At 44.1% G+C, this 269,226-nt stretch overlaps 1 protein-coding gene, 1 non-coding gene and 1 pseudogene across 2 annotated transcripts; 2 read left to right on the top strand and 1 right to left on the bottom strand.

The window, feature by feature from the left end:
- Positions 1 to 15,385: 15,385 nt before the first annotated feature.
- Positions 15,386 to 170,404, bottom strand: RAB31 (RAB31, member RAS oncogene family). The gene is made up of 7 exons (XM_010373425.2): positions 170,122 to 170,404; positions 105,356 to 105,435; positions 88,047 to 88,128; positions 65,181 to 65,252; positions 64,050 to 64,156; positions 32,158 to 32,267; positions 15,386 to 18,719 (listed from the first exon to the last, which is right to left on the bottom strand). The coding sequence occupies exons 1-7, from the start codon at positions 170,155 to 170,157 to the stop codon at positions 18,625 to 18,627; spliced, it is 582 nt and encodes a 193-aa protein (XP_010371727.1). The 5' UTR covers positions 170,158 to 170,404; the 3' UTR covers positions 15,386 to 18,624.
- LOC115895525 lies at positions 141,950 to 142,737 on the top strand (annotated as a pseudogene).
- Positions 170,405 to 267,596: 97,192 nt separating the features above from the next.
- LOC115895616 lies at positions 267,597 to 267,703 on the top strand. Its single transcript, XR_004055797.1, has one exon. It is a non-coding gene; the product is annotated as a U6 spliceosomal RNA (small nuclear RNA).
- Positions 267,704 to 269,226: the final 1,523 nt, after the last annotated feature.

The raw sequence follows: 269,226 nt of genomic DNA on the forward strand, positions 1-269,226 counted from the left end.
AGCCACCGTGCCCGGCTGATTATGGGTATTTATTTTGTTCTTTGGGTTATAATCCAATACTATGTTTTTATTTTCTGCTCAAATTGTCAGCTTTGGTCATTGAGAGCTCTTTCCGATGGCTTCTATGTCCTATTTGATATATACCTGCTGGTTTGCTTTGTAAGCACTTGCTTACTTTCTGGCTCTACAAGATACTTCTGGTTCATCCTGTATATTCACTATCCCAGCTGTAGAATCATCCATTTCTAGGTTTTTTAAAACTGGGGAATAGTATTTAGAAACCAAGACCTGGCCGGGTACACTGGCTCATGCCTGTAATCCCAGCACTTTGGGAGGCCGAGGCGGGTGGATCATGAGGTCAGGAGATCGAGACCATCCTGGCTAACACGGTGAAACCCCGTCTCTACTAAAAATACAAAAAATTAGCCGGGCGTGGTGGCGGGCACCTGTAGTCCCAGCTACTGGGGAGGCTGAGGCAGGAGAATGGCGTGAACCCGGGAGGCGGTGCTTGCAGTAAGCCGAGATCGCAGCCAGCAGCCACTGCACTCCAGCCTGGGTGACAGAGCGAGAATCTGCCTCAAAAAAAAATAAAAATAAAAAAAAAAATAAAGAAAAGAAACCAAGACCTAGGCTAGGTGTGTTCACTGATGCTGGGTATCATTGTCTCTAGACCCTCTCAGTGAACACGATTAGGAAGTATATACCTACATGTATGTGTAAATATATGTATGTATAATAACACTTGCATATACACAAATTATAATTACTTCTATATCTGCTTATCAGTATCTATATTAAGCTAAACATGAGTTCATACTGATGTCCTCAAGTCTAATTCAGTACCACGTGGCTCCTTTCAGCCTTTCTCTCTTGCTTGTCTGTAACCTACTCCAAAAGTGACTTGGTTCCCATCATCCACCAACCATTTACCTATTTGCCCAATCCCAGTACGCATGTAGAGTGGTTTCAGAATAGTAGACCTGTACCTCCATGGCTAGCAACTTTATCAACTAGAACACAGTGCTTATATATAGTTCCTTTTATCTTTAGTTTTATAGTTTCCAGCATTTCCAAAGTTACTTCACATCAGCATTTCTTTCCCCCGATACCTTCAGTGAAGTTATATCACACATTTGTAATATAGTTAAAGTCATGCACCACATAATGACATTTGGTCAGTGATGGACTGCACATACAACAATGGTCCCATAAGATTATAACAGAACTGAAAAATTCCTATTAGCTAGTGGCATCATGGCTGCCCTAATGTCATGGCAAAATTACTTTATTTTTAAAATAAATTTAGTGTGTAGCCTAAGGGTACAGTGTTTATAAAGTACACAGTTTATAAAGGACACAATAATGTACAGGCATATCTCAGGCTTTTACATTCACCACTCACTCACTGACTCACCCAGAGCAACTTCCTATGTATGGAAAGTGCCCTATGAAGGTGTACTATTTTAATCTTTTTTTTGAGACAGAGTTTCACTCTTGGGGTTCAGGCTGGAGTGCAATGGCGTGATCTTGGCTCACTGCAACCTCTGCCTCCCAGTTCAAGTGATTCTTCTGCCTCAGCCTCCCAAGTAGCTGGGATTACAGGTGCCCACCATCACACCCGGCTATTTTTGTATTTTTAGTAGAGACAGAGTTCCACCATGCTGGCCAGGCTGGTCTTGAACTCCTGACCTCAGGTGATCCGCCTGCCTCTGCCTCCCAAAGTGCTGGGATTATAGGCGTGAGCCACCACGCCCGGCCATTTCAATCTTTTATAGCATATTTTTACTGCACCTTCATATGTTTAGATATGGATTAGGCACACAAATACCATTAAGTTAAAATTGCCTACAGCATTCAGTATGGTAACATGCTCTAGGGGTTCATAGCCTAGGAACAATAGGCTCTCCCATCTAGGTTTGTGTAAGTACACTCTACGATGTTCACACCATGACAAAATCACCTAATGACACATTTTTCAGAATGTGTCCCTGTCATTAAGAGATGCATGCCTGTTTATTCTTTTTTTTTTTTTCTTTTTTTGAGACAGGGTCTCACTTTGTTGCCCAGTCTGGAGTACAGTGGTGTGAACACAGGCTCACTGTAACCTCAACCTCCCAAGCTCAAGCAATCCTGCCACCTCAGTCCCCCAAGTAGCTGAGACTACAGTTGTGCACCACTACGCCTGGCTAATTTTTGTATTTTTTTTTTTTTTTTTTGTATAGACAGGGTATTACTATCTTACCCGGGCTATGACTGTATATTCTTTTGTCACAATCTGCATTTCATCCTAGAATTCTGTTCTGTTGGTTGATTTTTTTCAAATTTGCATATATTATTTTATGCTATGGAGTCCTTTGGGTTTTGACAAATGGATGGTTTTGTTTGTTTGTTTGTTAGTTTTGACGGAATTTCACTCCTGTCGTCCAGGCTGGAGTGCAGTGGCATGATCTTGGCTCACTGCAAGGTCCACCTCCCGAGTTCAAGCGATTCTCCTGCCTCAACCTCTCAAGCAACTGGGATTACAGGCGTCTGCCACCATGCCCAGCTAATTTTTTGTATTTTTAGTAGAGACAGGGTTTCACCATGTTGGCCAGGCTGGTCTCGAACTCCTGACCTTATGATCCTCCCACCTTGGCTTCCCAAAGTGCTGGGATTACAGGCGTGAGCCACTGCTCCCAGCCAATGGATGGTATTATTAACCACCACTACAGTACCATACAGAATAGTTTCATAGCCCTAAAAAAACATGTGCTTCACCTAGTCAACCCTCATCCTTCTGCAAACCCATGGCAACCACTGATTTGCTCATTGTCTCTATAGTTTTGTCTTTCCAGAATGTCATAAAATGGAATCATACAGTATGCAACCTTCTCAGATTGACTTCTTTCACCTAGCAATACACATTTAAGGCATTCCCATGTTGTTTTGTGTATTGTTTCTTTCATCACTGAATAAAAAATTATCCATTTTAGTTAAACTTTGAAAAGCAGATCTTAAGACAAAAATTTGAGTGCAAGTAATTGATTTGGGAGATAATCCCAGGAGACACCGGAGGAGGATTTAGGAGGTGATCAAGTCAGTTGCCACAGTGCACAACTGAAGCTCACACCCACGGCCAGCTGAGAGGGAGTAATGCCAACTCTCTAACCTTCATTGGAACATTTTGTCTCGGGGCAGTAAGCCTGGCACCTCTGCTTGCCCTAGGCACAGACCCTGCATGTCCCCACAACCACCCTGAAAGAATCACAGGTGTTTGCAGTGAGCAGTCATCTGAGAATAGAGGCCAGTGCTGAGAAACTGTGCTTGGAGAGCGTACCTGCAATGTCTATTACAAGAGGTGAGCAATATTAGCAGAAGAAAGATTTCTCTTCTAGATTCCACTCTAAAGAGTCTGAAAATCTAACTGAGGATCGCTGGGTACCCTGCCAAGATAGAGCTGTGAGCAGTGGTCCTACTCTGACCACTTCTGACTTTCTTTTTTTCGAGACGGAGTCTCGCTCTGTTGCCCAGGCTGGAGTGCAGTGGCCGGATCTCAGCTCACTGCAAGCTCCGCCACCCGGGTTTACGCCATTCTCCTGCCTCAGCCTCCCGAGGAGCTGGGACTACAGGCGCCGCCACCTCGCCCGGCTAGTTTTTTGTATTTTTTAGTAGAGACGGGGTTTCACCGTGTTTGCCAGGATGGTCTTGATCTCCTGACCTCGTGATCCCCCCGTCTCGGCCTCCCAAAGTGCTGGGATTACAGGCTTGAGCCACCGCGCCCGGCAGGAATCATCTTTTAGTGTATTGTAGCTTCGATGTTCAGACAATGTTTAGATGTTCAGACAGATGGTCAATACTGGCTTTCCTGGGAAGGGCCCGAGCTCATTCTCACCGTAAGTGAATGTGGCACTCAGCGGGCCCTTAATGCGTGAATGAATAAAGGCATGGATGGATTACAGCTTGTATAACGGAAAACAGTTGAAGATGGTTTATACTAAAACACTTAATTTAAAAAATATTTTTGCTAAAATGACCTTTATGAACATCTGGCAGACCACCATCTCCACCTTAGCCTCTGAGTAAAGAGAAAGGAGAATCACTATATATTGCGTGTATCAAAACATCACTATCTACCCCAAAAATTTGTACAATTATTATGTGTTAATTTAAAAAAATAAAATAAAGGAAATTGGAGAGAGGTGAAAGGCACTATTCCCATGTTTCCAATAATCCAAAGTTTAAAATCATAATATTGAAAAACAAATGTTTAAACCAAAAAAAGAGTAAAATGTCACAGATTAACACAGTCCTGTCAGCACCACACATTTAATGAAACGATGTCATATGGTACAAATCTCTCCTTCCCAGTCCAAATACAGGCTTCTTGAGGGTGAGATACGCCTTGGAATCTGCAGTCTTTACATCCCATTGTGGAATAACCCAGACACTCAATGAAAACTTGCACAATAGGATCAAAGTGCCCACACCTTGTGAGCTTTTCTTTTTCGACTCGCGAAGGAAATCACAATTAACTTCCTGGTCTCCTGCTACAACACTGAGTGTAGAAAAGAAAAACGACATTTTAATACTAGACTCATGATGTTTAGTGCAAAGAATGCACTATCTCTGGTAAACACGATTTGACTCTAACTTATAGGCTAACCTGCTGCCCCTAATTCTGTCGTGACTATGATTCCTCCTGGGGATATCCAGGAAAGCCTCCTAAAACTGCTTCCCAGCCTCCGAGGCAGGGTGGTTTATTGCCAGGCAGAGAGGAGCCTTCCAGTTAGGAGAAAGCAACCAGGGTGTGACGTGGGCAGGAGCAGGGACCCTGGGCAGCAATGGGGCTGGGATGGAGCCTGGGCTAAATGAAAGGGGCATTTCACCACAGGTTACAGAGTTGCAATTTTACTTAATTTGCAAGAAGAGTCTCACAGACAGTTTTCAGGAAATGATACAATTTGCTCTGTACCTGTATCACTCCCTGCTAGCATATTCTATGCTAGCTCTGAGAGTCAAAGATAACATTCAAAGAGATCTGTTGAGAAACTATCACAATAATCAAGATAGAATATATTAAAAGCCTATGCTAGGACAGTGGAAAGAAGGTGAAAAGCTTTGAGAAATTCAGAAATAGAATTTCCATGGTTTGGTCAGTGCTTGAAAGGAGCTGAAACTGGCCCTCAAATTTGAAGCCTGAGCCTCTGAGAGAATGCAGCACAGGAATGGCATTGCTAACAAGGTGCAACACCATTTGCATGCCAGAGGGGACTCCAGCACACCCGTTCCGCAGCTGGAAATCAAGCTCTGATCTCGGGAAAGCAGTCAGGCTAGACAATAGTTTAGAAGCAGCCAGACACCCAGAGGCAGCAGTTGAAGCCATAAAGTTGGATGAAATCAGAAGGAAGGTGGTGTACTGAGGAGGAATAGGAACACACATTTGCAGGAAGTACCTGCATTTAAGCTCCAAGAAGAGCCAGCAAAGGAAAAGGAAAAGGGCAGTAAAAGAAGCGCAGAAACCACAGAGGCAGCTTCTGGGCTGGAGAAGGAGTGTCCAGGAGGGAGGGAGGGGCCCACAGCTTTACCTGCCCTCTGGGAGTGCGAGTGGAAAGAGGGGATAGTCTTTGAAAGTGCAGAGCTGGGGGAGGGACCGAATTCAGGTGATCAAGTGAGTACATCATGATTCTCATTTAAGAATGTATTTAGTGAGAAGGGAAGAGAGGGTAGCTTGGAGGAGAAAAAAAGACAGCTGATCAAAATCAGAGAAGATTTATGCATATAGGTAGGTTGATGGGAGGGGTGAAACAGTGCAGGGGTGATTTTAAGATGAAAATAGAAACAAGTAAGCAAAAAGCCTGGGGCGTGCCTTAGCAATGAGAGAAAAAGTACGCGCACATCCAGAGAGAAGCGAAGTGAAGGAGAACCCAACCGACAAAGCTGCCACCTACGGTCTGCCAGACCCACCTGGGGACACCCGTTTGGGCACTGGGTTCTCAGAAGCTAATTCAGGGCCTCAGACCCTACAAAGTCAAGATGGCTGGATGGACCCTGATGCATGAGTCATTTCAAAAAAGCCAGTTAAGAGCTTCACTGAGGGTTGAGTAATGATTTCAACATCAAGGTCAGGGATACAGAAAAGATAAATCAAGCTGCCCAAGCGGTAGGGTCACGGAGAGTCACCCCAGCAGTTTTGGATCAGACCTTCCCATCAAAGCAGCAAGTCTCCTTTTATTGGGTGATTCAGCTCTTCCAGCCTGAGCTGGTTAACCCTTAACTCCCCTGTTGGAACTTACTCCTGAGATGCAAGAATGGGTTTTGGAATAGGACACAGGACGAACCTCCACATAAATGCACTTGCCCTCCTTACATCCCTTAAGTTCTCCATGTTCCTTCTGTAAAAAGAGAACAATTTCGCATCTATCTCAGATTTGTTTTGCGGATAACATGAAATACAATTTGAAAGTAGCTCCTGGGAAATTTTCACTAATCATGGATCTCCTTTTCTTCATTCTTTGACTATGTGCAGCACTTACAATGAGAGGAAAGAAAGGAGAAAACAGTAGTAGCTAATCTTGGACTTCTGTCTCTCTTGATCAGAAAGTCTTGGGTAACTTTCCCAACCTCCTGTGTCTGCGTTTCCTCACTTGTAAAGTGGAGATAATGGTGTCTGCCTCATAAAGGCTGTTGTAAAGATAAAAAGAGATAATATGATGCAAAGCCCCTAGAACTGCGTCTGGCACGTAGCAAGCCCCTGTATTCATGTTGGCTGTAACTGTTTTTGAGCTCTTACTTGGTGCCAGGGTCATAATAATTCTTCTGTAGCATCGACCCCATGGCTCCACTTGGGAGGCACCAGGAGTGTGTCGCTTTCCATGTGAATAGCATTCCGAAGAGCTGCCTGGGGCGCCCCAGGTGAGAGCCTCATCACACGCACCCTCTCACTTGGTCCTCAGGACACACCCAGGGACAAATACCACAGGCTGACAATACTTTATACTTTGGGGGCAGATGTTTTCAGAATTCAGAACTTTGGATTTTACAAAGTAAAAGAGTATATCTATCACAGAACATTCCAGCAGTCAGGGGGAGGATCCTATCATCAAATACAGTAGTATTTCTGCAGCTAGATACACAAATACTCACTCCTGGTTGGATAAATAATGATTATAAATAGCATCACTTCAGTTCAGGTTTGGTCCCGCTGCCAAATGGGTCCATGTCAAACTCAGGGGAAAAAAATCTGTTTACAAAGCTTTTTGGATTCTAGAAGTGTGTATATGTGTGCTTATGAATTACTACCTGCATTTTACATATGAGGAAACTGAGGCTTAGAGGGACCCATCTGCCAGCAAATTACAGAGCTGGGAGCCAGACATGGGTGGTCTGACTCCAGATGTCTTAATCTGCACACTGCATTGCCTCCCAAAAAAAGAAAAAGGAAGAGAACAACAAAAAAAGAATGTACCAATTAAAAACCACAATGAGATACCATCTCATGCCAGTCAGGATGGTGATTATTAAAAAGTCAGGAAACAATAGATACTGGCGAGGCTGTGGAGAAATAGGAACGCTTTTACACTGTTGGTGAGAGTGTTAGTTCAACCATTGTGGAAGACAGTGCGACGATTCCTCAAGGATCTAGAACCAGAAATACCGTTTGACTCAGCAATCCCATTGCTGAGTATATACACAAATGATTATAAATCATTCTACTATAAAGACACACACACACCCCTATGTCTATTGCAGCACTATTTACAATAGCAAAGACTTGGAACCAACCCAAATGCCCATCAATGATAGACTGGATAAAGAAAATGTGGCACATATACACCATGGAATACTATGCAGCCATAACAAAGAATGAGTTTGTGTCCTTTTCAGGGACATGGATGAAGCTGGAAGCCATCATTCTCAGCAAACTAACACAGGAACAGAAAACCAAACACTGCATATTCTCACTCATGAGTGGGAGTTGGACAATGAGAACACATAGACACAGGGAGGGGTACAACACACCCCAGGGCCTATTGTGCGGTGGGGGGTAAAGGGGAGGGACAGCATTAGAACAAATACCTAATGCATGCAGGGCTTAAAACCTAGATGATGGGTCAACAGGTGCAGCAAACCACCGTGGCACGTGTATACCTTGGTAACAAACCTGCACATTCTGCACATGTATTCTGAAACTTAAAGTACCAAAATAAATAAATAAATAAATAAATAAATAAATAAATAATTTAAAAAAAGAATGTAGCAACTAAGAGGACAGGGAAAAAGAACCCTTCCCGGCTTCAGGGCAAAGGCTGAAGCCTATGGCATCATCATAACCACTCAGTTCCCTGTCCTAAGTGTCTTGCAATCAGTATTTTCACTTCACGTTGACATTAACCTCGTGATGTGGATACTATTCCCATTTACAAGAGGTAACTGAGGTTCACAGAAACCAAGTAACTTGCTCAGAAACATTTGATGAGTAAGGGGTGGGGCTGACTCCCCAGTCTCTGGTTCCTACCCATGTGGTCAGAGTGCCTCCTCCAGTCACGCTGCCCTGTCTGCAGTTGAAAGAACTCCTCATTCTTGCCATTCTCAGTTGTCTTGTCTTTCCCCTTCTGTTTGTTCCCTCCTTTGTAAGTTTGGTAATTGCAGAAATCTCATGGAGCATGAAAAACTAGTCCACCACCCGACTCATAGTAGCACTCAATAAACACTTGTTGGATGGATGGACGGATGGACAATTTTACAAAGATAGGTGATAAGGTGCTCATCCAGGAACTCATGAGTTTTCTGTCCCCCAACACACCCTCCCTCATTGCCAGATGTATAGTAGGTTAGACCAGAATGATCCCACATCCCAGAGTGCGCAGAACTAGCCTTTACTCCTGCTGTCCCAGCAGCGCTTTTCACTCTCTAAAGTGTCCCAGACTAGGGGAAGAGTCTGGAACTAAACAGAAGATTCAGGAACCTAAAAGGGCAAGCGTGGGTGAAGTTGCTGTAAAGACACACTCCTCCCACCACCCTCCTCCCACTGGCTGCAGCAAGAAAAGCACTGGAGAGGCCCAGGCAGCTGACACTCAGATGCCATCTAGGTAAGGCCCTGGAAGGCAGGCCCAGCCCCAGCTCTCCAAAAGGGATCCAGTCCCAGCTCTCCACCACCTCCTGGAAGGGGACCCATCTCTAGTTCTCTAACACCTCCTGGAAAGGGACCCAGCCCCAGCTTTTCACCACCTCCTGGAAGGGAGCCCATCTCCAGCTGTCCACCACTTCCTGGAAGGGGACCCATCTCCAGCTCTCCACTACCCCATGGAAGGGATGCATCTCCAGCTCTCCACCACCTCCTGGAAGTGACTCATCTCCAGCTCTCTGCCACCTCCTGCAGGGGACCCATCTCCAGCCCTCTGCCACCTCCTGGAAGGGGACCCACATCTCCAGCTGATATGGTTTGGTTGTGTCGCCACCCAAATCTCCTCTTGAATTGTACCTTCCACAATTCCCATGTGTCATGGGAGGAACCCAGTGGGACCTGACTGAATTATGGGGGCAGGTCTTTCCTGTGTTGCACTGAATTATGGGGGCAGGTCTTTCCTGTGTTGTTCTCATGATGGTGAGTGGGTCTCATAAGATCTGATGGTTTTAAAATGGGAGTTTCTTTCTACAAGCTCTCTCTTTGCCTGCTGCCATCCATGTAAGATGTGACTTGCTTTTTGCCTTCCACCATGATTGTGAGACCTCCCCAGCCATGTGGAACTGTAAGTCCATTAAAATTCTTTCTTTTGTAAATTGCCTAGTGTCGGGTATGTCTTTATCAGCAGCATGAAAATGGACTAATACATTGAATTGGTACCAGGAGTGGGGTGCTTCTGAAAAGATAGCCAAAAACATGGAAGCAACTTTGGAACTGGGTAATAGGCAGAGATTGGAACAGTTTGGAGGGCTCAGAAGAAGATGGGAACATGTGGGAAAGTTTGGAACTTCCTAGAGGCTTGTTGAATGGCTTTGCCCAAAATGCTGATAGCAATATGGACAATAAAGTCCAGGCAGAGGTGGTCTTAGACGGAGATGAGGAACTTGTTGGTAACTGGAGCAAAAGTGGCTCTTGTTATGTTGTAGCAAAGAGACTGGCAGCATTTTGCCCTTGCCCTAGAGATTTGTGAAATTTTGAACTTGAGAGAGATGATTTAGGGTATTTGGTGGGAGAAATTTCTAAGCACAAAAGCATTCAAGAGGTGACTTGGGTGCTGTTAAAGGCATTTGGTTTTATAAGGGAAGCAGAGCATAAAAGTTTAGAAAAGTTGCAGCCTGGCAATGTGATAGAAAATAAAATCTCATTTTCTAAGGAGAAATCCAAGCTGGCTGCAGAAATTTGCATAAGTAATGAGGACCCAAATGTTAATCCCCAGGACGACAGGGAAAATGTCTCCAGGGCATGTCAGAGGTCTTGACAGCAGTCCCTCCCATCACAGGCCTGGAGGTCTAGGAGGAAAAGTGGTTTCGTGGCAAGGCCTAGGGTCCCTGTGCTGTGTGCAGTGTAGGGACTTGGTGCCCTGTGTCCCAGCTGCTCCAGCTGTGGCTGAAAGGGGCCAATGTAGAGCTCAGGCTGTGGTTTCAGGGGGTGCAAAGCTCAAGCCTTAGCAGCTTCCATGTGGTGTTGAGCCTGCCAGAGCACAGAAGTCAAGAATTGAGGTTTAGGAACCACTGCGTAGATTTCAGAAGATGTACGGAAATGCCTGGATGCCCAGGCAGAAGTTTGCTGTAGGGGTGGGGCCCTCATGGAGAACCTCTGCTAGGGCAGTGGAGAAGGGAAATGTGAGGTGAGAGCCCTCACACAAAGTCTGTACTGGGGCATCACCTAGTGGAGCTCTGAGAAGAGGGCCACTGTCCTCCAGACCCCAGAATGGTAGATCCACGGCCAGCTTGTACCATGCACCTGGAAAAGCTGCAGACACTCAACACCAGCCTGTGAAAGCAGCCAGGAGGGAGGCTGTACCCTGCAAAGGCACAGGGGCAGAACTGCCCAAGACCATGGGAACTCCCCTCTTGCATTAGCTTGACCTGGATGTGAGACATGGAGTCAAAGGAGATCATTTTGGAACTTTAAGATTTGACTGCCCTGCCGGATTTTGGACTTGCATGGGCCCTGTACCCCCTTTGTTTTGGAAAATTTCTCCCATTTGGAATGGCTGTATTTATCCAACGCCTGTACCCTCATTGTATCTAGGAAGTAACTAACTTGCTTTTGATTTTACAGGTTCACAGGTGGAAGGGACCAGATGAGACGCTGGACTGTGGACTTTTGAGTTAATGCTGAAATGAGTTAATACTTCAGGGGACTGTTGGGAAGGCATGATTTATTTTGAAATGTGAGGACATGAGATTTGGAAGGGGCCAGGGAAGAGTGATATGGTTTGGCTATGCCCTCACCCAAATCTCATCTTGAATTCTAACTCCCATAATTCTCACATGTAATGGGAGGAACCCAGTGGGAGGTGACTGAATAATGGGGGAGGGTATTTACCGTACTGTTCTTGTGATGGTGAGTGGGTCTCATGAGATCTGATGGTTTTAAAACGAGAGTTTCCTACACAAGCTCTCTTTTTGCCTATTGCCATCCACGTAAGATGTGACTTGCTCTTTCTTGCCTTCCACCATGATTGTGAGACCTCCCCAGCCATGTGGAACTGTAAGTCCAATAAACATCTTTCTTTTGTAAATTGTCTAGTCTTGGGTATGTCTTTATTAGCAGAATGAAAACGAACTAATACACCAGCTCTCCACCACCTCCTGGAAGGGACCCATCTCCAGCTCTCCACCACTTCCTGGAAAGGGACCCATCTCCAGCTCTTCATCACCTTTTGGAAGGGGACTCATCTCCAGTCCTCTACCACCTCCTGGAAGGCACCCATCTCCAGCTCTCCACCACCTCCTAGAAGGGACCCATCTCCAGCTCTCCACCACCTCCTAGAAGGGACCCATCTCCAGCTCTCCACCACCTCCTAGAAGGGACCCATCTCCAGCTCTTCATCACCTTTTGGAAGGGGACTTATCTCCAGTTCTCTACCACCTCCTGGAAGGCACCCATCTCCAGCTCTCCACCACCTCCTAGAAGGGACCCATCTCCAGCTCTCCACCACCTCCTAGAAGGGACCCATCTCCAGCTCTCTGCCACCTCCTAGAAGGGACCCATCTCCAGCTCTTCATCACCTTTTGGAAGGGGACTTATCTCCAGTTCTCTACCACCTCCTGGAAGGCACCCATCTCCAGCTCTCCACCACCTCCTAGAAGGGACCCATCTCCAGCTCTCCACCACCTCCTAGAAGGGACCCATCTCCAGCTCTCTACCACCTCCTAGAAGGGATCCATCTCCAGCTCTTCATCACCTTTTGGAAGGGGACTTATCTCCAGTTCTCTACCACCTCCTGGAAGGGACCCATCTCCAGCTCTCCACCACTTCCTGGAAGCAGGGCTGAGCACTGGGCCCCACCCAGGCTGTTACCATGGAGTCATAGCTATGGAGCTAGGAGGTTCACACTCCCATCCAGTATCTCCCAGGTGCTCTAAATGGGGCATGGAAGTGAACCTAGGGAGCCAAGTATATAAGATGCGGGGACAGAGACACCACTGTGGACCCTGTGACCAGAGGTGAGAGTGGGCATGGGGCTGATCACCTGATCACCAGAGACCAGGCTGGATGAATCAGACCTTCACAGAAGGCAAGAGGTGCCAATGAGGGGCAGCAATTAGCACATCCCCTCCCTGTGGGTGCAATAAGCCCTCCAGAAGCTTCAACACATCCTTCTTACCCATTCACTCATCCTGGAAGAAAGGGCAGAGGGTTAATTCCTGACAAGTTGAAGCCTAAGACAACAGAAGCCACCGTGAACAACTGGAAGACTACATTCAGCTTTCTGCATCAGACAGAATGGGGCTCATGCCACATCATGGGGCCATCAAGCAGCACATGGAGAGGCCCACCTGGTAAGGAACGAAGGCTTCCTGCCAACAGCCAGTGAGTGAGCCACCTCAGCAGCAGAATCCCAGCCCCAGTCAAGCCTTCAGATGACTGTAGCCCCAGATGACATCTGAAGACCCCTAACCAGAACCACCTAGCTAAGCCATTTTCAATTTCCTGCCCTCAGAACTGTAAGATAATAATTGTTTATTGTTTTATGCCAATTTAAGTTTGGGGCAAAACAAATGTGTTTTGCAGTAATAGATAATATTTCTGTTATACACACACACATAAAGGTAAAATTAATTTCCAGAAATAGAAAAATAGAATTAGTGTTGGGCAGGCTGAGGAGGGTGGATCACGAGGTCAGGAGATTGAGACCATCCTGGCTAACATGGTGAAATCCCATCTGTACTAAAAATACAAAAAATTAGCCGGGCGAGGTGGCGGGCGCCTGTAGTCCCAGCTACTCAGGAGGCTGAGGCAGGAGAATGGCGGGAACCCGGGAGGCAGAGCTTGCAGTGAGTGGAGCTCGTGCCACTGCACTCCAGCCTGGGCGACAGAGTGAGACTCCGTCTCAGGAAAAAAAAAAAAAAGAAAAAAAAAAGAAAAATATAATTAGTGGCTCATAGGATATAATTTCAAATGTTTTTGACATACATTGCCAAGCTGCTTTCTAGAAAGATTATACCAATTTATACTCTAACCAGCATATATGGGACTGCCTATTTTCAGGATACCAGGCAACACTTGGTGTTACCTTTTCAGTTTTTAACAGAACACTGGTATGGAAGGGAGAAGATGGCTTCACATATGTACAAAAAGCCAGTTGCTGCAGTTACGTCTAGAAACTTGAGACGAGACACTCTTGGAGATGAATGCTCACAAAATTGGGATGAAGGCTCTCTCCTCTTCCAACCTGCAAGTCTTGCTCTCTGGACAATACCTGCTAGAACAGGAACTATTTGAAGGAACAGGAACTATTTAGAGCAACCGCAGGGAATGCTGGAGTCCAGTTGAACACAGCCTGAGCTCCTTGTCCTTGCTCTCCAGGGCCCCCTTAGTCCACCAGAGTTGTTTTGTAAAAATGTGCAAGTTGCCATGAAGGCCTCCCAGCCTCAGGGCGTAACTCCTCAGACACTGGTTCTATTAAATACACCCCGAGGCGAGACACAACAGTCCCGCGGGAGGGGGTAGTGGGAACCCTGTGCAGAGTGCTATTGACATAGCAAGTCTGGGCTGCACAAAATCTGCCATCTGAATCCAGTCACGGGATTATTTCCAAAACCATCTCCCAAAGTTGCTATACACAGGTAACTGCTTCTTAGGAAATGCAAAAGAAAGGCATGTTTTCTCATAAAATTGGAACACTGGGTCTCTTGGTGGTGGTGGGTGTTTCTAGTTTGATTACATATTGGAAGCATTTCCTAGCAGGGGCCTCGGACAGCGTCTCCAATGCTGAGAACATGAAAGTGCTGTTTCTCTCCTCTTCACCTCCCACTCTCCCAGTTATCTAGATGTCAAATGAAGCTCTGCAGAGAAAACAGAAGCCCTGCAAGGGCATCAATGTGAAAGTGTGTGTGTGTGTTTGTTGGTGGCAGGTAGTGGGGGCTGAGACAACGGAGGAGAGGGGATGGGAGTGAGGATACCTCATCAAAGTAACTGACTTGGCAAATACACGTATGAAATCTTTCTTGCATGTTAAAGAAGTCACCCTCATCCTTTGTTGTTTCTTGTCTCCATTCCCCTTCCTCTCTGAAAAACAAAACACACAAAAAAATGTAAAGGCGAATAAAACACACATGTTGAAATGATCGAATGTTATCCTTTTGTCAAACTGGCTTCATATTTCTATCATGAAGTAAATCCTACAAATGACAGATAGTTACTTTGTTCTCCCTGATCCTGTTCACTTCTCTGCCTTCCCTCAGGTAAGGACCATCATGAAGTTCATGTTTTAATTTCTAATTCTTTTAGCACACAAATACATTCAAAAACAATGTCTGTTGTTCTATGTGAGTTGACATGCATTAGTACTTACTCAGCTGCTTTATTCACTCAGCCAGGGCCACAGGTTGGTTGCCCAGGCTGTGCACTGCACACTTCCTGAGGGTTGCATTCATACAGGCCACTATGATGGCTCTCTTGGGGGTGTGCAGGATAGCAGCCCACACTCCAAATTCTGTTTTTGAGATCCACATTGATGCCTGATAGTGAGTTCATTTTCATTACCTGGTAGCTTTCATCATGTGGCTGGGCCACATTTCATTTTTCCATTTCCTTAGTGGAAGGCAACATTTTGCTATTGCAAACAGTGTTTCAGGGAACATCCTTATGCATGCCTGCATATGTACAGGCGCACACATTTCCCTGGGGAATCATCATTCTCTGCTTGAGTTAACTGATTTTTAAAACATGATTCTACTGAACATTGTAATAAGAAAAAGACAAACTTGATAAAACTTAAAATATTTATTAGCATGAATCAGTGTATGTTAAACCAAAAATAACAGATACAATTGGGCATTGTTGATGGAAATGCTTTACTACAGAACAGAATACATGGCGGAAAGGTCCTAGCTGACTGCAGCGGTGTCTTGTATGTGCAAGAGCTGGGTCCAGCCCAGACAGAAGCTCTTTACAAAAACATGAGAAAAGGGAGCAGTTTGCACAACAGGGCAGTGCCATCGGATTATGGGGTCTGGTTTCGAAACGATGTTAAAACAGTAAGCTAGATACCCAATCGGTCTGAATACAGCTCAGAGCCCTTTAGTTTATAAGCTAGCTCACCATTCAACTTGCCATGAGCATTGCAGAACAGTGAGAACCGGAGCCCACGCAAAAAAGCTCAGTTTCAGCCATCACATGTCAAGGTCCTTGACTGTAGAGGAAATGTTTCAGTCATCCAAACCTTTCTCAGAAAATGAACTCAGTTTCCACGGGGGCACAGCCCTTATTGTTAGTTAGCTAAAAGTTAGTTTCGGGCCTTCAACCTTTTGGTCTGCAAGGTAACGTCATATTCAACAGCCTAATGTGCCATTTTTAACCATAAAATGGCAAGTCAATTATGTGGCGATGTAAAATGCTTGCACAACTCCACTGCCATTCTCAGAGATTTCCACTGGGAAGCCATCCCTCTGAGAAGCCATGTCTACCTTATATTAACACACGGCTAGGGGCCAAACTCAGCCAGTGAAATGGATTATATGTCACAGTAACACATATACAATCATATTTACACAGATACACATTCATGCCACACATGAAAGAAAAAAAAAGGGAGAAGGAACAAATTTTGGAAAACGATGCCAAGGATGCTACATCACATGAAACTACATGACTTTTTTTTAGCAACAGTAATTTCCAGGCCTTTACATAATATTATGTGGTTATGGTTCAATTATTAGACAGCCAGGAAGTAATCCTGAGCCAAAACAAAGGAAGGCTGTAAAGTCTCATTGTAGATAAGACCTCAGCATCCACAGAGAAGGTACAATGTTTATGCGAATCCCAGTGTGCCCAAGTGTGATCTACTCTCTTCACTGACTGCTCTGAGTGCTGATGAGAATATATATATTGTCCTCTGACTGGCTTGAATAGCTAAGGCAATACAGAAAGGTAACAGAGTGGTTTCACATCCTCATGTGCTTTTGAAATAAAACCATGGGCTCATTAGTGGGTAGCTCACTATGTGTGGCTAAGACTAGACATTTTATGCAAAACACAACCACTGCAAACCCAGCCCAAAGATGCAAAACTCTCAGCTAGGATACTTACCCCTCAGCTGAAAACCTGAACAGCTGTCAAGAGATAAACCCAGGTTCTCAGGGAAAACTGGATGAGGAAAGGTTACAAAATAAGCCTGCATGTCAGCTGGAAAGAGGTCACTTCAATTTTCAACTCGATTTTTTTTTTTTTACCTTTGGCAAGGGTATGATCATTTCTTGGCCTGCAAGCACGATCATGCCAACCATTAATGTGGACAAGGTGGAAAAAACCCTAAAAATCCCTGCAAAAGGTCTTGCCAAGACATCCAAATGCCACTTGCTAACGGTTTTTGAGGTACCTATTTGGGAGAGCCAAATGGAACTCTTGAAGCAAAATAAATGTTTTCCAGTCCTTCACATCCTAACACTGTCAATGAACTCTGTTAAGTTGAGTGACGTGGAGGCGTGCTGAGTAACTGAAGTGCCAGGTCTTTAATCCAAGCAGCTCACGATCTCTTTCCTGACTTTCACAATATAGATTGTCAATAAAGGTTAGCTGTCCCTTGAATGCTTATGGTAAAGAAGGTACCAGCTGGCCCTGGTTAGCACACAGCATGATTAACCATTTCTGAGCACCGATCCTAATGTCCTTTAAGAATCACCCCCTAATATAAGCCCTGGCAGGAAATCAACTGCTTCTTGATCCCAAGTTTTTATGAACATTAGAATGGTAATAGAATGTGAATTTTCAGCAGGAATCAGTTCTCTTCCTTTCCACACTTTTTTGTCCTTTACTTCCTTTGGATTCAAACATCTTTAATTCATTGAGCAGACAGGGAATCTGAAAAGGAAGGTTTTCATCGAAGGCCGGCCTCAGGTCCTCGGCATCCCAGGGCCGGGCCTCTGGTTAACCCTAAAACCCTTCTCCTCAAGCTAGAATCATAAAAATACTTTTTCTGATTTTGTAGTTTTTTTGGGTCTAGAAGTTTAAAGTGCTGATACGTCCCCTGGCTGGCTTTCCTGTAACCTATTATTAATTGTTATTATTAGAAGTTTGCCCAATGATTTAGATTTAAACATTAAATTTAATTCCAGTTAATTCTCTTCCCCTAGATATGGCATCAAGAGATATTCTCTTAGTAAAGTAATACTATGTGCATTAACTTCTCTAAGAGAGGAGGAATGTATTCCTGCGGAGGAGATGCATGTCAGGTGGTCTCTTGAATAACGTGTATATCCTGCATCTCTCACCACTTACATGGTAATTACTTAAATCACTCTTTCAAACTAGGCCACCCGATCCCAAAATTATAGGCAATAATTTAGTTTGATTTGGTTTGTTTGGGTATATATGACCATAACTTAGAAAAATGTTCACCAATTCAAAGTGATGTAGACAACAGTTGCTAATATACTTTTCCTGGCTTCTGTCATAGCTCAAGTCTCAGTCTGAGTGACGCTCTACTGACACTTCTCTGATTTCCTTCTGAAAAGTAATAAATAAAGGCTTGCTTCCAAAGCTAGCTAAAAACTAACCTCCTGAATTAAATTTGCCTTTCAGTGAAGGTTGGTTAGGTAACAAAGGCAATGCCATTGAAGTAGTTACTGGAATTTGGATAGGTGGCACGGGAAATCCGAGTGGAACACCACTTTAGAATCCCACACACATGATAAGGCAGTAAGACGTTTGTACATCCAAGAATTTTTAAAGGTTTTTTTTTTTTTTAGCAAAAATGCAACTACTTCCCTTCTGTGTGCATTTCAGACACTAAAGGCCATTTTGTGGTGGCTTTTCTCAGGGTTTTCTAAAATCATTTTCAGGAACATTTCCTGCCCCGCCCCCTGCAGGTCTTCCAGGATGCAAAGCCAGTGTGCTCACTCTTCTCAAAGCGAGGTGCCAGGCCACCGAGCATAGGGTCCTTCAGCAGCGCACAGCATGTGGGCTCTGGCTTCTTCAAGTACCACGGACCACGGGCCACGGCCCTTGGGTCAACAGCACCGGCGGCTGGCTTGACTGGTTGGCTTCCCAAGTTTGATCCCATTGTTTCCATTTTCATGGGGGTCCAAGGGTGGGATCTGGCGGCCTAGAACAAAAAGGAGGCCAATGGTGAGTTCCCTTTCCTACAGCCAACACTGCACACACAGATTTTCACCCTGCTTCAACACTCCTGCTTAATGTTTGGGCTCTGCAGAAAATAGAGGTGCTCCTGGAAGGGCTCCTTTCTCCTTCCTTCCTTTCCTCCCTCCCTTCCTTCTTCCTATCCTTTCCTCCCTAGTTCTGCTGCATAAAGCCCAATTCATGGGCTTAGGAAGTTCAGGTGAGGAACAGTCCAGCAGTTTCCCGATGGTGTGGATTTCCTGGGCTAGGAAGATCCACTCCTGGGGGCAGTTCCCACCCAGCCTCTGCTCATCAGCGCACTCTTCCCTCCCTGCCTTCCCACAGACCCGTCCTGATTTAATGAGCAGCTTTCATGGTACCGTGACTTCAACAGTAACAGTGAGTACTCATCCATCTTTTCTGCTTCTCAAAATAGAAATGGATTTGAACTGTAATCTTCCTAGCAATGTCATTTACTAACACTCAGCTCATCATCCCTCGTCCCACCAAGGCATTTAGATCATTAACTGGAAAGCCCTACACAGACACTTTTCATAGAAACAGGATTTTAATGTCATCCACAAGTAATCTTATTTTTACTTAACTTAATTTTAAAAATTATCAGAGAGTCTCTATAAATAAACACAAAATAAAAATTAATCAGGCAATGGAAGGGGCCAGGGAGATGATAGCTAAAGGGTATGGGTTTCTTTATGAGGTGATTATTCTAAAATTGACTGTGCTGATGGCTGCAAGGATCTGTGAATATACCAAACACCACCGCATTCTACACTTGAAATGGGTGAAATGTGTAGTATGTGAATTTTATCTCAATAAAGTTGTTTTCTGAAAAAAGGCAATGCAATCTGGAAATAACCTTAGTAGCTCCCAGTTTTCAAAGATTTTCACAAACACCATCCTCACCTCGCCCTGTGAATTTGATGCAATGGTCGTTATTATCACCATTTCACTGTGACTCAAGAACTTGAGCGCTTTGCTGAAGGTTCCATCAATACTAGGCAGTAGTAGAGCTGGTGCTTTGATTATAATCTACACCTTGATTTCCTCATGGGTCCCAAGGCCTGTGCTCTTCCCATTAAACCACATTAGCTCTCTCTGCTACTTTTCTATCCCCCTTGAAAAAGGCATGAAACACTAGCTCTAAACTGAGGATTCTGTTTTATTCTTGAGACAGGGCCTCACTCTGTTACCCAGGCTGAAGTGCAGTGGCTTGATCATGGCTTACTGCAACCTGAAATTTCTGGACTAAAGGGATCCTCCCACCTCAACCTTCTGAGTAGCTGGGACTATTTTTAAGTCCTTTTTTTTTTTTTTGGTTGTGCTATTGATTTATTTTTCCCCAGCACATCTTAAAAATCACACACGGGCATTTGCTTAGAGAACGTACAGTCTAAGAAAACCAGTAAGAGGAGAATCTGAACACACACTGAAAGCACGGAATACTGACCATGTGTTGAGCCCTGAAAAAGTCTTAATGCAAGTGGATATTCCCTAATGACCATATAGAGAGCCAAAAACACCCCAGAAGAGGTGCATTTCCACGTGGGATATAAAGAGTTGATTTCAAAGGTAATAATACACTGCGTAGATCAGTTGGTATGGACAGTCATCAAAGCTTAATTAAGCATAAAGATTAAGTTCACCAGCACTTAACTCCAAACTCAAAAGTGATAGTAGAGATCTTCATTTGACGATGAAGCAAATGAAAAGTTTGCAACAATTTCTGCAGCTGTGGCTTTTGCCATTTTGTGTAGCCAACAGAGATCTACAGAGCTTTTGCAGGCCATCCCCAGAACACTTCAGTTCTAATCCAGGAGCAAAGGAGACCATAAGCATGAGTTTTCCTTTTCTGGACAAGCTATTCTTTTAAACTTAGCACAATTAAAAGGGAGTAAACAAAATGCCTCTTCTACTTGGTCAACCTTAAGTGATAAATAAAGAAGGAAGTCTCCAATGGCTACCAGTACTCTTTAAAGATCTAGCCAAGTCAGATCTTGCCAATAAAGAGCTACTTACTCCTGAAGAGAAAGGGGTGACAGTGTCAAGTTACATCATTATTGAAGTTAGTAATATTTTAGGAGCCTCCTGAGTGTGTTACACACCGAGGAGGACCTTTGCTTTTGTACCTGAAATATTTTTGGACAGTACTATAATTCTCATGGGTACAGCTGTTGCCCTAGTTAGCCAAGAGCCAAGAGCTGTTTACTTATCAGTAAAACGAGTTGACATTTTAGCATTTTTTTATAGTATCCAAATCAACATCCTATGCTAACATCAACTCTGTGGTGTCCTTATGCTAACTCTAATGTTAGCACAACAACATTAGTGTTTTAGCCCTCCACGACTTTACTTCCCTCATGTCTTGTTTTCATAAGTTTTTTGCTTTGGAAGTATACAAATTAAAGAAAAAATTTATATGTAAGACAGTTATTAAAATGAGAAAAGTATAGTGAAAATCTAGAAACAAAGAGCGTATAGATAGCAAAGTAGGATGCCAGGACGGTCTGTCCACACCTTTCGTCGCTTTCTGCCAATTCCTTCCTCTTTGCTGCCTCTCATTTCTCTCCCCAGTCAACAATGAGCACTGATGCATAGAATGCAAAATTGAGGAAGGCCTGGCTGTGTCTCAAGGAGACTCCCCTCCCACATGCTTTGAACTCTTAGCAGCACTCCTGAATCAGCTGTCGAACCTGGCTTCGTAGGAGTGCCAGGTTCCTTTATCTTCAGAATATTCAAAATTTCACTTATTAGAGTAAAATATTTCTCAGACTTCATTTTTCTCCTTTGGTAGAAAGAGTGTTGAGATGTGAGAGAATCAGCATTCCAGTTCACTGAACTCGGGCCAGTTATTTAAAACCTCCAAGCCTTCCTCACTTATAGAGGGAATGTGGGAAAGAAACACACACGGCCATCACTAAAAGCAGAGGAAGCAATGAAGATGGAGGGAGTCCCCAGCAGTTGAGGGCTTCTGGGCATGGCTCATGGGTTTTGCATGGCGGGGAGAAATGCTGTGTGACTCATGGTCACTGTCGATTCTCAGGGTTCAGTCAGTGGACCGGGACCCATGCTGCTCATCTACAAAACTCCCAGCCTGGGATGAGTCACACACATGCCAACCTCAAACACAGGGAGAAGGAAATGCTTCCACACAGAGACAGAGGGAAGCCAGATCCTAACAATGAGGCCGGCACCTTTAAAAAGAGAAGGGAGCCTGCACCAGGAAACCAGAACGTGAAACCAGCACGCAAACCCTGAACGCGAATCCCGATCTTAGGGCCTAAGGTATTCAGAACTTACCGGAAGGCTCAAGGCACTTACACAAAGACATGGTTTTGGAAAATGGCCATGGCATTCTGTACCAAGGCGATCACCTTGGAACACTGTTGAATCAGTATTATTTACACGGGCATAGAGCGGGACAAAAATATATGCACAAACATCTGAAAAGGCTCTGAGCCTTGTCTGCAGGTTTCCACTCTTACAAAATGTGCTCTAAGTACTCAGCCTCCAGAACAAGTTGTCCTTGAGCATAAATTTGAGGCCAGAGTGTTTATTTTAATTGGGTTTGGATTTTGTAAGATGCTGTCTAGGAGAAGTTTAAAAGATTTTTTTTTTGAAGTTCAGTTTTCCTGAGAGTTGACAGTCTAGAGGAAAAGCAGGTTTTAGAAATGATTCCACAGGAACACAGTATGTGAAAACAAATTCCTAGCCTGTAAGTTTTATCCTGGCTCTGAACTGGTCTGTAATGCATTTACACACAACAAAAATAAAACAGCAAGCTTAGCTGGGGCTGTTCCCTTTCCCCGTGGGGTAGACCAGCCATTTCCTGCGTGAGCGCTGAATCCCCCCTAACAATTCCGCTGTATGTAATTCTTCTCTCCTTTCATTCCAGTTCCAGTATTTACTAGGCTTGGCTATCTTTTGTTTGGTGTTAGCAATGCTGGCAGTTGCTGTGTAACATCTATTTCTTGATCTGATTTTCTGAATCATCCAGATGAGTAACTTGACCAAGTTTGCTAGGCCTTGGCAGTATTCACTCTTGATAATGACCTCTAGCCTCTAGCCATGTAGAGAGGGGGTCTCTGGAACACAGCAATGACTCACGATCATGGAACATCGTCCTAAGAATGCAGAACTGGGGGACACACACATGCTACTTGAAGTTATTCCCTATCACTGTCCTTTTGCTGTCATAAAGAAGACAATATTAGGATTACTAGAAGGCCCTGAATTTTAGGATAAAGAAGAACGTGCTACATGCTATATAGGACTGGAATGGATTCTCAGGTGAGAAGCTCATTGGGTCAGAAGGGTTGGAAAGCCCAGGTCAGGGATTAAGTGAGCCTTAAACGTGCCACAGGGAAACAGGAAGCACAGATGGAAAGGGAAACTGTGGAAGATGCTTGGCAGGAGATGACAACTGCCTGGAGGCAGGAGAGTCAAGACAGAGGCCAAAAACCCTGAAGTTAAAAGTCTAGGGAGGTAAAGAAGTGGTGATGCACCTACACGAGGGGAATCAGGGAGGTCACAATTGGTCCAAAATGCCGAGTTGTCCAACACAGAGGGATGTAAGCTACTTTAAAATCATCTCAGCAAACTAACACAGGAACAGAAAACCAAACACCACATGTTCTCACTCATAAGTGGGAGTTAAACAATGAGAACACATGGACACAGGGAGGGGAACATCACACACCGGGACCTGTCAGGGGATGGGGTGCAAGGGGAGGGAGAGCATTAGGACTAATACCTAATGCATGCAGGGCTTAAAACCTAGATGACGGCTTGATAGGTGCAGCAAACCACCATGGCATATGTATACCTATGTAACAAACTTGCATGTTCTGCACATGTATCCTGGAACTTAAAGTTAAAAAAAAAAAAAAAAGAAAACCTTAAAAAAAATCATTAGGCTTCCCTACCACTCAAAGGCACCTTTCCCTTTCTTTTTTTTAATTGATAGACTTTATTTATTTTTTAAGCAGTTTTTGGTTTACAGAAAAAAATTGAGTGAAAAATAGAGAGTTGGTATATACCTTCCTCTCCTCATCTCCAATTTCTCCCATTTTTAACATCTTGCTTTAGTGGAACATTTGTAACAACTGATGAACCAATATTTGCTGAAGACATTACTAATAAGGATAGTCTACAGTTCACAGGAGGGTTCACTTTTGGCACTGTATGTTTTACGGGTTTTGATAAACGTATAATAGTATGTATCCCTCCATTATAGTATCAGACAGAACAGTTTCACTGCCCTAAAAATCCTGTGACCCACCAATTCATCCTTCCCCCAACAACCTACAGTAACCACTGATCTTTTCATTGACTCCACAATTTTGTCTCCTCCAGAGTGAGGGGTAGAGTGTAGTTGGCAGAGTGTCATGTAGTTGGAATCATACAGTGTGTAGCCTTCTCAGATTGGCTCCTTTCACTCAGCAATACACATTTAAGGTTCTTCCACATTTTTTATGGTTTGATAGCTCATTTTCTTTTTATCTCTTATAATATTCCATTATATGGATGTATCCCTTTAATTTTGTGATTTTAACATTTAGAAATTATAAGACACAAAAAGCACAAATCAAGAGGGAAAAATCTGACAAACTATACTTCATCAATAACTAAAAACCTCTTTTCTCCAAACAACACTGTCAAGAAAATGAAGACAAGCCACAGCATGGGAGAAAATAATTGAAAAACAAATATCTGATAAAAAATATGTATCCAAAATACATAAGTAATCTTTAGAACTCAACAATAAGAAGACAAACAACCCGATATAAAATGGTTAAAATTTGAACAGGCTCTTCACCAAGTTATACAAATTGAAAACAAGCTCATGAAAGGACACTCAACATTAGTAGTCATTAGGAAAATGCAAACAAAAATCACAATGAGATACCTTTTTATGGTTTTGAATGGTTAACATTTTACAAACAGACAGTACCAAGTATTGACAAGGACTTGGAGTAACTGGAATTCCCACACGTTGGTGGTGGTAATATATTGTAGTGAAACCACTTGGAAGAGAGTTTGGCATTCTAATCTTAGAAAGTTAAACACACACCTACCAGATAAGCCAGCCATTCCATTCCTTGATATTTACGTACACAAAGACTTGTACATGAATGCTCATAGCACCCTTACTGGTTATCACCCAAAACTGAAAATAATCCAAATATTAGGTGAATAGATTAACAAATTGTGGTTTATGCATACAATGGAATACTACTTAGGAAAAAAAAAAGGAACTCAGCAAAATCCATACTGTCTTAAACTCTGCAGGAAAACTGATCTAATTTCTTGGATAAACAAATTGCATAAGGGGAAAAAAAGAAAGATGGAATGGAAAGCTATTGCTTAAGAGAGGCCTAAAAGACACACCAACTCATCCCAGCATGATGGAGATTATTTCCATTCTGATGTAAACAAATGGTAACATGCAAACAAAGAAACCATTTATGACAACTATGAACTTTTTGGAAATTTGACCACCGACTGTTTATTTGTGATAGCAATTAATATAACAGTATTCTGGTTATTCATATGATAACATAGTTGTCATTGTTTAAAAAAACTATGGACAAAATATTTACAGATTAAATTAGATGTCTGAGATTCTCTTCAAAATAATTAGGTGGTGAGCATAGGATGGGATAGAGATGACACAAGTTTTGTTTTGAGTAAACAATGGCTCACTATATTATTCAGTGTACTCGTGTATATGTTTGAAATTTTACATAATAAAGTGTTTTTTAAGTTCCCTGGAATCTGACCATCATGAAACAACCACTGTTAACATTTTGATATGTATCCTTCCAAGAAGGATATATTCTTGGAATAATATATTATTTATCATTATATATGATATACTGAAATATATTATGAAATATATGAAATATGGATATTAAAATATATTATGAAATACGAAATATGAAATACATGAAATCAGGATATTATATGAACTGCTCTGTAACTTCCATTTCACATTCAATGATTTATCTTTTTATGTCAGCAAAGATTTATGTCATCCTTTTGAATTACCTATTTATATCGGTGTACCATGATTTCTTAAAAACTATTTCCTAACTTTTGGAGTAATTTCCTGTTTTCTGCTATCATGAATAATGTTACGATAAACCAGGCTGTGCAATGAGACACGATATAGACAAGCTAAGAGCATGTGCCCCGGAGCCTGCCTGCCTGTCTCTCACTTATTAGCTGTGTACCCTGGAGAAAGTTACAAGCCTCTCCAGGCCTCAATTTCCTCATCTGTAAAATAGGGATGATAACAGTGCCTACTCCATAGGATCAAGGGTGCATTAATGAGCTAGTATATATTTCAGCAATGGCAACAAAAGCACAGAATCAGAGCTCCACACATGTTAAATCTTGTTATTATGTTTGCACACCTGACCAATTTCTTCTTTCGAATTGCTGGAATAAAAGACATGCCTTTTGAAGACTCAATTTGCCCATATGCTGAAATGACATTATTTCACATTCACTAACTCAACTTTTTTGGGGTAGGAAAGTTTGTCCACTTTCTTAAGTGGATTGCATTTGGTAAATTAATGTTTTGGGGGGTAAGAAAGTGGACAAACTTCGTCTTTGTCATTTCCTTGTTCCTTAACTGCTAAACTTACCTTCACCTGACAGCTGGCTGTACTATTATAAAATCTGCAAACCTCTTGCTTTGCTTTAAAATTTTTTAAACCTGCGATTAACCAAAGGCGCCTATAGCACAACACTCTGTGAACAAATGATTCCAGAACAAGACATGATCACTACCCACAAGTCTTAACTTGTTGTCTTTCATATTAACACCCTATTCCAATTTTCCAAGCCAATATGCTTGTGCCTCTAAATATATTTACCCTTATTTATTTATTTTAGAGATAGGATCTCGTTCTGTTACCTAGGCTGGAGGGCAGTGACGCAACCATAGCTCACTGCAGCCTCAAACTCCTGGGCCCAAGTGATCCTCCTGCCTCAGTCTCCAGAGTATCTGGGACTATAGGTGTACACCACCTTGCTTATATATTCACCTTAGTAAAACAAATGTTTCTCACTTTGCTTTCAAACTAACAACAAATATAAAACCTAGTCTAATGTCTCTAGTGTCTCCAAGTATAATTTTCAGGAGAAAGTCCTGCTTTCTCTGCCATAGTCAACATTTAAATTAACTAGAGCAAAAGCAGAGCTATTTTGCTGGGTCCCACCTCAATCCAGACATTTTTCTGCTGAGACTGCAGCTCCACCTCTCTTTGCCCTCAGGAAAAGTTAAAATACTTTTTAAAAGATATTTGAGTAGCGTAATTAAAATCCACAAACCAGATGGGCATGGTGGCGCACACCTGTCATCCCAACACTTTGGGAGGCCAAGGCGAGAGGATCACTTGAGCCCAGGAGTTCAAGACCAGCCTGGACAATACAGCGTGACCTCATCTCTAAAAATAAAAAAATAATAATAATCTACAAACCAAAACTTGGGTTCCCCACAATCCAGAATCCTATATGCTAGGCGCATAACCAAATCCGGCCCAGAGCACTTGTTCCTATGCCAATCCTCCTCATGCCGGGAAACAGAACCCGGGGATGAGTCTTGGTAATGCCGTCTTCCGCATTCCCCATCTCCTTCCGGTGTTACTGGTTCTTCTTCCAGAAGATTTCTGAAACCCAGCTCCACTTCCTCCACCCTCGTCCAAGCCACTTCTCTCCTGGATTATTACAATCGCATGCCAACTGATTGACACATGCAGAAACCTTCCTCCTTCTAAGTGTGATCTTTTTTTGTAAATGTAAATTGGACACTGCACTACTGCTTTAAAAGCTCGAGGGGCTTGGCCGAGCGCGGTGGTTCACGCCTGTAATCCCAGCACTTTGGGAGGCCGAGACGGGCAGATCACGAGGTCAGGAGATCGAGACCATCCTGGCTAACATGGTGAAACCCCGTCTCTACTAAAAATGCAAAAAACTAGCCGGGCGAGGTGGTGGGCGCCTGTAGTCCCAGCTACTGGGGAGGCTGAGGCAGGAGAATGGCGTGAACCTGGGAGGCGGAGCTTGCAGTGAGCTGAGATCCGGCCACTGCATTCCAGCCTGGGCCACAGAGTGAGACTCCGTCTCAAAAAAAAAAAAAAAAGCTTGACGGGCTTCCCATTGTTTCCGAGTATCACCCTTACCCCCATGGCAAGGCCCTACCGAGTCTCTAACCACAACTTCCCACCGCACTCCTTGCTCTTCCTTAAAAGCACCAGGCCATTTCCTGCCCTTTCCTGCCTCAACTTGGCTCCTGCGGTTTGCTCTGCCTGATAGCTCTTTGCCCACTGGCCTTTTCTTGTTTTTCAGGTCCAGCTTAAAATCATTTCCTCAGGGAGGCCTTCCCCACCCAATCTAAAGCCACTCCCTCGCCCCATAGTAACCTCTCACAGTCCGCTCCTTCCCTGCGCAGCACTGATTACCAAGAGTCACCAGACACCGATCTGACTGTGCCTGCAGCTGTCTCCCCCTCTCTGCTGTCACTGTGCTTTGTCACCTTGCTGTGCCAGGGTCTAGCATGGCACCTACCCATAAAAGAGCACAGTATCTATTTGTGAATAAACGAATCACGAGTAAGTAGGCTTGTCTAATCTGCTGTTCTTCAACCTTAAATTCCCAGAGAAAAGTGATTACATTTCACTTTATATCATGAGATGAGGACGGAGATCCAAATTCGAAACCCCGAATTTAGCACCATTCCATTTACTAGTCTCAGCTTTATGGGGAATATAAAAGACAAGCTCCCAAAGAACTTGCAATCTCCCTAGAACACCTAAACACTTGGAGTATCATTTAAAGATAGAATATGTTTAAGTGTCAAAATGACAGAACAAACCAAAAGTAACCTCAAGGTTTTACTTTTCTTCCTTGGGTGTAAGAACCCAAGGAAGAAAAAGAAACAAACCCTGGGTAGAAATGCCTGGAAGAGAATGAGCACACGCAGGCAGATACAGTAGGTCTACAAATGTGATTTAGAAACGGGTGCCTAGAGGAGTACCAGTCAGACGACAATATATATGAGGAGGACAAACTGTGCACAGACCACCCCAAACAGAGCAGCACCTAAATCCTTTGCAGGGTAGCTTCAGTCTTTAAAAAGATAACATATTTTTGTAAGCAGTCTCCAGTTAGACACTGTATTTGCCAATGTTCAGAAAACACAGTTGTCTCATTTCTGGTTTATGAACACTATGGGAATGCAAAAGAGAAACACCTCTTCATTCGAGTCAGTGTGAACTAATTTTGTTTAAGCACACCTTTTTAAAGGGCTTTTATTTTCACAGCTCCTTAACTTGTATTGCATCTTTTCTCCAGGCATAGTTGACTGTGGAACATAGTTGACTGTGGAACATTGCTTTGGGGAGCCTAGGTGTCAGCAATATGTAGTTCTATTTTAAGCTCAGGGAGGAGCACACGTAATATAAGTAGGAACAGGGAAAAGAAAAATAAATGAAAAGTCTGCTGCAATATATTTAGGTGCACTTGGAAGTGTGTTTTAAATTAACCTGTAATTATGCTACAGAATCCCATTCTGAAGAAAATCACCTGAAGGAGAAAAGAGGCAAAAGACGGGCACCAGTACTTACACATGCAGATAGACAGGCGGACAGATGGACAGACAGACGGATGGACAGATGAATAGATAGATAGACAGACGGATAGACAGATGGACAGCTAGAGAGATGGATATACACACAGATGGACAGAAGGACAGAGACAGACAGGCAGATGGATAGACAGACAAATGGCCAGATGGACAGACAGATGGATGGATGGACAGATGGATAAACAGACAGATAGATGGATAGATAGACAGACAGACAGATGGATAGCCAGACAGATGGACAGACTGAGGTTTTGCCATGACTGTTTATTTACAAGCTTTCTTTGTTAAGGCAATTACAACCAAAGTATAATAAAACAGAAACAATTGTTTAGGTGACATGAAAGATCAGGTGATGTGGGTATTTGATGGTTGATACAGGAATTAATTACTTTGAAACCATAATTACCCATGTTTAAGCAAAGCACTTGTTTTTTCATAAAGTAGACCACCAGGATCTGAGGAATTAAACTGTTCAAAGTCCCTGTCACACACAGGAAGGGATTTATACTGGATAAATATCTTTTAAGTTATTACTACAAGCCATGTGTGGTGGCTCACACCTGTAATCCTGGCACTTTGGGAGGCCAATGGGGGAAGATTGCTTGAGCTCAGGAGTTTGAGACCAGCCTAGGCAACATGGTGAGACCTTGACTCTACTAAAAATCCAAAAATTTAGCTGGATGTGGTGGTGTACACCTGTAGTCCCAGCTACCCAGGTGGCTGAGGTGGGAGGATTGCTTGAGCCCAGGAGGTGGAGGGTGCAGTGAACTATGATTGCACCACTGCACTCCAGCCTGAGCAACAGAGAAAGACGCTGTCTCAGAAAAAGGAAAAAAGAAAAAAATGATATTACTATAGTACTTCCTGCTCAGGCTTCCTCTCTTTTGGGTCCTTATTTGATTTTTAAAAATTTTAATAATGACTTTCATAAACTTCAGAAAGTCTCCCAGTTGGTACAGAGACCTCAAGCTGAAGTTCAGGTCATAGAAGGCACCAGGCTCCCCTGGCTGACCACTGCTATCTGTGCTGGGGGACTTCCAAGGCCAGGGAGCTAGGGAGGAGGAGGGGGCTCTGCGGAATACGCAGGGCTGTAAGGATGGAAGGTGCTAAGGCAATCGTCCTCAGGAGCTATGTAGCTTCATTCGTTAAAACCACCATGAAAAACAAAATGTTTCATAGCCGAACACAGCAGAAAATCCTAACACCACCAGAAGAGAATGAGTTTAATCTGAGGAAATGTGAGGCTAATGTAATGAGTTCGAGCCCAAACTTAGATGTCACCCAGAGTGACAGAACTCCAGAGAGCATCTGCACCCGCTGCCCACGATGGAGAAGGGAGAGGAGTATGGGGACATGGGGTTTCCCACATGAAATTCCAGCCCCAGCCTGCTAGAGTTGAGCCATTCAGGGCAAGGAGTCTGAAACTATTCTGTTGAGAGCATGAAATCATAGCAGGAAAGAAAGGGAAGGTGGTAAGAAGGGAAGGGGGTGAGGACCCCAGTGAAGGAAAGGGCCAGCGGCTGGGGAGGGGAGGCTCCGAGCCATTCTTTTGCACATTTCTTTTGCATATCTCTGCATAGTGTAGGTAAGGCAGGTCAGAATTCATCATCTGCAGTGAATTCGCCACCAAACCAACATAAACAAAAAGACTCCCTCCTGTGGGTTCTTGGAGTCTAAAGTAATGCACTCAAACCAGTTAAATGGAAATCAGAACTGTTCTGGGAAGCCACGGCTTCTCTGACTTTGAGAGCTCTGACAAAAACGACCTGAGGCAGGGGAGAGATCAAACCATCAGTCTCCCTTCTGGGGTTGTCTGGAGCTAAGATATTTGAGGACAATTGCTGTTTTGGGGTTCAACTCCTCCTAAGGTGGATATTCCAGGAACTTCAGGGCCAGCGTTTCATCAAACACCTGTGCTTCTCCCAACGTCCCTGATAATGCTCTGGTCGACCTTTCCTGAAGGTGTCTCAGAGCAGTTTTCCCAGACGGGAAAGTCTGGGAAGTCAGCAGGGACTTCTCTGGCAGAATCCAGAACAGAATGACACAACCAGAGAACCTATGAAGGTTAAATCTGTTGAGCTGGAAGCCTCGCAGCTGCAGATAGATATGCTGGCAGGGCCATTAACTGGGAACCAGCTCTGGCTGATAAGGTGATTCCCCGGGAGCTGGCATACCATAAGCGTCACAGGACCCAGCACTGGGACCAGGAAGGAGGCTATCACCCTCCCTAATTAGCTCACCAGACACAAGGGGTACCTGTACACACCAACCCTGCACCCAATTCCCAATTTCAGGGTCACACACGATGGAGACATTACTTTTTGTAGGAGTTTATCAGGCAAAAAAAAATTACTGGAACGTTCCCTCAGTTTGCCTAGAGTCATCCCATCTAACGGGTGACTTTGATTTCTATACCTTGTCTATTTTATCTCTCCTTCCCTCAATATATTAACATAAAATGCTATAGAATGTATAATTTTCAATTAAAATAAATATTATTTTTGCAACAGGATTACTTCATTTTAATTTACAGAACTAAGAGTGAACAGCTTCGAGTACAGAATCATGGAAATCTAGAATCGAGAGGATAAGAGAAGTGGGTGTTAACCACTGCACAGCTGTAGATTTTGTATCCGTGGCATCCGATAAATTCACACAGAGGAAATGCCCTACTTCAGAGCTCTAAAATGTTATCCTTTGACTCCCAGAAGCATAAAAATGCAACTGGACTGGAAAACCAATTTCAGGTACTTACTGATTCCCTGAAAGAGCTCTTCAATATTAATAGCATTTTTTGCACTTGTCTCAACCACGATGGCACCTATGGATTCAGCGTATTCCTTAGCATCCTTCAGGGGAACCTCCCTGGAAAAGAGGTCAAAGACAGACAGGAAATGAATGCTTGTTTGTAAAATACAAATCACTCAAAAGACCAAACAGCTTGTGTGGCAACAGCTCTTTATCTTCTTGTAGAATAATAACTCAATCACTCAGCAAGAATGGATGCCTAGTATGAGTGAGACTTTTTAATTTTTTTTTTTTTTTTTTTTTTTTTTTTTTTTGAGACGGAGTCTCACTCTGTCGCCCAGGCTGGAGTGCAGTGGCCGGATCTCAGCTCACTGCAAGCTCCGCCTCCCGGGTTTACGCCATTCTCCTGCCTCAGCCTCCCGAGTAGCTGGGACTACAAGCGCCCGCCACCTAGCCCGGCTAGTTTTTTATATTTTTTAGTAGAGACGGGGTTTCACCGGGTTAGCCAGGATGGTCTTGATATCCTGACCTTGTGATCCACCCGTCTCGGCCTCCCAAAGTGCTGGGATTACAGGCTTGAGCCACCGCGCCCGGCGAGTGAGACTTTTTAAAGTTTAAAACCCAGTCTGTGGTATCCAAGAAGAGAAGATATGCATATATAAAATAGTGTTCCTGCTCCCACAGAAGAATGCCAGAACTGCAGGGAAAACCATGATAAATATGGCAGTACACATATCAACTTTCAGAGCTACGGCTCATTTCAACCTTTTCCCCATTATGTGACTCAATATTAAAAAACACCAACACCACTGTTAGTATGTTTGTGCACACATGCTTTTGTGAAACTTTTTACATATTATCTTTCACAAATCAGAGAAAATATGCAATGTGCTGTGACAGTCTGGAAATAAAGCATGGTTATACCCACCATGGCTACAATACAGGATGGCATATCTGGACTTTCATCTGTAAAAGGATGTTCTCACAAAGGTTTTAGGGCATGAACTCTATTTAAATGAACAACTTTAAAAAAAATCTCACCCTGAACACACCTGATTTCGTCTGATCTTGGAAGCTAGGCAGGGTCAGGTCTGGCTAGTACTTGGATGGGGTCCACGGCCATACTAGCCTAAGAAAATCTATTGACCTCTTTGCAATGTGAAAATGCTGTGGTGGATTCAAAGATAAAAAAGACGCAGTTCCTATTCTGCAGCAGCTGCTGCATGCCAGTCCCTCTCCCAGGGGCCAGGGAAACCACAGGTCCTGCCTTCTGGCACCTGTGCTTTAGAGCATGGACAAACAGGGTTCATTCACTCTAATCCACAACACTATGACATAAAGTGCTTCAGGAGCAGAGGGGGAGAAAGTGATGTGTTCTGTTCAATGAACCCCAGAAAGACACCCAGAGGTGGTCACCTTAAGTGTGGCCATGAAGGCTAGGCAAACGCAGGTAAGAATTTGGGATGGGACAGCCTGAGCAGAGGCCCAGAGACAGGAGAGTGCACACATTCCTGAAGATTATTAAAAGTTGATTCTGCACCCAGCACTGCTGGGGGTGTTATGGTGGATTTGCAAATGAATGACATGGGCCTGAATGGAGAGAATGTCAGAGTGGTTGGAGCTGAGAGAAGGAGGCACACCATGTCTGTCTACACCCAGAGGCCACTGAAGGACAGGAAGTGACAGGGTCAGCTCCACAGTCTAGGAAAAAATGGTGCACGGAATGGATGGAGGTGAGGAGAAGAATCTGGAAGCTCCTCTAATATTGCAGGCAAGAGGTAACAATCCTCAACCAGAAGAATTGCTATTGGAAAAGAGAAGCAGGCAGACACAAAATCAAAACAGGGACAGGGAGTGACGGGACAGCGCCTACCTCCCTGCCCCTTCCTCCACCCACCTCAGAGCCTGTAAATGGCTTCAAGAGGTTTAAGGTTACCAAGGAAATTCTTCTCTGGCATTCAAATTCCTATGGGACTCAAATCACATGCGGGGAGGACCCTTTAGTCCTAGCTGGAAGAGCACCTAACTAGGGTCTACCATGTTAAAGACGATGGCCCCAGCCTCTTAGCCAAAGGAAATATGTCCCTGGAGCCACGTCAGTGGGTACCTGTGCTTCCAAACTGCAGGGAAAAGTACACCCCGACATTCACTCTCTCGTTTGTAACAGACAAGACCCACGCCTGTCACAGGGATTACGCTTGAGTTTTTCTGGCAGCAGAACATTTATATTTGAAAGATTCCAGAAACGTACTTTTCTCTGTGCAGTTTGGCATGTGTTTTTACTTCCTCCTGAAGTCTTTTTTTGTTTGTTGGCTTTGCAAAGACAGTGTCTTGCTCTGTTGCCCAGGCTGGAGTGCCGTGGCACGATCTCGGCTCACTGCAACCTCTGCCTCCCGGGTTCAAGCAATTCTCGTGCCTCAGTCTCCCGAGTAGCTAGGATTATAGGTGTGTGCCACCACGCTTGGCTAATTTTTGTATTTTTTGGTAAAGACAGGTTTCACCACGTTGCCCAGTCTGGTCTTGAACTCTTGGCCTCAAGTAATCCACCTGCCTCAGCCTCCCAAAGTGCTGGGATTACAGGTGTACGCCACCGCGCCCAGCCTCTTCCCGAAGTCTTTATCAAAGCACAGATAAAGGGTGGGGCTCATCTCTGCCCACAATGGGGTACAGGAGGAGATGTCACCTGCTACCCTATTGAGGGTGGGGTGAGGAGTACCTGGCAAGCAAGGATGTCTCTGGGCCTGCAGGTGAGAGGAAATCACATTCACAGGTGACGTGCTTCCTCAACCCCTCTAATCAAGCCAATTGCAGGACAAGGAGGAGCGGCACAGGTTCACCAGGCTTATAAGAGAACAGATATCATGTGCCATAGCCCAACATCTCCATCCTGAGGATGACCATGGCCAAGAGGCTCATTCCTTCACAGTTTAAAACATAGATCTGGAGACAGGAAGATAAGAAAAGCATACCCTCAGACTCCTTCCATGGCTACAGGTGGGTCTCATTAAATCTTTGGGCTGCAGAAGTGACATGCCTAATGTGAGGTGAGACAGGGCTTAACTCAACCCCGTGACTCTGTCCACCTCACTCCCACTGGGCCCCAATGGCACAAGCACCCACCGGCACCACATGCCAGAGGCTGTTATTTCCATCTTGACAGACACATGCGGGGCTCAACATGCTTCAGACTGTCATATGCACTGGAGTTGGGGTGGAGCGGGGCAGAAGCCCACTCTGTCCTCCTAAAGAACAGGCGCTTACAGGAAGAATCCGGCCAGTGAAAGTCCCTCTAATGTGAACTAAGATTAGAAGGACCAACCACTCTTAAGTGTGTCAAAATAGGTTCCCATTACTGTGACATAATAAAAAATACAGACTCAGTCTTTGCCCTGGTTCCTGGCACAGTTCTCCCCAGACCCTCGAAGTTTCCTGCATGATAGGAGTGTCTTCTGGTATTCTTGAAAAGCCCCTTCAACCATGCCTGAGTTTGATAGGGTATGGCCCTAGACCATCCCGTGGCCTCTTCAGGATGAGCCTGGTTGCTGGAGGAATCAACCACATGGTTAGACGGTTGAACCTTTCAGCCCCACCCCCAGCCTCTCGGGCTGGAGATTTAATCAATCATGACTAAGTAATGAAGCCTCAATACGAACTATTGAACACAAGGCTTGAGAGGGTCCGGGCTGCTGAGCACACTGGTGTGCTGGGAGTGGTAACCCAGAGAGGCTGGAAGCTTCCTGTCCTACTCTCACCCTTTGCCCTCACTGTCTCTTCCATTTAGCTACACCTGTGCTGTGTCCGTAACAACAGAACTGTATGTCAAATTGATATTATAGGAGGCCTTTGCTTGGGACTAAGCTCCTGCATTAGGCCCCAAGAGACCAGACTAAAAATAAACACAGTCACTCATGCTTAAGTTCCCCTTCACCAAACCCAAACTAAGTGGTTATCTGACCCTTCTGAGAAGTCACAAGAGGTAACAGCCAATTTCCCAAATAGGCCAGCTGAAATCTTCAGTAGCCATGGAATGAAGTTCCCTTGGCTTTAATCCTTACATAAAATGTTAACTAATCTGATATTTTTCTACTGTTCTGTTTCCCTGTCCTTCTCTCTGCCTGTCCCCCAAGAAAAGTATCTTTGAAATGATTAGCAGGCTCCTGTTCCTTGCTCCTGCTTTCTTCAGCTCTTCTCTGTCTATAAAGCCAATCCCCTCTGCTCAGCTCATGGGAACACTTACTCTATTTTATGGAAGGATTCGTTGTCAATTCTAGAACCATGAATAAAGCCAATTGAGATCTTTAAACTAAATTTGGGCCATGCACAGTGGCTCATGCCTGTAATCCCAGTACTTTGGGAGGTCAAGGCAGGAGCATCGCTCCAGACCAGGAGTTCATGACCAGCTTCAGCAGCATAGCAAGGCCCCATCTCCACAAAAAAGGAAAAATTAGCCAGGTGTGATGGTGTGTGCTTGCGGACTCAGCTACTCAGGAGCTACTGGAAGACTGCTTGAGCCTGGCAAGTGTGGGGCTGCAGTGAACTATGACTGTACCACTGCACTCTAGCCTGGGTGACAGAACAAGATACTGTCTCTAAAGAATATTTAAAAATAAATTTATTGTAATTCCTTCCTTTGACAGTACGGTGCTTTCCTGAGTTCTGTGAGTCCATTCTAGTGAAGTACTGAGTTTGAGGGGAGGTCATAGGAGACCCCAAATTTGTAGTCTGTTACACAGAAATGCAGGTAACCTGGGGATATTGGAAACTTGCAGCTCTAGTCTGAAATGGGAGGCAGTCTTGCAGGATAGAGCTCTTAACTCGCAGGGTCTATGCTGACTCCAGGTAGTCAGAGTCTGAATTGAACTGAATAGTAGGACATCCAGTTAGTGTCAGATAAATTGCTGTCGGAACAAATAGTGTGCCTACAATCTGTGAGGAGAGTTTTGCGAAGGTGAGAATTCACTTCCCAGAATGCCTTGCAAACATGTAAAACCAGGAACATTTGAGAACTCCAGGTGCACTTCAGGAGAGGCCACTGCACAGGCCCATGAGGCAGAAAGGTGCCACCACAGGCCTCCCGTCATTATGATGATGGGAGGGTATGGCATCCAGTGACTTTTGTTCATTCTTTTTTTCAACAAGTGTATAGTGTCTACTATATGCTGGGCATTGTGCTAGGTGCTGAAACAGGTAACCTGAAACAAGTTAACCCAAGCCAAGGTATAAACAAGCAGAGTTAGTTTTGACGGTGAAGACTATTTTTAGACTTTCTAGACCAACCTACATGCAGAAATCACTGAGAATTACTGCGACGGTGGGAAGTGTGGATGCAGATTCCCCCAGGCCAGCCCCGTCCCCTGGCTGCTCCTTCACAGATGTTCCCGGAGCTGATCACAGGCTGCGTGGCCCATCCATGCCAGCATTACTCAGGGTTTCCTCCCTGACTATCTGAAGCCCACCCCCATCCCAAAGCAGCAGCGGTGGCCAGCTCTGGGCAGGCTGAGTGGTCAGGGTGGAGGGTGGAATTCAGAGCCCAGCTGGAGTCCCTCCTGAGCCACTGCGGATGGGGAGGGCCGGAGAAGTGGGAAAGCTGGAGACCACAGGAACGGCTGCCGGACCACAAAGGAGACCAATCAAGTTCAGGTGAGGGGATGAAAGCACCGAGTCAGGATGAAGGATGGGTGACTGCCTCCCATGGTGGACACCGTCCTGCAGAGCATCTTAGGGACCTGACATTCATGCTGTGTGGTTACAGGCTCGGGGGCCACAGACTCCACCCTTTCTCTTCCACGTCTGGACACATCTCCTCCTTGAACTAGCTAAGTGCTGCTCATGGCAAATGGACTTCACAAATGCAACTTGTCAAAGCCCAACCAACCACCTCTCACCCACTGAATCTGCCACTTCTTGCAAACCTGCTGCTTCCCAAGCCAGAAACCACCAAGTTCCCCCACATGGCTTCCCCTCACGAACCCCTCAATGCTCTGTGATAAAGCCTGCTTATCCTCCCTCCAGCATCACTGCCAAGCCGCTGCCTCTGCTGCAGTCACCCCCTCTTCGCTTCTCACAGGGACTCCCGCGGTTGCCTTTCCTGGCCCTCTAGCCTCCTGCAATCCATGTGACCATGGTGGGGCCTCTTCAAACTGAGAATCCAGCAAGTATTCCTATGAATAGGATTCTCCAACATCTTCTGATTGCGGGAGAATCAAACCAACACCTTAGCAGGACGAGGCTTCCTGTCTTACTCTTCCCCCGTTCACCCCCGAAGCCACAGCCATTTTAAATCGGCTGCTGGCGGTAGGAACTTCAAGTTCTTGCACCCGCTCCTCCCTGTACACGTGGCAACATCTCACACGGCCTCCTGGAGAGCTCAGCCTGGCAGCCCCTCTGCCAGGCTAGATGCTCTTCCCCCTTCCTGTCATACCCCTGTCGTCATACCATCTCCTTGTGAAGCTGCCTCTCTGTCTACACAGGCTGTGGATGCCTTCGAACCAGGACTGATGGCTTTTGTTTTCATGTCCAGGGGTCCTCACAGTACCTGGCTCTTGGGAGGCAATCAGTAAGCATCTGCTGAATGACTAGATGACAAAAATCACCCCAAGTCGCCTTCAGCAGAAAGGAGGAGTGGGTAGTGGAGGGATCTGCGGACTTAGTGGGAAGGGTGGTGAGTGCTGAGACAGTCAACTGGAAAAGACTTGGGACTAGAGGCTCCCCCAGCCTTCCAAGTGGCTGGGAGGGAGGCTTCGACGGTGAAAAATTAGCCAGGTGTGATGGAACAGGAAAGGGAGTCTCCTCCGAGTCCCAGGCTCTGATGTTAACCAGCCTGTATTCCAGTGAGGTCCAGGCAGTGGCCTGTCATGTCTCTTGGACACAGGAAGAGCGCTGAGCTGGTCCCTGGCACTCAGAGGCTTCTCAGCAGGGGAGGGGGATTAGGAAACAACATTCTTGTGGGCTCCAGCATTTCCAACAGGCCTGTGCTACCCAATAGGGGTCCTTGTTTGGTTGTTTGTGGAAGTAACCTGGCAACATGGCAGCTGCCTTGATCTAATTTCAGGGCTGGTTAAATTCTCTGTGGTCCTCCTCCACTGATGGCTGGGGAGAGGAAGACAGGTACACCAGAAGAAATCCTGAAGCCCTGCCTGTGAGGGAAGGGAATCAAATCCATAGGCTAAGGGTAGAAGAATGCTTTTCCCTATGGAGGTTTACTGGGAAGGTTCCTTTGGAGAGAGATGAGCTCCACCTCCACTTCCGTCTGCCTGAGTATACTCAGGTGTCCTGACCATGGGTTTTGGCTCAGAGTCATTCTCAGGTGGCCCAGATGAGCACCTCACATGAGAGGGTAAATACACACAGGCAGCCCAAGTGTACTACTCACAGAAAGAAAGCGATCGTCTCCACCAGTAAATACCCTTCAGTGCTCACCTCCCTCAGGTCTATGTCGTCCATGCATTCCACCAGGCTGGATGGACATTTTATAGCAATGTTCAGTGTTCACGTAAGGGAAAAGGAGGTTGATATTATAAAGTGCTCAGAATAATGCAGGGCACAGCATAAGTGTTATATTAACGTTTCTTAAATGAATCTTTGCAAAGCCGTCTCAGCGAGGATGACTGCATGGCACTATTTTCTTACAGAATGCCAAAAAGACTGAGGAAATGATGCAAGTAGAAGAAACAAGTAAAGGCCCTTCGTAGCGTTATCCTACTCAACTCCATCATTTTATGCCCAGGAGAGCTCCCGGTCCAATTATCAACATTCCATAGAAGCATGAGGGGAGCACAGGCCAGATCAGCCAACTTGACAAGTATATTAATGTCCATAAGTCACCCCAAGAGTAAAACGGCATCGTACTTTGAAGTTCTTTCTCAATGAAAAAAATCTGACATTAATTCTGAGAAACTTTTATTCAAGGATGGTGAATAACTTTTTAGAAGCCATGAATGTTTCTTGTTCCATGACATTCTTGTACATGTTCTCTGCCCAGGTTGGTTTTGGATTATTTGAGGGTTTTTTTCCTCTTATTTATTTGTAATTGTTCTTTGCATATTATGGAACTTAGCCCCTTGTAATACATTTTCCGAATTTTTTTCAACCTGCTATTTGTATTTGATTCCTGTTTATGGCATTTATGCCACTCAGAAGTTTTCATATAGTCAGGCTTATTCATCATTTTCAGCCATGGCTTATGAGTTTTGTATCATGATTAAATAATTAATTCCATTTTGAAGATTATTTAAAAATTTATTCATTTTCTGTAAGTCTCATGATTTCACTGTTTTACATTTAAATCCTTGTTCCATTTTGAATTTATCTTCTCTTATTTTTCCTTCTCTTATTAATTCCACCACTATTTACTGAATTATCTCTTTTTTGCACAGATTTCAAATATCTTTACATACACTAAATCTTCCAATGTATTTCACCCTGTTCCTCAAACTGACTTTTTTTTGCCCCGTTTGTCACACACTAAATCTCCCTCTGTGTTTCACCCTGTTCCTCACACTGACTCTCCCCGTCTCTCACCCTGTTCCTCACACTGACTGTCCCTGTGTCTCACCCCGTTCCCCACACTGACTCTCCCCATGTTTCACCCCATTCTTCACACTGACTCTCGCCCTGTGTTTTACCCTGTTCTTCACACACTGACTCTTCCCGTTGTTTCATCCTGTTCCTCACACTGATTCTCCCCATGTCTCACCCCATTCTTCACGCTGACTGTCCCCATCTGTTTCACCCCATTCCTCACACACTGACTTTCCCGTGTGTTTCACTCCATTCCTCACACACTGGCTCGCCCGTGTGTTTCATCCCATTCCTCACACACTGACTATCCCCATGTGTTTCACCCCATTCCTCACACACGGAATCTCCCCATGTTTCACCCCGTTCCTCACACACTGACTCTCCCCGTGTGTCTCACCCCATTCCTCACACACTGACTCTCCCCATGTTTCACCCTATTCTTCACACTGACTCTCCTGATGTGTTTCACCCCATTCCTCACACACTGAATCTTCCCATGTTTCACCCCGTTCCTCACATACTGACTCTCCCCGTGTGTTTCACCCGGTTCCTCACACACTGAATCTCCCCGTGTTTTACCCCGTTCCTCCTCACACACTGACTCTCCCCATGTTTCACCCCATTCCTTCTCACACACTGACTCTCCCCGTGTGTTTCACCCCATTCCTCACACACTGTCTCTCCCCATGTTTCACCCCGTTCCTCAACACTGACTCTGCCCGTGTGTTTCACCCCGTTCCTCACACACTGACTCTGCCCCTGTGTTCCACTCTGTTTCTCATACGCTAAATCTCCCCAGACCTACAGAATCGGAATGTCTACTGGGCAAGCCCCAGAAATCTACACTGTAGCAAGCTTCCCAACAGCTCTCAAGCCTGCTAACGACGGAGAATAATTCTTGTAGGGGGACTATAAAAAGTCAAGTCTGATATTTTTTCACTCTATCCAATTCATAATCTGACACTATGAAGCCAGTAGTTTGGAGATCTGTATCAAGATAACTATACCTAGGGCACAATAAAATATATACTGCTCAGGCACCATTTTACAGTAAAAAAAAATAAAAATAAAAATAAAAAGAAGAGTGGACTCATGAGCGCTTCCTAAAACAAATTCTCTGGTGGTTCATACATGTTCTAGCATGCATATTATAGTTTTAAAATACTGTAAGAGAAAAAACTAAGCATATTATAATCTGCCAAACTTCTGCAATGTAACATTTAAAATCTCATTAAATTTTTTTTTGCATTATATTTTTACTCTGTCCCCTAGCCACAGCCCCTTTCCAAGGTCAAGCATAAAAGACCAACGAAGCCGGCCATGAGCAGCACAGCAGCAGTGAGCGGGAGACGCTGTTAACTGTGTGGTGGAATTATTTTCTGTCAAAACCATCCCACATGTTTAAGATATTGCAGCCAAAAGCAAGGGAAATCATTCACAACATTTCATCAAAATCAAGCAGAGGAGGGCTGCAGGGCTGTGTGTGCGCTGACGCATTCTCACAGCAGGGCCCGTTCCTGCAAGCACCCACTGAAATGAATAATCAGAGTTTGTTATGCTCCCCCTAGCTCATATTTTCTCTAAATACCCAAGATGTCTATGTAACACACAGATGAGGCAACCATTTTAACAATAATTAAAGCAGCAAAATCTGTTTAAAATGCTAGTTCTTACAGACACTTGGATTTTTACCTGTGAGATGGAAAAAACTGAAAACAAACTTCTTTGAAAAAAACAAAGAATAACTACTCCCTTCACAGCAAATATCTAATGAGACAATAACACATTGTAATGATCTAAGCACTTACAGCTAAAGCACTTGACAACCATGTACCTGGGAAGACTTTCTGCTCCCAAGAGGCCTCACCTACTTAATAACACACATCCTTAACTGCTATTCACCTGGGGCTAAATTCCTGGTGTCAAGTTCAAACGAGCAGTGTCAGGTTCTCACCACAGGTTTAAATGGGTTGTTTCTCATGGAAAACATATCAGAATTTGGAATCCAACAGGGACTGGGCAGAAAACAGATTCTCCAGGGGACTTGGCCACTCCTTTACTTCTTAATCCCCTTCTGACAGAAATTCAGCCTAGTCCTGAAGAGGCCAGAGAAAGAGCCACTGGAAAGAGTTGTGGGTTCCAGATCTTCTGGGCAGGATCACATCAGCTGCCGTTTTCTCTCGGGGCAGTTTGCGAGTTACTCTCTGTCATGGGTCCTGTCTGTACTTCTTAGCAGATGCAAGACACCGTGACGGTCAAGAACACAGGCTCTGAGACCAACCACTTAGGTCAGAAGCTGGACTCTACACCATCTTAGCTACAGGACCTGGGATCAACTCCTCGACCCACCCGTGTCTCGGTCTCCTGACTGATAAGATAGGAAAAGGACGGGAGGATTGACATAAACTACACACATGCACACAGTAGGCACTCAGTTAGGGTTGGCAGTGATGATAATTAACTTGTTTACAACCCACTTCCTAAGTAAACAGGAGACAGATCAACTATAAGTAAAAATTGTGCCATTTGAAAGTAATCACTGAGATAGTTATAGTTCTTAATATTAATAGAAGTTACATTATGAAATGCTGAAACTTCTGGGCAGTATGTGAAGTGAAGGCAAAAGAGATTACTCTGTCTTTGAAGAAAATCCCCAGGAACAGAAGCTTACCACTCTGTTTAATCATTCAGAAGTTGATGGCTTTTAACATGCTTCCCCCACTGCCAAAGAAGGTTAGAACAGGGCCTGTGTTTCTGGGTTACAGTTAGAGGCATCGATAAGAACTCAAGTTCATTCCTTTTTGTGAACTTTGAATATTTCTTTATGACCTCTTTGTTTATGTCTCTGTAAATATTGTCTGAAGTTGGTAGAACCTTCCTCTTCAACCCCAGAAGAAATTTATTGCTAATTGCCACAATACGACTGACAGCTGAATTAGTGAGGAGATCCACATGCTTATAGGAAAGGTGTTTTTGAGCCGACCACCTGCTGTTCAGGTTTGTCCCCCTTATTAAAAGGCTGCATAGTGGACTGGGTGCAGTGGCTCAAGCCTGTAATCCCAGCACTTTGGGAGGCTGAGGTGAGTGGCTCACCTGAGGTCAGGAGTTCAAGACCAGCCTAGCCAACACAGCAAAACCTGTCTCTACTAAAAATACAAAAATTAGCTAGTTGTGGTGGTATGCGCCTGTAGTCCTAGCTACTAGGGAGGTTGAGGTAAGGGAATTTTTTGAACCCGGGAGGCGCAGGTTGCAGTGAGCCAAGAATGCGCCATTGTACTCCAGCCTGGGCAACAAGAGTGAAACTACATCTCAAAAAAAAAAAAAAAAAAAAAAAAAAGGCTGCATAGTGGAGAACCATTTGTTGGACAAAAGACTATATAATTTGTTCAATGCATCTACCACTGAATCTCAAGGACTTCCCTTAAATCTCATTATTTGGCTCTATTCCAGATGGCCATCTCTCTATCAGTATCCCATCTGTCTCATAAAAAGCATGAAGGGATTGACTTTGCCCTATTTTTAAGTCAATAAAATCATCTGATATAGTCAATGGATGCTGACAGAAGACCCAAGAATTCTGGGTCAGAGACAAAGAACTTTATGACTCTTTAGCACTGTTTTAAAACCAAAGTTTATTCCAGCCAATTTACTGTGCTATTTTCTAATAACAGCTCATAGATCAGATATGGCCTATGTCTTCCTATCCATAACAAACACAATGATGTTGAGGTAAGAGACGCCCTTTTTCTAAATGAAAATGAAATACTTGCCCTGCGTACTTACGGAGGGCCCAGAAATGTGGAAATTGTGTATTTGCAAGAATTATATTAAACAATCTTTATTTGAAAAATAGTACCTTACTCCTAATGCCATCTATCAGACATCAATATAAGCAACTTCAGCATCAACTAATGAACTAAACTAACAAGAGATCAATCAAAAGTATCTTAAAGGGAGCAGCACTGGCTGATGTTCTGCCAAAGCTCTGGGCGTTCAGGACCTGGTTACGGGGAAAACAGAATCAAACCAGCAGGTACTCTGGACCCAAACCCTCACATCGTGATCCGTCTCCCTTCTGGGGGCCCTGTCGGCCCATGGTCCCCCCGACACTTCTGGGCTCCTGTGGGCTGCAGGCAGAACCCCAGCAGCCAAAGCACCACCCCGGAGAGGCTGGAACTTGGCCTGAAAATCAGCCGGCTTCTGCCTGCTGTGGCCATTTTCTTCCCAGAGCGCCTGGAGCGCTCTCTCAGTGGACACAGCGGCCATCCAGTCTTCCTGGGCCATTTTCTCACAGAAGAAGATCTCCCTCTGAAAACCAGAAGTGTCTTTTTTCGGTTCCCAGGCCAGGTCTTGGGCCATCTTCTTGTAGTGGTCGCCGAGTCTGACACACGCGGTTCACGTTTTCGTGCACCTTTCCAAGTCTCTGGTCGAGGTCCAGGTAGTAGGCGTCCTCCTCCGTGGACTCCCGTGAGATGCCATCATGGGTTCTCGGTGCAGTGTAGGCAGCAGGAACCTTCAGCTGCAGTTTTGGGAGCTCCCTCTCCAGCTGTGCCCTTGTGCCCTGCAGAGAGGCCTGCCCGCTGCGCAGAATTTGGACTTCCGCTGTGAGTTCTTTACACCTTTGGATTTCTTCCCAGGATTGCATGTCTGCTTTTCCAGTCTCCCCCTCAGGATATTCGAAAGACACACCTAAGTCACCACCATCATCCACTCTTCAGAGGGGCTTCTAGCCAGGAGGCTGGGGAACCGCCATGTTCTGCTTCCCTGTCCCCCACCATCACCAAGTCCTTGTCCTCCACGTGGTCCCTACTGCCCTCGAGCAGATGCTCGGAGGAGTGTGGGCCAGGAAGGTCTGCACTTCACTCCAACATTTGCGGCCTGTTCCACTCCTGCCCCTGCCTGCTCCGGCCTTTCCTTCTTCTCCTCCTTTGCCTGCAAGTGTTGCCTCCGTCTGGCAATTTCTTGGCCAGGCAGCTCTGCAGGTTGCTGACGGTCTGTGCTGTCATTCAGATCGTCCACGGTTTACCCCTGAAGATCTCTGTTCTGTGCCGTGCAGGGCATACTCTGCGTCGGTCATTCCAGCATGTTCAGGAGGTGTTTTGTCATGCTTTTTTTCAGAAGCTCATCTGGACCCTGATGGGAAGATCCGCTCATTTCCTTTTGAACCCTCGAGCGAGGGTTTGCAGCAATCGAGGACTGGCCTCTGGCATGGGTGACATGAGGCCACCATCGGCCTGGGGTGCTGACTGCATCTTGGCCCTGGCCTTTCCGTGGACCTCACCCTGGGCTGAATCCCTTTGGGCCAGCTCTTCCTTTCTTGTCACCGCATGTCACCTCCTGACCATAAAGGCCACCATAGCAGTGCACGCCCGGATCACTCAGCATATCCATAGAGTCACTGGCAGTAGTCCCAGGATTCTGTACATCACTAGCACCGCCACCCACAGAGGGCCAGTAACAGCTGAGTAGGCATTTCGTGGCAGGCAGCAGCCCTCCGTGGCTCCCGAGGGCTCTACAGGTCTGCCTCCACTTGCCAGTGGTCTGTGGGTCACAACTGACCACTCGGAATCCTGCAGAGCGTTCTGTCTCTAAGACAAGCAAGGGCCCACCACCCAGGGTAGACCATCATGGGCTCCGGGGAGGGGAGGCACCCCATGTTCTAGAAAACTGTGTCCCTGATTTTGCTGTGCAAATAGAAAGTGGCATTACTTATGCAATGCCTTGGGGAGTGGAAAGACCTCAGGGCAGTCCCCAGCTCAGGCCACTCCAGGCTCCACTTGTCCCTACAGCATAGCCATACAGCACAGGGTCAAAGCAGGGCCATGCCACAGCCCTGTGTCCACACACAATCCTCTCAGGGCAGCATGGTGGCCTGTCCCTGCTGAAGCTCATTACCCTGATTTCAAGTTCCCTTCTGCTGCAGGGAAGCCTGGTCCTGCCTACAAAGCAGCTGTCTACTGCTAGGCTGAGCTCCTTGAAGAAGGGACTCTGTTTCCTGTGGAGTCCTAGTTAGGGAAAAGGAGTCAGGCTGACTATAGGGCCGGAGCCAAAAATATACAAGATAAACCTGAAGCAGCTTGTTGTGCCAGAAAGTAAGAAAGTGCTCAAAAACCAAAATGATAGGCAGATGTCAAAGGGACAGAGGAACCAACAGAAAGAAACCCCAGTGGCCAAAGCTGGAACCATCTGAGCAACGAAATACATAACATAGTTCTGCATCATAACCCAAAGTACAGCATCAGCCCAGTCTCCACCAGACCGCAATATGTCCACACCCCCACGCCTACGTGCTCATAAAATCTTTTCTGGGGCCCACAAGTATTGATTAAAGATCCCAGAGCGTAAGTGCAGACTGTTTATCAAGACTGATGATAAGGTATCATAATCAAGTTAGTGCAGTGTTGGTTTAAGGATGGCTAAGTCAGCCAGTGGAACAGCAGAGACAGCCCGAGAAACACTGTGTACATGACACGTGACGTATAACAGCTAATACTGCAGGTCAGTAGGAAAACAGTGGACTGTACAACCAATGATGCTGAGACAACTGGGTGTCTACATGGGAAAAATTAAGCAGCATACATATCGAAATCCATTTTGAGGGATTTGAAGACAGATAGGAAAACCAAAACTGTAAAGCTTATGAAAGATAGTTAATATTAGGGGAGTAAGTTAATGTTAGGGCAATAACTTCCTGGTCTTGGAGGTATGGAAATATTTTTATAATAAGATTTCTTAAAATCAGGCTCTTGCCCTCAAAATAAACCATAAAGAAAAAAATGGATAAATCATGTTACATAAAAATTAAGGACTTCTGATGATGAAAAAAGAACACAGCAAGGCATGGTGGCATGCAACTGTAGTCCTAGCTACTAGGGAGGCTGAGGCAGTAGAATCACTTAGCCCCAGAGTTCTGGGCTATAGAGCACTATGTCAATCGGGTGTCTGCACTAAATTTCATGGCAATATAGTGACCTCCCAGGGGTGACGGACAATCAGGTTGCCTAAGGAGGGGTGAACTGGCCCAGGTAGGAAACAGAGAAGGTCGAAACTTCAGTGTTGATCAGTAGTGGGATTAGGCCTGTGAATAGCCACTGCACTCCGGCCTGGGCAACATGGCAAGACCCTGTCTCTTAAAAAATGAAAAAAAGAACTGGGTATGGTGGTTCATGCCTATAATCCCAGAGCTTTAGGAGGTCGAGGTGAGAGGATCCCTTGAGGCCAGAAGTTTGAGACCAGCCTTGGCAACACAGCAACACCCCCATCTCTACAAACACATAAAATTTTTTTAAAAAATTAGCTGGGTATGGTGGTGCACACCTAGAGTCCTAGCTACTTGGGAGGCTGAGCAGGAGGATCGCTCGAGCCCAGGAGTTCAAGGCTCCAGTGAGCTATGCACTCTAGCTGGGCAACTACATAAGACCCTATCTCTAAAATAATAATAATGTTTTTAAAGCAAAAGACAACATAAAGAAAACGAAAAGATAAGACCTAAATTTGAAGATGATAGTTTCAACACATAGAGATAACAAAAGAATAGCATCAAGTATGTATTTTTAAAAATTCTAAAAATAAACAAGATTATGGTAAACAATTCCATAGGAAAAAAATGGCAAAGATTTGAACAGGCACTTCACAGAAGAGGAAACTTAAATGGCCAATAAATATATAACAAGATGATAACTTTACAGGTAATTAGGAAAATGCACATTCAAACGACTGTCAGATATCACTATATACCCTGAAGGATCACAATTCTGAAGCGTGGCAAGGATGCAGCGCTGCAGGAAGGCTCACACACGATTGGCATTACCTAGTAAGACTGAGGGTGTGCACACCCTGAAACTCAGCAATTCAACTCTTACCTACTCCAGTCCAGAGAAATGCTTATATGTGCAAGAACTTGCGCAATATATGCACAGTATATGCGCAAGAACGTTCAAGCAGCAATGTTCATAATAACACCACACCAGAAATAACTCAAATATCCACCAATAGAATGAATAGATAAACTGTGTTCCACTCATAAAACAGAACAGTAGAGAGCAATGAATATGTAGAAACCACAGCTAACCCCCATCAGGTGAATCTGACAAGCATGCTGAGTGAAAGACACGTCATTACATGACACATACAGTCTCATTCCGTTTACAAAGTTCAAAAACGGGCGCACCTACTGCTTGGAAAATGCAGACGCAGGTGTAAAGCATAACGAAAACAAGTGGTTATCACCAAAGTGAGCAGAGTGGTTACTTCCGGGTGGAGAGACGGGGATACGATTGGGGAAGGGGGTTCTGTGGCACAGTTACACGGCTGTTCATTTTATTACCACAATATTCCTTATGACATGCATGTTTTATATATTCTTCTTTAAGAATTTTTGTAATTAAGAAAGAGATATTCCAGATGCCTTTGCTGGGCTCTCTGGGCAGCTCAGTCTTCGGCTCCCTCCTTCCTCCTGTGATAGCAGCAGGTGAATGGGCGGGGCCATCTGCAACGCATCACTTGCAGAACACGGACAGGCACATCTCAGAGCACACACATTTTAACAGCACAGGCTCTATTCCTCCTCGTTATCTCACATAAGGAAAACGCTGTGTGCATTTAACACTTGCCATGATGTTCACTGATGTTCACTGGCTTTAGTGCTTTTAGTATTTGGAATAAATTAGATTTTTAGGGTACAGCATTTCAAATTCTGTTCTTTGGTTTGTATAATTTCTAAGAAACTTCCCTACTCAATTGTGGCTCACTATCAAGACTGGAATGAGTTGTGGAGTCACATGTAAGAGATGAAAGCAATTTAATTTATTACTCGTAGTAAAAAGTATTTATTTCCAAATGTATTTTTAATCTGCTAAAAACCACAACTTTATCCAAAAATGTAAAATAACTGAGGAGATGGCTAGTGGTGTTTCTAACTTGACTGTGTACACTGTGGAAGTACAGGCCTGCCCTGGTTTCCAGCTCTAGATTGCACAGGAAATTGCATGAATCATGCACTTACTCAAGACACTAGACCGGCTCCCATAGCCTCCTTGGAGGATGGCCAATAGGTTTGATCTCTTTAATTGGCAGTGACTACCTGAGGCATTGCATTAAGGAGGAGCCTGGGGCCACAACAGGCTCAGAAGAAAACAGTGTTCTGACTGCCCGGCAATGGGGAAGCTGAGGCAGGAGCCATCCTGGTCAGCACATCAAGCCCACCCACTCTGCATGCTTTTGAGATCCACACCATCCAGCCGTCTTTCCCTCCATTCCCCAGGGCAGGCGCAGGGTAGATATTCTTCATGGCCCCTCCCTGCCAACACGTGCCAAGCTCACTCCTACCTCCAGGCCTTTGTCCCAGATCTTCCCCCTTCCTAGAATTTCCTCCTCCAACACATCCGTAACTGCCTGTGGCACATGCCCCACCTGGGACACATGTTGTCCCATGTCTTTCCTAGTCACAACAGATGATTCTGACCTCTCCCTTTCCTGAACTCCTCTGTCCTTTCTGGACTGCATCAGACCAACTGGAACTTTATTAAATACAGTCTTATATCACTCCTCAGATATTTCCCCACCCCCTTTCTTGGCTGCCCAAATAGAAGTAAACATTAATAGCTCAAAGGAAAAGACTGTCTCTTTTCTGTTCTCACAGCACTTTGCCACCACAAAAGAACCACCAAAACGTATTTGCCAATCGAATGACTGAGAGCTGACAGGACTAATGTCCTTCCTGCTACCCTACCCTGTTTTCACTTCTAACACCAGATGCCCTTTTTCTTGGTGTACAACCTCTACTGCAGTAAGGAATTCTGGACTCCCTGGCAGCAGTCCCACCCATTCCTCCCAGTGTTTCTGTAACAGGCACCGGAGTGCTTCCGTAAGATCTTAGAGACCATGATTCCATCCTTCAGAAGAGACAAGAGTGCACAAGAACTGCCCCTGAGCACCTCCTGGGTTGTATTTATGGGGAGGGTAGGAGGAATCTTGGGCAGGGGCAGCCAGTGACAGCAAAGTCATCTCAAGGTCTTCCCACCACCTCTGAGAAGAAGGTTCTCCCACTTCCCAACCCAGCCCCCATCGTCACTATTGTTGGGTAACTTCCCACTGCTACCACTTGTAAAATAAACTAGGTCTGAGGGGTTTTCTCCCGTCAGCACTTCCCCATCCCTCCCTCATCCTTCTGATTCATTCGTGGCCCTAAATATACCAGTGAGAGGTGGAATTCCAAGGAAATGCCAACAGGAGACCCCTGAGCCTGAAAAGCAGTTCCATTAGAAGCCATGAAATGAAGGCCAATGTCCAAAAATGGCCAGGAAAGCCTGAAAGAGTTTCAAATTGGGAAGAGTCAAAGGGGATTTATGTAGAGCCAAGAATTCAAAATCAAGAAAACAAGATCAAGCAGAAGAAATGTAGACCTAGAACCTGCTATGCAGAATGGATGGGGTTGGAGTAATTTCTCCCAAGAAACGACTTATTATGGCAGCTATAGGTCAAGGCTGCCCGTGCTTGTCAGAGGAAATATGGGGAAGTGATTCTTGCTTAAGGGCCAGGGTGGGATAGGATATGTACTTCTTCCTCTGACCTTCCCTCCTTCGTGCAGGATTCTGGCCACATGGCCCTAAAGCAGATGGTTCCTGAAATACCTGCAGGTCCTCTCACAGAGCCAAAGCCAGGTGACCTTAACCCCTTACCCAAGCCAAAGGCAACCAAGCACAGGCTGGATATAAGGGAGCGGAACCATCCAGAATAGGGACCACACATTACTCCAGTTTCACAATAATTTTGAGTAGAGGAAGATTTTGTTTAGGGTTGTTCAAAACAGGAAAATCTTTCACCAAGATCAGGAACCTAGAAAAATATCCAAGCTAAACAGGGGAGACTCATATTAATTTGCACCCAATCACATCTCTTCTCCTGGTGATTATGAGTGTGGGGTGTGAAGGGGTCGGGGCAGAGAGGCCTTGGAAATGCTTTGGAAGAGATTAAAGATGCAGGGCCAATGGTGTCAGTTTGGTGTTTTGTGTGTGTGTGTGTTTTAAATAATTTCAACTTTTTTGTTTGTTTGTTTGTATTTTGAGACAGTCTCACTCTGTCACCCAGGCTGGAGTGCAGTGGTGCGGTCTCAGCTCACTGCAACCTCTGCCTCCTGGGTTCAAGCAATTCTTGTGCCTCAGCCTCCTAAGTAGCTGGGATTACAGGCACGCACCATCACACCCAGCTAATTTTTGTATTTTTTGTAGAGACGAGGCTTTGCCATGTTGGCCAGTCTGGTCTTGAACTCCCAACTTCAGGTGAGCTGCCCACCTCAGCTTCCCAAGGTGTTGGGATTACAGGTGTGAGCCACCCTGCGCAACCAATATTTTCAACTTTCATTTTAGATTCAGGGGGGTACACGCGCAGGTTTGTTACACGGGTATGCAGAGTGACACTGAAGTTTGGGGTACAATTGATTCTGTCACCCATGTACTGAGCACAAGAGGAAGTCTTGTAACTGCCCCCCACTCCTTCCTGCCTCTGAACCCCCAGTGTCTGTTCCCATCTTTATGTCCATGAGTACCCAATGTTTACTTCCCCTTGTAAGGGAGAACATGCAGTATGTGATTTTCTGTTCTTGGATTAATTTGCTTAGGATAATGGGTGCCACTTTTGAATCCTGAAAGATGATGAGTCATTGTTTTCATTCTCCAGGAGGCCTGAAGGGCAAGAGAGAAGCCCAGACAGTGCAGCCTGCAGTTAGAGACCTGGGCAGATGCCCGGATAGATTCTGGGACTTCCTCATTCTTCTCTACCGTAAACTTCTACTGCCGAAAGCAATGCTTTTCCAAGAATGACCCTTGGACCACTTGTAAAATGATCACTTTTTAAAATGCACATATCCGGTCGGGCGCGGTGGCTCAAGCCTGTAATCCCAGCACTTTGGGAGGCCGAGACGGGCGGATCACGAGGTCAGGAGATCGAGACCATCCTGGCTAACACTGTGAAACCCCGTCTCTACTAAAAAATACAAAAAACTAGCCGGGCGAGGTGGCGGGCGCCTGTAGTCCCAGCTACTCGGGAGGCTGAGGCAGGAGAATGGCGTGAACCCGGGAGGTGGAGCTTGCAGTGAGCTGAGATCCGGCCACTGCACTCCAGCCTGGGCGACAGAGCGAGACTCCGTCTCAAAAAAATAAAAATAAAAAATAAAATAAAATAAAATAAAATAAAATGCACATATCCTTGCCTCCTTCTTCCTATTGAATCAGAATCTCTGGACCTGGTTCCTAGAACTGGAAATTTGAACAAGTGCACATGGTTTCTTAAATTCATGAAAGTTTTAAAACCACTGAGGCAAGGTTACAACCTATTTCTCTTTTTTCTCTTTGCAAGACTCAACTGCCCTGCTTTTTCCGCCAGACCCAGGAAAAGGCCATGCAGTCTCCTCTTAGGCTCCCCAGACTTTCTGAGACAAAGCTTTCTTTCTATTTAGACCCTAGGCCAATCTGCCCTCCTAGAATAGCAGAGACCTTGAATTAGCCCCATGCCATGTGCTACTTGTTCAGAAACTTGCTGCCAGCCCCAGCTCAGCATGCAGACTAGGTTCTCCTGCCATCTTGACCAGGCAAGTCAGCTGGTACCCCAGATCCTGTGGATTCAATCCATTTGAGGTTCTTATTTTCTTGCAACTCTGTCAGTCCCTTAAATGTCCCCAACTTTGCAAGCGTAACTGCAGCATCAGCAGATGGCAGAGGGAACAGAATGGCCTGCCCCACCAGGAACTGCACACTCTCCACCCCTGGGAGCAGCGACCACAACATTCACCGGGAGGGAGACGGGCAGCAGGAAGGACGGGGGGTTACACCCCCGAGCACCGACTCTGTGAAAGTCCAGGACAGTCTTCTCACATTCCACTTTGCTTTCATGCCTCAAATTCAGAGGGACCATACATTACTTCAGTTTCACAATAATTTGAGCAGAGGAAGATTTTATTTAGGGTTGTTCAAGATAGGAAAATCCCTCACCAAGATCAGGAACCTAGAAAAAAAATCCAAGCTAAAAATCCTGAGTGTACCTGACCAGATGCCTCTGAACGCCTTCCACTCTGGGAGTGGGGTGGACCTTTATACTGTCTTCTGGAACATGCAAGATGAAACACACTGAACAGGCATCTCTGCCAAGTACTTCTGCACTCAAATGCCTCAAGTGGGCTGAGCCAAGGTTGGAGGGCTAATTCCACTTCCATCCAGCACATTCTCAAAATATGCCAGGCAGAGCTTCTTCCAAGGATCGACAAGCTTACACAACCGAAGTGTGCTGGATGAGACCAGTTCCACCAACACACACACACCCCCCTACACACACGCACACCTATACACACATCTACACACACACACTCATACACACATACATGTACACACACATACACATCTACACACACACATCTACATACACACATATCTACACACACGTACATATCTACACACACACTCATACACACATACATCTGCACACACACTCTCACACACACACATACACAGACATCTACACCCACACATATCTACATACACACACACACATATCTACATACTGTCCTGCTACAACCCCCAGTGAAAAATCAAACACAGTTTTCTGGGAATTACAGGAGAGCCAAGTACTTTGGGATTAGAGTAAAAGAAGGTCAAGCTCTGAATCAGGTCTGGGGTTCAGAGGTTTGGCTAACTCCCCAGAAAGATTATATCAGCAGGCAGAATCTGGAGCAGCCAGATTGCTGACCAAGAACCGACTCCCCTGCCATAGAAACGTGTCAACAAGCTGGTGCCCACTAGGTTCCCAGGCCCTATCACTTACCGACTATTCCTGTCTCACAGGGGACAGACACTCTGGGCAGAGACCCAGGCAGCAGGCTTCCCTTTCCCTCTTTCCTAAATGGGAGTTTTTAATACAGTTACCCTGTTTATCTTTTGTACCTTAGGTGTGCTGGAGATGGTTCGTGTAATCATTGGGCCCAGGGTGCTTATAAAACTTTTGTCAAATACATTCCCCTTTGCAATTTTTGCCATATGTATATAATATATATAATGCATATATATTACACATACCCTCACCTCACTGTTCTAATATTTATTATTTTTATCTAAATCAACTTTTTGTTAATCAGATTTTTCACTGAGATAACCATAGATTCATTTACATGCAGTTGTAAGAAACAGTACCAAGCGATTTCTCATACACTTTGCCCAGTTTCCCTAAATGGTCACATCTTGAAAAACTATGGTATAATATCACAAAGAGGACATTGTCATTGCTGCATTCTATCTTATTCAGATTTCTCCAGCTTTGCTTGTATGCACTTATGTATGTGAGTTAAGCTCTGTACAATTTTATCACCTGTGTAGGTTCCTGTGTCCACCACCACAGAGACACCAAGCAGTGCCGACGCCGCAGGGCCCCTTATGTTACTCCTTCAAATCCACGCCCACTTTCCTCCCCGTCCCCCACCCCTACTTCCCCTTACCATAGCCCCTGGCAATCAGTAATCTATCCTCTATTTCTAAAATGTTGTATAAATGGAACCATGCACTGTGAAACCTTTGGGACTGGCTGCATTCACTCAGCACGATTCCCCTGAAGATGCATTCGAGCTGCACGTATCAGCAGTTTGCGTCCTTTTAGTGCTGAGTAGTAGTCCACGGTATGGATGCACCACAGTGTGTTTAGCCATTTGTAGCTGAAGGACATCTGGGCTGATCCCAGTTTAGGACTATTACAAATAACGTGTCTATGAATATTCATGTGCAGGTTTTGTGTGAACATAAGTTTTCATTTCTCCAGGATAAATGCCCGAGAATGTGATTGCTAGGCCATATGGTAACTGCATGTTTAGTTTTATAAGAAACTGCCAAACTGTTTTCCAGAGTGGCTGTGCCATTTTGCATTCACACCAGCAATGTATGGATGACTCAGTTTTTCCATATCCTCACCAGCGTTAGGTGTTGTTGCTGATTTTTATTTTAGCCATTCTGATAGGTGTGATGATGATACTGAACGTCGTTTTACACCCTTCCTCGCCATCTTCCATTCTCTCCGGTGGAATGTCTGTTTATGTCTTTTGCCCATTTTAAAATTTTTTTCATATAAGTTTTGTGAGTTCTTTATACAGTCTACATACTAGTCCCTTATAGATACATAGTTTGCAAATATTTCCTCCTAGTCTGTAGCTTGTCTTTCATCCTCTTCACCCATCAATATTTCACAGAGCAAATATTTTTACGTTTTTAAATTTTAAGGGTGTCCAATTTATCAGTATTTCCTTATATGAATTGGGCTTTTACTAAGTCTAAGAACTCTGCCTAACCCTAGATCTTTACATTTATTTTCTTTTAGAAGTTTTTCTAAAAGTTTTAGGGGTTAACATTTTACATTAAAGCCTGTGATTCATTTTAGACTAATTTTATGTAAGTTTGAGGTTTGTTTTTGTTTTGCCTATTGATGACTGATTATACTATTTGTTGAAAAGGTCATCGGTTGAATTGCTTCTTCTGTTGAACTACCTTTGTATCTTTGTCAAAAAATCAAATTAGCACATTTGTGTAGATTTATTTCTGGGTTCTCTATTCTGTTCCATTGATCTATGCATCCATCTCACTGCCAATACCACACGGTCTCGATTACTGTAGCTATATAGTAAGCCTTCATATAGAACAGAGTGATTCTTTCCATTATATCCTTCTTTGTCAGTATTGTTTTAGCTATTTAGTGTCTGCGATTTTCCATTAAATTTTAGAATAGGCTTATTTATGTTTACAAAAAACCTTGCTAAGATTTGACAGAAACTTCATTTAAACCTATAACTCAATTTGAAGAGAATGAACATCTTTACTATGTTGAGAATTTCAATTCATGAACATAATATGTCTCTCCATTTATTCAAGTCTTATTTGACTTCTTTTATCAACATTTTGTACTTTTCAGCATACAGCTCCTATATATGCTTTGTTAAATATATGCCTAAGCATTTCATTTTCTTTGGAGCAACTGTAAAGAATATCGTGTTTTAAATTTCAGTTTCTGCACATTTATTGTATTAATATATAGAAATCTGATTGATTTTTCCATGTTGCTTTTGTATCCCACAACTTTGCTGAACCCACTTAGTATTTTTAGAACTTTTTTGGTATATTTTTTGGGCTTTTCTGTGTAGATAATTGTGTCATGTGCATAAATCAACTTTTTTAATATTTTAAAATAAATTTTATATCACTGTCATAAACGTAACACTAGTGTCAACTATCATAAAGAGAATGTAATCCTAAAAATAAATATGATAAGGACAAAATATAATTAACTCTAGTTAGATACAGTTGTCTGCAGAGGGCCCTCAACCTTAGACTTTTTCTCTCTCTAAGGGAGAATAGCAAGTATAAAAATAGGTGTTAAAAACTTAGTGGCATCAGGCTCACTTGGAACATTCCCTAGGACAGACCATATACTAAGCCATAAAACAAGCCTCAGTAAATGTAAAATAATTAAAATCATACAAAGTATGTTTCAGATTACAATGGAATTAAATTAGAAATGATGAAAAGTCAAAATTTGGGAATTGCACAAATATGTGGAGATTAAACAATATGCTATTAAATAAATAACGGGTTAGAACACAAATTAGAAAATATTTTGAGATTAGTTAAAAACAACATATCAAAACCTATGAGATGCAGCTAGAGCAGTGCTTACAAGGAAATTTATAACTATAAATGCCTACATTCAAAAAGATCTCAAATAAATATGCTTACCTTTCTCCTTAGCGAACTAGAAAAAGAGGAATAAAGCAAATCCGAAGCAAACAGGAGGAAGGAAATAACAATTAGAGGATAAAGAAATGAAAGAGGGCCGGGCGTGGTGGCTGAAGCCTGTAATCCCAGCACTTTGGGAGGCCGAGACGGACAGATCACGAGGTCAGGAGATCGAGACCATCCTGGCTAACACAGTGAAACCCCGTCTCTACTAAAAAAATACAAAAAACCAGCCAGGCGAGGTGGCGGGCGCCTGTAGTCACAGCTACTCGGGAGGGTGAGGCAGGAAAATGGCGTAAACCCGGGAGGTAGAGCTTGCAGTGAGCTGAGATCCGGCCACTGCACTCCAGCCCGGGCAACAGAGCGAGACTCTGTCTCAAAAAAAAAAAAAAAAAAAAAAGAAATGAAAGAGAAAAACAATGAAAAGAAATAAACCAAAAACCAGTGGTTTTTTGAAAAGGTCAACAAAACTGACAAACTATTGGCTAGATTGAATGAGAAAAAGAGAGAGAAGTTTCAAACTTCTAAAATTAGGAATGGAAAAGGAGACATCACTACTGACCTTACACAAATTAGAAGGATTTTTTAATTGGTCATGGGATTAAGAAAAAAAGATTATAAGATAATACTATGAACTACACAGCAAATTAGATAACACTTAAAGAATTGACATCATACAAATTAGACAATTTGTGCATTAGTGAAACAATACCTGCAATTTAAAGATATAAAGTTTGTTTAAATTAATGAGTTTTAATATGAAACAAAAAACCTAATTGGTCATTTGGGAGGGTATTATAGAATCATTTCATTACTTTAAAACCTTCTAAATACAGAATATATCAAGCATTTTCCTTCCCTTTCATACTCTTCCATATACACTGTATCTCAGTATAATTAAATATTGTAGTTTATTTGAGGAAGTTTCTCTATAGATGCACTGCATGTAACAAATGAAGAAGGAAAGACAGAATTTGAATGTCACCACTTTGCTAACCATAATCACTTAGTAGATTATCAACAGTTAGATTCTGACCAAGTCTAAATCTAACTATTTATTTATTTATTTATTTATTTATTTATTTATTTTTTGAGACGGAGTCTCGCTCTGTCACCCAGGCTGGAGTGCTGTGGCCGGATCTCAGCTCACTGCAAGCTCCGCCTCCCGGGTTCATGCCATTCTCCTGCCTCAGCCTCCCAGGTAGCTGGGACTACAGGCGCCCGCCACCTCGCCTGGCTAGTTTTTTGTAGCTTTTAGTAGAGACGGAGTTTCACCGTGTTAGCCAGGATGGTCTCAATCTCCTGACCTCGTGATCTGCCCGCCTCGGCCTCCCAAAGTGCTGGGATTACAGGCTTGAGCCACTGCCCCTGGCCTAAATCTAACAATTTATTTAAAGGGCATAGGGGAACAAGTTAAATAACACCGTTAGGAGACAATAAGGAAAATCCAGACTTCATAAAGCTCTGTAGGAGAAATGAATCTGTTTCTTCAACAAATCAATTTCAAAGGGAAAAAAGGCAGGGTAGGGGTAACCCATGGACTAAAAGATTGACATGTAACTGCAATTCATTGCAATGTATAGACTCCATTTTTCTGGATTCAAACAAAGTGCATTTTAACACTGTATAGTTGCTATTAAGGAACCATTTAATTTTTTACATGTTATCATATAGTATTGTCATGTGTTTTAAAAGACAATACTTATCTTTCAAAGAATAAATCTAATATAAAATTTTAAAAAAGAATTGACATCATGGAGACCAAGTTGATGTAGAGAAACAAAAAGAAATGACATAAATCCTTCACAAACTCTTCTAGAAAACAGAGGAGGTGGGAACACTTACCAACTCATTCTATAGGACTGTTATTGCCCTGATACCAATGCTAGACAAAGATATTGTAAGAAATGGAAACTACAGACTAATACCCTTTAAGAATATAGACATAAAAATCCTTAACAAAACACTAGCAAACTAAACCCAGCAATGTATAAAAAGGATGATGCATCATGACCAAGTGAGATTTATCCCAGGAATGCAAGACTAGTTTAACATCCAAAAATCAATTAACATATAATTACATATGCAAAAATTGTTTTGGAAAAAATCCAACATTCGATCATGACAAAAAACCTTCAACAAACTAGGAACAGAAGGAAACTTCTTCAACAGAATAAAAAGGTTATATGTAAAACCAGTTAGTGTGATACTTACTGGAGAAAGACTAAATGCTTTATCCCTAAGATCAGGAAGAAACAAGAATGTACACTCTCATTACTTTTATTCCAGATTGTTTTAGAGATTCCAGCCAGAGAAATTGGTCAAGAAAAAGAACTAAAAGGCACCCATATCGGAAAGAAAGAAGTAAAATAGTCTTTATTCCCAGATAATATAATCTCATATATAGATAACTCCAGATAATTTACTAAAAAACAACTAAAATTAATAAATGAGTTCAGGAAAGTTATAGGATACAAGATAAACACACAAAAGTCAATTGTATTTCTACACACTAACAAAAAGCAATGCCATAAATAAGAAAACAATCCCATTCACAATACCATCAAAAAAAATCAAATACTTAAGAATAAATAAAATAAATGCAAGACTTGTAAACTGAAAGCTATAAAATGTTGCCAAAAGGAATTAAAGAAGACGTAATAAAATGAAAAGACATTTCACATTGATGGATGGGAAGACTTAAAATTGTTAAGATGGGATTAACACCTGAATTGGTCTAAAGACTCAACACAATTTCTATTAAAATCAAAGTTGCCTTTTGTTTTTCAGAAATTAAGAAATAGATCCTAAAATTCATATGAAAATGTTAAGGGTCCAGAATAGTCAAACAATCTTGAAAAAGAAAACAAAGTTGAAGGACTCACAATTTTTAATTTCAAACTTACTACAAAGCTACAGCAATCAAAATAGTATAACACTAGTGTCAGGACAGACATGTAGATCAACTAATAAAGTTAAGAGTATAAAAATAAGACCACATTTATGGTTGACTAGTTTTAGACAAAAGTACCCCAAAAGATTCAATGGGAAAGAAACCATCTCTTCAACAACTGGTGTGGGGGTAATGAGATACCCACATAAAAAAAGATTAATTTGGACCCCTATCTTACATTATATACAAAAAGTAACTCAAAATGGATGACAGACCTAAATGTAAGCACTAAGAAAACATTAATAAATATTTGTGATGTCCAATTAGCCAATCACTTGTAAACAAGAGATAAAAGAAAAACATGATAAGCTGGACATAAACTTTTGCACACAGTAAAAATTGTGAAAAGACAATCCACAGAATGAGAGGAAATATTTGCAGATTATATGTTTGATAAGAGACTTTTATTCAGAGTACATAAAGAACCCTTACAACTCAATAATAAAAAGACAATCCAACTAAAAATTAGGCAAAGGGTTTGAGGAGACATTTCTCCAAAGAAGATATACAAATGGCCAAAAAACATATGAAAAGATATTTACTATAACATTACAAGTCATTAGGAAAACCACAATGACACAGTCGCACACCCACTGGGATGCCTATAATCAAAAAGGCAGTAAATGTTGGTGCGGATATGGATATCTTGCAGTTACTTTGGAAAACAGTTTTTGAGTTCCTAAAAGTATTAAAAAGAGTTATCATATGACACAGAAATGCCACTCCTAGGGATATATCCTAGAGAGATGAAAACATACATCCACACAAAATTTGTACATGATTGTTCATAGGAACATTTTTCATAATAGGAAAAAAGTAGAAGCAATTCAAATGTTAATGTGTAAATGAATAAATAAAATGTGGTATACCCATACAGTGAAATAATATTCAGTCATAAAAATGAATCCATCACTGACACATGCTTAACTGAAAGAAGGTGGTCACAAAAGACCACATATTGTACGATTCCATTTATGCAAAAAAGCCGGGCGCGGTGGCTCAAGCCTGTAATCCCAGCACTTTGGGAGGCCGAGACGGGCAGATCACGAGGTCAGGAGATCGAGACCATCCTGGCTAACACGGTGAAACCCCGTCTCTACTAAAAAATACAAAAAACTAGCCGGGCGAGGTGGCGGCGCCTGTAGTCCCAGCTACTCGGGAGGCTGAGGCAGGAGAATGGCGGGAACCCGGGAGACGGAGCTTGCAGTGAGCTGAGATCCGGCCACTGCACTCCAGCCTGGGGGCAGAGCGAGACTCTGTCTCAAAAAAAAAAAAAAAAAAAAAAAAAGAGAAAAAAACGAAACCATTTATGCAAAATGTCCAGAAAAAGCAAATTTAGAGGAACAGAAAGGTAGATCAGTGATTACCAGGGCTGGAAGGAGGTGGAAATTGAGAGTGAGTATAAATGGGCATGACATTCTTCACAGAGTGACGGAAATGTTCTAAAATTAGATATGAGGTGACTGTACAACTCTAAAAATACACTAACAGTCATTGAACTGTACACTTAAAACAGGTGATTGTGATGTTTTGTAATTTACCTCAATACAACATATTAAATGTCTAAAAATTAAAAATGAATTAGTGTACAACTAGTCTTTCTCACTGACCTAATCAGAGTTTTAAAGGCAGTCAGCTTCTTGTTGCCTGATTCAATAACACGTACCATCTAAAATAACTGTGTATGACAAAAGATATACATGCCACACTTTAAAACACAATTGCAGGATCTCGAGGAGCCACATTCACACCTCACTGAGGCCAAACAAGAGGAGAAAAGATATTACCGGGGAGGCTGGAAGCATGGGACAGTGGCCCCATGACACCACCACTACAGGGAGCAGCCGGATGGCCCTGCATTTTCTCCCATGGGATAGAAAGGCTGTAAGTTAATTCACGGTTGGAAGTGAGATGAATAGATTATGTTAGCTGGGGCACATTGAAAATTGCACATATAAGAATCAGCTGAACACAAATCAGAATGCTCATCAAGAAGAATGCTGTACCTGTGCATAAAAGGCGAATTCCACCCTGAAACACAGCATATCTTGGGTGCTGGTAGCCACATCTATATGTCACAGATAAGTTTTGTCTGGCCAGGCGACACTTTTCTAGGAGCTGTCCCTCTTCAAGACCACCTGCCTTCCCATTTTCATAGTAATGTCGGGAAATACCATCTCGTACCACCAATCCCCTCCTGGCCACACACGCCTGTTAATGCTGGGAGTTCCTCCCTGGCATTTTAGACTGGAAACTAAGACAATGCCAGGCCAGCATCTCTCCAGAGACTAACTCTGAATATGTCAAATGCCAGAGCTGAGGGCAGTTCTGTTTTTACCATGTGGATACCAGTACCTTCCAATAAATTCCCCTTTCTCCTGAATTTCAATTGTGTTTCAGCTCCACGTAACCAAGAATCCTAACTGATACTATGCAAGTTTAAATCGTTCTCTGCTTAAATTCTATCCATCAGCATTCCCACGATACATAAAACTTGGTTCCACTCAAAGGTGCACATTAGTCCCATAATTAGGGGGTTTTAGGGCACCTTCTCTCAGCAAAGGTTGTCTCTACCCACCCACCCCACCCTTCTCATGACCAAGGTTAAGGTCATTCCGCTGGGAACACTAGACAAGCAAGCTGTTTGAAGATTACAGTAAAGGAAGTAGATATCTGAACTAAGTCTGGGAAGTTAGAAGTCCTGTCCAAATCCCAGAAAAAAAAACTATTAAGTGGTGTTTATGGCTGTTATTATAAACCAACCAGATGCAAGGTGATACAAACTTTTGAAATCCCAAAGAAACAGAACAATGTGTTAAATGCTATGTTAAGAGCTTTTGCAAGATCCATTTCCATCCACTATTTATTTCGCTTCGGTTTAATCACATTTTGACTAGCAAAACCAGAAACATGATGTAGTTGTCTTTATGAAAATCAGCTACTAGAATTCCTGAGAATTAAATTAAACAAGAGAATGGAGATACCACAAATTCACTACTTCCTTTTTTAAATAATGTATTTATTTAGTAAAATAGCTAGCTTACCAGGCTAGGCAAAGCTATCATCAAATCTCTAATTCATGTGTACTGGATCCTCACAACCCCCTTCCAGATACGGGAAGTTCAATAACCCAGTACCACTGGGGGAAGTCAAGGTCCTCACATACAATGTGTCTGATTTAAGAACAAAATAGTGAGATTACGTACTTGACTATATTCTTAAGGTAAAATCTAGAACTAAAACAAACAGGTATGCCATGAAAAATTTTAAGAATTCTAATGGTCATTACGGTAGGGATGACCATTACCATAGTGTTACTAAAATTGTGCTAGTAGTCCTAATGATAATAAAAATGGAAAAAGTAACAACAGAAATAATAAAACCGTTTAGCCCAAAGATATGTAGAGTCAGGGATGTAACTGTGCTATGTACAGGAATTATAATTTTAGCATTTATCATCGTGTGGTACACCAGATTTGCATTTCCCTATCATTTTCCCTTATTTCTTCTCTGGTTGAATCAATGCCACATTGACTACCACAAGTGAAAGGTCATTAATTATTCCACTGAGGGCGGACATAACGGAGGCCTGACACCTTTGTACACTCAGGGATGACATTCAGGGATGGAGGATAATATCTACACAAAAGAGATTTAAATGCATCTTACCTAATATCTGAGAGGTCGCACTTGTTTCCAGCGATGGCCATGACAATGTTTTCCGGACCATGTTCTTTCAGCTCCTTGACCCATTTCTTCAAGGTATGAAACGAATCCTAAACCAACAGGATACATAAATCATTAGAAAAACCCCTCAATATAATATTTCAACCAAGCAGAAATACAAGCCCAGTACAATTTAATGGAGAAAAATATTTTTAGGAGAGTCATGCAGATTAACATACTACCTCTGTCGAGGCACAGAAGTTAATGTTAGCTGAAATACACTTAAATAGACCATGTAAAGTTTTCTAAAATTAAAACTTGATCTAGTTAAGAAAATCATATCAGTGATTTTTCTCCTACAAATAACGTTAATTTAAAATGATAGCCTGGACTCTGCATGAATAAGAATAACAGGACTAAGTAAATGCTCATGCTTACACCAAGAAAGAATCATCTATCTTTAGAGTCCTGTCTTCCTGTCGGCCCTTCACTCACAATTGTCCTCTAGAAAACAGGTCAAAGGCAACACACCACATTTAGGTAGAAGTGGTCAGGAACTCGTGGAAGGTAACAGTGATGGGTCATTAAACTGATAGTCTTATGTGCTGAGTCAACACTCCAGAGAAAAAAAGTAAATAATTCAACTTGCAGGAGTGGGAAAAAATGTCATCAAACTACTGCAGTTATTTGTTGATGGAAGTCTAAAACCTTCAACATTATAACTAAAAATATATTATATATACACAAACACACAGATTTACTTACACGCACACAAATGTTATGCTTGGCATTTTAAGTAAGTAGTATGATTGAAACACTAACAAAAATAAGTATTCTGTAATTATAAAGCATGCAGAGATTAAAAACGATTTTCCTTTTCTTTAAAAGCTGACATTCTGCAGAATAGTACTACCAGGCATGACTTTGCCTCTACAGTCAATTTTAAGAATGAATGGTCATTGTTGTTTAATTTAGCAGACAAATATGGAATGCTTTGTTACATATACATGAAATAAACTCAATATATAGTGGCACACTACTGGCAAGACGCAAGCAGTGACGTCTTTGCTTCAGTCTCTCTAAGTGAGAGAACCACCATAAATGACATCTAAATTCTGAAGGAGACATTCTTACCTGCTTGGTAATATCATACACGATAACAGCTGCAGCTGAGCCTCGATAGTACATGGGAGCCAATGAATGAAACTGTTTAAGAACAATGAACAGTTTTAGGCCAAAGTGAACAGACTTTATTCAATCCCAAATTAAACATAAAAGTTTTATCCTCCATCATTCCATAGGATCTCTACATTCCTTCCCCATCTAATTTTTCCAGGGTTCATGTTATTCTTTATTTTATTTTATTTTTTTGAGATGGAGTTTCACTCTTGTCACTCAGACTAGAGTGCAATGGCATAACCTTGGCTCACTGCAACCTCCACCTCCTGGGTTCAAGCGATTCTTGTGCCTTGACCTCCCGAGTAGCCAGGATTGCAGGCACGCACCACCACACCTGGATCATTTTTCTATTTCTATTAGAGACAGAGTTTCATCATGCTGGCCAGGCTGGTCTCAAACTCCCGACCTCAGGTGATCCACCTGCCTCGGCCTCCCAAAGTGCTGGTATTACAGGTGTGAGCCACTACGCCCAGCCCCAGGGTTCATATTAAATAAGAAATTTTCCTCCTCATCAACACATATATATACTTGTGGCTTACTGACCATGAAATCTACTCTTGGGTAAAAGCCAAAAACAAATTTTATTTTATTTTATTTATTTCTTTCTTTTTTTGAGACGGAGTCTCGCTCTGTCGCCCGGGCTGGAGTGCAGTGGCCAGATCTCAGCTCACTGCAAGCTCCGCCTCCCGGGTTTACGCCATTCTCCTGCCTCAGCCTCCGGAGTAGCTGGGACTACAGGCGCCCGCCACCTTGCCCGGCTAGATTTTTTGTATTTTTTTTTTAGTAGAGACGGGGTTTCACCGTGTTAGCCAGGATGGTCTCGATCTCCTGACCTCGTGATCCACCCATCTCGGCCTCCCAAAGTGCTGGGATTACAGGCTTGAGCCACCGCGCCCGGCCACAAATTTTATTTTAAATGTTACCATCTTGTGAATTTTCTTTTCTCTGCTGCTCATCATTTCTCTAATATGACTGACCGACCCAGGGCAATCTCATTAGAATGATGCAGCAGTAAAGGAAAGAAGTATGGCAAGGAGAGGGAAAGGGAACACTGGCAAAGACCACAGGACCCTTGCTGAGCCGCTCATGAAGACCAGTCAGCAAGGGCAGCTTTGGCAGCAGCTGCCTCGGGTCTGGAGGGCTGCCACCTCTCCAGCACGGGGCTTCCTCACCTACCTAAGGTCCACAAGTGACAAGACAGCAGAGGAGCTCCATTCCAAAATGTTAACAAAGCAAGTGCTGCTGGTCACTAGCATCGTTCATCCCCGGACAGGAGAGCTCATTAGTCTCAGAATGCATACACTTTATGGATATTTTGGAGAAGGGTCCAGTCTTAATCTGCCTTTTTTTTTTTTTTTTTTTTTGAGACGGAGTCTCGCTCTGTGGCCCAGGCTGGAGTGCAGTGGCCAGATCTCAGCTCACTGCAAGCTCCGCCTCCTGGGTTCACGCCATTCTCCTGCCTCAGCCTCCCGAGTAGCTGGGACTACAGGCGCCCGCCACCTTGCCCAGCTAGCTTTTTGTAGTTTTTAGTAGAGACGGGGTTTCACCGTGTTAGCCAGGATGGTCTCGATCTCCTGACCTCGTGATCCGCCCGTCTCGGCCTCCCAAACTGCTAGGATTACAGGCTTGAGCCACCGCGCCCGGCCAATCTGCATTTTTTTTTTTAATTAAAAAGTATCCTGGAGGGGCCGAGTGTGGTGGTTCATGCCTGTAATCCTAACACTTGGGAGGCTGAGGCAGGCAGGATCACCTGAGGTCAGGAGTTTGAGACCAGCCTGGCCAATATGGTGAAACCCCGTCTCTACTAAAAATACAAAAATTAGCTGGGCGTGGCAGATGCCTGTAATCTCAGCTACTCGGGAGGTTGAGGCAGGAGGAACGCTAGAACCCGGGAGGCAGAGGTTGCAGTGAGCTAAGATTGTAAAACTGTACTCCAGCTTGGAAGACAGAGTGAGACTCAATCTCAAAAAAAAAGGTATCCTGGACGGGTTTCGAAAGTCAGTAAGAAAAAGATGGCTTAATAGAAAAATGGACAAAGATCTAGATATAGGTAAATCACAGAAGACATAAATTGCCAATAAATATTTTAAAACATGTTCAATTAGAATTGGAGGAACACCAATAAATAAGGAGACACTTATAAATTGTTACATCGTAAAAAGATGTGTGATGTTCAGAGTTGGTGTAGGTTTCAGAAGCGAGGCACACATACTCTATATGGAATGGGCTGAATATCTTCTTTCAAAGCAACGGTTGGCAACATAATCAAAAGTTGGAATGTGTGCCCCATTTGACCCAGCAATTCCACTTAGAGGAATATATACTGGAGTGACCACCACACACAGGAAGACACATCCTTGTGCTGTATACGGGAGCACACGGGAATTGACTCACGGTATAATGTTATGAACCGAATGTTTGTGTCTCCCCTAAAATCCATGTATTGAAACCCTAACTCCCAAAGTGGTGGTATTAGGAGGTGGGGCTTTTGGGAGGTCATTAGGATTAGATGAGGTCACTGATGGAATTAGTCCCTTATACGCAGAGAAGGAGACCAGATCTCTCTTCCCTCCCCGCCCTGCCCCTACGTGAGATACAGCAAGAAGGTATCTGCATACCAGAAAGGGGGCCCTCACAGGCACTATACATGCCGGCACCTTGATCTTGGCCTTCCCAGCTCCCAAATGGTAAGAAATCAATGTGTGTTGTTTAAGCCACCCAGTCTATGTTATTTTGTGCACAGATTAATACATGTATGTATGTAATGATATTCTATAGCCATTAAAATGATGATTTTTATTTACAGGAAAAGATCTCTTTGACATACTGTTAGATGAAAAATAGTCTCAAAATAGCATATAATGTATCATTTACTATGTGCCTGATGTGTTATTATATGATAATATAATAGGGTACAATGTGTGTGGGGGCATGTCTCTGTGTGCAGGAATAACACGAGGTTCCTCTAAATCTTAACAGGTGGGATTTCCAGTGATTTTAAATTTTCCTTATAAGCATCTGTATAGCATAATGTTTTACAATGAGTTTTAAGTAATATGGTTTTTAAGTTTTGAACAAAGCAGCTGTTTTTATTGGGCAGCGGGGAGAGAGCAGGGAGGAAGGAGAAGTGGATCCTGAAGCTTTATTTGCAAGCAACAAAACCCTAACTCATTATTTTCTTTCCCACGATACTCATCATTGGATCAATACTTGCCAGATTGAAATGATGGTATTTGGAAATAATCTGAGTCCCCAGGTTTCCCTGTTACTGCACTGAGGAATGCCGGTGAGGCACTCACAAGAGGGTGGAATGGAAGTGGGCCAGCCTCCCTGCCTCCGGTCCCTCCATGCAGGTCTCCATCCTGAAGAGAAAGGACTCTGGAGCCTCCGCGGGTTTCAGAGAAGGGAGAAGGTTGGACGAAGCTCAGGGTGAACCAAGGAGTTCACAGCTGAACTGTCCGGTGGCCGAAGACGCAGAAGGGTGGGCTCCACCCACTGCCCCCATTCCAGAATGCACTTGGGGACAGAGACATTTGTCACATGCATGCCTTTCCATACTCACTGACTGCCCAACACTGTGTTTGGCATAATTATTAGGCATCCATAAATCTATTTTTAACCCACCATTTGGCAACCTACTCCTTACACTTAAAAAACAAAATCAGAATTCCTGCCCAAAGGGAGGAAAAAGTAAGAATTTTTTGAAACTTTCCTACTTTTCAAAGGGTAAGGACTGCAGATACAGTCTCTTTTTACCCCAATTATCCAAAATGCCCATTTTTTTCAAAATAGTCTCCGTATAAGAGTGGTTCACATAAACACACAAAGTAGCAGTCAATACAAACTTTATTTCCCAAAAGTAAAGACATTCATGGACTTAAGCTCAAAGAGGAACACACTGCGGGTGTCTTCTAAGACAGAGAGAGTTCATTTTAGGCTAAAACACCATGAACTGAATCTAAAACGGCCACTGGTGTGGAGGTCTCATGAATTATTGAAGAGATCTTGGTATATAAAGCATTACTCATTCTTTCCTTCCTCCAAATGGAATCACTTTGAAATAAATCTGTTGGTGAAGCCACTTAACTGACTTTATTGCTGGGGACTTGAGGGTTTTAATGAGTTAGAAGTTCACGTCTCAGTTCCAAAACCCAATAATGCATTGACCAAAGGGTGATCTTGGTGGAGGACAAAAACGATAAATCACTTCTAGTCTACAACGTATATGCTTTTCCCCCTTACAAATATAAAACAAAAGCACCACAATCAGCCTCAGTACTCAACATGACATAATTCAATTCCTGTGGGGTCAGAATTAAGACTGATGGAATGCTCACATAAAAAGATTCTTCTAGAAATAAAGTTCACAGTCACAGGAGGCTGATAAAGCTTTATTTTTACATCTTACCTTGAAAGGTTATTTGAAAATTAGCACAACAGATGCCAATTCAAAATCCCTTCTTCTCTGACTACACAACAAAACATCTAGAAGGACCAAATCAAAATGTTGAGAAAATTTTCAGATGTCATTCAATTATTTAGAAACAGCACAGGGAACTGTGAAAACCCAGTGTGTCTCCTCAAAAGAAATAGCTGTGTATGTCCTTAGTGTGTGTGATTATTTGTTTTCTAATTGCTGGAGGTCCCAATGGTGGGGGAGGAGGGAATGATCTTCTTCAAGCTCTCAGAGCTTCTCAGACTGCTCAGCTTTCACAGACGGACACTAACCCTGCCCCACCTCCAGCAGCTGGCAGAAGATAAATGAACATGACCTTTCTGGAAACCAGCTGGACAATGTGTTTCAAGAATCTTGCAAATGTTCAGATACTTTGATTTGACAATTCTGCCTCTTAAGGGAATAATCAGAGATGGTTACAAAGTAACCAGAATTCATTTGAGAATTATCAATGACACTGAAAAACTGTAATCAATCTCTATGTCTAACAATTAAGGAATGGACACACAAATTTTATGTGATAGCCATATGATGGAATATCCAGCAGCAATTAGACTTAGGTGTTTCTAAAATATCAAATGGCACGTGAGGCAAGACAGCCTAGTGTGGTATTTTCCTGAGGGTCTTCTGCAGAACACTAGACCACCTGGAGGTGGCCAGGAAAAAAGGTTTCCTGGCCAAATAAGTTTGAGAAACACCATATATAATAACGCTTCCCTGGATGTTTACAAAGCATAACTAGTGCATTAAAGGATCTGAACATTTTCTACAGTAAAGAAACTTATTTATTTTGGTTTTAGTTCAGAATTCCCCATGCATTACTAAAATCTTTTTTTAAGTAGTATTTATTAATATCTAGGAACCTAGTGTGATCAAGACCCACCTGAGGGGCAGTGAAGAGAACTGGACTCAAAGAGAGACCTGAGGCTTGGCTTGGCTCTATCCTGCTTTTCTTATTTTGTGAAATTGGTGCAGTGGGTGGGGTCAGAGACAAAGCTAGGGTTTTTTCCAGCTCTGTGACAACCCTCCAGAGCTCGCAGCCAAGGTGAAAACAGGCTCAGGATGGAGGCTCTCGCCTTCTCTGTAGCGCACGTCTCGTTTTCCCATCCTGTACTGCCCTAGGTGCATGCATGCACACGCGTGCGCGCACACACACACGCACGCGCGCACACACACACACACACACACACACCAGTCAGCAGCACAGTGGAAAGTCTTATTCCAAGAAATCTCCTAATCCTTTAGACCACCCACTCTGCCTCAGGCAACATTCCTTAAATGCAGGTTTGTGGCATCGTAAATTCTACAGCAGCGAAATCCTGCAAGTCAGGAATGAGCAGTGGTGGAAAACACATGAAGTTTCCAAACAAGCACAGCTCCAGCTGGGCTCTGCCTCCCAGATGAGAATTATCCAAGCCAGAATGCTCTGGCATGAGGTCCAGGAACTCGGAGTGATGGGCTTTGTATTCTGATTTCCAGAGGACGCTCTGTCCCTTTTGAGTCGCTCAGGCTGGGCCTGGGCGCCTATGCTGCTCTGTGGCCGGTCAGGTGCAAGGCCACCATCAGGGAGAGTCAAGGGCAAATGCCAAAAAGAGCCCAAGGTCCACTGGGATTCAAACAAAGACAGAAGTGGTAGAAGAAAATTCCTGAAATTCTCAATATTCTCGGCTGGCAAAAGTTGAATGGAAAAACACATTACTGAATGTTCTTTCTGTGCCATTCAGAAGAATGCTTCCGACATTTACATAGACCCTCTCTCTCCACAGAAAAGCAGAGGCCTCGTTAATATGCCTACTCAGATGTCCTAACACCCCAGTGTATGCAGAGTTGAATAAAACGGGGCTGGGAGATGATACATCGAACTGTTAAGATGTTCTCTCTAAATAATGGCAGTACAGACAAACCACCACTTGTTTTGCGATTTCTGAATTATTCAAAAAAGTTTCTATTATATCATGATACATTACTTCTGCAATGACAGGGGGTGTCTTTTTCTTTTTTTCCCTTTCTTTCATTTTTCTTTGAATGTGTTGTTAGAGTCAAAAAGTCTTCTCAGCACTCAGGGATCCAAGGGTTCAAGCAACAGTACCAGGAGGAAGCCGGGTTTTAGAACAGACCTGATGAGCACCTGACTCCTTTCTGACAAGATGTGCCGCAGCCTCATTTAGCAGAAAATGACACAACACACATCCAAACATCTTTCCACAAAAACGGTGTGGGAGCAAGGCATGGGTTACTTTTACTGATTGATTGGGACAGTGTCTTACTCTGTTACCCAGGATGGAGTGCAGTGGTGCCATCACAGCTCACTGCAGTCTCATCCTCCTGGGCTCAAGTCATCCCCTCATCTCAGCCTCCCAGGTACCTGGGACTACAGGTGTGTGCCACCATACCCAGTTAATTTTTCTTTTTTCAAGTTTTTATAGAGACAAGTTCACGCTATGTTGCCCAGGCTGGTTTCAACTCCTAGACTCAAGTGATCTTTTTGCCTCAGCCTCCCAAAGTGCTGGAATTAAAGGCATGAGCCACTGCACCCAGCTGGATTAGTGTTTTTTAAAAGACAATGTGATGAACTAGAAGATTCTAATCCCTAAAATAATGTATAAAAAAGAAATCAATGATTTAATATGCTGTAGAAAGGCATTTTTTCCCACATATGAAATTGTCCAAGGGCAGTGAACTTCAGTTCATATTCCTGTGTGTTGGCAAACAAGTGGAATTTCCTAAAACTCCAGAACTAAGCCCCACCCCACTCCTAGGTATGTCTACTTGCATCATACACAGCCACTGTGCTATGCATTTGTGGGGAAAGCCAGGATGGCCACAGTGATCATAGAAACCTGGTCTCGTCTTGCCCTCTCTCCACTCTGCCCAGATTGGTTTGGTCTCTCCCGTCCTTAGCCTCAGAGTCACAGTAAGCGTACCACGTTCAAGACAAGACCCCACAGTGCGGGACAGTATCGTCGCTGCACAGCCCACAGCCCTGAGGAGGCCTCCGAACAGGCCCCATCACGCCAGATGCACTCAGAAACATACAGTGTCATTTCCCACAGTGCGCCTAGAGCCCGGACTCTGCACTCTGCTGTGTGCCAACCCAGGCTAGCCGGCACGGCCTTCAGACCCAGCCCCAGCTCTCACGCAGCTGCGCCTCCCTCCTGTCTGAGCAAAGTTCGCCTTGCCTGGACTGGACATCCAAAGTTTCCACGAGAGCCTTCAGATGTCCAGTGAGCTCCAAACTGGCCATGCAGCCATCAGAGAGATCCTGTTTGGAAGGGCTGGACGATGATATTTACACTGACCACAGAATGGATTTATTTTTAACTTTTACTGTGGAAATTTTCAAGCACATCCACAAGAAGAGAGACTAGAATAATGAAGTTCCATCTTCTCATCCCCTGGCTTCAAGATCACCTCTAGCACCTGTAGCCCCGGTTTCCACCTCGTCTCACATCCCGCTCCATCCGCACCCGTGCAGTCTTTTGAAGCAAATACTTGACATCATCTTATGTTAACTGAACATCAGAGTGATTGATTTCTTCCTACATAAATCTGATTGTTTCACTTCCCTGTTCAGAATCCTTCAAACCTAGTATAAAAGCCAAGCTCCATCATGTGGCCTCTTGGGTGGGCCCTGGTCCATTCTCAGGCCCCTCCACTGCTTGTCTCCAGCCCCAGCCTTCTCGCTGCTCCCTAAACACAGAGGCAGGTCCACCGAGCCTCCGCACCTTCCCTGATGCCTTCTGGCGGCCTGGACCCTCCTCCGCCAGCATCCTCAAGGCCCCTCCTCACTTCTGTTGCACCTTTCATCAACTGCCAGCCTCCCTGAGAACCCTTCCTTGAAACCCTATCTGGACCATAGCAAGGACTCAACAAATATTTAATGACCAAATGCACATAATAAAAGTCAATAACCCTGTGAGGCCAGGGAGAGAAGACAGAATAGTTCCTGTTATTCACATGAGAAAACTGAGGCTCAGCATGGTTAAGTGAACTGCCCAAAGACATACAGCTCTTAATGGTGGAAAAGACTTTGAACATAGGTCTTGACTCCAAATTTCATGCTTTTTCCATCTCTGTGTTGCTTCTCTGAAATGACATGTTGCTTCAGTTGATATAATTAAGACACAGGTTTACATCAAATGTATTCATTCATTCAACAAACAGTAACCACTGTTTTAATACTCAGTACGTGGCAGGCACTGTTCTGAGCAGCAGAGAAACTGGAGTGTGGCGGGCAGAACAGTGCCCCCCAAAGAGGTCCGTGTCCTAATCCCCGTCACCGGGACTGTGTTAGGGTACATAGGAAGGGGAATAGCGTTCATCAGCTGACCTTCAGATGAGGACATTTATCTTGATTCCTTGGGTGAGCCCAGTGTCCACACAAGGCTCCTCAACAGTGAAAGAGGGAGGCAGGGGAGTGGGAGAGAGATTTGAAGATGCTACTCTGCCGGCTCTGAAGACAGAGGAAGGGGCTACAAGCCAAGGAAGCGAGTGGTCTCTGAAAAAGGCAAGGAAATAGATTCTGCCCTTGTACCTTCAGGAAGGGTGAAGGCCTGCAGATATTTTAATTTTATTTCAGTGAGACGCACTTCTTTTTTTTTTTTTTAATCTTTTTATGTTTTGTTCTTGTTTTGAGACAAGGTCTCATTGTGTTGCCTAGGCTGGAGTGCAGTGGTGCAATCTCGGCTAACTCCAGCCTCAACCTCCTGGGCTCAAGTGATCCTCCTGTCTCGGCCTCCTGAGTAGCTGGGATTACAGCTGCATGTCACCACACCTGGCTAATTTTTTAAAAACTTTTTATAGAGATGGGACTCTCACTGTGTTGCCCAGGCTGGTCTTGAACTCCTGGGCTCAAGTGATCCTCCTGTCTCAGCCTCCAAGTAGCTGGGACCACAGGCGTGAGACCCATTTCTGACTTCTGACCTTCATGGCCCTGAGGGAGTCAGTCTGTTGTTGTTTTAAGCCACTGAGTGTGTGGCAATCTGTTACAGCAGCAATCAGAAATGAAAAGAGAAGGTGAAGAAGGTAACAAGGTCCCCGCCCTCAAAAAGTGTCCTCTTCTTGGAGTGAGGGGGAGTCCGGCACCTTCCATGGGGCCGCTCTGGACGCAGAGGTCTTCCTACGGCGGGTCCGTGCTCACTGCAGCCCAGCTGCCTCTGTTAGGACAGGCTGTCAGCGCCTCAGGAGCAGGTTCTTCTGTTACCAAACAAAATCTGTTTGCTAATTTCCTATTCAAGAATGACACTCATAGGCTTTATAGGCCTTTTCTCCTGTATTTTAGCCAGACTTAGGAAATTAGCTCCATCAAAGAAAAGAAGAGGACAGAAGGGAAAGGGAGGGGAAGGGAGGAGAGGAAACAAAACTAGGTAAGGTGCTTCTTGGATTCTCGGCAAATCCACCTCCGGACCCCCTGAAACTCCTGTCTCAGCGGCTCTGTGTCTTGGCCCCGCGTCCTCTGAGAGTTGGCAGAACGGAAACTTGGCCTCCACCCAAGAGGCACAGACAGTGCCTCATAATTAGAAGCTACTCAGGGCATCCCAGACTAAAACGCATGCCAGCAAAATGTCATTGCCTGACCTGGGAGGGTGTTCATCTAGCACAGTCACTGTCCCTCCCCGAGCAGCCTGTCCCCACCAAGGAGGGGGCATTTGGACGAAGGGGACATGCACTGGAGAGCAAAGGGCAACAGTGGGGTCTCCAGTGACAAAAGAACTCCCGAGGGACAAAAGGCAGGGCGGGAGCCTGTGTGTAAGCAGAAGCCTGTCCACGCAGCTCTGAGGCTTTCCCCTCTGCTGGCCTCTGTGTCCTCACGGCCCAGGCCACATCCCTCACCGCAGCATGGCCTCCTCCCGGGCTCAGGGCAGAGCTGGTTACAGTGTCTCCTAAGGTAGCTTCGTATGTGGACAAGTCCTTCCTCCTCTCTTGTCACTAGCATTCTGACACCCAGGAGGACCGTTCCGCACCTAGACTCCTATTTTCTTAGAGGACACACATCCCCCCCGTCAAACGGCACCACAGTTCTGGGGGCCACGTCTGTGGACCGAGGCAGTCCCCGCTCCACCTGCCGTCAGGGTCCCCTCATGCCCCTCTCCAATACCTCTGTTCACGCTTTGCTTTTGTAGTTTCCAGCACCAATTTTCAAATATCAATGAAACTCTTCAGCTGAAAACCACTCAGTGAAGGATTCCTGGGGCTTCTCCTTAAAGGAGCTTAGCAGGCACGGCCCTCACCACAGCTGTTTACCTCACTTAAACAGCATAAACCCTATCTTCAAGCTCCTGGCCTGTCTCCTCCCCACACAATCGTCACTCAGTTTTCCCTTTCAAGAGAGTTACTGAGGCATGGAGGAAGGGAATATTTCCCTTGCCAGGATCTCAGTTTGCATTGGTTGAAAGCACAGTCATCCCGGCCTGGACAGTATAGTGAGACCTCGTCTCTGAACAAAAAACAAACAAACAAAATATTAGCCAGGCATAGTGGCTGGTGCCTATAATCCCAGCTACTCGAGAGGTTAAGGCAGGAGGATTGCTTGAGTCTAGGAGGTCGAGGCTGCAGTGAGCTATGATCGCACCAGTGCACTCCAGCCTGGGTGACACAGCAAGACCCTGTCTAAAAAAGAAAAAGAAAAAAAAACAAACAAGAAAAGAAAAAAAAGAGAGAAGAAAAGAAAGTACAGTGCTCTTGTGAAAGGGGTGGGGAGGAGAGCAAAAACTCGCATGTACTCTATTCTCTCCCATGAGGAGGAACGCCTACAAAAACGTTCTATCATGGGCTGCTGGGGATGGCGCAGGTCAGGAGCAGGATTTTGGTGTGTGCTGCTGGCTTGTGCTGTAGCCAGGCCTGTATTTCCAATGGCTGCAGGAAAAAGAAAGGACCTGCTCATTCTGAGCTTGTGAGAGGCTCCATTCTTCAAGAACTTCCAAAGGTCAAAATTTCCTCTGACTTTACTAACAGCCTATGAATAGTGAACCACTTTTTTGACCATAGATGCTGGGGCCGTGAAGAAAGCAGGAAAGAGAGCGAAACAGTTTCTTTGGATGTCTGTGAAGCCTGAATTTGACCTCAGCTATCTGCTGCCTCCAGTTCCTTTGCTTTCTCAAGCACCCATTCAGACCCAGCGATTTCGCACAGCTTTGTGCCAGTGCATCCCAGCCTTCTGGGCACATGATCTCCAAACACCTAACCTTTCAAACCATGCAGACTGGTAGTCGCTTGCAAAGTTAATCCGAAGGAGGTGAACAAGTGGTATGGCTGAACAGCCTGGGGTGCCCAGATCTCCTGACTGCATGCATTAAACCGTGGGCTCCTGGAGGATGTGAGTGTGGCTCCCCTTTACAGGCATGCACCATCACACCCAGGTAATTTTTTACTTTTTGTAGAGACAGTGTCTCACTGTGTTGCCCAGGCTTATCTTGAACTCCTGGGCTCAAGCTATCCTTCCACCTCAGCCTCCCAAAGTACTGGGATTAAAGATATGATTCACTGTGCCTGACCTAATTCTTTATTCAAAATTTTTCCTCTGAGATCAGCATTTCTAACCTACATGTAAATTCCAAAGAGTTGAAAGACAGCTTGCAACTTGCTTATCATTAATAATTTAAAGGTTTAAGGAGCAGGTAATGCCAAAGTCATCTACAAAGTCAACATAATCCTGACCAAAATCCCAGTTGGATTGTTTTGATAAACATTTACAAGCTGATCCTAAAATTCATTTGGAAATGCAACATACCCAGAATAGCCAAAACAATCTTGAAAAAGAACAAAGTTAGAGAACTCACATTTTCCAATTTGAAAGCTTACTACAAAGCTACAATAATCAAGACAATGTGGCATTGGCATAAGGACAAAAAAATGTGTATCAAAGAAATAGAACCGAGAGTCCAGAATCAGAACCTCAAATTTACGGTCAGGTGATCTTCAACAAAGGTGCCAAGACAATTGCGCAAAGAACAGTCTTTTCAAAAACCTGTGTTGGGACAACTGGACAGCTGCCTGCAAGGAATGAAGCTGGATCTTGTCCTTACAACATGCACAGAAATTAACTCCAAATGCATCACAGGGATAAAAGTGAGAACTAAGACTATAAAACTCTCAGAAGAAAATGCAAGAGTAAACCTTTATGACCTTAGGTTAGGCAAAGACAAGTGTTGGTGAGAATATGGAGAAACTAAAGCCTTATACACTGCTAGTTTTCCACTTTGGAAAACAGTTTGGCAGTTCCTCTAAATGCTAGCCATAGAGTTCCCATATGACCCATCAATTCCACTTCTAGATACATACCTGAGAGATTTTTAAAAACATACATCTGGCTGGGCATGGTGGCTCACACCTGTAACCCCAGTACTTTGGGAGGCCGAGGCAGGTGGATCACCTGAGGTCAGGAGTTTGAGACCAGCCTGGCCAACATGGTGAAACCTTGTTTCTACTAAAAATACAAAAGATTAGCCAGGAGCGGTGGTGGGCAGCTGTAACCCCAGCTACTGGGGAGGCTGAGGCAGGAGAATCGCTTGAACCCAGGAGGTGGAGGTTGCAGTGAGCCAAGATCGTGCCACTGCACTCCAGTCTGGGCAACAGAGCAAGACTCCATCTCAAAAAAAAAAAAAAAAAAAAAAAAAACTACACAAAAAATTGTTTCTGAATGTTCACAGCTATTCATAATAGCCAAAAAGTTGGGGGAAAGTGGATATTCATCAACTGATGAGTGGATAAACAAAAATGTGGTCTATCCATACAATGGAATATTATTCAGCCATAAAAAGGAAATACCCACACCACAACGTGAACCTTGATCATCTTTTCCTAAGTGAAAGGATCCAGTCACAAAGAACCACAGGTGGTACGATTCCATTTGTATGAAATGTCTGGATTAGGCAAATCTAGAGACAGAAAGTATCCCAAGGCTGGGGGATGTAGAGGGGGAACTGGGAGTGACTGCTCATGCATAAAGGGTTTCGTTCTGGACTGATAAAAATGCTCTGAAGTGGATTGTGCTGATGGTTGAACAATTCGGAATACACCAGAACCCACCAAGCTGCATACTTTAGAAGGATGAATTGTATGGTATGTGAATCGGATCTCAGTGAAGCTGTTTTTAAATAAAGAAAAGAGGCTGGTAATACTCCACATACTGATAGTCAACAGAGGAACAAATGTGGACAAAAGCAATTTTCAGTGAATGTGATTTCTAACTGCTAAAGCTCCAGGGTGGGTTACCCAGAAAACATGAAAGTTGGCTCAGCTGCTTCCAAGGTCAACCAGAGAATGAGGACAGAAAGCTCAGAGAATGAGGACAGAAAGCTCAGAGACAGAAGCTTGAGTGGGTCTAGAACAGGTAAGGAGGGGGTCAGGGAAAGAACTCCTTGCCAAGAAAAAAGTACAGAGAATTCCACTACTGCCGCTTCACTGCGCTCTTTTTAGAAACCATTTTCCAACATGGGGAGGGGCCGTCTGAGCCAAAAGGAAGGAATAAATACATCTTCAGTGCCATGGAAAGTCAAACATTAGATCTACAGCTTCAGGTTTTTTGATGGGAAATTTGTGTTGGAACGTCATGAATTGTGTAAAAGTACAGCATGGTGGAAAAAAATGGAAGGGAGATGGCTGAAGAAAGTTTCAGGTTGGAAGAAGTTGGTCCTGCATGGTATATAGAGCAAGAGAACCCAGGAGGGGCCTCTGGTAGATTAAAGTATAATCCCCAGCTCTTCACTTCTCCATGAACCGATGCCCCATTTATGCCAATGCTGCTTTTCAGTTCCTCTTGCTAAAGGCCACTCTATGTGTTGACTCTGGGCTCCCGCAGGGAGCTGGGCAGGTAAATTCCTTTCTGTCCGCTGTGGACCGCTCTAGGCATCACTCCTGTGTACATCCTCACAAAGGTGCCTGCTGACCTGCTACTCTGTACTGTTCACAGCTTGGTGTGAAGCAGAAACCAGTCCAATAACCCATTCCAAGAAGACAGGATCAAAACTTCCCAAAGGCCACACTGATGGTACAACAGAGGGAGCCCAATGGCACTCTTCCCCTCTTAATAGTGCTTGGTGGTACCAACACACCATGCACAAATCTTACAAATGTTAAACTTCCAACAAATGGGATTCAATTGGAAAATGGTTAAATTTTTCATAAAACATTTTTGTTAATAGAAGCACCCTAGGAATTACCATATTGCCACTGAATGAATGAGATAGGATGCCCATGACACACAGCTGGATTAAAAAAGCAACATTCAGACACGGTATTAAGAACGAATAGGCTGGGCACAGTGGCACACTTGTAGTCCCAGCTACTCTGGAGGCTGACACGGGAGAATCGCTTGAGCTCAGGAATCTGAGACTGCAATGAGCTATGATCATGCACGGCACTCCGGCCTGGGTGACAGAGTGAGACCCTGTCTCTAAAATAAATAAATAAAAATAAATAGAACGAATACTCTCTTATACAAAGAGGAGGCGGATCTTTTTAGATTCCTGTGCTCAGGAGAAGAAAAAATAATTTTCCAAGAGTACAAATTTGTACCACAAATATAAGACAGAATTATTACTGGGCAGTAAGTAGGGCATTAACCAGAATGCTGTGTACGTTAGGCGGAACTTGGTGCAATCATTCCACAAATAAAAAAATATTGGGTCATGAACACAAGCAAAGCACTGAGTTGAGCTTTCTTCCTTTAAGGACACAGAAATCTATGTATTTGGCCAGGCTTGGTGGCTCACACCTATAATCCCAACATTTTGAGAAGCCAAGTGAAATGGATTGCTTGAGGCCAGGAGTTCAAGACCAGCCTGCACAACATAGCAAGACCTCATCTCTCCAATTTTTTTTTTTTTTTTTTTTTTTTTTTGAGATGCAATCTTGCTCTGTCACCCAGGTTGGGGTGCAGCGGTGCAATCTCAGCTCACTGCAACCTTCACCTTCTGGGTTCAAGTGATTCTCCCACTTCAGCCTCCCAAGTAACTGGGATTATATGTGCCACCATGCCCAGATACTTTTTGTATTTTTAGTAGAGATGGGGTTTCACCACATTGGCCAGGCTGGTCTCGTACTCCTGACCTCGTGATCCACTCGCCTCAGCCTCCCAAAGTGCTGAGATTACAGGAGTGAGCCACCGCGCCTGGCCCAATTTTTTTTTTTTTTTTTAAGTTAGCTGCGCATGGTGGCATACACTGGTAGCCTCAGTTACTCAGGAGGCTGGAGCAGGAGGATATTCTGGGCCTGGGAGTTTGACGTTGCAGTGAGATATGATTGCATCACTGCACTCAGCCTGGGTGACAGAGTGTGACCCTGTCTTTAAAAAATAAATAAAATAAAATAAAATAAAATAAAATAAAATAAGAAAGAAAAAGAAACAAGAAATCTGTCTTTATATTGTCAAATCATAAACCCAAAGTGATTGTTTGTTTAAAATTATGAAAACAAAAAGAACAGTAACAGATTTCTACGATGCTAAAGAGGGGTAATAAAATTCACTGGACTCCAATAATTAATGAGACAGAACAAATAGCAATAGGCACAAGCAACAGCAGGGAATTTATTTTTAGCTCAAACATTAGGCAACATCATTACAAGCACAATTAAAGCCAGCAACAAGCTGCCAAAACAATTGAAAAATTGCCATTACTGGAGAGATGCAAGACTCCACCGGGGACACCAGACAAGGACAGCCCGAGGATAACGAAATCAGGCCGTCGAGGGCTGGGGAGATCGGATGACCACACAGCCATACAGATATCACTCACACCCTCCACAAATCTAGACTCTAAAAACGTTCGCTTTGAAATCGTTATCCCAAACTAAATCCGTCTTCCTCGAAGGATAAAGAAAGAATATCCCTACTGTGGAGTCATGCCTTGCACATATAATACTAGTGGTTTCTTTAAAATTATGGATATATCGATGGAGTCAGATGTGTACAACCTCTAAGTCAAATTTTAGGAAAAGCCATCATAATAATTAGAAATATGGTCACCTGAAAACTTCCCACTGGTATTTTTATTTGCGATGGTAAATGGAACAAACTACAAATTACAATAGTCATTTTAGCAGAGTTCAAGTTTCATCAAAAGACTATTCCTTGAATAGTCTATTAGAGTAGAGGGAAGTGTTAAACATTCTGTTTTGATCACACAGAAATCTCTCCTTTGTGACACTGTAATATCAAATGAAAACAGCAGGTTATGAAGAATCACAATCCCATTGATATAAAATTATTAATCACATACAGATATCTGAAGAATGATCATCTAATATCCACAGTGGAAATATCTGGGTAGTGGGAGTTTGGGCAGTTTTACTTTCAACCGTATGGTTTTTTGTGTGATTTTTCAATCAAAGTAACACTATAAAGCTCAGGACCCAGACTGCTGGATTCAATTTTCAGCTTTACACCTTATTAGCTCTGTGACATTGTGCAAGTTACTTAATGTCTCTGTGTCTCAATGACCTCACCTGCAAATGGGAATGACGACAGTTTCTACCTCAAAGTGCTTTTGCGAGGAGGGCTGAAAGCATCGGTACACACAGGCACTCAGAACAGTACATGGAGCACAGCAAGTCATCAGGGAACGTCCGCCAGCAGGAGAAGCAGAAGCAGGAGCATCGCTGACATGAAGCCAGCGCTTCGCAAAACTGACTAACTGTGCTCATTAAAGGCAGCTGCAAAAGCAACTATTTCATAGCCAGAGGTAAAAGGGAATCAAGAACCTCTCTCTGCTTAAGTTTACATAACAACACCAACAAAAAAACTAGCAGATCAACTACAAGTAACACACACGCACATCAAGAAGTGAGGTCTCTAAGCAGACATTTTTCCTTGAATGGTCACCTCATTTGAGGAACAGGCAGGCACAGCTGACGGAGTTAAAGAGGTGCCCCAGGCAGCTGCTTCCCGGGCACAGAAGTCTGTGTTCTCAATTTAGCAGAAAAATAGAAGACATTCTAATGAGGTTAGCATTTGTAGGCTGGAATATTCATCCTAATTTATTTCTTAAAATTGCTTAAAATGTATTTTTTAAGAAAATGTTTTATTTAAATGTTTAATATAACTTTAATTAACATTTACTTTAGCATTCTGAAGGTCTTTTAAAGCATGTATTCTAAAGCAGAATTTATAAAAGACAAGATTATTTATTTGACCCTAAAAAACAAGTTTGACCATTAGAAACCTAAAATAGACATTAAAATATAAATAACAAACGGAGACATTATGTATAATTTAATGGTAAGAGATTCTTACAAATTACCCAAGAAAAAAATGGGTAAAGCTATAATCATTCAATTATTCAGATCGGAAATGAAATGGCTAAAAAAATATGAAAAAAGTTTGAAGTCATCAGAAAGCAAACATATATTTTTTAAAGGATTATTTTTTCTTTCTCACTTTAATATAATACTTGGGTAAAAGTGAAAGAACGTAACAGTGAAACACGGTGGGTCCAATAACAGGTGGGTTTTACAGTATGTATCAGAGGCTCTGAACTAGCAATTCCACATCTACAATTTTAGATTAAGATTAGATGCATATTTTAGCATGCTGCTTTCAGATTTTATCATTATTTTTTAAATTTCAGTAGGTTTTTGGGGAACAGGTGTTGTTTACTTACAAGAGTAAATTCTCTAGTGGTAAATTCTGAGATTTTGGTGCACCCATCACCCAAGCAGTGTACACTGTACCCAATGTGTAGTTTTTATCCCTCACCCCCACTCCCACCCTTTCCTGCAAGTCCCCAAAGTCCATTGTATCATTCTTACACCATTGCGTCCTCATAGCTTAGCTCCCACTTATGAATGAGAACATACGATGTTTAGTTTTCTATTCCTGAGTTACTTCACTTGGAATAATGGTCTCCAATCTCATCCAGGTTGCTGCGAATGTCATTATTTAGTTCCCCCCCCCTTTTTTTTTTTTTTTTGAGACGGAGTCTCGCTCTGTCGCCCAGGCTGGAGTACAGTGGCCGGATCTCAGCTCACTGCAAGCTCCGCCTCCCGGGTTCACGCCATTCTCCTGCCTCAGCCTCCCGAGTAGCTGGGACTACAGGCGCTCGCCACCTCGCCCAGCTAATTTTTTGTATTTTTAAGTAGAGACAGGGTTTCACCATATTAGCCAGGATGGTCTCGATCTCCTGACCTAGTGATCCGCCCGTCTCGGCCTCCCAAAGTGCTGGGATGACAGGCTTGAGCCACCGTGCCCGGCCTATTTAGTTCCTTTTTATGGCTGAGTAGTATTCAGTAGTATTGTATGGTATGTATATACCACATTTTCTTTATTCACTCATTGATTGATGGGCACTTGGGCTGGTTCCATATTTTTACAATTGCAAATGGTGCTGCAATAAACATGCGTGTGCAAGTATCTTTTCTGCGTGTCTACCCAAAGGAAAAGAAGTCATTACACAGACTGGATGACTTGGTAGTCATCAAGAGTGTAAAACTGTTCCCTTTTCACCACATCCACTCTTGATGGGATTGTTGGCACATCCATGCCAACATCTATTATATTTCTATTTTTTGATTATGGTCATTCTTGCAAGAATAAGGTCGTATTGTACCGTGGTTTTGATGTTCATTTCCCTGATAATCAGTGATGCTGAGCATTTTTTCCTGTTCGTTCGTTGGCCATTTGCATAAATTCTTTTGAGAAGTGTCTATTCATGTCCTTATCCCACATTTTCTTTTTTTTTTTTTTTTTTTTTTTTTTTTTTTTTTTTTTTTTTTTTTTTTTTTTGAGACGGAGTCTCGCTCTGTCACCCAGGCTGGAGTGCAGTGGCCGGATCTCAGCTCACTGCAAGCTCCGCCTCCCGGGTTTACGCCATTCTCCTGCCTCAGCCTCCCAAGTAGCTGGGACTACAGGCACCCGCCAACTCGCCCGGCTAGTTTTTTGTATTTTTTAGTAGAGACGGGGTTTCGCCGTGTTAGCCAGGATGGTCTCGATCTCCTGACCTCGCGATCCACCCGTCTCGGCCTCCCAAAGTGCTGGGATTACAGGCTTGAGCCACCGCGCCCGGCCTTATCCCACATTTTCATGGGATTGTTTGTTTTGTTCTTGCTGATTTTGTTGAGTTGCATGTAGATTCTGGATATTAGTCCTTTGTCAGATGTATGGATTGTGATGATTTTCTCCCTTGTCTGTCCACTTTGCAGATTATTTCTTTTGCTGTGCAGAAGCTTTTTAGTTTAATTAAGTCCTATCTATTTATCTTTTGCTTTGTTGCATTTGCTTTTGGGTTTTTGGTTATGAAGCCTTTGCCTAAGTCAACGTCTTGAAGGGCTTCTCCAATGTTATCTTCTAGAATTTTCTGGCTTCAGGTCTTAGATTTAAGTCTTTGATCCATGTTGAGTTGATTTTTGCATAGGGTAAGAGATGAGAATCCAGTTTCATTCTCCTACTTGTGGCTTGCCAATTATCCCAGCACCATCTGTTGAATAGGATGCCCATTTCCCACTTTATGTTTTTGTTTGTTCTGTCAAAGATCAGTTGACTGTAAGTATTTGGCTTATTTCTGGGTTCTCTATTCTGTTCCATTGGTCTATATGCCTATTTTTATACCAGTACCATGCTGTTTTGATGACTATGCCCTTATAGTATAGTTTGAGATCAGGTAATGTGATGCCTCCAGATTTGTTCTTTTTGCTTAGTCTTGCTTTGGATATGTGGGCTCTTTTTTGGTTCCATATGAATTTTAGGATTTTTTTTTCTGGTTCTGTGAAGAATGACGGTGGTTGCTTTTCATTTTTTGTTTTTTTTTGAGACAGAGTCTCTCTCTGTCGCCCAGGCTGGAGTGCAGTGGCATGATCTCAGCTCACTGCAACCTTCGCCTCCTGGGTTCAAGTGATTCTTCTGCCTCAGTCTCCCAAGTATTTGGAACTACAGGCATGTGCCACCATGCCCAACTAATTTTTGTATTTTTAGTAGAGACAGGGTTTGACCATATTGGCCAGGCTGGTCTTGAACTCCTGACCTCATGATCTACCCACCTCGGCCTCCCAAAGTGCTGGGATTACAGGCATGAGCCACTGCACCCGCCGTGAATGATGGTGGTATTTTGATGGGAATTGCCTTGAATTTGTAGATTGCTTTTGGCAGTATGGTCACTTTCATAATATTGATTCTACCCATCCATGAGCATAGGATGTGTTTCCATTTATTTGTGTCTACGCCTATGATTTCTTTCAGCAGTGTTTTTAAAATGTTCTAATCTACAAATACAAGAACTTTTGTTTTGAAAGGGAATTTAAATAAAATGAAAATTACATGAACGAACACTTGATTAGTTAGGAGATGATAAAGAAAATTATAGATTATCCTGAATCCTGGATTCTTCCTTTTAGAAAGACAATAAACAGATCAGTAATCGAATTAAGGCTCCAAACAGTAGCTCACACCTGTAACTCCAGCACTTTGGAAGGCCAAGGCAGGAGGACTGCTTGAGCCCGGGAGTTCACGACCAGCCTGGGCAACAGAGCAAGACCTTGTCTCTACAAAACAACTTTAAAACTTAGCCCAGAGTGGTGGTAAGCACCTGTGGTCCCTGCTACTCGGGAGGCTGAGGTGGGAGGATTGCTTGAGCCCAGAAGTTTGAGGCTGCAGTGAGCTGTGATGGCACCACTGCACTCCAGCCTGGGTGACAGAGCAAGATCCTGTCTCAAAATAAAGTGAATTAAATAATATATTGGAAGATGATAAGAACTGTGGAGAAAAGTGAAGCAGGAAGTGAGTGGAGTAGGGCAAGAAAAGGAGGTGCTGACATTTTAAACAGGGAGGTAGAAAAGGTGACATTTGAGTTTGGATCAAACAAGGGAAAATTCTACCAATTTTACTCCATAGTCATCAACTCTGGTCATTTCAATCAGGCTAACAGCTCTTGGCTAAGACAAGGTATTGGTCATCTCTACTTGGCTATCTGCTTCAATTTATTTATTTATTTATTTATTTATTTATTTATTTATTTATTTATTTTTGAGACAGAGTCTTGCTTGTCGCCCAGGCTGGAGTGCAGTGGCATGATCTCGGCTCACTGCAAGCTCTGTCGCCCGGGTTCATGCCATTCTCCTGCCTCAGCCTCCCAAGTAGCTGGGACTACAGGCGCCCGCCACCACATCTGGCTAATTTTTTTTTGTATTTTTAGTAGAGATGGGGTTTCACTGTGTTAGCCAGGATGGTCTCGATCTCCTGACCTCGTGATCCACCCGCCTCGGCCCCCCAAAGTGCTGGTATTACAGGTGTAAGCCACTGCGTCCGGCCTCAACTTTTATATTATGACTGACACCTGCAATCCCAGCACTTTGGGAGGCCAAGGTGGGAGGATCACTTGATGCCAGGAGTTCAAGACGAGCTTGGGCAATATAGTGAGACTCCCGGCTTTACAAAAGAAAAAAAAATCAGCCAGGTGCAATGGCTTGTGCCTGTAGTCCAGCTACTCAGGAAGCTGAGGCAGGCAGGTCCCTTGAGCCCAGGAGGTCAAGGGTGCAGTGAGCCATAATTGTGCCACTGCACTCCAGCCTGGGAGACACAGCAAGACACAGCAACTTTTATAATATACGCTCTAGCTATTATGAAGTATCCTGTAATAGACACTATGTTAGTATTCATCAATTCCCTTTTTTGAATCTAAAGGCATGACCTTCTAAAATATATAGCATTCTCCGTATTTTCAGCAAATAAAGACAATTAGGAGTAGAAGAGAAGTCATCCACTGTTTTGATAACCCAGCATCCATTGACCCATTTTTCCAGTAAGAGACCCCAGGTTTTCCTTGGGGTGCTAAGCCTGCCTGACTTCCAGACAACCTGGTTCAGGTGGGGCTGACACCAGCCCTTGCCTCTGGGGGGTCAGTGTATTGCCAGGTCCCACCAGTAGGGGCGCCAAACCACCCAGAACACTGTACCACCTGACGTTGAGGAGTGGGCATGGCGCCCGAGGCAGGCCAATGAGAACTCAGAGACACGAAGATGTATGTTCCCACTTGCAGAAGAGGTGCATGCTCACCCGGTAGTTGCTAAAAAGGCTGAAGGTAGGTGTAGGGATGCTGTTGGGGCCATCCTTGCCACCCTTGAGGCAAGAAGGGAGGGTGAGTCTGCCTAAAAATGAATCAAATCAAGAGTGCAACCACAATTGCACTAAATGGAAAGAAACAGAAATAGAGAGAGATAGACTCCTCTCATACACATTTGGAGGACCTGAACTCAGCCCCGCCTCACCCTAGGTACCCCCTTTGACTTTTCACATAGCTCATGAGTACATTTCATTTTTGCTTACATCATTTCAAGCTAGGTTTCTGTCACCTGCAACCAAGAGTCTTGTCTAATGCAAACAAACCTTCAGAAGCTGATCTTATTTTCACTGGAAAGCCCAAAAAACAGCATATACTCACCCGCTCCTGACCAGCAGTGTCCCAGATGAGGAACTTGTGAAGTTCATTTCCACAAGGCACAGTTTTGGTCATAAAAGATGCCCTGAAAAAGAGAGTCAACATCTCCACATTACTGCATTGCTTCTTCACAAAGATTCACAAGTCAAACAAGTTAAATGCTACACCTTAGCAGGACCCCAAAAAGCTCTGGTCCTTGGGAACCACTAAGAGGAGAAAAGAACTAGAAGATTCATGACACCCAAAAGAAAAAAATCTGCATTTTCTGTTAGTTCAACTGGGGGTTTTGAAACAAAACAAAACAAAGGAGACATTCAAAAGACTGTGTTTCTGGCCAGGCGCGGTGGTTCACGCCTGTAATCCCAGCACTTTGGGAGGCCAAGGTGGGCAGATTACGAGGTCAGGAGTTCGAGACCAGCCTGGCCAATATGATGAAATCCTGTCTCTACTAAAAACACAAAAAATTAGCCAGGCGTAGTGGTGGCATGGTGGCAGGCACCTGTAGTTCCAGCCAGGAGAATCGCTTGAAACCGGGAGGTGGAGGTTGCAGTGAGCCAAGATCGCACCACTGCACTTCAAACCCAGATGACAGTATGAGACTTCGTCACACACACACACACACACACGAAATATATATATATATATATATAGAACTTAAAAATACAAAAATTAGCTGGGCGTGGTGGCAGGTGCCTGTAGTCTCAGCTACTTGGGAGGCTGAGGCAGGAGAATCACTTGAACTCGGGAAGTGGAGGCTGCAGTGAGCCAAAATCACACTACTGCACTCCAGCCTGGGTGACAGAGCAAGACTCCGTCTCAAAAAAAAAAAAAAAAAAAAGAAAGACTGTGTTTCTAAAACCAGTTAGCTTCAATTATTAAAATACCCCCAGATCTCAGGAAAGAATACAACCTTGGATTTTAAAAACTTATTACAATACTCAAGAGTGAAAACAGCAGCTGGTATGTTGGCATGTCATGGTTTTGGTCTTACAATGGTACCACACACACAAAAAAGCTGCCTTACGTATTTACTATGTCTGGGTGACATAGCAAGACCCTATACCCCCTACCCCCCCAAAAAAGATATTTTAAGAACAATTGAAAAATTTTAAATTCACACTATATGCAAGATATTATCATTGATTCAAATTAATTTTGGATATGAATCCAACACCAGTAGCAACTAATAGAATACTACATCTAAGTTCCAACCTGCTTGCATAAATTCAAGGACGAAGATTGGCAGCTTAACACATATTTATGTTTTCTCTACAAAAAAGGAAGGATTATTTTTCCTCCCTTCTGCGTCCAAAAAGAAAGGACGTTAAAGCCTCAGTAGATCATGAAACACTATTTTCTTTTTCTTACTATTTCCTTTAAAAAAGCATTTTCTTTGTGCTCACGAAGGGTATAAAAATACTAGGAACATTCAATAGCCTTCACTTTTATGAGAGAAAGTTTCCAATTCATTAAAAAATAGCAAGCATCCCCAGGAGTGGGACAACCTGGCATGAGAGCCTCCTGAAGTGATGAAATAAGAAGTAGATACATCACCTAGACAGCATTCTGGCCACAAATGCTTCGTCTCAATTTAATTGTAAGAAAACAATCAGGCAAATTGTAGAATGTGAAACATTTTGCAAGACAAGCTGGCCTGAATGCTTCAAATAAGTCTATGTCATGAGAAGCAAACCAGAAAAATACAGGGAGATTCTTCCAGAATCTAGATTTAGAGGAAAGAGATAAAACAACCAAATGCAGTATATGAACCCTGGCTGGATCCCAGATTAGGGGGAAAACAGCTTTAAAATATATTTGGCCAGGTGTGGTGGCTCTTTTTTCTGTAATCCTAGCCCTTTGGGAAGCTGAAGCAGGAGGATGGCTTGAGGCCAAGATTTTGAGACCAGCCTGGGCAACATAGCAAGACTCCTTCTTTACAAAAAAAAAAAAAAAATTTTTAAATCAGCTGAGCATTATGGCACAAGCCTGTAGTTCTGGCAGCTCAAAAGACCGAGGCAGAAGGACAGCTTGAACCCAGGAGTTTGAGGCTGGTAGTGAAGCGCCAAGATTGCCCCAGTGCACTGCAGTCTGGGTGACACAGCGAGACCCTGTGCCCCCTACCCCCTCAAAAAAGATATTTTAAGAACCATTGAAAATTTTTAAATTCACACTATATGCAAGATATTATCATTGATTCAAATTAATTTTCTAGGTATGATCATGGCGTCCTCATTATGTTCTTATTCTTAGGAGATGGACCCCGGGGGTTAGAGGTAAAGAGTCAGGGATTCTTTCCCTTACTTTCATACAGTCGAGCCTGGTCCACTAGGATTCATCATAGTAATATTTCCTCAGCCTCTAAATCCTCTAAGAATAAGAAGCCGATTACAGAAGTCCCAAGTAGAAAAGTCTACTGCAAGTCCCACACTATCCCCACAAAAACCAAAGGCTTGTTAGAGAGTTCTAATTACCAACCCACAATTGCACTAAATAGAAATTCTAAGTATTCTAAGTGATAAGATCCAGTATTATCAAAACCACATCTATTGCTTTATTTCTTTAAAAGTGTTTAAAACGTATATCCAGACAACTGGGAAGAACTCATATATTCCAAAAATGTTAATATCTTTATTACTTTTCCCATTTTAAAAGCAACATACGTATTTCATAAAAAAGAAATTCAAAAAACAAAAAGGAAATAAAAACCAATCATATTTCACCACCCAGCCATAGTCACTGCTAATAAATGGTGTTATGTCCTTCCCAATGATTTTTATACAACTTTTAAAATGGGATTATTCATTTTTTTCCTTTTATTTTTAGTTGATACACAATAATTATGCATCTTATGGGATACAGAGTGATATGTACATACATGTATGCAATGTGTAATGATCAAATCAAGATAATTCGCATATTCATCACCTTGAACATTTATCATTTCTTGGTGTTGTGAACATCCAAAATCCTCTCTTCTAGCTTTTCAAAAATATATACTAAATTATTGTTAGCCTTATTCATCCTACAGTGCTATAGAACACTAGAATATTTTCCTCCCATCTAGCTGTAACTTTGTAACTGTTAACCAACTTCTCCCTATCCTTCCCTTCCCCAACCCTTCCCAGCTTCTAATAACTACAATTCTATTCTACTTCTATGAGCTCTTTTCTTTTTAGCTCTTGCACATAAGTGAGAACATGTAGTATTTATCTTTCCATGTCTGGATTATTTCACTTAATGAAATGCCCTCCGGCTTCCTCTGTGTTGCTATGAACAACAGGATTACATTCTTTTTTTATGGCTGAATGTATTCTAATGTGTATACATACCACATTTTCTTTACCTATGAATTCGTTTTTGTTTTGTTTTGTTTTTTTGAGACAGGGTCTCACTCTGCCTACCAGGCTGGAGTGCAGTGGCACAGTCTCAGCTCACTGCAACCTCCGTCTCCCGGATTCATGTGATTCTCCTGCCTCAGCCTCCCAAGTAGCTGGGATTACAGGCATGTGCCACCACACCCGGCTAATTTTTGTAATTTACTTTAGCAGAGATGGGGTTCTACCATGTTGGCCAGGCTGGTCTCAAACTCCTGACCTCAGATGATCCACCCTCCTTGGCCTCCCAAAGTGCTGGGATTACAGGTGTGAGCCACCGTGCCGGCCTCCCTTCATTTGTTGATGGACACTTGGGTTGATTTCATATCTTGGCTGTTGTGGATAGTGCAGCAATAAATCAGTGAGTGCAGGTATCCCTTTGATATACTGATTCACTCTCCTTTGCATAAATACCCAGTAGTAGAACTGCTGGATTGTATGGCAGTTCTATTTTTAGCTTTTTTGAGAAACCTCCATACTGTCTTCAAGAATGGCTGTACTAATGTACACAGTGCTTCATTTACCAACAGAGTACAAGAATTCCCTTTTCTCTTCATCGTTGCCAGCATTTGTTATTTTTTGTATTTTTAATGATAGTCATTCTAACTGGAGAGAGATGGTATCTTCCTGTGGTTCCTAATTTGCATTTCCCTGATGACAGTGATGTTGAGCATTTTCCATAAACTCGTTGGCCATTTGTATGTCTTTTCGGAAATGTCTATTCAAATTCCTTGTTCAATTTAAAACATTTTATTTGGGTTTTCTTTGCTGTTAAGTTGTTTGAGTTGCTTGTATATTCTGGATTTCCATCCCTTTTATTTCAAAGTTCAAGCTGAAAGTTGTAAGTAGTAAAGCAGTCTTTTCAAGAAACTTTAAATAATTGAATATAATATTTTATAACCTGAAGGTAACTGGCCACTGCCCAACATCCTGGTACCTTTGATAGATATCATGTCATGAGTTTTAACATATTTTGACTTGTAATTGTTCTGCAGTGTGAAATGTTGAAAGTTAACCTTGGAGAACTAAAGACTGAGTCACATTCCTCATCTGACTCCTCTGATGTTCTACAGTTTTGATCTCTGGGCGACAGCTTCAGCAGGCACATTACATTTCTGTGGTTTCATCAAAAATGCTTATTTTGATGTCTAGTGAGTGTGAAATCTGGATAAAGCCTCTGCTACATACATTACAGTTATATGATTTTTCTTTAGTATGGACTCTCTAATGTCAATTAATGCTTGAACTCATGATGAAAGGTTTGCCATACTCATTGCATTTGTAAGGATTCTCCCAGGAATGAACTATTGGATGTTGTGGGAGAAGTGAATTGTGCATGAAGCCCTTGCCACACTCATTTTATTTGGAAGGCTTCTCTCCAGTATGGATCACCTGATGGTAAGTGCTGACTGCACACTGAAGGCTTTGCCACACTCCAGTGACACTGTGTGGAATATTTATCCCATATTACTTTTCCCTTCGGGGTATAATTCCTTGATTGCACATATAGGAAAGATACCCCTCCGAGAGAAGGAAGCAGAGAGTTCCCAGAAGCCAGATGTGTAGGGGATAACTCTCTTGAACCATGTTTTTCCTCTGCTCTCACAGCACAACCATCAACACAGAAGAGGACTTCTATGACCAAATCTGTGGGGAGTTCGACCACCACCAGCAGTAGATACCAGCTAGGTGTCCTCCAATTCACTTCTGACACTCTCTCCCTGGAGACGCTGTCAGACCCCACAGGTTGAGGGCTCAGTACCCAAGACTGCTCCTCCACAGACACCAGTCCCAAGTCCGGGCCTCTAGAACTTCTGATCGACGGCTTTCAGGTTGGGGTTCCCATCAACCCCTCTTTGGGTTCGATTAATTTTCTTCAGCTGCTCACAGAACCCAAGGAAACACTTAGAGTGACCAGTTTCTCATAAAGGATATTGCAAAGGATACAGATGAAGAGACGCTTAGGGCAAGGTAAGCAGACAGGGGCACAGAGCTGCCATGCCCTCCCTGGGCGCCGCTCTCCAGAAACCTCAGCTCTCCAGAAGCGCCCTGAACACATTTCTTTTGAGTTTTTATGGAGGCTTCATTATATTTTCTTTTCTTTCTTCTCTTTTCTTTCTTCTCTTTTCCTTCTTTCTTTCTTTCCTTCCCTTTCTTCCTTTCTTTCTTTCTTTCTTTCTTTCTTTCTTTCTTTCTTTCTCTCTCTCTCTCTTTCTTTCCTTTTCTTTCTTTTCCTTCTTTCTTTTCTTTGACAGAGGCTTCATTACATAGGCATTCTCCTTCCCTTCCTTCCTTCCTTCCTTTCTCTCTCTCTCTCTCTCTGACAGAGTCTGATTCTGTCCCTCAGGCTAGAGTGCAGTCGCATGATCTCAGCTCACTGCAACTGGGTTCAAGCGATTCTCCTGCCTCAGCCTCCCGAGTAGCTGGGATTACAGGGATGCACCACCACACCCCGCTAATTTTTGTAATTTTAGTAGACAAGGGGTTTCACTATGTTGGTCAGGCTGGCCTCGAACCCCTGACTTCAGGTGATCCACCCACTTCGGCCTCCCAAAGTGTTGGGATTACAGGCGGGAGACACTGTGCCCGGCCTACAGAGGCATTCTTAACAATCTTGTAGAAACGTGATCGGACAAAAAGTGCATGATCAAAACCCAGCAAGGCCTGTGTGTTCAGGTTCCTCTTGGCCTCTCTGTGTAGCATTCCTTCCTCTAGAGGGTGGGGCAAGATTCTCACTGGAAGGACCTGCGATCAGATTAGAGTCCTGCCTTGGGCTGGTAAAAGGAGGACAGAAGTTCAGACATCAATTCTGTTTTCTGAGGCCTAAAGTGCCCCAAGATTATAACAAGGGCTCGGGAGTTAGGAGCCAGGAACCATAGGTAAAAACCTATATATATGCAAATATGACATATGTATCATGACACCCTACCAGATGAAAGCTGTCTACCATGATAAGATCTCTGCATGTGTTTCTGTCTGAGCTGCAGCACCACTCTGATCACACCTTTGATATGTTCCCACTTGGCTTTCCTGCTATTTTCACTTGACTCTCCACTGTCCAGGGTTCTTTCCCTTGCTCCATCATGAAGATAATATGTGGGTTAGGAAGAGAATTTCCTGCCATGGAGACCAGGTTCCTGTAGCTCTCCAACATCACGTCCCTGTATAAAGGATGCTGTGCCGGGTCCAAGCCTTCCCACTCACCCTCAGAGGATTTTACCGCCACACCCCTGGAAGTCCAGCATCCCTGAGAAGAGCTGTTCCTGACTCTGTTTCGTTCCCCTTTCTCCTCTTCCAGGCTTCTTCCCAAGTAACACTGGTCTTGACGTCAATCACACTGCAGTGTGACCCCCTCCATGAGATCTGCTTCTGAGTTTGCAGGACAATCTACTTTAACATAACTTTTACTCTGAAAATTGATCATACTCTATCTAAATTTTGCTTTTCCTCAACTTTATATGTCCTGGAAATCTTTCCATTTCTATAAATATAAGATCAATATCATCTAAAATTGGCTGGGCACAGTGGCTCACAGCTGTAATCCCAGCACTTTGGGAGGTTGAGGCGGGCAGATCACTTGAGGTCAGGAGTTCGAGACCAGCCTGGCCAACATGGCAAAACACTGTCTCTACTAAAAATACAAAAATGACCCAGGTGTGGTGGCACGTGCCTATGATCCCAGCTATGTGGGGGACTGAGGCAGGAGAATCATTTGAACCTAGGAGTCAGAGATTACAGTGAGGTGACATTACACCACTGTCCTCCAGACTGAGTGACAGAGCAAGACTCTGTCTCAAAAAATTAAAAAAAAAATCATCTAAAATGTTTCCATTTCTATGAATATAGATCAATATCATCTAAAATGACTGAAGATCATACATCATGTCACGGAATTATTCGATACCCTAATGATGGCCATTTTGGTTACCTATTTTCACTATTACAACAATGATTCAGTAATATCCTTATACTTACATCTTTGTGTCCCTGCACAACTATATCCTTAGACTTAGTTTTTAAAAAGTAGAGCTGAGGATGGTGGCTCACACCTGTAATCCCAGCACTTTGAGAGGCCAAGGTGGGAGGATCACTTGAGGCCAGGAGTTCAAGACCAGCCTGGGCAACATAGCAAGACCCCTGGCTCTACAAAAGAAAAAAAAATCAACCAGGTACAGTGGCTTTTGCCTGTGGTCCCAGCTACTCAGGAAGCTGATGCAGGAGGATCCCTTGAACCCAGGAGGTCAAGGGTACAGTGAGCCATGATTATGCCACTGCACTCCAGCCTGGGCGACACAGCAAGGCTCTGTCTCTAAAAATATATAAATAAATAAATAAAATAAAAGTAGATACACTCCACTTTTGCTACCTGTGCCAAACTTATATTGTACTAACCTACCTGTCCATAGTGGTGCATCAGATGGCCTTTTCCTCAACTATTATTAATCTTTCAAATTTCTTTCAATGTATTAGAAAATATTTTATTCTTGTATTCATTATGCTTATCACAAGTTTAAATATCATTTTAACATTTATTGTTCACTTGTACTTTTCTTTGTAAAGGAATTTTTCTCGAGTTCATGACCTTGGCCCACTTTTCAACTGAGGTATTCAGCCTTTTCTTATTCATTTTTTGAGTAATTTCCACTAACCTTTTCTAGTAATATATTTCAAATAATATTTTTCCAGTTTAACATTTGCCCTTTAACTTTATTCATTTTTTTCATAAACTCATTTAAAAATTTTACTAGACAACTCTATCAACATTTTGTTTTTGTGTGTTTTGTTTTTGTTTTCACTTCTGATGTTAGTCAGATTTTCATTTATTCTTCAATATATTCTAGGTGCTGGGAGAAATAATACAGCAACCCCACTACCCTTAAAAAGTTCTCCTTAGGGTTAGAAAACTAAGTTCATGCCTTTAAAATGTTAGAAAAAAATATTAAATATCCAGTCCAACCCCTTCACAGTGCAGGTAAAGGGGGGAAACCCAAATCCCAGAAGACAGCCTAGTTCCTGGTGAAAGAAGAATGTAGTGGCATAACCAGGAAGAGGATGCAGAGGCCCTCGCCGCCAGACTCAATTAAACAGCCCGTAAAGCCCCTCAGTTTCCTGTTCTGTGAAATGGGGCCAATACCTACTCTGCATTAAACAGAAGGTGTTTGCAGGGACAAAGAGGGAAATGGATACCTGTGAAATTCCCCTTGGTTCACAGTGAGCTGTGAGGAGCAACTTTAATCATAGTAGGAAGGCACACCTCACATACACATATCCCTCTGTGCTCCTGATCTCTCGCCACTAGGAGAAAGACTCTCAGTATTTGAAATGAGGACCATGGCAATCATTGCTTTTTTTGGTTGACTGAGGTTTGCTGTTGGTTTTTAAGTCTTTGCTAGCTTTTGATCTTAAGAACCTCATCCAGCCTAGGCAACAATATGGGGAGACCTCATCTCCACAAAAATAAAAAAATTTAATTAAAAACAAAAATTTAAAAATAGCCAGGTGTGGTGGCTCACACCCGTGGTCCCAGCTACTCAGGAGGCTAGGGTGGGAGGATCGCTTGAGCCTGGGAGGTGGAGGCTGCAGTGAGCTATGATTGTGCCACTGCACTCCAGCCTGGGTGACAGAGCAAGACCTCGTCTCAAACAAACAAACAAACAAGAACCTCAGGCACTTTTCTTCTGTGTAGATTACCCTCCGAAGTGGTGGGGGAGGCGCACTGGCCCTGCTAAACTGACTTCATTATCTGTGGAAACCAAAATCTGGCAGAGAAGTAACACAATCTCCTGACAAAAGTTGAAATAAAAGGAGACACACACATACACACACACACTCAAGATGTCAGCGCAATCTGCTTGAATAGCAGAGCCAAGGTTTTTCAGTGTGAGTCAGAGAGGCCATAAGAATTAACTCTTCTAATGCTGAAGCAATGGCATTTTACAGCCAATGGCCTTTCACCACTGCTCACGTGATTCCAGTGGAAGAACCAGGGTGGGCTTTGAGAGTGGACTCACTTGGTGTGAGCCATGAGTGGGCTGTTCACGGGCTGTGTGCACCTAGGCAAGTCCCCTAACCGCCCTGGGCCTCGGGGCGGCCAGCAGGGTTACTGCCAAGAAGGCAGTGCTGGGACCAGGAACTGAAAAGTCTACGGACCAGGCAGGACATATAAATGAGGGAAGCGGGCTAGGTGTGAACATTAATACTGATGAACATAATAGTAACAACACCTAGCGGGAATGGCGTGAAGCTGGGAGGCCTGGCCACCCATGCAGAGCGGTACCAGCTGGCTCCCACTACCTGGGAATGGGCACCAGAGCTCCAAACCCACTGATTTTTCAAGAGAAACCAGGAATGCAAGTTTATTACGTGCCAAGTCTCCTGATTCTTCACTATTGGCTTAAAGTCTTTACAGCACTGTGAAGGCTGAACAAATCAAATCTATTAATACAAGCCAGTTCCTCAGCCCACCGAATCTACCAGCTTTTGGAAAAGCACTCAAATGTTTTAAAAGTGTTCCATTTATGCCACCTTCCAGGAAAACTGCATATGTCACTTAGAAATTGTTTCCACTAGCTTTATTTTTCTGCAACCGGTGTTTGAAAACATTTTCTCAAAATTCCAGAGGAAAATTTTCATCAATTTTTAAATCAAGAAGTTAAATTATATCAAGAAGAAAATACATAAGGGTGGAGGGGCTGAGCCTAACACTGACTCCAGAGGAAAAGCAAGGGACGAAGTAGAAAGCGAACAGGGCCAGGCGCAGTGGCTTGCGCCTGTAAACTCCTTTGGGAGGCCAAGGTGGGCGGATCACCTGAGGTCATGAGCTTGAGGCCAGCCTGTCCAACACGGTGAAACGCTCTCTCTACTAAAAATACAAAAAATAGCCAGGCGTGGTGGCGAGCACGTGTAGTCCCAGCTACTTGGGAGGCTGAGGCATGAGAATTGCTTGAACCTGGGAGATAAAGGTTGCAGTGAGCCAAGATTGCGTCACTGCGCTCCAGCCTGGGCGACAGAGAAGACTCTGTCTCAAAAAAAAAAAAAAAGAAAGAAAAAATAACAGCACACAATACCATGCTGCCATCACGTAAAATTGTGTTAACAAAGAAACATTAAGCTATGAGAAAATGCTAATGTTTGAAGTTTAGAGGAAAAGAATTCAAAATCATACAAACTTTCACAATTTCATAAAGTTAAAAATTGTTGGCCAGGCGCGGTGGCTCAAGCCTGTAATCCCAGCACTTTGGGAGGCCGAGACGGGCGGATCACGAGGTCAGGAGATTGAGACCATCCTGGCTAACATGGTGAAACCCCGTCTCTACTAAAAAATACAAAAAACTAGCCGGGTGAGGTGGCGGGCGCCTGTAGTCCCAGCTACTCAGGAGGCTGAGGCAGGAGAATGGCGTGAACCCGGGAGGTGGAGCTTGCCGTGAGCTGAGATCCGGCCACTGCACTCCAGCCTGGGCGACAGAGCGAGACTCCGTCTCAAAAAAAAAAAAAAAAAAATTGTTTAAAAAAAAAGATATATATATATCTAAAGCTGGTACAGAGATAACCTTTCCAAAAAACAATTTGGCCGTATCCATCGAGAGCCTTAAATATATTTTTATTCTTGGACTAAATTATTCCATTGCTAAGAGTTTAACCTAAAGAAATATCAGCAGTATACGTGGATATCTATGCCCAACGAGGTACATCATAATATTATTTATTTATGTGTTGTTTTGTTTTGTTTTTTGAGACAAGAGTCTCACTCTGTCACCCAGGTTGGAGTGCAATGGTACAATCTTGTCTCACTGCAACCTTTGCCTCCCGGGTTCAAGTGATTCTCCTGCCTCAGCCTCCCAAGGTAGCTGGGACTGCAGGCGTGCACTACCATGCCTGGCTAATTTTGCATTTTTAGTAGAGATGGGGTTTCACCATGTTGGCCAGGCTGGTCTTGAACTCCTGACTTCAGGTGATCTACCTGCCCTGGCCTCCCAAAGTGCTGGGATAATAGGCATGAGTCACCATGTCTAGCCTCATAACGTTATTTATAAAAGTACAAAAGTATTTAAACAACCTAAATGCCTGAAGTGAAAAATACAACCATTAAAAATTATTTTTGGCCGGGCGCGGTGGCTCAAGCCTGTAATACCAGCACTTTGGGAGGCCGAGACGGGCGGATCACGAGGTCAGGAGATCGAGACCATCCTGGCTAACATGGTGAAACCCCGTCTCTACTAAAAATACAAAAAACTAGCCGGGCGACCTGGCGGGCGCCTGTAGTCCCAGCTACTTGGGAGGCTGAGGCAGGAGAATGGCGTGAACCCGGGAGGCGGAGCTTGCAGTGAGCTGAGATCCGGCCACTGCACTCCAGCCTGGGCGGCAGAGCGAGACTCCGTCTCCAAAAAAAAAAAAAAAAAAAAATTGTTTTTAAAGACTATTTAATGGCATGGAATTCACAAAATGATGTTGAATAAATAACGCATATACACACTTATACAGGAAAAGGGCTGGAAGAAAATAACAAAGTGTTTACAGTAGCTACCTCTAAGAGGTAGATTATGGGTTTTTAAAATATTTTTCCTTATTTTTTTTCATTCTCAGTTGTTTATGATGAGTATATAATACTTGTAAAATCAGAAAAAATATTTTCAACATGTTTTTGAAGATTATGTGACACTGTAAAAAAAGTTCAAAATACATTAAGTAGAACACAGAGTAAAAAAAACTGTATGTACCCTAAGATTCCTAGTTTCATGAATTCTGTGTTCTTTGAGTTTTTTTAGAGTGAACATAAAGTTTTTCTTTTGGAACAGTATTTCACTCTGTTGCTGTGGCTGGAGTAGAGTGGCACAGTCATGGCTCACTGCAGCTACAACCTCCAAGTCTCAGGTGATCCTCCTACCTCAGCCTCCCAAGTAGCTAGAACTCCAGGCACATGCCACTACACCCAGTTAATTTTTGTATTTTTTTGTAGAGGCCAAGTTTCACCCTGTTGCCCAGGCTGGTCTTGAACTCCTGGGCTCAAATGATCCACCCACATCAGCCTCCCAAAGTGCTGGGATTATAGGCAGGAGCCACCACGCCCAGTCGAACATGAACTTTTATAATAAAAAAATTAGATTTTAATCTTGTCTGTGTCACAATTAAAGTTGAGTCACCTGTCTAAGCCCCTATTGCACAACTGCCTGCTTCTATTGAGGTCCCTTTGGTTGCAAGACTCGGAAACCCAACCAGCCTGGCTTAAGCCCAAAGGAGGGGTGAGGTGAGGATTGCAACATTCAGCAAATACAAATACAGGATGCCAGTTCAATTTGATTTTCAGATAAAGAACTAATAAATTTTTAGTATACACATGGGCATACTTGCATTATACCCTAATTGTTTACAAGTTAACAGTCATCACTTGGCAGCCTGACTCAGTTTCCCAGAGGCTGGCAATCAGCCAAGAAAAAGAATAAGGAGGACCTAAGTGAACTGGGAATGTATGTTGTGGCTTGTTAGGTAAAGTGTGATATGTTTTCATTTTTAGAAATTATCTACTTGTGTACCTGCATGTCCACAGAAAGTACTTATAAGAAATATGTTAAACATGCACTTCGGACTCTAAATATTGGTTATGTAAATTGAAGAATGTGAGATTGAAGAGCTAGCAAAATCCTCCGACTTCACTTTCTATTTTATATATTTCTGTATAGTATAAATTTGTTCATAATGTTTAAAACTAAGACATAGTGTTTAAACTAATAACAGTTTTTTAGAGCACTTTTAGTTTACAGGAAAAACTAAGCAGAAAGTGTAGAGAGTTTCCATAGACCGTTGACCCTTGAACATGGGTTTGAATGGCATGGGCCCACTTCTGAGTCGATCTCTTCTGCCTCTCCCACCCTCAAGACAGCAAGACCAACCCCTCCTCCTCCTGCTCCTCCTCAGCTGACTCAATATGAAGACAATGAGGATAAAGACCTTTATGATGGTCCATTTCCACTTAATGAATAGTAAATATATTTTCTCTTCCTTATGATTTTCTTAGTAATGTTTTCTTTTATCTAGCTTACTTTATTGTAAGAATGCAGTATATAATACATATCACATACAAAATATGTGTGAATTGACTATGTTCTTCATAATGCTTCAGGTCAATGGTCGGGTGTTAGCAGGTAAGTTTTGGGGGAGTCAAAAGTTATACATGGGGCTGGGCACAGTGGCTCACGCCTGTAATCCCAGCACTTTGGGAGGCCAGGGAGGGTGGATCACCTGAGGTCAGAAGTTCAAGACCAGCCTGGCCAACATGGTGAAACCCTGTCCCTATTAAAAACACAAAAATTAGCTGGGCATGGTGGCGTGCACCTGTAATCCCAGCTACTGGGAGGCTGAGGCAGAAGAATCGCTTGAACTCGGGAGGTGGAGGTTGCAGTGAGCCAAGACTGTGCCACTGTACTCCAGCCTGGGTGACAGAGCCAGACTTTTCAGCCAAGTACCATTTCAAAAAACAAAGTTATAGATGGTTTTTCAACCCTTCAGGGGTCAGCATCCTTAATCCCCGAGTTGTTCAAGGGTCAATTGTAATATACAAGGTTTTTAAAACTCCAAACCACCGAAATGCATTTACTAGACAAAACACTGTCAACTATGTTTGTCTCCAAAATGGTACCAGCAATCCATCCCCCACCCTCCCTCCAGGCACACATGGGTCCTCCCACCACAAGGCGTCCTGTGTGTCCTCCCCCTTTAATCTGGGCTGGTACAGCAACTTTCTTTGACCAAGAGATTATGACCAAAATTACGTAACCACCCTATTTATGATGCCTATACCTATGCTTAACACTTAGACGCTTGTCATTTTTTTTTTTCTTTTCTTTTTTTTTTTTTTTTTTTTTGAGACGGAGTCTTGCTCTGTCGCCCAGGCTGGAGTGCAGTGGCCGGATCTCAGCTCACTGCAAGCTCCGCCTTCAGGTTCACGCCATTCTCCTGCCTCAGCCTCCGGAGTAGCTGGGACTACAGGCGCCGCCACCTCGCCCGGCTAGTTTTTTGCATTTTTAGTAGAGATGGGGTTTCACCGTGTTAGCCAGGATGGTCTCGATCTTCTGACCTCGTGATCCGCCCGTCTCGGCCTCCCAAAGTGCTGGGATTACAGGCTTGAGCCACCGCGCCCGGCCAGACGCTTGTCATTTTTATGTACTGCCCATAATTTGTGGTATGAGTATGCACTGCACTGTCTTTTTACTTTAAAAAACGTCATTACAAAAGAAATTTTTTTTTTTTTTTCTTTTTTTTGAGAGCAGAGTCTCGCTCTGTCGCCCAGGCTGGAGTGCAGTGGCGTGATCTCGGCTCACTGCAAGCTCCGCCTCCTGGGTTCACGCCATTCTCCTGCCTCAGCCTCCCGAGTAGCTGGGACTACAGGCGCCTGCCACCTCGCCCGGCTAGTTTTTGTATTTTTAGTAGAGACGGGGTTTCACCATGTTAGCCAGGATGGTCTCCATCTCCCGACCTCGTGATCGGCCCGCCTCGGCCTCCCAAAGTGCTGGGATTACAGGCTTGAGCCACCGCGCCCAGCCTACAAAAGAAATTTATTTAAAAATATTTTTAAACAAAAGTTTAGAAAGTAGAAGGCACAAATCTCTCCTCCATCTTCTGGAACCATACTTCACAGTTAATCACTCTTATCAGTTCTGCTTTTTATTATTAAAAACACACACACACAGATACAAAGTGAAAAATAAGAGAGGGAGAAAAAAGTACATTCCAGAGCAGAGTGAAAAGAATTTCTTTCATAAAAAGTATACCTATCATATAAGCACCTATGTTGGGAGACAATTCTTTATGGTCTCTCACACCATGTACAATTTGCAAGTAAACACTTTTTTCTGGAATGTGTTTTCAAGGATGCTTGTACACGTTGAGTATCCCTTATCCAAAATGTTTGGTACCAGAAGTATTTCGAATTTTGGATTTATTTATTTATTTGAGATGGAGTCTCGCTCTGTTGCCCAGGCTGGAGTGCAGTGGTACAATCTCAGCAACCACCACTTTCTCTTGCCTCAGCCTCCCGAGTAGCTGGGACTATAGGTGTGCGCCACCACATCTGGCTAATTTTTGTATTTTTAGTAGAGACGGGGTTTCACCATGTTGGCCAGGCTAGTCTTGAACTTCTGACCTCATGTGATCTGCCCACCTAGGCCTCCCAAAGAGCTAGAATTACAGGCATGAACCACCACTCCTGGCTGGATATACAGATTTTTAATTTTGCAATAATTGCATTATACTTACCTAGTTGAGCATCCCAAAACTGAAATTCCAAAATCTGAAATATCCCAATGAGCATTTTGAGTATCACCTTTGAGCGTCATTTTGGCACTCAAAGGTTTCAGATTTGGGAGCATTCCGGGTTTCAGGTTTTTGGATTAGGGATGATCAACCTGCACAGCAAGCATCCTTGGAGGGGAGAGTCCCCCTTTCTCTAGCTGAGGACAGACGTGCTCACTGCCCTATGTACAAGATTTGGGTTCCTTCAGCTTGGGGTTCCTCTCCCGTCACACAACCTCCTACATATGAGGTCTCTGACTCTAATGTCACCCTATGGAAATTTGGACTGGTGGAACCAATGCAAAATGCGAATATTCTGGCTATTGCTATTGCTTCTGTCTCTGACCCGGGGGTCTTCTGTCTTCTGCCAGCATCCCTGAAACTGAGTCAGGCTAACAAGTCACAACTGTTAACTTGTTAACAAGTTGCAGGCTGCAATTAGGGTAAAATGTCAGACCTTTCCTAATTCTTGATATTTTCACGAGTATGTTTCTTTAAGTCATTTTTAAACTACAAAATGTGGGTTTTCTCAGCTACACAGTTCCAACCACTGGCCTATCAGCCAAGTACTCTTGAGCATCTGTTTATTCCCCACCATGATTTTTCTCCACTTCTGATACCATCTCCCATTCTCAACAATCCTACGGGTTTCCCAAAACAGACAGACAGACAGACATTGCCTGCAAAGACTTGATATCCTCAGGGTGAAAAATAAGCGGAGGCCAAGTTCTAAGAGAGAAAAAACAGGCACTTCCCAAACAGCAGAGCCAAAGCACAGGCGGCCAAAGAGCCCACTGGAAAGGGGAGATGCACAGGAAAACACTTTGCACCCCAGCTCAGGAGAATTTAACAATGCACTTCCACCCCTCCCCACACATGAGAGTGGAAATGCTGGCATTAGATAATTCCAGAAAAGGGGCTGGGCGCAGTGACCCATGCCTGTAATCTCAACACTTTGGGAAGCGAGGCAGGTGGATTGCTTTCAGTCAGGAGTTCAAGACCAGCCTCACCAACATGGTGAAACCCCATCTCTACTAAAAATACAAAAAAATTAGCCAGGTGTGGTGGCACACACCTGTAACCCCAGCTACTCAGGAGGCCGAGGCAGGAGAATCCACCCCGGAGGTGGAGGTTGCAGTGAGCCAAGATTACCCCATTGCACTCCAGTCTGGGCAACGTGACAGAGCAACACTCAGTCTCAAGAAAAAAAAAAAAAAAAGATAATTCCAGAAAAGGAAAGTCGATCTGCTCCACAGACTTTCCAGACAGTGGTGAGGTATGGGTGGATGGCATTTTCAGGGTTTACTAGCAGGCAACTTAAAGCAGAACTACTAGGGGTTTGCTCTGTGTATAGTCTTCCATCTGGAAATAACGCCTCCAAGATTTGCAGAATAATGCTCTTGGAGATCAAGGAAATGACCTTGGGAGGTAGCGTGAGGAAGGTTGACTAGGAAAAAAAATGACTGACAGGGACACTAAGCCTGGGCACATACTCAGAAGTCCCTGAATTTCTGTCAGTCTACAGCTGGGATCGATTCTCACTGGCTGGGATGAAAACGGCGGCCCTGCCTGAAGGCTCAGGCACAGACAGAGTGGCCAATCTGATGCTGTGAAAGGAAGCAATGTGAAAGAGAACAACATAGAGGAACTTACCCAATAGTAGGGCTGATGTTGTGGTCAAAGTGATCCTGGACAAATCGACACACAATGCTTGATTTCCCAACCCCAGTGTCCTAGAAAAGAAGGAGGACACAACCATGAAGATGAACGGAGGCAACTCTGACCTCACAGATAACCAGAGGACAGGCCTGGCTATTTAATGGTTGATGAGACTGGGAGAAGGAGTGGGGGGATATTTTCTTCTATTTCGTATCAGTATTTTCTATAATCACATTGTATTGCTTTCACAGAAAGAAAAGAAGTATGGTAAAAATAAGTTTCAGAAACATGTCTGACGTAAACAATATTTAACCAAAAATGAGCATGTTCACCTTGGATGTATTTTCAGAAATTTTGAAATCTTGGGCGGGGTCTAGAGAAGAAGTACACGAACATACCGCATTGTTTAGGCAGAAACAGAATTCACTCTGTTCAAAACCTTGCATTTAAAAGACACGTATCTGTCTCTCTAGGTATCATCCTATAAGACCTATTAATTCTAATTTCTACATTTCTAGCATTTTCTCTTTAGAATCTGATGGTTGGGTAATAACTGCCAAAGTTTGCTTAGTTATATGATGGTCTTGTCTCAGTTCTTTCTCTCTTAAATAATTCTTTTTTTTTTTTTTTTTTTGAGACGGAGTCTCGCTCTGTCACCCAGGCTGGAGTGCAGTGGCCGGATCTCAGCTCACTGCAAGCTCCGCCTCCCGGGTTTACGCCATTCTCCTGCCTCAGCCTCCAGAGTAGCTGGGACTACAGGCGCCCACCACCTCGCCCGGCTAGTTTTTTGTATTTTTAGTAGAGACGGGGTTTCACCGTGTTAGCCAGGATGGTCTCGATCTCCTGACCTCGTGATCCGCCCGCCTCGGCCTCCCAAAGTGCTGGGATTACAGGCTTGAGCCACCGCGCCCGGCCAAATAATTCTTTAAAGCTGATTAGGGCAAGGGTCCAATTACACACTGGGAACGGAACGCACGCATTTCTATCCACTCCCTTCCAAAGCCCTTGTAAAGTGGTTTGAGAAATGAAAGACACAAGTTCACAAGGTCAAAGAGACAGGAAGAGAGACAGGAAGAGAGACAGGAAGAGAGACAGGAAGAGAGACAGGAAGAGAGACAGGAAAAGAGACAGGAAAAGAGACAATACCAGACAAGGGATATCAACAAAATCCAGGAGGACAAGCGGTTCCTGAGAATCAAGAAGCTGAAACCGAACTGCTGGCAGGGAGAGAAGCCAATAAAGAAGCAAAAGCCAATTCGTGCCGTGGAATCTCAGAAAACATCAAGCATTGGCGGGCACGGCTGAAAACAGATCAGTTGAAAGGCCCCACAACAACATACCCTTGGAGCCCCAGGCCACATGACCAGGGTCAGAGCTCTACTCTCCAGGAAGCCTGCCTGAGACAGAGCTGGGCTTGGGGACATCAGGCACAGGTAAGGGAGGGGCCAGGTGCTGTTCGACCTACGCTGGATAAGCCCACACAGAAGCAGTGAGGGCTCCCCTTTAGGTTAGAGAAAAAAAGCTCTAGAGTTCCTGATATTTGGGATCCCCTAACCAAACGCCATGTGTGCAGCAGTTGACAAACCCCAATAACAAACACAGCTTTCAACTTATATTTTTAACTTTTTCAATACAAACACTAAGAAATACCAGACATTTATATGCTCCGCTCCACACACACACACAAAAAAGAACAGGATGCTATTTTAAAAGATCATTCAGAGAATAAAACTAATCTCTTAGAAATTTAAAATATGGCTAGGTGTAGTGGCTGACACCTGCAGTCCCAGCACTTTGGGAGGCCAAAGCAGGATGAACACTTGAGGCCAGGAGTTCAAGACCAGCCTGGGCAACACAGCAAGACCCCTGACTACAAAAAAATGTAAAAATTAGCTGGGTGTGGTGACATGGGCCTGTAGTCCCAGCTATGTGGGAGGCTGAGACAGGAAGATTGCTTGAGACCAGGAGTTCAAGGGTGCAGTGAGCTGTGATTGTGCCATTGCACTCAGCCTGGGTGACAGAGTGAGACTCTATCTCAAAAAAAAAAAAAAAATTAAAAATATGATGGTAGAAATTAAAATTTCAAAGAGGATTTAGAAAATAAAGTTAGGAAGTGCCCAAAAAGTAGAAGAAAGTAGAAAAAAGCATCTGCCCTCAGTTGCTAATGGCTTCTGTTCTGAGAGAGGCAGGAAGGGCAGAGGACACAGGACCCGAGGCTTTATCAACACAGATCGCCATCGCCAACATGTTCCTACTGAAAGGATCACGGAGGCGTTCTGAAAACGATAAACAAAGGGGAAACAAGTCATTTATCGAGGAAAGGAAAAAATCGTTCATTCGGTTCTCTTACATTAAAGGTATAAATTTGAAAGCCAAAAGATCAAGGACAAAATGTTGAAATTCAGAGAAATGTGGTTTTATTCAGACACCGAAATATGAAATGGGATTTGAAATACCAGCTGGCAATCTGAATTATTTTTACTCCTTCTCAGTCCTGTGTTTGGGGGACAATTCCAGCAAACCTGGGGCAACAGGAGACTTGGCTTTTAATACTCATCTGAAAATCCCTCTCCAGTAGGTCTCGCCTCCCAGGGAGAGCAGCCTGCACTGACTCTAGCCCTAACAAACACAGCACCACAGCTGCTGTTTACCTGCATCGTGCAGATCGATGCACAGAGTTCAAAGAGGTGACGGCAGAATTAAAACATCAGCTCATGAGATGCCAGTCGATGCTGCTGCTATTTCTGAGCTGCACCCCAAGTATGGATTCTGGCTCATGTTCCCTCGCAGTCCCCCAAACCACAACTCTTTTCATCTCAGTTGTTCTTAAGACCCCCTGTGGAGGAGCAAATCCTTGCCAGGCTTTAGCTCACATAACCCCCAAGAAACTGGGCACCGAGGAACTGTGACAGCCTGCCCTGCCCTGCCCTTGAAGATTAGGAAAACGCCCCTTGCAGCAGGCAGCACACTTTCATGAGGCCAGCTGATTCCTACAAACTGCCAAGAAGGCAGGGTGGGGACCTCTCCCCAACACCGACCACTCTCATTTCTACCTTTCTCCATCGCAGTTTAGGAATTCTCTTTCTCAGGGCTCCTCCATTCATTCCTTCATTCATTCATTCTTCACTCACCCTACATGCTTTCCCCAAACCCTTCCTTTCCCATGCCAACAGCAGGCTAGACCCCACTGGCAGGGAGATACCGTTCCACCCTCCCTGGCCTCCAGGAGTTCTTAAGCAGGGCCAGCCACACGGCAGGAGGACCAGCACACAGTGGTGGGACGGGGCTGCCTCACCTGTGGCCCCCCTGAGCTCAGGAGACAGCTCTCGATTTACTCCTTTTTTCCTTCCTTGAAATCCAGGCTCACCCTATCACCCAGCGAGAAAGCTCGCCTGGTTTTTGTCTGCCCTGGGGCCTTCCTCCTTAGGCTGCAGGCGCTTGCTCAGTTCCCTCACGTGCCCTCGGGGCACAGGGCTGAGGGTGCATCTTCTCGGAGGGGGCACTGCTCTGGAGAACACCCCTTTGGAATCTATCATTTAGTGTCCCAAGGGATGTGCTCAAAACAATGGACACAAGTCTCAAAGCAGCCAAAAAAAAAATCCTGCAAGGCCAGCCCCAAAATGCCCTTGCAGGTGGAAAAGGAAAAAGCCACCTGGCAGTGCTCAGTGTTCAGCTCTACTCATCATCCTCCACAAAGGGCTCAAGCGCCAGCGCCAACTTGTCTGAATAGTTACAGCAGCAAGTCTGCTCAAATGTAGATTTAAGCACTGATTTCTCAGTCAAACAACCTAGTCACTGTTTATTTTAAAACATTTTAACTTTCACCTCTTTTATAATGCACTGTCAAACGTACACTCTTACACACCTGATAGGAAAGAAATAACAGGACAAAAGGATAGACAAAGTTTTAGTTTGTCTCAGAAAAGGAAACATTTCTGCAAAGAACAACATCGAATCCTCTCTGACCCCTGGCTTGGGACCGCTCAAGTGGATGTAGCTCCCGACCTCCAGGGCGACTGCTGTTCCTCGGCCGGCCACCAGGGGCACACCCTGCCCGCGGTTTGCTGAGGACGAGCCAGGAGCCAGGCTAAGGAGTCACACTCCACGCTGGGACTGCCCTTCCCCGCAGGAACCTCGCGGGCCTGTGACACACACACAAAGAACGTGCCAGGGGAATCGTGGCTGTCGCATGTGAAGACACAGAGGTAGGACTCAGAAAAGAGAATGAAGCCTACTGGGTGAAGAAGGAGCCTTGGAAGAGAGACCCAGGTCCAGAGAGGCCTGTCTTGAGGGTCACACTGATGGAAACCGGTCTATGTATATTTTTTTCCATTTCGTAAGATTCTGAGAATACCACATGCCATCTTGTCCAGTCCCCTCGTTTTGGTCAAAAGGAAACTGTGTGACTTCCTCAAGGTCACATAGCTGGTTGGTAGAGTCAGAACCAACCTTTTGAGTCCTAGTCAAAACCTCTTAAGGCTCTTACTAGGTTAAATCAACTTCTCTAAGTGAACATTTTTCCTTTAGTTTTTTAAGAGGCAGGGTCTTGCTGTGTCACTCAGGCTGGAATGCAGTGGTATAATCATAGCTCACTGCAGCCTCGAACTCCTGGGCTCAAGTGAGTCTCTTGCTTCAGCCTCTCCAGTAGCCAAGACTACAGGTGTGCACCACCCCACCCAGCTAATTTTAAATGTTAGGGTTTTTTTGCAGAGACAAGGTCTTGCTATGTGGGCCAGGCTAACACAAACTCCCAGGCTCAAGCGATCCTCCCGCCTCAGCCTTCCAAAATGCTGGGATTACAGGCGTGAGTCACCACACCAGCCTAAATTTCTTAAAAAAAAAAAAAAAAAAAAAGTCAAATTTCTGGAACTCACAAGTACTTTATTAGTGCTTTCTGGTTTCACGTTGCATAGCTCAAGTTACTCATAGCCTGACAGGCTCTGAAGACAGCCGCTGCAGCCTTAACAGTAATGAAAGAGGCTCAAATTATTGACTGGTGGGGAGACATTAGAATAAACTCAATTCTGACTCCAGAACCTGAAATAAAGTATAGTAAAACCCTACCTGTGAGCCTGATAGTGTTTCATTGTATACTCATTCGTGTAGTTGATATCAGAGAGGTGCTCATGCCCAGCAATTGGTTCCATCTATTTCCTGGGAAATGGATCCCTCACGTGAGATTCCTCTCTGAGAACAACCACTTATTCTGAAATGACAACCTCTGCTGTTTGAATTGTCATCACACTTATTAATCACATGTAAATCTATAATTATGAAATCAGGAACCACAACCTCTTGGCTGCTGCCACACAAAACGCTAGGCAATAGCAATCCATGCAAACCAAGCACTAATACTTGATTCATTCCTGGACTCCTTCAAGCTTTCTTCAAGCTTCCTACCCCTCCAGATTAACAATTATACCTCCCAGTACAAAGAGGAGCTGGTACCATTCCTTTTGAAACTATTCCAAACAACAGAAAAAGAGGGACTCCTCCCTAACTCATTTTATGAGGCCAGCATCATCCCGATACCAAAACCTGGCAGAGATGCAACAAAAAAAGAAAATTTCAGGCCCATATCCCTGATGAACATCGATGCAAAAATCCTCAATAACATACTGGCAAACTGAATCCAGCAGCATAGCAAAAAGCTTATCCACCACGATCAAGTTGGCTTTATCCCCAGGATGCAAGGCTGGTTCAACATACGCAAATCAGTAAACATAATCCATCACATAAACAGAACCGAAGACAAAAACCACATATTATTATCTCAATAGATGCAGAAAAGGACTTCGATAAAATTCAACACGACTTCATGCTAAAAACTCTCAATAAACTAGGTATTGATGGAATGTATCTCAAAATAATAAGAGCTATTTATGACAAACCCACAGCCAGTATCACACTGAATGAGCAAAAGCTGGAAGCATTCCCTTTGAAAACTGGCACAAGACAAGGATGCCCTCTCTCACCACTCCTATTCAACATAGTATTGGAAGTTCTAGCCAGGGCAACCAGGCAAGAGAAAGAAATAAAGGGTATTCAAATAGGAAGACAGGAAGTCAAATTGTCTCTGTTTGCAGATGACATGATTGTATATTTAGAAAATCCCATTTTCTCAGTCCAAAATCTACTTAAGTTGATAAGCAACTTCAGCAAAGTCTCAGGATACAAAATCAATGTGCAAAACTCACGAGCATCTTTATACACCAATAATAAACAGAGAGCCAAATCATGAGTGAACTCCCATTCACAATTGCTACAAAGAGAATAAAATACCTAGAAATACAACTTACAAGGGATATGAAGGACCTCTTCAAAGAGAACTACAAACCACTGCTCAACGAAATAAGAGAGGACACATACAAATAGAAAAACATTTCATGCTCATGGACAGGAAGAATCAATATCATGAAAATGGCCATACTGCCCAAAGTAATTTATAGATTCAATGTTATCCCCATCAAGCTACCAATGACTTTCTTTACAGAATTAGAAAAAACTACTTTAAATTTCATGTGGAACAAAAAAAGAGCCCGAACAAAAAAAGAGCCCATATAGCCAAGACAATCCTAAGCAAAAGGAACAAAGCTGGAGGCATCACGCTACCTGACGTTAAACTATACTACAAGGCTACAGGAACCAAAACAGCATGGTACTGGTACCAAAACAGATATGTAGACCAATGGAACAGAACAGAGGCCTCAGAAATAATGCCACACATCTAAAAACATCTGATCTTTGAAAAACCTGACAAAAACAAGCAATAGGAAGAGGATTTCCTATTTAATAAATGGTGTTGGGAAAACTGGCTAGCCACATGCAGAAAACTGAAACTGGACCCCTTCCTTACACTTTATACAAAAGTTAACTCAAGACAGATTAAAGACTTAAACGTAAGACCTAAAACCATAAAAACCCTAGAATAAAACCTAGGCAATACCATTCAGGACATAGGCATGGGCAAAGACTTCATGACTAAAACACCAAAAGCAATGGCAACAAAAGCCAAAATTGACAAATGGAATCTAATTAAACTAAAGAGCTTCTGCACAGCAAAAGAAACTATCATCAGAGTGAACAGGCAACTTACAGAATGGGAGAAAAATTTTGCAATCTATCCATCTGACAAAGGACTAATATCCAGAATCTACAAAGAACTTAAACAAATTTACGAGAAAAAAAAACAACCCCATCAAAAAGTGGGCAAAGGATATGAACAGACACTTCTCAAAAAAGACATTTATGTGGCCAACAAACATATGAAAAAAAGCTCATCATCACTGGTCATTAGAGAAATGCAAATCAAAACCACAATGAAATACCATCTCACACCAGTTAGAATGGTGATCATTAAAAAGTCAGGAAACAACAGATGCTGAAGAGGATGTGGAGAAATAGGAATGCTTTTACACTGTTGGTGGGAGTGTAAATTAGTTCAAACATTGTGGAAGACAGTGTGGCGATTCCTCAAGGATCTAGAGCCAGAAATACCATTTGATCCAGCAATCCCATGACTGGGTATATACACAAGGGATTATAAATCATTCTAGTATAAAGACACATGCACACATATGTTTATTGCAGCACTGTTCACAATAGCAAAGACTTGGAACCAACCCAAATGTCCATCAATGATAGACTTGATAAAAGAAAATGCAGCACATATACACCATGGAATACCATGAAGCCATAAAAGAGGATGAGTTCATGTCCTTTGCAGGGACACGGATGAAGCTGGAAACCATCATTCTCAGCAAACTAACACAGGAACAGAAAACTAAACACTGCATGTTCTCACTCATTAGTGGGAGTTGAACAATGAGAACACATGGTCACAGGGAGGGGAGCATCACACACTGGGGCCTGTTGGGGGGTTGGGGGCTAGGGGAGGGATAGCATTAGAAGAAATACCTAATGTAGATGACGGATTGATGGGTGCAGCAAACCACCATGGCATGTGTATACCTATGTAACCAACCTGCATGTTCTGCACATGTACCCCAGAACTTAAAGTATAATAATAATAATAATAATAATAATTTAAAAAAAGAATGATACCTCCCAGGCAAATAGATCGCGACTACTTAATCCTGCTCTTGTGGCAGACATCAGTAATCAATTCAAGACACATTATCTTACTGAACCTGAAAAGGACCTTAAAATCTTTTCAACCCCACCCTCAGGGAATAATTGTGACTCGATCAAAGTGGGCACTGAGAAGAAAAGGCTGTCCCCTCTGGTCTCTCTTCACAACATCCACCATACTCCTACTGACGCCTTCACTCCAAACTCACTAAGCACTGCTCCACAGACTTTCAGAAATCTTCAGGTGATGAGGTGTCTTAGGAAACTGGTAAGGAATATACATTGCTGATAACATTATAAATCAACATGATTCTTATGGACAGGAAATAACAATGAACAAGACCCGTAAACTCAGGGATTCCATTCCTCAGAATGTAGTTAAATAAGAAAAAAAAAAAAAACTAAGCACAAAAATTACAGCATACATGGTAGTCTTTCAAACCTTGAGTTCATTCTTCTCAGAATGTTCAGAAAGACAGAGAATATGATTTGCCTACAATGTACACTACAGAACTGACTCTGTGCGTCACATCCCGTTGGGGGTCACCTGATAATTCCAGCGGCTCTTTCTGGTCTTGGAATCAGAGTTAACCTATATGACAAGGATTTTTGTGTTTATTTTTTTTATTCAGTCATCCATTTAGTTAAATGTTTAGACTTTAAGGCTTACATACTTCTTTTTGTTTGTTTTGGTTTGGGGTTTTGTTTGTTTGTTTGTTTGTTTTGATACAAGATCTCACTCTGTCACCCAGGCTGGAGTACAGTGGCACAATATTGGCTCACTGCAACCTGCTCCTTCCAGGCTCAAGCAATCCTCCTGTCTCAGCCTCCCAAGTAGCTAAGACTACAGGTGCATACCACCATGCTAGGCTAATTTTTAATTTTTATTTTGGTAGAGATGAGGTCTCATTATATTGCCCAGGCTGGTCTCAAACTCCTGGCCTCAAGCGATCCCCACCTCAGCCTCCCAAAATGCTGAGATTACCAGCATGAGCCAAGTGCCCAGCCACATGCTTCTAAAACGTCTTCAACGGCCGGGCGCGGTGGCTCAAGCCTGTAATCCCAACACTTTGGGAGGCCGAGGCGGGCGGATCACGAGGTCAGGAGATCGAGACCATCCTGGCTAACACGGTGAAACCCCGTCTCTACTAAAAAAATACAAAAAACTAGCCGGGCGAGGTGGCGGGCGCCTGTAGTCCCAGCTACTCGGGAGGCTGAGTGAGGCAGGAGAATGGCGTAAACCCGGGAGGCGGAGCTTGCAGTGAGCTGAGATCCGGCCACTGCACTCCAGCCTGGGCGACAGAGCGAGACTCCGTCTCAAAAAAAAAAAAAAAAAAAAAAAAAAAAAAAAAAAAAAACGTCTTCAGCATCTTCAGCATTGACAAGGAGTTAAGTTAGGGAATTCAGGAGGCCTGTACAGGGCAGCAGACCTTGTGGGCAGAAAGAAATAACATAAAGAGAGAAATAGGCAGAACTGTGCATGATTAACAGTTTGGACTGTTCTGACTCCAAAGGTGACCAAAAGAAGTAGAGATCCCATCAGGCACCTTGGACACCAGCAGACACACCCCACCCACCCCGCCTCAGCCTGCCCTGCCTGCCAGGCAGGTGGCCTTGTGTGGAGATGCCTGCAAGGGAAGGCAGTGCATAGTAATGAGGGCAGTGCCATGCTTGCCTGGCTCGCCCACTCCGGGGGCAGATGAAGCTCGCAGATGCAGAGATGAGGTCATGTAGGAAGGCACCTTCACCTCTTGGAGCAGGATGGTGCCCCAGCCCTGTGTGGAAAGAGTGAGAGCCCAGCCCCCGGGCCCCGGCCTTAGCAATTCAGGCCAGGGTTACTGGATGGCTGCTCCTCCCCTTTCCACAGTCCAAAAACCAGGGTCAACTCAGAGCAGAAGACAAACGGGCTCAGGAAACTCAATCCAGGAAGCGCTGCGCCTGCCCTTTTCGATTTCAAAGAAACCCCACAGAAATATGGCACAAATTCCATATTAACCCACAAAGCACTTTTTTGAAGCTTTGCCTAAGGGGAAGAGAATATACTCCTCCAACCTACTCTCCCCCACCCCCTACACCCGGCCCCCTGCACTAGGTTTGTTACAAAGCAATCAACAGAAAATCCCAATCCTACATATCCAACAAGAGCCTCAGGTCCCCAAAGTGAAGTATCCTATCAATTGGCTGGACCAAAGACTGGAGGTTAAAACACTGACCATCACTCCTAAAACTGCCAGCGAACTCCCTGGAGAGCTCCAATTCATTCCTCACTTGATTCTCTGTCTAGGCCTCCCTTTGTGTCAAAGAGAAGGGAAGTACTTTGCACCTGGATCCCATTCCAGGGGCTTATCAGATTATGGACTTACTGGGCCTGTCTGCTCTGGGCTGTAAAATACTATGTTGGGGGTATAAAATAATTCCTCTCACCTCAAGCACTTTTCACCAGAGGGACAATTATGCACAGAAGAGAAAAATATGATTTTTACAAGTCACAGTAACCACTACCAAAAATAAAGTGCCATGAAAGCAGAAAACATTATCAAACTCAAGTCCATCCTGTGCTGTTTTTATTACCACAACGTTCTATAAGATTCCTTTTGGAGGTGATGAGAGCAGATCTCACTCAAGCAGAGTAAATCTCAGTCTTCACACGCTGTTCTAGGAAAAACTGAGCTAGCAATGCAAGAAAATGCAACTCCAGGCCTGTTACACCAGCCTTCGTTTTGTCTGTCTACCTCATGAGGGAACATAATCCTTATGGAAGTCAATTTAAACTAATACATGGCATAAGTGAACTCAAGTATTTAGATTAATGCCCCATGGACATCAATGAGCATAGCTTGGAAATGTCCACAGTTCCCTCCATGAAAGAATCAGAAGCCCATATACAGAGAAGAAGGTGCCACATTTGAGATACAAAAATATGGCCCATGCACCCATGTTCACACACTTATCTCACTTGGTCCTCACAGCAGCCCTTTGTCAGGGGAGGAGAGATGACTTCATCCCCAATTCCCGCATAAGGAAAACACGGATTCTCCTAGGGGGCCTGTAACTAGTAAGGGTAGAGTCAAGACTCAGACAAGACTCAGACTTCCCATTCCCCATATCCAGTGCCCTGCTCACCAGCCGAACCATCTCTCCAGGAGGCACGCACAAATGCATGCACAAATTCATCCGCTGATTCACCGCCCGTGCAGTCAGCAGTACGCAAGGACAGGGGATAAAAAGATTATGTCCTGATTCCTGCAGTGAGGACACTTACAAATGAGACTTAAACTTTACAAAGGAATCAAAGGCAGGAGGTTAGGGTGACAGTGACCGAACTAATTGTACAGGCAATCCCCACTCCATCAACTGGATTGCTGATGGCTGAGTTCCAAGCGAGCATTTGTTGGCTACGCATGTGAAACTAAAATATGCATTTTTCCATTGAACTGATGCTGTAAATAAAGAACGATTATATCCCAAGCCTGCTGAGCTACAGCACTCTACAGTGGACACCCACATTCATTGACAACATTGTTTCCACAGGAAAACTTACTCTAATTTCATATCAGATTTCAACCAGTGTGAACCCAACTCCAGGCCTTCAGTAGAAGCAGAAGTGCCAGGACTGTAAGATCTTTGGTGAACAAAAGGCCTAGTGGATTTGGACTCCCATAAACTGCCATCAGTGTAAATCTTCCACAGGAGCAAAGATGAGCAAAATAATAATACTGATGATGAGAAAAGCTGACATTTACTAACCATATAAAAAGTTCTGGGCACCAAGCTAAGCACTTCCTATGGAAAAGTATCAGCTATTACCTCTTTAGATATTGTTTCTGCTCCATTCAGTCTCTTCTATCCTACTGGAACTCCAGTTATACCTACATTAAACTTTTTCATCATATATATATATACATATATATCTCTATATCTTATTTTTTTCTTTATTTTCTATCACTCTGAGTTTCTCTGAGTTTGGAGATTTTCTTCCAGTACTTTCTACAGATGTATCAAATATGATAACCCTATTTATTGATTTCCTAATATCAATTATTATAGTTTTCAGTTATAAATGTTTCATTTTATTCATTTTCTAGTTTTCAATTCCTTGATGAATTTTTAAATCTTGATTTTTATTTCCTTGAACATATTAAACATTCATCTTTTTAAGTCCATGTCTGGTAATCTCATTCTTCAGATTCTCTGTGGGTCTGCTTCTAATGTCTGTTGAAAGGTTTTTGTTTGAGTTGCTTTGTCTCCTCATCTCTCTAGTCATGTTTGATTAGGCCTTAGCATAAGTTTAAAGGAAGAAATTAAAGCAACTTGCCCAAGATACATGTTAAGGCCAGGACACTTTTCAGATCTTTTCAGACTCTGAGATGAAGGTTTAAAAAGAACAGAGAGTCTTGGTGCTGGGACATCATCCACCCTGAAGAAACTGTTCCTAATAAGAAAATATTTGCAATATTTAAAAACACTGTCCCTTTCTGCTATTGTTAAATTTATTTTTCTCTCATTCTTGCAGAGCTGGCCTATCTGGTGGATTCCCAAGTTCAGCAATCTTTCAGCCACTGAGTGTTCTGGCCTCAATGGTGGTGGCTCCTCTACCCTGCTGGTGGCAAAGGAAACCCCCGCTGCTGAGTTCTAGGAAAGCCAGGGCCACTGACGTTATCAGGAGTGAAAAACCAAAGTGCCAGAGGCTCCATGTCTCTCCTAGCTCAGCTCTTAAGGAAGACCACACCACCACTCTCTCCTCCTCCCCTACTCTTCCGATCAGTTAAAGAAGGAAGAAGAGCAAGTTCCGTAACTCCTTCAGTTCCGTTTTTCTTATAATAGCCCCACTGCTTCTTGGCATTTCCAGGGAGCAGTTTGTCCCAGTGTACAAACTCTGTGCAGCTAAGCAGAAATAGAGAATGTGGCCTTAACTGTTAAAAAAATAATTAACATGGTTTCTTACTTAAATCATACTTCCTATCCAAGGAACGACCTGTTTGTTTGCCGCCTTTCTTCACAAGCAACACACGTGCGAGCTCCTCACTGGGCAAGATGGGTCACTGATGAGTGACACGGGCACCCACCTCCTGGAGGGAGCAGCCGCAGATCATGTGGAATAACCTGGCTTACCAAGCAAGGCACCAAGCTCCAAACTTTGGATTTTTTATTGTTACATTCTGCAGTTTTTTACAAGACAATCTTTACTGTTCCTGAGTTGCATACCTAGCAGAAAAGGATGAAGAATCATGACAATTGCAGTAGGCAGCTTCTAAAGTGGCTCCCACTAATCCCCGCCTCCCAGTATTCACTCCCATATGGCCTGGACCCAATGACTTGCTCCTAAGAAATGGAATGCAGCAAAAGTGGCAGATGTCACCTCCAAGGCGGAGGTTATAAAAGGTACTGGGGGCTGGGCACAGTGGCTCACACATGTAATCCTAGCATTTCGGGAGGCCGAGGAGGGTGGATCACCCGAGCTCAGGAGTTTGAGACCACCCTGGCCAACATGGTGAAACCCCATCACTACTAAAAATATTAAAAATTAGCCAAGCATGGTGACGTGCACCTGTAATCCCAGCTACTTGGGAGGCTGAGGCACGAGAATCATTTGAACCTGAGAGGCAGAGGTTGCAGTGAGCCAAAATCAATGCCACTGCACTTCAGCCTGGGCGACAGAGCGAGACTCTGTCATAAATAAATAAATAAATAAATAAATAAATAAATGAATGAATGAATGAATGAAAGATGCTGGTGGCCCGCTTTTTCATACTCCCTCTCTTCCTCTTGCCTGTTTGCTCTTGCAAGCTTCCATGCATGAAGAGATGCAAGGCAAGGAGCTGAGAGAGGCCTCAGGGCACATACGCAACAGGCCACCAGGAACTGCATCCTGGTGACAACCACGAAAGAACCTGAAAGCAGACCCCGCCCCAGTTCCATCATGAGATGACTGCAGCCCCAGCTGACACCTGTTGTAGCCTTGTAAGAGATCCCCCAGCCCAAGGACCTGCTAAGCCATACCCAATTCCTGATCCACAAAAACCGTGACATAATCAGTGCATGTTGTTTTAAGCTGTTAGGTTTGGGGACAACAGCAATGGGCAATTAATACAGATATAAAGGAAGGCATTTAGTAAGCACTGACTCTGTCCAGGCTTGTTACATATTTAATCTTTCAACAACCCTAATGAAGTTGGGTTATCCCCATTTTGCAAATCAGGACGTTAAAGTTTAGGGCAGGTCAACAGTGTGAGGGGTTGATGAGAGCAAAGTTTTATAGGATTACAAGGTTCTGCTCTGCGAGCAGTGATTCTGAATATTCCTACAGAAGTCTACTCTCTGGGCTATAAGAAAGCAAAGATATTACATTGCTTTAACTGACAAAACCTATTTAGAGTGATTTAAGCACTAGCGATAAACCTACCATCAGCAAATGAAGTTAGCATGGCTGGAGAGCTACCCTGTAATACAGTCATTCAGTCTAAGCGTAAATCTCTAGGGAAGATATCACAGCACCCAAGATCAGAAAGAAGAGAATTGGAGATTTCAGAACTTGCTTTTAAGATCTCATTATAGACATTTCAGAGTTGCTTTGAGCAACCATTAAAACAGCTCCCTGTGAAGTGTTATGTCGTTTTATTAAGTGCCTGTTCATCTCAGTAGAAAAACTCTCCTTCATTTGATATCATTTCCACACATTGTGACTCAATAGGGAACCTAACACCAGGATGGGGCTGTTTCAGTTCCTCCTGTCTCACCTCCCCACTCCACGCGTCCTTAGTGGGGGCCTTGGGAACCATGACAAGCCATTTTAGGGGAAACAGGATTGTTCTTCCACCCTGCAGATTGCCCACAGCCAGGATCTTTAGTCCCGGGACCCGACAGACAGAGGGAAAAGGGAAGCACGAGCACCTCCCGGGGCTCGCTGCCTCATCTCTTGGCTTTAAATAACCCCACTGACCCTTCTCATAAGATCGTTCTATTTGAAATGTAGGGACGACTACATGAAAAAAGGATTTTTAAAAAAAGAATGAAAAAACATTGTTCTAAAGAACAGCTGATGGCCCAGCATGGTGGCTTCAGGTCTGCAATCCCAGCACTTTGGGAAGCTTACGTGGGAGGGCTGCTTGAGCTCAGAAGTTCGAGACCAGCCTGCGCTACATGGCAAGACCTTGTCTCTACAAAAAATAAAAAATTAGCTGGACATGGTGGTGCAAGCCTGTAGTCCCAGCTACTTGGGAGGCTGGGGTAGGAGGATCGCTTGAGGCTGGGAGGTTGAGGCTGCAATGAGCCGTGATTGTGCCATGACACTCCAGCCTGGGTGACCGAGTGAGACCTTATCTCAAAAAAGAGAAAGAAAGAAAGAGAGAGAGAGAGAGAGAGAGAGAGAGAGAAGGAAGGAGGGAGGGAGGGAGGGAGGGAGGGAGGGAGAGAAGGAAGGAAGGAAGGAGAGAGAAAAAGAGAGAGAAAGAAAGAAAGAAAGCTCATTTCATTAAAAAAATTCTAAAGCACCGCGAAAATGTGGAATATGCATATCTTTAACCGAGGTTAAAAAAATAAAATTAAAATAATCTTAAAAAAAAAAAAAAAAAACAGGAAATGTGGAATAGCAAAGGCTTCAGTGCAAGGCAAGAAACAAGGATCCTTTACCCACCCTCACACTTCCCGAGAATGTGCTCATGGGGACCGCCTTAGTTAGTCTGGTGCCCCCTTTTCTCACTATGTTGTACCCTCGGAAGCGGACACAATCCTGATAGCTCATGCATCATCTGTCACAGCCCAGCACTCCAAGATCCTCTGTGGTGCTTTCCCATTATAAAAATTGGATGTCACTGACCCTATTTCTACCACCATACAGAGGCAAAATTAAACTTTCCATTCAAGTTGAGAGACCCCACCACGTATGGAAACAGGTCTCAAGATAGCCTTGCCCTTGTCACCTCTCCTGTCTCCGTCTTGACCTCAGGCAAGCATACACCTCGTTGGTCCTCATCACCACACCTCTGGGATGAGGCTTAGAAAGAGATCATAGACCTCAAGCATATAATATCCCCCTAAATCATATGGAAACCTTTGTAGGCAGGTATTTTTTTTTTTTGGTGAGAGGGTCCCTCATGAGATTCGCAACGTAATCTATGACCTAAATAGTTTTAAGATCTGCTAGATAGGCCAGGTGCTGTGGCTCACCCCTATAATCCCAACACTTTGGGAGGCTGAGGTGGGAGGATGGCTTGAAGCCAGGAGTTTGAGACCAGCCTGGACAACATAGCAAGACACTGTCTTTACAAAAAAATCAAAAAATTAGCTAGGCATGGTGGCATGTCCCTGGTGTCCCAGGTACATGGAAGGCTGAGATAGGAGGACTGCTTGAGCCCAGGAGGTTGAGGCTGTACTACACTCAAGCCTTAATAACAGAGAAAGACCTTGTCTCAAAAAAAAACAAAAACAAAAAGACCCGCTGGATAGATAAATGTCCTCTAAGTGCCTTCTACTCCACATAGCCAAGTTACCATGTTTCACGTCACCTTCCTGATGTCTGAATTCCCAAGGCAACCCTGGGTCCAAATCTTGGGAGGGACAAAGCTACTACTGCTTCTGCATCTCAAAGCCACACACTGCTTGATCTCAAAGAGCATCAATTCTGTCTAATCTTCTGCTGCCCTACTTCCTGTCCCACCCACCAGGGCACACTGGTTGAATTCTGCAGACGTCATCAGTTACACTGTCTTGAGGTCCCACCCACCGTACTGCACTTTCAGAGCAGAGGCCTCGGCGGCAGTGGTCATTTTTGTAGTTGTCACCCTTACTTTTGTCCTCGTGGCGAGATAGAGGGGGATGGATGAAAGGTCATGCCACACTCGCAATACAGCTGAGACTCAGAATCAGATGCACCAGACCATGTCTCACTTGTGTGACATTGGGAAGGGAAGCACATGGCTATTGCTGTAAGTCCCAGCAAGATCCCATGTCTCTACCCTCACAGGCTCCTGGTTGAGCGAGGAATACAGACAAGTAAACTGGGAAGTGGCATCAACTGTGACGAGTGCTGTGATGGGGATGCACAGGGACACCTGCCCACATTGGGGCAATCAGGGAAGGCTGCATGAAGGCAGGGACACTAAATCTGAAACCAAAAGGATGCATTAGCCAAGCAGAGAGACAGGCAGGACTGGTGAATGGAGAAGGGAGGAGGAGGGAGGAGAACACAAGCAGAGGCCACAGAGAAGGAAGGCTGTCCGAGTGAGTCAGCGTAGTCAGACATTTGAGGCTTTTCTCCCCAGGAGGCAGAGAAGCCAGCACCTTCCCATGAACACGTGGATGGAGGGGTCTGGGTTATGTTCTCCATTCCCCCATTCTGCTGATCCCACTCTGACTGGAATAAGCTGGTTCCGTGGTGAGCAGGTCATTTTGCAAACCTACTGCCAAAAGCCAAGGAAGCTGAGAGGTCGAAGAAAGAGGCAACAAATCCAGTTTCTCAGAGAGCAACACTTAATGAGATGTGTGAACAGGAGCCGTATCTCGGGTGGCTAGCAGACGAAATGGGGCATCCCTGCACTACCATCCCCAGGCCCAGGGCTTATGTACCACAGGGGGACAGTGTCCGTGCTTCAGAAGGGATATGCAGGACAATCACAGCAAGATTTACGGTAAGTAGGATAACATCAAGGTTGTTTTGACCTAAGGGCAAGATTTATGGTAGTACATGCTCTTACACAAGGAACAAGATGAAATAGAAATCTTAGAGGCATTCCCAGAACTGGAGTTAATCAGAAGCCACCATGATGGATTAGCATCCAGGATGGAGTCATCTTAGCCCTCACAGGTGGTCTCAAAGAGGGTCTCTCGCCCCTTGCCCTAACCCAGAGGCTCTACCTCCCCACTTCTGATGTTCCTGCACATTCCCCAAAGGGGATCTGAAGCACACACATGAACACACACATACATGCACATGCATACATGTGCACACACATGCCCACACAGCCCACATAGCCCACACAGACACTGTTACACAGACCTAACATGCAGTGTCCTGGATCATCCTAGGTTCAACGTGGCTAGAGCTGAGAACACCACTCACTTCCCAGAAGTCCCTTCTCCACAGAGTTCTGGACTAGAGTTGACCAAAAGAGGAATTTGCTGGAAGTAAAGACTGGGCGTTACTCTCTGATGGTCTTTAGCACACAGAGAAGATGAGGTTCCCAGCAGAGCCCCACTTGTTCCCACTCCTCTTCTGTGTCTGATTCTTCTCCCAATAGCAGCCCTCCCAATGTAGGGTGCAGAGGCAGGAGCTACACAGAGCAGTGGCTGCCTGTAGATACCCGCTCCATGTCCCCATATGCTAGACTCTGTTAATTTGCATCACCTCATTTAATCTTCAATCCAATTCTATGAGAGATGTACTAGTGTGACACCTTACAGTTGGGAAAACAGGCTTAGGGAGATGATACAATTGATCCTGGTCTGTGCCTCAGAAACCCAAGTTCTAGACCTCCATACTGTACCTACTCCTGCCTCTTCACAAACACCATCTGGGCTTGCAATCCTGTGACAAGTGCCAGAGAGACAAGCAGGTATGGTAATGCCTTTATTCTTCCACTCACTAAACACATATTCATGTCTAGGCCACACCAGGCACTGCGTTAGACATTGGAGGTTCAACAATGCATACAGTTGTCTCTCGGTATCCCTAGGGCATTGGTTCCAGGACCTCGTATGGATACCAAAATCTGAGAATGTTCAAGTCCTGATATAAAATGTTATAATATTTGCATATAACCCATGCATATCCTCCTGTACACTTTAAATCATCTCTAGATTACTTATAATACCTACACAACGTAAATGCTATGTAAACAGTTGTTATGCCATATTGTTTAAGGAATAATGACAAGAAAAAAGTCTGGGCTGGGTGCAGTAACTCACGCCTGTAATCCCAGCACTTTGGGAGGCCTAGGCAGGTGGATCACTTGAGGTCAGAAGTTCGAGACCAGCCTTACCAACATGGTGAAACCCTGTCTCTACTAAAAATACAAAAATTAGCCAGGTATGGTGGCACGCACCTGTAACCCCTGGTATTCAGGAGGCCGAGGCAGGAGAATCTCTTGAACCCAGGAGGCGGAGCCAAGATTGCTCCATTGCACTCCAGCCTGGGCGACAGAGTGAGACTCCATCTCAAAAGAAAAAAAAAAAAAGAAAGAAAAAAGCCTGTACGCCGGGCGCGGTGGCTCAAGCCTGTAATCCCAGCACTTTGGGAGGCCGAGGCGGGCGGATCACAAGGTCAGGAGGTCGAGACCATCCTGGCTAACACAGTGAAACCCCGTCTCCACTTAAAAAATACAAAAAATTAGCCGGGCGAGATGGCGGCGCCTGTAGTCCCAGCTACTCGGGAGGCTGAGGCAGGAGAATGGCGTGGACCCGGGAGGCGGAGCTTGCAGTGAGCTGAGATCCGGCCACTGCACTCCAGCCTGGGCGACAGAGCGAGACTCCGTCTCAAAAAAAAAAAAAAAAAAAAAAAAAAAAAGAAAAAAGCCTGTACTTGTTCAGTACAGACACAATTTTTTCCCCAGTATTTTAAATCCAAGGTTGTTGAGTCCACAAACATGGAACCCACAGATATTGAGGGCCGACGGTACCTTATCGCATAAGCACGTAAGATGCACAAACAGGGACAAAATATAATGCTAGACCTCAAGGTTTCAATGGGGTGGAGTTTTGTTTTCAGTTCCTGTTGATGCGCAGAGTGGCAGGAGCCCTCTGCCTGTCTTGGGTGGGACTGCTCATGCCCGGGGTGATGCACTTGGCACCACATAGTTTTTCTTGGACTTGGCAAGGATTCCTTACGCATGATGCAGAACACGCCCTGCATCAGAGGTTCATGAGAAACTCAACAATGGCCTTTCTTCATCTTAACCAACCTATCGTTTAGGATTTACAGCTCATAGAGCACAAACACGTTCATGGTTGTATTTGATTTTCATGATGACTCTTGGAGGTTTCATCATTCCCATTTTACAGATCAAGAACTTGAGCCCCAGCACGATGTACAGTCACACTACTTGTAGAAATGGGGTTAGAGCCACTTCCCATGCCTCCATCTCCTAGTACATACTTTCTCCATTGCTAAAAGACCTTCACTCCAGCTCTTGAGTCCTAAAGAAGTCAAAAAAGGTTTATAGAATCCACACTGGACCAGGAGAGGCTTTCAAAAGCCAAGGAAGAAAAAAGTTCAGAGCCAAGGTCTCTGTCCCCATCCATTTTCTGTTATTTATAACAGAATACCTGAAACTGAGTACTTTATAAAGAAAAGTAATTTATTTCTTACGGCTACGGAGGCTGAGAGTCCAAGGTTGAGGAGCTGCATCTGGTGAGGGCCTTCCTGCTGCTGAGGACTCTGTAGAGTCCTAAGGTGGAGCAGGGCATCACAGGGCAAAGGGGATGATGAGTTAGCTCAGGTTTTTCTTTCTCCCATTATAAAGCCACTAATGCCACTCTTGTGATAACCTGTTAATCCCATTAATACCACTCCCGTCATGGATTAACCCATTCATGACCATAGAGCCCTCATGACTCAATTACCTCATAAAGGCCCCACCTCTCAATATACTGGGAATTAAGTTTCAACATGAGTTTTAGGGGAGACAAACATTCAAATCATAGCAGTATCTCAAATAAAGCCATTCATCTCTTACAACTGAGCAACTTTGGTGAATTTTATATTAGAAATCATTGTATGCAAGTAAGTATAGATAACTTAATAACAGTCCCACAGCACAATCCCAGTCTTCTTTCTCATGATAATGCGAGACTATCAGTAAATGTTTGAAACATGAAATTCCACTGTACATACCTTAAGATCTATGGACATAAATCTCTTTAAGTTTTTTTGGAGTCAAGAAAGAAAATGTGTAGTATGTGCTTGTTAAGATATGATCTGCCCCTTGTATGAACCACTTCCCAGAGATATTCTGGATAAACATCCTGTATGTAGTGTAGACATTCCATAAAGTAAAAGTCTCCAAACTTCTTTGATTGCACATCCTAATTGTAAAAGAGTTTGTGTGCATCCTCTAATATGTGTGTATTCATTTATAAATTGCACACATGTAGTACTGTACTAAAGTATCATAGAATATATAAAACATACAGAAGTAGAAACTTTAGAAGAATGATATTTTACCAGTCAGGATCTGCTTAATACTGAGCCATCCAACCCGGACGTCAATGGGATGCTGCAGTTAATGAAAGCTGTAGCTGCCCTCAGACCTCCAGGTCGCACAGTTCCGTACATTAAAAGGGCCGAGCTGGGCTGGGCATGGAGGCTCATGCCTGTACTCCCCGCACGTTGGGAGGCCGAGATAGGCAGATCACCTGAGGTCAGAAGTTCGAGACCAGCCTGGCCAATATGGTGAAACCCCGTTTCTACTAAAAATACAGAAATTAGCCTGGCACCTGTAATCCCAGCTACTCAGGAGGCTGAGATAGGAGAATCGCTTGAACCCTGGAGGCAGAGGTTGTCGTGAGCCAAGATCACACTGCTGCACTCCAGCCTGGGTGACAGAGCAAGACTCCGTCACAAAAAAAAAAAAAAAAAAAAAAGGCCAAGCTGGTGTCACAGACAGACATGTTATCAGTCAATGCAAGCACAGTGGAGAAAAGGCTCTCAGCATGGCCTTCCACACAGAGGCTGGGAAACGCACAGAAACAAAGCTGTGTGAGCGGAGGCTGGAGGCAGCCTCTTTTACTCCCTACAGGGGAGTCAGCAAGGCTAGAGGAAGCTGGGGTGCAGAGAGGAGCTAAGCCAAGCAGCCAGAAGACAGCACTCTCAGGACTGCAAGGGATTCTAGTGCAATCCCTGTCTTCCTGGGGCCCAGCTGTGTTCCTGCCTTTGGGTTGCAAGAGATGCTGTTTTGCTCTGTTAACGGAACCTTGGGGAACGCTGTGGCCCTCTGATGTTCTCTCATGGCTGGGCGGCAGGCATCTAAAGCTTGACCCCCAGGAGGAAATGTCCCGAAGATTTTGCAGATGAGCCCTGGGCATGCCCCTTCTCATTTGGTCCCTTCACTTTGCCATTACATCATTAAATGAACCACTTTTTTACATGCACCAGCTCAAGTTTCTGCTACAAGTATTGTTTCTATGTCTAACCGTAACTTAATCATGTGCTGCTCTACCATTGCGGTTGGAGAGCAATACATCAAAAGAATGATGTCTCCCACCTAGAAAAACGTGGACATGCAGAGTCTGGGAAAGATCACTGTGGCCCGATGTCAGGGCCTTGCCAACATCCAAGTCCTGCCTCTAGCCAAAGCACCAGGAGCACTCATTCAGCCACGGTTATACTCAGTGTATCAAATGTGCACCGCGGGCCAAGGTCATTGTTTAAAGGCACTGTTGCATATACACTCAGAATTTCAGTTACAGAAAGCTGTGTGCATCCTCTCATCCATCAGAAAATGTTTGTTTTTACATTCTAACTTTACAACTGACTGACTTTATTTTAAAAGAAAAATGAACTTGCAGGGCTGAGGCAGAAGGATCACTTAGGCCCAGGAATTCAAGGCCAGCCTGGGCAACATAGCAAGACCTCATCACTACAAAAAATAAAAAATAAATAAATTAGACAGGCATGGTGGTGCTTGCCTATAGTCCCAGCTACTCGGGAGGATGAGGCAGGAGGACTGCTTGAGTCCAGAAGTTCAAGGCTGCAGTGAGCTACGCTCCAGCCTGGGTGACAATGCGAGGCCTTGTCTCAAAAAGACTAAAACTAAAAAAGGAAAAAAGAAAAGAGGCATGAAGGAAAAATACATGTGCTAGGAAAGATGATGCCTCGTTCCAGGAGTGAAATCATCATTCTGGTTTCCATCTGGACCCTTTGGTCTGTTCACATTTTGACCCTGGGGAGCAACAATACGTCGCCCCTGCTCCCCCGACACCCAGTTCTCTCTCAAGCAGGCAGGAAGATTGCAGTTCGATTGAGGCAACAAGGCCAAAAGTGTGCAGATGATAATTTGGTCAGATGAAGCAAAGGAAGTATGTTTCTTCACTTAGTGGTTTGGACAACTTCAGAGGTCAGGGAAAATATTGCAGACCTTCTCCGAACTCATAGCTTAAACTTCTGCTCTGCTGTGATCTGACTCTACGACCTCAGCACCTAATTTCAAACACTGGTTTCCTACCCAGTCTTATCCAAACTGGCACAAAGGAGCCTTTCCACAGTGTCTGCCACACGTAAGAATGCGCTGGCCAATCCACCACAGCAGTGCCCAGTTTTGCATGCAACTGCCGGCACCTCTCCCCCAGGAAAAGATTCATATATTTAAGAATGACTTCCCAGGGCCCCAGTGCATGCCAAGCCTGCATTTTTACAAGGCGGGATCCTTCTACACGAATGTCCTTTTCTGCTAAATGGATCTAAATGGCAAACTGTATTGGCAGCGGTCAAGAACACCAGGGTCAGCCGGGACGCAGACAGCAGCATCCTGCCATTTTGCTGACCTAAGGATAAAGGCAGCCCGGGTTTTCTATTACACTTCATCTTGATCCTAGATCCAAACCAGCTAGTTGTTTACACCCCCGCCAACCAGTCGCAGCAAGGCTGGCATCAGCGTGTTTCCCATTTCTTCCCTTCTTCACAAAAGCCAGAACACAGATCCCGGGAGGCAACCATCTCGCTGCCCACGCCTCCACAGAGTCACGAAATAGACTCACCCTGTGTACCTTTCGGCCTGTTCAAGGGAAGCCTGTTTGTTAGCTGGGGTTACAGCTACGTTTCAATCTGGAGCTGAGTTCGGGGAGATACTATGACACAGTGAGAAGAAAAGAAAGAATGAACAGAAGGGCCCAATGGACAGAGGTCACGAGCTCAACTTTCTTGTCCCGCTTTCATGCTGGGACCTGTTCACTCATGGCAGGGTCACCTCTAAAGCCTCTGTGCTGCTCTCTTACGTTGCATCCCAGAGGAACAACGAGGACTTTTCTCCCCTACAGGACAGAACAGTCTATAAAGACTTACTGTTGTGTGCAGTCCAAGCTATTAAAAGTATAGATTTTCTGTGCTCTGGACTAATGTATCAAGAGCTAGCAGCCATTCATGGGAACAGTTCTGCAAACCTCAGTCACACCTGTTTTGGTCTTCTTGGTTCTTCCTGTCCTTTTCTAATTTAAGGAAGACAAAATCAAGAAAACCCACTACGGTAGAGCCCCCGGGAGGCTGAAATGTGAAACACAGGGCACACACACCTTAGGGAACTGAACCAGAAAACCGCAAAACACAGAAGCTGTGTAAACTATAAATTACAATAAATCCCAGCTCTCCCACAAACTAACTGTGTAGAGGAGTAGAATTTTGTGTTGGTGAGAGCCTGGGCTCTGGAATCAGACACACGAAATTCAAATATCTTCCTGGATGTCCCTGCACTTCTGTTCCCTCCATTCCCTCCGTTCCATAAAATGGGGCAATGGTGGCGCCTCCCTTACAGGGCTGTGGTGAAGATTAACGACAATGAGTGATTTGTCTTTTTGTGTTGAATTGTAAATGTACTTTATATCTGGATACTAGGCCCTTAACAGATATTTGATTTGTAAATATTTTCTCCCATTCTGTAGGCTGTCTTTTCACTTTCTTAATACTGTCCTTTAATGCACATAAGTTTTTAATTTTGATGAAGTCCAATTTATGCATTTTCTTTTGTTACTTATGCTTTTGCTTTCATGTCTAAGAATCCACTGCCAAAAACAAAGTGATGGAGATTTCACTCTATGTTTTCCATTAGAAGTTTTATAGACTTAGCTCTTATATTTACATCATTGAGTATTTTGAGTTGATTTTTGTATAAAGGGTATGCAAATGTGTAAGGAGGGATTAAACTTACACATGTGGATATCTGGTTGTCCCAACACCACTGGTTGAACAGACTATTTTTTCCCTATTGACTGATCTTAGTACTCTTATTGAAAATAAGTACCACACTATTTTGATTACCATAGTTTTGTAGTAAGTTTTGAAATCAGGAAGTGTGAGTCCTTCAACTTTGTTCTTTTTTTTTTTTTTGGATGGTGTCTCACTCTGTCACCCAGGCTGGAGTGCAATGGCACAATCTCGGCTCACTGCAAGCTCCGCCTCCCAGGTTCACACCATTCTCCTGCCTCAGCTTCCCGAGTAGCTGGGACTACAGGCGCCCGCCACCACATCCAGTTAATTTTTTGTATTTTTAGTAGAGACGGGGTTTCACCATGTTAGCCAAGATGGTCTCGATCTCCTGACCTCATGATCCGCCCACCTCGGCCTCCCAAAGTGCTGGGATTACAGGCGTGAGCCACCGCACCCGGCCTCAACTTTGTTCTTTATCAATTGTTTTAGCTATTTGGGGCCCCTTGCAATTCTGCATGTATTTGAGAGTCAGCGTTTCCATTTCTGCAAGAAACACACTTAGAATTTTGATAGATATTGCATTGAATCCGTTGATCACTTTGGGTAGTATTGTCATCTTACCCATAAGAAGTCTTACAATCCACGAGTAGGGATTTATTTCAATTTACTTATGTCTTCTTTGATTTCTTTCAGCAGTGTGAAATGTTTTTTAGTTTTCAGTGTATATGTTTTCACCTCTTCGGTTAAATGTGTTCCTAGGTGTGTTATTCTTCTGAACGCTATTAAAAATGGAATCATTTTGGTAATTTCAAATTGTTCACTGCTGGTGTAAAAACACACAACTTATTTTTGCATGTATCCTGTGACTTCACTGAACGTATTAGTTCTAGAGTTGTTCTTTGTGAATTCTTTGAAATTTTCTATATCTAGGACCACATCACCTGCAACAGAGATAGTTTTACTTCTTTCTTCTCTATTCAGATGCCGTTTACTTCTTTTACTTGCATACTTGCTCTGGCTAAGACTTCCAGTACTGTTAAATAGCCATGGTGAAAGTGGGCATCCTTGTCTTGTTCCTGATGTTTGAGGAAACGCTTTCAAGTCTTGCCGTTGAACAGGATGCTAGCTGTGGGTTTTTCACAAATGTCCTTTAACATATTGAGGCAGTTCCCCTCTATCTCTAGTTTCCTCAGTGTTTTTATCATGAAAGAGTGTTGGAATGAATGTGTCAATACTTTTTCAACATCAATCGAAATGATCAGGTGGTGTTTTTCCTTCACTCTATTAATATGGTGTATTACATTGATCCATTTTAGTATGTCAAACTATCCTTGCACTCCTGGAATAAACCCCATCTGCTCAAGGTGTATAATCCTTTTAATATACTTCTGGGTTCAGTTTGCTAGTATTTCATTCAGGATTTTTGCTTCTGTATCATAAGGGATATTGGTCTATAGTGTTCTTGTAATATCTTTGTCAGGCTTAATCAGTATAATGCTGGCCTCATAAAATAAATTAGATGTATTCCCTCCTCTTCTATATTTGGAAGAGGTTAAGAGCAACTGATGCTATGCTTCTTTAAATGTTTGGTAGAATTTGCCAGTAGAGCCATCTGGTTCTGAGCCTTTCTTTTGGGAGGTTTTTGATTACTGATTCTCCTTACTTGTTTTAAGTTTATTCAGATTTTTTGTTTCTTCATGAGACAGTTCGGTAGTTTGTGTGTCTAGGAATTTGTCTTATTTCCTCTAGATTATCTAACTTGTTGGCTTACAAATGATCATAGTATTCTCTTATAATCTTTTTCTTTTCTGTAAGGTCAGTAGTAATGTCCCATTTTTGTTTTTAATTTTAGTGATTTACTTCTTGACTCTTTTTTTCTTAGTAATGTAGCTTAAGGTATGTTGATTTTGTTGATCTTCAAAGAACCGACTTTTGGTTTCACTGATTTTCCCTATTGTTTTTCTATTCTCTCTTTCATTTCTCTTCACTCTGTATTTCCTACTATTTGTAACTTTGAGTTTATTTTACTCTTCTTCTTCTAGTTCCCTATGTTGTAAAAGTGGGTTATTGATTTGAAGTCTTTCTCTCTTTTTAATGTAGGTGTTTATGGCTGTAAGTTTCCCTCTGAGCACTGCTCTGAAGTTTTGAAATGTTGTGCTTTTGTCTTCGTTCATCTCAAGGTAATTTCCAATTTCCATTTTAATTTCTTCTTTGACTGTTGGTTGATTATGAGTCTACTCATTTTTATAATATTAAGAGAAAAACTTCCAATGTCTTAAGCCCTCAGGATTAATTCGTTCTGCTTTTTGCACCCAAGTTCCTCTTGTTAGGGCCCATTCTTGTCACTGGTTAACCAGGAAGCACAGTACCTTTGTTATTTTTAATAGGGACCATAAAATATTACGTTAAAAATAATTATCAAAGGTAAAATCAACTCTCATACAGATATAAAATGAACATGTTAAAGATTTTATTGACTTCATTATTAATTAGGGAATTAATAAGATGTTATAACCAGTTAAAAGGAGAAGTCAGAGAAGCATAAGTATATATGGAGTAAAGGAATGTTGAAATGAATTTACAAATATGAAGTTGGCTTTTCCTGAGGCTTGGAGGGGGCCATTTTAGCCATGCCAACAGACATTTTTGCATGTCTACAGGCAATAATATTATCTTGTGTTGCTACCAATTATCCACAACTTACAGAGGTATGAAATTGATCAAAGGCTACAATCAGATACCTTGGAAGGGTATGCTGTACACAATGCATAGTTTTCCACTGGAAATATTCAGTAATGTTTTCTGCTAATTCCAAATTTCCTCCGACTATGACATGGAAAATAAAAAGAGAAAAACTCCACCACTAAATAAAAATGTAAACTAAAATGAGGAAAGATGAATGCACCCACTGTGCACCATGATTAAAGCATCCACTGTGCCTACAGGGTCATATAGAGGAGGTAAGTGGAGCCTGGGACCACAGAAGATGGGTGAGGGGATGGCAGTGAAGTGAGTCAGCTGCCCACCTTCCCAACACGCACAGACCGCACCCGGGAGTCCACAGTTAGATCTGTCTGCAAACTGAGACCAACACTCAAAAGAGTGAGGTCCTGGAGGTGCCAAAGGCAGACAAATAAACAGACTTGGCTGCAAGATGGCGAAACATGGTGCTGCGGTGGCTTCAGCCAAGGTCTCCCTGTGGCTTCCCAGAGGGTGCTGGTGACTCAGAGTGTGTCAGGGATGACTAACAACTGGTTTTGCATGTGGCCTGAGAACGCAGATCCCCTGAAGCCCCAGGACAGGAAGCGTATCCGGAAGGGCCAGACCCAGAAGATTTCCCAAACCCACCCAGCACGCAACTCCATGTCCATCTGGGAGCTGTGACAGGGTGGCAGTTCGGGTGCTACCTCCCTAACCAACTAGCCCTCCAGTGAATCAACCCACCAGGAAATCTAGAAAATAACAGTAACTTTAAATACTTTTCAGATAGGCACTATGTAAACACTGAGGTATTACTATTTGAATTAAGGCAATACTTTATTTTCAAGTGATGGAGATGTTTATAATCCAGGTATTACGCTGTTTATTTTCAGTAACACATATTGCTTTATAGCTTTCAAGTACATTTAAGTTATTTGCACATCTGTTAATCATTCTTCCTCAGGTGCTGGTCATGCCTATACAGGGAAGGTGACCAGACAGAACTGAAGAAATAAAAATCAAAAAACTCAAGAAAATAAATTATTTCAAGCAAAACTTTTTCAATCAAAAGTCACTCTAGGGGCTGAATTCTTAAAGCTTTGCCACATGTCCTCATTTCCCTTGGTACAATGGCATTTCAGAGCCTGTTGACACCGCTTTCTAAATGGACAAGTCCAAACTGTGTTTGCTACAGTCCGAGAATATCAACATATTGAAAGACAGCTTTGAGTTTTTAAAGTCCTGCTATACTTCACTTGTGACTCTGAAACACATTCATGCTTTAGTGGACTGGATTTTTTAGAAAAAGAAGAAGGAAAAGGAGAAGGAGAAAGGGCCACGTTGTGGCTCCACCCCTGTGCCACTTGCTGCCGTGAGTTTTCCTGTTACTTTTGGCCAGGGAGAAAGCACTCTCAACAGGTCAAGCCAAACTGTCTGGAGAAGGCTGTCTGCACTGCTCAGGAGTAAAAGAGAAGGATTTCATTCCCTTTCCTTCCCACATCAAAGAGGGCACTCAGGGAGGAAATAAACTGTAATTGGGCATGAGCCAGCAATCAGACAGCCCCCTTCCTCAGCCTTCCCCATCCCCGCCCCTCCAAAATAAAATAAATGGACATTATCCTCATCTACAACATTTATGAATAGAAACATCTTTTATTAGAAAACAAAAAGCCACGAAGAAGAAAACGCATAGAACGTCCCTAGCGTGGAAACAGGCCGAGCCAAGCAGCCCCCACACTCAGGCTGGCGCTGAGAACTGAGGTCCCTTCCTGTCTGCTTGAACGGGACTTGCTATTCCTCTGTCTCATTAGCATGTCTTTGCTCTTCCGGACCATCCGCCCAGACAAATGGGAGGACTGTTCCTGCCAGCAACTTCCCTGAAGGCCCATCTACTCTTCAGTAGGAAGCAGCAGAAGTTTGCCCCTAGGAGTCGTTGAAGTCCTTGAAACCCTTGCTTGCTGTTTCCAGCAACTCTGCGCTGCAGTATCGCGATTCTTACCCAATCCTCACCAAGAACCTGCTTTGAAAGACCGCCTTTAATCAAAGTTGCAATTCTCAATCCAGTCTGACCTTGCCTTTCCACTCAGAGACCTGCCAGCGCTTTGCCGGGTGGCCTTCCCGGAGACCACAGTGACAGTCAACTCAAATCTGTCTTCTCAACGGCCTGTGCTGGGAGGGCTGGGGACACCGTGAGGCAGGACAAAGGGCAGAGAGCAGCAGCCCTGTGACACCACAGGCCAGGCAGCCACTTTGGGAAGCCACTGACTCACTTTCCCTGGCTCCCTCTGGGTCCCTGGGGACACTGCCACACCAGGAAGCCTGGATGGGGCAGTGGATGAGGGGTATGTCCCGCTCATAAAGGAGACAGAGGAACCACACAGGAAGTGAGGCGAGCATTTCCAAATGAAATCTCCACCCTGGATGGCAGGCCTGGGTTCACGGGAAAAGTCAAGTGCCCCTGAGGGGGCTGCTGGAGCAGCAGGATGGCCTAGCAGTAGCCTCCACCCCTGCCCACAACCCTGAGATCCAGCTGAGGGCTGCCATGGACACATACGTGCTGCACACAGGCTGAGAGAGGCTGGCACAGGTGCAGGACAAGGGGTCCTACCGGCCCCTTCCTCCCAGCACAGAAAGGACTTCCCACTGGACAGATGGTGCACGGCTGGCAGGAAAGCTCCATCAGCTCTGACTCTGTGACTCCAGCCCTTGTGATACATCCACAGTGGTTTTGTCTTGGTCACTTAGCACCAACACACCAACACCCAACTCTGAAGTTCGCCACAATCCGGGGCACCCAGAGCAGTTGCCTTTTTTTTTTTTTTTTTTTTTTTTGAGATGGAGTTTTACTCTGTTGCCCAGGCTGGAGTGCAGTGACGTTATCTCGGCTCACTGCAACCCCTGCCCCCCAGGTTCAAGCGATTCTCCTGCCTCAGCCTCCCGAGTAGCTGGGATTACAGGCAGCTGCCACCACACCTGGCTAATTTTTGTGTTTTCAGTGGAGACGGGGTTTCACCATGTTGGCTGGGCTGATCTCGAACTCCTGACCTCAAGTGATCCGCCTACCTCGGCCTTCCAAAGTGCTGGGATTAGAGGTGTGTGCCACCATGGTGGGCCTAGAGCGGCTGCCTCTTACACTATGCAGCACACAATGCCCCCGCAGGAGCCGCCAGCCTCAATGCAGCCTCTGCCAGGGGTTTTCCCAAGTCCAGTATCTTACACAATAGGGTCTTGCTTTAAGAACCCAGAGGCCACTTACTACAAGCGAGGAAGGCACTGCAGTGTGTTCTGCTACTGCTGACCATATCAAAGCCCCCTGGAGGCACCTCTGCCGTCAGAGACCCCTGTGCAGCAACTTCCATATGTCATTTCCCAAGAAAACCTGTTTTTCTGTTTGCCCCCTTTATTCTAGCATTGGTATGATGTGGACAGAAGACGTGTGAGCATAGTATGACCTGCTTCTGGGTAACATTAACCCACCAAAAGCATTTTTTTTTTCTTTTTTGAGATGGAGTCTCACTCTGTCACCCAGGCTGGAGTGCAGTGGTACAACCTTGGCTCGCTGCAACCTCCACCTCCCGGGTTCAAGCAATTCTCTTGCCTCAGCCTCCTGAGTAGCTGGGATTACAGGTGTGCGCCACCACGCCCAGCTAATTTTTGCATTTTTAGTAGAGACAGGGTTTCACCATGTTGCCAGGCTGGTCTCGAACTCCTGACTTCAAGTGATCCACCATCCTCAGCCTCCCAAAGTGCGGGGATTACAGGCATGAGCCACCATGCCCAGTCAAGATAATTTTAAATTTTGCATTTGGAGAAATATAAATAAATTTACTGTAAAGAGGTGTCATCCTGATGCAATAATGCAAATTAAATCAGGTTCTGAGCAAACTGGCTTGTTTCACTGGAAGCGTTAGGTAAGTAGGTGGTTTCTATGATTCATCCTAGAGAAGAAGGAACAAATGAACTTTTACTGAAAACTTATCACATGACTGGCATTATCCTGGATGTTCTCACAATACTTGTTACAATGACTTTGTGAGATAGTTATCATTACCAGTCAATCGGCACATCAGAGAGGCTCAACAGCGCAACTGAAGGCCACACAAACAGTATGTGAGGAGTCACGATTCATTTGTTAGGCTGGTCTAACTAGAATCATGGAGCTCCTCTCGTCACCCCAGGGTCTAAGGTAAGAATCAGCTGCAAGTTTGCAGATCAAAGCTCTAGTCAAGGAAGACACAACTGGCCTGGCAGTGTCCTCATTGGAAAATAAAAGATGCTTAGGAGAGAAATTGCTGGGGCTCTGTGATACTCACTCTCCCTTTCAACTATTAGAAAAAGAACCCTGAGTTTTAGCTGGGCCCTTGGTTACCCAGCTTACAATGACGTTTTCCCATCTTCCTTGCAGTCAGGGGTGGCCATGTGACCAGCTGCTGGCACACAGGACAGCAGAGTATACAATGTGATGGCCCCACAAGCCACCAAACGAGCCCTGAACCAGACACGAAGAGGACTGAAAAAGCTGAAGTCACTATACTCTGCGATCTCCTGTTTCAGCAGCTTAGCCTGTATCCTCATCAATGAGGTGTATCTAAGAAACTTAAAAACCTGTGCTTTACTCTCCATAGGCTGAGGTCATCTGGATAGTTTGTTTGATTTACTTTTTTTTTTCTTTTAGCACATTACATCTTCCCAAGCGGTAAATTCATTCTGGACCCTGAGTCTGAATTCGTACTAATTCTTTTTTTTTTTTTTTTTTTTTTTTTGAGACAGAGTCTCACTTTATCGCCCAGTGGCGTGATCTTGGCTCACTGCAAGCTCCATCTCCCAGGTTCACACCATTCTCCTGCCTCAGCCTCCCGAGTTGCCGGGACTACAGGTGCCCACCACCACACCCAGCTAATTTTTTTTTTTTTTTTTTTTTTAATTTTTAGTAGAGACGGAGTTTCACCATGTTAGCCAGGATGGTCTCGATCTCCCGACCTTGTGATCTGCCCGCCTCAGCCTCCCAAAGTGCTGGGATTATGAGCGTGAGCCACCGCACCCGGCTGAATTCTTACAAATTCTAAGGCAGTGAAATCCAAATTTACGAGATTTATTGATATAGTATGCCACTATATCATGCATTACAATCCGTTTCTTTAAACTCATATTCTTTCCAATGTTTTTATTTGGAACATGCCCCTGAGTAGAAAAACAAAATGTTTTTTCTCCTACTCTACTCTCACAACACAAAATGTCTGTGACCAAATGTACAGGAGGTTTTCCCCACACACCAAGCAAGCCATTGATTCTTCAGTGGACACCAGCTGAGTCTTCTCTCGTTCAACTCAATTGTGAAGCTACCTGCCTGGAGATAATGTCAGATCCCACAGTGCGAGGCTGAGTCCTACAAGGAGGCCTTCTCCTACTCCACAGGCCCAGCACATGGAGGAAGGTGTCCTGTGCTTCTGACTGATTGGCTGCAAATCAGGGTTCCCATGACCCCTTTCTCAGATTTGATTAATTTGCTAGAGTGGCTCACAGAACCCCGGGAAACGCTTACTGACGTTCACCAGTTTATCATAAAGGATGTTACACAGGATGCAGATGAAGAGACTTGTAGGGCAAGGCATGTGGGAAGGGGTGTGGACTTCCGTGCCCTCCCCAGGACGCCCCTGCACCACCCTCCAGGAGCCTCCACATGTTCAGCTATCCAGAAGCTCTCCGAACTCACCCTTTTGGGTTTTTATGGAAACTTCGTGATGTAGGCATGCCTGATTAAACCAGTGGCCACTAGGGATCAACTCAACCTTCAGCCCCTTCCCTTCCCTGGAAGTCCCTTCCCTAGAGGTTGGTGGTGGCGCTAAAAGTCCCAACCTCCCATCTTGCCTTGGTCTTTCCAGTGTCCAGCCCCATCCTAAAGCTGCCAACCTGGGGGCTGCCCGCTCTCAGTCAATCACGAGCAGGCAAAAAATGCTCTTCACTCCAGAGATTTTAAGAGTTTTAGGAAACAGGGATGAAGACCAAATATACATTTCACAATATCCCACCACTCACCCCACATGTAGCTCCTCGCCAGGGGGTCTGTCTGCCACGCTGGTCTTGCAGTGGCCCAGGTGTCATTAAGTCATTGGAACCAGGACTGTGCTGGCACTACTGCCTTCCATGTTGCAGTTGGCCTTCAGCTGCTGCGTCCACGCTTACCCATTAAAGGCCCATGGGGTTGCCACAGCAGCAAGCATCATTTAAATGCCGGCCGGCTGGCTGCCTGCCAGAACCAAGTTGTTGGTAAGCCTGTCTTGTTGGTTAGCGTGGGAGGCAGACAAAACTCTCTTTATGACTATTCAGTAACAAGAGCTTTTAAAAGAAGCAGAAGGGGGTGGGGTATCTGTTAGAACCCTCTGACCTATTTAGAGACCCCTGCTTGGTTTCCTTATGCTATGGACTATTTCAGCCCCTCCACGCATAACCAACCATCATTACTTGAGATTATATAATGGGCATAGGACAATTTTCTCTAGCCTGCAATTTTCTGCCTTCCTGACAACCTATAACCAATCCAAGATTGATTCACTGTGACACCTGGTGCTAACCCATGACCAGAATAATAAACACAAGCAATTCACTGTGGCGACTCATTTCTGCAGAAGAGCCGCAGGAGAGGAGGACAGTCATCTGCTCATTAGTGTAGCAGATAAGTAACTACATTATTTCCCCACCCAACACCAAGCAGCGTATGGAAAACAAATAGTTTCACAAAGGAAAAACAGCTTTATACTCTAAATATTGAATTGCAGATGCCCTATTATACCACCGACTCAGCCTCTACTACAACGTAAATATATTTATATTCTATATAACAATATATTTATAGTACATATTTACATCATGTATGTTACATAAGGAAACTGTGTGTGGGTGTGGGTGTGCGTGTGTGCACGTGTGTGAGTGTCACCTGCTACAGAGGCATGGTTGGGGTGAATCTTAAATTGAAACAGATGGAATCTCCAGCTACGCTGACAGAAGAGACTGCTATAGAATTAAACTGACATATGAAACTGTGCTTTTTGGCTGGGTGCGGTGGCGCAGGCCTGTAATCCCAGCACTTTGGGAGGCCGAGACGGGCGGATCACGAGGTCAGGAGATCGAGACCATCCTGGCTAACACGGTGAAACCCCGTCTCTACTAAAAAAATACAAAAAACTAGCCGGGCGAGGAGGCGGGCGCCTGTAGTCCAGCTACTCGGGAGGCTGAGGCAGGAGAATGGCGTAAACCCGGGAGGCGGAGCTTGCAGTGAGCTGAGATCCGGCCACTGCACTCCAGCCTGGGTGGCAGAGCAAGACTCCGTCTCAAAAAAAAAAAAAAAAAAAAAAAAGAAACTGTGCTTTTTATGGTATCTGATTGGAATTTTTATGGGCTTGACCTTGTCGCAGGGGCAGAATCTGTCATCCATGGAAAGTCATAAAGCTGAGTCACCTTGGCACACTGTTCAAAACTCATTAACCGATCCTCTGCTAGACACAGAAATCTATTGATCCATTTTTAAAATTGGTACATAAAACATTTATAAGTGTAAATATGTAATAAATTTTAATAGCTATTTGAAAGAGATAATACATATTTGAAAACAAAAATAACGAGTCCTTGCCCCTACCACCCAATTACATCCGAGAACACTCACACCAAAAGCTTTTCAAATGACAGGGGCAAACTTGGAAATTTACCACAGAATAGTACTGTGCTTTTAAAATAAATTAGCATCTTCTAATACAAATTACACAAAATTTACAAAGCAAGTTTTTTTACCACCACAATCTGAAGGCTTTTTAGAAACTGTAGGCATAACTCACTCAAGACTTCTATTGCTTTCGGCAAATCTTATTATTAATAAACATTTGCTGAATTGACTTTGGATATTTGATGTGATATTACACAATGAGGAAATAATCACAAAATACTCCCAAGAGGAATGCCATTATTTTGATGTACAGAGTCATCAAGGGGTTTACAAATGAACAAAACCAAATTCACATACGCTGGGAAATCTCAGCACTGCCAATCAACAAATGAAAAAAGGGAGGTGGGAGGGCGGGGGCTTCCCCACAGTCACCAGAGAAAGTCCCTGCGCTCCAGCATCCAGCACCCTGAGCATCATCTGGGAGGGAGGCCCAGCCAACTCTGGTCCTCAAAGGTCTGGACAGGGAATGAGATTAGCAGCAAAAGTGGGCAGTGCAATTCTAGGGCAACAGTTTTAGGTTTAGGATCTACATGCTAGAATCAAAAGGAAATGTTTTCAGGCTAGGCATGGTGGCTCACATCTGTAATCCCATCACTTTGGGAAGCTGAGGGGAGAGGATCACTTGAGGCAAGTAGTTCAAGACCAGTCTGGGCAACCTAGAAAGACCCTCTAAAAAAATTTTTTTTAATAAAAAATTAGCCAGGCATGGTGGTGTGTACCTGTGATCCCAGCTACTTAGGAGGCCGAGGCAGGAGGGTTGTGTGAGCCCAGGAGTTCCAGACCAGCCGGGGCAACCTAGTGAGATGCCATCTCTGCAAAAATTTTAAAAAATTAGCTAGGCGTGGTGGTGCATGTCTGTTGTCCCACCTACTCAGGAGGATGAGGCAGGAGGATCCCTTGTGCTCAGGAGTTCAAGACTGCAGTAAGCTATGACCTCACCGTGGCACTCCATCCTGGCTGACAGCAAGACTCTGCTTAAAGAAAAACATGTTTTCATATTGGCAGAGAAGATGTTACTGATTTTCTACATCAAAATGATAATGAAAGAAAAATTGCCCTCTGCCCAAGCTGATCTCGAACTCCTGGGTTCAAGCGATCCTCCCACCTCAGCCTCCCAAGCAGCTGGGATTATGGGGCATGCACAATGGTGCTCAGCTTACCCATTTTTAAAAGAAGAAATAGGCGCTCAATACCTTAAGAGACTTTGTAGAAACCTTCCTCTTTGTCTGGCATGCCATCCAGACTGAGGAAAAGCTGGAAACTTCAGGGCCACGCGAGCCACAGCCACAGCCACATCACCAAGTGCAGAAGCAGCGTGGAGGCTGTGGTAATGCTGGTGGTGTGCATCACCACAGGATCAGCTTTGACAAATGTCACCCAGGTTATGTGGGAAAGTAGGTGTGAGGCATTACCACTTAAAAAGGAAACAGAGCTTCAGCCCAACCGTCAACTTTGACAAGCTGTGGACTATGGCCAGTGAGCAGACACAGGTGAATGCTGCTAAAAACAAGACGAAGGGCTGGGTGCAGGGGCTCACGCCTATAATCCCTACACTTTGGGAGGCCAAGGCAGGCGGATCACTTGAGGTCAGGAGTTCAAGACAGCCTGGCCAACGTGGTGAAACCCCGTCTCTACTAAAAACACAAAAATTAGGCAGGCGTGGTGGCAGGCGCCTATAATCCCAGCTGCTTGAGAGGCTGAGACAGGAGAATCACTTGAACCTGGAAGGCAGAGGTTGCAGTGAGCCTAGATTGTGCCACTGCACGCCAGCCTGGATGACAGAGAGAGACTCCATCTCAAAAAAAAAAAAAAAAAAAAAAAAAACACCACCACCACCAAGAGGCTCCTCCCATCACTGCTATGGTACAACTAAGATACGACAAAGTTCTGGGAAAGGCAAAGCTCCCAAAGCAGGCTGTCATCGTGAAGGCCCAATTCTGATGAGCTGAGGAGAAGATTAAGAATGCTGGGGGGCCTGTGTCCTGGTGGCTTGAAGCCACATGGAAGGAGGTTCATTAAATGCTAAATACTTTTTAAAAACAAAACAAAACAAAAAGAAATGGATATGGAGAGAATAAAGCCACACACAACTTGTCTCTCCTCTGGCACACAGTGCTGAGGTGCCAGAGACTCGAGTCCTTCCCCGCCCCACTGCTTCCCCACAGGGGTGGCTCCTCGGGCCCCGCTTTGTCCATCATACCTGGGGTCTTTTCTGCACCCTGCCTGCCTCTCCTTTCTGCTGTTCCTCACCTTCACTGACAATTCACCCCTCCACGCCTGCAGACAGCCTCCCCAGGCTGCCACGTGCACGTCTTCAAGCCGCTTGCCACATTTCCCACCTGTCCCTAGCCGCACCCACCTTGTGAAGGTCTGAGCCTCGTGGAGCCAGCGTTAGAAACAGACCTTAGGTCCAACTCCTCATCTGGCTCTCCGATTTCAAACACTTAGACTTAAACTTACATAAAAGGCCAGACTATTTTGAACTATTCTTTTCAACAAATTTGAACAAACGTATGAGGTTGAAGCCTACCCCAAAAGAAAGAATGCTTCAAAGCACCTTCAACATTTCATTTCAATGTTCATTAGCCTAGGTCTTCTAAGAGGTTTACATGGGAAAGACAAAGCAATGACTTTTCTAGCTAAACATGAAAAGACTGCTTGAAATTACAAAGACATGCAGTCAACTCAGGTGCCCATCAACAGTGGACTGGATAAAGAAAATGTGATGCATTTACACCATGGAATACTATGCAGCCATAAAAAAGATAATGTCCTTTGCAACATGGATGGAGCCGGAGGCCGTTATTGTAAGTGAATTAATGCAGGAACAGAAAACTAAATACCACATGCTCTTACTTATAAGTGGGAGCAAAACCTTGGGTACATTTGGACACAAAGATGGGAACAATAAACACTGGAGATTCTAAAATGGGGGAGGGAGGGAGGAGAGCAAGGGTTGAAAAACTACCTATCAGGGGAGGAGAGCAAGGGTTGAAAAACTATCTATCAGGTACTATGAGGTACTATGTTCACTACTTGGGCAACAGTAGCATTAGAAGCCCAAACCTCATCACTATACAATATGTCCATGTAATAAACCTGCACATGTATCTCCTGAATCTAAAAAAAAAAAAAAAGCCTGCCATGGATGCTTCCTATTGGGTGGCTCCCAGCAGGTGCTTGGCAGACATCACTCAGCCCAGGACCACGCCTGCCATCTCCCTCCACCACTGATCAAAATGTTCCCGTGTAAAATGCTATGCTGGGCTTTAGAAAATGCCTTCGTGTCCATGCCCCCATGAAGTGGCCACTCAGCTCTGTTGAAACACCTCCTATGACAAAGAATTCAAAAGTCCCATACTCGAAGCTCCTCAGCCATTTTTCAAATATCGTCAAAGCAGTCGCATGACATCCAGCACCACACCAGAGCCCCCAGCACTGGGAACCACCCTCCAGGTAAAACAGTGCCTCAGGGATAAGGACTTCCCCCTTCCTTGTTCAGGACACTCACACTCCAGTAAACAAAACCGGAGAGTGGGCCAGCCTTGGTCACAATCATCCTCTCGGCTCACCCTTAGCTCACTCACAACTTAAACTCGTGAGTTTTAGCCCATGTTCTCCTAGTTAGATATGTAATGCATCCTGTCCCTGTTCAGGAAAGGCAGCGGGCGTGATAGCTTCACAGCACAATCGCTGGAGTCCACGGGCCAGGAGGTAAGAACAGGTCCTGCCATTTACTGGCTGCGGGGCCCTGAGCAAGTATTTAACTTCTCCAGGCTTCCATATCAATTGCACAATAGTGACAGGAAGGGCAACACCTCACAAGGCTGTGACAGTGCAGGGAAGGAGTTCGTCCAGTGTCAGTATTTAGAGTGCGATAGATACTAGCTCTTATGTACCTGAGGACCTGAGTGCATGACCTTAGTTTAGCCTGCCTGCCTGCCTTCCTTTCTTCCTTCCTTCCTTCCTTCCTTCCTTCCTCCCTCCCTCCCTCCCTCCCCCCCACACCCTGCCGCCCAGCTTTCATCTCACATAACTGGGCACAGGTTCCCGACTGTGGGGCACGCCTCTCCCATATAACAGAACACATTTTCTCCCCTCTTTGCATTTGTATTAATAGATACTCCCCTCTTTTCAGTTAGGAGGAATTTGACCCATGCCAGCAAAATTCACCTATTTTTACCAGCCAAGCCCTCCCTCCCCAGTAACTATGCCTCCTCTTTTTTTCTAGTCTCTTCTTTCTAATAGCTACTGCCTCAAATTTCAAGGATCACTAGAAAACAATGATACAAGGTCTCCGAGGGAGTCTATGAGGGAAGGATGGGCAAGGGTTTGCAGACAACGGAGAGGCTGGCTGCAGAAGGGCTGCAGATGGTGTCTGAGCCCAAGAACCTCATCAACAGAGCAGGGAACCAAGGCCGTGGTCCCAGCAGTCTTGTCCACACCCACCTGTGGACCGAATCCTGGAGGGAACCAGGGCCCAGGAAAATGGAATGAAGCTTGGAGTTTGGGCTGGGTCTCCAGGCAGAGAATAGGAATGAGAATTCTAGGCCGAGCTATTAAGCAGAATGAAGGAGAACCTGGGCTTCTAGAATGCCTGTGGATACTGAATGCCTGTGGATACTAATAATGATTCAATGATTGTGATAGAGTCAAGACATTAGTGTCCTATCAAAGCCTTCCTAATGTGCATCCATGGAGGATAGGCAAGGGTTTGTCCCTCAGAGCATACACCATATATGCCACATCTGCACACATCAGATGGTTCTAACCTGGTGGGAGGAGTGCCGCCCTCACAGCTCACTGCTTGGGAAGAGGAAGGATCCAGGATCTAGGATCATTTCCAATATATTGCATGTTAAACTCAATTTATTCCTAACTTGTAGAGTCACAATTCCCACTGACTTAGCAATTTCTGGATTAGCTCCAAAGGAAGTGATCCCACTCACAACAAAGTGGAAAAAATAAAGATTTACAGCATGGACAACGCCCAAGTGCTGTGTGCAATGGAAACTGTCTAACCCACCATTCCATTTGCTTGTTTTCTACCGCTGATCCAAACACATCAGAATCCAGAGCCAGGTGCCACCCGGTGAAAGCTCAGCTCATCACCACTGCTTCCCTTAACCGACCCTCAAGTTTCAGTCCTGCAGCAGCCACCCAGTGAATTCAATACAGGTCATGCTCCAGGTTATTATGCTCAGCAAGAGGAACATTAGCACAGACGACGAAAACTCGCAGTAACTCAGCACCCAGCAAAACTCTCGTGGGTTTACAGTGGCTCAAACAATACTGTTGCATGAGGAAAGCAATGCATTCATTCAGACTCCAGCCCATGGTGTTGAAGGCACCCTGCAAAGTTCAGCGCCAACCAGCTGATTCCTTCAGGGAATTTTTAAATTTGCCTGAGATGTTGTCACTTTATCATGACAGTGAAGGGGAGAAGGGAAAAGAAAGTCCTTGCAGTAGCACCAAGCACTAGAGAGAGGTGAAAGACATGGCTGTGGTGGAGGGCATGGGCTCTGGTGTCAGACAAGCCTGGGGACAAGTTCCAGCACCCACCTTCTCACTGCATGCCCGCACCTAACCCGCTAACAGGGCCGTTGTGAGGACCAGAGATTGTGAACAGAGCACTGAGCATGAACTAATGTCACCACTGGGTCTAATGTATTCCGGGGGAGGATTCTGCCCTCTGCTCACCTGGCTGCAGCCCTGTCCTGCTGCAGTGGGTACAGGACTTGGGCCTCTGCCACTGGGGAGGTTTCTCTGGACACAGAGCAGACCTAGGGCTCTGATGAAACCCCTGCCCCAGGGGCCCAGCCTCAGCCAGTGACAGGCCCTCTCCTTGTTGCCTACATGCGTGTGGCTCCACGTCCCCCTGGACGCAGATGGTCTGGTGCCTGCACAGGCAGGGCAGAGACCATGCTGGATGAACCCAAGAGCTCTGAGGGCATTACAAGTGACCGGTGCTCCTGGGGAGAGGAATGGCAGAGCTGAGGGAGATGGAGGCAGGGCATTGTTTCTCGCTGTTCATCCTTTGTGTCTTCTGCATTTTGTCCTCTGCACACATAAATATATAAAAGGGAAAGTGAATGAAAAATGCAAACCTACCTTTGCAAATGGGTGCAAATTAAAACTTGTCTGAGTTCAATTCCCATCTGTTTGGGGGAGGAGCTTATTATCATAGATGAAAAAGCAAATTCAGGCCAGGCATGGTGGCTCACGCCTGTAATCCCAGCACTTCGGGAGCTGAGGCAGGCAGATCACTTGAGGCCAGGAGTTTGACACCAGCCTGGACAACATGGCAAAACCCCATCTCTACTAAAAATACAAAAATCAGCCGGGGTGGTGGCTCACGCCTGTAATCCCAGCACTTCGGGAGCTGAGGCAGGCAGATCACTTGAGGCCAGGAGTTTGACACCAGCCTGGACAACATGGCAAAACCCCATCTCTACTAAAAATACAAAAATCAGCCGGGGTGGTGGCTCACGCCTGTAATCCCAGCACTTCGGGAGCTGAGGCAGGCAGATCACTTGAGGCCAGGAGTTTGACACCAGCCTGGACAACATGGCAAAACCCCATCTCTACTAAAAATACAAAAATCAGCCGGGGTGGTGGCCCACGCCTGTAATCCCAGCTACTCAGGAGGCTGAGGAAGGAGAATCACTTGAACCTGGAAGGCAGAGGTTGCAGTGAGCTGAGAGCACACCACTGCACTCCAGGCAGGGTGACAGAGTGAGACTCTGCCTCAAAAAAAAAGTCTGCCTCAAACTTTGTAAAATACTAAGACACTAAATGCATATTTTAAATTTGTCCATTAAGTTTTGGGCTGGGTGAGAAATTAGTAAAAAAATATTTCCAAATAACATGCAGAAGTTGTTTTTAAACTTAAAATCTCGTCTTTTAGCTACACCCACAGCGATGCTGTAGAGAGGAGCTGGATTTGGTGTATCTGAATGGCTCAGATTACGTTCCTTCCAAAAGAGATATTTTACGTACGATCATTTTTTATATGAAGCATATGAAAAATCACCCAGAATCTACCACATATTTACCACACAAACAAATGTCCATCTTGAGATCTGTCATTCAACACCATGTTATTCCTTTTATGCAACAGAATGCAGTGTGTGAGAAGTACGTCAAGAGAAGAGTTAAAAAACAACCGGGGTAAATTCATAATTCAGGCGCAACTGGCTCTGATTTTTCTCAAATTCAGAAATTAATTAAATTTTTAATAGAACATAGAGTCCAAAAACAGACACACATACACATGGAAATTTCATTTATGACAAAGATAACATGTCAGACCAGTACATAATCATCATGAATGAATGAATACATGGTATTAAAACAACCAGCTAGGCATTTACAGTAGGAGTAGGGGAGACTAAATCCCTAGATGGTTCTTTATCCCAAAATCCAAGTGCTCAAATAATTTATAATGTAAAAAAGAAAATATGAAAGTACTAGGACAAAATATAGCTAAATACTTTTTTTTTTTTTTTTTTGAGACGGAGTCTCACTCTATCGCCCAGGCTGGAGTGCACTGGCGCGATCTCGGCTCACTGCAAGCTCCACTTCCCTGGTTCATGCCATTCTCCTGCCTCAGCCTCCCGAGTAGCTGGGACTAAAGGCGTCCGCCACCACGCCCAGCTAATTTTTTGTATTTTTAGTAGAGACGGGGTTTCACCATGTTAGCCAGGATGGTCTCAATCTCCCGACCTTGTGATCCGCCCACCTCAGCCTCCCAAAGTGCTGGGATTACAGACATGAGCCATCGTGCCCAGCCACTAAATACTTTTATCATATTAGAGTGGAGAAGGATTTTTCTAAGCAAGACATAACACATCAAAATCACAAAAGACTGATATAGTTAACTAAATGAAGATTTCTAAATATCAGTATGTTTTTCTAAAAGACAGTAAACAAAGTGAAACACAAAACAACAAACTGAGGAGAAACATATGCAATACAAATAACAAAGAGTTTAGCTTCTCAATATACAAAGATTTCTCCACAAATCAGTAACAAAAACAACCCAACTGAAAATGGGTAAACGATGTGAAGAGGCAGGTAACAGAAAAATATAGTCAGTCAATAAACAAATTTTTAAAATATCCATTGTCATGATAAAGAAATGCAAATTAGAACAGATTACCATTTTTAATCTATAATATTAGCAAAAACAAAAAATTTGATTATATTCATGGCCAGGCGGGGCGGCTCACACCTGTAATCCCAGCACTTAGGGAGGCCAAGGCGGGTGGATCACGTAAGGCCAGGAGTTCGAGACCAGCCTGGACAACAAGGTGAAACCCCATCTCTACTGAAAATGCAAAAATTAGCCAGGTGTGGTGGCAAACGCCTGTAATCCCAGCTACTCGGTAGGCTGGGGCATGAGAATCACTAGAACCTGGGAGGTGGAGGTTGTAGCAAGCTGAGATTGCACCACCGCACTCCAGCCTGGGTGATGGAATGAGCCCCTGTCTCAAAACAAACAAACAAACAAACAGAAAATTAGGTTATATTCTCTGTTGTAAGGGTGTAGAAAATCATGTCATTAACCATTTAAAGGGAGTGTAAATTGGTGCAATATTTGAGGTTAATTTTGCAATATCTTTTTAGATATCAATCTCCTGTTCTCTGACCCAATGTTCTACTTCTAGAAAATCCCACAAATACATTTCATTCATGTACATTAAGATTCAAGCACGGCTGGGCGCGGTGGCTCAAGCCTGTAATCCCAGCACTTTGGGAGGCCGAGACGGGCGGATCACGAGGTCAGGAGATCGAGACCATCCTGGCTAACACAGTGAAACCCCGTCTCTACTAAAAAATACAAAAAACTAGCCGGGTGTGGTGGCGGGCGCCTGTAGTCCCAGCTACTCGGGAGGCTGAGGCAGGAGAATGGTGTAAACCTGGGAGGCGGAGCTTGCAGTGAGCTGAGATCCGGCCACTGCACTCCAGCCTGGGAGACAGAGCCAGACTCCGTCTCAAAAAAAAAAAAAAAAAAGATTCAAGTACAAAGATTTTTATTGCAGAATTATTTGTAAAGCCAAAAAATGAAAACTACCTCAACATTTATCATTAGGGCACTAGTTAAGTAAATCATGATATACTGTTGTGACAGAACACTATGTGACTTTTAAAATAAATGAGATTGCTCTATACACTGGTGCCAAGGAATGATACTCAAGGTTTACATTAATGTTTGCATATGCATAGACCATAGCTCAAAAAATACACAAGAAATAGAAGACATTAGTAGAGAAAGGTAGTCTTTTTTACTTTTCATTTTATACCTACGTGTACCCTTTTTATTCTTTACAAGTATACATTAAGTCTAGTCATTAAAAACAACTTTTAAAAACACTGATCTATTTGCTAAGAGAGTAGATCTCAATGTATTCTTACCACAAAAAAAGATAACTGTGAGATAATGAATGTGTTAATTAGCTTAACTGTGGTTATCATTTCACAATGTATACAATCAAAGCATCATATTGCACACCTCAAAAGTGGACATTCAATTTTTACTTGTCAACTGTACTTCAGTAAAGCTGGGGTAAGAGGAAAAACTGATCTTAGCAAGGATTTTCTTCACAGAAAGGGTTTATTAAAAATGGAAACAAGACACATCTTTAATATTTGAGAGCTGTTTTCAAACACCCTTGAACACTTTAAAATGGCTTCATTATACACAATTAACATGCTTCTCAGGCCGGACACAGTGGTTCATGTCTATAATCCCAGCATTTTGGGAGGCCAAGGCAAAAGGATCCCTTGAGGCCAGGAGTTCGAGACCAGCCTGGACAACATAGTGAGAACACACTGTCTCTACAAAAAATTCAAAAATTAGCCAAGCGTGCTGGAGCATCTGTGGTCCCAGCTACTCAGGACACCGAGGTGGGAGGACCATGTGAGTCCGGGCGTTCGAGGCTGCAGTGAGCTATGATCACACCCCTGCACTCTTACCTAGATGCCAGAGAGAGACCCTGTCTCTAAACAAAATAAAATAAAATAAAAATAATATGCTTCTCATTTTAATTAATTGATTTTACAAGGCCTCTGAAGACACTGCTTTCCAACCTTATTCACATCCCAGCAAACACAGAAAGTGCTATTATCTATATAGCACCAGGCTGTATGGGCACACGTGGCTACAGATGGAAGAAGCCAAAGGGCCACAGCCTACCCAGCCCATCTCCTCAGGCCAACATCCATGTCTCTGCACACTTGTGGCCCAATGGCAGCACATTCTGCCCCAGCCCTTTGGTGGGGAAACTTCTGTCCTAAGAATGTCATTTTAGGCTGGGCGCGGTGGCTCAAGCCTGTAATCCCAGCACTTTGGGAGGCCGAGACGGGCGGATCACGAGGTCAGGAGATCGAGACCATCCTGGCTAACACAGTGAAACCCCGTCTCTACTAAAAAATACAAAAAACTAGCCGGGTGTGGTGGCGGGCGCCTGTAGTCCCAGCTACTAGGGAGGCTGAGGCAGGAGAATGGCGTAAACCTGGGAGGCGGAGCTTGCAGTGAGCTGAGATCCGGCCACTGCACTCCAGCCTGGACGACAGAGCGAGACTCCGTCTCAAAAAAAAAAAAAAAAAAAAAAAAAAGAATGTCATTTTAATATAAGTACTTAAAAATAAAAACAAAGATCCTACAGTAAGCATATGCTATAATGTAAAAACAAGCAAAACTAAATGTTATGGTGTTCGAAGTCAAGACAACTAGTTACTTTTTTTTTAAGGTAACGCTTGGAAGGGGGAACAGGGTGGGCTTCTGGGCAGTTGGTAATATTATTTATTGACCCAGGTGTTTACATAGGTCTGTTCCATTTGTGAAAGTCCATCGTGCATTAAACTTAAGATGAGTGCACTTTGTATGTTATACTTCAATATAAAAAATTAGAGTATGTTATAAATTTAGTCTAATGAATGAAAAGAATGATATTTGATAGTATTCATTTAGTGAATTGAAAGCTATTACTCAGCACCTTTTATTTGGCAGACCCTATAGCAAAGTATATAAAGAAAACAGCTCAGCCAGAGCTCCTCTTGTGGAAAGAATCTGCTTAAACTCCCTTAAGCCTTAAAGTGATGAGGATGTAAAACGGTCTGGGAGAACAGTAAGGTAATATTTTGAATATGACATGCCAGGCAAGGTTCCCTGTTCGAGGCGTTATCTACGCAAACTGTCAGGATTTTGCAATGAGAAAACTGAGCCCCAGAGATTACATGATTTGCCACAGCAAATACGTGCCCAAGTCCACCTGCCGCCAGGGCTCATCTGCCCTGCACTGTGCCACCCTGGCAGCAGCGTTTGCACAGTGATCCAACAGCTGTAATAGCAGACCTGGGAACCTCTAATATCTAATAGGCCCCTGCAGTCCAGCAGGTTGGCCTTCTGGATTGATCACATTTCACAAACTGACATTTCCTGAAACCAACTTATAGTGCTTAAAAAGTGCCCTGTGAGAAAGTAAAGGAAGGAAAGAACTGGAAACGGTTGCCTCCTGCACTCTGGAGCTGGGAACTCTGGAGCAGTCACACTGCCTGGGTTAGGGCCCACTTCCCATATGACCTTTATGACATTGAGCAAAACCATTCCACATGGCTAAGCCTCTGCCCTTCACACCTGCAGATTGAAGACAAAAAGTCAACCACATTGAGTTACTTGAGGACTAAATGAAATAACATGAGGACAGTTCACTGTAAACTGTAAAGTGCCAAACAAATAGGTTGTTGTCGCTGCTGCCGTTGGTGTTATTATAAATGCATTCAAGTCTTTTACTGCCATCAAGGTGAGACCATCTCTGATACTGGACTTTGTCTCTGCACATCTCATACATTCCCAGAAATGACAAACATTATCTGTATCTCCAAAGAACCTGACCAGGACCCTAACATTGTGGGAATTTGTATGTTTTCCTTCCATGGAAATGCTTCAAACCTGATTCAAATTATTCAATAAAATTATTAAATTATGTTTTTAATACAAGATTCCTTATTTTTTAAAAGTCCATTCTATCAGACCAGTGGTGCTCTCCCTACCACATGCCAGTTTTGAACAAATAATCTGTGACATATAATGATAACAATAATAACTGGTTTGTGACACAATTAAGTCATTATGTGCATTGCGATTTAGAATCATACAAAGCTAATTCTAATGCTCGAAGCATCATTTATTAGCAGTCAGTCCTTGCGCATGTTACTTAAATCCCTGAGCTACAGTCTCCTCATTAGCAAGATGAAGAATAGAACTCACTCTTACAAGCCTATTAATGTCGTAATGTACGTAAAGCACTTATTCAGTAGGGTAAATTAAGGATGACCACAGATTCTTGCTATTCCTCCCACCAAGAGGTAGAGTCTAATTCTCCTCTCTTTGCTTCTGGGCTGGCCTTAGTAAAACGCTTGATCAATAAAATACAGTAGAAATGGCATTCTGGGATCTGTGAGGCTAGGTCAGAAGTCTTTTAGCATCCACTTCCCCAAGACTCTGGAACACTTGCTGTGAACTCAGCCAGCCACTATATGACAAGACTGGCCACCCTGAGACTCCATGCTATGAGGAAGCCCAAGCTACCCAGATAGAGGGGCCACTTGGAGAGAGATGCTTGATTAGCACCCAACTGACCCAGCCTGCCCGGCCCAGTCACCAGACAGGTAAGTGACAAAGCCTTCAGGTAACTAACAACTCCTCATCTGAGCCCAGTCAACCCACAGAACTGTGAGAAATATTAACAAGTTGTTATTTGGAGCCACTGAGGTTGGGGTAGTTTGTTATGCGGCAATAGGTAACAAACACTGAGCACAGTCCGTGGCACATGAGTTATACTCAGTACAAGTCTACGTGCTGAGGATTATGGGGCTATTACCTTTTTCCTACACTAGAACAATTACAAGCTCATCTGCATAATGACATCCTTCTTAATCAAAAGGCATTCTGAAGTGCTTCCTTAAAAGAAAGGAGTACGTTCCAGGGCTATGTACCAATCCTTCTCAACCATTCCTGATGTTGCCAAGATTCACAGCAGAAGCAATTACAAATTATTATAGTGCTTGTGAGTCTACAATTACTGTTTTTCTTTCACCCACGGATATTTTTAATAAGGAAGAAGCCAAGGGCATATAAAGACGGCATAAGTAGAATGTAACTACTTTGTTCATAAGCACAAATAAGAATGTGCACATCTGGTTATTTGTGACACAACAATTATAATTAACAAGTCAGAAGCAACGCAAGTGAAGTGTCCAACCATGAAATCCGCATTAACAGTAGCAACATATGCTAATCAGTACATTATGCAAAGTATCGTTTCAATAGTAATGTTTTTTAAATCCTTATATTTTGATTATACAATATTACACACTAGGTTCTTGCTATGCTTTAGATGTAGTCTGTTTGTCCCCACCAAAACTCAGTTTGAAATTTGATCACCAGTGTAATAGTGCTGGGAGGTGGGCCTAGTAGGAAGTGTTTGGGTCATAGGAATGGAACCTTATGAATACACTAATGCCCTTTCACTGGGGTGGATGACTTCTAACTCTAGCAGGAATGGATTAGTTCCAGAAACAATCAGTTGGTAAAAAGAGTCTGGCTTCTTTGGTTTTGCTCTCTTGTATCCTCTCTCACCATGTGATCTCTTTGCACACACCCACTTCGCTTCCACTTTCTGCCATGAGGGGCTCACCAGATGCAGCTGCCCAATCCTGGACTTTCCAGCCACCAGAATCATGAGCCAATTTCTTTTTATATTACCCAGTCACGGGTGTTCTGTTACAAAACACAAAATGGACTAAGAAAATTGTCTTGCTAAGATTAATCTACGAAAAATAATATATATAACTCATCTGTTTAAATAGAGGTATTTTTTAAAATTTTTATTTGCCATATTTACTAACAATTCCCTAACAAATGAACTGTTTTGGAAGATCTTGAAATGACTGAGTTCATTACTCACATGCTCATAAAAATGCTTTTACGGGCCAGGCACGGTGGCTCACGCCTGTAATCCCAGCACTTTGGGAGGCCGAGGCAGGGAGATCAACTGAGGTCAGGAGTTTGAGAACAGCCTGGCCAACATGGTGAAACCCCATCTGTACTAAAAACACAAAAATTAGCTGGGCCTGGTGCCGCACGCCTGTAATCCCAGCTACTCAGGAGGCTGAGACAAGAGAATTGCTTAAACCCGGGAGGCAGAGGTTGCAGTGAGCCAAGATCACACCACTGCACTCCAGCCTGGGTGGCAGAACGAGACTTGGTCTCAAAAAAAAAAAAAAAAAAAAAAAAAAAAAAAAAGACTTTTATGAACAAAGCCTAATGCATTCTTTGCTTTATTTTGCAACACAGACTTCTGAGATTTCAATAGTACCTGCATCTAGTCATGGGAGTAGCCAGGATTTTCAAGGCTGTCTGTTAGTTGTGTCATACCAGAAAAAGTAGTAAAACCATAGAGCTGAGGAATAGCATCTCGGCAGACACTGGCCATACCTGAGAACATACCTCCACCTTCCACCTGGTGGTGCCACAGGAACGCAGCCTTCCTTGTCCTTGTCCAGAGTCCTGCCAATACTGTGACACTTCGTAAGGGGAACAAATGGGTTCCATCAGTCCCTGGCTAATCGCAGTGGTTAGAGCAGGGTTTCTCAGGCCCCTTTAAGACTCTGCATACTTTCATAAGGGGAAAAACAATCTCATGGACGCCGAGGTAGTCATTAACTATTCCACTGTGTAAATATACACAAATAATAAGGGTACACATAAACAGTGCTAGTCTGAAACTACAAAATAGACACAGATGCATTGATTAAACACAAATTAAACTATAAAGCCAATGATATTCCACTTGACGTTAGTTTCACGTGATGGACAGTGTTGCTCCACTGTGGCTGGATTCCGAGGTACGCACCATGCACCATGTCATGGTTTAATTCCCTTGTGCTCCATACACAGTCCATCAGCAACGTTTGTCAGCTCCACCTTTAAAACACAGCTCACATGGGATCATGTGCACCACCTTGCTGCTACATTCTGGAAGTCACCGCTGTCTCCCATGTTCCTTCTGCATCCTCCTGTGGTCAGCCCTCACACAGCTGCCAGGGCGACCCTCATAGAAGCTAAATCAGATCATGTCCTTGCTCTGTACCAAAACCTCCACAAGCTCTCCCACTTGATTCCAAGGAAACGCCAAAGTTCCTACACTGGCCTGCGAGACCCCACCTGACCCGGCCCCAAACCTCCCTGACCTATCCCCCTTCTACACCCTCCTCTACCTCTCTTCGCTTTCCTACCCCAGTCACACTGCTCACCTGCTGTTCCTCAGACTCACCAGGCATGTCCACCCTGCTCCAGCCTCACAGACCCCTCTGGCTGGTGGCCCACATGGCTGCCCTGAGTATTGTCCCTTTGATCTTCACTCAGATGCCTCCTTTCAGAGATCTCAAGCCCCTACCTGAAACCACACTCCTCCCAACCAGCACACCCAGGGCCCTTCCTCTACTTCCTTTTCTCCACAGCACCCCTCACCATCTGCCACACTCGGTATTTGTGCACCACCTGTCACCCCTACTAGAATATCAGCTCCATGAGGTCAAGGACAGTCCATGTTGTTACCTGCTATTCCCCCAACCCCTAGAAACTGCCTGGTATACAGCAGGCACTCAGTAAACACCTGCTGCATGTGCTGCATAATTACATGGTCTTCACATGACCCCAGTTATTTCTTTTCTTTTCTTTTCTTTTGAGATGGAGTCTCGCTCTGTCAGTCAGGTTGGAGTGCAGTGGCGCAATCTCAGTTCACTGCAACCTTCATCTCCTGTATTAAAACAATTCTCCTGCCTCGGCCTCCTAAGTAGCTGGGATTACAGGAACGCACCACCACACCCAGTTAATTTTTTATATTTTTTGGTAGAGACAGGGTTTCACCATGTTGGCCAGGCTGGTCTGGAACTCCTGACCTCAAGTGATCTGCCTGCCTTGGCCTCCCGAAGTGCTGGGATTACTACAGGCACGAGCCACTGTGGCCGGTCGACCCCAATTATTTCTACACTAACTCTACATCGGTTATTTTCTCCTAAACCAGTTTTAACGACGTTAACGTTGTCACACAGAGTTCTGTGAGAGGATGATGACCTGGAAGATCCAGGATGTAGTTTTATTTATTTTTCAAATAACAGCACACAGAAAACAGATATGCCACACAGAAAACCTGCAGAACCCTAAGAACAGATCGACAGGCTCATAACTTTCCTAGACCCCATTTTGAGGATGAGGAAATTAGAGAATGATGAAAAAGCCTAAATACCACCCTGAAGAGGTCACCATTCCCCAAAAGGAGGTAGCTGCCCTCCCGTGATGGACCATGGACCCCAGAGAACGGCCTTGTGAAAGCACAGCACTACCTGATAAGCCAAATCTGCATCCTGTTGATGCCAGACCTGTCATTTCACCGAAGCTATAAACTTGAACTGCAAGGCCCCTTTATAGTCTGACCCAGACTGACTTTCCAATTTTATTACCAGTGTACCGTTTGTTTCCAGTAAGAACCAAATGGACCTCGCTCTGTCAAGCATCTCCTTGTCCCCTGCAACACATTTTGTAGGTTTTAACGTAATTACACAAAGCAATACATGCTCACTAAATAAATCAATACAGAGAAGCGAAAAAAAAAAAAAATAAAGAGGCCGGGCGCGGTGGTTCACGCCTGTAATCCCACCACTTTGGGAGGCCGAGGCGGGCGGATCACAAGGTCAGGAGATCGAGACCACAGTGAAACCCCGTCTCTACTAAAAATACAAAAAATTAGCCGGGCGAGGTGGTGGGCACCTGTAGTCCCAGCTACTCGGGAGGCTGAAGCAGGAGAATGGCGTGAACCCAGGAGGCAGAGCTTGCAGTGAGTTGAGATCGCGCCACTGCACTCCAGCCTGGGCGACAGAGTGAGACTCCGTCTCAAAAAAATAAAAATATAAATAAAGAATAAATTACTTATAAGCCCAAATCTACCTCCCACACCATATAGGTAACCACTCTGACACCGAGTCCCTGTGTGTGTGTGTCTCATGTAAGTGAAGCCACTCCCACTCGCTCCCAGACACGCCCCTTCTGTACCTCACCTGACATTACCCTTCTTCTGGTTCATTAGCAGACACGACACGCTCTTCCTGGTCACCCCAAACTCCACCAGCCCTCACCTTCTGAACATCTGGCCACTAAGCATCTGGCAGTATCCCACTGGGATGTCTGGTGTTGTTACCTAACTTTTCCCACCTATGCCCTAGCAGGCCAAGGACATTGCTAGACTGTAAACGTCAAGGACAGAGACTACCACATAGCACCCATGTAATACAACTCTGATAACTAAAGATTTCAGGCCGGGTGTGGTGGCTCACGCCTGTAATCCCAGCACTTTGGGAGGTCAAGGCGGGCAGATCACTTGAAGTCAGGAGTTCAAGACCAGCCTGGCCAACATGGCGACACCCCATCTCTACTAAAAATACAAAAATTAGCCAGACGTGGTGGTGCATACCTGTAATTCCAACTACTTGGGAGGCTAAGGCAGGAGAATTGCTTGAACCCAGGAGACAGAAGTTGCAGTGAGCTGAGACTGCGCCATTGCACTCCAGCCCGGGTGACAGAGCAAGACTCCATCTAAAAAAAAAAAAGGGTGAGCCTGGCCAGGCTCGATGGCAACCCTGCGGCTTGCTGAGTGCTGCTGTGGCACAGCGGGAAGGAGTCTGGCACAGTCCCACTGAAAGGGTGAGAGCAAGTGAAAAGCAGGGTTAGAAACACTTTCCTGCAAAAGCGAAGCCCTGAATGCCTCTTTCCAAGAGGTCGGGCTAATGACTCATCGTGTGAAGTGGAGAGAATAAGAAAACAAATTAAAATGATGGAAGAAAATGATCCTGCAGGGGCAGAAAAAAGCAGCGACATAACAGAAGAAATACAGGGCAGGATGGTGAGGTTGATGTTGGTCCTAAAATATAAAGCCATCCTCCGAACGTGAAACAAAGGACAGAAAAAAAAGAAGTTAAATGAGGAGGTGAGTGTTACAGAAAAGGGGGGCAAGCAGGATGACTTCTCTTTGGCTGTGGGATTACAAACAAACAAAGAGGAGAACAAATAGGATATTGCCAGCTAGTACAATGATGTGTCATTATTAAGAAATGGGATTAAAACCATCATCCTGTATTCCTCACCTCTGCAGCCTAAAACTACAATCAGCATGTATCATTTCACTACTTGATCATTTCCCCTCCCTCACAATTAGATCAAATTTTATTTTATATATATATAGATATATATATATATCTATATCTATATTATTTTTTTGAGACAGAGTCTTGCTCTGTCACCTAGGCTGGAGTACAGTGGCACAATCTCGGCTCCCTGCAACCTCCACCTCCTGGGTTCAAGTGATTCTCATGTCCCAGCCTCTCTAGTAGCTGGGATTATAGGCTCACGCCACCACGCTCAGCTAATTTTTGTATTTTTAGCAAAGACGGTGTTTCACCATGTTGGCCAGGCTGGTCTCAAACTCCTGACCTCAAGTGATCCACCATCCTTGGATTCCCAAAGTCCTGGGATTACAGGCGTGAGTCACCATGCCTGGCCTTCAAATTGTAAATAGCATGCATCACTTTATGTTACGGTCTGAATATTTGTGATCCCCAAAATTCGTATGTTGAAATCCTGACCTCCAAAGTGATAATATTAGGAGGTAGAGCCTTTGGAAGGTGATTAGGTCACGAGGCTAGAGCTCTCATGAATGGGATTAGTGCCCTTATGGAAGAGGCCCCAGGGAGCTCCCTTACCCAACAGGAAGACTCAGTCTGCAACCCCTTAGGGAGCCCTCACCAGAACCTGCCCGTGTAGGCACCCTGATGGTGGACTTCCAGCCTCCAGAACTGCGGGAAATATGTTTCTGCTGTTCATCAGCCCCCAGTCTATGGTGCTTTACTATAACAGCCCAAAAAGACTCAACTACTTGATAATGAAAAAAGTTAGCTCTTTAGAAGTTTATTATGAAAGTTCAGAAAATAAGGCTGGTTGCAGTGGCTCATGCCTGTCATCCCAGCACTTAGGGAGGCCGAGGCAGGTGGGTCACCTGAGGTCAAGAGTTCAAGACCAGCCTGACCAACATGGTGAAACCCCATCTCTACTAAAAATACAAAATTAGCCAGGCATGGTGGCACGTGCCTGTAATCCCAGCTATTGGGAAAGCTGAGGCAGGAGAACTGCTCGAACCCAGGAGGCAGAGGTTGCAGGTTGCAGTGAGCTGAGATCACACCACTGCACTCCAGCCTCAGCAACAAAAGCAAAACTTCGTCTCAAAAAAAAAAAAGAAAAAACAGTTCAGAAAATATTTTAGCTGCTAAAAGTAAGTATAAATTAACTATATAGTATTGATGTCATGAGATAAACTTTAAAAAACACTTTATTATCCCAGCACTTTTGGAGGCTGAGGCAGGTGGATCACATGAGCCCAGGAGTTCAAGACCAGCCTGGGCAATGTGGCAAGTCCCGTCTCTACAAAAAATACCAAAAAAAGTATCCAGGTGTGGTGGTGGGCACCTATAGTCCCAGCTACTCGGGAGGCTGAGGTAGAAGGATTGCTTGAACCTGGGAGGTTGAGGCTGCAGTGAGCCGTGATGGCACCACTGCACTCCAGCCTGGGCAAGACCCTGTCTCAAAAAAGTAAATAAAATAAATAAAAAGCAAATAAATAAAGCTTTCTTAATTAATCTCCATAAATGTAAATGCCCTGGCCAATAATCTGATTGTCAAAAAAAAAAAAACAAAAAAAAAAAAACAAAAAAAAAACGCTTTTTCCTCTTTCTCCTTGCCAGCAGAGGGCAAATTTTATGTGATATTCTGCATAGTGTGTGCGAGTGTCTCTATGTGTACGCGTGCGTGTCTCTCTGTCTTTCTCCTTCTCTTCTCCTCTTTCTCTCCTCTTTCTCTCTTCTTCTCTCCCACTTTCTCCCTCTGCTCTTCCCTCCTAGGGCTACACATTATATCTGCAGATCCTAGTTAGGAAAGTGATTCCATGAGGGCAGACAGTAGTCCTGGAGAATGAAGGCATCTTTTTCTTCAAAAAACAAAAACAGGCCAGGCGTGGTGGCTCAAGCCTGTAATCCCAGCACTTTGGGAGGCCGAGATGGGCGGATCACGAGGTCAGGAGATCGAGACCATCCTGGCTAACACGGTGAAACCCCATCTCTACTAAAAAATACAAAAAACTAGCCGGGCAAGGTGGCGGGCGCCTGTAGTCCCAGCTACTCGGGAGAGTGAGGCAGGAGAATGGCGTAAACCCGGGAGGCGGAGCTTGCAATGAGCTGAGATCTGGCCACTGCACTCCAGCCTGGGCGACAGAGCGAGACTCCGTCTCCAAAAAAACAAAAAAACAAAAACAAAAAAAACCAAATACATTGATAGAAAGGGATCTAGCTCTCTCTGGCGTCCTGTTCAAAGAAGAGAAAATAGAAGGGAAATGACCTCCCTGTGTTCTGTTTGCTGTCCTGCAGGCCTCTTCAATTTTCTGATAACTCAAGTCTCCTACGCGCACCTCTGAGGGGGCCGAAAGGAGCCTGAGATATCTTCTGGGTTTAATGTGGTGCAAACAGAAGCCACATTCATGACTTCTAGAGAATTCAAGCAGGCCTGAGACATCTAAATCAAGGAAATGTATTTGAAAAAGACTCATCAAAAGATCCCACAGTGAAAATCCCATTTGGTGACCTGATGATAAATCCCACTTTTTGGAAGCAGGAGGATCACTTGAGACTGGGAGGTTGAGGCTGCAGTGAGCTGTGATGGCACCATTGAACTCCAGCCTAGGTGACAGACACAGTGAGACCCTGTCTCAAAAAAAAAAAAAAAGTCCGCTTTTCGGCTGGGCAATGTGACTCACACCTGTAATCCCGATACTTTGGGGGAGGCTGAGGTGGGAGGATTTCTTGAGCCCATAAATTCAAGACTAGCCTGGGCAACACAGCAAGACCCCATCTCTACAAAAAGAAAACAAACAAACAAACAAAAAGAGAAAGAAAATTAGCTGAGTGTGGTGGCACGCCTGTAGTCCCAGCTACTCAGGAAGCTGAGGCAGGAGGATCACTTGAGCCCAGGAGTTCGAGGCTATAATGAATTATGATCACATCACTGCATTCCAGCCTGGGCGACAGAGCAAGACTCCGTCTCAAATAAAAATTCCACTTTTCTTTTCCTCATTTCTGCTGACAAAGTTAGGCAACAAGAATGACCACTCTGGCTCCTTAGGACATACTCTCCTCTCCATAGCTCAGCAGCTTACCACAGGAGGAAGCTGTAAGATCATTATCAACCCCTGGGTAAGTCAGAGGCAGACACCTCTACCCTGGGCTCTGAAGACACTGAGCACACTCAACTGTCACCCCCGCCAGCCACTCCCACCTCTTGCCTTCTTTTCCCATAAAGCACATACCACCTCCTAAAAGACCATATGATTTAATTTCCCCACCTTCCTGCTAAAATGTAGGCTCCAAGAGGTCAAAGTCCTGTGTCAGACACACCACTGCCTGACACTTGCAGAAGCTAAGAAATTTTTTTAAATAAATGGCACAGAGATAAATGGGAAAGAGTATTTTAATACTATACATGATCACGTTAAAAAATAAGCCCACTCAAGATCGCCTACGTTGTATTCTCACCAAAACACTGAACCTGAAAGAAGCAATGAGGAAACAATCAGACACTTCCAGATCTTGGGACAGCCTACAAGGCAACCGGCCTGGATTCTTCAGAAATGCCAGAGAAATGGGGTAAAAAGAAGGGGAACTGTTTTAGATGCACAGTGACTAAAGAGACAGGACAACCAAATATAATACATGATGTCTAACTGCACCCTTTAAACAGCTGGAAAGGAGCAACTGGAAACCTCTGAACATGGACCACATGTTTGATACTATTCTTGCACCTGTGTTCAGTTTAGGGGATGGGAGTATAGTATTGTGGTTACATAGGAGAATGCCCTTTTTCCTAAAAGACACATACTGAAGTATTTGGGGGTAAAATGCCACCATGTCTGCAACTTACTTTTAAATGGTTAAAAAAATGTTTAGTATTATTTATAAACAGAGAGACATGCTGGGTGTGGTGGCTCACGCCTGTAATCCCAACACTTTGGGAGGTCAAGGCGGGCAGATTGTTTGAGGCCAGGAGTTTGAGACCAGCCAGCCAATGTGGTGAAACCCCATTTCTACTAAAAAAAAAATACAAAAATTAGCTAGGCATGGTGTTGCACACTTGTAATCCCAGCTACTCAGGAGGCTGAGGCAAGAGAATCGCTTGAACCCGGGAGGTAGAGGTTGTAGTGAGCCGAGATTGTGCCACTGCACCCCAGGCTGGTTGACAGAGCGAGACTCCATGTCAAAAAAAAGGGAGAGAGAGAGAGAGACAGAGAGAAAGGACAAGTGACAAAATGTTATCCCTGCTGAATCTAGGGAACATTCATAGTACTTTCAACTGTTGTGTAAGTTTTAAATTTTTCAAAAAACATAGGGCAAAGGGAATTAAAAATAAAAGACCCAGTGCTAGAGAGACAGGGAGTAGGGGGTATCAATGGAAGAGTGGGCAGGCTGGGAGAGGAGGGACTGTGCCAGAAAATACAGTGAGATCCCAAGCCCCGCGGGCCTGGAGTGCACACCCACCTTTCCTTCCCTGTGAAAGCCCTACTCACCCATTTAGGCACTTCTCAAATCCTTCCTACTCCAAGAAACCTTCCCAGCTCCCCACTTCACAGCCCCCACTGTGTTCAACTCCCACCATCTCCCACTGTACATGCAACACCTCCTGTACACAGCCATCAGCATGGGTCACGTTCCTGTGCATGTGGCACAGGAACCAACCAGAAGCCTCTCCATCCCAGGCAGGGACCAGATCCCTGCCTGACCTACTTTCTGTCTCTAGCAGAGTTAGCACAGCACTGTGCAATAGCAGGTACCCAAGACAGACCTGGAGCAAGAACTTTCTGTCCCTCCCATGCCGTCAAGTCTAATAAGCGGGATGACAGTCAGTATTTCTCATCATCACACCACAGTACTTCTGTTCTGGATGGTGGGCCATGGTAAGCACCATAATCAGAATCCAGTCACTGCCACAGAGCTCACTGCTGGTGTGTTCGTGTCCTTGGGAAGGCAGCAATCACTGCCATCCTGTCTACATGCAGCCACCCACAGCTCCCAGCATAAAAGAAACACTCCACAAATGGTGAATGGCTGAATGAATGAATACCTATTCCATTTTCAAACACATATCATAAATGATAAAAACTAAGATACATGAAAGTATAAAATCTGCACAGGCATGCAAACACCAAATAAGTGTTATCTACCAGGCTTAATTAAATTTTAAAGTTCTTTTCCAATTAGTGAACTCAAAATCGTTTGCGTTCTAGCACAGAGGTTCCCAGCCCCTGGGGTGGTACTGGCCCATGGCTGTTAGGAACCAGGTTGCACAGCGGGAGGTGAACAGAGAGCGAGCATTACCAGCTGAGCTCTGCCTCCTGTCAGATCAATGGTGGCATTAGATTCTCACAAGAGTGCACACCCTGTTGTGAACTGCGCATGTGAGGGATGTAGGCTGCATGCTCCTCATGAGAATCTAACTAATGCCTGATGATCTGACGTGGAACAGTTTCATCCTAAAACCATCTCCTGCCTTCTGCTCCAATCTGCGGAAAAATCGTCTTCCATGAAACTGATCCCTGGTGGCAAAAAGGTTGGGAACCACTGTCCTAGCATCTTAAAATGTAAAGTTTCCTATTTTCTCATGGCTATGGCCTTAAAGCAGACTTAAGGGATATATCACGCTCATTAAAACAGTGTCATTGGGCCAGGGCAAAAGTAGAGGCCACATGCCTGAAAGCGATTGACAAGGTCTACAGAATTAATGTTTGTGTCCCTCCACCAAAATCCACATTTTGAAGTCTAAACTCCAAAGTGAGGATATTAGGATTTGGGAGGGGCTTAGGTTGTGAGGGTAGAACCTTCATGAATGGGGTTGGTGTCCTTATGAGAAGAGAAAGAGGCCGAGCACTCTCTAAGTCATGTGAAGTTACAGCAAGAAGGCAGCCGTCTGCAAACCAGAAATCGAGCCCTCACCAGACACTAGATCTGCCAGCACCTTGGTCTTAGACTTCCCAACCTCCAGAACTGTGAGAATTAAATGTCTATTGTTTAAGCCCTCCAGCCTATGGTATTTTTGTGACAGCAGCTCAAATTAAGACACAAGGGATGGGGGAAAGGACCATGAGAAGCTTGAAAATGCTCCTCAAATGATTCTGATACACACTCCAGAGACGCACTGAGCTCTGAAAGCTGAGGGAGGATGAAAGCAGCAATGCTGACCCTGAACAAAGGAGGAACAAAGGGACCCTGATGGATTCCATCAGCCTGGGATAAGTGCATTAGACACAGTGTTACCATATGCCAGGCATTGCTGGGAAGATACCTCACTATATCATATTTATTCTCATGTAACATAGAAGCTACCCAGAGTCACCAATGCTGAACATACTTTCCACAAACAGTTCAGTTTAATAGAGGAATCAGTTGTGCCAAGAAATAAATGCTGTGGCTAGCCACTCCACCCTCCTCACCATGCCTCCTCCCCAAGAAATGCCAGTCTCTGGGGGAAAAAAAATAGTAAGTTACTAGAATCTCAGACTCGGAAAGCAAATGTGATCATTACCTAGCCCAACCCACTATCCTATGCATTCCTTCCTTTCACAATAACACTAACAAATTCTTATCACCTTATTGGATACTCTCTCATACAGCACTCAAATCAACTCATGTGAGGTTGCACAGTTCTGATGATCTGCCTTACCGTGAATATAAATCTGTTCTTCTTTTGCATCCTAGTGTCCTCCCTGAGGAGACAAGAGGCCCATGTGAAGGCCTTGGACATAGATGAAGTCCCCATTACCCAGATGTCTCACCAAACGCCAGGTATTTGACTGCTCTTTGATGAGCCACCATACAGATTCCAAGATCACAAGGAGATGCTTCAACAAGCTCCTTACCAGAAGCAGGGAAGCCATCGGCTCTTTTAACTGATCACTCAGCTATTGAGGAAGTGGTAGAAATTTCTAAATTGTTGTCAAGACAACCAAAGTCCAAATATAAATCTCTCTGGGATTCCATCAGGAAGCAGTTTTTAAGTGCACGCGCACAAATACCCCCGGGAAATAACAAAACAAAGATCCCCTCCTTCTCTTTCTCCTCCTCCCCACTCTCTGCCTTCCTCCTGCTCCTTGCCACGTGGTGATGTGTTGTTAAAAATGCATACTGGGAAACTTTCCACCTTCGGGGTTGAAGCAGCTGCTGCCTCGGTGTTGTTTTTGTTAGGTTTTTTTGTTGTTGTTAACATACTTTGCTGTTTTTAAGGGTGTTGCCTTTAAGCTTCATGTTTCATAGCACCGGTTCAGATCACAAAGTGGGACGAATGACACTTTCCTGGTAAGAAGGAAACTTATGGGGTCCTGCCCAGGGTGCTTCCCCCATCAAGCACACCCTCCTGCACGGCCGACTTCCACAGGTGACTCGGCTCAGGCCAGGAAAGGGCATTCACAAAGGCTTGCTGGGCTGTCCCCATGTGGAATGAACCCGAGAAAGTCCACACATGAAATGCGAGCCAAGAATTTATAACAGGTAACCTAAACAAACCCAGTGCTCTTCAGTCCTTGGTTTTCCAAGAACACAAAGCATTCAGAGAATGTTCCACAGGCCATTGTCCATCCCATGTGGGAGCATTCACCAAAAGAAATAAGCTCGGACATTCCTAACATGCCAGGAAGACAGAAGAAGTTCAGGTGAAGGCCTGGCACCGGCCCACTTTCACTCCCACCTGCTGCAAATGACTCTAATGTCAGGAGGTAAGACCTCCAACCCCATGGATGGAGCGGGAAACTACAGCAAAGAGTGACCAGTAGGGAGCCTCTGCTGAAACTTCCCACTGCCCATGCCTAAAACAACCTATACCTTATAGGGAAGCACGTTCCCACGTCCTCACTGAGCACAGGACCAGGCACAAAAAGACCAACCCCTCAGCCTTCCCAGTGAGAGTGAGATTTTGTTACGAAGTCTATGTTCTCTGTCACCTTCTAAGGGAAACCCAACAGACAGTGATTCTAACAAGGAGAAAGAAGGTGTGGCTGTCAGGGTCTTGGTCATACCAAGACTTCAGGGAGGTGTCTCATGGCTAAAAAACAGGAAGCTGAGTGCCGGCAACACACAAAACTTCACCCAGAAAAGACAGATCTCCCTATGCAAAGAACAAACAAGCCCAATTCCTGTTAAAATGTTGAAAGAGCCTGGGCAACACAGGGAGACCCCATCGCTACAAAAATAATAAAAAGTATTAGCTGGGTGGGTGGTGCACACCTATGGTCCAGCTACTTGGGAGGCTGAGGTGGGAGGATCACCTGAGCTTGGGAGGTTGAGGCTGCAGTGAGCCATGATGGCACCATTGCACTCCAGCCTGGGCGACAGAATGAGACTCTATCTCAAAAATATACATATTTTTTTAAGGACTTTTGGACTTAGCACTAACTGATCTACAGGGTCTCTGGAATCAAGAGAATAAACCTAAGCTGATGCAGAAGTATCCACGGAGCCCAGGAGCTGGAGGGTGCAGTGAGCTAGGATGGCACCACTGTACTCCAGCCTGGGTGACAGAACGTGACCTTGTCTCAAAACAAATAAAAAGAGAGAGAGAGAAGAGAGTAAACCAAAGACAGTTAAATGGCTTTGATCTACCTCAAATGTTATCCCACCCAGAGAATCAGCCTAACTGGATGAGCAGCTAGAAACACAGCCTGCTGCACACATCTCACCCAGGAAAGAGCCAGCCAAACGAGGGGATGTGGCAAATCTTACTCAGTGTGGGCAATAAGGTCATTTGGCCTTTCAAATAAAGTGTTCTCTCATTTCAATAAAACTGAAACTTACAGCCACCCTCAAAAAAAAAAAGGAAGCCACAGATGTGGTGTGATATGATTGATGTTTCTTTTTTTTTTTTTTTTTTTGAGACAGGGTCTCACTCTGTCGCCCAGACTGGGGTGCAATGGCACGATTTCAGCTCACTGCAACCTCCACCTCCAGGCTCAAGCGATTCTCCTAGCTCAGCCTCCCAAGTAGCTGGGATTACAAGCATGAACCACTACCACTCGGTTATTTTTTTGTATTTTTAGTAGAGACGGGTTTCACCATGTTGGCCAGGCTGGTCTTGAACTCCTGATCTCAAATGATCCCCCGGCCTCAGCCTCCCAAAGTGCTGGGATTACAGGTGTGAACCACTGCCACCAGCCACGATTGATGTTTCAAAGCCTCCGTCTGCCCAGAAACCTATTCTTTCTCTGCTTTGGCATGGTTCTTCCAACTCCAAGTTCAATTTCCTACACACAGAACTGGCAAAGGAAAGGCACTGTCTGCAGAAAGCCACTCAAAGAGTGTGTATCATTCTTGGAGATAAAAGAAGTAAAGAGATTTCCTCCACCTTCCTCCTCTCCCAGGTTTGCTAATTGCCACCCTGAAATGGTAGCATGTATCTTAAGAGATCATCTGGTATAGTCCTCTGCCTTAAGGGGGAACATGTTATTATGCCCATTTCATAGATGAGGCCGCTGAGTTGCTTTGCTAAAACGACACAGCTCGTTGGTGGGAAAGAATGAGAGCCTGGGTTTCCTGCCTCCTGACACAGGGTTCTTGCCACCTGATCAATGTCCTGGTAGGAGGATATAGAGACCTGTCCCTAAATACCAAAATTGAAAATAAGGGGTCCTGTGATAGGGCAGGGCTTGGACCACCTCAGTAAAAGTGAAGAGAAAGAGTTGAAGAAAAAAAAGGCAAAAACATGTCTTATTTCATTTTTCCCAAGGCCAATCCTGACAAACACAGCACACATCAAGGCTGCCTCTTCATTCCTTGGAACACGACATTCCTTCTAAGTCTCTGAAGGCCTTTCCTGAGGCTGAAATGGCCCCTCAAGAGGGAAGCATGGGACTCCTGGAATTTATGTCTGGAAATATTAGAGGGCCTGGGGAACAAGAAAACCCACTTCTGCCACACAAAAAGGTCAACAGGGAAAGGACCAGGCTAGATCCTGGCGGTGGCTGAGCAAGTCGGGGGAGGTGGGGATCTGTGCCAGGGGCTACCAGGGAGGGCAGGGCCTTCCCAGATCCTCTGGAACTCTAGGCCAGCCGGACAATCAAGTTAGGGTAGGGGATGGTTCTGGCAGAGGCCAGTGATGGGAGCCGGTGGACAGAACAAGGTTCTGCCGGAGGTTCCAGAAGAGCCTAGAGGAAGCCTAGAGACGCTGGCACAGTTCAGTCCTCACCAAAATCATTTCCTCTTTCTACAGTTCTTGTATCCACATCTTGACAGATCAGTTCGCACAAGAATGCGACCCTTTCGCTGCTCTTTTTTAGGAAATGGTTTTCATGAGACCAGCTTTGCCAGTGACATGGGCGGGTACACCAGATGCCAAAGGCTGCTGAAAACGCCCTTAGAACCAGCTCTTCTTTTAGAAGAAGGAATTCTGGAATGTGATGTGGGCCCCCGAAAGGAAGCGACCCTACGTCCTGGCCGGGTCCCCTGTCTGCAGTCCCCTGGCCGCAAGGATTGACTGCTTCTTTGTTTCTGGCGGCTTTAAGGCTTCTTCGGGCTGAGAAAGCCCCACTTTAGGAGAAGTGGTGTGGGGAGGACTTTCCCAGTCTGCTTCTTTCATCCGCAGCAGGGAAGTTTGCAGGGCGCGCTCCGCACAGGTCACCGCCTCACCTTCCACCCCGGCCGCGCCCTCGGCTTTCACCCCCTTGGCTGGGCTCGCTTTTGGTTTTATTTTTGTGTTTTAAGTGAACAATCAATTGCCCTCAGGAGGCAAAAGAGTCCTCAGCGACTTGGCTGAGCAACTTAAACTTTCTGCCGGAAGGAAACTATCAAAGGCGGAGGAGAAAGCCCTCGGGGCCCCAGACTCGCAGCCACTGCCCCGTCCCCGCCGGGGGTCCCCGCGAGGCCGCCGCGGATCCGGGGACTCGCGGGCCGGGAGGAAAGAGCAGAAAAAGCCCGGGGCAGGCTCGGACCCGGACCCCGGCAGGCTGAGAGCGGGGACGGACCGGAGGGGCGCGCGGACGAGGGGGAGGCGGGGAACAAGAGGCGGCGCGGAGAGCGAGGGGCGCACGGACTAGGGGCGCGAGGGGGACCGGGGAACCAGCGGGCGCGCGGACGAGGGCGACGGAAGCTACGAGAGGAGTGCGGAGAGCGAGGGGATGGCGGGGTCTGAGCGCGCGGGGACCAGGGCAGCGCAGGGGCGCGGGGGCGCCGGCCGGGGTCCGCCGGCGGGCGGCGGCCAGGACTCACCCCGAGAAGGCACACTTTGAGCTCCCGTATAGCCATCGTGTGCTCGCGGCCGGGCAGGGCCGGGGCTCAGCAGCATCCTCCGGGGCCGCCGCGCCCGCGCCCTGCCGGCTTCTCCCGCCGCGGCTCCTCGCTCGCTCGCGCCGCCCGCGGGCGCAACCGCCGCCGCTGCTATTTCTGGGCCGCCGGCCCCGCCGCGGTGGGTCACGTGGCCGCCGGCCGGCTCCTCCCGGGCGCGTCGGGTCCAGCCTCGCCGGCCCCGGCTCCCAGGAACGCCCCCGGACGGCGTCAGCCACCCGGGACCTGCGGCGTCGCCGGCGGGTTGCCTCCGCCCTCGGACCGGCCCCGCGCGAGTCGGGCTCCCCCGCGCCCTCCCGCCTCCGCCGCTCCCGGCCCCGCCAGGCCGCACGGCCCGGGCAGGAAGGACGGGACCGGCCCTGTGGAGACCTGGCCCCACTACCAGAGGGTCCCGAAGATGCCATTCTCATCTGAAGAGCGGCTGCGCTCGGCCGAGGCCGTTTGCGTGGCAGCGCTTGCAGGTCTGCGGTAGCCCCGTCCTCAAGCCACATGCTGGGTCCCAGGCCGCTGACGGGGCCGCTGGGAGGACAGGGGTGAGGAGAAGGGGGTGAGCGTTCGGCCTGCCTTCTCGGCGTGCCTAATACCGGAGCTGCCGTTTAACATACGCGTGGCTCTTCAGCTCAGCCAAGTTCACTTTTCTGTGTGTAGCTGAAAATGATTCTAGAAGCAAAACTGGCTGTCCGTGTCTGAAACAGGAAACTTGCATTCTGGAGCAAAACTCTTTCTCAGTAGAGCAAATCCTGCAAGTCGTGTGGGCAGAAACCCAGTCCTCAGGAGTACAGGTAGAAACGTGGCGATCCCAGCAGACCCCTGCATCCTTCCTAACTAGGAAATGAGCAGAGGCTGTGGCCGCACACAGTCACGGGAGGCCTGGGTGATTGTGTTCTCTTTCTTCTCCATGTATGGCCTAGAGCACCTCATCCACTCAGATGACTTCATTCTTGCTGCTACAGAAATGCCAGCCTTTTCAATGTAATCTATCTGAACAATTCACTGGCATTTCAGATGGGAAGTGTTTTTTTTAAAAACGGATTTTTTAAAACTTCATCTCCTGTCCCAAACTCTCAGGCCTCTCTCCAAACCTTTCCATTTTAATCAATGGCATTTCCATTCTCCTAGCAGACCACCCACCGTGATCATCTGGCTTTGTTCTTACAGAAGCCAGGTTGAAGCTACCCCGTACCCAAGTAGCCCCATCCAATGGGAAATTCCAAATCAAGGCCTCCAAAGAGGTAAGTCCTGGAATACTGGAGTCAAAATGGGCCCCAAAACAGACAATTCACAATTAAATTCCCCAGAAGAGCAGGAACTTTGCCCTGGAAGTGCAGGCTTGTGGAGGTTACTCAAATGGACTAAATTGTTCAAAAGGCAGCCATGGACAAGTTACAGGTCCATTGTATCAGTATCTGTCCTTGGGTTTGTATCCAAAGCAGAGTCTTCTATGTGGGCAGGGTGAAAAGAGGCTTGCCCAGAATCAAACAGTCCTGATCACAGTATCTCACTGCCTTCAGATTTGCTCATCAGAAAACCACCGCTACACAGTTGCAAAGATACCTCCCCCAAGGCCTTCTCCTGCCCTCAGGGCACCTACTAAGACTTGGATCTCCACACTGAAACGTGTCCTTTTACCTTTCCAGCTCAATTCCCAAAAGCCAGTCAAACCAAAGTGGAAGCCTCCGCCGTGTTCTACATCCTGTGCAGTGAGTGGGGCTTTGTGAAATTGCCTTAGGTTGCTAAGGGCAAAACTGTGCCCAGACAAAAATAAGCAAACCGAATTTCTCTTGTGTTCCCTTACCGTTTTTCTTGACTGCTCTCATTCCGCTCTCCTCTCCACTAGCCCGGGTGTCTGGGACGCTTGTGTGGTTTCTAGGCTCTCCCAACACAGTCCGCTATCCAGCCCTTCCCTCCCTGAGTATTGCCCCAGTCCATTTGTCCTTCTCCCCACCCCTAGCCCTATTAAAAAAGACCTGTTTTGTGTCTCATTCTGATCAGGCCTTGGGCTGTTCTTCACAAAGTGGCAATCCTAGTCTGTCAACTGGCCTGTGTTCATGGGTTTATACCCTCTCCCCAGCCAGGTCACCCCTGAACTTAAACATGGCCTCATGAAAACCAGGTCCCCATGATCACCCTAAGGTAACCTATAAAGCTCTAGCCCAGGAAGGCAGGAAGATGACTGCTAGGAGACATATTTTAGGAGTGACAGGTCAGAGGTAGCTCTCGACTTGTTAAAAAAGTGCCATGTTCTCTATTGTGACACTCTTTGATTACTGCACTAAGGGCCCATCCTGACTCCTCTGGAATTTCCTGCAAATTTGGAGTTCGCATGTAACTTCAGCAGGGATAAAAATTCAATGGTACATAACTGACAATTTATCAAATTAAGAAATAGAACATGCAAGTTTTTCTTGTGAGAATTTTGTAACGTAAATGGTCATGTGCTAATTCAGACCTCCACTTCTCTGCTGCTATAAAGTCTCCAACAGCAAAAGCCAGTAATGGTCATAAAACTGACCACGTTTTTTGATTCAGGAAATCCTTTGTTGAACATTAACATACAAAGACGAAAAGTAAACAAAGCTGCCTGTTTGAATATAAACACATATGCAGACAAAGAAACAAATAAATGGGTTAGAAAACAACAAAAAAATTATCTCCAGGGAGGTAAAGGGAGGATTTTTGCACTAATTGTAACTCAAGTCTCTTAACATTTGAGGAATGATTAAGCAAGGTGTCTTTACTGGGTGTATTTAATGGTGTACAATAGTATATGTTACTTAGATATTAAATGAAATGTGTGTACTATGTAGATTTATGAGACGTTTATAGTAAATAAGGTTCTGTGAAAATAATATGACTCAAAATGTTAAATAGGATAAGTAATATAAATGTGTTACAACGCCCTGGAGCACAGGCTGATCCCTGGAGACCAGTACTGAGTCATCTGGTCTGCTCAAGAGTCAATTAAGGAAAAATAAAAGTGTTTACAACCCTTGTTTTTCGTCATTTATCTTTTTTATGGAACTATAGTGTCTGCAATATCAGTTAAACAGCCTTTCAGTATTTCTCATTTACGTAACAACTCCTTCCTTCCTTCTTCCTTCCTTCTTTCCTTCTCTTTCATGAAACTTTCTAAATAGCGTGTGCTACCTAATCTTATTTGTAACTCGCACCCTTTAAACAGTTTTGAGGAGATGAATCCTGGACATACCAGGGTAGGAAAGGGATTTGAGGGATTTAGAAAAACAGAGGTGAGTGGACCCCACAGTTCACCCACAGACTTGAAAAAGGAGACAGTAGCTGGTGGGTGGAGGCTGGAAACAGCCTCTGTCTGTGGGAAGGGGAGTGTTCCTGAGAACCCCAAGGAAGGTGGCTGCTCGGTGGAGGGGCTGTTAGGTAAGCGGATAGAAATTGCACAGCCTCCTTTTGCAACTCTAGATGTCTTCTTCATGTGGAAAGTGTGGTGACATCTTAGATGGGAGACGGGGAGGGTGGGGGCTCGCCTCCTCGTCGTCTCCATCACCTCGAATGAGAGTGCTCAGAAGTGTTCCAGAACAAGCAGACAGCTCTCGCTGAAGACAAGGAAGGCTCTGTTGGGACCTCACAAAGGATTGGTGTCAGGTGATAGTGTTTAAATTTTTCAGATTCCTGAGTGCTAGCACTGGGCAGCTTAAGCCATCTTCAGCATCTAACTGGCCTCTTTACTGACACTCCTGCCCAGCAACCTCCACCATCCCTTGGATCTCTGGCTGAGCTTAAAGTGTTGGGTTAAAAGAAAATAAGCAATAAGATATATATTAACACCTCCCATGGAAGGTAAATGAATTGATTCAGCTGTGACCACCTCCCAAAAGCCCTAAGTAACATGTAATTCCATCAGTCCTGTTCATGTTCATTGCTTACTTGTAAAACTGAGAAATTAAATGAATGATGCAGATCAAAGTCGCCACAACCCCAGTATTGTTTCATAGACTGTCTTGGGTTGTTGCTTCTGGCGAGTCATGTAAGTTTTCTTGCAATTGCTCAGAGAAATACTATGGAGTTTAGGATTTCTTTTTCTTAAAAGGAGTTGTGTTTCCTTTTAAGTTGTTTTGTACCTTAACATTATTTGCTATCAACTAAAAATTGGTTTCATTGTAGATGTTGGCAACGATTCTTATATCGCAGGGATTTCTGTGTTTAGCTGTTTACCCACCCATTCGGCAAGTAGCAGACCCTGACCGTGCTAGACACTGGAAGAATGGCCGATGGAGGAAGAGGACCCACGCCGAAGTCGAGTAATAAAGGAAAGAGACAAACATAGAAACAGGAGACTATTGTATGATGGGAAATGTCTGAGGCTTGGTGTAGTTGCTTCATTTTGGTAACTCTTCTCATTCAAGAAATGAGTATAAATTCCAGAGACTCCAAACCTTGAATTAACTGAAACCAACCCCCAAGTAAAGGAGAAGATGCTCAGGATGGCTGGAGTTCGAACTGTCAACTGGTAGGTGAGTGTGTGTGTTTGTGATGGGGGGAAATCTGTGTTTTCTTTGAATTCCCAAGACTGCCCTAGATGAGGAAGAATCTAATACAGACTCTTCGTAATCTGAAGTGCCTCTAAGAATATTTGCGTACAAGTTGAGTATCCGTCATCCAAAATGCTTGGGACCAGCAGCGTTTTTCTGATTTTGGAATATTCGCATTATACTTACCAGTGGAGCACTTCTAATCCGAAAATCCTGAATCCAAAATGCTCCAGTGAGCATTTCTTTTGAGCATTGTGTCAGCAGTCAAAAAGTTTCTAATTTTGGAGCATTTTGGATTTCAAATTAGGGATGCTTAACCTGTACTAAGAGTACCGAACTACTGTACTGAGTTGCCTTAAGGCTCCAATTACATTAGACCTCTTGCAAATTTTATTTCTACTGAGGTTATTATTGTTAAAAAAAAAATTTCAATAACGTTAAAGATTTAATTGGCTTTTATTACTGATTCATGAATCAGGCAGCGTCCCATCCAAAAACTGAGAAAATATGTTCCAATGAGCTAGGCAAAGGACTTGACTTTATAGGCAGGAAAGGCTGAAGAAGCAGAAACGGAACAAAAGGCAGACTGGCGTTTTAGAGTTACTTCTCTTGTAGGGTTAAAGCATGGGGGACTTCCTCATCAAACCTGCTGAGGTAAACTAGTCCCCTTTCGATTGGCTGCTGTACATCTCCTATTTTTTGGAAAGCTGCCCTTTTTAAAGTTCAGCTGGACAGCCTGGCACCTAGCAGGAATGACTCCATTCTGGTTTGGTCTGGTCCATTGGGCCTAGTGTAAGAGTTCAGTCCAAAACAGTGGCCTCCCATAAATTTTATTTAAGATTATTCTTGAACTACTATTCTCCTTGCTGTTCCTGGGCTTTCCCAATTATCAATATAGCAGAGCCTGTTCTGAATCATCCATAATCCAATCCTTCGCATAGCACATATTTTGCTCTCTGAAAATATGGGGTGAGTGGGTGGGTGAGAGAGTGAGTTCACCGACCCGACTGATAAATCCCAAGCATGGAGGGTAGAAAGGGCCCTCTGACATCAGACGGAACCAAGTTTACATGCAGGCTCCTTTATGCCCAGTTTGTGTGAATTTAAGGAAGTATCTGAGTCTCTTCAACCTGTAGTTCCATCCTCTGTCAAAGATGGATACTGAAAGGCTGTTGCATTATTTTGGGGGAGGGTTACACACCTGCGGGGTGTGTGTGTGTGAATAGCAAGTCCAGACGACAAAGCATCCTAGTTTGCATGGGACTGTCCAGGTTTTAGTCCTGGCTGCCCCTCATTCTGGGAAACTTCAATCCCAGGTAAGCTGCAATTGTTGTCACCTTGTCCCCTTCACTAAGCCCATAAAACTGTTCTGGGTTGTTACTATCCATGAAAAAGGAAGTGCTGACTTCCAAACATCCTCATTTCCTTCCTCAATTTTTCTGAATGTAGAAAAGACTCCAGATTTAGAAAACAGCGTCAGTACTTTATGCATAGCTATACACATCTAAATTACTTATGATTCTCCATCTTACACTCAGTTCACATGGGAGGCTTAAATATGCAAATTCTAACTTCAGCTAAATAACAGTTGTTTTACTGAAAGACATACTGGGTCTAAAAGAGGAACAAAAATAGGAAATAAGAAAAGAGGGCTTGGTTTCCCAGTCTCCCGGTGGGGCCCCAGTCCCTTCTGTGGCTCTCTCCCGACTCCCTGCCCTTCCGCTCCGGCACACTCGTGTCCAATGTCATATTCTTCTACTGAACTGAACCTTACCCTAAGAACCAACCTTCAGTAGCTCTGGTAGAGGGCATTTGAAGGACTTTAAGGCAGAACTCTCCCTTGGGTAAAGATTTGTGGGAAGCTGGCCTTCCTCCAGACAGTTCTTTCCCTAGCCCACATGTGGTTCCTGAGTTTCAGGCTATGCAGCCTCCCCTGGTCCTACTGTCAGCAGATGTTCAGAAGTGGAGCATCAAGATTAGCCAGTGGCAGGCCTGGCATGGTGACTCACACCTGTCATCTCAGCACTTTGGGAGGCAGAGGCGGGTGGATCACCTGAGGTCAGGAGTTCAAGACCAGCCTGCACAACATGGTGAAACCCCGTCTCTACTAAAAATACAAAAATTAGCCAGGTGTGATGGTGGGTAGCTGTAATCCCAGCTACTCAGGAGGCTGAGGCAGGAGAATCGCTTGAACCCAGGAGGCGGAGGTCACAGTGAGCCAAAAACATGCCATTGCACTCCAGCCTGGGTGATAGAGTGAGGCTCTGTCTCAAAAAAAAAAAAAAAAAAAAAAGATTAGCTGAGGGTTTACTGTGGTTAGCCAAGGATAGAGGGGCCCTGGCTCCATTTCTCCTAAGTGGGGGAGGAAGCGGGGAGAAGGAAATGCAGATTTACTCTCAAAAATCACAGGGAGAAAGACTGACAGGTTTGAGCACCAAAAAGTAACGCTTTACGGAAGAAATATCATAAACACAATTTTTAAAACTGCAATCTGGGAAAATATTTGGCATAAATATGACTCAGTTAATAATCAATATAGAAAGAACTAATAGATTATTGTTTATCATTATAATTTTTAATAAAACCTCCAAGATCCATTAGGAAAAATGAGCAGATGCAATCAGGGAGTTCACAAGTAGGAAATGCATGTATGAAGAAAGCATTCAATTTCACAAGTAAGTAAGCATACAGATTAAAGCGTCAAAGAATAATTTTGGCTGGGTGCAGTGGCTCACACCTGTAACCCTAGTACTTTGGGAGGTCGAGGTGGGTGGATCCCTTGAAGCCAGGAGTTCGAGACCTGCCTGGTCAACATGGTGAAACTCCATGTCTACTAAAAACACAAAAATTAGCCGGGCGTGGTAGTGCATGCCTGTAATCTCAGCTACTTGGGAGGCTGAGACAGGAGAATCGCTTGAACCCGGGAGGCAGAGATTGCAGTGAGCTGAGATTGCACCACTGCACTCCAGCCTGAGCAACAGAACAAGACTCTGTCTCCAGAAAAAAAAAAAAAAAAAAAAAGGAGGAAAAAATTTTTCACTTACCAACTTATCAAAGTTGTAAAACCTAAGGCTCCGTGCTGGTTAGAGTGGAACAGAAAGGAGAGGTCCCGGTCAGGCTGCTCAAACAACAATAAACTGCTCTTTTAGAATCATACTTTCTTACTTTATGTATGTTCATATCCTTACAGCCATTCTCTGTCATGTGGGTGCCTTCACGTATCTTTCCCCTAATGCAATATTTATTTTATTTTTTACTCTCCATGAACAAAATTAGGTTCTGGTGGGTCTGAGAGATAAGGAATCTGAAAGCTCCCGGCTGCTTGCCAAATGTACATTTGCATATAGAGGGTAAGGAAGGGAAGAAAATGAAACTTAAACAGAGGGTTTAAGGATTATCTAGGATTACTCTTCTCTTTTGACTGTGAACGTCTGGAAGGGAGCATGATGCAAGTAAGCACAGCAACACTTATTGAGTGTTAATTACTAGCTAGGTACCAGGTACCCACGGGCCCTGCCAGGCTTCTTATGTCAATGATGTCACTGTCCCCCTGCCTAAAGGAAGGTGCCATTGTTCTTGAAACTGAGGTAGAGTCCCTGGAAAGGTCTGTCTTGATGGGCCACAGACAGGATTCAAGCCCCTGCACTTCAGTAAACATGTAAATTACCATCCCATGCGTTCAGTTTTTAGTTTGAGGCCTTACCAGGGATATGCAGGAAAAAAATGTTGAACAGACTGGGAAATAAAATATCAAATCTCGACGTAGAGAATCAGCTGCAAAGATGAGTGAGTCAGGGCTGGCTGGTATAATCACACACACACAGGTCCTATTTCTCCCCATTGACTGGAGGGGATTCAGAAAATATATTTTGGTATTTTCCCTGCAGAGCTGAGGAATTTCTCCCAAAGAATAAAAATAATAAATGTTTGTAGAACATATGAGATCATGTCTGCAAAACACATTTCCCACTCAATTATGTTATTTTTAGTGCCCTACAGTTCTTACCTAAAGAGTAAATAATAAACCCAACAATGAGATAGATAGATAGATAGATAGATAGATAGATAGATAGATAGATAGATAGATAGATTTTTTTTTTTTTTTTTGAGGAGTCTTGCTCCGTTGCCCAGGCCAGAGTGCAATGATGCCATCTCGGCTCACTGCAACCTCTGCCTCCTGGGTTCAAAGGATTCTCCTGCTTCAGCCTCCCAAGTAGCTGGGACTACGGGCACACGCCACCACGCCCAGCTAGTTTTTGTATTTTTTAGTAGAGACAGGGTTTCACCATTTTGGCCAGGATGGTTTCGATCTCTTGACCTCATGATCTGCCTGCCTCGGCCTCCCAAAGTGCTGGGATTACTGGCATGAGCCACAGCGCCCAGCCTGTGATGGTTACTTTCATGTATCAACTTGGCTAGGCCACAGATATTTCATCGAACATTATTTTTTTTTTTTTTTTTTTTTTTGAGACGGAGTCTCGCTCTGTCGCCCAGGCTGGGGTACAGTGGCCGGATCTCAGCTCACTGCAAGCTCCGCCTCCCGGGTTTACGCCATTCTCCTGCCTCAGCCTCCCCAGTAGCTGGGACTACAGGCGCCCGCCACCTCGCCTGGCTAGTTTTTTGTATTTTTTAGTAGAGACGGGGTTTCACCGTGTTAGCCAGGATGGTCTCGATCTCCTGACCTCGTGATCCGCCCGTCTCGGCCTCCCAAAGTGCTGGGATTACAGGCTTGAGCCACCGCGCCCGGCCTCGAACATTATTTTAAATGCTTCTGTGAAGATAGCTTACATGAGACTAACATTTAAATCAGTGGACTTGCAGTAAACCAGGGTATTCTGCTAATGTAGGTGGGCCTCATCCGATCAGTTGAAGGTCTTTTTTTTTTTTTTTTTTGAGACGGAGTCTCGTTCTGTCGCCCAGGCTGGACTGCAGTGGCGCAATCTTGGCTCACTGCAAGCTCCACCTCCCAGGTTCACTCCATTCTCCTGCCTCAGTCTCCCGAGTAGCTGGGACTACAGGCACCCACCACGCCCGGCCATCAGTTGAACGTCTTAAAAGGAAAAGACTGACCTCCTTAGAGGAGAAGGGAATTCTGCCAGTGCAGGGCCTTCAGACTCAAGCTGCAGCAGCAACTCTCCCAAGAGCTTCCAGCCTGCAGCCTGCCCTGCAGATTTTGGACTTGCCAGCCTCCATAATAGCATGAGCTAATTCCCTAAAATCTATCATCTGTCTATCCATCTATCTATCATCTATCTATTCATCTCCTATTAGTTCATGCTTCTCTGGAGAACCCCAATTAATATAATTTCAGCTAATACTTTTTGCCCTGAATCCACTACCCAGGATGCACACATACTGGTTCTGACTCTGCTCTCCCAAATATGAATTAGGTACTGCTATGTGCCAGACATGCAGCCAGGAGCAAAAAGTCATCAGGGAGTCCTGGCCTCAGGAAGCCTGCAGTCCGAGCTCACCTCTGCACCCTGACCCTTTTAGGAAATAGGCTGTTTCCCAGACTTCTGTTGCCGTGGCCCCGGTGTGAGAATTCATGTGTATAAACATGGATTTGGTCCCATTAATGTTATGAGGAAAAGGCAGTAATGATTAAAAAATAAAAATAAAATGTGAGAAGACAGATCCAGGTCCAAAGCAGAAAAGCCGTGGTCCATAAGGTTAACCTAGTGCCCAAGAAGTGGCAGAACCAGAAAGAAGGGCCAGGTGGAGAGGCAGAGTTAAGTCAAAGCTGAAGACGGTGGTTCAGAACAGAATAGCAAGGCCACTGAGTGGGGTTGTGGGCCCGAGGTGGAGAAGCCCACACTTTGGGGAGATTTCAGTGACCATGCTATTACCCGTCCAGGTCATTGTCTGGACTGCATTATCTAGCCTAATCCCAGGGCATGATCCAGAGAAGAGAAATGAAAGAGGCATTACTGCCTTACTATCCAGGAGATTGAGAAGGAGGGCTGTAGCTCAGACCAGGAATAGAAAACAGGTGTATCTAGAAAATGAAAAAGAAACAATATAAATCTCTGGTGTGTTAAACCAGCCTCAGCTGGCCACAATAACAAGCCATGTGCTTGCACCAGGATGTACCCTAGATGCTCAAAAAATATTTGTTGGGAAAATGAGTGGAATCATACAATATGTGTCTTTTTGTGTCTGGTTTCATTCACTTAACATAATGTTTCCAAGGTTCATCCCTGTTCTAGAATATACTCACACTTCACTCCTTCGTATGTGATACTGATTTAAACTCTACTCTTGGTCAGGTGAGATGGCTCACGCCTGTAATGCTAGCACGTTGGGAGGCTGAGGCAGGTGGATCATTTGAGTTCAGGAGTTCACGACCAGCCTCACCAACATGGTGAAACCCCATCTCTACTAAGAACACAAAAATTAGCTGGATGTGGTGGCCGTGCGCCTGTAATTCCAGCTACTTGGGAGGCTGATGTGGGAGGATCGGTTGAATCCAGGAGGCAGAGGTTGCAGTGAGCCAAGATCACACCACTACCCTCAGGTCTGGGCTACAGAGAAAAACTCCATCTCAAAAAAAAAGAGAAGATTTTAAATTCTACTCTTCTGTTCAAAACTCTTGTACACCTTCCCATTGCCCATCCAAGTGAAGTCTAAACTCTTTAGCACAGCAGAATCCCACCTACCCACCTTCCTTGCACCAACCCACCCTACCTTTTGGCCTCTGTACCTTTGCTGAAGTCCCAGATCTCTGGACATCTAAGCTGGTGATTCTCGAAGCATAGTCTCCAACCAGGCTCGGCAGAAACGGTTTGGGAACATTTTATCAATATCCTGCTGGGCAGCAAGCCATACTGCTCACTGAGAAACGGTAACAAGTTCAAGTTTGCAGGCTCCTCCTTAGACTACTAATTTGGAAACTGGATTCTGTGTGTTCACAAGCCCTCCAGGTAATTCTGAGTAATACAGTAAAGTTGGAGAAGCATTGGCCTAAATCACAGCACTCCTCAATGTCTAGTTTATATGCTGCTTCCTCAAGCCTCCCTGCTTTCTCTTTCCTCTGCGCAGTTCAGAGTATTCCCATTGGAAATTTCCATTCCTCCTTGAGAGGATTTCCACATTTTTACACTGTGTCATGGTTGTGTCTCCATTATTAGACCTCAGCTGTGTCATCTCTTTCATCTAAACACTGAGAAGGAGGTTGGACAAGATGCCATTGAAGGTTGCCTCCAGCTGAGATCCTGGGGACAAGCTCATGGAGGGCAGGCCTGGCCCTTCTATCTCCCATTGCATGTCACGCCTAAAACATGGCTCCCAAGTTGCCCATGACACACTGCCACCAATCTGCAGCAAAATGAGAGTGGGGACAAATAATGTGATAAGCTTTTCTGGGCAGGAAATGTATCCAATTACATTACTCTGAGAGTATGACTTTCCTACTTGTGGGTATGAAAGTGTCCTTTCTAGACCAGGAACAGTAGCTTACATCTGTAATCCCAGCATTTTGGGAGGTTGAGGCAGGTGCCTGTCGTAAACTGTGTCAGAGCCATAGCTCAGAGAAGGTCAGAGAAAAAGAGAGAACACAGCACAAACAGAGAAGGCCCACCATCGGGATTGTTAGGTTTTGAAGGGAAGGCGAGGGTTAAAGAAAGCCACCCACAGAGGGAGAGGGCAGCTCAAACAGCAACACAGGTATATTGCAGACACCTGCGGGAGTGGGACCAGCTTAACACCAGAGCCCACCGCTGCTTACAGGCTGGGGGTACGTATCAGTATGGGTGGGAGAGGTCTGGGCAGTATGGCTTGCTGCCCGCAGGATATTGATAAAATGTTCCCATGATGAGGCGGTCCTGGCCCTTGCTCCCGCAGAATGTGGTGTTCCTTGCCCTTTCTCCCAGCAGAATATGATAGGGGTGTTTCTTTAGTTGGGCCTTTGCCTGTCTGCCTTGTGGTCAGGTGGTTTTAGGCAGGATGTTTCTCGTGGCCCAAACCCTCGTGAAATGTTTCACTTTGGCCAAGGTCTGCAAAATAGCAGGGAGCTTACAAAATGGTGCAGTTTGGACTAACAGGAATAAGGAGGACCTGCCACATGCACACACAGGGCACTTTGAGAGGATGCAAACCTCCTTCCTTCCATCCTGGCGACATAACTCCCACACGCGCTAACTAGAACTGAGGAGACAACTGTTGAGTGCTTTTTGAGAATTTACAGATAAAGTATCTATGGAAATCCCTGAAATTTGTTTTAATCCTAACGCCTGGGCCCATTCCAGCAGAGATCGGCATGTCAGACCCCACCAGAGATTAAGCAAGAGGAAAGACAGGCTTAGCAGGAAGGGCGGGACAGCTGTCATCCGCCCAGCCGCCGTCGGGGCCAGCCACAGACTGTGTGTTGTGTTTCTGTCTAATTGTTTGATACACTGAGTGCACCATTCCAAAGTGAGTTCATTTTTTCTGATTTATTCCTTTTTCTATTTTTACAGTCATAAGTTAAAGAATCTTAGCAGATGCTTTCATGAAGACTCTCCCCAGTTCAGAAAAACTCTTTCCTCTGAAGAATGCTCCTTCTAAAAAAAAAAAAAAAGTGGGGGAGGGTGGGGCTGGAGACCTGGCAGATACTGCTTTACTACTACCCCAACTGGCCACAGGTAGGCGTGGGTAGATGTCTGATCCGAGCTAGACAAGTGAAATTCTCTTGCGGGAATTTGGACCTGAGGTCCTGAGGGTCCACTTGGCTTCTATGTGCAACTGGAACTAAGGTGATGCAGACTCAGGAGCTGTGGGGCAGGTCTCAGGCATGAAGTAAGAGAGGGCCTGCAGCCAAACGTGCAGAGAGAGAAACAGATGTGTGAGCCTGTGGGAGCAAGAGTCTGAGGACACGGCTGTCCTTTGTGCCTCTCGTGAAAACAGCCACATCCCCTCGCTGAGGATCTCTGAGCCACCTATGAAATGCCTAACAGGTCCCCTTCACTGAGCATGTCACTACAATGCCTTGGAGACACCACAGGGCCCCACAGGTAACCCTAGCCCCACGCTAGTCCTGGCATCTTGTGGTTGACCAAGAAAAATGTAACAAATCACCAGTCACCAGACTAAGAAGAATCTTTGAAAGACTGGTGTGTTCCGTCTGGAGAGGATTAAGAAAAGCGTAACAGCAACCTTCAAATAGTGCAAGCATACTCATCAAAGAAGAGAAAGATCAGTTCCTGGTTTACTGCTTTTCATATTCATACCTGACCTTACTTGGGGGCAAAACTGAGGTGCCTCTCAATTCTGAGGTGCTCCAGATGGCAGAGTAACAATCAAAGAGTGGATGCAACAGAGCAGCTCATCCCAGCTCATCTAAAGGAGTGGCTCACTCTCTTTTATTTCTTTTTTTTTTTTTTTTTTTTTTTTGAGACAATCTCACTTTGTCGCCCAGGCTGGATGTAGTGGCGCAATCTCAGCTCACTGCAACCTCCACCTTTCGGGTTCAAGCAATTCTCCTGCCTCAGCCTCCCGAGTAGCTGAGATTGTAGGCGCCCACCACCACGTCCCACTAATTTTTTATATTTTTAGTAGAGACAGGTTTTCACCATGTTGACCAGGCTGGTTTTGAACTCCTGACCTCCAGTGATCCTCCCGCCTCAGCCTCCCGAAGTGCTGTGATTACGGGTATGAGCCACCATGCCCAGCCGACTCACTCTTGACAGAGATGTCCGGGTGGAAGAGATTCTGGGGAGAGGAATTAGCTGTCCTTCTCCTCTAGGGACAGACTTGCTACCTGTCAGGACGTCAGCCACATGACCCCCATGGGAGGAATTGCTCCCCAGAACCTATGTGGCGACTCAGCAGCCTGCCACCCCTTTCCTGTCCAGCCTGACCCACCCTGCTGGGCAACGTACTGACTACATAGCTAACAGCAGTGGATCTTATGTTTGAACACCGCTCCTGCCACCCCTTTCCTGTCCAGCCTGACCCACCCTGCTGGGCAACGTACTGACTACATAGCTAACAGCAGTGGATCTTATGTTTGAACACCGCTTGGAATAGATCTTAAATAGTCTCACCCCCCGCCAAAAAAAAAAAAAAAAGATAGGCATGTGAAGTAAAGGCTATATTAGCTTGATTTCACCATTCCACAATGTATACATATATCAAAACATCATGTTGTACACCATGACTATACACAGTTTTTATTTGTCAATAAAGGAAGGAAAGAAGGAAGGGAAGAAGGACAAGGTGTGTGTTCACAGGGCTGAATGTTGCCAATTTTTAAAAAACTTAACTCTGAGAATAATAGATTGCCTTTTTGTGGTTAAAAATGACATTTTTAATGACATAAGTATAAAAACAGAATGATAGATGGGTTTTTTTCAATTGTTATGTCAGTCATTCCTAGACAAAATGGATTAGCAACTTAATGTCAGTCCCTTCATTTTTTGTGTTATTTTGTTCTGTGTGTGTGTGTATATACGTATCTTTTTAACTTATATTAGTGTATAAAATCCACGAGTCTGGAACTACTGAACTATACGACTTTAAGCCCTTTTCCAACTCCGGATTCTGGACTCTAGGACTGAACTTTATTTCCAACAAACTTTACAATCTGTCTTAAAACTTTATGCAAACAAGCGGGGAAAAGCAATATGGTCCTCTCTCTGGAGGCCCTCTGGACTCGAATGTTCTAGCCAGGCGGCTGCTGCCAGAAAGGAGATTGGTGGTATTGGCAGTATTACACCAGAAGTCACCTTGGAGTTTTGCCCCAACTTTTTATTTTGAAAATTTTCAAAGCTACAGAGGAATGGAAAAAATAGAACAAACCATTCAGATACCCTTTACCAATTGATAGCATTTGCCACCTTTGCTTTCTCTTTCTCTCTGTATAGATATAGATATATGGCTAAACCACACATACATTTTTGGTTGAACCTTTTACAAGTAAATTAGAGCTCTCATCACATTTCACCCCTAAGTACTTCAGCATGTATGTCCCATAAACATAAACATTCTCCTCTAAAACTATAGTAACATTACCACTCCCAAGATATTTCCGGTTGATATTAATACATTAATTAATATCATCTAATAGACACTCTACAGTCACATTTCTCCAACTGTCCTAATAATAGTCTTTAAAGTTTTTTTGTTGTTATGGTTGAGCCAAGATCCAATCAAGGATCTAGCATTTATCCTGTCTCTCTGAATCTCATTTTATTTATTTGTTTGTTTGTTTGTTTGTTTATTTGAGACAGAGTCTAGCTCTGTTGCGCCCAAGCTGGAGTGCGCTGGGCTGCCCAGTAGCACGATCTTGGCTCACTGCAACCTCTGCCTCCTGGGTTCAAGCAATTCTCCTGTCTCAGTCTCCCAAGTAGCTGGGATTATAGGAGCCCGCCACCACACCCGGCTAATTTTTTGTATTTTTAATAGAGATGGGGTTTCACCATATTGGCCAGGCTGGTCTTGAACTCCTGACCTCAGGTGGTCCATCCGCCTTGGCCTCCCAAAGTGCTGGGATTACAGGCATGAGCCACCACATTCGGCCGGAATCTCTTTTAATCTTGAAACATTTCGTAGCTTGTATTATCTTCCAACTTTTTTAACATGTTTAAAGAGCTAGTTGTCTTATAGAGTGTCACACAATCTGTATTTGACTGCTTGTTTCCTCCTAATAAGATTTAGGTTAACATTTTGACAAGAATACTGCAAAGGTAATATCATATCCTTCCCATTGTATCATAGCAGGGAGCACAGAGGTAAATTTATCCCATTGTTGGTGAAGTTGACTGGATTAAGATATGTCCGCCAGATTTCTCATTGTAAAGGTACCTTTTCCCTTGGTATGTAATATGTATCTGACATAGTAAAGGTTTCAGGGCCGGGTGCATCAGTGGCTCACACCTGTAATCCCAGCACTTCAGGTGGCTGAGGTAGGCGGATCACCTGAGGTTGGAAGTTGAAGACCAGCCTGGCCAACGTGGTAAAACCCCATCTCTACAAAAATACTAAAATTAGCCAGGCATGATGGCAGGTGCCTGTAATCCCAGCTACTCGGGAGGCTGAGGCAGGAGAATCGCTTGAATCCAGGAGGTGGAGATTGCAATGAGCCAAGATCTCACCATTGCACTCCAGCCTGGGTGACACAGTGAGATTCTGTCTCAATTAAAAAAAAAAAGCGTTTCAGATCACCTTTTACTTTACCTGTCAGCTACAGCTGTCAGCTACTTCTCTAAGGGACCTATGACTCCCCTTAATGGGAAATGGTATTGAGACATCAAGATTTTCGTGTTAGGTATTTCAGTGATATTAGAGAGGGTATATAGGCCCTTTCAATGGATAAGATTAAAACAACAGTCATGAGCCCACACTAGGACAGCCACAACTCTTCTTTCTCACCTTTCCCCATGACCTACTGGTATTTCCCCCTCCCCTCGGTGAGAACGCTGGCTCCCTACAACATGTAACTTATCTATCCCTCAATATACAGAAAATAATTTCAGTATCACTCAACCAATGCCGCTTCCAACAATGAAACTAACAAGTAAATTCAAAATTTCTCCACAGTCTTTTTTTTTCTGTCTATCTACCAAGGCTATACAATCAGAGCACGGGGTTCAGAGGCTAATTTAGTTATTTATTCTTTCTGTGTGGTTATGTAATCATTTGATGTACAGTTACATTTATTTGTTTCTGTTTATATTCAATTTTGGGTGTCTTTGTTTTGCTTTGTTCTTTTACCTATTATTGATTTCTTATAGGAGTTTGGGATTTTGGCTTCTCTGGGAGACTGGGGTCATGGCCAGAATGAACATACAAATAAATCATGAAACCAATCAGCAAGCATATGTGCTCCAGATGTCTCTGCATAAATTGTGGTTATTAATACTTCACAGGACTGTTGGAGCAAATCAGATCATGTGTGAGGTAATTCAGTAGGGAAACCAAGCCTGAAGGGAGAGGTTAACCTGAAATGTCAGTGAGGCAGCAATGAAAGCAGGATTGAAAGTCACATTTGTCCTAGATCCAAAGCTTATGACTTTAAATACCATGATATATGCAAGAAATAACCAAAGTTATTCATCCAGCCTGGGCAACATGGTGAAACTCTATCTCTACAAAAAAAAAAAAAATTAGCAGGGCACAGTGGCATGTGCCTGTGGTCCCATCTGAGGCTGAGGTGGGAGGATCACCTGAGCCCAGTGAGGTCAAGGCTGCAGTGAGCTGTGATTGTGCCACCCCACTCCAGCCTGGTCAACAGAATGAGACCTTGTCTTGAAAAATAAAAATAGAGGCCTGGCGCAGTGGCTCACACCTGTAATCCCAGCACTTTAGGAGGCTGAGGTGGGTGGATTGCCTGAGCTCAGGAGTTCACGACCAGCCTGGGCAACACAATGAAACCTCGTCTCTACTCAAATACAAAAATTAGCCGGGCATGGTGTCATGTGCCTATAGTTTCAGCTACTTGGGAGGCTGAGGCAGGAGAATTGCTTGAACCTGGGAGGCAGAGGTTGCAGTGAGCCAAGATCGCACCACTGGACTCCAGCCTGGGCAACACAGTGAGACTCCATCTCAAAAAAAAAAAGAAAGAAAAGAAAGAAAGACAGAAAGAAAGGAAGAGAAAGAAAGAAAGAAAGGAAGGAAGGAAGGAAGGAAGGAAGGAAGGAAGGAAGGAAGGAAGGAAGGAAGGAAGGAAGGAAGGAAGGAAGGAAGGAAGGAGAGAAAGGAAGAAAGAAAATAGATTAATGCTAAAAAGGTCAGGCAAAGTGGCTCACGCCTGTAATCCCAGCACTTTGGGAGGCCGAGGAAGATGGATCACGTGAAGTCAGGAGTTCAAGACCAGCCTGACCGACATGGTGAAACCCCATCTCTACTAAAAATACAAAAAATTAGCCAGGCATGGTGGTGTGTGCCTGTAGTCCCAGTTACTTGGGAGGCTGAGGCAGGAGAATTGCTTGAACCCGGGAGGCAGAGGTTGCAGTGAGTTGAGATTGCACCACTACACTCCAGTCTGGGTGACAGAATGAGACCCTGTCTCAAAAAAAAAAAAAAAAAATTAATGTTTAAAGAGAAATTTTAGACAAATTAAATTGAACAATGTTTAGCTGAGCAACGAATGATTCATGGATCGGGCAGCCCCCAGAACCCTCAGAGCAACTCCAGGGCTGCCACATGATTGGATAACACATATAGACAGAAAAAACAAAGTGACATATAGAAAATGGAAGAGGGAGGTACAGAAATCGCCAGACCGTTCACAGCTCGGAGTTTGCCTCATTTGGACACGGTTTGAACAGTTGGCTGCCTGCGATTGGCAGACACTTGGCCAATTGTTACCAAAATAGGTTAGAGTCTTGTTTACTCATAGATCACTATGTGTGGATAAACCTTCAGGCCTCACTTAAAATAAGTAAGGAGGCAGCTTTAGGCTAAACATAATTTAATATTAATAAGAATAACAATTTCAGGGATTCATCAATAATAGACTTGATAAAGAAAATGTGGTATATATATGCCATGGAATACTATGCAGTCAAAAAAAAGAATGAGATCATGTACTTGGCAGGAACATGGATCAAGCTGGAAGCCATCATCCTTGGCAAACTAACACAGGAGCAGGAAACCAAACACTGCATGTACTCACTTATAAGTGGGAGCTGAACAATGAGAACACGTAGACATGAGGAGGGGAACAGCACACACTGGGGCTTGTTGGGGGAGGGCCAAGGGGAGGGAGAGCATCGGGACAAATAGCTAATGCATTCGGGGCTTAAAACCTAGGCGATGGGTTGATGGGTGCAGCAAACCACCATGGCACATGTATACCTGTGTAACAGCCCTGCACGTTCTGCACATGTATCCCGGAACTTGAAGTACAATTTTTTTTAAAATGAGTTTCAGGGATTTCAATGAGCCAGAAGAAAAATCATTCACTATGCATTTATAAATAATAGATAAACATATGCATGTAAGTAGTAATTCACCACATAACATTTTAATCAACAATGGGCTGCATAAATGACAGTGTTCTCAGAATTATAATACTGTATTTTTACTGCACTTTTCCTATGTTGAGATATGCTTAGATGCGCAAATACTTACCATTGTGTTACAACTGCCCACAGTATTCAGGACAGTAATCTGCGGGTTTGTAGTCTAGGAGCTGTAGGCTGTACCACGTAGGACTATCTAGGTTTGCCTAAGCACACTCTATGCTGTTCGCACAATGATAAAATCGCCTAAGGACGCATTTCCCAGATCGTATTCCCATTGGTGAGCAATGCAGGACTGTGTATCTTTTCTCTTATGCATAATAAAAACTGAACAGGCTGACTTGGATTTATCTACATAAGGGCAAGGGCATGACTGAACGCACTGAGTGGATGACTCAGGGGGATTGAACCTCCAGGTTAGCCTCTCAGCGATGCATCGATTGAGAAAGAACGCACACTGAGGAGAGAAAGAATTGCTACATCCAAGTCAGTCCAGGAGAGCTCAGTGTCGCTTCCATTTCCCGGTCTCAGAGAGGTGGGAAGGTCTGTGATGACCACACCCACATCCCGCATGGGAGGAGAGGGATGGCGCATGCGCCTGAAAGCTGCTTTGGGGCGCATGGTCGGGGCTGTGAAAACTCCAGGAGACAGCATTCATACTGGAGAGTTTTGAGCCTCGAGAACCCAGGTCTAGCCCTTTCCTTGGTAACTGTTTCATCAGAACAGAAGTGCCAACACCTGGTTACGGATCCGAGCGACAGAGGGAATAGAGTGTCTAAGTCCAAGGTTGCAATTCTTCCCCAGGACCGGATCACCTCTGCTTTGCTTCGGCACGTGCCAATAAATTCCCCCTCGGAGCTTAGGCTTGTTGAGGTACAGCTTTTCACTTGCAAACAAAGCCCTTGACACGCATCACTTTTAACCCTCACAGTAACCCGGTGGGGAAGCTAGTAACATCTTGCTGTTTGGAGATGAGAAAGCAAATTTCAGATACCTCAAGGGGACAAATATTTTGCAAATGGCAGGTGGGATTTGAATCAAGGTCCTCCGATGATGTATCACCTCTTATTAGAATATGCCATTGAAGACACTATATATTCAACAACTCTGTGAACAGAAATTTATATCTAGAAAAATGTAGATTGTAATGTGTATAGTCCTCGTGTCTCAGTTCTGAAAGGGATAAGGAGAATGTTTATTGAACATCCACTACATGTCAACTGCTTTTGAATCTGTGAGGTCATTAACCCCTCCAGCAAGCCCGTGAAGCATTCACATGTTGTATTTGTTTTTATTATTAGTATTATTTTGAGACTTGGTCTCACTCTGTCACCCAGATTGGACTGTAGTGGCGCAATCTTTGCTCATTACAGCCTTCACTCACTGGGCTCAAGTGATCCTCCCACCTCAGCCTCCCGAGTAGCTGGGACTACAGGCACACACCACCACACCCAGCTAATTTTTGTAATTTTTTGTAGAGACAGAGTTTTGCCATGTTACCCAGTCTGGCATCCACATGTTTTAGTTGAGGACACAGAAGTTCAGAGGGTGCAATTAGTAATTACCTTTGGTCACACACAAACAGGACTAGCATACGATTTCTTCTGACGAAAATTTCTAGTGGTTTTTGTTGTTTTTGTTTGTTTGTTTGTTTTGTTTGAGACAGATTTCGCTCTTGTAGCCCAGGCTGGAGTGCAATGGCACAGTCTCAGCTCACTGCAACCTCCACCTCCTGGGTTCAAGCAATTCTCCTGCCTCAGCCTCTGGAGTAGCTGGGATTACAGGCTTGTGCCACCATACCCATCTAATTTTTGTATTTTTAGTAGAGACAGGGTTTCACCATGTTGGCCAGGCTGGTCTCGAACTCCTTACTTCTGCTTGCCTTGGCCTCCCAAAGTGCTGGGATTACAGACGCGAGCCACAGTGCCAAGCCTCTGGTGCTCTTTTTACTACACTAAATTCCTTCTTCCTAGTGTAGGATTTGATTATTTGACCCCAATTCCATAATTCAAGGCACTAATATTCACCTAGTGGCTTCTAGCCAGGGAGTGAAGAGAGAGCTGATGAGACATTCATCAGCTGCTTTGAACAACTCTTCTCCTTCACCCTTATTTCCATGGTGGAAACTATCACAGCACTTCTAAGCAATTGCCCAAAGTTCTGCTAAGAGCTATTCATGAGTTTCTTCAATATTCATCAGCAACAATGTATTTACAAAAACCATAATAAGGATTCAGGCTAATAAATCATTGTATTTGCATGTTATAACTAATGTCTTGGATACAAAAGTTTACATTGACAAGAATTAATTGTAGGGCTCTGTGTGGTGGCTGACACCAGTAATCCCAGCAATTTGGCAGGCCGAGGCAGGAGAATCATGTGAGCCCAGGAAATTGAGACCAGCCTGGACAACATAGGAAGATTCTGTCACTACAGAAAAAAAACCTAGCCAGGCAGTGACAGGCGCCTGTGATCCCAACTACTCAGGAGGCTGAGGTGGGAGGATCAATTGAGCCTGGGAGGTCAGGGCTACAGTGAGCCGTGATTGTGCCACTGCACTCCAGCCTGGGCGACAGAGTGAGAACTGTCTCTAAAAGAAGAACTGATAACACAGTTTGAAGGCCCAGATGTTTTTTCTCATCTTGGATATATTGGGTTAAGTAAAATGCATTATTAAGATGAGTTTAACCTGCTTTATTTTACTTTTCCAAATGTGCCTACTAGATAATTTAAAGTAATATATGACTCACATTGTATTCTTTTTTTTTTTTTTTGAGATGGAGTCTCACTCTGTCACCTAGGCTGGAGTGCAGTGGCGCAGTCTCGGCTCACTGCAAGCTCCACCTCCTGGGTTCACGCCATTCTCCCGCCTCAGCCTCCCAAGTAGCTGGGACTACAGGTGCCCGCCACCACACCTGGCTAATTTTTGGTATTTGTAGTAGAGACGGGGTTTCACCGTGTTAGCCAGGATGGTCTCGATCTCCTGACCTCGTGATCCGCCCGCCTCGACCTCCCAAAGTGCTAGGATTATATGCATGAGCCACCACACCTGGCCTCACATTGTATTCTTATTGGACAGCACTTTTCTAGCACATTAACTTTTTTTTTTTGAGACAGAGTCTCATTCTGTCACCCAAGCTGGAGTGCAGTGGCATGATCTTGGCTCATTGCAACTTCCGCCCCCCGGGTTCAAGTGATTCTTCAGCCTCAGCCTCACGAGTAGCTGTGGTTCCAGATACGCAACACCATGCCCAGTTAATTTTTGTATTTTTAGTAGAGACAGGGTTTCGCCATATTCATCAGGCTGGTCTTGAACTCCTGACCTCAGGTGATCCGCCATCCTCAGCCTCCCAAAGTGCTAGGATTACAGGCGTGAGCCACCACGCCCGGCCTAGCACATAACTTTCAAAACCTAGAAAATATTACATCATTAACTTCCCCCAAGCAATTAGAATTGATGTTTTAAAAATAATAACTGTGCCATGTAATAAGGAACCAACTGGAGAGTTAGATTAGGCCAGAAAAAATGGTAGCTGAGAGGAGACAGTTACCGAGCAGCTTCAATGATACCTCCTAACGTCAAGGAGATAAAACATCTGGATATCAGGAAGGGGCTTGCTTTAGAAGTGCAAAGGCCTCCTCCTTTTTCGCTTCTGTTCTTTCTGTCTACAGGCTGGCCTTCTCTGCCTCTCCTGCCTCCACTGCAGGACCTGACCAGGACACCACTCCTGAGATTTACCCACCACAGTTGTAGCCACATGCAAACGAAGAGGCTGGATCTGGGCATCTCCTGCAGTGCATGTGGACTGTGCAGAGAGCAGGAGTCCCCTGGCGTGCAACACTTAGAGCAGAGGGCACCCAGAACCAGGAACCATGAGAGAGGAGTCTTTTTTTTTTTTTTTTTTTTTTTTGTGAGACGAGTCTCTCTCTATCCCCCAGGCAGGAGTGCAGTGGCCGGATCTCAGCTCACTGCAAGCTCCGCCTGCCAGGTTTACGCCATTCTCCTGCCTCAGCCTCCCAAGTAGCTGGGACTACAGGCGCCTGCCACCTCGCCCGGCTAGTTTTTTTTTTTTTTGTATTTTTTAGTAGAGACGGGGTTTCACTGTGTTAGCCAGGATGGTCTCGATCTCCTGACCTCGTGATCCACCCGTCTCGGCCTCCCAAAGTGCTGGGATTACAGGCTTGAGCCACCGCGCCCGGCCGAGAGAGGAGTCTTAAAATAGGACACAAGGGGAGTTCTTCACCACGTCACAGTGCACATTGCAGCTAAGCCTGCAGCTCTGCTGGGGTCAGGTCAACATGGAAAGAACCCGGGGAGACCCACTCTTTCTGGGCACAGCTGAGAAGAGATTTGGAGCCAGAGAAAGGCCTCCAGGAAACCCAGGGCAGACCAGTAAGAGTCCAGAAGCCCAGTCCGAACCGAGGCAGAAAGAGCACTGACGTGTCTCTTCCTACCTTCACTACCTCTGAAGAGAGACAGACCAAGAACAAACGAACCAAGAAGGTGAAATGGTTAAATGTGGCGCCTAAGCCTTTCTTTTCCAGGAACTGACATAACTTCTGTCTGTCTGCCTACACGGAGTTGTGGTTAGGAACACATTTCTGGGGGACTGGTTTGGTTTCAATGTTTTCCAGTGTCTGGTAAAAACAGGATTATGAAAGTTAAGTATTCAAAGACTGTTGTTTGGGTTTTGAAACGGAAACATTTTGAAATACTGATATGTTTTGCTTTCATAGTATTATTTTAGTTAAAGAGATACGCTTGAAGTAAAACCAAATTCTCAGCTACTAACATAAATGCTTTAGTCTTCCTTGTTGCCCTAAAGCCAGTTCGAGATACGGCAATTTTAGGAGAGAAGGAGGGAGAGAGAGAGGAAGGACACACCGCAAATAAAAAGGAAGTTTGAGACAGTTGTGCCTATTCTTATTGAATGTTTTAGATGATTACTATATCCCTTTCCTTCCTTCGGTTGGGAGATCTTTCCAGAAAATGCAGCCCACCAGGAGAGGTTAGAATTTATCCAGAGCAGCTATTTGCACTTGGTTTTTGACATCTTAAAGTAATGTGTTTGTCTAAGTGCTTTTCTTATTTATACATAAAATAATCTCACTATCTATGCTTTTTGCTTTCTTACTAGCATGTAGATCTAATGTAGTTCCATTTACTGGGTTGAGAGAAATACAGACATTGAAAGGGGGACTCTAGACTCCTTCCTCTGGCAAAAATGCAGTAACATGGGCCAGATTTGTGTTCTTGCCTAAAACAGTAACAACAACAAAAGATGAGACTTTAAAAAAAATGTTTCAAACCATGGATTTAGGCAACAAAGGACAATCAGTGATCCCTAAGCTACTGCCCCATCTTGTGGCCTTAAGACAGTTTCCAGGCTGTGGTGCAGACTGGAGAACACAGTGCAGAGTGGAGAACACAGGCAAAGCCTGGTGGATCCCTGACTTGCGGAGGCAAAGGTGAGAGTCGGGGAGATCAAGGCAGCTAGAGTTCATGGGAATCCGCCCCAGAGAAGAGAGAGCTCCATCAAGAGAGAACTGGGGAGATCTGCAGAGGATCCTTGAATATTCATCAGAGGACCTACTGACCAGCACATTCGTGCACAGGAGTCATCAGAGACAAGGGAGAGAACCACCTGAAAGGAATGGAGGTTTACAGTGCTCACTCAGAGCAGGGAATCGTGCTTATTCCCACCAGCCAGACCAGAAAACCTCATAGTTCATCGACAGTAGTAGTGTTAAACTAAGTGAAGCCTAAAGCTACCTCCTTCCATATTTTAATTTCAGGCTAAATGTTTTTCCATACACAGAGAAATGTAACCTAACTGGACATGTGACCAGATTGTAACCCACTCCTGTAACAAGTAGCCGAGCCTCAGCCAATTAGAGCAGCCAAATTTTGGCCACTCAAAGGCAGCCAACTGTTGAACCCATGTTTAACTAAGTGCCAAGCTGTAGCCAGCCAGCTGCTTCTGTGCTTCACCTCCATTTTCTGTAGGTCACTGCCCTTTTCCTGTCCATAAGTGTTATCCGGCCACACGGTGGCCCTGGAGTTGTGCCGCTGATTCTACGGGATGCCCAATTCATGAATCATTCGTTGCTCAATTAAACTGTGTTCAATTTAATTTGCCTAAAGTTTTCCTTTTAAAGGGATGGTACATAGTAAAAGGGAATAATTAGGCCAAATGCTAATCAGTTCTGCCGAACTAATTCAAAAAGAAAGGACTGAAAAGATCAAATTGTTTACAAGTAACATAATCGTGTTCTAGAACAAATATTTATATAAACATAAAAAATGTCCATCATCCTACCAAGTAAAATTCATAAAGTCTGGCATCCCACCAAATATTACCAGTTAAGCAAAGATCCCTGAGGATACAACCTATAATGAGAAAAACAAATTAAATTTGATCCATAACTGACACAGATGTTAGAATTAGAAGACAAGGCACTAAACTGTATTACATATGTTCAAAAGGTAAGTAGAGACAAGGAAAATATCAAAAAGACTCAAATCAAGCTTCTAAATAGATGAAAACTGCAATGTTCAATATGAAAAATTCACTTGCTAGAATTAAAGGCAAATTAATTACTTGATTGGTCCCGCCAATAAAAACTAATTTAAAAATAAAATAAAGACTAGCTAGACATTACATAAGAAAAGATTACTTAACTTGAAGACATAAGAATCGGAACTATCAATAATGAAACTCAGAGGAACAAGAGAATTTTAAAATATGAACAGGCTGGGGCATGGTGGCTTCTGCCTATAATCCCAGCACTTTGGGAGGCTGAGGTGGGAGGACCGCTAGAGGCCAGGAATTTGAAACCAGCCTGGGCAACATAGCAAGACCTCATTTCTAAAAATAAAAATAAAAATTTTAATCCAGGCATGGTGGCATGTGCCTATAGTTCCAGCTACTTAGGAGACTGAGATGAGATGATAGCTTAAGCCCAGGTATTTGAGGCTACAGTGAGCTGTGATTGCCACTGCATTCCAGCCTGGGTCACAGAGTGAGACCCTGTCTCAAATAAATAAGTACATAAAAATGAACAGTCAGATGACACCCAGAATTATGACATGAGGCCACCACTCCATGGATTCACCCCCTGACAAAACAACCAAAACTGGAGAAAATTATGAAACAAGGACGATTGAAAATCTCTAAAACTTGTCCTAAGTCATACAGCAAACAAACAAACATTCAAGAAAATCTACCTAATCGCACTACAGACAGCAAGACTCTGTGACACTTGGGCATAACCTGTTCCCTCCCTTCCCATCGGCTCAGCATGATGGAAGCCTGGCCCTAGGTAGGCATGGCCAAAAAGATGAGGCTCCTTTTCCTCAAAGCTCCCAGTCAAGGGCCAGGGTATCTTTCTGGGAGAGAAAGTTTGCCAGCATCTCTCATCCTCTTTCTCCATGTTCTTCATTACAGAGGCTAAATTATAGGTTAACCCACCCAAAAAGTCAGAGGCTCTCCTTCACTCATAGGAAGGTGATGCTGCCATAGTCATGGCAATCTGAGAATATTGGGCCCATTAATGTCCTGGCCTTCATTTGCTCACATGGTAGTGGTTTTATGTTGGGAGAGAGAAGGTGAGAAGACCAGAGACTACCACCCATATCCACCAACCCACTCATAAAGCAAGGGTGCTTCTCCAAGGAAAGTGGCCCACTGTCCCTACCCTCAGGTCTGAAGCAGGTACTCAGAAATTTTTCCTAGTGGGAGAGTCAGGCCATAAGGACAGAGAACTCTGAAACTCTCCCCAAAGAAACTGACTTTATTTGGAGCACAGTGTCAGGGAGTTCAAGCTTGAGACCACTCTCAAAAACAATGGAGAGTTTGGTAGTAAGCAATTAAGAGGAAGCAGTAGCTGCATGAGAGCAGCAAGCTAAATTATAGACCAGCTAGTTTACCAGAGAAGACTGAAAAAAGAGATAGCTAAGAAGAACCCTCCTAGAATCAGAACAAACCTCAAAGACTGACTTCAAAAACTATCCCTGCAAATGTGTCTGAATTTAATAGGATCAAATAGTGGAGAAATTAATCCATAGGGTCCTATTGAACACAATAAAGAATTTGACTGGTAATTAATACAGCCTAAGAGCTGCTTGTGATTCAAACAAAGGCAGATAGCTGAACAGAAAAATTAAGGAAAGAGATAGCTGAAAGTGCCCTGCTAAACTACTGCCATCCCAGGGTGACTGTGCGTGTGACCAAGGCTGTGTCCTCTGAAGAATGACATCAGAAGCTTCATACTATGAGGGAAATAGACTTCACTAAAATAGTACAGTCAACTTACTAAATAAATAAATAAGCAAATAGCAACAAGCCTAGGAAAGAAGAAGGGAAGGGAAAAATCAGTATGCAAAATTGCTACAATATCTAAAAGTCTGTTTTTTTAACAAAATTATAACCCATGCCAAACAACAACAACCAGTAAAGTATAAACCATAAACAGGAAAAAAAAAAAAAAGAGAGAGAGACGGCAACAGAAATTATCTGTGAGAAGGCACAGGTGTCAGATTTAACTGATTTCGAAGCAGCCATTATAAATATATTTTAAAAACTAAAGAAAACCATGATTAAATAAATAAAGGAAGATATGATGACAATGTCTCTTCATAGAGAGAAAGCAAATAAAAAGATAGAATATATATTTTTTAATTGATCTATAGATTCAACATAATCTCTATTAAAATCCTAGCTGGCTTCTTTGCAGAAATTGACAAGGTGATAAAATTCATATGGAAATTTAAAGTGCCTCAGAGTAAACAAAACAATCTTGAATAAAAGAACAAATTTGGAGGAATTTCACTTCCTTACTTTAAAACTTACCACAATGGTACAGAAATTAAGACAATGTGGCACTGGCATAGGGATAGACACACACATATATATAAATGGATTAGAATTCAGAGTCGAAAAATAAACCCTTATTTACAATCAACTGATTTTCCACAAGGGTGAAAGAACAGTCTTTTCAACAAATGGTGCTGAGACAATTTCATATCCATATGCAAAAGGATGAAATTAGACCTTTCTTCACATAATACACAAAAATGTACTCAAAATATATCATAGACCGAAATGTAAGAATTAAAATTATAAAACTCTTAGAAGAAAATATAAAGGACTAAACCTTTGTGACCTTGGGTTTCTACATCGATGCACATCGTAATAAAATTGATCAGAACCAGAGATAAAGGGCAAAAGGTAAAAACAGTCAGAGGAAAAAAAAGACATATCTACAAAGAGCAACAAAGATAAGAACAGCAGATGATTTGTGATAAGCAATGAAGCCAGAAGAAAGTTAAGTAACATGTTTAACAAACTGAAGTTAAAAATGTATTAACCTAAAATTCTATACACGGTGATAGTTATCTTTTTGAAATAAGGATGAAATAAAGACTTTTCAGATGCACAAAAGCTGAAAGACATCTTCACTAGCACATATGCAACACAAAAAATATTAAAGAAAGTCCTCAGGCAGAAGTAAAATTATATCAACTGGAGCAGAAGTGTGTTAAAATGCAGATTCCTGGGCTCAGACCCCAAGGATTTATCCCCATAGTTCTGCAGTATGGCTTAGACACATGGTATTTTATTTTCATAATTGTTTTATATTTGTTTTAATATATAAAACATGCACATGCCAGAAAATATAAAAAGTACAAAAGTGGGCCGGGCGCGGTGGCTCAAGTCTGTAATCCCAGCACTTTGGGAGGCCGAGACGGGCAGATCACGAGGTCAGGAGACCAAGACCATCCTGGCTAATCCGGTGAAACCCCGTCTCTACTAAAAAATACAAAAAACTAGCTGGGCGAGGTGCCGAGCGCTTGTAGTCCCAGCTACTCGGGAGGCTGAGGCAGGAGAATGGCGTAAACCCGGCAGGCAGAGCTTGCAGTGAGCTGAGATCCGGCCACTGCACTCCAGGCTGGGCGACAGAGTGAGACTCCGACTCAAAAAAAAAAAAAAAAGTACAAAAGTGTTGGTAATCACTGGAAGTAGGTAATAGATACATTATTCACTATACTGTTCTACTTTTATCTACTCTGAAATTTTCCATAATAAAAAGTTCTTTTGACTTTAAAAAAAAAACCTGATTACAGGCAGAAATTCAGATCTACACAAAGGAATAAAGAGCACCATGTATGGTTCATTAAATGAGTAAATATATAATATTTTATTATTATTTAAATATATTTTAAAGTACATGACTATCTAAAAATGCATTGTGGAAAATATAACATACATAAAAACAAAACATTTGACAATAGTAGCATTAAGACTAAGAAAGGGTTAAGACTAAGAAAGGGTCGTGGGCAAAGTCTGAGTCCTGTCCTCTCTCCCTCCTCCCAGAACAGCATGCGCTGCACCACTCGCTCCACTTTCTGCACCAAGTACCGGTCTCTGGGCTCTGTCCAGGCGCCACCAGCGTCTATGCAGGTGCCGGGGCTCTGGTTCCCAGATCTCCATGTCCCACTCCACCAGCTTCCAGGGTGGCATAGTGTCTGCGGGCCTGGCCGTGGGGATGGCCGGGAATCTGGCAGGAATGGGAGGCATCCGGAACGAGAAGGAGAACATGCAAAGCCTGAACGACTGTCTGGCCTCCTACCCAGACAGAGTGAGGAGCCTGGAGACCGAGAACGGGAGGCTGGAGAGCAAAATCCGGGAGCACTTGGAGAAGAAGGGACCCCAGGTCAAGAGACTGGAGCCATTACTTCCAGACTATCAAGGACCTCAGGGCTCAGATCTTCAGATACTGTGGACAATGCCTGCATCGTTCTGCAGATTGACAATGCCTGTCTGGCTGCTGACGACTTTAGAGACAAGTATAAGAGAACTGGCCACGCGTCGGTCTGTGGAGAGCAACAACCATGGGCTCCGCAAGTTCGTCGAAGACACCAGTGTCACTTGGCTGCAGCTGGAAACAGAGATCGAGGCTCTCAAGGAGGAGCTGCTCTCCATGAAAAAGAACTACGAAGAGGAAGTAAAAGGCCTACAAGCCCAGACTGCCAGCTCTGGGTTGACCGTGGAGGTAGGTGCCCCCAAATCTCAGGACTTCGCCAAGATCATGGTAGACATCTAGGCTCAGTGTGACAAGCTGGCTCGGAAGAACCGAGAGGAGCTGGACAAGTGCTGGTCTCAGCAGATTGAGGAGGGCACCACAGTGGTCACCACGCAGTCTGCCAAGGTTGGAGCTGCTGAGACGACGCTCACGGAGCTGAGACGTATAGTCCAGTCCTTGGAGACTGACCTGGACTCCATGAGAAATCTGAAGGCCAGCTTGGAGAACAGCCTGAGGGAGGTGGAGGCCCGCTACATCCTACAGATGGAACAGCTCAACGGGATCCTGCTGCACCTGGAGTTAGAGCTGGCACAGACCTGGGCAGAGGGACAACGCCAGGCCCAGGAGTAGGAGGCCCTGCTGAACATCAAGGTCAAGCTGGAGGCTGAGATCGCCACCTACCACTGCCTCCTGGAAGATGACGAGCACTTCGGTCTTGGTGATGCCCTGTACAGCAGCAACTCCATGCAAACCATCCAAAAGACCACCAACTGCCAGAGAGTGGATGGCAAAGTGGTGTCTGAGACCAACGACACCAAAGTTCTGAGGCATTAAGCCAGCAGAAGCAGGGTACCCTTTGGGGAGCAGGAGGCCAATAAAAGGATCAGAGCTCAAAAAAAAAAAAAAAAAAAAAAAAAAGACTAAGAAGGAAGAAATGAAAGTATACTATTGTAATACTATACATGAATGGTATAATATATTTAAAGGTAGATGGTGATAAGTTAAAGATGTATACTATAAACCCTAAAATTTAGAGTTGGCCAGACACAGTGACTCAGGCCTGTAATCCCAGTACTTTGGAAGGCTAAGGCAGGTGGATCACTTGAGGTCAAGAGTTTGAGACCACCCTGGCCAACAAGGTGAAACCTCATGTTTACCAAAAATACAAAAATTAGTCGTGCGTGGTGATAGGTGCCTGTAATCCCAGCTACTCAAGAGGCTGAGGCATGAGAATAGCTTGAGCCTGGGAGACAGAGGTTGCAGTGAGCCCAGATAGAGCCACTGCACTCCAGCCTGGGTGACAGAATAAGACCCTGTCTTAATAAATAAATAAATAAACAAATAAAATGTATAATTTATCACTTAAATACCAGAACAGTTATAGCTAATAAGTCAACAAGAAGGTAAAACAGAATCATAAAAAGTATTCAGTTAAACCAAAGGAAGACAGAAGAGAAGAAAAAAGGAATAAAGAAACATGGGTCAATACCAAACAGAGGGCAAGATGACAGAGTTAATAAAATCATTTCCGCAATTACTTTAAATGTAAATGGTCTAAACACCCTAAATCAAAGGCAAAGATTTTCAGACTGGATTAAAAAACAAGATTCAGGACCTTGCATGGTGGCTCATGCCTGTAATCCCAGCATTTTGAGAGGCCCAAGTGGGCAGATCACCTGAGGTTGGGAGTCCAAGACCAGCCTGGCCAACATGTCAAAACCCCATCTCTACCAAAAATACAAAAATTAGCTGGGTATGGTGGCACATGCCTGTAATTCCAACTACTGGGGAGGATGAGGCAGGAGAATCATTTGAACCCAGGAGGCAGAGGTTGCAGTGAGCTGAGACGGCACTACTGCACTCCAGCCTGGGTGACAAAGACTCTGTCTCAATGATAAAAAATAAATAAGATTCAACTATATGCTGCCTATAAGAGACACTACTTTATATATATAAACACAAGGAGTTAAAAGTAAAATAATGGAGAAAGATTCACCATGCAAGTCAAAAGAAAGATGAAGTGGCTGTATTAGTACCAGATAAAGCAGATTTCAGAGAAAATAGTACAAGGGAAAAAGAAGATCATTTCATAATGATAAAAGCATCAATTCATAAAAAGGACAGAATAATGCTAAATGTTTAGGCACACAGTAACAGAGTTTAAAGACATATGAAATGAAAACTGAGATAATTGCAGGGAGGGCTGGGCACAGTGGCTCACGCCTATAATCCCAGCACTTTGGAAGGCCAAGGTGGGCAGATCACCTGAGGTCAAGAGTAAGACCAGCCTGACCAACATGGCGAAACCCTGTCTCTACTGAAAATCCAAAAATTAGCCAGGCAGTAGTGGTGCACACCTGTAAACCCAGCTACTCGGGAGGCTGAGGCAGGAGAATCGCTTGAGCCTGGGAGGTGGAGATTGCAGTAAGCCGAGATTGTGCTACTGCACTACAGTCTGGGCGACAGAGGGAGACCCTGTCTCAAAAAACACTTTTAAAATTGCAGGGAGAAATACACAAATCTACAATAATAGTTAGAGATTTCTACGACCCTCTTTCCACAATTGGGAGAACAAGTAAACAGAAAGTAAGTGTATAGAATACTTGAAAAATGCAAGCAACCAACTTGACACATTTAACCCATCACAGCTCACTTTCAAGTAGTAATACACCATGGCCACTCTTGATAAAAACTCTTGACAAACTAGGAATAGAAGGAAATGTCCTCAACCTGATAAAGGGCATCTTCAAAAATGGACAGCTAACATCATATTTAATAGTGAAAGACTAAATTATTGCTCCCTAAGAAACAATTGGATATCCATGTGGGAAAAAAGGAACTTTGTTCCATACCTTACACCATAATCAAAACATTACTCAGAGTGAATCAGATGTAAATGCAAAACCTAAAAGTATTAAACTTCTAGAAAAACAATAGAAGAAAATCTATCTGATCTTGGGTTAATGAAAGGATTTTGAGATACAATACCAAAAGCGTGACCTATTAAAAAAAAACGGGTAAGCCGGGCGCGGTGGCTCAAGCCTGTAATCCCAGCACTTTGGGAGGCTAAGGCGGGCGGATCACGAGGTCAGGAGATCGAGACCCTCCTGGCTAACACGGTGAAACCCCGTCTCTACTAAAAATACAAAAAACTAGCTGGGCGCGGTGGCGGCGCCTGTAGTCCCAGCTACTCGGGAGGCTGAGGCAGGAGAATGGCGTGAACCCGGGAGGCGGAGCTTGCAGTGAGCCGAGATCGCGCCACTGCACTCCAGCCTGGGCGACAGAGCGAGACTCCGTCTCAAAAAAAAAAAAAAAAAAAAAAAAAAAAAAAAAAAAAAAAAAAAAAAAAAAAACCGGGTAAATTAGACTTTATTAACATTTAAAGTTTCTGCTCTTCAAATGACAGTGTTCAGTGAATGAAAAGCCAAGGTGCATACTCAGAGAAAATATTTCCAAGTTGTGTCTGACAAATAGCTTGTATGTAGAATATACAAACACTTTCAAAACTCAGGAAAAAACATTTGAAAATGGACAAAAGATCTGAACAAAGATTCACTAAAGAAGATATCAATAGCAAACAAATATTCAGTAGAAAAGATATTCAACATCACTGCACATTAAAGTAATGCAAATTAAAACCCCAGTAAGATACCACTACCCACCTATTAGAATAACTAAAGTAAAGACGGATCATTCCGGCCGGGCATGGTGGCTCACGTCTGTAATCCCAGCACTCTGGGAGGCTGAGGCGGGCGGATCACCTGAGGTCGGGAGTTCGAGACCAACCTGACCAACATGGAGAAACCCCGTTTCTACTAAAAATACAAAATTAGCCAGGCATGGTGGCACATGCCTGCAATCCCGGCTACTTGGGAGGTTGAGGCAGGAGAATCACTTGAACCTGGGAGGCGGAGGTCGCGGTGACCCAAGATTGCACCATTACACGCCAGCCTGGGCAACAAGAGCGAAACTCCATCTCAAAGCAAAACAAAACAAAACAAAAACGACTGATCATTCCAAGTACTGGTGAAGATATAGAGCAACTGGAACCCTCATACACTGCTGGTGGGAATGTAAAATGTTAAACACTTTTAGAAAAGAGTTTGGCATTTTCTTAAAATCTTAAACATTCACCTGCCATATGAGACAGATGCTATACTCCTAGGTATTTATCAAGAGAAACAAATGCACATGCTCAGAGCACCCTATTTATTTATTTTTATTATTTTTTTTTATTATTATTATACTTCAAGTTCTAGGGTACATGTACACAACGTGCAGATTTGTTACATATGTATACATGTGCCATGTTGGTGTGCTGCACCCATTAACTCGTCATTTACATTAGGTATATCTCCTAATGCTATCCCTCCCCGCTCCCAACCCGACAATAGGCCCTGGTGTGTGATGTTCCCCTTCCTATGTCCAAGAGTTCTCATTGTTCAGTTCCCACCTATGAGTGAGAACATGCAGTGTTTGGTTTTCTGTCCTTGTGATAGTTTGCTCAGAATGATGGTTTCTAGCTTCATCCACGTCCCTACAAAGGACATGAACTCATCCTTTTTTATGGCTGCATAGTATTCCATGGCATATATGTGCCACATTGTCTTAATCCAGTCTATCATTGATGGCAGTGTATGAGGGTTCCAGTTGCTCTATATCTTCACCTGTACTTGGAATGATCAGTCATTTTTGTTTTGTTTTGTTTTGCTATTGTGAACAGTGCCACAATAAACAAACATGTGCATGTGTCTTTACAGCAGCATGATTTATAATCCTTTGGGTATATACCCAGTAATGGGATGGATGGGTCAAATGGTATTTCTAGTTCTAGATGCCTGAGGAATCACCACACTGTCTTCCACAATGGTTGAACTCGTTTACAGTCCCATCAACGGTGTAAAAGCGTTCCTATTTCTCCACATCCTCTCCAGCACCTGTTGTTTCCTGACTTTTTAATGATCGTCATTCGAACTGGTGTGAGATGGTATCTCATTGTGGTTTTGATTTGCATTTCTCTGATGGCCAGTGATGATGAGCATTTTTTCATGTGTCTGTTGGCTGCATAAATGTCTTCTTTTGAGAAGTGTCTGTTCATATCCTTTGCCCATTTTTTGATGGGGTTGATTTTTTTCTTGTAACTTTGTTTAAGTTCTTTGTAGATTCTGGATATTAGCCCTTTGTCACATGGGTAGAGCACCCTATTTCTAATTGCCCCAAATGGGAGACAACCCAAACGTCCATCAACAGGTGAATGGATAAACAAATTGCGCTACGTCTGCCAGATCCACTGTCCACTCCTCACTGCACTCCAAATACAAGCAACCAAGATTGGTTATTGTCTTAACATAAGCAGAGACACAGGCACTGTCCGTTCACTGCATATTCTTTTGGAGTCTCATCTATGTGGAAAAAGAGGATGCTCAAATGACATCGGGGTGGGCCACACTGGGTAACCAGTTTAAGGAGCAGAAGACAGTAGTCAAAAGCTATTTTAAGTCCTCCTTAGCCAGTATTCTACTTCTTATCATATCTGGATAGGTTTCTGTATCTCTTCTTAGCATCTAACATTCTCATTTTCAGGGGGACTTCATTTTTCCCCATGTATTTTCAATAGTCCGTGGCCCCGTCTATTATTTTTGAAGAGGAAAACTCCTGGTGCCAAGAAGTCCACTGATCCTTGGTTCAGACAAGGACTTTCTATTGCTTAATGTCAGATGAATATTGAAAGGTCACCAGAGGATACACCAGGATAAAAACCCTATGAACTTGATATTGAAATTTTCTTGTTGAACTGATGTTGGAAGGTGGGGAGAGTAGAAAGTAAGCTGTAAAATGGCCCAGTGCTTAATTTATTTAAAGTTTGGTTAAAAATGTTTGCTGCTTTGAATTGTTTTATGAGAAACCACAAAGACGTTAAGTAGTGGAAGAAAATAATTCCACTGAGAGGGCTTTAACTACCCTGTTACCTTCATAGCGCCCCCCAGCAGTAATCCACAAAAATGGTATTTTTTGTATGGAAAGTTGACCTTTTTCTCAATATAATGTAGATTGAATAAAAATCTGTGCTTTTTAAAATGTTATGCAAGTTAACATGATATCCAAGTAAAAACTCTGAGTTTGCTATGAAATACATCTCTGATTACAGCCAGATTGCTACCGCTGAACATTTCTTAGGTAGAAACAATGTAGCCAGCTCACTGGTTTTCTGAGATAATACCTAAAATTTTGCAACCCAAGACTGTTCTGTTTTCTTTACCATCTGGTTCTAGGAACACAGGGACACCATGACTATTGAAGCGCTGAAGATTCCAGATTAAACGTTTTTTAAAATGTAAGCATACACTGCAGGGCATGGTGGTGTGCCTGGAGTCCCAGCTATGTGGGATGCTGAGGTGGGAGGATCCCTTGAGCCCAGAAATTCTTTTTTTTTTTTTTGAGAAGGAGTCTCGCTCTGTCGCCCAGGCTGGAGTGCAGTGAGCTGAGGAAGCCACCATGCCTGGCTAGGTTTTTGTATTTTTTTTTTTTAGTAGAGACGGGGTTTCACCGTTAGCCAGGATGGTCTCGATTTCCTGACCTCATAATCCGCCCGTCTCGGCCTCCCAAAGTGCTGGGATTACAGGCTTGAGCCACCGCGCCCGGCGAGCTCAGAAATTCTAGTGCAGCCTGAGCCACACAGTGAAACCTCATTTTTAATTAAATATTTTTTAAGCCTACACTTCCTAAATTTTGTATAGTGACTGCACTAAAGCACATTATATATTTTCTTTTTTAGTACTCACGCTTATAGTATTCAATAATGCTGTTACTTCCTGCTTTGACAGATGAGGAAAATGGAGCATGACGGGAATGGCGAGTGTTGGGAATAAGGGAGTGTAACCACCCTCTTCTCCCAGATGCCTGTGTCCTTGAGCAATTCGCTTGCTCTTCCTTTGCAAAGAGGTTGGACCAGCCTCTGGGTGATTTCTAAGCTCTGACATTAGAGGGCAGTGACTCTAAACTAAAACACCCTTGTGGGATCCACTGTGCTGGTATCAAGCCATGAAGAGGAAGCATCTGTGCTACAGAAACTCACAGGTGAAAGGAGCATCTTTCACTGCCTTATACACTTTTAGAGTAGGAAGTTTTAGCTCTGGTTGGCATCATGTGCAACACATAAGAGAAACGGTTAGACTGTTTGAGGAAGTGCACACTAAAATGCCTGACCCCTGCACAGAAGTGAGTGGTTGCCATCTGGCCGAGAGGTTCCTGTCATTAGTATCTAATCAGGTTTCCCTGGTAGCTAGAGAACTGCATGACTTGTTGACTGTAAGACCTCTTACCTCACAAGGGTGTGGTTTCAGAGGTTTCTGAAGAACAAGTGCGGGAGAACTAACTATGACTAAGGCATTTCAGGTCAATGACGTGAACGATTAACCCCAGCTCTTTTTTTTTTTTTTTTTTGAGATGAAGTCTCGCTCTGTCACCAGGCTGGAGTGCAGTGGCGCAATCTTGGCTCACTGCAACCTTCGCCTCCCAGGTTCAAGCGATTCTCCTGCCTCAGCCTCCCGAGTAGCTGGAACTACAGGTGCGTGCCACCACGCCCAGCTAATTTTTGTATTTTTGGTGGAGACAGCGTTTCACCATGTTGGCCAGGATGGTCTCCATCTCTTCACCTCGTGATCCCCCCCGCCCGCCTCCCAAACTGCTGGGATTACGGGCCTGAGCCACGTGCCCAGCTGACCCCAGTTCTAAGAACTCTTGTTCCATTATGGGTAGGGAGATCATAACTAGGGAAACCATCCAGGTGGTGAGGATGCAAGCCAGAGAAAAGCCAGAGCCTGCCAATTCAGCTTTGGAATGTTCCAGAAAAGCATTCCTGAGACTCTGATAGTATTTATATGCTGGAATGATTTCTATTTCCCTATATAAAAGATCTTTTTATTTTCCTACTGGCTAGTACCTAACTCAGAACATGGAGGCTTTAAAAATTCAGTGACTAAATGAAAGAAAAAACCCTTCATTTACGTTGAAAACAGGTATTTCTTACACACAATCATTTTTTTCTTCTAATTTATTTTTCCCTAAAAGGAACAAAGGGAAGAAATAATAAAATCAAGAGCAAAGAATAGATAAATTGAAAACATAAAACAACACATTTGGTAGACAAATCCAAGAGCTGGTTTTCTGAAGAAAATACACAACTTGTGTACAAATGTTACCAAGAAAACAAGAGGACAGTCAACATACATTTTGTTAGGAAAGAGTAAGTTAATAAGTGAGATTTTGGTGAAAAAAACATTTACCATGTGTAGAATAGATAATTTTCTAAAAGAACACAAGTGATCAAAACTGATGTTACCGATAAAACTATCAACAGGATTTTTTAAAGTAACCTGATGAATTCTAAATTTCATAGGAAGGTCAACAAACAATAAAGGTCAGACAAAATCTAAACAAAAAAAAAGGTATAGGAGGAGACTGGCCCAATCAGATATTTTAATATATTTTAAAGCTGCAGTGATTAAAATTGTGTGGTACTGACACTTGAATAGAAAATCAGCCAAGCATGGTGGCATGCACCTGTAGTCCCAGCTACTTGGGAGGCTAAGGAGGGAGTATCACTTGAGTCCAGGAGTTCAAGGCTGCAGTGAACCATAACTGTGCTACCACACTCCAACCTGGGCAACAGAGTGAGATGCTGCCTTTAAAAAAAAAAAAAAAAAAAAAAAACAGATAAAGAAAAAGAAGATCATCTGGAACATCATGTCCAGACTAGACCAAAAGAAATATAGAAATTTAGTATAAGACATAAGCAACATTTCAAATCAGGGAAGAAAGATGTTTTATCTAAATAAATTATGTTGGAGACAAAAAGTATCACAAGGAAATCTTAAATTATGTTGATATTAATAGTAGTAATGTTAGCATTGATATTTTAAAATTATTTCATATACACAGAAAGATATACACATTGTATGTATGATGTGTATACATAAATACCAGCCAGGATGTAATCAGAGAAGCAGAATTGCTAGAAATAATTGAGCATGAAGGATTCCTAAAGGGATTTGACCTTACACAGTTGTGGGAGCTGGCTAGACAGCCTCTGTTTGGCTCTTTATGCCTGATACTGAGCCTGAAGTCATAAGGCCGTGATTAGGAAGGAAAAATGCATGTGAAATGCGGCCGAGCAGAGATTCCCTCGCCTCACCCCACTGCTACCTCTCCTGTCTTCACACCTGGCCCAGAATTTGGAGAAGCTGCAGGAAGAGATCACATGGGGCCTGGAGGATTCCTCCTCCAGACGCTGTCTGCATAACAAAGGAGCCGGCAGGCCTGCACATGCCTAAGTTCCAACAGGGCTAGCCTAGCCCAACATTCAGAGGGTGAGCGCTGCTGCTTCTTGACTGCTACCTTTCAAATCTCAGAAATTTCCCTGTGTCCAACTCTAACCAAAGGTCTACCAGGAAGGGAATTCTGGAAAATGTAGTTCTGTTGAACCAAATTGACACATTATTAAGCCACCATTATATACATTCATGTGTGCTCACACAAACACATGCACACGTAATCTATCTCTACATATGAAATAATTAAGTTAATTTTATTAGGAACCAAGCTGTATGATGTAAGAGGAAAAAGATATAAATATAAAATTACAAAATAAAAACCATGAGATATTTCATTTGAATTGAAAATAAGTATGGGCTGGGTGTGGTGGCTCATGCTTACAATCCCAGCACTGTGGGAGACCAAGGCAGGAGGATCATTTGAGCCCAGGAGTCTGAGACCAGCCCTTGGCAACATAGCAAGATTCCAGCTCTATTAAAAATAAAAAAAAAAATTTTTTTTTAAATAGCTGGACATAGTGGTGGGCGCCTGTATTTCCAGCCACTCAGGAGGCTGAGGCAGAAGAATCACTTGAAACCAAGAGGCAGAGGTTGCAGTGAGCCAAGATTGTGCCATTGCACTCCAGCCTGGGTGACAAGAGTGAAATTCCATCTCAAAAAGAAAAAAAAAAAAAAGTAAGTAAGTATGAACTCATGATGTATATCCCCCTGAAAAAAAATTAATGAGCTTTTCCCAGCTCTGGAAGCTGCAGAGGCCTGGAAGCCATGACAATGCAGTAGCAGTAAGTATATCTAGCATTCATTTTGTGGTCTGTAAACACCATTTTCCATTGAAAAGAACCCGGGCTTCTTGGAGAAATGCTGTTTTATTTATTTACTTACTTATTTTTATTTTGAGACACTGTCTCACTCTTTCACTCAGGCTGGATTGCAGTGAAATGATCTTTGCTCACTACAGCCTCTACCTCCCAGGCTCAAGCGATCCTCCCCACCCAGCCTCCCGAGTAGCTGGAACTACAGGCTTGTGCCACCACACTTGGTTAATTTTTGTATTCTTTGTAGAGACAGAGTTTCATTATGTTGCCCAGACTGTTCTCAAAGTGCTGGGACTACAGTCATGAAGAAATACTGAATGTCTTTTTTTTTCTTTTTTTAAAAATGGGGGTCTTGGCCAGGCACGGTGGCTCATGCCTGTAATCCCAGCAATTTGGGAGACTGAGGAGGGTGGATCACCTGAGGTCAGTAGCTTGAGATCAGCCTGGTCAACAGGGTGAAACTCCGTCTCTACTAAAAATACAAAAATCAGCTGGGGGCCGGGCGCGATGGCTCAAGCCTGTAATCCTAGCACTTTGGGAGGCTGAGACGGGCGGATCACAAGGTCAGGAGATCGAGACCATCCTGGCTAACACAGTGAAACCCCGTCTCTACTAAAAAATACAAAAAAACTAGCCAGGCGAGCTGGCGGGCGCCTGTAGTCCCAGCTGCTCGGGAGGCTGAGGCAGGAGAATGGCATAAACCCGGGAGGCAGAGCTTGCAGTGAGGTGAGATCCGGCCACTGCACTCCAGCCTGGGCGACAGAGCGAGACTCCGTCTCAAAAAAAAAAAAAAAAAAAATCAGCTGGGTGTGGTGACACGCACCTGTAATCCCAGCTACTCGGGAGGCTGAGGCAGGAGAATTGCTTGAACCCAGGAGGTGGAGGTTGCAGTGAGCTGAGACTGTGCCCCTGCGCTCCATCCTTGATGACAGAGCAAGACTCCGTCTCAAAAAAAAAAAAAAAAGAAAGAAAAGAAAGAAATGGGACTCTCACTTTGTCACCCAGGCTGGAGTGCGGTGGAATGATCATAGCTCACTGCCACCTCCAATTTCTGGGCTCAAGTGATCCTCGTGAGCCTCAGCCTCCCAAGTAGCTAGGACTACAGGTACATGCCACTGCACCCAGTTAATTTTTAAAATTTTTGTAGAGACAGTGTCTTGCCATCTTGTCTAGGCTGGTCTCAAATTGCTGGGCTCAAGCAATCCTCCTGCCTCAGCCACCCAAAGTGCTAGGATTACAGGCGTCAGCCACTGTGCCCAACCCTGAATCTCTTATATCAGAAAGCAAGAAATCTCTGAGACTGCAAGGTTAACGCCAAAGGACACAATAATTAGCTTGAAGAGAAGATTGAAGCATATTGAGTAAAAACTCATCAGTTTATCATCATAGTAAAGGAGGAAAAGGGGGTAAAAAACCTCAACAACAGCACTGCTAGAAACAAAAATGAACAAGTTGTTGGAGGATGTGCTGTTAATAATTTTCTGTGTCAGTTTGACTGCACTGAATGTTGCCCAGATAACTGGTGAAACGTGACTTCTGGGTGTCTGTGAGAGTGTTCTGGAGAAGAGTACCATGTGAACTACTCTGAGTGGAGCAGTTGGCCTTCCCCAGCATGGGGGGGTGTTATCCAATCCATTGAAGGCCTGAATAGAACAAGAAGGGCAGAGGAAGGAAGGTGGATTTGTTTCCTGTTTGAGCTGGGACCTCCATCTCCTACTGCCTTCAGCCATCTGCACTCATGGTTCTTGAGCCTTCAGAGTTGGACTTACATGACTGGCTCCCCTGAAATACACCACAGGTCTTCCTGGTTCTCTGCCTGCAGATGGCAGATCAGGGGAATTTAGGATCTCCATAATCACATGACCCAATTCTTGGGTTCTATGTATTCTATTGATTTCATTTCTCTGGAGAACCGTGACCAATAAGAGAACTCTCCCCAAAAAAGGAAAAAATGGAAAATGAAACAATTCATTTCATGAAGAGATACCCTAACACTAACATACAAACCTGACAAAAACACAGAAAAGTAAACTGACACCTGTCATGTATGATAGCAGCGAAGTATTAATGAAATATTAACCAATGGAAGACAGTTACATTAGAAAACTAACACAAAGTCAGCTATTCTAAGAGAATCCTGACATAGTTTAAAATTACAAAAACAGGCCAGGCGTAGTGGCTCACTGCTGTAATCCCAGTGTGTCCAGAGTTGGATCCTTCCAGTGGGTTCGTGGTCTTGCTGACTTCAAGAATGAAGCCATGGACCTTTGTGGTGAGTATTACAGCTCTTAAAGGTGGCACAGACCCAAAGAGTGAACAGCAGCAAGATTTATTGAGAAGACCAAAAGAACAAGACTTCCACAGCATGGAATGGGACCAGAGGGAGTTACTGAGGCTGGCTGGGGTGGCCAGCTTTTATTCCCTTATTTGTCCCCACCCATGTCCTGCTGATTGGTCCATTTTACAGAGTGCTGATTGGTCCATTTTACAAACCTCTAGCTAGCTACAGAGCACTGATTGATGTGTTTTTACAGAGCACTGATTGGTGCATTTTACAAACCTCTAGCTAGCTACAGAGCGTGGATTGGTGTGTTTTACAAACCTCTTGTAAGACAGAAAAGTTATCCAAGTCCCCACTCAACCCAGGAAGCCCAACTGGCTTCACTTCTCACCAGCACTTTGGGAGGCTGAGGTGGGTGCATCACCAGAGGTCAGGAGTTCAACACCAGCCTGGGCAACATGGTGAAATCCCATCTCTATTAAAAATACAAAAATTAGCTGGACATGATGGCAGGTGCCTGTAATCCCAGCTACTTGGGAGGCCGAGGCAGAAGAATCTCTTGAACCCAGGAGGCAGAGGTTGCGGTGAGCCGAGATTGTGCCAGCCTGGGCAACAAGAGTGAAATTCCGTCTCAAAAAAAAAAAAAGAAAGAAAAGAAATTACAAAAACAATTCTCCCGTGGTTTCTTCCTTTTCTGGTTTCAGTTTTTACAATTAAGGCTTACTTATTCCAGAATAGGGTGAGATATATACCTTTTCTTCTCAATACTATTTTTATTGTGAAAATGTTCAAACATACACAAAAGTAGACTTTGCATGTAGAACGATGACTTCCTATCACTCAGCTTTAACAATTACATCAATATTTGACCAATCTTATTTTATCTATACCTCCCCTTCAATTCAAATATTTCAGTCACTCCAGGAAACATAGCATTTATTTCTCCCTCTCTCTCCCTCTCTCTCTCTCTCTCTCTCTGTTTTTCTTCTTTTTTTTTTTTTTTTTTGAGATGGAGTTTCGCTCTTCTTGCCCAGGCTGGAGTACAATGGCGCAATCTCGGCTCACCGCAACCTCCACCTCCCAGGTTCAAGTGATTCTCCTGCCTCAGCTTCCTGCATAGCTGGGATTATAGGTGCCTGCCACCACACCCAACTAATTTTTGTATTTTTAGTAAAGAGGGGGTTTCACCGTGTTGGTCAGGCTGGTCTCAAACTCCTGAGCTTAGGTGATTCACCCGCCTCGGCCTCCCAAAGTGCTGGGATTACAGGTGTGAGCCACCACGCCTGGCCCTTCTTCTTCTTTTTTCTTTTTTTTTTCTGAGACGGAGTCTTGCTCTGTTGCCTAGGCTGGAATGCAGTGGCGCAACCTCGACTCACTGCAATCTCCGCCTCCTGGGTTCAACGATTCTCCTGCCTCAGCCTCCCAAGTAGCTGGGATTACAAGCGCACAGCACCACACCGGCTAATTTTGTGTTTTTAGTTGAGACGGGGTTTCACCATGTTGGCCAGGCTGGTCTCGAACTCCTGACTTCAAGTGATCTGCCTGCCTCGGCCTTCCAAAGTGCTGGGATTACAGGCGTGAGCCCCTGGGCCTGACCAGAAAACATAGGACTTCATCAGAAATACTTTGGTATGTATCTCTAAGGAATAAGAATTCTTAAAAAAAAAAAAAAAAAAAAAAAAAAAAAAAAAACCCTAACCACCATGCATAATCTTCTCTTTTTAAAAAGATTTTTTAATAATATTGAATATAGAGCCAATGTGTAAATATCCCTGATTGTCTTATAAATGTCTTTTATTAATCAGTTGTTTCAAATCAGGACTCAAACTGGGCACAGACAATGCAGCTGATGAATGGTCTCAAGACTCCTATAGTCTTTAACAATTTTCCTCTCCTCTCCTTTTTATACCTGCCATTTGTTGAAGACATCTGGATAATTTTTATGTAGAATTTCTCCCAGTCTGGATTTGGTTGGTTATATTCTTGTAGATTGTTTAATATGCTGCATATTTCCTAGAGATGGATGGTTGGATTCAGAGGTTTGTTGGTACTGTATTCAGGTTCAGTTTCGTTGGGGACAGAAATACTTAAAAGATGGTGTTTGTAGTTCCTATTGCATCTCAAGAGGAAGTGCCTTCTTGTCTGAGGATTAGTGGTTCATTGTTGTTAGCCTGACCTGTTTCCCACTGCCTCTTCACCTACTGGCTTTAGAAGACAGGCTTCGTCATTGCCTGTATCTATCACTTCATTAGCAGAGGCAACATAGTGATTTTCAAATTCTGTCTGCCTCACATCCCCTGCAATGATTCACTTTGATTCTTCCATAAAGAAGAACTTCTTTGGTCAGGTGTGGTGTCTCACACCTGTAATCCCAGTACTTTGGGAGGCTGAGGCTGGAGGAGTGCTTTATCCCAGCGGTTTAAAACTAGCCTGGGCAACATATCAAGACCCTGTCTCTGTTATTAAAAATCATAAATAATTTTATTTAAAAAAGAAGCACTTCTCCCATCAACTATTTACGTTGAAATACAACTCTTTAGGGAGGCAGGATAAATGCTTGGGGCTATCCCTTTAGATATCATTTCTGTCCCTGTATGTATCCAGAGCAGTTAAGAATATTTTAGTTGCAGATAACAGAACCCAATTTGGGACAGCTTAAGAAAATATATAATTTATTGGAAAGCTCTTGATAAGTACAGAATCATAGGAAGAGAGAAGCAGAAAGTGGAGATGTGAGGGCAGCTCTGAGCACCCCAGCAGCAGGCTTCACGAGCTTCTCCTTAAGAGAGTCGCCCTCTGTGTGACTCAGCAACATTGACTTCCAGGAGCAGGGTGCACGCTTCACTGCTGCAATTAGAGAGGACAGTCCCCACAAGAGACTGTCCTTGGCCAGGCGCGGTGGCTCAAGCCTGTAATCCCAGCACTTTGGGAGGCCGAGATGGGCGGATCACGAGGTCAGGAGTTCGAGACCATTCTGGCTAACACGGTGAAACCCCATCTCTATTAAAAAATACAAAAAAAGGTAGCCAGGCGAGGTGGCGGCGCCTGTAGTCCCAGCTACTCGGGAGGCTGAGGCAGGAGAATGGCGTAAACTCGGGAGGCGGAGCTTGCAGTGAGCTGAGATCCAGCGACCGCACTCCAGCCCGGGCGACAGAGCAAGACTAGGTCTCAAAAAAAAAAAAAAAAAGAGACTGTCCTTACTCTGACACCAATTGAAAGTTTGGGAGGTTCCCAAAATCATCTTGTTTTGATAATTCACTAGCTAGAAAGACTCACGGTGCTCACCAAAATCTGTTATACTCATGGTACGATTTCTTACAGAGAAAGGAAATGGATTAAGATCTGCCAAGGGCAGACACTTGTGGGGCAGAGTCCAGAAAGGGGTCCACCCATGGAGCTTCTGACCATCCTCTCTGCGTTGTTGAGCAGTGTGAGCTCCTCCCAGCCATGATGAGATAATGCACATGGAGTGTGGCCAACCAGGGAAGCTCGCCAGAGCCTGGGTGCCCACTGTTTCCATTGTTGCTCCATAGCATAGCATAATGACCACAAGGCTGGCCTTTAGTCTCTATCCCTTCCTGGAGATCAGTCTGGTAACTTTAGTCTCCAGTCCCTTCTAGAGACAGAATCCATCCTATGTAGCCCACATACCCCATCATAAATCACATTGTTAGACTGTCTGGTGGTGAAAACCTCCAGCCAGACAAAGGCAGGACATTCCAGAGGCCTAGAAACCACCTCCCAGTAGCTGAGGGCAAAGGCCAGTCTTCTCTTTGAGTAAGGTTCATTCTTCACTGCACACTGGGTCTCTTCATTCCAAGTTTAAAATTACAAAAGAAACAAAGACTAATTGGTCCAGTTTATACAAAATCAGTTCAGACATGGACCCTGGAGACAGACCTTGAGAAAGAGTCTTCTATATTTTACATACACACCCCTTTCTCCAGCTGTTTAAAAACGGCCCCGGCCGGGCGCGGTGGCTCAAGCCTGTAATCCCAGCACTTTGGGAGGCCGAGGCGGGCGGATCACGAGGTCAGGAGATCGAGACTATCCTGGCTAACACGGTGAAACCCCGTCTCTACTAAAAAAATACAAAAAACTAGCCGGGCGAGGTGGCGGGCGCCTGTAGTCCCAGCTACTCGGGAGGCTGAGGCAGGAGAATGGCGTAAACCCGGGAGGCGGAGTTTGCAGTGAGCTGAGATCTGGCCACTGCACTCCAGCCTGGGTGACAGAGTGAGACTCCTTCTCAAAAAAAAAAAAAAAAAAAAAACGGCCCTAACACAACTGACCTAAACTCCTATGCACCCCTCACTCTCTCAGAAAACATAACCCCAAGTTAAACTCAGCAGCTGCCTGTGAAAGTCATGTCACAAAGCCATAGTCCCCAAAGCCAGATCACAGGCCTGGCCCGTGCTCCTCCAGCTCTGCTGAGATCCTGTTTCAGTGATCTGCATCTTAGAGACATTAGTACCTCAGCCAATAAGATCACATCCAAAATCAAGAAGAAGAAAGAAAAAAAGACAAACTATAATAATGTATTTTAAAAAAGGGAAAAGGGTAGCAATTAGCTCCCACTGGCAATAAGATAGCGATGGAAGCATTCCATTTATTTTTCCACAGCATTATTCACAGTAGCAAAAGGTGAAGACGACTAGGTGTCCTTTGATGGATGCATGGATAAACTCAATGTGTTGGATTCGTATACAAAGGAATATTATTCAGCCTTCAAAAGGAAGGCAATTCCAACACACGCGACGATGTGGATGGACATTGAAGACTTTACGCTAAGTAAGCCAGACATCAAAAGGATATTTTGTGATTCCACTTATACGAGGTATGCCAGTAGTCAAATTCATGGAGACAGAGTAGCAGCAAGGTGATTGTCAGGGGCTAAGGGCAGAGGGGATGGCGGTTATTGTTTAATGGGTGTGGAGTTTCAATTTAGAAACATTGAAAGTTCTGGAGGTGGATGGTGGCGATGGTTGCACAACAGTGTCAATGTACATAATGCCATTCAACTGTATACTTAAAAATGGTTAAAAAATGTAAATTTTATATTATGTAGTGTATATATTATGTATTTTAGAACAATTTTTTAAAAGGCTTTTAAAAATGTCCTCCATTGCAAATTGTCTGTTCCTGTTCCATGTGAATGAATTCTTTACATGTTAGAGGATATGAACTCTTTTTCTTTCATATTTACTTAGAATATATCTCTGAATTTGTAACTCATTTCCTTTGTTGTATGGAAAATGTGGGTTTTTTTGGACTTAAACATTTATCATAATTATCTAATTGTTTAAAATGTTCCTGTGGGATTTGTCCCACAACGTTTAAGCTTCTGAAGTGGCCTACCCCTCTCCGTGTTTTAATTTTTTTAAGCCTTTTCCATGGTTTTAAATTTTTTAATTTTTGTAGAGACAGGACCTTACCATATTACCCAGTCTGGTCTCAAAGTCTGGACCTCAGACTCCCAAAGTGCTGGGATTACAGGCATGAGCCACTGCACCCAGCCTCGATTTATTTTTTTTAACATTGAATTCCTTAATGCCTTTATTGTCATAACATAATTGAATAATTTTTCTATCTCATTGAGTGGAGATTGATGTGATTTTAATCACATATTAACATGTAAAAAAGTTTTTTGGCTTTTTTTTTTGTCATTGATCAGTTTCATTTTTCATTGCTACAATACTATTTAATTATTCTAGTTTTATGTGGCTGTCTTCTGTAAAAATAGCTGCAATAATATTTCCCATCCTACATGAACCCTCTAGAACCTTCGCATTCCTCCAAAAAGAGGCTGTGTTCCCTCCCTTTCAAACTGGGTAGGCCCTTTTGACTGCCTCAAGAGTACTTTGCAGTGGAGGTAACTCATGTGACTTTTGAGACTAGCCTAGAGAAGGCCACAAAGCTTGTTCTAGGCTCCCTTGAGACACAGGCGTTTGAGTAGGAGCCACATGTAAGAAGCTCACCAGCTCTGAAACCGCCGGGTTGGAACCACAGAGAGGCAGGGGCGGTCCAGGGCCCAGCAGGTCCAGCCTCAGCCCTTTAAGTCTTCCCAGCCGACGCAGCTGCCCAGCCTGGGAGGGAGCAAGTCTTTAGCCATCTCAGCCCTGCTCCCACCTCACTGCAGCCACATGCGAATCTCAAGGAAGAGCCACCTAGCCCAGGCCAGTCACCCTCCAGATTCATAAGACACGAGACATAAAATTGAGAGGTGACAACGTGCTAGCAGCCCTCACTCGCTGTCGGCGCCTCCTCGGCCCCGGCGTCCGCTCTGGCCGCGCTGGAGGAGACCTTCAGCCCGCTGCGCTGTGGGCGCCCCTCTCTAGGGCTGGCGGAGGCTGGAGCCGGCTCCCTCTGCTAGCGGGGAGCTGTGAAGGGAGAGACGCGGGCAGGAGCCTGGGCTGCGGCCGGCCGGCGTCTGCTGGGCTTGATCAGAAGCTGGGTCCCGTGCGTGGCCCGCCATTCCCTCTTCGCGGGGTCCTTGGTCACGATGGCTGGTCTACGTCTCTTTCTCGCTTCCCGTCTTTTCCTCTTGGTTGTCTCGGACGAGCTCCCTCTGGGCTGCCGGCGTGCCCGAGCTAGGTGCCGCAGAGCCACCTGGTGAGTGCCAGCGAGAGGTGAAGCCGGCTGGGCTTCTGGCACAGGTCAGACTTGGAGAACTTTTCTGTCTAGCTGAAGGATTGAAAATGCACCAATCAGCGCTCTGTGTCTTGCCAAAAGTTTGTAAACTCACCAATCAGCACTCTGTGAAAACGGACCAATCAGCTCTCTGTAAAATGGACCAATCAGCAGGATGTGGGTGCGGCCAGATAAGGGAATAAAAGCAGGTCACCCAAGCCAGCAGGGCCAACCTGCTTGGGTCCCTTGCAGTGCAGTGGGAGCCTTGATTCTTAGCTCTTTGCAGTAAGTCTTGCTGCTGCTCACCGTTTGGGTCCACGTCACTTTATGTGCAATCACTGCGAAGGTTAGTGAGACCACGAACCCACCAGAAGAAAGAAACTCCAGACACATCTGAACATCTGAAAGAACAAACTCGGGACACACCATCTTTAAGAACCGTAACACTCACCGTGAGGGTCCGTGGCTTCATTCATGAAGTCAGCAAGACCAAGAACCCACCAGTTCCAGACACAAAATCACTATTGTTACTTATGCTACTGCGTTTGGAGTGATTTATTATGCAGCAATAATCGCCAGAACACTTTATAACATGTGTCAGAGCGGTCCTGCTGCTTTTCTTCAGAATTGACGTTACAATTTGCGTCCATTTATTCTTTATGTGAATTTCAGATTTATTTGGTCACATTCCTACTTCCTTCCGATTTCTTTCTTGAAATCTATTAACATAGATGTGACCATGTCTATATGGAATTGTATTATCCTTTAAATAGCATATTTAAAACTTTTTCTATATAGCTATATAACTTCATAATTATATTTACTTAAATTTTGTCTGTATTATTGGACATTTAAGTTATAGCATCTTTTTTCACAATTATAGATAGTACCATGCCATTTTACAATAATGCATGTTTGTGTACCCTCAGAATTCGTAAGTTGAAACTTAACTCCTAGTAGGATGGTACTAGGAAGCGGAGCCTTTGGGAAGTATTTAGATCATGAGGGTGGAGCCTCCATGATAGGATTAGAAGAAGCCAGAGAGCTGGCCCTCTTATTTGTTTATTTATTTATTGTGATGGAGTCTTGCTGTGTTTCCCAGGCTGGAGTATAGTAGCATGATCTCAGCTCACTGCAGCCTTCACCTCCCGGGTTCAAGCAATTCTCGTGTCTCAGCTTCCTGAGTACTTGGGACTACAGGCACCCGCCACCATGCCCAGCTAATTTTTGTATTTTTAGTGGAGACGGGTTTCACTATGTTGGCGAGGCTGATCTCGAACACCCTACCTCAGGTGATCCGCCTGCCTTGGTCTCCCAAAGTGCTTGGGTTACAGGTGTGAGCCACTGCGCCTGGAGTTAGCCCTCTTTTTTCCTCCACGTGAGGATACAATGAGAAGTCAGCTGTCCGCCTCCTGGAAGAGGGCTCTCACCGAAACCTGACCACGCTGGCACCCTGATCGGAATTCCAGCGCCCAGCACTGTGAGATGAATTGCTGTTGCTAATAATAATAATAATAATAATGCTATAATAAATATCTTCATGCATATAACCTTTTCAAATAATGTATTATCTCTCTGGGGAGACTTTTTTGAGGTGGAATTCACTGGGTCGAAGAGCAAGAGCACTTTTAAGGGTGTAATACACAATGCCAAATGGTTATAACTATTCATTGACCCCACCAGGAATGTGCGCAGGCAGACCCACAGTGCCTCTAGGACTCCCTGTTATGTTTTGTGTGTTTGAGTTAGCAAACAGTTATATTTTATTATTATTGTTTGACCTGTACTTCTTTCATTACTAGTGATGTTGGGCATTTTTCTATTTATAAATTAAGAATTACCTGTTTGTCTCCTTTATTAACGTGTGTATTACTACAGTCATCATTTTTTCTATTAACTATATGAGCCATTTAGATAATTACAATGAATTCTAGGGTGAGCCACCCAGACCCTCCTGGAAGATGGATGCTGTCATTCCCGCAGCTGCCAGGAGGATGAGCTGCTGGCTTGCAACTGCTTCCCTCTCTGCAGATGCCTTCAGGAAAGGGAGCTGCCTTGCCCATGGCTAGGCAGTCAGGGGCCACCCAAAGATCCATCCAGTGGACACCATTCCCCTTGCCTCAGTTTGGGATGATTCTGAAAGACAAGCTGAGGCCTCAGTCACTCTTGTGTCCCAGGCCAGCTTTACTGTCTGCTCAGTCCTGCAGGCCTCACTGTCTCACAGATACTGTTTCTAGAACCCTCCCTAGTAAACTTCTTGTGTGCAAAGCTTCCTCTGAGGTGGTTTCCAGGGAACCTAATCTAAAACAATTGATCGTTTGTTTCTCATTGACTTCTCATTACTTCCCAGCCAGTTTTTTTTGTTTTTTGTTTTTTGTTTTTTTGCAAATATTGAATTTCAAAATATGCAAACACATCTATGTTATTTCTATGTGATTTCTTCTAAACTTAAAAGATGCCACCCCCAACACACACACCAGCGGTTTCACTGATACTCAGTTGTATTATCTTCTAGCTTTTCTTTTTTGTCTTTTTCTTTTTCTTTTTCTTTTTCACAGATTCTTCTGGCTTTTCTACGGTTGCCATTTTATTCTTGGTTTCTAATTCTAATGAAATTCATTTTAGTGAAGGATTTGAAGCAAATGAGTAAATGCCATTTGTTGACTATGTCTCTCTCCCATGGTTCATTTGCAATTCCTATACTTCATTATATGTTAAATGGAGGCAGTGTTCTCACCATATTATGCAGCTGTAAGTAGACAGCTGAGGAACCACTGCCTGGAAATGATTTCTGAAGCTATCCACAATCTCCTCCCTGTGTGTGGGCTTTTCAAATGTTCCTGCCCAGGCAATGGAGACTTTGGGCCAAGCTCTGGCTTCTCTTCCCCATCAGCACATCCCAGCATGTCACCATGTTTAAAACAAAGCCTGGATCCCAACACTGAATGAACCTCACTGATTTTCCAGGAAAATTGCCCATACATTAGTGAGCTGGTAACTTTGCCCCCAATACCACATGGAGCTTTATAGGCAACATTGATGTCCACGTGGATAGTCATATTGCCAAGAAAATATTCACAATTTCCTTCCTTCCTTCCTTCCTTCCTTCCTTCCTTCCTTCCTTCCTTCCTTCCTTCTTCCTTCCTTCCTTCCTTCCTTTTTATTTTGAGACAGGGTCTGCTCAGTCGCCCAGGCTGGATTGCATTGGCACAATCGTGGGCTCACTGCAGCCTTGACCTTCCAGGCTCCAGCAATCCTCTCACCTCAGCCTCCTGAGTAGCTGGGACTACAGGCATGTGCCACCATGCCTGGTTAATTTTTTTTAAAAAGTATTTTTATAGAGATGAAGTCTCACCATGCTGCCCAGGCTGGTCACGAACTCCTGACCTCAAGCAATCCTGCTGCCTCGGCCTCCCAAAATGTTGGGACTACAGGCTCGAGCCACCATGCCTGCCTTATGCTTCTTAATTAAATCAAATATTATAAATGAAAAAGAGAAAAAAAGACTGTTAAGGTCAGGGTTTCCTTGTCCAATAAACACGCTTTTTGTGTGAATAATATACTCTTAATTCAATCAGCACTTCCGTTTTGCCAGGCAGGCAGGAGGCTTATTTCCAAATCTCCCAGTGTGCCACCAAGAATTTTTTATTCAGGTCTGTCTTCACAGCCTTAGCCAATGGGTGCATTCACATGTGTGCATTTTTTCTCCATAAGCGTTCATGAGAAATCTATTTATGACTTTCCCCAAACTAGAATTTCTGAACAGATTTGAGTGGAATTCACACATTTAAAGCTTAGGTGTGGTGTGAACAACCCGCGTAACCAAGTAAGGGGCCATAAAACTCAAAGACCTTGGTGTCCACAAAGCTCCTCCACGCTCTAGGAGCCGTGCATGCCTGCGCAGCCCATTCTCCTCCTGGGCTGGGGCGCTGGGCTCTGGGGGTGCAGTGCACTGGAGTGTGGGGTCTTGTCTTTACAGTGTCTCCAGTGAGTGGATGCAATGCTGCTTTGGCCCACTCTGAAGGGGTCTCCCCCAACATGGGGACAGAAAGGTGGAAGGACTTCCCAACTCCGGCTCTTCCGGACCCCGAGTGCACTCCTGCACACCACACTCCTCTTCATATCAGGGTCCCCAGTGCTGTAGCCCATGAGTTGGAGGCATTAAGAGAGGGTGATGAGGCCAGCGGTCTGGGCTTTCTTTTCTAACCAGTGCACCCTGTATATTCTACTAGAGAGCCTGCTTTGCTGCCCAAACTTCCCTCAATAGCAGTTCACAGGTAAACCCGTTTTCTCCACGTGGGCCCCACGTGTTTCCTCCCCCAGTGCCATCTGTCCTTTTAATTCTTTTTCTTCTCCCAGAGTTCCTGCCTCCCCCATGTCCTGAAAGCTTCACATCACCCTCTCTCCCAAAGGTTAGTAGGTCTCGAAGCTTCTCTGGTGTCCTCGACATTTTCCCAGCCCCTTCCTTGATCTGTAAATCAAGGCTATTTCTCCTCTCCGCCTACATCTGCTGCCAAGCAGAGAAGTAAAAACTCAGACGCCCAAGATGAGAGGGGTGGGGAGGAAGGAGTTTGCAATAATTCTCCATTCCCTCCAGGTAATTGGGGTTTTGCTTTTCTTCGGTTGCTTTCAAGTACATATATTTTTAAATTAGACATGACTCATACTTCAAGATCTAATCTCTTTATCATTGAGTCTTCATATGGACCCAAAGCTCCACCCCAGCCTAGCTGGTGTAAGCATGAGTTCACTATCATAAAAGAGCATTGGTTCCACTCTGACCTTGAATTATATGACAAAGCTTCTTCCAACCACTGGGTGTTGGTAGGATCCATGCCAAAGTACCCTGCTCTAATTCCTGAGTAATACAACCATATATTTTAGATCCCACCTACATAATTCTACCGGGAGACATGTTATCACTTCTTCCCACCTCATCACTTGCTCCCTTCTCTAACTGTCGTGTAAGTGTGTGGAGCGGAGGAATTGGAGCGCTGTCTCTGTGACCTACAGATGTCCTTGGGTAGCTGCTAGACCCCATCAGAGAAGTGGGGAAAAGCTTGTTCATGGATGATCAGAGAGGCCTTGTTGAAACACTATGGCAACTTCCTAGAAAAGTTTCAGCATGATATTGGTAGTTGTGTTCAAGAGTAAAGTGCCGCCCACGGTATTTGACACAGGCATGACTCAGGCCATGAGTACACCCGTACCTTCAGCATTCTTCTCCAAGACCCAAATAAAACTACCCTACTCACCTTCCGGTCATGCAGTTATTTACTGACAGCATGGAAAGGATTATCTTATAAATCCATTGTTGGAAAAGCTCACAGGCCTGATCACCTCATGTGCTTGCCTGGGGGACAGGCTGAGCAAAAGGCAGGAAACCGCCCCAGGCCCGGGCAACTAAAGGCAAGAAGAGGGAGCGGCTTGGCTGACTTAGTCACTCCTCACTCATCCTGGGTGCCAGTCCACTAATGGGGCCGTGAAAGTCTCCCCTCCCAAAATCTACCAGGCCTGGTCGATCGCTTAATGTGGTGGAGACTACTAGCAGTCAATCGTCCCTTCTTCTATATTAACAGATGTAAACTGAGCGTGGACTGCCCAGGCGGAGACAGCATTTCCCAGACACCCTGGAGGCCAGGTGTGGCCAGGTGACTAAGCTGCTGCGTGACTGAGGAATGAACAACTTCCGTCTTATTGCTTAAAAGGAAATTGCTTGTGGACTTCTGCTCTTTGTCCTTCTCTCGGGTTGGAAAGCCAAAGTGCCCAGTTTTGACCAGGCCCTGTGAAGACCACGATCTAATGCAGGGGTCTTAGAGCCTTTTGTGCCATGAACTCCTTACAGTGCCTGGTGAAACCTATGGATCCCTTCTCAGAAAACTGTTTTTAAGTGCATAAAATAAAATACACCACAAAACATCTACTAGAGTAGACAAAGTTTGAAAGACTGATAACCTCTGGTATTAGTGACAACGTGGGACAACTGGAAGTCATACATTGCATGCTGGTAAGAGTATAGCCTCACTCAACCACCTTGAAAAATAGCTTGGTGCTCTCTACTAAAGCTAAACATATGGCTACCCTGTGACCCAGCAATCCCAGCCACAGCTTTATACCCAAGGGAAATGCATGCATGTGTATGCCAAAGATGTGTGTGTGTGAGTGTATATATATATGTGTGTGTGGAATATACATGTTATATATGTAATATATGTAACAGAATATATGCTATATGTGTAATATATTACATATATTATGTTGTATATGTTAGACAATACATATGTTATATATGTAATATATTATATATAACAATATATGCTATATGTGTAATATGTTACATATATTATGTTGTATATGTTAGACAATACATATGTTATATATGTAATATATTATATATAACAATATATGCTATATGTGTAATATGTTACATATATTATGTTGTATGTTATACAATATGTATGTTATGTATGTAATATATTACATATATAACACAATAGTGTTATATATGTAATATAATATAAGTATATAATGTATGTATTATGTGTAATGTATGTTATATATAAAAGAATGTCCACAGAAGCTTTGTTTATAATAGTAAAAACAGGAAATGGCCGGGCGCGGTGGCTCAAGCCTGTAATCCCAGCACTTTGGGAGGCCGAGACGGGTGGATCAGGAGGTCAGGAGATCGAGACCATCCTGGCTAACAGGGTGAAACCCCGTCTCTACTAAAAATACAAAAAAGTAGCCGGGCGAGGTGGTGGCGCCTGTAGTCCCAGCTACTCGGGAGGCTGAGGCAGGAGAATGGCGGGAACCCGGGAGGCGGAGCTTGCAGTGAGCTGAGATCCGGCCACTGCACTCCAGCCTGGGCGACAGAGCCAGACTCTGTCTCAAAAAAAAATAAAAATAAAAAATAAATAAATAAATAAATAAATAAAAATTAACGTGCAATTAATTAAAATTCGTAAAAACCTAGTTCTTTCGTAAGCATTTAAGTTCAATTCTCGTATCTTGAACCCAGGAGGTGGAGGTTGCAGTGAGCCAAGATTATGCCACTGCACCCCAGCCTGGGCGACAGAGAGAGACTCTGTCTCAAAAAAAAAAAAAAAAAAAAAAAAAAATATATATATATATATATATATATACACACACACACATATATATATACAGACACCCCACCTCCACTCCAAACTGAATCAGGGATCTGGGGATGAAGTGAAGTCTGGGAACTGTGGGGTTCTTCTCCTTCTGTATCGAGGATGAGGAGACATTGGTGCTTTGAAGGGTTTCATATTAATTTCATTCATCACCCTGCTTTCAGTGAGGAACTTAAAATGCTTTACATACCATACCTGATTCATGCAAGTATGTGAATACAATTATCCCTCAGTATCCATGGGGGATTGATTCCAGCAGGTAACCCAAAATCTGAGGGGTTTTGCTCAAGTCCCTGATATAAAATGTGGTAGTATTTGCGTATACCTATGCACACTTTATCACCTCCTGTACACTTTATGCCATCTCTAGATTACTTATAATACCTAATGCAATGCCTAGACATCACTTCATTCTCATGGAGTTAACATAGTATTTGGTGTGGCAAATTCAAGTTTTGCTTTTTGGAAATTTTTGAACGATTTTTCAATCTAAGTTTGGTTGAATTCACAGATGTAGAATCCACAGATACAAAGGGCCAACTGTATATGGTAATAATAACTCCGGGCATAGTGGACTTACAAATGTCTCCATGGCAACAATTCACTCTCTGGTTTCCATGGTGAGGCTTATAAGGACCCTCAAATTTATTTAAAATTCTAAATTACTTTGCTGTTGATCAGACATACATAAAGAGCTGTGTTTTAAAAATAACTCACTAGTATTGTTTCAGGACTCCTATAAAGAAAGAAAGGAAAAAAAGGAAATAGGAAGAAAAATAATAGTAATAAATCAGTACCTCCCACGAAAGCTCATGTTATGTGGCAATGAATTAGAATATCAAGGTCAAACACTGTAAAACTGAATTAAACAGCCCACATAATTTCTCCATCTGACACCCATTTGTCAGAATTCATTGTTGTATTATTTAATACAGAAAGTGAATCATTGTTCAACCAGGCATCATTTTTATGAATTAAAAATGTGTAAATCAACTGAATGTCCTTTATTCAGGAAACATTTCTCTTCATACAATGTGCAGCTGACACAGATGTCTGATCATGGGAGAACAATTGACAAAATGTTGCTGAGTCAAACTGTCATTCTCCGGGAGGGAGAATGCCTCCCAATTAAAGACGAGATTTAAGAAGATGAGTTGTAACACTAATTGTTCCTTCAGAAATGTCACAAAGGAAGCACATCATTTTTTCCCCTTTTGTTGAGATTTGGGAAGAACAAGGGTCTGGGAAAAGTGCTTGTACAGTCCTTCCCTCAAGCAAGGGGCCTGCATGTCACCGGGTTCTGGGACTGGTAGGCTGGGAGCAGTGAGTTTCCCACCTCGGGCTGGGGTCTAGGGAGACGGATGTACCCCTTTTTGCTCCCACTACCTTATCCGGGAGCAATTAGGAGGACATGTCACCACCTGAGCTTCGCTAAACACAGGACAGTGGCTTATTCGGAATGCAGTCTTAACCATTATCTTCACTGTATTTATTTTATTTTACTACATCTTATCTTGCTTATACTTTTGGAACAAAGGATTTTCATTCCTTATTATCATGGGGCTCTAGCCTTGCAACACATTAAGTGACACTGACCTTGTTGAAAACAACTACCGTGGGCCGGGCGCAGTGGCTCACCCCTGTAATCCCAGCACTTTGGGAGGTCGAGGTGGGTGGATCACAAGGTCAGGAGTTTGAGACCAGCCTGGCCAACATGGTGAAACCCCGTCTCTACTAAAAATACAAAAATTAGCCGGGCGAGGTGGCGTGAGCCTGTAATCCCAGCTACTCAGGAGGCTGAGGCAGGAGAATCACTTCAACCCGGGGAGGCGGAGGGCAGAGGTTTCAGTGAGCCGAGATCGCACCACTACACTCCAGTCTGGGCGACAGAGCGAGACTCTGTCTCAGAAAAAAAAAAAACAAAACTATTGTTGGAAAAGAATTATAGATGCTACCAGTGATGATTTGGAAAGAAAGCAGGTGGGTTCCATTTGGCCCCTCAAAGATCTGCATCTGAGCTGGGTGCAGTGGCTCACACTGTAATCCTGGCCCTTTGGGAGGTTGAGGTGGGTGAATCACTTGAGGTCAGGAGTTTGAGACCAGCCTGGCCAACATGGTGAAACCCCATCTCAAAAAAAAAAAAAAAAGGCCGGGCGCGGTGGCTCAAGCCTGTAATCCCAGCACTTTGGGAGGCCGAGACGGGCGGATCACGAGGTCAGGAGATCGAAACCATCCTGGCTAACACGGTGAAACCCTGTCTCTACTAAAAATACAAAAAACTAGCCGGGCGAGGTGGCGGCGCCTGTAGTCCCAGCTACTCGGGAGGCTGAGGCAGGAGAATGGCGTGAACCCGGGAGGCGGAGCTTGCAGTGAGCTGAGATCTGGCCACTGCACTCCAGCCTGGGTGACAGAGCGAGACTCCGTCTCAAAAAAAAAAAAAAAAAAAAATTAGTCGGGTGTGGTGGTGTGCGCCTGTAGTCCCCGCTACTTGGGAGGCTGAAGTGGCAGAATCACTTGAGCCGAGATTGCACCACTGAACTCCAGCCTGGGCGACACAGCCAGACCTTGTCTCAAAAAAAAAAAAAAAAAAAAAAAATCTGCTTCTGGTCTGGTCTCTGACACTACCTATATATCTTCTAAAAATTACTCAGCATCACAAGGCCTCATTTCCTTCATCTGTAAGATAAACTGCAAAAAAAAAAAAAAAAGATAATTTCTAAATTCCCTTCCAGCATTAGAATTCTCATCTCTGCTGTGCGTCTCCTGCACCTGGCACAATGCCAGTGGCCATGTTTGTGTTGGACGCTGGCCACGTCCCTTGGACACATGGTCTCGTGTGGCACAGATGGTGCCCTGAGGCTGAGTATAGAACAATGCCAGGGTTGTGCCAGGTCAACAGCAGTGACTTCTAAGTGTATAACATTGAGTCTGTCACCCGAGAGGCAGCATCACAAGAATCAGGAGCCCAAATCAGCAAGAGTACTTCCTGGGTAGCCATAAATCTGCAGCCTGTGGAAAAGCTAAGCTGTAAACTGATGGTGCTAGGAGCATGAGTGGTTCAGTCGCCAGTTTGCTTAGACAAATTTCACTGAACAGCATCCAGTCACTTGTATAGTTCTTATTAAACCATCCACTCCATGCTTGGGATATATTTTGCCCTGAATATCCTTAAAGGTGACATTCAATCTCTAATATGGTGTGTGGCAGGCAGAATAACGGCCTCCAGAAATATCCACATGCTAATCCCTGGAACCTATGTGTAGGTTGCATGGCAAGGAAGCATTAAAGTCACAGATGTTATTAAGGTTGCTAATCAGCTGACTGTAAAATAGGAGATTATCCTGGACTGTGTAGGTTTGCCCAGTGGAATCTCAAGAGTCTTTTAAAGTGGAACGTGGGCAGATGAAACAGGTTGGAGTCAGAGGGAGACTGGAAGAGGCTGTACTGCTGATTTAGAAGATGGAGGAAGGGACCACCAGCCAAGGGATGCAGGTGGCCTCCAGAAGAAGGCAAGGAGACAGATTCTCCCCTGAGCCTTCAGAGTGAGCTCAACCCTGCCCACACCTTGGCTTTAGCTCAGAGAGACCCGTTCCAGACTTCTGGCCTCCAGAACTATAAGAGGATGAATGCATTTTACTTTAAGCCACTACCTTCGTGGTAATTTTTAACAGCAGCAATAGGAAGCTAATAGATACTATGTATTCTGGTGTCAGAGTCTAGATTACCTATAATAATAAAAAATATAAACACAAGGAAAAAATATACAAATTTTAAAAGTGAAATAAAATGCTTCAGAGATTTACCATAATGAGTTCATTAAGATGACTGGAAATTGATACATTCAAAGCAAAAGAAATAGTAAATTAAAAATTCCAGAATAAAACTGCAAAGAAATGAAATGCACGTTTTTCTTGTGAGTCGAAAACACACAATTGTTTTTTTTTTTTCCTTCAGAGTCACTGTGAACTGTGAGCCCCAGTTAATCACCGAACTGGTCAGGGGAGGAGGCACCAAGCATGAAATTGGGTTGAACCTGGGAGTTGCTTAATTGCCAGGTTCCATATCCAAGGAAGAAGTTAGAAGACCAGAAACACATGGGTACTAAGTCCTCTGCAATGCCTCTGGCCAAGCAGGTGAGGGAGGTCGGATGAAGACTATGAGTTAAGAATCAGGTCAGGCCGGCGCGGTGGCTCACACCTGTAGTCCCAGCACTTTGGGAGGCTGATGCAGGCTGATCACGAGGTCAGGAGATCGAGACCATCCTGGCTAACATGGTGAAATCCCATCTTTACTAAAAATAGAAAAAATTACCCAGGCGTGGTAGCGGGTACCTGTAGTCCCAGCTACTCGGGAGGCTGAGGCAGGAGAATGGCATGAACTCAGGAGGTGGAGCTTGCAGTGAGCCGAGATCACGCCACTGCACTCCAGCCTGGGCAACAGAGCGAGACTCTGTCTCAAAAAAAAAAAAAAGAACCAGGTCATACAGGAGTCTTGAAGCTCAAGGCAGGGGCAGTAACTAGAAGAGGATAGTGACAGCAGACAAGGGCACTCCAACAAGGACACCTTCAAAGTAAGGGAACCTCTACATCAGCCAAGATACCTCCTGCTGAGTCAACAGCATTCCTAGGGCACAGGGGCAGCACTGCATCAGAGGGATTAGGGAATGCCAGTGAGGTTACTTTGGCAGGTGGGTGGGTGGGGGTCACAGCAAAGGACACATCTTGACATTTGCTTGATGATAGAATAAATGATTTTATTTATCTGATCATTTTTAAAATGTTACTTTGAAAAATTCCAGACATACACCACAGAAGTGAGATGGCCACTTTTGTCAGAACTTTCAACCACGTGTTCCCTGGGGAAACAAATCCCAGCACAGCACTTCACCTGTAAATATTTCAGGATTTGTCTCTAAAAGGATTCTATCTGACCAATCTTTTTTTTTTTTTTTTTGAGACGGAGTCTCGCTCTGTCACCCAGGCTGGAGTGCAGTGGCCAGATCTCAGCTCACTACAAGCTCCACCTCCCGGGTTCACGCCATTCTCCTGCCTCAGCCTTGCGAGTAGCTGGGACTACAGGCGCCGCCACCTCGCCCGGCTAGTTTTTTGTATTTTTAGTAGAGACGGGGTTTCACTGTGTTAGCCAGGATGGTCTCGATCTCCTGACCTTGTGATCCGCCCATCTCGGCCTCCCAAAGTGCTGGGATTACAGGCTTGAGCCACCGCGCCCGGCCAATCTGACCAATCTTTAGTAAAAATACCCATACTAAATTATTTCAGCTGACCTGCTTTTCTAGTCCCTGTTCTCCAGCAATCTGATTACCTTTATCCTTTGGAAACCCTGCACCTGGCTGGCAGCTGAAAACCTGTGTACTATCTCTGACAGTCAAGCTGACATCAACACGAATTCCCATTTGCATTGAATTTTACCACTTATAAAAGACTTACACAGACTTATATCTGTCTGCTCCATAATGCTTGATGTCCTGTCCTACACCAACATTTCTTGCAGTCTCTTCTTCATTTCGGGTGTAGAGATAAATGAACTAAAGTTACAGGCAGGAAAGTGAAGTTTTGCAAAGCTGTTTTCCACAGGTAGCATCACAGTCTTCAGACGTCTTGTCCCTGTGCACTGTTAAACACTTGCAGGGAGCCAGGGACTGTGCTAGGTAATTTATTTTATTTTATTATTATTTTTTATTTTCATTTTTATTGTTTTGGAGATGGAGTCTCACTCTGTTGCCCAGGCTGGAGTACAGTGGCACAATCTTGGCTCACTGCAACCTTTACTTCCCGGGTTCAAGTGATTATCCTGCCTCAGCCCCCTGAGCAGTTGGGATTACAGGCATGCACCACCATGTCCGGCTAATTTTTGTATTTTTAGTAGACACAGGGTTTCACCACGTTGGACAGGCTGGTCTTGAACTCTGGACCTCATGTGATCCGCCTCGCCTACCTCGGCCTCCCAAAGTGCTGGGACTGCAGGTGTGAGATACTGCACCCGGCCTATGCTAGGTGTTTTAGATATGTTCTTTTATTGAAACTGCACCCTGAAGTTGGCATTATTACCCACTTTTTCTAAGTGGGAAATCCCTGGCTTGAAAAGGTGGAGTCACTTGTCCTAGATCAATTCTGGAAAATTCTGGAATACCCGCCCAGGTCCATTTGGCTCCTACACCTGTGCTATGATTGACTACACCAGGCCTCATGCTCACCCCAGTCCCCCTTCCCCCTCCTTTCTCCTCCCCTTTTCTCTCTACCCCAGGGACAGCAAAAAGTTGGCTGCCGGAATCTAGTCCCTTTTCTCCCTAATACAAAACACTCAGGAGTCATCATATTTTAGTGAAGAACAAAGAATAAATAGATGTCTGGTCTCCAAGCATTTCAAATTTTGGAGCTCCAGATGTGGATTTTCTAGAAAGTTAATGAAGCTCAACTGACATAGTCTTTCCCTTGCTGAGACCTTTGTAGGGTCCAGGGAGGAGCCCAAGCAATACGTTCACACAGACTTATATTTCTATAAAACTATCCAAAGCTACAACAAATCAGCCAGGTGTGGTGGCGGCGCCTGTAGTCCCTGCTACACAGGAGGCTGAGGCAGGAGAATTCCTTGAACCCGGGAGACAGAGCTTGCTGTGAGCCGAGATCGCGCCACTGCACTCCAGCCTGGGCGACAGAGCAAGACTCCATCTCAAAAAAAAAAAAAAAAAAAAAAAAGGCAAAAGCAAGGGATTTTTACATTCCCCTTCTGAAAAGGGCCCCCCGAGTTTTTGTCAGTTACAGGCCCCACGATCCAGATCTTCCCTCGCAGATCTCACCCATCACAGAAGCCTTCACTGTCCTTGTGCCTTGGCTGAGACCCGAGGGACCTGCAGCCAGGAAGGAAAGCTGGGGAGTGGGGACGACTGCCCCTGAGCCTGGGCAGCAGGAAGCTGTGTGCATGGCTCCAAATGTGAGAAAACAGCCTGAATTTTCCCACAGGAACCCTGACACAATATGTATGCACACAGTCAGGCATCACTTAACGATGGGGATTCTAAGAAATGTGTTCTAACAAATGTGTCCTTGGTGATGTTGTCATTCTGTGAACATCACTGAGTGCACCAACACATACCTAGATGGCAGAGCCTACTACACACCTGGGCTGTTCGGTGTAGCATATTGCAGCTAGGCTGCAAAGCTGTACGGCGGGTTACTGTCCTGAATGCTGTAGGCAATTGTGACACAATTGTGTATTGAAACATATCTCAACATAGAAGACGTACAGTAAAAATACGATATTATGATCTTATGGGACCACTGTTGTATATGCAGCACATGACTATAGTTGAAAGAATATATTTATAATAGTTCTCAGGTACATTGTAGATTTGTGGGCATATCAGGAGACCAAAGACCACAGTATTGTTTCTATGAGAAATATGTTCCAAGTACCAATGGTCAATCCTAAAAGAAATTGTCCGGGCATCATTGATGAAAGTGGTTTTAAACAACCCCACACGTACAGATTCTGCCCATTCTTCAAAGTCAGACTAAGTATCTGCCTGAGGAGGCCTCCTGGGATTGTCTCTGAGCTGAGCCCTGAAGTCCATACATTTCTCTACCTCTCTGTGGCACGTACCACCTGTAACCTAGATCTATAGTTATTTGTGGACATGACTTAGCTTGTCTACTTTACTGTAAGTCCAAAGGGCAGGTCCCTTTCTTACTCATCCTGAAATCCCCTTAGCACCCAAACACGGGAGTCCAGAAGTACTGCCTGGCTGAATGAGTGAAGGAATTGGTTCTTGAACGAAGGAAACCTTTTAGGGGTCCATCTCTCTTCTGAACTTCTAAATCATGTATTTGCCTCTTTCCTCTAGCGGTTAATTATTAAATATATTACACATTCCCTATGTCAGCTCTTGTTTTGTTCACTTTTTCCCCAAGAAGAAGTTTAGCTTCTTAAGGAGAAATCATGGTCTCTATTTTTTGTATACTCCGTGATGATAAACATGAAGATTTGCTCAGAGTAAGAGCTGAGCAAATGTTGATTGGCTGGATGACTAATCTTCAGGTGGAGGTGCTTTAGAATATATAGAACCACACAATGACTAAGCATAAATAGGTCTTGATGTATCAGACAGGCATTTGCTCTCAGGAAAAATGAACTACGGGAGATTTAGTACTGGTCAGTATAACAGACAGTATTCCCATCTCATTTAAATGTCTTTGTTACCAACTCTGGACCAAGATTGCTCTGAAATTCCTTGAACTGCTGGAAATAAAAGAAGTAACCCTTTTAACTCTCAAAATGAAATTAAAAAAAAAAAAGAAAAATGAAAAAAATCAAGTAAAATCCAATATCAGAAATCATAAAACCAAAAGAGCATTTATGTTGCTCTGTGTCATTGTCTCAGGTGAGAAACTTTTCTTACAGGGAATTGACGCTTTTCTTGCAGGGAATAGGTGCCCTGAGTTTCTGTTCCCACAGACCCAGCGATGAATTGGCAGAATTCATTTCCTTTTCATGCCTAGGTAAAAATCTTAAGCAACAACCCAGGGAGTTCTAGTCCTTGCAAAAGTAGATCTGTCCTCCGACAGTTCGGAGACGCGAGCAGGGACCATTGTGGTTCCGGAATAGGTATGAGGACGGGGACACCACACAGCTCATGTCCAGAGGGTGGAATCGCTTTGGCTCTATGCCATTATCAGGACATTCTTCTGCTTCAAACTAGTCTGAAACAAAATGGTATTGTTTAAACAAAAGAAAGAAATTCCATACATTTTTCAAAACAAGGTAAAAGCTAGATAAACAACTACCCAGTTCAGTTTGCGTTACACCATGTTCCAGGGGTTACAGATTTCGTGACCCAGGGTGGGTCCCTGGAAATCAAATCAGAACAAGAAACCCCAAGTCAGTGCCTCAGGGAGAGTGGGAGTGTGTAGTTCGTCCAGACCCAGCAAGGCCCAGCATGGGCTCTGTCACAACAGGCTCATATTTGGGTCGGTGCCACTGTCTTGTCACCAGGCCAACCCCTCATTTTGCAGATGAGGAAAGTCAGGCCTAGGTAGCTTGAGATCTTGTTTGAACACTGTCAGTGCTAGAGGGAGAAGGAGGAGATAGAGATGAAGGGAGGAGGATGAGCAAGGGAACTGAAGCTCTGGCTAAACTCCATGCATTGCAGGGCTTCCTCTTCCATTACCCTAGTCATGCACCTAGTGATTAAAGCTAGCAAAGTCTGGCCAGGCATGGTGGCTCACACCTGTAATCCCAGCACTTTGCGAAGCTGAGGCAGGCTGATCACATGAGGTCAGGAGTTCGACACCAGCCTGCCCAACATGGTGAAACCTTGTCCCTACTAAAACGCAAAAATTAGCTGGGCATGGTGGCACATGCCTGTAATCCCAGCTGCTTGGGAGGCTGAGGCACGAGAATCACTTGAACCTTGGAGGTGGAGGTTGCAATGAGCCAAGATCGCACCACTGCACTCCAGCCTGGGTGATAGAACCAGACTCTGCCTCAAAAAAAAAAAAAAAAAAGAAAAGAAAAGAAAAAAAGCTAGCAAAGGCCTTCCAATCAGACAGATTTAGGTAAGAACTTAGTTCTGACTCTTGCTAGCTAACTCTGCAACTCAGTTTTTCTCATCAATTTTCTATCGTCAGAGATAGGACTTCCTCACAGAGTTCTTGTGAGCTTGAAATGCAATGTGCACCGAGCCCGAGATACAACAGACACTCGATAAATGATATTCCCATCCCTCCACAGCCATATTTGAAAGTGTTGTACAGCATCCAGGTTTGTGTATTTTTATTGAGTCCTTAGCCTGGAAGGATCTTTGGTCTTAAGGTATTGAGATGCGATGGAGAGCTCCGCACCCACTTCTTTGCATTTGCACAAGTTGTAACGTGTAGGAGTCAAGAGGTGACTGAACATGGCTGCTGGGGACCCCCTCTTATTCCCAGCAGCTTCTGTAGCCTACTTAAGTTCATGGCCAACTCTGAGCCACTTCAGGTTTGTCTCTCCCATAAAAAACAGGGGAGCAACAATCTCACTATTCATATTGTTTGCCCTAGACTTTGTGATTGCCTAGGGCTATGATGCATGGCACAGCCAATGGCCTGCAGCTGTGCTCCTAACACACTGGAGTTTCCTGGAACACAATCAGTTAGTGCAAAGCAGTTACCGTCTCCCGACTGGAAAGGAGTCAATGAGGCACAAGAGATACTCAGCAACTTCATTGTCCTTCATGCTCAAGCTCGGTTGACTTTTGCAGCCTTACTTCAGTTATTTATGCAATTGGAGTAGCAAAAGACTCCTGCAGTTGTGCAAAGACCTGTCATCAACCAAGGTTTAAAAGAGGGTAAGATACATGAGCAAGTGCAATAGTCAAAGGAAAAATTCAATACAGACGACAAACAGGGAAAGAATTGTGAATGCCAAATGATATCACATGCTTTAAAGTGGCTAGAGTCAATATTCTTCTTTGTGTGATCTAAATGGCTTATTTTAAGTGTCCCGTGTTACTGACTGCATGTTGGTGTCAGTCTATTATCAGTAAAAGTGCCTAGGTTTTATTTTACAGAGATGGAGACAGCAGTATCTTGCCTAATTTCTTTATCTGTTATTTGAGAGACTGTCATCTTAAGAACTTTTATTTTTAAACATTCTGAAAGATGGGCATCTTGAAATTACCTACGTAACTACCAGCAAGTACAGTTCTGACACTGCTGGCCCTAAATTCTGGATGCAGAGGTTGGGGGCTGATCAGTGAGAAACAATGGTCATCTGTGAAAGAGAGAGCCCTGACCACTTGGTGTATTTGTAACAGGAGGTAAAAGCATGTTGACCAATAGGGATTCAAACCTTTATTCAGTGAAATGAATGGTTAGGAAACATCATAGGTTTGTAAGAGATCTGTCCACCAGAACAGAGTCACGCCAAAAATTTAGTATAAAAAGAAGTGTGAGAGGAGAACTGCAAAGGACAAGAGATTTCCTCAAATACTCGTGGCTTTGTGTAAGTATGAATATATTACAAGGAAGTGTATCATTCTACTCTAAAATTGTTTAAAATTTTTAAAGAAAGTCTTGTTGACTTGTTGATTTACAGTGGATACATAGTTCTGGGAGTGATTTATTAGACTTCTAAAATGCGTCATGACCCAAGTTTAGACCAGAAAATACTTGTATTTTTACCTAGCAAATAATGTTCATTGTACTAATTATAAGCACATTTTCTTTAGAGATATACCCTTGAACAGCGTGTAGCATGTTCTTGACCTTGACAAAAGGGCGGTAATGCATACAGAATGTTTACACTGCAGTCTGAGTTCAGTGTTAACATTTCAGTGTTGGCTGGGTGTGGTGGCTCATGCCTGTAATCCCAGCACTTTGAAGGCTGAGATGGGGAGATCACCTAAGGTCAGGAACTCAACACCAACCTGGCCAACATGATGAAACCCTGTCTCTACAAAAATACAAAAATTAGTCGGGCATGGTGGCAGGTGCCTTAATCCCAGCTACTCGGGAGGCAGAGACAGGAGAATCACTTGAACCTGGGAGGAGGAGGTTGTAGCGCGCCAAGATCACGCCACTGTACTCCAGCCTGGGTGACAGAGCAAGACTACATCTCAAAACAACAACAACAACAAACAAACAAACAAACAAACAAAAAAAACAGTTCATTGTTAACAGTTGGATCTTGTTAAAAGAGGGAGAGAAAGGGTTTCAGTCCCTTCATAGAAAACTTTTTTAGTCGTTTGGTTTAATTTAAAATATAAACACAAAAAAGTGACTTGAGCTGTAATAGAATTTTGCCTAAAAATTCTGATTCATGAAAATTCCAATTAATGAAAATTCTGATTACATAATCGTTCAACTTTTCAATTTTTTGAAATTAAATATGTAATTTAAAATCCTTTAGAGTAAGCAAGGGAAACTAGTATTTGGAGAGTGGCTACCCTATGCTGGGTATTTTGTCACAAACTTGAATACATTGTTCTATTTAATCCTCATCATCACTCTGGGAGATGTGGTTGGAGCTACCACAGAGAAGCTGTTACTGTACTGCTTAGTTGTATCAAAAAAAGGCACAAGTTGCTATCCATCAATTTCCAGTATATCTATTATAAAAAGAAAATAAAATTAAGGAATGGAAGTGCTTTTCTCAGAGAACATGACTTTACCACTGTTAAACCATTTGTATCTTGAGTGATTTTATTTTATTTTTTATTTTTTATTTTTTTTGAGACGGAGTCTCGCTCTGTCGCCCAGGCTGGAGTGCAGTGGCCGGATCTCAGCTCACTGCAAGCTCCGCCTCCCGGGTTTACGCCATTCTCCTGCCTCAGCCTCCCGAGTAGCTGGGACTACAGGCGCCAGCCACCTCGCCCAGCTAGCTTTTTGTATTTTTAGTAGAGACGGGGTTTCACCGTGTTAGCCAGGATGGTTTCGATCTCCTGACCTCGTGATCCGCCCGTCTCGGCCTCCCAAAGTGCTGGGATTACAGGCTTGAGCCACCGCGCCCGGCCTCTTGAGTGATTTTAAAACTAATACAACAAAATTTTACCTGGGGAACCAAATAGATACAAGTTTTTCTAGACAAAACTGCACATTTTTGCGTATCATCCTGATGTTACAACTTGAACAATGGGTATTAAGGTAAATATACTTATGATCAACCTTAACACACAAATAGGAAACATTATTCTTACAGGTTTTTGGCTTATTTTTAAAATGCATTTCCAAGTGTAATATTTGCTTCAATGATAATATTCTATCAAAACCCAACAATCCAACTATGAATTTATATAAACATTTCTTGGTCATGTTTTCTGTAAATATATGGTTTTGGCTTTGGAAGGACAGATGAAGGAAAAATCTGAAAGGTTTGTGAAAGTGATCCCCACATCCCTGAAGTGCTTGCATCCATTCTTCATTCCTTAGGTCGTTTTTATAGAAGTACATAAACATATGGGTGAGTACCCTAGCAACCAGAAGGAGCATGTCAGCAGAAAGTCATTCAACTGCATTCCACAGCCATTACTCTTCCCCGAGCATAAAGAGCTTGGAACGTTCCTCCCTTTCCTAAATGTGAAAACAATTAGATGATTTATTATGCAAAGCTACCTAAATGCATAAGGAAGAAAAAACCTGTACACATAAATCCCATATCTTTCATGAGATATGATTCCTTTATGGTTGTAAGGGAGGAATTGATAATGGATATTTTTGAATTACTAGAACTGGAAAAATCATAACAGAAAAAGATACGTGGGGCATCCAGTTGATGGCTGATAGATGGAGTTGATCCCTGCAGGGTGCTAACACGACATTTTTAACATGTAATTCTTTGTGAGGTATTTACATTTTGATCAAGAATGCTAGAGACCTAAAATCCCCTCAAGATGCAAAGGGACACACCCCAAATGGTGGAACTTTAGGCGTTTCATGCCTTGAGATGGCTGTCAGGGAGATGTGTTGTGAAAAGCGGTTCTGCACCCTGTGCAGTTGTCCACTAATAAGCCCCTGGGCCGGCTGCACTGATCATTCTCACTAGAAGCAGGCACACTATTTCAATGTTTGGTGTGTCTGAAAGATTCCATGCAGAATATATTTTGACACAGTCTTCGTATTTTACTTAACAATTGCCGCTTCAATAAACCTATTCTCCAGGCAAGAAGATGACCTTTTTTTTTCTTTTTCTTTTTTTTTTTTTTTTTTTAAGAGTCTTGCTGTGTCAGGCTGGAGTGCAATGGCGTGATAGCTCATTGCAACCTCCATCTTCCGTGTTCAGGCAATTCTCTTGCCTCAACCTCCCGAGTAGCTGAGATTACAGGCATGCGCCACCACACCCGGCTAATTCTTGTATTTTTGATAGATATATTTTTGTATTTTGTATTTTGGGGTTTTACCATGTTGGCCAGACTGGTCTCGGACTCCTGACTTCAAGTGATCCACCTGCCTCAGCCTCCCAAAGTGCTGAAATTACAGGCTTGAGCCACAGTGCCCGGCCAAGAAGATGAAATTTTTTAGATTAAATTGAAGTGAAATTTCTTCTATGCATGTGCATTGATGCTAACTTTTGTCATAGAAAATATACATGTGGGCCGGGCGCGGTGGCTCAAGCCTGTAATCCCAGCACTTTGGGAGGCCGAGACGGGCGGATCACGAGGTCAGGAGATCGAAACCATCCTGGCTAACACGGTGAAACCCGGTCTCCACTAAAAAATACAAAAACTTGCCGGGCGAGGTGGCGGGCGCCTGTAGTCCCAGCTACTCGGGAGGCTGAGGCAGGAGAATGGCGTAAACCCGGGAGGCGGAGCTTGCAGTGAGCTGAGATCCGGCCACTGCACTCCAGCCTGGGCGGCAGAGCCAGACTCCGTCTCAAAAAAAAAAAAAAAAACATGTGACATCTTAATCACATTTTTCTAATTACACTTTCTGTGGCTGCTTGGTTCTATCATCATGAATTCATTTATTCATTCCTCCATATTTCCTTAGTGCTCAACCTCATGGCAGGCACTGCCCTAGTTGCCAGGGTTACAGTAGTAAAATAACAGGACCCATTAGTACAAGAGTGGGTCTTACATTCTTATTATTATGGAAAATAAGGAACTTACTATATACTGTCTGAGGGTAAATTTTGAATAGAAAGTTATTGGAGCCGGGCGCAGTGGCTCAAGCCTGTAATCCCAGCACTTTGGGAGGCCGAGACGGGCGGATCACGAGGTCAGGAGATCGAGACCATCCTGGCTAACACGGTGAAACCCCGTCTCTACTAAAAAATACAAAAAACTAGCCGGGCGAGGTGGTGGCGCCTGTAGTCCCAGCTACGCGGGAGGCTGAGGCAGGAGAATGGCGGGAACCCGGGAGGCGGAGCTTGCAGTGAGCTGAGATCCGGCCACTGCACTCCAGCCTGGGTGACAGAGCGAGACTCCGTCTCAAAAAAAAAAAGAAAAGAAAGTTATTGGAAAGACACCAACAACATTTAGGTGGGTTTTTTGTTTGTTGTTTTCTTTGTTCGTTTTCGGTTTTGTTTTTTTAGAGACAGGGTGTTGCTCTGTCCCTCGGCTGGAGTGCAGGGGTACAATTGTAGCTCACTGCAGCTTTGAATTCCTGGGTTCCTGCCACCTCAGCCTCCCAAACAGCTAGGACTACAGGCACATGACACCACACTGGCAAAATTTTTAAAAATTTGTTTTGTACAGCCAGGGTCTTGTACATAGTTGTCCAGGCAGGTCTGCAACTCCTGGCGTCGAGCAATCCACCTAGGCCTCCCAAAGCGCTGGGATTACAAGCGTGAGCCACCAGGACTAGCCCTTTTATTTTGAACCGCCTAAATATTTCTCGCTGTTTGGAAAACTGTTACATCAGATGTTTCAGAGTAGAATCAATAGCAGGTCACTTGTGCGACTGCACAGGATTCTACAGAGTAAAATGCTAGATATCTCATCAATCAATAATTATTTATGAAGCACCGTGATGGTTGATTTCATAGTCAACCTTGCTCAGCCACAGTATTTGGATCTATTTATTCAGATATTGCTCTAGCTGTTTCTGTGATTGTATTTTTTAGATGAGATTAACATTTAAATCAGTAGACTTTGAGGAAAGCAGATCATCTTCTCTAAAGTGGGTGGGCCGTATCCAACCAGGTCAAGGCCCTAATAGAAAAAGACTGACCTGCCCTAGAGGGGAGGGAATTCTGCCAGCAGATGGCCTTCAGATTGGAGCTACAGCATCCTCTCTTCCCTGGGTCTCCAGCCTGCAGCCTACTCTGCTGATTTTGGACATGCCAGACTCCACATTTGTATAAACCAATTCCTTAAAATCAGTATCTATCTATCTATCTATCTATCTATCTATCTATCTATCTATCATCTCCTATAAGTTCTGTGTCCCTGAACAACCCTAAGTAATCCATGCATCACTTTGAGAGATGATGTATCTCTTTGGAATCTAGAGTTTCTTTCAAGACTTTTTTTTATGGGGTCTCACTCTGTTGCCCAGGCTAGAGTGCAGTGGTACCATCATAGCTCACTGTAGCCTCAAATTTCCGGGCTCAAGCTATCCTCCACCTCACCCTCCCAAGTAGCTTGGACTACAGAGGTGCACCACCACACCTGGCCAATTCTTACATTTTTTTGTAGAGACAGAGTCTCCCTATGTTGCCCAGGCTAGCCACGAAAGGCTATTAATCAAGGCAAGACAAGCAACCTCAGGGACCCTCCAGGCAATTCTTCTCCCCTTTTTGACTTACAGCCTACCCCACACATTATTGATTCCATTCAGATAATGTTTCCCATGGGAACCTTACCAAAAAGATCACTATCATTGTTGCTTAATTTTTTTAGAAAAACCCAGATTTCTTTACTCCTTCCCTGCAAGAAAAAAGAGAGAATGAGAAAAGCCATATCCTAATTGTCGCCGTCCTTGTCATCTATTTTGCATTCTCATTGTACTGCTATCCAGGGTGTTGCTGGTTAGCGGAGGGGAAGGTCTTTGCCACAATGCCCTAGTCAAATCCTGAGGGCCTCTTTCCAGCCTAGTCTCATCCCAGTTGCCTGTTTGGCAAGGTCTGAAGGGATTCAGAACATGAACCTCCTGGTCTGTTGCTTGCTTTTCTTCAGTACAGAGGTGTCTTTTGGGGAAATGATCATAGATTCTTACTACATGAAATTTTGAAAATCTCCCCAAAGGTGCCACCGTTTCTATTTTTAAAACATGTTCATTGAAATTTAAAAAGAAGCAGTTATTCTTTAATGCAAATTTGTGAGATTTGTACAGGCTTTCACCACGAGCTTTATGTATGTCAGTGGTCCTCAAAGTGTGGTCTCCAGACCAGCAGCATCTGCAACACCTGGGAACTTGTCAGAAATGCGCATTATCAAGCCCCACTTCGGATCTATGGAATTGGAGACTCTGCCAGTGAGGCTCAGCAATCTGTGCTTTCAAAAGCCCTCCAGGGAGTGGAATGATAGTTATCAGAGGCTGGGAAGGGAAGTGGGATGGAGACAGGTTGGTTAATGGGTAGAAACATACAGTTAGATAGAATAAGTTTGAATGTTCGACAGCACAGCAGGGAAACCATAGTTAATAATTTGGCTGGCGCGGTGGCTCATGCCTGTAATCCCAGCACTTTGGGAGGCCAAGGCGGGTGGATCACCTGAGGTCAGGAGTTCGAGACCAGCCTGGCCAACATGGTGAAACCCTGTCTCTACTAAAATTACAAAAATTAGCTGGGCCTGGTGGCAGGCCCCTGTAATCCCAGCTACTTGGGGTGCTGAGGCAGGAGAATCGCTTGAACCCAGGAGGCAGAGGTTGCAGTGAGCCGAGATCACACTCCAGCCTGGGGGACAAGAGTGAGACTTCGTCTCAAAAAATAAAAAAATAAAATTAATAATAATAATAATAATTTACTGCATATTTCAAAATAGCTGGAAGATTTGAATTGTTCCTAGCACAAAGAAGCAATAAATGTTAGAAGGACTGTATATCTTAAATACTTTGATTTGATCACTATACTTTATATGCATGTATCAAGATATCACATGTACCCCATAAAACTATTATTATTATTATTATTATTATTTTGAGATGGCGTCTCGCTCTGTTGCCCAGGCTGGGTACAGTGGCACCATCTCGACTCACTGCAACCTCCACCTCCCAGCTTCAAGCAATTCTCCTGCCTCAGCCTCCCAGGTAGCTGGGGCTACACGTGCACACCACCAAGCTCAGGGAAACCCCATGCAATTATTATGTATCAATTTTTAAAATTTTAAGCCCTCCAGGGGATTCTAAAGCATGCTACGGTTTGAGAACCCCTTAGACATGTATTATGCAACTCACTCAGCAGGCAGCTAAGCTCCCTAACCCAAGGGGGTTGATTGAATCTATGGTAAACTAAAGCATGTCAATTATATAATTTTCTCAATATGATACTTGTTCAAATATGATACTTGTCCTTGAATAAACATTATCTCTTTAGTCATCAAATATAATTTAAATAAATATGCAACAGGAAATTGTTTGCACATTCTTGGGCTAGTCCTCTAGACAAAGTCAGGCAGAATAAAGTATCAGTGACATGGTGGCCACAGGTGGAGAGCCAAATACAGGGAAAAACACACACCGACGAGCTCCAATCCATGCTCATTAGTTGCAAGAACAGACCTGCAGGCAAACACCAGGTGTGCTGTTTCAACAGACTTCACAAGAAGGTGTGACTGTGTGTCTGTGCCCAGGGATTAACTGAAATGTACTCAGAGGAAATCTGTTCATCTTGCTAGACCAGGACTCCCTAGAAGCAAACCTACAGACAAGCTCTCAGTGAATTCCATGAAAGAAAACCCCTTTAAATTATCTACATGGAGGCCGGGCGCGGTGGCTCGCGCCTGTAATCCCAGCACTTTGGGAGGCCGAGGCGGGCGGATCACAAGGTCAGGAGATCAAGACCATCCTAGCTAACATGATGAAACCCCGTCTCTACTAAAAATACAAAAAATTGAGCCAGGAGAATGGCGTGAACCCGGGAGGCAGAGCTTGCAGTGAGCCGACATCGTGCCACTGCACTCCAGCCTGGGCGACAGAGTGAGACTCCATCTCAAAAAAAAAAAAAAAAAAAAAAATTATCTACATGGAAATGGTTATCTAGAATAAAAGTGGGGGGGGGGAAACACACTAAATAGACAAATACACAAATTAGTTCATGTACATTTCACAGATTGAAAGTAAATTGGAAATGATAATTACTCACAATTCAAGGTTTATTAGGCTCATCTGTCTCCAGAAACGGTGTCTGAACTGACCTGGGGCTTGGGCACAGAGGGTGGGGAGCTAGAGGCAAGGCCACTTGGGTGCCCACAAATGGATAGTAGTCAGGGAGGTCACTTTATCCTCGAAGCACTATGCTCATAACTCTGCCCCCTGCACATGGCTGAGGTGAGCACTGAGCCTCCCCCCAGGTCCATTTCCCTCACTAGGGAGGACACAGAAAACTGACACCTGCTACTAGGCATGTTCAGCATTTACAAAAGACAACATGCTTCTCCTAGGACTTCTGACCAAGTATTCCTGCCCAGTCTTCTCAGATCCACCCTGTATGTTCCCAGAGCACCTTCTGCTTCCTTCTGTCAGAGCCCTTAGTGCATTTTGCCACAATTCTTTTACTTATCTTTGTTGTGCCTAGACTGTGAACTCCTTTTTTATATTTTTGGAGACAAGGTCTCACTGTGTTGCCCAGGCTGCATGCAACGACACAATCTAGGGTCACTGCAGCCTCAAATTCCTTGGCTCAAGTGATCCTCCTGCCTTAGCCTCCTAAGTAGCTGGAACTACAGGTATGCCACCAGGCCTGGCTAGTTTTATTTTATTTTGTTTTGTTTTAGACGGAGTCTTGCACTATCACCTGGGCTGAAGTGCAATGGCATGATCTCGGCTCACTGCAACCTCTGCCTCCCAGGTTCAAGCAATTCTCCTGCTTCAACTTCCCTAGTAGCTGGGATTACAGGTGCCCGCCACCATGCCTAGCTAATGTTTTCTATTTTTAGTAGAGACGGGGTTTCACTATGTTGGCCAGGCTGGTCTCAAAACTCCTGACCTTGTGATCTGCCCGCCTTGGCCTCCCAAAGTGCTGGGATTACAGGCATGAGCCACAAAGCCCGGCCTAATTTTTTAATTTTTGTAGAGACAGTGTTTCGCTATGTCACCCAGGCTGGTCCCAAACTCCTAGGCTCAAGTCATTCTCCTGCCTTGGCCTCCTGAACCTGAAGTGCTAAGATTACAGCAGCAAGCCACTGCTTTCATAAGCCACTTCTTCTGGCCTAAGACTGTGAACTCCTTGAACGCTTTTTTCCCCTACAGAACACTAATACTGGAGCAAAGGCACTCTGTCAATCGTTTTCTGCATGAATAACACTTGTGTCCTAAGCCTGGTTGCTTGGGCATTTGCCTGCTTTGACACCAGGACTTCCTGAGAGTTGAGATAAAAGTGAAAGCTTATTTGCCCTTTTTTTCAAATAGCGTATGTTTCCCACGTGAATCTTCAGTGTCTCTAGTGAGCATTGGTGCTATTTAACAAGAATGATGCTAAACCCTGTCCTAAAAGAATGAGTGGGGTAGGGCTTGCTGGGCGGGATTGGCTTACAGCATTTCAGAGCTTGAGCCCAGAGGCCTGCATAGACCCAAGACACAGCATTCTTGAGAGCTGATCTGCAGTCATGTAGATTGACCAATGGGTCAGACACTCAGGGCTATGTCAGAGAGAAAGACCCCAGGCACAAGGTACGCTGTGAAGACTAGGGTGGTCAGGTGGCAAAGAAGCTTGAAGCAGAGGGTGGGAGCCTGCGCCAGGAGGAACTCATGTATCTGGGAGTGCTGCGGCCTTAAGCTTTCATGCAACTTAGTTTTTAACCTTGGGATCCCCCTTGAAGTCCCTGGTGTGGATACATCCTTTATCCTTTTAGACTTCCCAGTCCTGGACCTAAAGGAATGTACTTGTCCTGGATGGAACTTTTTCATCTTCCCCAACTGAAACTCTGTACCCGTTAAACTCCCATTACTTGCTTGTACCTATTAAACTCCCATTACTTGCTCCCCTTACCCCCTACCCCTGGCATCCACTACTATTTCTTTCTTTTCCTTCCTTCCTTCCTTCCTTCCTTCCTTCCTTCCTTCCTTCCTTCCTTCCTTCTTTCCTTCCTTCCTTTTTCTTTCATTCTCTCTTTCTCCCTTTCTTTCTTTTTCTTTCTTCTTTCTTTCTTTCTTTCTTTCTTTCTTTCTTTCTTTCTTTCTTTCTTTCTTTCTTTCTTTCTTTTTTCTTTCTTTCTTCTTTCCTTCTTTCTTCTTTCTTTCTTTCCTTCTTTCCTTCTTTCCTTCTTTCTTTTGAGATGGAGTCTTGCTCTGTCACCCAGGCTGGAGTGCAGCAGCATGATCGTGCCTCACTAGAACCTCTGCTTCCCAGGTTCGAGAGATTCTCCTGTCTCAGCCTCCTGAGTAGCTGGGATTACAGGCGTACAACATCAGGCCTGGCTAATTTTTGTGTTTTTAGTAGAGATGGGGTTTCACCATGTTGACCAGGCTGGTCTTGAACTCCTGACTTCATATGATCCGCCCACCTTGGCCTCCCGAAGTGCTGGGATTAAAGGCATGAGCTACTGCGCTCAGCCCCACTCTTCCTTTCTCCATAAATTTGACTACTATAGGCACCTCATCTGAGTGGCATCATACAGTTTCTGTCCTTTCGTAACTGGTTTATTTCACTTAGCATTATGTCCTCAAGGTTCATCCATGGTGTAGCCTGTGCGAGAATTTCCTTCCTCTTAAAAGCTGAGTCTCATTCCATTGTATAGACATGACACATTTTGTTTTTTTGTTTTTTTTGAGACGGAGTCTCGCTCTGTCGCCCAGGCTGGAGTGCAGTGGCCGGATCTCAGCTCACTGCAAGCTCCACCTCCCGGGTTTACACCATTCTCCTGCCTCAGCCTTCCGAGTAGCTGGGACTACAGGCGCCCACCACCTCACTTGGCTAGTTTTTTGTATTTTTTAGTAGAGATGGGGTTTCACTGTGTTAGCCAGGATGGTCTCCATCTCCTAATCTCATGATCCGCCCGTCTCAGCCTCCCAAAGTGCTGGGATTACAGGCTTGAGCCACCACACCCGGCCGACATGCCACATTTTGTTTATTCATTCGTCTATCAACGAACACTTGGCTGTTTCCACCTTTTGGCTGTTGTGAATAATACTGCTATGAGCATATAGGTGATATAGTCCGAATATTTGTCCCCACCCAAATCTCATGTTTAATTGCATTCCCCAGTCCTGGAGGTGGGGCCTGGTATGAGATGTTTGGCTCATGGGGGTGGATTCCTCATGGCTTGGTGTTGTCTTCTTGACAGTGAGTTCTCACAAGATCTGGTCATTTTATAGTGTGTGGCACCTTCCCCATAACTCTCTCTCTCGCTTGCTCACTTGCTCCTGTTTCGCCATGTGAAGTACCTGCTCCCACTTCACCTTTCACCATGAGTAAAAGCTCCCTGAGGCCTCCCCAGAAACCAAGCAGATGCTGGCACCATGCTTCCTGTACAGTCTGCAGAACCTTGAGGCAATTTAACCTCTTTTCTTTTTGCATCATCCAGCCTCAGGTATTTCTTTATAGCAATGCAAGAATGGTCTAATACAATGGAGGTACAAATATCTGTTAGGGTCCCGGCCTTTAGTTATTTTGGGTAGATACTCGAAGTGGAATTGCTGGATCATATGATTATTTCTATGTTGAATCTTTTGAGGAGCCGCCATCCTGTCTTCCACAGCAACTGTGCCATCTTATATTTCTACCAGCAATGCACAAAGATTCCACTTTTTCCACATCTTCACCAGCATATTTTGTTTTCTGTTCATGTGTTATTTATAGTAGCCATCTCATACAGTTTGGCTGTGTCCCCACCCAAATCTCATCTTGTAGTTCCCATAATCCCCATGTGTCATGGGAGGGACATGGTAGGAGATAATTGAATCATGAGGGTCATTTCCCCCATCCTGTCCTCATGATAGTGAGTTCTCACAAGATCTGGTGGTTTTATAAGGGGCTTTTCTCTCATTTGTTCAGCAATTATCTTTGCCGCCGCCATGTGAAGAAGGACGTGTTTGCTTCCCCTTCCACCACGATTGCAAGTTTTCTGAGGCCTCCCCAGCCATGCTGAACTGAGTCAGTCAAACCTCTTTCCTTTATAAATTACCCAGTCTTGAATAATTAGCAGCACGAAAACAGACTAATACAACATCCTAACGGGTATGAAGTGATAGCTCCTTGTGCTTTTGATTTGCATTTCCCTTATAGTGGTATTGAGCATCTTTTCATGCGCTTATTGGCCATTTGTGTATCTTCTTTGGAGAAATGTCTATTTGAGCCATTTGTCCATTAAAAATATAAAATAATTTTTAGTCCTTCAAGGAAACGCACTTCTTATACTTCTTAATATCATCATTAAATATTATGTCTTTTTTTTTTTTTTTTGAGACGGAATCTCTGTTGTCCAGGCTAGAGTGCAGTGGCGTGATCTCGGCTCACTACAACCTCCACCTCCCAGGTTCAAGCGATTCTTCTGCCTCAGCCCCCGGAGTAGCTGGGATTACAGGTGTTCACCACCACGCCTGGCTAATTTTTATATTTTTAGTAGAGACGGGATTTTGCCGTGTTGGCCAAGCTGGTCTGGAACTCCCGGCCTCAGATTATCTGCCTGCCTCAGCCTCCCAAAGTGCTGGGATTACAGGCATGAGCCACCACACCTGGCCAATATTCCTGTCTTAATATAGACTAGAACTTTATCAACCCAATTCTTATAGTTCTTAATATAATCACAAAATATTCTGTCTTTTCTTTTTTTTCTTTGAGACGGAATCTCACTCTGTTGCCCAGGCTACAGAGCAGTGGCATGATCTCGGCTCACTACACCCTCCACCTCCTGGGTTCAAACAATTCTTCTGCTTCAGCCTCCAGAGTAGCTGGGACTACAGGCATACACCACTACACCTGGCTAATTTTTATATTTTTAGTAGAGACGGGGTTTCGCCGTGTTGGCCAAGCTGGTCTGGAACTCCTGGCCTCAGATGATCTGCCCGCTGAGGCGGGCAGATGTTGAGGAAAAATATAAAGAAACTGTAGATAAGTCATGTAAGAAACATATAAATGTACATAAAGTACTATACATAAATATAAATCATATATTATATATTATACGTATTTATATATCCAATATATTCATTTATATTGTACATATATAGAACATATAAATGAATATATTTATATATATTGAATATATATAAATCATATATATATGATTTGAACAGTACACTGAATACGTATCATGGCCAAATGCCAAATGACCAAAATTTTTTTTTTTGAGATGAAATTCTGCTCTTGTCATCCAGGCTGGAGTGCAGTGGCACAATCTAGGCCCACTGCAACCTCCACCTCCCGGGTTCCAGTGATTCTCCTGCCTCAGTCTCCTGAGTAGCTGGGATTACAGGTGCCTGCCACCACCTCTGGCTAAGTTTTTGTATTTTTAGTAGAGAAAGGGTTTCATCATGTTGGCTAGGCTGGTCTCAAACTCCTGACCTCAGGTGATCCGCCTGCCTCGGCCTCCCGAAGTGCAGGGATTCCAGGCGTGAGCCACCGTGCCTGGCCCAAATTACCAAATCTTAAAAACGATATTCAGCCAAAGCTAGGAGAGATCCAGGTCCCGTCAAAGCAGAAGCAGAAGCTGAATACCACCATCGCAGATAAATCTTCTCAAGTACAGAGATAAATGGCGTGTCACCAAAAAATTTAATTAAGATTATAATTTTACCCTTACATATTTTAATAACCAATGTTTTAAAGTATGACATTATTGTCTAGGAACAAAATTTGTCAAAGCTGTCAGCTATGAATTTGCTTCTGTAGTCACTCAAGTGCATCTTTACGAGATAAGATTGTCACCAGCACATTGGATGATGGCACTAATCCTTCATCGGCAATTGGATATAACTCAAGAAAGGGTCTTCAGTGCTGTATTTTCTCAAAGGAACTAGGTGCCAAGATTGGGAAAATCTCAAAAGTGCTTTTTAACTTCAACTACCAAAAAATAGTTAGGAGAACACAGCAAACATTTAGGCAAGCCTTTTAATGTTTAGTTTGATGAACTCAAATCAATGAGAAAACATTCTTATGACATCTGTTTTCTTAAGTTTATTAGAAGGAACAAAATGTGGGCTACCTAATTTTTCTCTAACCCTTCCTTTTTTCCCTATTGTTCAAGCTTTTTAGTGTATGTATCTGGATTAAAGAAAGTTCATTATGGATTTAATGTATGTTGTTTTGTACTTTTCTTCTCCCTGTAAAATTGAGATGGCAAAATTGACATTATGCTTTTAATATCTCATTCTTGTGATATGTAAAGAATTTTTCAAATAGAACTTAAAAGACTTTTGGCCTAAAAGACATTTTCAAAAACTTAAAATAAAATACAGTTCTTGGCCGGGCGCGGTGGCTCAAGCCTGTAATCCCAGCACTTTGGGAGGCCAGGCCGAGACGGGCGGATCACGAGGTCAGCAGATCGAGACCATCCTGGCTAACACGGTGAAACCCCGTCTCTACTAAAAATACAAAAAAAAAAAAACCAAAAAACTAGCCGGGCGAGGTGGCGGCGCCTGTAGTCCCAGCTACTCGGGAGGCTGAGGCAGGAGAATGGCGGGAACCCGGGAGGCGGAGCTTGCAGTGAGCTGAGATCCGGCCACTGCACTCCAGCCCGGGCGACAGAGCGAGACTCCGTCTCAAAAAAAAAAAAAAGAAAAAAAAAATACAGTTCTTACAGATTATTTTGTTTAATGATAAAATTGCAAGTATAGGGCCAGGCACGGTGGCTCATGCCTGTAATCCCAGCACTTTGGGAGGCCGAGGCAGGCAGATTGCTTGAGCCCAGGAGTTCAAGACGAGCCTGGGCAACATTGGGAGAGCTTGTCTCTACAAAACTACAAAAAATCAGCTAAGGCATGGTGGCGCATGCCTGTAGTCCCAGCTACTCAAGAGGCTGAGGTGAGAGGACCACCTGGGTCCGGGAGGTCAAGGCCGCAGTGAGCTATAATCGTGCCACTGCACTCCAGCCTGGGCAACAGAACAAGACACTGTCTCAAAAAAATTGCTAGTATAACAATTCTGAGAAGATTGGAATGATGATATAATCATGATTATGTTACCTTATGTGATTAATTAAATTTTTATAAATATGTATTAGCTTCACTACTGTATAGCATTCATTCTAAAATTGACTATCTAAAACACTCTTTTAAATAACAGCTTTCTAAATATGTATTAATATGCAGCAGTTTCCCAGGCAATTATAAACTTATGTTTAACTTTAATTGACAGAATTTCAACATAGGAAGCACATAAGGAGATTTCACTCTGAGTTATGTTTAGAATGCTTAATTCTGTTTCAAAGGTTATATTCAAATACTAATAACAAACCCACCCCATGGTTATTCCTATGAGATTTCACTCTGACTAAATACGATGATAACCTGTGTACTCACCTGATCACCAAGCAGCAGAATCCCACATGCTAGAAATGATGTTGAAGCAGCACGGGGCTGCTTAGCCTTCTGAAGGCTGTGAAATTAAAGCTGAGATTAAACCACTAAAGTCAAATGCCATCACTTTCCTAATATAAGCATTATTTTATTTTTAAAATGGTGGAAAGACAGGAATGAGAGCTTTGTGAACCTGTGAATCCCAGCCCATCTTAAGTACCATTAAATGTGGGGGATGGCATTTCCATTTCATAAAAAGCAGTGATGGCTAAATATAGAAAGCCATCAGTGACAAAGTTAATTGGAATTCAGTTTGATCTGCTAACATTGCTACCTACGTCACTAATTTTGGCTGCTCAGAATGAGTGATTGTTTTTTTTTTTTTTTTTTTTTTTTTTTTTTTTTTTTTTTTTTTTTTTTTTTTTTTTTTTTTGAGACGGAGTCTTGCTCTGTCACCCGGGCTGGAGTGCAGTGGCCAGATCTCAGCTCACTGCAAGCTCCGCCTCCCAGGTTCACGCCATTCTCCTGCCTCAGCCTCCCGAGTAGCTGGGACTACAGGCGCCCGCCACCTCGCCCGGCTAGTTTTTTGTATTTTTAGTAGAGACGGGGTTTCACTGTGTTAGCCAGGATGGTCTCGATCTCCTGACCTTGTGATCCGCCCGTCTCGGCCTCCCAAAGTGCTGGGATTACAGGCTTGAGCCACCGCGCCCGGCCAGAGTGATTGTTTAATAAGTTCTCTATTGAGTTTACTTACTGTATTTTTACCCTGTGCCAGCTACTGTCTCAGCACTTTACAGGTGTTACTCCCTTCAATCCTCACAATGGCCCAATGAGAAAGGCACTTTTATTATATTCATTTTACAAATGTGGAAACCAAATCAGAAAGAGGTGAAGCAATTCAACCAACTGCAGATCAAAAGTATTTGGAAAAAAAAAAAAAGAAAAACGTAACTATATAATTTTTAAAACAGGTTGTGCATGGTGGCTCACGTCTGTAATCCTAGCACTTTGGGAGGCCAAGGCAGGCAGATCACTTGAGGCCAGGAGCTCAAGACCAGCCCGGCCAACCTAGTGAAAATTCATCTCTGCTAAAAATACAAAAACTAGCCCAGCGTAGTGGCGCACACCTGTAGTGCCAGCTACTCGGGAGGCTGAGACAGCAGAATCACTGGAATCTGGGAGGCAGAGGTTGCAGTGAGCTGAGATCGCTCCACCGCACTCCAGCCCAGGCAACAGAGCGAGACTCTGTTTCAAAATAATACTAATAACAATATTTTTAAAAACAAATTTTAAAATACAGTGTAAGAACTATTTGCCCAGCATTTATATTGTATTAGTTATTATAAGTAATCTCGAGACGATTTCAAGTGTATAGGAGGATGTGCGTAGTTTACATGCAAATACGGTAACATTTCATATAACAAACGGGAGCATTTCAGGATTTTGGTATTCGACGGGGGTCCTGGCACCAATCCCCTCCAGATACGAAGGAACAACTGTACGTGTTTATCCTATTCAAAATAAATACTGTATTTTAATTACCAAGCAAAAGTTACCACTGCTAAAACGGTACAAGGAAAGAAGAGATGAGCTCTATCTAGATAAGAAGTCAAAAGCCATGGCTCCCACCCCCAACCCTGCTTCTGACTCCTGTTGCCAGCTTGAACAAATGGCTCTCTGCACCTTGGTTTCCTTGTCATGTAAATTAAGAGAAAGGTTGAACTACAATTTTACATTTCCGAGGGCAGGAATCGTGTGTGCTTTGTTCATCACTGTATCCCCCCAAACGTGTGGAATGAATGACTAACAAAAGAGTAGATGGGGGAAATAAAGAAAAGAAAGATGTGAGTAATTGCTCACAGACCACACATCTGAAGAGGCAAAGCCAGGGTCTGTGGCAGCTGCCTGGCTGCAGAGTCCCTGCTTACCTCCCCACGCTGCCCTGGTGCGGGTTACATGGAGATGAGTAGTTGTCACATAGCTGACATTAAGGATTTCCTTTTCTCTCAACTTTCAGGTTAGAGGACTAAGTACCTTTGATTTAATCAGGACGCTACTGTAGTCCCAGTTCACTAGTGCTACCTACCCAAGGGGCTGGAGGTGCAGGGAGAGACAGAGAATTCTAAACTCGCCGAGTTTAGAAGCTGAGGGAAGCTGAGGGAAGGTAGGTTAAAGACTTAAAGTGGATGGAAAAAGTGAAGGGCAAGAGAGAAACAGTGGATAGAAAAAAAAAGATAAGATGCACACTAATTTCTCCCATTTGCCCGAGGAAAGGCAAAGTTTTGCAACACTTTATTGCAAAAAGCAAAATAGCTAGTTATTAAATAATCATAGTAAATCAGGTAAACATTTTCCTTTTCTATTCCTCCCCTCTTCATCTTCTTCTTCTTTCTCCTCTCCTTCTTCATTTTTCTCCTAAAGATGACATAGAGAAAAACCCAGTGTTTGAAATTCTTAGGTGTTGGTGCTGGGCTGTATATTGCCACACAAGTCTTTCTGGATGAGGCAATTTTTTTTGTTTCTTCTTAACACACTTGTATAAATTAAAAGTAAAATATGCATACAGAATATCACCCTAAAAAAGACATTAGAGAAAAATATCTCCAAATATGTTGAGTTTATCTGGAAATGAGAAAAGAGGATTATAATCTGGACCCACGAAACGGCAAGCCACAAATGCCGCTGGCTGGGGAAGGGCAAAGGGAAGTTCTATTGGCTGAAAGGGAGAAGTTTACATAAGCTGCTTAGAAACTGAGCTAATTGGTCCCAGAGGCTCCAAGCGAGTTGTCGTCACTTCATTGGTGAAGATGGTGTTAATGAACAAGTGTTCTTTTGAGAGCATCTTATCTCAATTATTGCAGTCCTAAAGAATGTCTAATGATAAACTTTGTCATAAAAATACATGTTTAGGCTGGGCATGGTGGTTCATGGCTGTAATCTCAGCACCTTGGGAGGCCGAGACAGGAGGATCGCTTGAGGCCATGAGTTTCAGATCAGTCTGGCAACACAGCGAGACCCCGTCTCTACATAATTTTTTTTTAAATTGGCAGGGTGTGGTGGTGCACGCCTGTAGTCCCACCTACTCAGGAATCTGAGGTGGGAGTATCCCTTGAGCCCAGGAATTTGAGGCTGCAGTGAGCTGTCATTGTGCCACTGCATTCCAGCCTGGGTGACACAGCGAGACCCTATCTCAAAAAATAAAAAAGAAAGAAATACATGTATATGTGCCAAATGTGCAAGCCATGCAAAGCAAGAGATGCATGTAGGATGCAGAGGGATCTCTTGTGGGTTTTTAGAAAGTCCTTGGAAACATTTCTTATTTGAGATGCAAGCCTGAGCCTCCCTCCCCTTTGTCTTCTCAGCCCTATTTCGTCTGAGTCTGACTAAAGCAATTTCATCTTGGTATCAGCAACTTTTATAAGAAAAAAAAAATCCCCAAATCATATGATACAGAACGAAACATTATCACAGAGGTTCACACATAGACAACCATCACTCAGGTTAAGAACTGGAACTTTCCTGGCTGGGCATGGTGACTCACTCCTGTAAACCAGCACTTTGGGAGGTTGAGGCGAGTGGATCACTGAGGTGAGGAGTTGGAGACCAGCCTGGAAAATACGACCAACCCCTATCTCTATGAAAAATACAAAAATTACCCAGGTGTGGTGGCATATGCCTGTGTGGCTGAGAGGGGAGAATCGCTGGAACCCAGGAGGCGGAGGCTACAGTGAGCGGAGATTGTGCCACTGCACTCCAGCCTGGGTGACAAAATGAGAATCCGTCTCAAAAAGCAAAAAACGAACAACAAACAAAAAAACAACTGGAAAATTCCCAAGACCTAGAAGCCCTGCTCCAGGCCTGGAGTCATTTTCCATCCCATCTGCAAGGTCATCTCTAAACTGACTACTAGCACCAAGGTTAGTTTTGCCAGTTTTAAAAATTTGAACAAATAGAATCACATAGAATGTATTCTTCAGTGTCCGGCTTCAGTTAACATTATGTTGGTGATATTTGTTCATTTCATAAAATATGGCAGTTGTTTATTCACTTTCATTTTTATATAGTATCCCATAATATGAATATACCACAATTTTATTCATCCATTCTAAATGTTGGTGGACACTAGGATTTCTTCCAGTCCGGGTGTTCTTTACAAATAATGGTGATGTGCACACATTTTTTGGAGTGGAATTGTTGGATCATAGGTTCTGCATGTGTTCAGCTTCGGTAGATATTGCCAAATATTTTCTAACACGGTTGTACCAATTTACATTCCAAAGAGGATTATATGATAGCTGTGTTAGGCCAGGTGTGGTGACTCACACCTGTAATCCCAGCAGTCGGGGAGGCCAAGGTGGGTGGATCACCTGAAGTCAGGAGTTTCAGACCAGCCTGATCAATATGGTGAAACCCCATCTTTACCATAAATACAAAAATTAGCCGGGTATAGTGGTGCATGCCTGCAGTCCCAGCTACTTGGGAGGCTAAGGCAGGAGAATCGCTTGAACCGGGGAGTCGGAGGTTGCAGTGAGCCAAGATTGTGCCACTGCACTCCAGCCTGGGTGACAGAGTGAGATTCCATCTCAAAAAAAAAAAAGAAAAGAAAAAGTCCGGGCACAGTGGCTCAAGCCTGTAATCCCAGCACTTTGGGAGGCCGAGGCAGGCTGATCACAAGGTCAGGAGTTCGAGACCATCCTGGCTAACATGGTGAAACCCCATCTCTACTAAAAATACAAAAAATTAGCCAGGCGTGGTGGCGGCGCCTGTAGTCCCAGCTACTTGGGAGGCTGAGGCAGGAGAATGGCGTGAGCCTGGGAGGCGGAGGTTGCAGTGAGCTGGGATCCGGCCACTGCATTCCAGCCTGGGCAACAGAGTGAGACTCTGTCTCAAAATAAAAGAAGAAGAAAAGAAAAGAAAAGAAAGAAAGCTGTGTTGTTCCATGTGGTAGGCAGAATAGTGTCCATATTCTCATCCCAAGAACCCGTGAATATGTTGCCTCCCCTGGCAACAGGGACTTTGCAGCTGTGATTAAATTAAAGCTATTGAGAAGGGGAGAGGATCCTGGTTTAGACAGGTGAACCCAATGCCATCATAAAGTTCTTAAAGTGAAAGAGAGAGGAAGAGAGTTAGAGGGTGACATAACTGTGGAGAAAGGGTCAGAGAGAGGCAATGATGCTGAAGATGAAGAAAGGAGGCCATGAGTCATGGAAAGTGGAGGTATCTAGTAGCTGGAAAAGGACAGGAAATGCGTTCTCCCCTAGGGCTTCCAGAAAGGAATGCAGCCCTGCTGGCACTCTGACTTTAACTCAGTGAGATCCGTGTCAGACTTCTGACCCACAGAACTGTAAGATAACATATTTGAGTTGTTTTAAGCTCCTAAGTTTGTGGTAGTTTGTTACAGCATCAACAGAAAACTAAGAGACTCCACATTCTCAACACATTGTGTTTCAAGTCTTTTGCTATTCTAGTGGACGTGTTATGGTATCTCATTACGGTATTTATGTTTCCCTGATGAGAAATGAGCGTGAGCACCTTTTCCTATGTTTTTTAGCCACGTAGATATTCTCTTTTATAAAGTGCCTGTTCATACATACTGCCAATTTGCCTACCAGGTTGTCAGTCTTTTTCTCATTGGTTTATAGGTCTTTGTATATATTCTGAATATAAACCCTTTTTCAGTTATGTGTGTTGCAGATATCTTCCACTTTACAGCTTGTGTTTTCATTCTCTTAGTAGTGTCTTTGCCTAACATAACATCTTTCTTTTTCTTTTTTTTTTTTTTTCTGAGACGGTGTCTCACTCTGTCACCCAGGCTGAAGGGCAGTGGTGGGATCCGGGCTCACCGCAAGCTCCGCCTCCCGGGTTCACGCCATTCTCCTGCCTCAGCCTCCCGAGTAGCTGGTCCTACAGGCGCCCGCCACTGCGCCTGTTTCATTGTTTTGTATTTTTAGAAGAGATGGGGTTTCACTGTGTTAGCCAGGATGGTCTTGATCTCCTGACCTTGTGATCCACCCGCCTTGGCCTCCCAAAGTGCTGGGATTACAAGTGTGAGCCACCGTAACATAACTTCTTAATTTTAATATCATTCAACTTATCTTTTCCTTCGTGGTCAGTGTTACGTGTGTGTTTAAGGAAATCATTCTTGGCTGGGTGTGGTGTCTAATGCCTGTAATGGGAGGCTGAGGCAGGAGGATCACCTGAGCCCAGGAGTTCGAGACCAATCTGAGAAATACAGTGAGACCCTACCTCCAGAAAAGAAAGAAAAGAAAAGAGAAGAAAAGAAGAGAAAAGAAATCATTCCATACCCCAATGCCAAGAAGATATTCCCCTGTTATCTTTTTCTTTTTTTCTTTTTCCTTTCTTTCTTTCTTTTTTTTTTTTGAAACAGAGCATCACTTTGTTACCCAGGCTGGAGTGCAGTGGCACGATCTTGGCTCACTGCAACCTCCACCTCCCAGGTTCAAGTGATTCTCCTGCCTCAGCTTCCCAAGTAGCTGGGATTACAGGTGCCCACCACCATGCCCAGTGATTTTTTTTGTATTTTTAGTAGAGACAGGGTTTCACCATGTTGGCCAAGCTGGTTTCGAACTCCTGATCTCAAGTGATCTGCCCAGCTCAGCCCCCCGAAGTGCTGGGATTACAGGCATGATGAGCCACCATGCCTGGCCTATGTTATCTTGCAAAGCTTTATTTTTTTACCTTTCTTATTTGTATCTAAATTCATCTGGAATTGGTTTTTGTGTATGAAGCAAGGTAGCAATCAATTTACTTTTTTTTTTTTTGTCTCATATGGCACTCCAACCCTCCCAGCCTCGGCTTTCTCCCACAGCTCTATGGTGCTACTTTTGTCTTTTAGTTCTCTACATACTTACTATTGTTATAAATCAGGTATTGATATATGTGTGGGCCTGTTTCTGTACTCTTCATTTTGCTTTATTGGTCTATTTGGTTATGTTCACTCTGCCATTGCACTGTCTTAGTTATTGTAGCTTTAATGTAAGTCTAGATGTCCAGCAGGGTAAGTTTCTCCCAGTTGGTGGCTGTTCTTTGAAATTGGTTATTCTTGGCTTGATTCTTTGCATTTCTACATACACCTTTAGAATCAGGTAGTCAATATCCACTATCCACTTTATGTCATCATAAAGTCCTTAAAAGTGCCAGGCACAGTGGCTCACGCCTGTAATCCCAACACTCTGGAAGGCCAAGGCAGATGGATCACTTGAGGTCAGGAGTTTGAGACCAGCCTGGCAAACGTGGTGAAATCCCATCTCTGCTAAAGATACAAAAATAAAAATTAGCTGGGTATGGTAGCATGCGCCTGTAATTCCAGCTACTTGGGAGGCTGAGGCAGGAGAATCACTTGAACCTGGGAGGTGGAGGTTACAGTGATCGTGCCACTGCACTCCAGCCTGGGTGACAGAGTGAGACTCTGTCTCAAAGATAAATAAATAAATAAAATAAAGTCCTTAAAACTGGAAGAGAGAAAAAGAGATAGAGGGTGATGTGACTGTGGAGAAAGGGTCAGAGAGATGCAACGTTGCTGAAGGTGAAGAAAGGAGGCCATAAGTCACTGAAAGTGGAGGTATCTAGAAGCTGGAAAAGGAAAGGAAATGCGTTCTACCCTAGGGCTTCCAGAAAGGAATGCAGCCCTGCTGACACTGACTTTAACTCAGTGAGATCTGTGTCAGACTTCTGGCCACCCATAAAAAATATCTATGCCGGGCACAGTGACTCACACCTGTAATCACAGCACTTTGGGAGGCCAAGGTGGTGGATCACCTGAGATCAGAAGTTCGAGACCAGCCTGGCCAACATTGTGAAACCCTGTCTCTACTAAAAATACAAAAATTAGATGGGTATGGTAGCATAAGCCTGTAATCCCAGCTACCCCGAAGGCTGATGTAGGAGAATTGCTTGAACCCAGGTGGTGGAGATTGCAGTGAGCCAAGATCGCACCACTGCACTGCAGCCTGGGTGACAGAGGGAGACTCCAAGCCTGGGTGACAGAGGGAGACTCCATCTCAAAACAACAACAACAAAATATGCTCAGATTTTAATCAGGAATGAATTGAATCTATAAATCAATTTGAAAGACAATTGACTTTTCATAAAATTGAGCTTTCTAATCTGTGGTCTTGATGTAGCCTATCATTTTCTTTCCTTTTTTTTTTTTTTTTTTTTTTTAAGATGGAGTCTCATTCTGTTGCCCAGGCTGGAGTGCAGTGGTGCAATCTCGGCTCTCTGCAACCTCCACCTCCCGGGTTCTAGCAATTCTCCTGTCTCAGCCTCCAGAGTAGCTGGGATTACAGGCACCCACCACCACGCCCAGCACATTTTTATATTTTTAGTAGAGGTGAGGTTTTACCATGTTGGCCAGGCTGGTCTCAAACTCCTGACCTCAGGTGATCTGCCCACCTTGGCCTCCCAAAGTGTTGGGATTACACGCGTGAGCCACCACACCCAGCCAGCCTATCATTTTCTTTAGAATTCATCAAGTTAATTTCTTTGACAATGTTTTGTAGTTTTCTATGTAATTGTCCTGCACATCTTTCATTAGGATTCATTCTGAGGATTCAACCTTCTTAATGCTATTGCAAGTAACATTAAATTTTTAAATTCTATTTATAATTATTGAGTAGTTATATAATAGATATAGAACTGATCTTGTGTCTAATGAATGCTAAATTTACTTTTAAACTTTAAGTTATTATTATTATTATTATTATTATTATTTTGAGATAAAGTCTTGCTCTGTCACTCAAGCTGGAATTCAGTGGCATGATCATAGCTCACTGCAGCCTCGAACTCCTGGGCTTCAAGTAATCCTCTCACCTCAGTTTTCTGAGTAGCTAGTACTACAGGCATGCACCACCATGTATGGCTATTTTTTACATTTTTTGTAGAAATGGGTATGGCTCTATTGTTCAGGCTGGTCTTGAACTCCTGGCCTCAAGTGATCCTACTGCCTTGGTCTCCCAAAGTGCTGGGATTATAGGTGTGAGTCACCACACTCAGCCTATTTTCTATTTTTTTTTTTTTTTTTTTTTTTGAGACAGACTCTTGCTCTGTCGCCCAGGCTGCAGTGCAGAGGCATGATCTCGACTTATTGCAAGTTCCGCCTCCTGGGTTCACATCATTCTGCTGCCTCAGCCTCCTGAGTAGCTGGGATCACAGGAGCCTGCCACCATGCCCGGCTAAATTTTTGTATTTTTAGTAGAGACGGGGTTTCACTGTGTTAGCCAGGATGGTCTCAATCTCCTGACCTCATGATCTGCCCGCCTCGGCCTCCCAAAGTGCTGGGATTCCTATATTCACTTTGTATAGTTTATTTCTAGAGTCTTGTATCTTCCACATATATAATCATGTCATTTGTGAATAATGACAGCTTGACTTTGGATGAGACACATTTTACGTAGGAAGATGTGGAGAAATTAGAACCCTCATACATTGCTAATGAAAATGCAAAATAGTGTGGTTGCATTGGACAACAATTGCCAGTTCCTCAAAGTAGTAAAGATGGAGTTAACAGATAACCCAGCCAAGGCTGCAGTGAGCCTTGATTGTGCCACTGCACTTCAATGTAGGAAACAGAGTGAGATCCTATTTCAAATAAAACAAAACAAAAACATGAAAAAAAACACGACCCAGCAAATCCACTTCTAGGGATATACCCAAGAGAACTGAAAGCACATATCCACACAAAAACTTGTAGATGAATGTTTATAGCAGCCTTATTCATAATAACTAAAACAAGGAAATAATCCAAATGTCCATTAACTGGTGAAGGGATAAATACAACGTGATATATCCATACAATGAACTATTATTCATGAATAAAAAGGTTTTTTTTAAAAAGAATGAAATACTGATACATGCTACAACATAGATGAATGTTAAACACATTCAGCTAAGTGAAAGAAGCCAGTCACAAAAGACCACATATTATACAAAGCCATTTATGTGGAATGTCCAGAATAGACAAATCCATAGACAGAAAATACATTAGTGGTTACCTAGGACTGGGGTTGTATGTAGTGGTAATCAGGGGAGACTTCATGATACATGTTTCTTTTTGGGGTTATGAAAATGTTCTCAAATTAGATGTGATGGTCACATAACTGAATATTCTAAAAACTAATGAATGGTACATTTTAAATGGGTACATTTTATTTTATTTATTATTATTATTATTATTTTTTTGAGGCAAAGTCTTATTCTGCCGCCCAGGCTGGAGTGCAGTGGCATGATTACAACTCACCAACTCACTACAGCCTCCACCTCCTGGGTTCAATCCATCCTCTCACCTCAGCCTCCTGAGCAGCTGGGACTACAGGCGTGCATCACCACACCCAGCTAGTTTTTGTATTTTTTGTAGAGATGGAGCCTCACCATGTTGCCTAGGCTGGTCTTGAACTCCTGGGCTCAAGCAATCCGCCTGCCTTCACCTCCCTAAGTGTTGGGATTACAGGCATGGCCACCTCCTCCAGCTAAATGGGTAAATTTTATAGTCTGTAATTTATATCTCAACAAAGCTATTTAAAGTTTTGGGTTTTTTTTATTATTATTGTTGTTGTTGTTTTAAATGGAGTTATGCTTTTTTTGCCCAGGTTGGAGTGCAATGGCGTAATCTCGGCTCACTGCAACCTCCACCTCCCAGGTTCAAGAGATTCTCCTGCCTCAGCCTCCCAAGTAGCTGGGATTAGAGGCATGCACCACTACACCCGGCTAATTTTTTTTTTTTTTTTTTTAATTTAGTGGAGACAGGGTTTCACCATGTTGGTCAGGCTGGTCTCGAGCTCTTGACCTCAGGTGATCCACCCGCCTCGGCCTCCCAAGGTGCTGGGATTACAGGCATGCGCCACCACGCACGGCTAAACATTCTTCCCCCCCGCCCCGAAACGGAGTCTCCCACTGTCGCCCAGGCTGGAGTGCAGTGGCATGATCTCGGCTCACTGCAAGCTCCACCTCCCAGGTTAACGCCATTCTCCTGCCTCAGCCTCCTGGGTAGCTGGGGCTACAGGGGCCCGCCACCACGCCCGGCTAATTTTTTGTATTTTTAGTAGAAACGGGGTTTCACTGTGTTAGCCAGGATGGTCTCGATCTCCTGACCTCGTGATCCACCCGCTTTGGCCTCCCAAAGTGCTGGGATTATAGGCGTGAGCCACTGCGCCTGGCCTAGGCTAACCTTTTTTAAATATAGGACTTTGAAAGCTTAAAAAAGAGGTAAACATACACTGTTTGGGGGTATAATCTCTAAATTTTTGGAGATTTTAATTTTTTTGTTATACTTTTCTGGGCTCTCCAAAAATATGTATTTTTGTAATTGGAAAATTCAGAAAAGGATAAATGTTACAAAGACATAGAATTCCAGCCAGCCATGGTGGTTCACACCTGTAATCCCAGCTCTTTGGGAGGCCGAGATGGGAGGATTGCTTGAACCCAGCAGTTCGAGACTAGCCTGGACAACATAGTGAGACCCCATCTCAAAAAAAAAAAGATGTAGAATTCCACCCTTCCCAACACCTACCACATATCCACAAGCAGCAGCAACAACAAACCCTCCTAAAAAACCAAGAACATCATGTGAGGGAGAAGTGAGTTGGCACCTGAGTTCAAGGTTGTCTACCTGGATGACTTGTCTGAATAATGAAATGGTGGTAAACTGCAGCTAAACAAGCCAAGGCAGCTGGTGAGAGGACACTGTTAAGGCACTTGCTTGGGATTTTCACAGAATTGTGATGAACAAAATATTATATGAGAAAGATAATTTTTGTATCCTTGGCCAGAATAATTGAAACAGGTTAGTTAAAAAGTTATTAGTATGGGTTTGAAGTGGTTAATATCTTGGTCAGGATATTGAGTGAGAAACGGAGTGAAGGGGTGACTCCTAAAATGTTTCAATGACAAAATCCTCAGGGAATAGTGATGACTTAGATAGAATTAGAGATTATACCAAGACCATACATGTTGAAAGACTAGAAGTTCTCTTAACATGAAAGAAGTTGACTAAGGACCATTTTGACAGAAAAGCAATGGATGTGAGGATATGAAAACTTTATTGCCATTATTCAGAATCAGAATTCCAATGTTTGAATCCTAGTTTCCCTATTTGCTTTCTTTCTTTCTTTCTTTTTGAGACAGTCTCACTCTATTACCCAGGCCAGAGTGCAGTGGCACCATTTCGGCTCACTGCAAACTCCACCTCCTGGGTTCAAGCGATTCTAGTGCCTCAGCCTCCCGAGTAGCTGCGATTACAGGCGCGTGCCACCACGCCCAGCTAACTTTTGTATTTTTAGCAGAGACAGGGTTTCACCATGTTGGCCAGGCTGGTCTCGAACTCCTGACCTCGTGATCCGCCCGCCTCGGCCTCCCAAAGTGCTGGGATTACAGGGTTGAGCCACCGCGCCCGGCCCAATTTCCTATATTTTTAAAATAGTAATATCAATTTCTAATTCATAGCCTGTTTTAAATAAATCAGAAAGCACATAAAAGCACTTAACAAGCTGGGCACGGTGGCTCACACCTGTAATCCCACCATTTTGGGGAGCCGAGGCAGGTGGATCACTTGAGGTCAGGAGTTTGAGACCAGCCTGGCCAACGTGGTGAAACCCCATCTGTACAAACAAAACAAAACAAAACAAAACAAAACAAAACAAAACAAAAACAAAAACAAAAAAAAAAACAAAATAAAAATCAGCTGAGTGTGGTGGTGGCCACCTGTAGTACCAGCTATTCAGGAGGCTGAGACAGGAGAATCGCTTGTACCCGGGAGGCGGAGGTTGCAGCAAGCTGAGATTGTGCAACTGCACTCTAGCCTGGGTGAGGGAGCAAGATTCCATCTCAGAAAAAATAAAAAAGAAAAGAAAAGAAAAAGCGCTTAATATAATGCCTGGTACAGGCTCTGAAAAATATTTTCTATATATGGTAATATTACCATCGGGGGAACTGGTGTGAAGGGGACATAGGATATCCTAGCACATCATTTGAAACTTCATGTAAATCTGTAATTGTTTCTAAATAAAAAGTTAGAAAATGTATTAGCTATCTAGTCTGGGAATTGTGTTGTGTCATTGTGCTAATATTTTTCTCACCAAAGGAAGGAACCAAGGACCAGAGACACAAGCAATTTGTTACAAAGAGTTACAGAGAAGTGAAATGAGAATGGAAGTAATTTCTTCTGAATCATATTACCATAGAGCAGCCTTAGTGTGAAGGGAGCTTAGAATTAGGGCAGTTAACCACTGAACTTATCTGGGTTCGAATATGTGGTTTGCTATGGTTTATTTCCTGGTTCAACTTGACTCATTCATTCAGATTCAGAATAATAAATATTTAAATGTTTAAAATAATAAGCATCTAAAATGAAAAGCATTTCCTCCACACGTACACTGTGCTAGGCATTGTGGAAGCCTCTCCCATATTGCTTTGAACGCGATTGCAACTAAAGCTTTCTGAATTCTAAGAGAAAGGCACAAAGGAAATTTACTGCTGCCACTCTAATCCATTTAGTGCTCACTGTTTAAACCTCTTTGTTTTCTCTTAATGAAATTAAAATGTGTGGAACAAATTGTATAGGATGTAGTACCTCTTCAGTGGGGAATTCTTTTGCCTCTACTAACCTGGAGCATTAGGAAAAGCACGGGAGTAGGGAACATAGTGGATAAGAAAAAGAGAGTTTATTTTCCTTTATACTCAGTTTACAGTAGTGATTCCAGCAGGATGCACTATTTTGTTCAGAAAAAGCTGATGCGAAGAAACTTGGAGCTGTGGCTGATGACCTTGGGACAGAGTTGAGGTTCTGTTGCATTCTTGGGGCAGTATTCAGCTCCTGTAAATGCAGAAATAACAGCCCTGAATCAGGGTAACTCTGGATAGAGCTCAGTTCTGTAGGTATTTTTCCCTTTCCCTCCCTCCCTTCCTTCCTCTCTTAGGTCAGTGTGAGAAAATGTCCCTTTAGCTGATGTGAATAAAGAGATCAAGTATCTTTGAAAAACTCTGAAAGCTCTAGGAAACGCTAAGGCTTCACATTCAGAGTGTCACCTTTACAGGGAGCTTTAAAGGGAGACAGAAGCAGCATAGACGGGAGGACATGTAAAATTTCACAAATGTTTACCTTTATACAATTTTTTTTTTTTTTTTTTGAGATGGAGTCTCACTCTGTCGCCCAGACTGGAGTGCAGTGGCACAATGTCAGCTCACTGCAAGCTCCGCTTCCTGGGTTCACGCCATTCTCCTGCCTCAGCCTCCCCAGTAACTGGGACTACAGGTGCCTTCCCAGCTAATTTTTTTGTATTTTTAGGAGAGACGGGGGTTTCACCGTGTTAGCCAGGATGGTCTCGATCTCCTGACCTCATGATCTTCCCACCTCAGCCTATCAAAGTGCTGGGATTACAGGCGTTAGCCACTGCGCCCGGCCTTACCTTTATACAATTTATAGAAATGTATAGGAGGCTTTAGGTAAGAGACTGGCAATTAATTTTTTTAAATTGTTCTTTTTTTTCTTTTTTGTGAGACAGAGTGTCACTCTGTGTCCCAGACTGGAGTGCAATGGCGTGATCTCGGCTCACTGCAACCTCTACCTCCTGGGTTCAAGTGATTCTCCTGCCTCAGCTTCCCTAGTAGCTGGGATTACAGGCATATGCCACCACGCCCAGCTAATTTTTTGTATTTTTAGTAGAGATGGGGTTTCATCGTGTTAGCCAGGCTGGTCTCAAACTCCCAACCCCAGGTGATCCACCCACCTCAGCCTCCCAAAGTGCTGGGATTACAGGCGTGAGCCACCACACACAGCCTAAAAATTGTTCTTATTTGAAAATGAGTCTATGAGGGACATTTTGTCAACTTGGTTTCAAAAAAAGAGATGAATGAAATGAATGGTAAGAATTTGTTTAATGTGCTCATTTCAGCAGCACATATACTAAAATTAGACTGATACAGAGAGGATTAGCATGGCCCCTGCGCAAAGATGACACGCAAATTCATGAAGCATTTCATTAAGAAAAGTAAAGAAATATTTGTTCAAAAATCATTTTTAATTACATAAGTATTTCTCCATTTTTCAGATTGTTTCTCTTTTCATCATTTAAAACAATAAATAATAGATCTGTCTTTATATACTTTCAGTTTCAGGAATGATAGTTCTGAAGAAAAAAGTGAATCGTTCATCACCGATACAAAAATTAACAAACATGATAGTGGCTAGCAACGTCAGGTAGGTTTTATTTCTTAGCAATGTTTTCCCCATGATTTTTTTTGTTTGTGTGTGGTTGAAAAACCAAACACATTAACTTCCAAGGCTCACTGGCTGCTAAGAAAAATTGTCACTGTGGCCAGGTGCAGTGGCTCCTGCCTATAATCCCAGCACTTTGGGAGGCTGAGGTGGGCAGATTACCTGAGCCCAGGAGTTTGAGACCAGCCTGGACAACATGGGAAAACCATGTCTCTACAAAAAAATACCAAAATTAGCTGGGTGTGGTGGCGCCCACCTGTAGTCCCAGCTACTCAGGGGACTGAGGTGGGAGAGTTGCTAGAGCCCGGGAGGTGGAGGTTGCAGTGAGCTGAGACTGCACCACTGCACTCCCGCCTGGATGACAGAGCAAGACCCTGTCTCAAAAACAAACAAAATCCCTTCAATTATCATTTGGAAGAGGACTTAGTCTTAAAAATGCAGGCCTTAGTACTTACATAGTTGGAGGATGCTTTTAGAAAAATGACTTGGGGGACACTCCCCCTATATTTTACACATTTCAGTGGCAGAACAGGATAACAATTCAGACCTCCTGTGTGCTCTGACCACGGACAACACACAGCTGTGTCATCCTCAAGCTGCACTGCAAGTGAAGCTGGGGTAAAGGTATGTAGAACAATGATTGGTATTATTTGTTTAAATATTATTTCTTATAAGAAGGCAACAGAGTGCAGTTTGTAAATGCTGGTTTAAAAACTCCTTTCTTTTAGAAAGGAGAATGAGAGAAAGTGAAAAGTAAAAAACACATACTTGTGCTGAACCATGAATGATACCGTCACAGAAATATCTAAAAACCATACTGCTTAAAGGCACTTGTTGCAATGTGTAATTCAGCTAAGATGATAATCAAATGCATAGCTCTTGAATACAGAAAAATGATACAAATCCTCCTCCTTTGCTGCCCTTCCCACAGAATACTGAGATAAAACTTATTGAGGCCTAGCTACCAAAGGCAGAATTAGTTGTTCCATATCCTAGGCTAGCATTTGGTACATAGCCCCTATTTTATCATGATTACTGAGAACTGTTAAGTCTAACTCGACTGTGTAGATCAAGACAGTTTTATTGTAGTGCATCCAGTGGCTGAAGCACAGTTGGCACTGTGTAGATTTTGTGTTGTTGCAGTGAGATCACCAGTTACTATAAAGAGCTGATTTGGGCTGCGTTTGGTGGCTCACACCTGTAATCCTGGCACTTTGGGAGACCAAGGCCAGAGGATTGCTTGAGGCCAGGAGTTCAAGACCTGCCTGGGCGACATAGTAGACCCACATCCCTA

This window comes from Rhinopithecus roxellana, chromosome 21 (assembly GCF_007565055.1).
Source record: "Rhinopithecus roxellana isolate Shanxi Qingling chromosome 21, ASM756505v1, whole genome shotgun sequence".
Lineage (NCBI taxonomy): Eukaryota > Metazoa > Chordata > Mammalia > Primates > Cercopithecidae > Rhinopithecus > Rhinopithecus roxellana.

What these genes read in the sequence shown, in the direction of transcription:
- RAB31 (XM_010373425.2), bottom strand. Translation starts at nt 170,157, where the DNA reads ATGGCTATACGGGAGCTCAAAGTGTGCCTTCTCGGG. An exon ending in ACACTGCTGGTCAGGAGCGG is followed by an intron (nt 65,253 to 88,046) that starts GTGAGTATATGC and finishes GTTCTTAAACAG; the next exon opens with TTTCATTCATTGGCTCCCAT. An exon ending in TGTATGATATTACCAAGCAG is followed by an intron (nt 64,157 to 65,180) that starts GTAAGAATGTCT and finishes CTGTTGGTTTAG; the next exon opens with GATTCGTTTCATACCTTGAA.